This window comes from Scophthalmus maximus, chromosome 3, assembly GCF_022379125.1.
Source record: "Scophthalmus maximus strain ysfricsl-2021 chromosome 3, ASM2237912v1, whole genome shotgun sequence".
NCBI lineage: Eukaryota > Metazoa > Chordata > Actinopteri > Pleuronectiformes > Scophthalmidae > Scophthalmus > Scophthalmus maximus.
Genome location: NC_061517.1, coordinates 21,614,876 through 21,882,652, shown reverse-complemented (window position 1 = coordinate 21,882,652; position 267,777 = coordinate 21,614,876). Strand labels below are relative to the sequence as shown.

The window sequence follows — 267,777 nt, the reverse complement described above, 5'->3', positions numbered from 1 at the left end:
AGTAGCTTTACATGGGAAACGTGAAGCTAAGATACAGGTCTGTTTCAGGGCAGCCATGTTGGTACGTCACAGTGGGAAGAGACGCGCAGGTGCGAATGATTAAATGAATCAGTATGACACGTGAGTAGAACATGAGTCATCCGTTAATGTTAATCAGGACCAGCTGGGGAGAAGAGCCAAGTGGTCATTGTGGTCGATGTCTGCCATCTTGTCTGCAGCCAGTAAATAACCAACAGAATCATGTAAATGCCCATCAATGATGAAACGTGTATTATTTACGTTTTTCTTTTGAAACACAGTAACAGCTTTGAACATTAACTCTGATCACTGAGGGCTTTGTCAAAAAAGTTGTTGTCAATAATTATTGTTACTTACTATTATTATTATTATTATTATTATTATTATTATTATTAATTTTGAAATGTTTCATGTTCATTTCAGGCAGTATGTTTGTATGTCCGAGGTTTTGTTGCCATAGTTTTACAAAGTGTTCATTAAAATGTTGTATTCATTAATTCATATATTTTTAATGGATACTGATCTATTCAGAGTGATCAATGGGCTCTACTGTTAGGTGGAGGCTCATAGAAAAATTAAACTGTCTTTAGTTGAGGGCGAGAGCATTGTTTCGAATGGATGAGATTGTATGTTCCTGCTCACTTCTTCGTTAGTCAACCGCCCACAAGGGCTGGGATTCGAACCGGCGACCACCTCGTCGTCAGCCGCGGCGGCGCCGCTGGTCCCGCTCCGCTCCGGGACTCCAGCTCGGGTTTTTTCCGCGGAGGGGGTGCGCAGGAGTGGAGAACCCCTCATCGGAGGGAACGCTGCCCAGCTCCGCCGCTTCTGTGTCCGGCAGCTCCGCAGCAAGTGGAGCAGGAGGGAGAGAGACGCAGATACACAACAACACAGAAGCCGGACACACACACGGAGACAGGACCGGACACCAGGAACACGAGCGCTCGTCGGAGACAGGACCGGACACCGGCAACAGGACCGAAAAGTGGTGAGTGACTCTCTGAGAAGGGAAACAAGCGACACACTGGACCGTTTTAACGAGTCCCGTCTGAGGGGACTGATGTTTTCATTTTAAAATATGAATCTGTTCATAAACAGCACAGAAGATCTAAACCAAATCACTGGGGCGACGGAATATGAATTTTAATATAACAGAGCCATGTGTCGCCTCTGAAGCATTGACCTGCAGCATGAGAACATACACGTGTAAAAAGAAGTGCGACTTAATTCACTTCACCTGCAGTTTGCACTTTTCTACAGGGACCACACAACTTTTCCATCACTTGAAATGATTTATTATTTAAAAAAAATAATATATATATATGCCAGTGCCTTCTCATATGAGACAATGTTTGAACCCGCTTGAACACACACACACACACACACACTGTCTTGCTGCCGCAGGTTGGCCCGGCTGCTGCCCCGGCGGTGGATGCGCGCGCGCTCGGAGATGCGGGCCCCACTGCTCACGCTCCTCGGTGAGTGGACACCTCGCTGGACTCTTTGAAGTCGCTCCATGTTTTCCTCTTCCGTAACAAATCCTCAGAAGTGCTTCAGCCCAGGTCACTGGGCTTTTCTCTGATCTCAGCCTCATGAGTGGAAGATCCAAGGGATCCCAGCGAGGTCTTATCTCATCCCACTGGAGCAACCTGCACTTGTTTTGAGGATAAAAAAAGAAAGAATACCTTTTGCTCTCTCTATTCACATCTATTCCCTAAGTGAATCTTAATCAAAATAAGTGTTTTTTCAATATACAAAATTGTGCTTCGTTCGTACCCATGTCATGGTTTCACCGACTATGGCATTGGAGTCGGTCGTCCTCTAACCCGAAGGTTGGCGGTTCGATCCCAGCTTCCGCCCCATACCGATGTGTCCTTGGGCAAGACCCTTGACCCTGAATTGCTTCTGACGGCTCTTCCGACAGTGTTGGAATGTGAGTGAATGTGACAGCAAAAGCATGGTATATAGCAGTGCTGTATAAATTATGGGTGAATGTGACTTGTCCTGTAAAGTGCTTTGAGTGGTCAATAAGACTAGAAAAGCACTATTTAAAAAAATAGTCCATTTACCATTTGTTATCTCCAGCGTAAAGAAAAAGTTAATTTGAGAGCAAGGCCAAGTGAATAAAAAAGACAGTTATTATTTTGTGTCTCAATCGGTCACCTTCACTTTCCATCACTATGAATGTACAGTAGCCGCATGCGCAAGGTTTAACACTGTGCAGACACCAGTAGCCTGAACGTGGCGGATGTGAGGCCAGTGGGAGTGTCGGCTCCTTGTGTCTCTCCCTGTGCAGAGATAAGATAGCTGGTGTTTCTTTTTTAGGGGCCCCTCTGTGACCTCCTGCTCTCTGGGGTCGACCCTGTCTCTCTCTACCTGTCTGTCTGTCTGTCTGTCTGTCTGTCTGTCTCTCTCCCTGCGGGTGGTGGTGTCTCTGTTTATGGTCCTCCTAAAACAGCCCAGCTGAATCCGCAAAAAAGAGACACCCACCCCGTCCCTACCTACAGCACTGCTCAAGACCCCTCGGGATGCGTATGCGTGTCCAATGCTGCGTGTGTGACAGAAATAAAGGGACGCTGGTAAATACATAAGATTTAAACTGACACATATCCTCTACAGTATCTTCACGAGGTCCGTTGCATTAAAACACCATCTCATTTAGTTAGAAAACGACTGAAAAGCTCAGAAAATATCTTTCCATCAAGCCTCAGCTTTGCTGTGTGACACCTGCAACACTCGGGAGCTGAGGTGCACTCACTGTTATCAGTGAGCTCAAGATAAGCTCAATAAAAACGCATCCTAATACATTTGTTCCCTGCAGCTAGAAGACAATGGGCTCATTGCCCCAGTTAAAGTCTGTCAGTGGCCTGCTGTTACCACCCAAGGTGTCCCCCTCGACGTCGCCTCCGATCCCATATGCAGCTCTTTATGACGCCTGACAAAGCTTGGAGGTAGTTTTTATTCTTTCTTCTTATTTTTTTTAAACAAAATCAGGAATACATCAGAAGGAGCTTCAGTGCAGGAGGAGGGAGAGGCAAAGTCACATCTGCCATTTCATAAGGAATTAGTTGAATTATACAGTGAGAAATGATTGATGAGATCCTTCATCTTATGCTAAAAAGTAAAAACATTTTTATGGGTCTTTTCATACGAGAGATTTATGTTCTGGTGTGTGTATTGTGTTTTGTCTTCACACTGGTTTGGAGTGGGCTGGGCCCAGCATGAAAAGGTCATATGATTTTATTTATTTATTTATTTATTACGTTACCTTTTCTCTTGGGCACATTTATGTGGCAGTGAGCAGTGAGTCGAGGACAGGATGGAGGGAGTGAGAGTATGGGAACGCGGTCCTTGGTCTGTGATTCAATCTCTTGGCCGGGACGAAGCTGTAGCAGCAGGTATTTTTTTGGACGCTGGGTAGCACGACACCTTCACTCTGCCCCCGGCAGTACAAAGGTTGCACACTGACGTGATCTGCTCTGACATGACCACCAAGAGCCGCTCAGTTTCACTCGCCCCTGTTTGAAATGAACTCACGGTGGCAAATAAACCCCACCACTAAACTGACGCCGACACACCAGAACGCTCTCTGCATTACCATATTTACCAAGCTTATTACCATAGAAGTTAAGGGTCTCAGAGTTGAAGGGCAGAGATGCAAAAGAACATCCTTGAGGAATTAAAGTCTAGGAAGGAAAAGAGGAGAGTGATAGGATCAGCTGAGAGAGTAAAGGCAGAGGAAGAAGTAGGAGACGTGGACGTGTTTTAGAATGGAAAGGTGAACAAGTGCATCAGAATCAGATTGTGAATTGTGATTAAAAAAGCTCACACACTGTCATTATAGAGATAGAGAGCTGTCTGTTCAGACTCCGGACGCCTCTGAGGACGAGCTGCAAGGTCAAGGGTCCAAACCCCCGGGTCAGAGACGGGGTTAATTGGTGTGTGTGTGTGCGCGTGTGTGTGTGTGTGTGTGTGTGGGTATATGTGTGTGTGTGTGTGTGTGTGTGTGTGTGTGTCTGTGTGTGTGAGAGAGAGTGAAAGGATTCAAGCTGATCACAGTGACAAAAGAAGCAGCAGTGCCTCCACAGACAGGAGTCTTTCTCTTTTCACTTTCTATTTCTTTTCTCTTTTCCTGGCGTGGGGGTGGAAGGAGAACCTGTGTGTGTGTGTGTGTGTGTGTGTGTGTGTGTGTGTGTGTGTGTGTGTGTGTGTGTGTGTGTGTGTGTGTGTGTGTGTGTGTGTGTGTGTGTGTGTGTGTGTGTGTGTACATGCATCTGCAGAGATTCTCTTAAATAAATGTGATTTTTTTCTAATATCAGGTTAAAGGGTATTGTACCTGTTGACTCTTATAATTTTTTTGCAAGGGATCCCTTAATTCTCAGTAAGGACATGTGTGCTATGTAGCCAGTTACTTTTCATTGAGTGATTGTGTTCAGCTGAGGGAGGGACAGACTCACTACCGTTCTGTAGGAAGGAAGGAAGGAAGTTGGAAGGAAGAAAGGAAAGAAAACTTATCATGAAAGAAGATCGGGGCACGATGCAACATAATTCCTCTGTAATTCACCTTTCTTGCTGGTGTGTGTGTGTGTGTGTGTGTGTGTGTGTGTGTGTGTGTGTGTGTGTGTGTGTGTGTGTGTGTGTGTGTGTGTGTGTGTGTGTGTGTGTGTGTGAGAGAGAGAGAGTGAGACAGTGTGTTCCCCAAGCCTTTGTGAGTGCCAGCCTCCGGAAATGTGCAGATACCAGAACAATGGTGCGGTAAAGCCTACTAACCACCAGCACTGGAGAGGGGGAGAGAGCGCGGGAGAGAGGGAGAGAGAGACGGAGGGAGAGAGGCCAAAAAAAGAGAAGGGGTTGGGCAGAGTCAGGACAAAGAGAAAAGAGGTAGAGAAAGACTTCAGGCGGGGGGAGACAGGGTGGGGGGATAGAGAGAAGGAACAGGTTTGTTTACATGAAAGGACGGTGAGCTAGGTTTCCCCGTCCTGTTGGCAGGGGCTTTACTGGATGAAAAGAGGATTTGGAGATAAAGGAGGAGGAGGAGGAAGAGGAGGAGGACTTGAGGGGCAGGATGAAGGGGCAGGAGGAGGAATATGAAACGGAGCTGGTCACATTAAAAAACAATGGTGGATCTGAATGGAGCTGCCGTGGTGCTGACAGTGAGGAGGTGAACGGTGCTACAGTGAAGACAGTAACTTGTGATACGACTGTGACAAACAGTGCAGTCCTCAAGCAGCACGATTTAGCCGCCATCTTTATATCCCCTGATGAAATACACCCAGAAACAATCACAGCAGTAGGCCTGTTCCACTGAAGACATTTGGACATGGCAGTCTAGGAAAAAGTAGCTCGGCGTAGCCAGACTAATACTCAAATGCGTATTACTCTGGGACCTCTGTTCATTTTCGATAGGCGTTCCCAACTGACGCAGGGCAAAATGCATCTGGACGCAAGCTGATAGACCTACAACCAGTGGGAGCAACGAATCGTGTGACGTCTGTTCTTCGACGTGACCATGTCAACAGACTAGAGCAGACAGGAGATGCCTGTGATGATGATTCCACAATGTCTGTGAACCCGTGTTGCAGTCTTTGTGGGAGAAATTTGGAAATATTGGGTACTTTAGTCAAATGCCCGTTTATCAGCGACAGCCATCTTGGTTGTTTACAAAAGTCACTTCTCTCCGCGTCACGGTATAAACTGTTGTGATTGGACCGGCAAGTTTTCTGCCGGGGGGAAATCACTTCCCAATGGAGGCGATCCACACCGAGTCTGGCAGAGCCAATGAAATGAGCTCCTGGAATTCGTCTGGGTCCCAGGAGCAAATCATTAAACAATGGTTTTTATTTTCTGTTCTGTGTTTGGGTTTCACAACACAGACCAAATTAGTGAGACTTTGTGAAGGTTCATTTTTACCACTTACATTTTTGTGGTCAATGATTTTGTCAGAACGTCAAGAGAAGAGAACATACAGGAGGGAAAGAATTCTGAAATAATTTACCAATGATTTGTTGTTTTGCAGTCATGACATGAGTAACAAACGCTGCTGGACTCTGGAGAGACGTGTCTCATGTCCACACTCTTTACCTCTGCCACTTTGTTTTTAGATTCTTACATTGCTGCAGGCCACAGGGACAGTCTAATACCTGGATCATAACAGATTGTGTTGTGCAGCTTTGTGTTTAAAACAACAACAACAACCACTCAGACATCTCTACAATTATTATCTAATAGCAGACAAGGAGCAATTACAAAGGAAGGAAGGAATGAAAAAAAGGAAGGACGGAAGGAAGGGGAAGAGGATGAAATCAGAGACCAAGCAAGGAATGGAGGAAGAAAGGAATTATCAAGCGATCTGCGATCCTTATTTTCTTGAAATATATCAGACTCAGATTTGGGAAGACAGGCTGACCACTACTCACTTTGATGTGGTGTCAGCTTGTAGCCCTGTAATTCCACACACACACACACACACACACACACACACACACACACACACACACACACAGACATATATATACATATATATATATTTTCATGGTTTTATTTTAAATGTATCTGCTATTCATAATCTTTAAATCATAAGAGTCTGCTAATTCATTTTCAGAATGCAAAGAAATAATTTCCAGGAAATTCTACATTGGCATTTGGCAGATTAGTTGTTCTCCCGCTCTCTTTAACCTCTCACCTCCATCAGAGGAAACACAAGGTCATTAGACCTCACACACAAGCACACGTACAGTTCTCCCCTGTGCATTCTTAATCATACACAGGATGGCAATTTACACTTAAATTACACTAATGACCCCACAAATGCACATGAGCACGAGAGCACAAATATTCGGTGTGCAGTATATAAAACACAGGCACAAGACTTTGTAATTCTGCACAAAGGTTTGCATAAGCAAGATTATCTTAATGTTTAACATTTTGCAGGTCACAGTAGCACACATACAAACACACCGCGGACCTCGCCCGCGACTACTGACAAGTCCCACGTGTGCCGCAGTTTTCTCTAAGCGAAGGCAGATTTTCTTCACCAGAGGCTCTGATTAGCAGCCACAGCGAACACATCTGCACTGCTCTCAGCGCTCGCTGGTCTCCCAGAGCAGCTGCTGAGCACCGGGGCAAACACACACAACGCCGTAATCACTAACCAAACCCACGGCAGCTCACTCTGCACGGCCGAGTGACCGATGGACAAGCTGGTCGGCCGACAGGCTGCAGCCAACATCTGCTGGCCATGTGTGCCTCTTGTTTGGTGAGGCAGATTGATTCAGCTTCAGGCAACATGGCAGAGACTTTGTGGCCGGTAACTGGGGTCAGAGGAGAATCTCACAGATACGATCATTGTAATCGTCTAATTCCCACTGCACTTTGTAAAATTTAGATGCTGTTGCTGCACTATTGTATCGTATGTTTGTGGTGGTCCCGCCATCAGCATCATTTAAGGATAGATCTCTCATCAGACGTTTGAGAACTGAGGTTAGCCTCATGGTATGTTGACATATTGAGCATAGCGTTAGTTCAGGCAGGCCATGAGGTCAAGCACCACCACTATGCAGCCCATCAGCTGGCAGCAGAGATCTCTATGCCAGCCCACATCAGCTGACTGCTCAGCTGATCCTCAATTGACAAAGCTTATATCTTGCGCTCTATTTAAGCTGCTTTAACCGTCCCACTCTTCTTGCTCTGCTGCATGCCACTTCGCAACCACCTCCTCCCCAGCACCTCCTTTTCCTGACTTAATCAATGTCATGTGTTGTCATTGATGCCTACTCTGTTCTGCACTGGGGGGGGGGGGGGGGGGGGGGTTGGCTGCTGCTATCCCTGCCTCACATTCCATGAAAGCTCATGGAATGGTAGGGAGATGTGCTCTCCCTATCTCTGGCTTTCCACGGAGGCATGTGGAAGGGCATAGTGGTCCCAGAACAGAGTCATACAGCCAAATATAACTATTCGCTATTATTGAAATGAATCTATTTTGAAATATATCTTTTGAATTGTAACATTGTAATTCCAATTTGTAATTTCCAAAAGATGTTATGAGGATACAAACGTAGAACCATCTGATCATAAGCATGTGTTTTCCCTGGGTTAACACAAAGGTCAGAGAGACTATTGAAAAGGCTGTTTGACATTTATCTCTATGAGAATGTCAGTATATCTTCAGTAACTGCAGACATGTGGGAATGAAGGCCAGGCAGACGCAGGATGGGCAGGATTCCCATCCACCTCCGCTCTCCACTGTCCACCTGTTGCTCATGATGGCTTGTGTCATATTTCCTCTCCAACAACGGAGTGAGTCAGACATCTCCAGGATGGGACAGGAATGCCAATGTCTCCTCCAGCGGGACCAGCTGCCTCCCAGTGCCATGCCTTGTTAATACAAGAGCCTGGGTAATGGCCAGCGTCTGGCCTCACTCACTGAAACCCTCTGTCTGTCTGAGAGCCACGCAGACACACTCAGAAACATCTGAGGGAGAGTCAAGGAGCATGTCAGGCAAAGAAAAAGTGTAGAATCAATGCAACCCAAATATATATAGGCTATGGAAAATTAATGTAGGTTTTGGCTTTTTGAAATGTAAATTCCATGCTAATCATGTCATTTGATATATAAATTCAATATTTAACAAGCCAGAGGACTCATATTTCCTTATTGGACATATTTCAAAATGTTCAATACAGTGTCACAAAACATGAAAAAAGTGAAATAGGAATATGAAAAACAAAAATAGAATTTGGAAAATAGAACATATAAATTATTCCAGTGTTCCCCTAATGGTAAATGTTAAACTATCAGGAGGCTTAGAATTGTTGATTTTTGAGGAAAACATTGTTTTGCTATAACCGATAACACCGCTGACGTAAACAATGTGATACATTTGTCTGCGTTGACAAAAGTCTTGTTTCATTAAACAATGAAAAGGCTGTTTGACATTTATCTCTATGAGAATGTCAGTAAATCTTCAGTAACTTCAGACGTGGGAATGAAGGCCGGGCAGACGCAGGATGGGCAGGATTCCCATCCACCTCAGCTGATGTACTTTTATGATGTCTGGAAGGCTTTCGGGACTTACATAGTAAAGTTAGAACTTTGAAAACCAAAGTATAAATGCTCCATGTAATGTTCTACACCAAGCAGTCTTACAGCCTGTTCAGCGTGTACATGGAAATTGAATACTGAAAATAATAATATGCTTACTTTGCCAACTCAAGTTCCATACAGCCTGAAGTTTATATGGTGTGTGAGAGATCCGTAAAGACATAGGATCCATATCTTACTGTTCTGATTGCAAAATAAATATAATGAGCCTAGACTGATCATGGAATTGTCACAAAATGATCAAATTATTTTACAGGTTGCATCCTCGATCATACATGGTGCAGGGACAAAAAAATTCTAATTAATATGAAATCTATCGTACAGCTGAAGACGCTTAACAATACTCTGGCTGAGGTGATATATAGTAAAGGATTCGAGCTAAAAAAAGTTTGAAAAGTTGAATTTTAAGTTTTCTTTAAAAATGTAAGGGAGTTATCCATTTAAAATCCATATGGAGACTCTCCCAGAGTCTGGGAACTTTAAAACTAAATGCTCTATTGCTGTTGGCTCTAGTCTGAGATGAGATACACCTTCAAAGCTATTCATTCTATAGGTTACATACAGGCAGTGGATAGATATTAATTCAGGGGGTGTCTGCTTTGAGTTCTGTCTTTGAGGGGGGCATCTTGTTGCAGTGTTTGGTACCAGTTATGTGACTATACTTTATGTTCTCAGGAAGTATGAACAGTAATCAAGCTGAGTGTAATAGATGTCCAAAAAAGAGAAATAATAGGACTTTGGTAATGTTCTTGCTCGATGCAAAATGTGCTTTGCCGGATTTGGTCCGTTGCCTTTAAACTAAAACAAGAGTTCTGTCGTATTTAACTGAAGATTTTGAACCTTTCAATTGCTATTCTATAAAATGCAATTTTGCAAGAGATTCGGATCATCATCAGGTGACACGGTATATGGAACTGTGTTTCATCTTTGTAGAGATGAAATGGTACAACTTACAAACAAAAGACAATGGGGCCCAGGACTGAACCATGGGGCACACCGCAAAACATATTTACAGAACTCCCTGGAAAACCGCAGTGGTTTATGTATACATTTTGAGCTTATTGGAAAGCCCACAAATCCTTTGATACATCAAATGTTAAAATTATTTTTTCCAGACTCCAAATGTCATGTGGACCAGGAGGACCAATAATCCTAAAGGAATTTTTGTGAGCCCCCCTGTGGGCCTCTCGCTATGTCACCACCTTTCACACCACTAGTGACAGCACTGTTTTGGAAATCATCGTCCCCTCATTTTCTCAAATGATACGTGCCATTGAGGTTCAGCTTTTTTTGTTTTTTTCATAAGGGAGGCCCTGGGGCTTGATTAAAGAAGGGAGGATGAAAGAAGTGAAGACGGTGAATGGCAGGGCAGAGAGGGGAGTCCGAGCTGCAGAGGGAGGAGACATTAGAAGGGAAGAGAGACGGGAAGCGAGAGCTGAGACTAATAAAGAGGCAAGAAGGGAGGAGAACAGCTGGATGTTTGGCTGTGGGAGTTGACCATCCATCAGCTAAGTGTTGAGCAAAGAGAGGATGGAGACACAGAGAGGGAGAATGTAAACTAGTTAGCTGAGAGGAGTTAAAAATAAAAGGCTGTTCACTTGTCTCTGCCTGGGTTTTAAAGCAGCTGCCTGATGGTGAGTGCTAAACATATCTGTGCTGTCGGCCTTCCAAGCCCACGCTCACTCAGGTCGGGCACGCAGATCATTGCCTGTGTTAGAGTGATGCTATTCTTGTCTGCTCGCTGCCCTGGACGAGCTCAGACTGGATCTGACCATGCAGTCAATTTTAATATCCTCAGCAATGTGTTTTCTCCATGTTCTCCCAGCATTGCTTCCTGTTTGATTAAGTACGTGTCCACGGTGTCCTCGCCTGCTTGTCTGCCTGTTTGTTTGTTAAGCTTGGTTCCCGACATTGTTTGCGCTGGACGATGTGACAGCAAACTGTGTCTTTCCGGCTGCTACCGGTGGAATGTGTCATGTCGATGCCACCTCCCTGCTCCCGTCCACCCCCAACACACACACGTAGAGCTGGAGGAGTTAGTTCCACTGTGTGGGCCCACAAGGACACAAGTGGCTGATAAATTAAGGGGAAAACATTTTGTAAGATGTTGGGCCACGGCGAGTCTCTGAACTCTGCAGGAAAGGGAGTCATTTGATGGTGGTGGTGGTGCCGTCCAACACATCAGACCAAAATCTCCCATTGCTACTTAATTGGCCCTTCACTAAGCCCCATCCCCCTTAACACGATAGTTTGACATTTCCTTAAACACACTTATTGGCTTTGTCTTGCCAAGAGTTCCATGAGAAGATTGATGCCACTCTCATTTTCCTGCACACTATTTCTGAGGCATCCATCAAAACACAGCATAGACTGCAAGACTTGGAACTGGGAAACAGCCATCGATCCTCTAATCCGACGCTCAGCAAGAGAGTGAACTAGCAAAAAATGGCAATCTCAGTGCTGTGTGATGACATTTAAAAAAAGACTGTGGCTAAAGCTGAAAAGTCCTGGGTTAAAAGTCAGCCGGTCCTTACCGGTTGACGAAACAGGCAGTGGGACATTGTGTTTGTGGCAGAGTTATGCCTCTAACGATGTCATACAGTACTGAATTAAAAATGTAATAGCCAATCAAAAGTCTGTCCCTTACAACATTACAGTGTACACAATGAGTTACTTGAACAAGCAGCACAAAACCTTTCAAACAATGTGTTTGTACTGTGATTTTGCCTTTTTTTAGTTTATTCAATCTGTCACATTGTGAAATAAGATAGATGATAATACACCCACTCTTGGCCTTGAAGCTGCAGTCTGTGGAGCGGACAAATACACTGAGCTACACATTCTCACTTGGTAAAAAGAACAACCCCCTCTAAGTTACTGAATAATAGACAGAGTATAAAGTACGGGTTTTTCTTACTGTAGTCCCATGTTCATCGCCTAAGCCTGCGGAGAAAGCCAAAGCTTGAGTGAGTGGCTGTGCTTATTTTTGCTTTGACATCATTTTTCACGCTCATTAGGCAGTGTAATGACAATATATTTTAAAGGGGAAATCTACATGTGTTACTTCATGGAAAAATCCCCAAGCTGCCGTCGACACAGTCTGTCCTGTAGGAGTCTTCAATTGCACCGTGCCTATCCTGGCGAACAAAGTGACTCGACCGGGTTTTCGTCTGTCATGTGATTGCATCTTAGGTACTTTGAAAAAAAGTGGGGTTGAAAGGCAGGGATAAAAGCAGAGCTCCCCACCCGGGGGAGGAAGGGAGCAGGGCTGTAATTCATTTGTGGAAATAAACCTGGGACGCCCTGCAGGCTGCACCGTGCATTCTGTATCACTGCCTCTGACAGTGAAAGCATTGCCTCATGTGGAAGACGCTCAGACTCCGATTTCACTGTCCTTCAGCATGAGCATAATGATATCATGTCTTTTTTTCTTTCTTTTTTTTACTGTTAGCCCAGAATAGATTCACAACAGTGGACAGGTGTCACCCACTTGATGGCTCAAACAGCTGCCACAGTCATACTGTATATGACGCAGAGAAAAAAAAGCTGTCTTTGTGCTGTAATCGACTGTTGCCCATGTGATGCTACAAGCAATGCAATAATCAACCTTCGTGTGATGTGTGGCCGCAAGAGGCTGAGCAAGCTGAAAAGTGGTGCTGGGTGAAAGTGCATTGCATGCTGTTACAGGTTAATGGCTGGATGAACAGCAGTATTTTGTGAGGTGAGACCCCCCCACACACACACACACACGCACACGCACACACACACACACACACACACACACACACACTAGCAGTACCACCACCGCCCCCTGCTTTTCTCTCAGCTGTCAGCCTACATTCCTCCCCGCCTCTCCATTTATGGGGAAAGACAGGAAAGAAAGAGGCAAGGAAAAGGGAAAGAAACTATATCACAACCTCACATTTTGTCCTAAAAACTTTTCACCCTCAGATGGAGGGAGAGTATCATAAGCTTGTTCAAAAAGTCCCCCTCAGCTCATCCACTGCCTTCCCACCTTTCGCCCACAGTGATTCAGGGCATCTAGAAAAACGCACAGGCCCGGAAGAAGGTTAAAAAAAATTCAGGTTTCGTATTGTTATATTTTAACTACAGGGCTGGAAATAACAGATGTTTTCAGCCCATGATTAATTTTTGATAAAAAATTGTATATCAATCATATCATTCGCCTGGAAAACATTTATTGCTTGAAAAATGACTTAACCACAGTGCTAATCTTTATACATGTTATATATAAATAATATTTTTCCTCCCATATTTTCATAATCTTTGTCAGTGTTATTCACAGTTGCTTCATTTTAGAGCTGTGTTCAGCGCTTTTTGCCTCGCTGATGCTGTCGGCCTCTCTATCTCTTTGTTACAGTCAGACTGACCATTAGCAGCACTGGGAGAACTTCCGCCCACGTCAGTGGCGCATTTATATATCCATAAAGTTTTCAGCATAATCTCAATATATACCGCTTTCGCTGAGCACGTTCATGTGACAAGCGTTCAGTTCTCAGCAGGCAAACAGACCTCAGCCCAACACCAGCCCTACTCTGTAAGTTGACTGTGTGTGTGTGTGTGTCATCTTTCCCAACCCCCCTCGACTGATAAGCCTCAAAGTGAACCATTATTTGCGAGATACTCTCACAAGTAACGCTCCCACGGAGTTTGTTGAAAATCCATCCATTTGTTTTTCAGTTGTTTTGTGCACATGGACCGAAGAAAAGACATTACGCTGCTCCTGGTTATACTGGTTGTTCTCTTTCCTCTCATCTCTCTTCACTCTTTTTATCCTTCACCTGCTGCTCACAAGTGCTGCAGGTGTCACACTACACATACATACACGCTCACAAAAAGATACAGTGCCTTGAATGTGAAGTGTTGACCAAATGATAGATGCCACTTTCCATTTACAGTATGTCTTTTCATACCTTCCTACCTCCCCTGGCTTCTGCTTCCTTCCCTGGTTTACATCAAGGCAGCAGTGATCTGATCACCGTCAGCCATATGACCCATGAATCCTCTGGGGTCACCCTGTCAGGCCTGTTTGTTACAGCCTCAGCATGACAATAACAAGAAATGCATCATCACCTACATTGTTTATATTGCTAACCGTAGACATTTGGACTGATGGCGTTGTTCCAGATTATTGCACACACCATAGTAAGCATCAAAACAGAGGAAGAATAATATTACAAAAGGTGAAAACGCATGAATCGATGATGCATGACATCCATGTCTGTGCAGACAGAAAACACACAGAGATAAAAGACAACAAGAAAACCAGTGATTATACAACACATCAAACGTCTGCTTCGCCACTTCGTCACACGCACACACACACGCACACACACACACGCACACACACACACACACACACACACACACACACACACACACCTTTGACTGTGTGCAAATAGTGCAGATTAGATATCAAGTTGTGTCTGCATGGGTTTTCCCACTGTGTTCCCTAAAAAGCCTCTGTACTGCGTCTGCTCGTCTTTTTCTCTCTCACCCATCAGATCCGCTATCTGACCTGCTCTGTTTGTGTGTTGTCACACTCCATTTTTTTCTCCCTCTCACAGTTAGATAATAGATAAGGGAACGACCTCAGGTCTATGTTATCACCGGCCATTATGTCAGTCGCTGTCTGTGCCGATAATGATGAATGTCAAGCGGCTCAGATGGTGTTTGTACTTCTGTCAGGTCTATTTCGTGTAGTCGAGTAGTGCTTACTTGATGCTCACATTCACTTGAATAATGGAGCACATGTACCAGGCTGTGTGCTTGTTGGGTTTGAGTGTCAGTTAAGTGGGAGTGAGAAGGGGTAGTACTGTCGTTGTGTGTTTTTGACCGGCACTGTGTTCAAGGGGAAGTAAACAAACTTAATTCAATAGAATTTTTTTACAATATAATATTTCCTCACGGTCTAATAGCTGTCGGTTCTGTGTGTGCAGGGAAAAAAATCTGGGTTTTTTGGCTCAGCCCTGGCTCGGTTAATTGAATTTACACAAAAAAAACGACTCAGGTGTTTTGGCCTCGTGGTTAGCAAACCGGCCTCACATACCCGAGGTTGCGGGTTGGCGGCCCAGCCCGAGCAGTAAAATTACAACAACAACAAATAGAGAGCATCAAATTCTCTCCAAAATCGCTTACTGCCTCTTTGTGCTTAGATCGACTTGTTACTCACTTTTCTGGCACCAACCTGCAGACTTGTCCAGATGCCAGGCAAACACAGGTTTCCTCAAGTGTGTGTGTGTGTGTTAGTGTGTTAGTGTGTGTGTCCATGTGAACTCCTCCTCCGCACAGTTCCCAGCAGGCCTCCTGTCATGACCTCATAGCAGTGTCAGGCTGTGATAATACGATGTCTCTGTCGACCTTAATCAGTGAGTGTAGATGTGGACCTGAGAGCGTCCAGGCTCTGGCAGGTACAGCTGACACTCTCTCCGTGTCTGTCAGCATTAAAAAAATTAGGAAATCTCACTCTTTGACAGTGTGTAGGCAGCAGAGACACACTTATGGGGAAGGATGACATCATGGCAGGTTCAATACGTTAAGATTTGTTCAGTGACAGTTTATCTATGTTATTATATTTACTGAGGATGAGTGAGTCAGTGCCTCTTTTCCATTGTGTGCGGTTCTTTTTGACTCTAAGTAGGCTTACTTTATTTAAGAGATTGATAATTTATAATAGTAACTGATGTTGACTGAGAGACATAATTTAGGCTTTCAAACAATTAAGAGTTATATGAGGGAGGACATTTTGGAAAAACATTATCCTATTGATAGTCTAGAATATTGCTGGTATGTATTGACAAAGTAATGTGGATGTGTATCAGTCTTGAGCGTACAGTGAGACATAGGCACAGATTTGTTTTTGTTCTTTGTGGGAAGAAATCATTAATAAATAATCACACTGAGATTGAGCAAACAAAATTCTACTTTGTGCTAAAGGAGCCTCTCTGAGGGAGACAACCTGAGAATGGTTGCAAAGGATTTATAACGGATTTGCATTATTCTTTGTACAATATTAATAACTGAGGCACCACTGTAAGAGATGTTCTAGAAGCACGACCCGGACATCGCACCTGGCTCCCGTCTGCTCAAGTGAAGCTGTGTGTTTTTGTGCTGTGTAGGTGTGAATGTTTAACACTGATGATGTAAAGCAGACTGATGCAGGAATTTAATCTTATGGGCAATGTGAATATAAACCCTATGAACTTGATTCACTCTAGGTGAATGTTACATGTTGACACATATATAGGTCCACATACAGTATGGAGGAAGGATTAGTAACATCTGTTGTTCACAGATCATAGACTGACTGCCTAAACCCTGCATCCCCTCTGTCCTCATACCATAACTACACACACACACACACACACACACACACCACAGGTCCCAGAGGTGTGTAGGAGGAGACATTCTCATCTGTATGTCCAGTGGAATGTATTGTGGCTTCTGCAGGTTGTCATGAAAGTTTATAAGGTTTATTTTAGCTCCCACACATAGCACAGCTACTCTGTCACACCGACTGGCTCCGGCGTTTTATCACCGACAGACTGTCGCACTATCTGTCTATCACTGCATGTATCCGTGGTAAAACAAGCTTTTTCTTCTATTTCATGTCACGTCATCTGGAAGTTTGAGCTATAAATAAATATTCACATTTTTGATACCTTATATTTTCAAACCACTGCTGGTGTTAGCTGGCCTCAGTATGACCTGCATCGGTCAGTTTCCAGATTTAGCCAGGGGCCTCTTGTCGGGTCAGTTTGTTGGGACCCCCGCGGACAGCAGAGCCTGTTAACCTGCAGGGTTTCCTTGAGTTAATCCTCCTCCCACTGGATGTTGCCTCAACATTGAGGCTCTTGACCGATCAGTATCCGTGTAGAAGTGGGTGGTCAGCCTCCAGCTTACTAAGCCTTCCCCCTTCTCATGTTGCCCATGACCTTTATAAATTCAATAGCTCTACCAAAATATCCCCTTTTCTATGACCACAAAAATGATAATTAGGGCTTCAGTCCCCCAGTTTGACTGAGTAAGCTATTGATCGATATGCTCTAGTCCATCCAAATTCTCAGTGGTCAGAAAAATTGTTGCATTCAGATGGAAGAAAGTGGCATATCAATAGCCTTTCAGAATTATTAATTTCGGCGGGGGATGGACCGACAACCGGTTGTTTACTGGACCTGTTACTTTGAGCTGGCTCCAAACTAATTGATACCATGTCAAAGAAGTTGGTGGTGTACATTTTGTTAAATCAGACGACCAAATAATTTTTGCAAGATCCTCTTAGCAACAACATTGTACGTCATCTAAAAACAGGCTAACGTGTCAACTCAATGCTTTTGTGGAACACAACTGAAGTGCTACACTTCACTGTAATTAATGGGTCACCACATATAGGCAGCGTATGATTAAAAAGTTTAGGACATTATACCAAAGCATATGCATTAATGTTCCTTCAGATCCTTTCCAGCAGTCTGTGTTGACGCTGAGCTGACGTCTAGACGTTTTGACGGGATTCAAGGGGAAAATATAGCATCTTAAACTGAAAACAATCACATTTTTAAATCTGGAGATGTCCTGGATAGTTTTTACAAATCCCGGTCTCCGTCTGCAAATGTTTGACCATTTAACGTCAACCGTCTTCAGGAGTTACTTTACACCGGGTTGAAAAGCGGTAGTTTGACTGCACCTTGCATCACAGAGGGGTGCGGTGGGGTGAAATGTGTAGTGAAGTCACAGTGTCCAAGAGTACACCTGTACATCACTGCAGCAAGGTGAGAAGGTTAACTAGTGGAGGTCAGCCAAGACAAGCTTTTCAGCAGTTTTGACGCTATTCAACCCAACCCAGTCCTTCTAAAGAAACTGCTCTTTCAGCTGTCCTCACTTGAGCTTTCTCCTGGATACATTAAAACAGTGCATAAATCCTATATACCTGGAAGGCTTTTATTCCAGACATCTTGTCTGCATAACATAACAGCATGAGATCACAACTCTGAGGATGATTGAATCAGAGGTAGAGCAGAAACGAGGCGCCATTGTCGTATACACCAGGGACATGCCCTTGTGGTGGAGACATCATTTGCAAGTGTTAATGCGGCCGTTTTCTATTCCACAGAAGAGTGTTACAGATCCCATCAAAATGTGACCAAAATGTTTTAAGACCCAAGAGCAACACTCAAAGATTCACTCTTTAAATGACACCCACAAACTTAGTTCTTTACTCTTCTTTAGTACCTCCCATTGTTGAGTCGTTCTTCCTCTTTGATAGGATTCTTTTTTTGGACAGAAAAAAGGGAATTTATTCCAACCTCGATTTTATGTGTCAATTCAAACTTGAGAATAGGTGCTTCTATTAGTATATTAGTAGTGTGACTGGTTTTCTCTGATGACTGTAACTCTGTCCCCCCCCCCTGCAGCCCTGGCTGCTGCTGCTGTTGCCCAGGAGCCGGACCACAGCCATGGCTGTGCTCATGGCAGCTGCTACCCGGCGACAGGAGACCTACTGGTTGGACGAGAAAAGAACCTGAAGGCCTCATCCACGTGCGGGATGAGGAGAAAAGAACCGTATTGCATTGTCAGTCACCTTCAGGTCAGTGCACGTGTGCGACCGTGAGCTGAACAAGTTTTGTGCCTGCCTCTCTTTGTCTTTCTCTACGTTCTCTCTGTGCTTGTGTGTTTCCCGCTGACCCCTCAACTCTCAACCTTTGACCTTGTTGCACTGACCCTTTGTCTGCCTTGCTGAAGGATGAGAAGAAGTGTTTCGACTGCGACTCCAGACGGCCATATGACCCCGTCTACAACACCATCAATCACCGGATAGAGAACGTAATCACTGCCTTCAAACCTCACCGCAAGAAGTCCTGGTGGCAGTCTGAGAACGGTGAGAAGACCTTGTGGTCACCTCTGTTTTGCACTGACACACAATGACTTTTCCCGTGTGCAGGTGTTCACGAAGGCTTCGAGGCCGTTAGTTACAACTCTTAATCCCTTCCTTACAGGAAGTGGAAGCCTGCACTTCCTGTTTCAGGAGTTCTTTAGCAGACATGGGTACATGTGAGTGTTAGAGGATAAACACTATGGGTTACCTTCTGATTCTTCACAAACAATCACTTGGGCTCAAGAATGAAATTATTTGAATTTTATGGTCAAAGGTCAAAGGTAACTTTCCCTAACAAACAAACTATTCTGACCAAAGCTCAAGAATTTATAAGTAGGATAAAAATTTCACACAAATGTCTAATAGGGTTAGGGTTAGGGAAATGATGAAGTGTTGACATTTATTGTCAAAAAAAGTTTCTAGTTCAGCTTCACTGTGACATTACGATGTTCTGCAAAAATCACTTTTCTGGAAATTATTTAACACCATAACTCGGGAACAGATTGTGACCATATTTCCTGCAAATTGACTGGTCGGTGGAGGCGGCAACTAGCTTCCATCTGTGCCCTCAGCTGCTTTGTCTTCCTCATCCTCCTCCTCCTCGACATCAGCTGTGCCGTCTTTCACACACTGATGCCATAGCCATCAGGGGCACCTGATTAGTGTGCGGCTCGCACTACCTCTGTTGGCTCAGGAGGCAGTGCGATATTGGAGATGGTACAGTGGAGAACGTAGTTGTTTTCAAGCAGATGACTGGGTTCCATTTGATCTTCTGTCATTAAGTCATGTTTCAGGACTTTTCAGTAAGTATACAGCTGCAATCAGACTAGACTTTTGGTCTTAACCTAAAATCTCAATTACATTTTTGTTGTGACAGGGAATTATGTTAAATCTGTTCTTCATACAAATAGTTAATTGAGCTTTGTACAACCATCTGATGGGCTTTTGGAAAAATTTCTGAAGTGATGTAGCCAACTTTACTTCAATGCTCTGTGCAACTTGACCGAGATGCTTGGTAAGTCTGCTTTGGACAACATCAACATCAGAGGAACATTCAAAAGCTGTATATACTGTAATTACACGCTAGTACCCTTTATTCAAGCTGGGAATCCTTTATAGATTTTTCACCGCATAATGAATGTGTTATACATAGAGTGATCTCAGCTTTCATTTCATGGCAACAAATTTGCAGTGAACCTTTAATTAAAGCCAATAAAGGTACTGCTTTGAAGTGCTCCTAACTACATTAACAAAAAGGAAACTGCAAGTACTGATGTTATAATTTGGCCTTTGCCAGAGTTAGTACTATGATAAAATTAGTATGGCCTCTACTTGTATATGTAAAATGAAGAGAGAGTAATAGAGGCATGGCAGAGCGGAGAATATATAAATGACGAGGTAGTGGATATTCTGGAGAAGAATTTATTTTGAAAAAGGGGAAAAAGAACAAGATCTGGAAAGCTTATTGAAACCACGAGAAGTAAGCAACTAGTCGCTATATAGAACTGGAAAAAAAAACAGGATTAAGTTTGAAAACACACGCACTGTGGCCAACATCCTGTGACCAGCGACAGATGAGCTTAATAACAGGGTTCGCCCTGCTCTGGCATCTGTGAGGAAAAGGGGACGACGGAGGAGCGGGAAACGTTCAAGTGAAAGCTGATGAAATAATCAAGACAGAGTGAGGGACATTGGTAATGAGGGACAGCAGTACGTTAAACTGGTGTTTTTACAGGTGCACATGACTCTCCATCACAAAGTGATTGTAGAGCTTCTGTGAGCGGACACAAGGCCCCCTTCAGCTGTTTGTGAGCCGTGAGATACTGTAATGGAGTGCTGTTGATGACAGCACTGTGCACCACTGCCGGACCCAGAATAGAGACCAACAGAAGATGGGGGACAGGAAGTGTCGCGACTATTTTTACTCCTGGTTGCTGCTCCTTCTCCATGGCATCCTTGTAGCATTTCTCCATGTGCTGAACGCGCCAGTGTGCACAGTGGGCCTATTTAAACCGGATTACAGTGGTTTGATTGTGTGCACTCACTTGTTGGAAAGGCCATGTCCTGGGACGGCATGCTCCCAGGCAGGCATTATAAGGCACTATTAGGGAGTGTCAGCTTGAGCAGTGGAACAGGTGTATTTCCGTCTTTTCTCCTTACGTTGGTCTCTGTATGACTTGCCTCAACATTTAACCTTTGAATTATCCACTCGCTCCCTCACTTCCTGCTCTCTCTTTCTCGCTCTCTCCATCTCTCCCTGTTTTTCCTCTTCTCTAACTGGATCACACCCTTCTTTCTCTTTCCTTCCTTTGCCTTTGCCAACTGTTGATTTGCGGTCGATTGTTTTTGCATATATTTGGAGGCATTTGCTGTTCTAGTTGGAAAGACAGTTCCAGGTGGAATGCTAAATGAACAAGCTTCAAAAATCTGTATGACTTGACGCTAACCCTACATTTTCTTATGGGATACTGTATGGTTTCCAGTAGCACATGGCCAAGTTGCAGGTGGTGAGGCCTCTAAAAGGTTTTGGCTCTGAAATGAGGATACACTGTCGACCAATTTCACTCACAGCATTCAATGTTCTAGTCCTCAGACAAGGCAAGACTCAATTTTTTTCTATTGATGTCAGGAGTTTTTGATCCTATGCACCTGTCTCTTAGAATTTATGGTGTGCAAGAACTTTTTTTGGAAATAACTCTATGTATGCATCAATTAAATACTGTGTGCCACACACATTTACACTTTCATCACCTGCACATGTTAAAAAGGTGATTCCCCAGGATACATGGACGTGTGCTGGCACGTGTTTTTGCAAAACATGTATTTGAGTAGGTGTCTGCGAACTGTTTTTTCATCCGCATGTGTGTATGGAAGAGCTGTGTTGTCTTCAACTAGTTTAAAAGTTACTGGATTACAGAGCGTTTAGCTGTGAGTTGTAACATTCATGTGGCGTGGCTTCTATGTATTAATATGCAGGGCTGGGAAAGTCCTCTTGGCTCTGTACTGTACTCTGAACATGAGTGAAAGTAGTCCTCGGAGTGAAGTGGCCTTTCAGAACATTTGGTGCTCTACGACTCAGGAAGTGTGTGGGCTTTTCTGACTTGGTACGTTTCTCCTGCCAAGACTGAATGTCTTTTCCTGTCAAGACGCCATTCCGCGAGCCAAGAGCACGGGAGCTACTTCACATGCTGTCAATAGCCATTCTGTCACCCATCTATCATATAAGAATGACAGGGACGGAAAATGAGTGCAAATCATGTATGACGTATTAAACTAACCAGCAGGATTTTTTTAATGTAAACTGAACATCGCTCTGTCTCATTTTCTCTCCCAGGAAAGGCTGATGTCTTTATCCAACTGGATCTTGAAGCAGAGTTTCATTTCACGCACTTGATTATGACCTTTAAGGTAAAAAATGAAAGCTCTCTCTTTTATCAACTTAACCTTCATCTACATGCGGCTGAAAAGATAATTATTTACAGCTCAAACCGTGTTGTACCTCGTTATAATTATTCTGCTGGGGGGGAAAAAAATCAACATTGCGACGAAAGGTGTTGCAGAGATTTTGTCTTCTTTCGCAGACTTTCCGTCCAGCGGCCATGCTGATTGAGCGGTCAGCGGATTTCGCTCGTACCTGGCAGGTCTACCGCTACTTTTCTCACGACTGCACGGCTGCCTTCCCCGGGATCTCCCAGGGTCCTTTGCGCAACATTAACGACGTCATCTGTGAGACGCGCTACTCCGACATCGAGCCATCGACAGAGGGAGAGGTGAGCGACTGATAAAAGGAATAACTCTAATTATGATGTCAATTTAGTAAAGCAAATTAAAAATGTCTTGAAATTTTTGAATATAAATTCTACATTAAATTTGTATGGCCATGTATTTATGGAATTATTCCATATTTTGGAAAATGCACTAACCTCAAGAAAAAACACAACAGCTGTAAGTGCACACACTGAATGTGGCACACATCTGCCCACCACAGTATGTGGCACAAAGTTTCATTTAGACTCAGCCTGCTTGAGTTGCTACTTTTTGTTAACATTTCAAGTCTCAGTTAAAATATGTGATGTGTGTGTCATATGTACTGTGTTCCCTGGTCTACTGTAGGTCATCTACAGAGTGTTGGAACCAGCCATCAGGATCGAGGATCCATACAGCCCCAGCATCCAGAGTAGGTAACACTAGCACAAGCATATTAGATAATAGAGGGGAATTAAATTTGAAACAGCAGTATGCTCGGACCAATCCAAAAACAAAGCATATTTTGATTTGTGGATTTTGTGAAAATGATCTTGACGAACTGATCAAACAAAGTATAAATATAATGCAATTTAAAAAAAATTACAAAACAAATAGTTTGGAAAAGTACAGAAGTGAGGAAAGAGAATGTATATCACACTGATGTTAATTGTGCTTGTTTTTTTTAATAGCTAATTGTGCTTGTTTTTTCTTAATAGCTTGATAGAGTATGATTTCAATTGGAGTAGTATTTTTGTATCATTTTAAATTGTCTGTTTAGTTCATCTTATTGGGCTGTGAACTTGTCTATAGTAAAGACTGGGGGTAGGACTTGACAAGCCTCAAACGAGTCTAGTGTGTGTTATGTTGAAAATTGTTTTGTTGTTTTTTATTTTTGTTTTCATTATCAATATTATTATTATTGTTATTATTTTATCATTAGAAATAAAGATACAAATGAAATCAAATATTCATCACCAGCCTGATGGTCCACTAGTTTAGGAGAAAAAAAGTCAAGATCATGTTGGACCAAGTTTCTTTTCAGTATGATGAATTAAATAACATCAGCTATTAGACAATTTAAAATTGACATTGTTGACAATTCAATTCAAGGGAATGATAATATCTCAAGAGCTCTAAAGTATGATGAAGACTAGTGGTTTTAATTGAAAAGATATCATGAAATCATTTGTGTAGTTGTATAAACAAGGCCATAATATAAGAAATCATCCCAAAAACCTGAAAAACTTATTCCACAGGAAATTCTTCCCGGTTCCCGGTGAGTTTTTTTTCACATTTGTCACCTTAAATCAAACTGGGCACAATTAGCTCTTGTTATCCAGCTGTGACACATAATGGAGTGGAACAGCCTGTCTCTCTGGGGTGTGAAACATGGCCGTGCTGTGTGGAAGGCATGGAGAGATGTAAGAAGCAGCTGTTCCTCTCCCACACTGCCGAGCTGTCCCAGCCCTCTTGTTTAGACTGGCAGGACATGAGAGCTATCCCCAGAAACCCGAGCTCGGTTTCCGATGCAGCGGCAGAGGTCCAATTTTTCTCTTGTTAAATGTCTCGATGTAATCGGCCCTCGTGTTGACCTCTGACCCCCGTCACAGCTGAACAATCCATATTTACTGTGTGCTGTTGTCAAGACAATAAATCACCATCCAGAATAGTTTCGCTATCTATCCTGCCTCCTCTTTATTAGGAGACCACGACCCAATCACGACCCCTGACCCACGAACCTTAACCATCTCTAACATAAAGCATTTGACCAGCAGAGCCTTTTGGGAATAATACACAACCTCAGAGGAAATATGTCAGTGAAGCTTCTGTGTGTTCTTACTCCAAGCATTTCGGAAAAATCTAATTTTTAAAAACTAACTACAAATCAACTGTCCCATGCAGCAGCACATACTTCCAATTCTTTTATAAACATGCTATGAAGAAAGAATTGATTTAATTTCTGTTAAGATGTTTATGTCTTTTTGTAGATATTGTCATGGCATTGGGGGAATGCATTTGTTTAAAAAAAGAAATAGTGAGATGGCATTTTCAGTCCCACAGTTTTTCTCAGTAACGCATAACTTGTGCTGTTGACACTACTGCAACTTGGCTGAATGGATGGCAGTGTTGGTCAGTCAGACATTCATGGTCCCTGTAGGATGAACACCAGCCTGTATTTATGCAGGAACTATCTTCCTGCACCATCATTAGGGTCAACATTCTCTTCCAGTACTTTGGTTTATGACTAAATACGTGCACAAATAATGACATTCCCATCAGCCATAGCTGTACTCACCTGTATCACCTGCAACTCATCACCATGTTAGCAATATCATGAACATGTGATCATGTTAGTTATGTTAATAACATGTTAACTTGCTGATATTTGCATTGAAGCACTGCCGTGCACAAGAACAACCTCATAGCAAAGACTCTCAGTCCTGTTTCAAAGTGGTAATCATTTTCGAAATAATGATTTTTTTTGTACATGGTATACCTGCCAACGTTACGTTAGCATTTAGCTCACATCCTCACAGACTTGTATCTTGCGAATGCTTTTTTTTTGGTCTTCCAGAAGTCATTTTATTCATCATTATCGATCAGGAATCATACATAAACTTCTTTTTTTTAAGGATTGTTTGCAATACATCAGCTCTGTATGTTCATTTAGAGAGAAATGGTACAAATAGTTATCATACATATGTGTATATATATATACTGTATATATATATATATACTGTATATACATATATATATATATATGTGTGTGTGTGTGTGTATATATATATATATATATATAAATGTTTGCTGCTAGGTGGAGGACTGTTCTCCAGTATGACTACATAAGAAGAAATAGACATTGCCACAGTGTAGTGGAGGGATTAGCTCTTGTCTGTCAGAGCGAGATTCTATTACTGCAGATAAAGTCGCCGGGTAGGATCAGAGTTTGGAAGAAAATAATTCCTTCCTTCAACCCTTTTCATCCATCTTACAGTAATATAACACTGCTCTCCTACAGCAATGTTTCAATAGACTGGAAGGTCAGGATGGGGAAGTTTTTAAATGCTGGTCATGACCGAGATATTCAGTATTTGCTACTTGCTACATTGTGAAAAATAATTATCATGATCATCATCTTTCTGCCTCCTTTGTTTACTAAATTGTACACACCCTTTTTAGGATTCCACCTAATGAGAACCAGTGTTTTTAAAGTCAGGAGTATTGGTTATAACTAAAATTATGCAATTGCGTGTGTGCGTTTGTGTGTGCATGCATGCGTGCGTGTGTGTGTCTGTGTGTGTGTGTGTGTGTGTGTGTGTGTGTGTGTGTTTGTGTGTGTGTGAGTGTGTTGCCACTGGTGAACAGCTGCACTGTAACAGCAGAGAATGTTCCACCCACAGCTCTTCAAGCAGATTGACAAGGTGATAGGACAGAGTAATGGCAGAAAGAAGTCATCATCTCCCCCCAGTAAAAACTCTTTCTAAATCGTGCGGGGAGGGTAAAGAGGCAGGATGTGGGAAGAACCACTTCAACACCACATTCCATTATTGTCTGTCATTTTCAGATTTTCCATCTTCTGGGAATTTACTTGAAATGTACATGTCATTTGGATGGAAAAACAAAAATCGGGCCCCACAAAAAACAAAAAACAATTCTGAACTTCAGCAAAAAACAAATACAATAGGCGGCTTCATCCGTCTGATTTAGTCAAATTAGATGGGTTCCTCCAAAGACCCCTCACTTTGTGCTCATGGACAGCAAAGTCGCAGTGATGGGATAGTGACACAAGGTCAGAAGAGCTGCTCTTGGACCTTCTTCAATCTGGTTTACATGTAGATAAAGAGGCTGATAAAATGAGAGTCCTCTATTTCTCTGCCCATTTATCGAGGTTCACCTAATGAAATGGTAAAATTTATTACATTGTGAAAATAATTAATATTTTCAACCAAAACTACTCCTCCTAAACTACGTTGTCCTCTCGTTGTCCATCCCAGTTTAAGTTCCTAAAGGTTCCTCAAAACCCTGAGGACTAATTACTCCTCTGACCATTCCAAATCATTAAGAGTTGTTCCTCTATAATGCTTTGCCACACAGCTCCAATGGCCCTGACTTGGTCTTGCTTGGTAAAGGTGCTTTTGCTTTTGTGTGTGTTGAGTTAGATATCAAGTCACCCCTTTTTTTTCTTAAATCATTTTCTTTTTACAAATCACCTCATCCCTCTGACTGGTATCATACAGTCCATCAAAACAATATCCGTCTTTCTGCAACAGTAGTGTCCACATGAAAAAAGGCCTCATTCCGAGTGTCTGCACCCTGATCCTCCTCCACTCAGCCTGTTCATGTCTTCTTCCCATCAGACCAGCTGAAGATCACCAACTTGAGAGTGAACTTCACCAAACTTCACACACTGGGAGACAACCTGCTGGACCCCAGAGCAGAAATAAAGGAGAAGTATTACTACGCCATATATGAGCTAGTCGTACGAGGAAACTGCTTTTGCTACGGCCACGCCTCGGAGTGCGCCCCCATCGATGGCATCAGGGGTGATATAGAAGGAATGGTGAGTGACGAGATCACACACGCACACACAAACTTTTGCTTCTGTACTTTAAAGTTTTTGATTCCCATGCAGCTTGCAGCAACTCTCCCTCACGCCCGTGTCTTTTTAAGGTTCACGGCAGGTGTGTGTGTAACCACAACACCAAGGGTTTGAACTGTGAGCAATGTGACGACTTCCACAACGACCTGCCCTGGAGACCAGCCGAGGGTCGCAACACCAACGCCTGCAAAAGTGAGTCCAGAAGAGACAGCACTGGGGACATTGAGTGTATAGCACCAAAGCATCAGAAGTTTATCTCTAAAGATAGATAGTCAAAATGTATTTCTGCATAAAAAGGTCACATGTGCTGCTACTTTTTTATTAATTATTTGTCAGTCACATTGCCTGGCATATTTACATCTCAAAAATACTGAATAACCTGAGCTGCTAACACATCTTCCTTTTGGACAGCGACCCCAGGGGGGAAAAGCCGAATAACATAACGACTAATCTGTTGGAAATAATAACCTGTCTTTTAGAGTGTAACTGTAACGGCCACACGACCAATTGCCACTTCGACATGGCGGTGTACCTGGCCACGGGCAACGTCAGTGGAGGAGTATGTGATGACTGTCAGCACAACACCATGGGACGCAACTGTGAGATGTGCAAACCTTTCTACTATAAAGACCCCATCAAGGATATAAGGGACCCACGAGTCTGCGTAGGTGGGTGTGTCTTTGTGTTGCTTATTAGATGATATCTTACACTTAGGTCGAGGCACGTACTACACTAACAGACAATGTAAGATTATATTCCAACACAACATCCCAACACATACTCTTATAACCCCCCGCCCCAACCTGTCTGTCCCACAGCGTGCGACTGCGACCCGGATGGCTCTCAGAATGGGGGCATGTGCGACAGCCACACCGACCCTTCCCTCGGCATGGAGGGCGGTCAGTGCCGCTGCAAGGCCAACGTCGAGGGGCCGCGGTGCGACAAGTGCAAGACGGGCTTCTTTGGCCTGAGCGCTGAGAACCCTCAGGGCTGCCAACGTGAGTGCATTCACGAGAACATAGAAATGTTACAATGATACAGTTCATAAAATAGTTGTACATTCATATCACTAAGCAAATAACTACCATTTTAATGGTAGAATACAAAAAAATGCAGTATAGAGACCTGATTATTGATGTTTTAATGTGATAATGTAAATGATAACATTAAAGGAAAATGGTTCAAACTGTATGTATGTATTTCTAACAATGAATCCCTACACACTATTACTGTCATATTTTCTTCTTCTTCAATTGTCTTGGACTGGTGTTCAGTGTTAACAGCCTTTTAGGTAAAAAAATTCTGGAAATATAAACAATGATTTAGATTTTTTTTTAGCCCAGACTAGTGTCTGTGGGTCTTCCACCAAGGCGACAGTGCAGATAGTGTTGCCTGAAACCCAGCTATAACCGGACAAGTAAAGTCAGCAAATGACTCACTGCTGCTCATAAAGTTTAATCACTGTGAGTGCATGGTAATACTTACGGCAGCTCAGATGGTCCGGTCAACTCCTGTGATCGGTTCTGTCTGAACAATTAATGACGTCTTTAAATGATTTACTGACCTGTAACTGCTCCTCGGTGTGCTGTAATTACTAGTTATCTCTCTGCCCTGCTGCCCACTCTCACCCCTCACCCCTCGAACCCCACTCTACAGCTTGCTGGTGCGACCATAGAGGAACCGTGTCAGGAAGCTCCCAGTGTGACCCGGTCAGTGGAGACTGCTTCTGCAAGCGTCTCGTCACTGGACGCAGCTGTGACCAGTGTCTGGTAAGACATTGTAAAAAGACTTGTCTTTTTCGGCTTGACATTTGTTTTCCCATCTTAAAATGGAAAAACCTCACACTTTTCTGTTTCACCACTTCTGTCAATTTATCTTCCTGTGTTTGTTACCTGTAAAGGTCCAGTTATTATTTGTGTATAAACCACCTGAAACTAAGAATCATTGCGTTTTTGTCACCTTAGAATGAGACCTTTATATCTACATCAGGAGCAGTTCCTCCACCATGTTGCGCCACCAAATTTCTACTGTAGCCCAGAATGGACAAACTAAGCACTGAGTCAAGAGAGGGCCTTTCGCGTCGTTATGATACCTGAGGGCCACTGTTGGTTCTCCTACACGCTTGGAAGGGAAGGAAGAGGCGAGGGGTATTCAGTTGGTTGCAGTGTGCAACTTCACTGCTACATCCTACAAACTGGTCCCAGATCTCCTTCTTTAGCGCTGCTTGTCTACTTTGCACTCTGCTTCTTCTTCTCCTGTATACCTCTCACCCTCTCTGCCCATTAGCTCCATTAGTTCAGCTTCCTGCTCTAATTCAGCCTCTTGTCCCAAACCTGCTCAGCCAATAATAGTGTCGGCAGGAATGTGAGCCGGGGCTCCGGGTCTAAATTTAGCCCAGTGATTAGAGGCCTGTCCGTTTGGTGTGGGTTTCATCAGGCCTAAAATGGTCAGGGCCTGGACCTGGTCCGAAAGTGGATCCTGACCCCGTGAAGCCTCGTTTTAGAAACAATAATGTCAACAGTGGAAATAATATTTTAGTGAATCCTACTGAAGAGAGAACCTTACTTTCACTGGGGTTGAGCTGTATTTAAAAAGAAGTGATATTATCAGTACAAATGAAGTCACACATACAAAGACTATGCCTCAGAAAAACAGTAAGTAAGAAAAGAGTATTTACATTGTCAAGTCAGCTCTTTTTGAAAGACAAGATGTCACAGAGTGAAATGAAAGGAGTGATGTAGTAATGATAACCCTCAAAGCTCTGAATGCTGTTTTATTGGATTAGAGAGCTGATTTATGTATGACTCACACACAGTCATGACAATCAACCTGCTGTGGAAGTTCCCCTGGGTCCATACAGTAATAGTACAAGATGCATCATGTCTGTGTGGAGCTAACTGTCTTGTCTGTCTGTCCTCTTGTGTTTCCAGGCGGAACACTGGGGACTGAGCCACGACCTGAACGGCTGCAGAGGCTGCGAGTGTGACATCGGAGGAGCGCTGGACAACCAGTGGGTGGCACTGTCATTCTTGAGTCATACATAAAAGTCTGGGGGCTGTTTCAAATTAGATTAGACAGAAGCTCCTTTCAGATGTTTATCAGAAACCGATTATTATCCCGAAAGCAGCAGCTGCAGCTGTGAACTCAGATTCATTGGCCTCCACCTTTACCCTGGAAGCTGTAATTTCTTACACATCGTGTTAAATGTTAATCTTCTGTGTCATGAGCAGTCGATATCCTATAACCCAACACCACACACTAATTTAGTCACCTAATGATAATGGAAACAGATGTAGACCTGAAGATCTGTCAGTCAGTCCATTGTTTTAACCCAAACTGAAATATAACTATTAGATCTGTTGCTGTAAAAAAAACACTCTACAAATATTCATGGTCCCCAGTGGATGGCTCATACTGACTTTGGTGACCCCCCTGATGTTTTCCTATCAGAATTTAAAAAGTGATCTGATTAAAATTGCAAGCTGTTTTATCGACTTTTTTCAACACTGTCATCTTAAACTTCCACATGTTCTGTAAGCAGAGCATGTTACATATATATGTTTCTTGTCAAAATGCTCCCTGAATTTTAAATTTACATTGACTGAGTTTATTTTTGTAAGCATGTATCATTGAATTATATTAAAGAACAGATATCTCTTTTAATATCTTGGATGGAATGTGTGAATGGGGTTTACCACAACCAGATGGACACTGTTGGATGGTTTGCAATGAAAATGTGGCACACGCATTCAAGTTCTCCTTAAGATGAATTGTAATAACTTTGGTCATCCCTCAACTGCTCCATCAAATGCCATCAGTTCAAAAGCTTAACTTTTTGAATACTTTAGTTCCTGTCGAGATGATCAAATGCTAGAAAGCTAACATGCTTAACAGTGATGACGAACCTGGTAAACATATAGTTGCTAAACATCAGTATGTTGGTCTCTGTCACAGAGCTGAATGGCATGGCTAATGTTTACATTGCCGATTGAAGGTGAAGCATCTATTATAACTGTTGCAATGAAATAACAAAATGATTTGTCTTCTGTGTAGCTGCTCCATTGAGAACGGTCAGTGTCGCTGCCGCAGTCACATGACTGGGCGCCAGTGTATACAGGTGGAGTCCGGGTATTTCTTCATGGCTCTGGATAACTTCCTTTATGAGGCCGAGTTGGCCAAGATGGGACAGGTGAGCTAACCTGTGATCTCTATCGGCACACATATTTCTAGGGATTCTATGGCTTTAGAATGGCAATATAATTTCAGAGATATATGTATATATTCTTAGGGCTGTATGCTGGAGACAAAGGAGCACCAGCCAGGTCGCCCTGCCACCTGGACTGGCATTGGGTTTGCCCGGGCACCAGAGGGTGGCACCCTGGAGTTCCTCATCAGTAACATCCCCTACTCCATGGAATATGACTTGCTCATTCGCTACGAATCACAGGTCTGTGGTTTTGTACATGTGCATTTAGTATCTCTGCTGGTAGTAGACAACTCAGATCAAAATCAACGATCAAAAGCGCTTAGTGGATTGCCCCATAAATCCACAACTCCTACACTTAAAATATATGCACTTTGTTAACTTGTGATTTAGAGGTCCTAGCAGGCAGATTTGGTTACCTTTGAGGAAAGGCTTTCTGTTTCCTCGTGCTTCTTTACTTTATACTAAGCTAACGACCTCCTGGCTGACAGACAGACATGAGAGGGGTATGACAAGGGTATAGAATTTAAGAGCACTTAAATTAAGCCTTTCCTGTACTTACAAAGCTCCAGTCTATCCATGTAAAGGAACATGCTTGTGTTGCATGTTTTAGCCATTTACCTTTTCCAAAGCATTTTTGGTTGATTTCCTGTCTTTCAGTCCAGACGGTTATTACTTTGTTACTGATCTGTTCCCCATTTTCATGCTTATACTTCAGAGTTCTCCTGGGTGCATATTAACCATACAACGATGATTTTTCTCTAGATGCCGAGGGACTGGGAGGAGGTGCAAATAACAGTAATCCGTCCGGGACCAATTCCTACCAGCAGCCCCTGCGGAAACACCATCCCAGATGATGACAGGCTCACGGCCTCCCTGCCGGCTGGAGCCAGGTAAGTGACTCAAACACCCACGAATACCCACTCAAGCATAACACATAATCGCTGACTCTGAACTGTGTGCTGACTCTGTTTCCCCCCTAGGTTTGTGGTCCCTCCTCAGTCTGTGTGTCTGGAGAAAGGTGTGACTTACACCCTCCGCTTTGAGTTCAGACGCTATCAAGATGCCAACAGTATCCTCAATGGAGCGGCCGATGCTGTGGTCCTTGTGGACTCGGTGAGATTATGTTTTTTTTTCCGATAAGCACCTGACTCATAGCTAAATTGCTTTCTTTCCACACTCAAACATCTTCCTTCTCATCGTGACCAGATCGCCCTGCTGCCTCGCCACTCCTCCATGGAGATGTTCAACGCGGGGGATTCAGCCTCGAACAGCAGGAAGCAGACCTTTGAGCGCTACCGCTGCCACGAGGGAGCGAAGAGTGTGACACATCCGCTTATGAGTGACACCTGTGCCAAGCTAATCACCAGCATGTCGGCCATCATAAATGATGGGGCTCTGCGTGAGTGAAAAAATTGCTTATTAAAAATTATTTTAACAATTTTAACAAAACAGGAGGCCATGGGGTGACATGACCCTGTGTTTGACCTCCCTAGAAGCTTGAAGTTAACATTATTCATTACATTTTTGACATGGGATATATTTATCATCTTTGCCAAGGTGATTATATTTTTGCTCCAGTCCATTTGTGGTTTGTTGGTTGGTTGGTTTGTCAGCAGGATTATACAAAAACTACTAAACTAATTTCTATGAAACTTAATTTAGTAGTGGGACATGGGCCAAGAAAGAACCCCGTTACATTTTGGCGGACATTCAAACAAACGGGATCCAGAAAGTTTTTTTTAACTTTCTGTAACATTGCGAATTTTAGTTTTCCCAGAGATTTTCACAGATTTCAAAGGGAATAATTCATGGATCTCGTTGTATGCAATTTTTTGCGGCCTGATTGAATTAAGGGGACTGTTGGGTCTCGGCGGATTTAGGTTCTCTACTGAGTGACATTGTATTTGTTGAAGATACCTTCATATTTTCTTCAACTTATTTTTCACATGATGTGTATTTGTTCACCAATGCTTTTCTCCTCAAGACAGATATTGTATATTTGGCACTATATATGTTTTGTAACGGCCTGCAAAGACTGTTACCTAGCTGGGGTGCTTAGCCCCTTCAGCACTCTGTAGGTCTGTCCATGTCATGATTTGAATCACAGAGTAATTCAAAGAGTGCTGTGGTTACAGGCGTGCACATTTTAAGTTTTGTATCGTATATGATCGTTTGGACCCATGAGAGGGGAAACTGCTCAGCTCTTGCAACACCTGGTCCCAACTGTCAGTAAAATGAGCAATTAGACATATAGATATGTTTAGTCATCAGCCTGTAATAGTTCCTTCCATGGTCAATGGTCATGATGTTCCTGACGACTGTGGTTCTCTGTCCCTGTCCAGCTTGTAATTGCGACCTCCAGGGGTCCGTCAGCTCTATGTGTGATGTCCGCGGGGGCCAGTGTCGCTGCAGGCCGAATGTGATCGGTCGACGTTGTGACCAGTGTGCACCAGGAACTTATGGATTCGGACCCTCAGGGTGCATAGGTGAGAAACGCTTTCACTTCAGATCCAGACATGATTCAGCAGGATACTGTGTGATGTAACATATTCCATATTTGTACATCTTTATTACCTTATAAAGCAGTGTCAATGGAACTTAAATCAAATCTCTTGAAGCATAAACACTACAGACAATATTGTTGCTGAGTTTTATTCCTACATTTCAGTCTATCATTATGTCTTTTAATTGTATCGACAAAGTAATGCAACTTACATCAATCTGCCACAACATCAAAAACATTTACTGTTGAGCCTGATTGTTGTAGACTTGTGCATGCTGCTGGCACCCTCTACAGCTGTCAAGGCTTAACTGCAAATCCAAAATGATTATTAATGATTTATTTTTCATCCCTCTTTTCTTCTTTTCCCTTGGATTCCTTCTCCTCTCATCTTCACTTTACTTCCTTGTATCTTCCTCTCCTCCTTCCCGTGCTCTCCGTCTCTGTCCAGCCTGTGGTTGCAGCTTGGAAGGCTCCGTGACTCGACTCTGTGACAAGTTCAGTGGTCAGTGCCAGTGCCGGCCTGGAGCGTTTGGTCAGCACTGCGACGGGTGCCAGGCGGGTCACTGGGGTTTCCCCAGCTGCCGACCATGCCAGTGTAATGGACACGCAGATCAGTGCGACCAGAGGAGTGGAGCCTGCATCAGCTGCAGGGGCAACACCGGAGGAGACAAGTGTGACAGGTGATGCTTCAGAATGAGGCTGATCGAGCTGCATGGGATCAGGTTCTGGTTATGGCTTGATATGGGGAATGTTTAATGTTTTATGTATGTCAGTTCTGTGACAAACATCACAGACATAAGACAAGATAAAGGGGGAAAAAAAGAGTATATATAACATTGTATAACACAATATATTTGTTATGCATAGAAGTAGAGCATCATGACAGAGACTGTTGACCCTCTGCTACATAACAGATTTTTTTATTTCTGTAGATGTTATTAGTTATAGAAAAATATAATTTTTTTCAACAATATTAAGGAAAATCTTATTCCTTTGATAAAAGTTACACTTGTTTTTAAAAAAGTGACTCTGAATATGTCAAATCATTTGGTAAACTACTCCAGATTTTGGACCCTGCACAATGAAACAATAAGGATTTAAATCCAAAAGAACCATATGTTTGTTTTTTTGTCTGGTATTACACCTTTACATGTCTCTAGTACACTCAAACACCTGTAAACACTCTGCTTCCCGGACATTTAGGCATTCATACAAATTACCTGCCACTGAATTATGAATGTATATTAAATTAGGATGAAGACAGGAGTGTGAAATTGCTTCATCAAAAAGTACATTTCATTGAAAAACAAATGTCTTTTGCCTTACTATTGGCTTGGTCCCTTGAAGTCACTGTTAATACACTTATGATCATTTAACATGATCCTTATACTTCATAAACCCCAGTCATATTTGCAGTTCACACCTATTTTGCCAGGTACAAAAATTCACACTTGTTTTGAGAAGTAATATTTTTTTGTGTCTCGACTTGTTGCCCATTCAAGCTCATTGGTGTCACCTTTAATTGTGCTGTTTAATTCATCTCTGCAGGTGTGCCAGTGGTTACTATGGTAACCCAGTTCTGGGCAAACCATCTAGTGGTCAGTGTCGTCCGTGCCCCTGTCCGGATGGGCCCAACAGTGGACGCCACTTTGCTGCATCTTGTTACCAGGACAACCGTAACAGACAAATAATCTGCAACTGTAACCAGGGCTACACAGGTGAACTTCACTAGATTCCTGTTTATCTCCTCCTTTCCATCCTGCTCCTTCAATGCTTGCTCCCCCCATCTTTCTCCTATTCAGCATCAACAAGAGATACTGATGAAATTGTCGGTTTGTCAAGATGTCTCTGTGTGTGTGTGTGTGTATGTGTGTGTGTGTGTGTGTGTGTGTGTGTGGGGTGTGAATTATGTTGGCCCTCTTACACATCTGAGCCGATGAAATGGTAATGCCGCATTATAGAGTGTCTCTTGGTGATGCACTTTGTGTCAGAGTTTTAAAACATGAACACAAAACTTCATCTGAGTGAAAAGAGACAACCAATGACGCTCCTTCCTCCTCCGGAGCAGTTCTGAAAAATATTAGTGTCCACCTTACGGGACAAGCCAAAGGATGTGACTCAAATAAGGTAAGACTGATGTTTGTCAGCGGGCTCTGGTGACTGGTAACCTGTGTTATTTGTTATGTCCCTCCCTCCTCTGTATTACTGGCACAGGGATTGTTAAACGCTCCGGGGTGACCATTTTTAAGCGTGAGTAATGATGGTTGACCCACCCCCTGCCCATCATCCCTTCCCCTCCACTTTATCCTCCTCCATTTTTGCTCCGAACCTTCACTTTAACAGTCAGACCCATGCATGGCCTCAGCCCCCCTTCCAGTAATGCTGTGCCACAGCGCACTCCTGCCCCTGTGTGAGACCTGGCTCAAAGAATAATGTCAAACTCTTACAAAATGCTTCTCTGTGACTCTCTGTTGTCTGTATGGCACTAAAGGGGCAAATTATTAAGAAGATATTACAAGTGGTTTTTACAAAACATGATTTGAACCAGGTCTGTTTAAATGTCCCTAATACAAGGACCTGACCCAGATGAATTATTTTTTTTAGTGACTGTCACATTTATTTTTTTTTAAAAAAGAAGGATTTTCCGTTAAAAATAAAATAAATGAGGTTTAGAGGTGTTCATTTGATTCTCAGTCTGGGTCAGCTTCTGTTTCCTCTGTTTGGACTAGAGCTTCAACTGCTCATCTTCATTTGTGAGGAAATAATGTTGGGGTGTGGTTGAGAGGTCAGAGCAGCGACAAGAAAAAAATGCTTGCATAGTTAGAGCCACACAGCCACAACACGCACACCAGTCTGACTTTTCAGATAAGGCACAATGTTCCCCTTCTCCCCCTCCCACCACTGCTCTCCATTCAACTTTCTCCTTTTTCTGTCTCTCTCATTTATCTTCTTTGCCAGTAAAGCTCAACTCTTTATCTTCCCCCACCTTCTCATTCTTTCTTTCTCTAATTTCCTCCCGTGCTTCTGTTCCTGCCGGAGTCAAACATGCCTTGTATTTCTTTGTCGAAGTCCAACTTTATGGTACAGCGAAAGAGATATAACAGCGAGGGAAAAGAGTCTAACTAAATAAATGGATTAATGGAAATGGAATCCAGAACTCTGTCTGACTATTGCTGTAGCTGTATAGTACACAGGATGAGCCACACACAATACACAGCAGGGGGTGCGATAGTATTGTGTGACCCAGGATATGTCCAGAAAGGTCACATTGGTCTCTTTGGAGGTTCTTGATTCAGACATCATGTCAGAAATTTGGAATTTACATGATCTGCTGACTAATATAACAGTCTGCTATATAATTAGATATAAAAATCTATGTTGTATATAATGAAGGTGTGATGGCAAATACAGTTAACTAATGAGAACTGACTTACCAAACCTCATTGAGTGATAAGTAACATAATTGATTCTAGCAACATGCTGTATTATTATAATATTGCTCATACTTTGCAGAGAGGGCTAAGCCAAGTCCTAGTTAAACTTTTTTTTGGGGGGGGGGGGGACATGATCATTTCACATTGTGGTCCAAGTCGAGGACCTGGAGGGTCACCAGTTTTATCACTGGTTAATTCTACTGCTGTAGATTCACATGGTTCCTGCTTCTTTCTGTTTCATACACTTCACCTCTTTATTGTAAAATCGCTTTGGACAAAAGCGTCTGCTAAATGAATGTAACAAAAGCTATAAGCATAACTCTGCATAACCACCACTCTGTTCTCGCTGTAACTTTTATTCTCTTTTCCGTTTGCTTTCTATCTCAACGTAGGTGCTCGCTGTGATGAATGCGCCCCAGGTTACTACGGTAACCCCTCTCAGCCCGGCGGGCACTGCCAGTCGTGCCAGTGCAACAACAACATAGACATGTCAGACACGGATGCCTGTGACGGGCAGACGGGAGAGTGCAGGAAATGCCTCTACAACACCGAGGGCCCCAGCTGTGGCATCTGCAAGAGCGGCTATTTCGGCGACGCTTCCCGTCGCAACTGCAGGAGTGAGTGACAAAGTCTACAAAATGATAAAGCATAAAGCATGTTAATGTTGTTTCCTAAAAGAAGTAACATGATGATAATATCTATTTTCACTTCAGAGTGCACTTGTAACTTCCTGGGCACCGAGCGCAGCCAGTGTATGGAGCGTGAAGACTGTGTGTGCCAGCGCGCCACTGGCCAGTGCCAGTGTTTAGCAAACGTCGTAGGTCTGACATGTGACCACTGTGCCCCCAACCACTGGAACCTGGCCAGCGGGAGAGGCTGCGAAACCTGCGGCTGCGACCCCAACAACTCTGTCACCTCCTCGTGTAATGAGGTGTGAAACCCTGGGACGTGAACACGCATCATATTGTGAATATGTTCAGATCCTCACGAACACAAACAGAACTGATGTGGCACACTTGTTATTTTTTACTTTTTTACTTACATACATATTTTTTACTTTGTATTTTGCAGTTTACCGGTCAATGTCAATGTCGTGACGGCTTTGGAGGGAAGACCTGCACAGACTGTCAGGAGAACTACTGGGGAGACCCCAGGACACAGTGCAGAGGTTAGGAAATACTTGTGTAGAAGTTGTTAAAAAAAGAATTAAAAGACCACACAAGGTACTATTCAAACTGCTGTGGCTGCTCAGGCGGAGAGACGGGTGCAGACAGCTCATCTCAGGAAACTTAACACCTAGTTAACCCAGTCCACCTAATTACAAAATGTAGAGCTCTTTGGGGTTTTGTGTGTCAGCATTATGTGGAGATCTTTGGACCAAAGGCAACAAAACTAAAATCAAAGTCCCAGAGACGGGTAGAGATTAGAATTCATGACAACACTTCCAGTTCCAGTGCAGGACCTAACAATTATAAGAAACTATATTCATTAAAACTCACAATTGTCTTGATGTGCATTTTGTGCCTCTTAAATTGTGTTTAAAATTTGAATGTGCAGCACAATATCTTTTGCATTATAACGACATGAATTTTAAGAAATATTCAATTAGAATTTATAATGTGTATTTGTGTATGTGAATGTAAAATTTAGACTTCCATGCTTAAAACAACAACAACTGCAATGTGAAATCTGAGGTTTTTTGTTAAACTGACAGCAACTATAGCTAAAATGGCCTTATAATTATTAAACATGCCCTTTGTGCTTTTTTTTGCAAGAGGTTTAAACCATTTTTTTTCATTATGAACAAGGTCCTCTTGTTCTGTATTCATTGTTCATGCCCTCCTTTCTTTCTTTTTTTGCCCCCTCCAGCGTGTGACTGTGACTGGCGTGGCATTGACACCTCTCAGTGCAACCGCGTGACTGGCCACTGTGTTTGCCAGCAGGGCGTGTCAGGTGTGCGCTGTGATCAGTGTGCCAGAGGCTTCTCGGGCCAGTTCCCCAACTGTCAACCCTGTCACCAATGCTTCGGGGACTGGGATCGCATTGTGCAGGTTCAGTTACAATGCTAATCCTCATTTAGTAGAACATGTGGAAAAACGGAATAACTGATTGTTGAAGAGTGAACCGAAATTTTGTCTCATTACCAGGACCTGGCAGTGCGCACCAAGGCTCTGGCAGAGCGTGCTCATGAGATTCAGACCACTGGGCTCACTGGCGCCTATGAGAAGGCCTTCAGAGACCTAGAGGAGAAACTGGCACAGGCTCAGGGAATTGTTAACGCACGCAATGCCACCGCTGCAGCCGTCGCTACCCTAATGGAGCTTATCGAAGATCTTAGGTGCAGCTCTTACATTCCACTGCATTTTAACAGTTTTCCTATGTAAACATATTATTGTTCCGTTACTCAGAGCAGACTAACCACTATTAACATAATGAGTCCTGATTTAGGATTTTTCTTTTTTAATAGTCAAGTCAAAGTCAAGAATAGTCTCCTCATCCCCAAAAGCAAATTCATTCAATTTGTCCAAGAAAGTGCTGGCTGCTTTTTTTAAGCTCATATTTTATGATTTGAGCTTTTTATCTGTCTTTTTATATTGATGCTTTGACCTTGTAGCATTTTCTGAGATTTGCATCAGGATTATCATATACATCTCCCAACAACTGCTTGTCTTGTCCCATAGAGCACAGATCGGTGAGACCACTGACACCCTGAACCGTCTGGAGGGGGATCTAACCAACGTGCAGGACAGCAACTCTGAGGCAAGCAAGGAGCTGAGTTCTCTAGAGCGAGAGGCTAAAGAACTAAACCTGACTTCAGAGCAGCTGCACCACCAACTGGATGTCCTTAAAAACTCCAACTTCCTTGGTGAGCAAAGAGGGAGAATGGCGTCTCCATAAACTGTCCTTATTTAAGTTTCCTTTAATTTACAGTAGACCTTTTCATTATTATCCCCACTCAATTGCAGGATTATTTTCCCTAACTTTTTCTAACTTGACTTCAACCCTAACTTGAGTCAAGAATCCATAGTCCCCAAATATCCTTAAACATACTACAACCTCACTGTGATTCAGTGCGGTAAGTGAAACTGTACTCGACCGTCTCCCCCTCTCCTCTAGGTGCGTATGACAGCATCCGCAGCTCCTACAACAAGTCTCGTGATGCTGAGCGGCGAGCCAATGAATCCACCACCACCAAGCCCAGCACAGTCAGTCAATCTGCGGACACCCGCCGCCGCACAGAGCGCCTTATCTCTGCCAAGAAGGATGACTTCAACCGCAAAAATGCAGCTAACAAGCGTGCGCTGGGAGACCTCAGCACCAGAGCGCAGGGACTGGACATGAAGAAAATCAATGAGAAGGTTTGAGCTCATTCCTTATTCTTTGTAGCAGCTGTTAGCAGTAATAACATTTGATGGGATCCAGGTGGACTGCCAAACAAAAGCAAAGATGAGATGAAGATCAAGATATATTTCATGGTAATTCAGACTGAAGTAAATACAGCAGCAGTTAACCTGAGAGAAAACAGTTTGAGGTTTTCTTTTCCAATGTTGTTCCTTTTTTGTGTCAATAAATGAGAATTCAATCGAAAACCTACATACACCCTATAATGCTGATAATATCCAACAAATACAAGCACGTGTATACCTGTTTCCAACAGGTGTGTGGTGCCCCGGGTGATGCTCCCTGTGGGGAAAGCCCATGTGGGGGTGCAGGTTGCCGTGACGACGAAGGAAACCGTCACTGTGGAGGCTTGAACTGTAACGGTGCTGTAGCAGTAGCTGACAATGCACTGGAGAGAGCCAAACACGCAGAGAAGGAGCTGAACAAAGCTATGGGAGAGGTGGAGGGACTCTTCACCAAGGTGTGTACTATAGACATGTACAATTTAAATCGACACAAACATTCATACACCTATGATACATCATTGGAGACAATCAGGGCTCAGTATCTCGCCCAGGGACGCCAAGGGAGTAGTATGGCATTCAACCACCAACCTTCTGGTTAGTGGATGACCCTGCTCTGCCACTTGAGAACAGATGTATAGTGAAGAGGTTATACTGTACCTGTTAGCATCATGTGTCGTCTATAAGCATATCTGCTTTTCAATCAGGTGGCAGAGGCCAAGACCAAGGCAGAGGAAGCCAAGGGTAAAGCACAAGCAGCTTTGGACAAAGCAACAGCCACCAAAAACAAAGTGGAGCGCTCCAACAATGACCTGAGAGACCTCATTAAACAGATCCGAGAATTCCTCACTCGTGAGATTAAATTCCACTTTTCTCCAACAACATTTTACCACACAATCTAGCCTCCTATGCCAACCCTGTCATTTCTTCTTGATCTCCGTCTTTTGCTCAGAGGAGGGAGCCGATCCGGACAGTATTGAGGCAGTGGCGAACCACGTTTTGGAGCTTTCCATCCCTGCATCGCCCCTCCAGATCAGACATCTTGCTGATGAAATCAAGGATCGGGTTCGCAGCCTTTCCAATGTGGATGCCATCCTGTCACAAACACAGGATGATGTCCGCAAGGCAGAGCAACTGTTGCTGGACGCCAAAAGGGCAAGGTATTTAAAGCAGAGTCAGAGTTAATATACATGTATTGGCATTGGATAATTTGTATTAGCAAAGAGCATTTCATGTTCATTCACCTTCCCTAAAATCTGTCTGTCACCATCACTATTTTGTTGTTAAGGCATCGTTCCGAGGGGGTAAAAAACACTGCAGAGACAGTAAAACAGGCCTTGGTGGGTGCTAAGACTGCCCAGACCTCAGCAGAGAAGACCATAGCAAGAGCAAAAGCTGACATTGACACGACTGAGGCCCGACTGGCACAGGTAATTACGTTATATTACGCTTTTGTCCAAAGCGACTTACAATAAGTGCATTCAAACATGAAGGTATTACCCAAAAAGGGTAATATCTTAAAAGTGTAGCTTTCAAATATTCCTTTTTTTCTGTTTTAATTATTCATGGACTAAGGAGCAGTCTGAACACGTGAGTTTTTCAGTCCGTGCCGGAAAGTTTATATGGTTTCTGCTGTCCTGATGTCAATGCAAACAGACAGGGTTTAGTTAAGCGGCGGCTGCCCACCCCTCGCAATGAGGGAGTAGTGAGCTATTTGGGTGTAGGAGAGCGGAGTGGACGGGCTGGGGTGTAAGGTTTGACCATGTTCTGGATGTAGGAAGGGCCTGAGCCATTCGCAGCACGGTAGGCGAGTACCAGTGCCTTGAATCGGATTGGAGCCACCACCGGTGGCAGGGTGTGAAGGAGCGGTGTAGTAATACACAAGAACCTACAGTCAGTTTGGATTTTTATTGAACCATAGTACAAATACCCATATCTAGATAAAGATAGATTAATGGAATCATTATTGAGTGATAACACAATGTTTCCATGAATCTATCTTTATTATTTTCAGTTTGAGCTTTAAAAATGGAAATGCCTGAAGTTTGGGGAAACTTGTTCCTATGTGAAGCACTTTGTGTTACATTCTGTTTGTGTGAAAAGTGCTAAATAAATAAATATATAAATTGATTGGTTGATATGAAGGTTTTTGGAAGTAACACCATGCGACGACAACACAAAACATGCAATCATATTGTTTCACATTGCCTCTGTATGCTCTCCTTAGATTGAGTCAGAGACTTCCAACGGTGAGAAGGACCTCAATGATGCCATGAACCGTTTGGGCACCCTTGGACAGGAGATCAATGCCCTCAAGACCAAACGTGCCAACAACAGCATGGCAGCAGCCCGAGCCGAAGAGACAGCCACCATGGCCCGAGACAAGGCAAACGAAGCCAAGCAGGTGTGTGTGTGTGTGTGTGTGTGTGTGTGTGTGTGTGTGTGTGTGTGTGTGTGTGTGTGTGTGTGTGTGTGTGTGTGTGTGTGTGTGTGTGTGTGTGTGGGAGTGTGTGTGTGTGTGTGTGTGTGTGTGTGTGTGTGTGTCTCATTAAAAGCGTGAACAGCTATTATAGAAAACGCTTCCTCCTGTCTTGATGCCCAGATTCTGGATGGCCAGCTGACAGACAAATACCACGAGGTGCAGCAGCGGGTTCACACAAAGGCCAAGGCAGTGCAGGATGCCAAGAAAAGAGCTGAGAGCCTCAGAGATGAAGCAAAGGAACTCCTGACAGATGCCCAGAACAAGCTGCAGAGACTAGCAGGTGCCTAATAACATCTTTGTGTTCGTTAATTTGTCTATGTGGACGTAGGTATACATTAACATAGTTAATAGGAAGGAACAGTTGCTGTAATACATAGTACAAGGACTGTTACAGATTTAAGCTAATTTGGGCCATCTGGAAGAATAACTGAGCTAATGCATGACTGTGTAACATTCCTTGTTTGTCACAGAGCTGGAAAAGAACTATGAGGAGAACCAGAGGAGGTTGGAGGGGAAAGCACGTCAGCTGGACGGCTTGGAGGACAAGATGAAAGCCATCCTCAATGACATCAACAAACAGATCCAGATCTACAACACGTGCCAGTAACTCACAGCTCCGTGCTCTTTTGGAACTGGTTCATCATCACGTCATTTTGTCATTTCCTTACAATCCAGTAAGCCATCATCAGACTTTGAGGAAATGAATTAAAGAAGAAAGGTGTGGTGGCTCATCACTCAGTTAATTTTGAATACTATCTTCTTTTTGAAAAACATTGCCACGCAATGAACGTACATAACTGAACATGTAAATGTTGTCTTGAGCTCACATGCTTTATTTAAATTCAAATATGTGCACATTATCTTTGGTCGTCATTTTTTAAATAATCAGCAAATGTATGTGTTTAAAATTGGTTTTGAATATTAAAATGAAAAATATATATATTCTAGAAAAGTCAATAATTCACAGATTTGGAATTGAAAACATAATGGTTTGCAAATACTGTAAGCTGTAGTTTAAGTGTTTGTTTGTTTGTTTTTCTTACTTAGAATGACAGCTGCATAATCAGCATGTCATCATCGTTTTCTCCAACTTTTTATATGAATTCGGTTACTCCTGGAAGAATATTCTGAGCTGTGCTCCAAGAAGACTTCATTTAAATTGCATTAGACAGTGTCTTCTTGCAACAGGAAACGATGTTTTTTGGGTGCATGGTGACAAAATCAGAGTGAAGATCAGTTCAAATTAAAAATCAATGAAAAGTATTTTTTATAAAGACAAAGTGTAAGAACAGGAACATAGTCCCTGTTGGGATTTAAAGGGGCCATGTGTACGTTTTTGCTATTGCTACCTAGCCAATGTTAGCATTAACAACTGTTTAATTACCAGAAATATTGCAAGCTCAGCATCAGACTTCATTCCTATACTCGTGAACAGCTGTTTCCAGTAGTGTTGTTTTGCTTCTATATTACTTCTCTGCTTCTACAAAAGTAAACATGCTAACCAACCAGGCCCCTGCCCTGCTGGCGACAAGAAAATGTACATTTTGCATCTTTAAGGGCATGAATTTAAGAGATGAGAAAGGTTGTTACATTAATTGGGATTTTAAATTTAGGGTTTTCAAATAAAAATCACACCTTCTGTGGTGCTTTAAAATCACATCTGCTTTTAAACAAATACATATAAAGGAAGTAAACGGTATGATTTCGCCATTTATTTTTAAAATGAACTGTTCGACATGCTAAGCCAATAAATATGAACTTGTCTACAAACCACCTCATCATGCAGTAGGAGGAGGATGACTACAGTGGTACTGCAGCACAACTGGGGATGTAGTGTCAGAACTGTTGAAGACATACATGAACAATAAGTGTAAGTGGAATCTGGTGTATTTTTCTCAAGTGGATTTAGGTTTGATTTAGCATATTGGTTCCACTCTCAAACTTGTCCATATATTAAATTGGAGCCGGGAGATGGTATTTTTAGCTTAGCATAACGGTTATGCTAGGGGTTGACATAACCGCCAGTCACAACTGGATGTTTGTTTATCATATAGACTGATGGAATTTTTATATACAGATGGAATATGTACAAGCTGCGCTAATGTTGAATTCTATAGTATATACAGTGTTTAATTGTGCCTTCGCCATTTGGCTCATGTACTGTTTGCATGACAATGTGTACGTTTTTCAGGAAATGTAAACAAAAGGAAAAACCACTTTATTTTGATAACTAATTGCCAAAGCAAAATTACCAAAAGAGGCTTGTGTAAAAGTTGTATCAAATAAAGGGCAAAAGGCCAAAAAAATACAAATTAATAAGCCTCCATGTTTTCCTACTGTACCTATTTCTGAACTTGATGTCTTGTGTGGCCTGAAGGTATATGCATTAAGCCTACCCCAGGGTCCACAAGGTTATAAGATGTATTTTAATGTTAGGCTGCTACTGAGTGCTGTCATAACACCTTGATGATGAAGACAAAATTCAGCAATATCTGATCGCTGTGAATCGCAATAGTGAGAGCAGAATAACAGGAAAGAGCAAAGCCTACACAGACCAGAGAGGACTTTTACTTGTACTATTCTAGTCTAGTTTTCATTTTTCTTCTGTCCCTTCCCTGCATATTCACTGACTAACTCCTCTTCCCAATAATTGGATTCACTTTTTCCCCTGATTTAAATGAGTAAACATGAAGGAAGCCAGGGATTAATATGAAGTGAAATATTTGAAAAGTTATTGTCAAAGTAATCACTCATATACAGTAGAGCATGACCGATATATCGGTTGGCCAATGATATTGGCCGATATGAACCTTCCAGACATATCAGTATTGGCTTTTATGTTTGCCTACATGTGGCAATATGAAAACTTTAAATTTACAGTATAACAACGCAGAGATGATCTGCATTTATGTTTACATTTTATGTAAAAAGAAAAAGTTAATTTTCTCAATTCAAATTCTATATATTTGATTGTATTATGTTTTATTTATTTATAGTTATTTATAATAAAGTTTATTGTTAAACTGTAAAATATCAAGACTCAATTACATTTCTTCATCATAAGGGTTTCATAACATCCTTTGTGGTAACCATTTTTAAATATATATATATTTATCAGCTGATATTTTTGATATCAGAATTTTTTTTTCCCCTAACAGCATTGGGCCCCAAAATTCTCTTGTACTGTGGCTCTAGAGTTTAACTAATTAAACACAGATTTACATGTAAATCTGCACCACATTGGTATCATATAATCTGAAATTTCTAAAGGTATTAAAATTTGATTTTGACAAACAATGGAATGGGGACACTCCTTGTTAGCAACCTGCATAATATGTTTCAGTCTGGTTTGAATGTTCTGTATGAACTGAAGAATACTCTGTGTGTGTGTGTATGTGTGTGTGTATGTATGTGTGTGAGAGAGAGAGAGAAAGAGAAAGAGGGGGGGGTTCACAGATCACGTGAACGCGCCAGCCAGGAAGTGGCCTATGCGCGCACCGAACAGTATTTTTCGTTTAAAGTAGGACTCACCCCGCACAGGCCGAATGACAACAACAAACCGAAGAGTTTGCCAGTTGTTGTCTTTTGTTCGAGTTTCTTAAAGAAGTAGTTTAAAGTTTTCCAGAAATGGGTCCCGGATAAAGGGAAGATTGTTCCAGAAACGCCGTGGACTACGGGGTTTGGAGTGCGGGGAAGAGGCGCAGCGGCCCGCGGCCGCGAAGGAGCTAAGCAGCCGGTAGCAGCAGAGGGAGTCGCCGGCCATTGTGTCAGGAACGGACTCCTCACCCCCCCCGAAGGCCCGTAAGTGTCCCGTTTTAAGGCCATTGATTATTCGGCCTGTAACTCTCAGACGGGCGTTAGGTGTCACGAGATGTCCTGTTGTGGTGGTGTCCGTGTAAGAAAGGTAACCATATCAACCCGCTTCCTGTCGGCTAGCGCTAGCATGTTTGCGGCTAATGTCATTAGCAGCTCGAAGACGGTGGGAGCGCTTGATTGTTAGATGTTACATGTCCTGCGCTCTGCTGTGAGCCACCGATCAGTGAAGTGCAGTGGACGTGACTGACTCCTTTTAGGCCCTAAAATACCCTTTTGTCAGTAGGATGTAATAATGTGGCTGGTCATTTCCAGCCATTAAAGCCAACGCAGGCGGATTAGATACAGTAGATCGTGTCAATTAAACCCATGCTCCGTACGCGTATTAAGCCTTGTCCCACACGACCAGGTACATCGAAGAAACTCTGAATGCGAATGCCCCAGGAGGGTTTGTTGATTCCAGTAAAGTGGGTGGAGAAAGCACAAAAGTGCTCTCTTGTTTATTTGCTCTATAGCCAGGCAGACGCGTATCGCTCATATTGACGGACACATGACAGCCGCCGACACGTGTGTCCTAAAATAAACGAACCCCTGCAGTCGGCCGGCTAACTGACCCGTGACCGAGCTAACGTCCCGGGGGGGGCGGAGAGGTGCATCGTGACGCCTGCTAGCAGCTACCTCGATGACCACCACCCATGTTTTAGTGACTCCGCTGCACTGGACTCCAGATAAAATGGCTGATTGAGCTGTTGTCCTTTGTTTGTCATTAGACTGACCAAGCTAGCAACTCGTTGTCGCTATGCTAAGGAACCGATGCGAGGCCAGTTCGGCCAATGTCGTGTGCAGTCTCCTTTAACGTTGCTGCTTAAAATCGGGTTCGTTTATGAAAAAAACAAACAAATCGCCTCCTCCCACGAGTGCACTTCCGTGTTTGTATATTTAACATGCACGGCCACTAAAGACCGTCGCGAGGACCAGAGGCCTTCGCTATGAAGCAGGATTTGTGTTTATCGATGTAACTTCAGGTTCAAGCCTGGTTCTCTTCTTACCGGGGTACGTCGCCATGGTAACTTGTGCTGAACGGCTAACCTGTAGGTCAAGTTCGAGATATGAGATCACAGCCAGTGCCCCTCTAACCACAAACCAATCATTGATTAAATACGTACTTGTATACACCTACCATCGTTTCACCATCTCACAGCTCGTGTTGTCTACTTTGGATGTCAAGCGACACATACAAGTGACATTAACATGATGCAACAACTAAAACAGAAAAGAACCGCTCGGAATATATTCAATTTCAGCCTAAAAGTAGCATGTACATAAGAAGAGGAATTTATCAAGTTCACCATTGAGTGAATGCTTGTGCCCTTTTATCTCACGAGGATCAAACTGTTATGAAGAGAAGCTGAAGTGACGTCAGACTGTCTCTGCTGCTGAAGCAGAGGAGAGAAGTTGATATGTGATGAGGTCAATCAGACTGAACTGTTCATTCACGATCATGGGAAATATGACGCTGTCAGAGGTTCTGTCGGGGATCAAATCATTTTTATTGAATTATTGAAGGAGTTAGGATTAAAACCAGAGTGGACAAAGGAAAAGTCTGTAACAGCAACATGATTCCAATCATCTATAAATACATCCTATCCTTTACTATTTGTCACATTACTCTAAAAACTTTTGTCCCAGTCAGGATCCTGTAGAATGATGACTCTAATTGGTAAGTAGTTAAACTGGTGACTCTTCACCTGCTCCGGAGCAGGTTAGCCGTTCAGCATCAAGTTACCATCGTGATTTTCCCCGGTAAGAAAAGGAACCAGAGTTTAACCTGAAGTTACCCCAATAACCACAAATCGTGCCTTATAGTACAGGCCTCAGGACGGCCAGTGTTAGCTTGAGTCAAACCAGATAACGACAACTTATCCTTGGTATGTTGACCTCGTTTCTTAGTACAGGCCCCTGGGTTGTTTCACTTTACACTATTCTAGACCTCGCTCACAGAGATGCCAATCAATCATGTAGATTACCCACAGTTTCTCCTCACAAATATTAAGTCCTTCTCTGCCTTAACTGCTGTAGGTCCCCGCCCCTCATCATACTTCCTGATTGTGTTCTGGGAGAGTTCAGACCAGTATCATCGCCAAAATAGCCGGGCCAGGCAGGAAGAGGCACACCTCAGATCCAGACCACAGCAGCGATAGTGATTCCGGCGACGGGCGGCCTGTTAGTGCCAAGTGCCTGAAGATGGCCAGCAGCGGTGGTACTGGTATGGCCGGCAGCGAGACAGTGGGCCGTCGCGCTGGGGCTCAGCAGAGAGGAGGCAGGGACGGCAACTCGGACCTGTCCTCCAGCACCAGCAAGAAGAAGCAGAAGGACAGAGCCAATCAGGAGAGCAGAGAGGCCAAGAAGACAGCAGCAGCAGCCGCCGCAGCAGCAGTGGAAGGGGTCATTGCAGAAGTCAAGAAAGGTCAGTAAGGCTAAACTTTCTGAGCATTGATTAAATCGAGTGCCTGAAAAGAAACGCAGAGAAACCCATCATTATGTACAGGTGTGTTGTGGAATTTTCCTGTAGACAAAGTTCTGTTTACAATCACTGTTTCTTACCATAACGTGTTGTACATGTCATTTAGGTCTAACGAATCCTTCCACATATAATTTAAAATTGTGCATTGTTTACATCCATGTCAGTTGTCAGTTTTCATCTTCCTTGCTTAGGTTGGTGCATTATAATGCATTAGTGTATGTTTAAACAACCAGTGGATTAGTGTGAAAACGTCAACAGGGAAAATGTTTTCTGTTGCCAATGTGCACGTCTGTCTTTGTGTGCGAGCGTGATCTCCAAATCTAGAGAAAATCTACAAATGATGACCACTTGAAATGTTTTCATGAGTGGGTCCCTCTCTTGTTTGTAACACAGAAGCAAGATGAGGCGATTCACATCCTATCGCTGGTGTTGTGCCGTCGACACAGGCAGCGGGATGCTGAATGCTGCTTGACGAAGAAAACATAGATGTAAACAAAGCAGCCTTTTGAAAATCGTCTTTGTTGATGTTTTATGAGGAGAATAAATGGGTAAAACATGTTTGTGAGACCTGAAGAATATACTCGGTTTCGAGATTCACTGATTATAAACATAACTTTTGTTTGTCTACACAGGAAAACTCCATAGGGCAAGATTTACTTCTGTAATGTCATTTCACATTTTTCATAGTAAACAGACCATTGACATACTAGGTTTGTGTACACATTGTACAGAGAGTGTGGGATTTATTGTCACCACTGCTCTCAAAGCAAATTGTTTCTTGTTATAGAAACTGACACATTGATGACAGACCTGGTTGCCGCTGTAGATGGCAGGTGTCAGATGTTGTCTACTTGACAGAAAATGATTCAAACTCCTCTGATAATGCTTTAATTGTATGGTTTAGACGTGTCAAATAAGACCATAGCTTTTAAAATGTCTGGAGTTTCTGCTCATACCTACTGTCATAGTTGTACAAAGTGTAGAACAAAACAACTTGCTAGAGGTTTAAATGATTGGCATCATTATCAGGAAATCAGGAAATACGGAAAAGCTACATGGAGTTGGGTGTGTTTTAGCTGCTACGTGCCAACCCTAATTCTGCTGTCTTTCGTTTATTCATTCGGATATTTCACATTGATCTGTATAAATGTTTTACATAATGCATTGAAACATTCAACATCTCACCTAAATTTATTTACAAGTGGCTCAGATGTGTAAAAAGCAAAAATTCTTCATTTTACAAAAAAAACACAATGCCATGTCTTTTTTAGTTGCAGTGTTTTTCCTATGCTGTTGATTTCATCCCTTTGCAAAACTTTTTTCTTATAAGCTGACTTCTTTGTACACACTGTACTTTTGAGTTATTGTGGGATGTGTCTCATAAAGATACTTCAACATGAGCATTTTGTTGATGTGGAGTAACGCTTTTCATTTGTCTTTTATTATTAAGTTTTCCGTGGCTGAATGTGCATTTTATTGTAGGAGGAGGGGAGTTCCCATTCAGATGTGTACTCCTTTTTTGTCCTTGTTTTAAAAACACCCCCACACTCACATGACAGTGTGACAGTGTGCTTTGGTTATAACATCTACCTCTGCTAGTAGAACTGTGTAAACCCTGCTCTCAGTTTTGAGAGATGGAGCTAGAAGTTATAATTCTGTTGCAAGATATCTGATGTATTTCTATGGGAATCAAAGTGTTTTGCATAATCCTGGTGCAAGATGTGTCTTCCCTTTAATATAAGGTGACCATCCTAAGAATAACCCCCACTAATGTTCAATAGTAGGAAAACCTGCTTACTTTCCCCTGTTGGTGTTCAAATGGATAACATCCTTACTTCCCCTAACCTTTATTTGTCCTGCACATAAATCCTCACAGCATTGAGATAGTGTTGTAAATGACACAAACCTGCAAGTAAGTTTCTTCATGTGATGGATATGCCTGCATCATGTTCATCCCTGGAGGCATAAGTGCTGATGCGCGGAATATCACACGGAATATCACATTCCCCAGAAGTCCTTGACAAAGACCTTGGTGGTTCACACCGTCTGATCCAAGTCTAAAGTCAGTGACGATGCAAGTAACCGATGCAACAAATTTACTTCCCTTTTTCTTGCCCCAAAACCGGTTTATGGACACTGTGCACCAATCCAGTGTTAAGCTGACCCATAGTGTGTTAATACTTTACAGATCCTGTTTCCTGGCTAAAGGCAAGGCAAGTTTATTTGTATAGCACATTTCAATAACAAGGCAATTCAAAATGCTATACATAAAACATTAAAAACATTGTGAAGAAACACATTAAATCACATTAAAACGCAATAGTTAAAAATAAAAAAATTAAAAACATGAAAAAGTTGAATAAGACAGGTGATAAAAGTAACGGTGCAGTACTAGAAATGTATAGATAGTTTATTTACTGAAAGGAAGCTGCAAAGAGAAAAGTCTTCAGTTTTGATTTGATGCAAAGAACTGAGAGTTGCAGCAGATTTGCATTTTTCTGGGAGTTTGTTCCAGATATGTGGAACATTAAAACTGAACGCTGCCTCTCCATGTTTAGTTCTGACCCTGGGGACTGAAAGCAGACCTGTCCCAGACGACCTCAGAGGTCTGGATGGCTCATAGCAAAGCAGAAGATCAGAAATGTATTTTGGCCCTGAACCATTCAGTGCTTTGTAAACCAACAGTAGTATTTTGAAGTCAATTCTTTGACAAACAGGAATCCAGGGTATAGATCTGAGGACTGGAGGTTTATGATCTACTTTTTTGGTCTTAGTGAGGACTTGAGCAGCAGCATTCTGAATTAACTGTACCTTTCTGATTGACTTTTTAGGGAGAGCAGTTACAGTAGTCGAGTCTGCTGAAGATAAATGCATGGCAAGTCCTTTTAATCCTTGATATATTCTTTAGGTGATAGTAGGCTGACGGTTAACTTGTGGCTAACCTACCACTCAACATGGGATAAAATTAGTAATTTAACGGCCCAAGTGTGAAACAGAAATTGTTTTGCGTACTGTATTGGCAAGCCACTTTATCTGGGTGTATCGGTCTTTATAAAGTAGGCTCTATTTTGATGTAGGCGTGGTTTCCCATGACATGGCTGCATTTGTGTGACAGTGTGTCTGCTTCATGCTGAAGTGGTGTAAATCTGGTTTCGGCCTCTGATCTGGGAAACTCGGGCTGGTCAGGGTCATGAGAACGGCCCTTTTAAACCACGTTTCACCAGTTGCTTTACTTTGCTATCAGAAGCTCTCATGTCCATGTTAGGCTATTGTCAGATCTAATAGTTATTAATATTCACTGGCAGATGTCCTTTAAGGTATTATTATAAAGGTTAAGAGGATAACATTACATACTTGGTTTATGCCGATTGAAATTTGAAAAGTCTCGCAACCATGCACTGACTGTATTGCATAGAAACAGGTATATGTACATTTGAGGTGTAATTGGTGATGATGAAGGCTGGCTGTTTTCAGGCCCACTAAAGGCCCAGCAGAGAAAACTTACAATTAAAGTAAATCACAAGGGATATTTTAAATGCAGATCTATTCAATTGTTGAAAATATACATATTTAAATGGATTGGTTTACTATTTTCACTTAAAGGTGACATGTTCTTATAAAAAAAAAAAATCCACATAAATGTGTGTATCTGTGGAGCCTGCCAGCCCATAAAACTGTAAGAAAAGACCACCCTGTCATTTTTTTGTGAGCTGGCAAAATCCTACAGCCTGGCTCTGAACAACTGGTTCAGATTTGTCTCCCACTCTCCCAATCTCAACTTCTCTGGTCAAGGGGCAAGACACTTTCGAAACGTTTTTGAAATCGGTTGACCAATCAGATTGTGCGAGCTGGCCAATCAGAGCAGTCTGGGGTTTATCGGGAGGGCTGAAAGAAATCCAGGCGTTTTAGACAGAGGGTGAAAAGGAGAGCTGCAGGACTGGGCAGTATGAGAACACTGAACATTGGAGCATTTAAACCTTCTCAAGTGGTAACCCAAATTAAAAGTATTAACCTGAATATGAGCATAATATGTCACCATTAAAGATGGTGAGGTACATTAGGGGTCCATTGTCTGTTATTGCAGTGGTTATAAATGTGTAATGCTCCTGTATTTAAAATGCTGTTTTTTTTGAAAATTGAGTTTCAGTGTCATTGTTTGAGTGAACCTTGAGCTGCAGACAGAAATGGAAGAAAGTCCAATGTGTTCATTTTTCTCGTGGCAGTCATTGATCTTCCAGCCTCAATCATGTGAATCTGAGTAAGTGGTTGCGAGGCTCAAAGTATTTTATTGCGTTTATAATCTGTTCTCATCATGAATGTCAGTCTGTTGACGGCAGTCATGAGAGTGCGCTCTGGCGTCACTCCACTGGGAATAAAACTGTTACCAACTGGGAGGGATTGGGTGTTGCTTGTGACCTTTCTATAGTTATTAAGATGGTGAGAGGGAGAGAGTGAGGGTGGGACAGTCGAGGCTCTCCTGTTGTTGTTGCTCTTGAAGACCAAATCGAAATACAAGTGTGTGCATGATCCCACATGTGGCGTTTTTTGCCAGCCGGCGTTTTTTGCTCTTTTGACTATTTTTTTAAACATTTTTTCTTTTAAATTTGAACTCACAAGTTTGAGGTCACTATGAAAACTGGTACGTTTGTTTTTATTCCTCCTGGCTCCTGACAGGATTTCTGCCCTTGCTTGTATTTTGTGTGTTTGGCTGCGTGGCAAGTTTTCTGAAATAAGTCAATCATTGGCTTCCATGCGTTTCGTATGTTTGGTGTCGAGTTTGTGTCGCACAGATAATTTTAGATGTCCCGACTGTGACTGCTGAGTTCACTGTACTGTCGGCTCTGTGCTCTGGGGTGACCCACTTGAAGCACAAGAGCGTGCGCACAGTATGTTCACCATCAGCCTTACTTCAACCTGTTTTTTGCCTCAAATACTCTGTATTTTTAAAAATTCTCTGATTTCATAGACTCCATTTACAATCGAATTTGTGTTATATATATATATATATACACATATGGTGTTAAATCTATTACATTTACACCTGGTATTAATGTGTCCACATCTGATGGCAATCTGATGGATCTGTCCAGCTCACGTCACCTACTTCTTGTTTGCGCAGGCCAAAAAATAGAATAATGATAGAATAGGAGATGATATCATTCATGAAACTGCTTTATCGTGTTTGCACGCTTTTCGATTGGTCTTGTCTCGGCTCCATGCGTCTTGAACAACATGAGGACTGAGGAGACGACTGATGATATGTGTGTTTACTGGTTAGGTAGCTGCTAGCTGCTAAACTGATTTAGTTTGGAACAGTCACATGTGATTATTATTATTATTATTATTATTATTATTATTATTATTATTTCTGCCCATGTTGTTGTTGTTGTAAGGGGTTTTGACAACACCGTTGCATTTACACTTGTTCAATGTGGTCACAATGCATCACAGACCACCTCCGGAGTTGTTTTTTTGCCAATGGGATTGCAATGTGTTCTCAGTGCGGCTTGGATGCTTTTACACCTTTTACTCTGACGCGGTCACACTCTGTCCGATTGCAGGCTGATCACCACAACACATTTATTGTTCCTTTGGGGCGGCTGTGGCTCAGGACGTAGAGCCGTTTGTCCACCAACCTGAAGGTTGGCGGTTCGATCCCAACTCACGCCAGTACACATGCCGTTGTGTCCTTGGGCAAGACACTTAACCCTAACTTGCCTCTGACGTCTCTTCCGACAGTGCATGAATGAGTATGAATGTGACAGAAAAATGCGTGGTAAATAGCAGCGCTGTATGAATGTGTGTGAATGGGTGAATGTGACTTTCCTGTAAAGCGCTTTGAGTGGTCTATATGACTAGAAAAGCGCTATATAAATACAGTCCATTTACCATTTACCATTTGTGTTTTTCAGATGTGTTTGTGGACTGGAAGCAGAATGTCAATGAAGTGACAGTGAGGCTGCGCTGTGGTGAGGGGGTGCAGAGGATAGAGGACATCAGCACAACCTTCACGGACACACACTGCCACGTGTGCTTCCCCGGTAAGTCATAGTAAAGAATTAAAAACAAAACAAACACCAACAGAAAACACAACATTGGAGCAGAAATAAAGAGAAGTAGGTTTGAAGTTATTAACAGGAGATCACAACAGAAAAAACAAACACAGTTGTGGTGAAGGCCTATTGAACTTAAATCTGTGTTAAGATAATGTAGGACAATCACATATGCTTTTAACTTGAACGTGTGTTTAAACCTTTTGTATAGCTTGTCCTGTCTACTATTTATGTTGAGTTCAGGGTCCAGTCCTGCTCTAGTAACATCTGTATGCATGGTTTGGTCTCTCAGATGGCCGGCAGTGGAGCTGCCAGTTGCAGGAGGAAATCGAGGCCTCGTGTAGCAGAGTCCAGTACAAGGAGAAGGGAGGTTTCCTGCATGTCATCATGCACAAGAAGATTCCCTTTCACATCTGGCCATCGCTAAAGGTGACTCATATGATGAGATTATTTTCTATTTTTTTGTAGTATTTCTGCATGATATTTTATTTTTCATGATAATGTGCCCTTTTAGTAATGACTAAAGTGTCATAAAGGGGGGCATTCACACTGTAAATATGTAGTCTAGTGAAACATTTTGCCACAGTTTGTGATAAATATGGTCTGACAAATCTACTGAGTAGATGGAAATTTGAGTCTGGAAAAAGTCTGGCATTTTGAAATGGAAAATGTGTAGGAACCCTGTAAAATGTTTTTTGTTTCTCTCTTCCTGCTTCAGTCCAACAAGAAGGAGAAGGTGACAGCGCCAACGGAGACAAAAAATGAAAAGGAACTGGAGATAAAGCCCGTTGCCTCGGAGTCTTCAGAGAAACCCAAACAACTTCATCCACAGCCTCCCTCCCCGTCTGCGAACAGCGAGTCAAGGCGCGGTGGTGGCAAAGCCGAGCGCGGCGTCAAGCGCTGTCTTAAAAACAAAGCGGCGAGCGACAAGGCCACTGCGGACTCTGTAGGGGAGAAAGGTGGAGCTGCAGATGCCTCAGCCAACACCAGCAAGCCTGTGACCGTCACGATAGGCGAGCAGCAGCCTCAGGAACCCAGTGCAAAGCGAACCGTCGTACGTCCGCCCCTGTCCACGACGGAGGCTACGTCGTCTGCTGACAATGACACGCACTCGCTCAAGTCGAATGGTAACACTCCATACAACACACACGTGCCCGCTGGTCGGAGCCCGCAGACACAATGCGGGGATGGAGATAACAGAGCAGAGAGACTTGGGGGGAATCAGGAAGAGAAAGCTGTTGTCGCTACTGCCGGCCACACGAACAACACTCAGGTGAGAGGAGTTGTCACCTCGTGGTTGCTAATAGCGACAGTTACGTTGCTTTCATGTAAGATGATAAAATGTATTTATTTGAAGTCAAAATATGGTTATGCAGTTATTAGTCACTTATCACTTGATATCAGTGTCTGGTTATTAGCATTGTTAGAATTTCCAGTCACACCACACACATTGTTCTGTAAACCACAAAAAACAAACATAGTACATGCAGCTAGTAAATGTCAGTCTGTGAAACAAACACTACCAGAACTGCTGGAGTGCAGAGCTGTCAGCTGTAACGTCGATCGAAAACCCCAAGATAATGTTTTGTTTTGACCACACACCAAAGATATTTAGTTTACTCTCATAGAGGAGCAAAGAAACCAGAAAATATTCACATTTAAGAAGATGAAATCAGAGAATTTTGACTATTCCACCATAAAATCTTCTTGAACTGATTCATCGATTATGAAAATAGTTGGCAATTAATATAGTTATCGACTAACTGGTGCAGCTCTACTTGGAAGAGACTTAAATTTGACCTAACATTATTACAGATGGCGATTGGCAAGCGCCTTACCTAATGTGCTTGATGGCAGTCTTCTGGTTTGTTCACACAGCAGGTTCCCTGATGAATAGTGAAATGAGAGTGAACCAGACGTGATAACTCTCCCTCATTTGCTGTTTGTAGTGTAGCGAGGTGTCGCACGGCATCTAGTGTCAAAAAACTGCCACTTTGCAGATGTGACAGCTCTCATGGAGGAATTAACTGATATGACACTGTACATTGCCTTGGTGTGAGCTGGAATCAAGGGAAGTTGGTGAAACTCGGCCAGAGTTCAGCTTTAAATCCAATGCTCTTAGATATATACTTAATCTCCAGTTCCTTCAGAGCTAAGGGAGTGAGAATTCTTCTCTGAAGGTTTCAAGGTTTTTTTAAATAATTTTTTTTTATTCAGGTGGCAGGGGAACAAAACCAGTCATCAGACGGTTCTGAAACAGCAGCACATGGCAGTGAAAGCCAAGCAGCTTCTCCCGTCAGCACCAGTGACCATCTCAAACCTGTCGGCTTCAACAGCGATGAGGACCCTGCTTCTCCTGCGAGGCTGGGAGATGGAGCAGAGTCGGAGCCTGAGAAAAGGCCTGTCGAGCAGGAATCGGAGCAGGACAATCCGATCTGCCAGCTGCCCGAATCAAGAGAGACAGTACCAGTGACAACTATTGGCATGGCTGCCAAACCAGGCCCGTCACCCGGTGGAGCCCAGCAACAGGGCAGCTGTGACGGAGAGGAGAAGAGGGACCAGTCGAAGGAGGAGCCCTCTCTGGAAATTAAACAACAAGAAGGTGTGTTGACAGGGGTTTGATGCAGATGTGTCAATGGTTGGTAAAAAAAAAATTAGTCAACAACAACGAAGCATTTGACCTTGATCATCTTCACCATATATGACAATCCAGACACATTTTAAGTCTCTGATTTCCATTTTCCATAAGACTATTGCTTCATCTGCTGGCAGTGAAATGATATGTACAAGTATTGCTGTATGTACACATTCTGGTTTATGTACTCCAAAAAGATAATCGGCACTGACTTTATTCATGAATCAAATATGAGTTTGCTGATACCTGCGATAACACCCACAGCCCCAGAGCCGATGGTTAACTTGCAGTTTGTGAAGAACGATTCATACGAGAAGGGCACGGACCTGATGGTGGTTAATGTTTACATGAAGGGGATCTGCAGGGACACAGCCAGGGTCATCTTCAGGGAACAGGACTTCACCCTTATCTTCCAGACAAGGTACTAAATGTATAAATGCAACAAATAAAACCTGGTTATCCCATTCTAGCATGTATTTTCATGTCTGAAAACAACCTGTGAGTGATGGAGGTCTCTCTGTGTCGTCCTCTTACAGTGATGCTAACTTCCTGCGCCTTCATTCGGACTGCGGACCAAACACAGTCTTCAAGTGGCAAGTCAAACTTAGGTAACCGTTGCTGTCACTGATATCGGTCTGTATTTAAAATGAGCACGTGGAGAGGGCAGAGATTCCATGTTTTCCGGTTGAGTTGTGTGAACTTATTGTACAAGTATGCTAAATTGATTTGTTCCAGGAAACCTAGTCTGCATCTTCAGTATCAAACATCAAATTGGTTAGTTATTGTGGCCTCATGAGCCATAGATAAACATAAGCGGTGGCAAATCTCTAGCTCTGCACCAGTTCAAACACAGATAATACTGTTGTACCTGTCAAATATTAGTGGCTACAGGGGAGTAGCGGACACGGGGGCCGTAAATCAGAATTAACTAATGGAAAATCATGGCACATGTTGCAGCTAAAGGCTGCAAACTGACAGACCTTTTCTGTTGTGAAAAGGATTCTGTGCAGTGCAGTGGTCACAAGCTTGCCTGTTGAGGCAGTTGTCAGCAAGACATCCGAAAGTGACTTGAAGCAGATTCTCTTTATACCATAAAAACATAATAAGTGTTAAAATTACTGCCCTCGTATAAAGGGCCTCTCCATCTCAAAATTCCGAGCTGATTTAAAATCCCAGTACGTCCTTGGTCCCCGGCCGGTATACTCTGGCTGCCCACTGCACAAGATGACATTTTCCTTAGTTACCAGGTTTGGTTCCTTAGCTGCTAAGGAGAGGCATGATTAAATAAGAGAGGATATTTTGATAAATACTTATATTGCTTATTTATATTGCTTACCCTAACTGAGACGTTTATGCTGTTTCATCTGATGAAACACTTGAGGAATACATCAGGACATTCGTTAAAGGTCCAGTATGTAGGATTCAATTAAGAAATAGAATATAATGTCATAATTATGTTTTGGTTAGTGTACAACCACAATTGAGCCCTTTATATCTGCAGCAGGTCCCCTTCCACAGAGTCCACCATGATGCACTGCCATGTTTCTACATGACACTTGACACTTGTCTTCTCCTCCTCCCGTGTTTCAGGAACCTGATCCAGCCTGAGCAGTGCATCTACTCGTTCACTCCGTCCCGCCTGGATATCACCCTGAAGAAGAGACACAGCCAGCGCTGGGGGGGTCTGGAGGCCCCCGCAACACAAGGTCTGCTGCCAGGCTTCCACTTGTTCACACTGTAGATTTTTTTTTTTCACAATGTATTTTTTACTTGAATATGCATTGCAGAGACTGTCAAAATATCTTACACCCTGCACAAAATGTCTTTGTAAATTTCAGACTGATGCTTTCATTTCCCCCTCCCCCACCCCCAACCGCAACATGTAGTTTAAATAGCAAATTTATTTGCCTTCAACTGAGTGCCCATGTGCAATTCAATAGCAATCTGACAAGGTGCAACTGCACCTGCCTTTTAAAGGAAATGGGAGACAGACACAATTTCTTTTTCTATTGTTAACGCACTAGCAAAAGCGAATTACAGAAATGCCCCCTATCAAACTTTAGACCTTGAGCTTGGAATTCCCTTATGACATTCATCTCCTAACCACTAACTCCATTCTCCTTTGTTGAAGGTGCAGTGGGTGGCGCCAAGGTCGCTGTGCCCTCCAGCCCTGCCTGCATGGATCAGAGCCAGCCTGGCAGCAGCCAGCACAGCCTCCCTGCCAAGGAGGAGCCCCCGAGGGTGGGGGAGGAGAAACCAAAGGCTCCGAAGGCCTCATCAAGAGTGGAAGATGGTGGTCTAGATACTGTGACTCCCCGCACCGTCTCTGAGCACGTTGCCATCACCAAGCCAGAGCCCACGGTGACTACAGTGAGTCATAAAATAAGTAATCACAGAAACCAAAGAGGCAGAGGAAAACACCACTGATTGTTCCCGGCATATTTGTTCTTGATCATTTGGCAATTCATTATCATTATTATTGTTTCCTGTCTAATTGGTACAATGGGTGTGCATTTCCTGTCTCAGCCTAAGCCTACCTGCATGGTGCAGCCCATGACTCATGCGCCTCCTGCCAGCAATGAGCGGCATGAGGAAGAGGAGGAGAAGAAGGTGTGCCTGCCTGGGTTTACAGGCCTGGTCAACCTCGGCAACACTTGCTTCATGAACAGTGTCATCCAATCACTGTCCAACACCAGAGAACTCAGGGATTACTTTCATGGTAAATAGTGTCTTTTGCCACTTTGTCTCACCCCCCCCCCATTGCCATTCTGATATAATAAGTTTGGCTCATGTTGACCCAAATATAGTTTACTTTATCTCTTGCTGCCAAAAGACACAGCCTTTTATTTTGAAAAATGAACAGGGTGTATTGGTGTGATATTTTTTGGGCTTTTTTGCAAAGACACATTGATATTGTTTGTGCCAACAGTGATTCAGGTTCTATCAGCTGCCTCTGCTTGTAGATAGCCGTAGGGACTGCTAACATGGACACATTAACGGTGCTAAGTAGCCAACAGAGGCAAATTTACTGAGTAACTTCCATTAGTTTTTATCTTTTATCTGTACCAAATACAGTTTCTGCTGTTTAAGCATTGAAAACATTTAGATGATTGCTGAAAAATCCAAATATACTTCTGCAAGAAGTCTGTCTATTTGATGTCTGTTTCCATCGTCTCATGCCTGCTTTTCCTGTGGCCCCTGCAGATCGAGCATTTGAGGCAGAAATCAACTGCAGTAATCCGCTGGGAACAGGAGGCAGGCTCGCCATTGGCTTTGCCGTGCTGCTCAGGGCCCTTTGGAAAGGAACACACCACGCCTTTCAACCCTCAAAGCTCAAGGTACACAAGCAAGACATCACATTGCGAATTTGTGAAATATGTACAAAATATATCCCCTAGCCTGGCACCCAGACAAATTCTGGGAGCTCATTTAAATTTGCTCTGCCAGAATATGGTCTGGATCCCCTCTATTGGGAAGTTATTTTCCCTCTGGCAGAAAACTTGCCCTTTGACTTAAAGTACCTGATATTTTCAAGTTTGATGTTGAATCGACATGTTCGCGTGGCTTAACAGGCGTCACGTGATTCGTTGCTCTCACTGTTTTTTTGGTCTAACCAGTTGCGTCTAAAAGGCATTAAGTATTAGGCTGGCTACGCCAGGCTATATTTCCCCTTTTTTTAGCGGCTAAGAAGTAATTGACTTTGAAAGAGCGACAGTACATCTGTCTCGGACTGCATCGATCACATTCTTATCATTCGCTTCTCCCTCACAGGAAATGTATTAAAGCTGAGCATGGCAAGGCCTGTGTGATCAGTGTTTTCATTTCCCCTTTTCATTCCTCTGTCTTTTTTGTAACCATGCAGGCGATCGTGGCCAGTAAAGCCAGTCAGTTCACAGGTTACGCCCAACACGATGCCCAGGAGTTCATGGCTTTCCTGCTGGACGGGCTCCACGAGGACTTGAACCGCATCCAGAACAAGCCGTACACAGAGACAGTCGACTCTGACGGACGTATGGATGAGGTGTGTGTGTGTGTAGGTTATCATCTGATTCGGATAGAAAAAGAAACAGAAACGTCTTGGGATATTTTTCATGTAATGATAACTGCTGTTCTTCCTATTGTCTGGTCAAGGCTTGAGCTGATGATGTGCTTTGTCTGTGGGTGCAGGTGGTGGCGGAGGAGGCGTGGCAGAGGCACAAGATGAGGAACGACTCCTTTATCGTGGACCTCTTCCAAGGCCAGTTCAAATCGAAGCTGGTTTGCCCTACGTGCTCCAAGGTGAAACACAACATTTCCACAAGAAGCTCTTTGAAGTAAATGCTTTTTTTTTGTGTTTCATTGATGACTTACTCACCTTTATGTCTTTGTTGTTTAGGTGTCTATCACCTTTGACCCCTTCCTCTACCTGCCAGTCCCATTACCCCAGAAACAAAAGGTGCTCTCAGTGTTCTACTTTGCCAAAGAACCCCATAAAAAACCCGTCAAGGTGAGAGGAAAGAACTGGTTCCTAGTCTTGGCTTCTCAAGTGTCAGTTAACAATATAATGCAAAACAAGACTTTGTTGAGAGAAAATACAAACACGCATGCAAGGAAGTTTTTTATTGAACTTTTGTGTATGTGTATGTAGTTTTTGGTCAGTGTGAGCAAGGAGAACTCCAGCACGACTGAAGTGCTCGACTCCATTTCCAGGAGCGTGAGGGTGAAACCAGAGAACCTGAGACTTGCAGAGGTGAGATAATTAAAAAACTATTCAGAATATTGACAGAAATTTTCTATGATTTTGACTAAAGATTTGGCTCCACTCCTCTCAGGTGGGGAAGAACCGCTTCCAGCGCATGTTCCTGCCTTCCCATTCCCTGGACACGGTGTCCTCCTCTGACATGCTGTTCTGCTTCGAGGTGCTCTCCAAAGAGCTGGCCAAAGAGAGGGTGGTGTTGCTCAGAGTGCAGCAGGTAAAAAAAAGCACATGGTGATTGTACACTTCTTCAGTCTGAAACACATCAGTGTCTGCAGATATTGAAAGGGGCTTTCATGTCAATCTTTGTTTGCCCTCCAGAAACTCCAGGTCCCAAATATCCCCATCTCAAAGTGTGCCGCCTGCCTGAAGCCTCCGTTGTCGGATGAAGACAAGCTGAAGCGGTGCACTCGCTGCTATCGCGTGGGCTACTGCAATCAGTGAGTTCACCTCGACAGTGTTGTCTTTTGATGTACACCACAAGACACAAGTCACTCTGTCGTCGATTTACATAATTAGCTTTTACTTTAAATGGGCTCACTCGTGTTCTCCTCCTCCCAGAGTATGTCAGAGGACCCACTGGCCCAATCACAAGGGTCTGTGTCGACCTAACATGGAGAACGTGGGCCTGCCCTTCCTGGTCAGCGTGCCGGAGTCTCGACTCTCCTACGTGCGCCTCACTCAGCTACTCGAGGGTTACTCCAGGTACACGGTCTAACTTGACAGGCCTCTGTGCAAATCAACATAGAAAATGTAAAACGGCACACAAGTAATTGTTAAAATGTCCTGGTGAGTTATTCGCAGACTATGTTACCAGGTTACTACTAATATTTATAGTTTCCGGCGTGTTCATAAGACTGGTATCGAATGCTGTCAGATCATGGTGAAATATGCACAGAGATTAAATGCAGGTCTTATTAACCTTTTTAAAAACACTATAAAAACTGAATTGTTGCTCAGTTATCAACCCCTAAGCATAAAGTTAATACAATTAGGTAAATAATCATTTGAACAACAGCCAGAATCACTTTGTGACTCTGATTTTTCTCATGTCATCTTTGTCTCATTTTTGTTTCCTGGTAAAATGAACTGTTAGATTAATAATCAGACATGCACACTGGTGTAAATTAGTTGAATAAGTTTGCATTACTTTAAATCAATATCAATGTGTTGTCTTTCGTCTCTGTGCAGGTTTTCCGTCAACGTGTTCCAGCCTCCATTCCAGTCGGGCAGGACGTCCCCCGAAACATCTCAGTGTCGGGCAGACCTCCCCTCGATGCCGGCAGTCTCCCCGGAGGGCGTTGTCTCCGGGGATGAGGCTGTGGGTGGCAGCAGTACTGTAGGAGCAGGTGGTGTGGAGCTGGACAGCCAGTCTCCTCTGCCGGAGTCCCAGGTAGACTGTGGCCAGGCCTCAGCCCTCCACCCTGCCGAGGCAGATTCCCTCTCTTCCTCCCAGACCTCTCTCTCCACCACGCGGACCACAGACTCTGGATTTTCCGAGCCGGTCTCCGCAACTTCCTGCTGCTCTCTGGACCCTCATGCTGAAAAAGAGACGTCCTGTGAGAAGGCAGTGCGGCCAGAAGGTGACAGAACAACATACGAATCCTTCGCTGTGTCTGTTATTCATTTATTTTACCTCTTGCGTTACCTTATTTCTCCTTCTTGACGCTGTTTGCAGCTGCAGTAACAGGGTATCAGCAACCGAGTGAGTCAGCATCGGGTCATGCCTGTCAGTTCTACATCTCTCTGCTGGACTCCAACAAAAAGGAGCAGAGGCTGGATGAGAAAGGTTTGACCACAATCCTCCCAAATTACTCTTAGGCTTTCAAATCCCTCCCTCCGCTCCATTTCGTTGTGTCCACTCCCAATTAAGACATAATAATTTTTTCAACTTCTCCACCCTCCCCACTATAGAGGACATGCTGGGGGACCTCCCTGAAGACGTGACACTGGAGCTGGTGTGGAAGAACAACGAGCGGCTGAAGGAGTACGTCCTGGTGAGCTCCAAGGAGCTGGAGTACGAGGAGGACCCAGGCTCTCTGAGCGAGACGGCCAGAGCGGGACACTTCACCCTGGAGCAGTGCCTCAACCTCTTCACCAAGCCCGAGGTGCTGGCGCCGGAGGAGGCATGGTAGGAATCTTTATTTGGCGATGAGATAATCTAAACATAATACATCTTGTCTTTATCGTGTCTCTGTCCGCCTGGTTTCATTCTTGTTTCTCATTTTCCAAGGTTACATTTTTGCAGTAGTAGTATTTAAACTCTAACAAACGGTCTTTTAAGGTACTGTCCAAAGTGCCAGCAGCACCGCGAGGCCTCCAAGCAGCTGCTGCTGTGGCGTCTGCCCAACGTACTGATCATCCAGCTCAAACGCTTCTCCTTCAGGAGCTTCATCTGGAGGGATAAGATCAATGACATGGTCGACTTCCCTGTCAGGTAAACGCACACTGAAAAGTTATCTGTGCACATCAACCAACCACTTACTTATCTACATTTTCTGGCACTAAACCACCTCCTTTAATTTTTGTGGTGTGAAAGTGATTAAACGACATGCACATTCACTGTGGTCACTTGTTCTTTGTCTCGTAGGAATCTGGATCTCAGTAAGTTCTGCATAGGCCAGAAGGACGAGATGCAACAACCTCCCATCTATGATTTGTATGCGGTCATCAACCACTATGGTGGGATGATTGGGGGCCACTACACAGCCTACGCTCGCCTGCCAAGCGACAAGAACAGCCAGCGCAGTGATGTTGGTGAGTGTGCCCTCAACAAGGTTTATCCCCCTTTTTATTCATCTGATGCAAGCCTTACCTCATCCCCCTTTTTTCTATTCCTTGTTCTTTCTGCCACCCCGTTGCCGACCCGTCTTCCTTCCCTCCTCCTCTACTCATCCTCCTCTACTCATCCTCCCTTCACTGCAGGCTGGCGTCTGTTTGACGACAGCACCGTGACGATGGTGGAGGAGAGCCAGGTAGTGACGCGCTACGCCTACGTGCTGTTCTACCGACGACGAAACTCCCCCGTGGAGAGGCCACCGCGCTTCCTCCGGCCTGTAGGGGCCGAATCGCCCACTGCTGCAGGAGCCACTGTCAGCCAGGTGAGGGCGCCACAGCAACACGAGACTTAGGGCATGTGTCTGAAAAAGGGGTTTTCCCACATAGAAATGCAGCAGCCAAGGTTTTGATTTCATCCAAGGTCTGAGATATTGCCTTTAAGTCGAAAGAGAAGTTAATTCCAGTTAATTTTCTAGATTTCACGCAAATATCGTGTCAAACTTTAGCTCCCCACTGAAGATCACACATTTCTGGTGACCAAAACACAATCAAACAGGTTATTAAAGGCAACACTAACTTATTAAAAATGTGTGAAATGGTACAGTGAAGCCGAGGGTTAAATTGAAGATGTATGAAAGGGATTAGCTTTGGTTGAAGTGTAACTGCAATTCCACAGTTAATGCAATGAATGAATGGCCAATCAAAACTCTCCCTCAAATAGGAGAAACTGTTTGAAAGATTCATCCTCTAACAATGATGGTATCATGTGTTATCCTGTAGACTCATGTTGTGTGGAATGAGCTCAGCTGTCAGGCAGCTTTAGCATCTTGTGACGGTCAGTTTTCAGCAACTTCAGCGGTGTTTACTGCTGAAACCGCTTTTTACTGTCGATGTCCCTACTTTGTTCTCTCTCACACACACATGAACGAAACGCTGTGATCTGTTATTACACTTGGCTTTTATCACATGGGTTGTTAGGTACAATCTTGTGATGCTGATGATGAAATCAGATTATGTGGGGTTAAAGACAGATGAGCTTAATGACTTGTATAATCAGGTTGTGGTGACACCGTAGTATACCTTTTACTTTGTTGTCTGACCATGTTGCTCAGTGTATTGGACTTGGAGAAAGGGTTTGGAGATCACAGTTGAGATTTTCTTGTGCTTTGGATTTTATGCAGCTGTGTTTTACTTGTGAATAATGTGTTATACATAAAAGATTGTGAATTTGCTCCATGTGATTTCTGAAAGACGAGCCTCTTAGACCGCTTCATGTTGAGTTAGACCAGCTGCTCGTTTAGTGTCATGACTGTAGCATGTGTTAGACCAAGCCTTTCTCCCAGAAGCTGACACCGGTTTCCCGCCAATCGCAGGCCTCTCTAATATGGCGGGAACTGGAGGAGGAAGAGGAGGGGCTTGACGAAGGCCCCCGCAGGCTTTTCCGCTCTGCGCTGTGGAGGCGGCAGAATCAGCGGAACGGAGCTGAGGAGGATGAAGAGAGGGTTGATGGGGTGGTGCGCCGGCACCGCGCTCAGAGGATGTCAGAGTATCCCGACGACGACTGCGTGCGATACTTTGTCGTGGGCACGTTGACTGCAGTGTTGGCGCTGTTGGTCAATCTGGTCTACCCTCTGTTTTACAAAGCCAACTGGTCCTGAGCTCTGGCCGAGTGGTGACGTGCTCAGGCCCGAGGCAATATGAAAATATGAATGTGAGGTTGTTCAAAAAAGGTCAGGTTAGATATGAACACACAGTGGAAGACACTGAGGGTCTGTGTAGAGTGATAACCTGAAGAAAACCCTGCAGTAGAGTTTAGAGTCCGACAAATCTAGATTTTTGGGGATTGATATCGATATTAGGGAGTTCACGATTTCTGATACTGATACATCGGCCGATGTGTGTGTGTGTATATATATATATATGTAAGTATTTTAATCTGTCAATGATAAGATGTCATTATCAAACCTTTATGACAAGGAAATGTTGTGAGGCTTGATATTTTAACCATGAACTTTATCATTAATAACTGTAAATAAAACACAAATTATAGAACTTGAATTAACAAAATAAACATAATTTATTTTACGCAAAATGGAAACATGAATGCACATTTTTTTCCCTGCATAGTTTATTCTGTACAATAAAAGATTTCATATTGGTAAACACAAGCACTGATGAGCAATGAAAGGCTCATATCGGCCGATATTATCGGCCAACCGATATACATCGGTCAACCGATATACATCGGTCTGGCTCTAGTACAGTAACTCTGTCAGCACAGTGCTGGTATATTAAGTACAATATTAATACTACTGACAAGTAACAGTACCAGTACTTTCTTTTGACTTTTTAACAAGTTTGCATTTTAAATAGTTTAAGATGATCAGCTCCAACGGCCTTAATCATCTATGTAGTGAATCGGTTTATTCATAAATTGGAGAAAGTAGGACCAGGAAAACTGTGAGATGTGACTGAAGCGAGTTGTACAGTGATCAGTAAAATGCTGATAAATTATAATTGTTCAATTTGCTCTAGAGCGACACGTGGCAGCACTATTAAAGGCCACCTTTAGTTTTTATTGCACTACATTCTGCAGAGGATAACAGAGCAACAGTGACTCATTTTTAATAATATATATCATGAAGCAACGTGTACCTTCTTTTTTTTGTGACTCATTAAAAACACTGATTTTTCAGCCTTGAATTAGCTGTAATTTGTCCAGCCACCATCAGTTTTCAAATGGTCTCATTCAACAATATGTACTCTTTCATTATTTCTCTATATAATTAAGTTTTGGGGTTTTTATAGAAAAGACTGTCACACTCTGTTCTTAGTCGCTTTTATCGAGCTGTTCCGAGCAATAGCCCGGTGATGATTTTAAGGTTCTCAGGATGAATTATGGTAAAATGACGATCAGTCTGTTCACAGCTAAGAAACCAGATTTTACCGTCCACTTCTGAATGTGACCTTTTACAGTGTGTTGCTTTGTTTTGAGTGGGAAGCTGCATAGGTTTTTAATTTTGGAATGATTTGGAGTTATACAATAACAAATCTGGAGTCAACATATAACGCTATACAGTTACACATGTACCTTACAAAATTTTTTGATGCTGTTGTCTTATTTTACTCCATTCCGTGTTACTGCTTTTCTTTTCATTTGAAAACCCCAAAAGATGTTCGTTATTTACAAGGGAGTATTAGGGTCATAATGAAGAAAAAACTAAATTTAAAGATTATGAGAATAAAGTCGTAATTTAATGGGGAAAAGAACATATTTTTAAAAAAATGACCAGCCATCCTCCTCTTTCACAAGAGAGACAATTTCTTTCAAAGTCCTGATATTCATGATTATGTGCTGATGTGCCAGAAGATTAAATTTGTAGTTATTTGCAAAACCTATATTAAATTATAACTGAACAAATGCACCAAATTCCTCATGAAAACACAGGCGGCAGACTGATCTTCTGATATGCCCCCTCTAAAATGACATGTAGCCTAAGATAACGACTTATTCTTGTAATACTCTTATAAAACTTTATTATCGTTAGATTACAACTTAAGTCTTGTAATATGTGTTTTGTCCCAGTAAGTGGCCCTAATACTCCATCGTACTTATTTACAATACTCAAATGTTTTTAATGTTCCTGTTTTTACACTTACGTTGAATCCAAACTGCACATGGGTGATTTGTTTTCTTTGCAGTCATCGTGAGTGTTCGGGTCTCAGGGAAAATCCCAGCTCTGGTCTCTAGGAAGTGTAGAGCCACCGGTGTTTGCCTTAAATTGCTCGGCAGATCATCGTCTGAGTGTGTATACCTGATTCAGACATATGCAAGACCGCGGTCCTTCTGTTTTTAAAGCTCCGTCTTATCGGGTATAAGCTTGTGCTCAACGTACACTGCTGTGGTGATGGACATGGAAATTATGAAATCTCCCAGTGCCCAACATAAAAAGGCAGTGATGAGGATTTAAGAACTTCTAAATGCTGCTGTTTTTGTCTTTGAATAGATTTAAATGGACCTGACTGAAGGACACAGCTATGTATGTATGTATGTATGTATGTATGTATGTATGTATGTATGTATGTCCGTCTGTTATGAGATGTTAAAGGTGACATATTATGCAAAATTCACTTAATCAGTGTTTGTGCACATTTTTTTGTGAGCTGGCTCTGAATCACTCTTACTCAGATGTCACAGTTGGACTCTTGGGGTAACCCTGCCTGCAATCTGAAAACTTCTCTCGTTAAGGGGTGTGACATTTCTTATATATAGTGATATCAGTTGACCATTCACAACAGACTGGGCCAGCTGGCCAATTAGAGGAGACTTAGGTTTATCGGAAGGCGGGGCTAAATGAAATCCAGGCCTTTTAGACTGAGGGTGAAAAGAGAAGATGCAGGAATGTGCAGTATGAGAAGACTGAGGCCTCTCCTGAACATTAGAGCATGTAAACCTTTTCAAGTGGTAAGCTTAAAGTAAAAAAATTAACCTGAATATGAGCATAATATTTCACCTTTAAGTAAAAAGAATAATATTGTATTATGTGAGGAAATAGTGTTAAATCATCTGTCTATAATATACTGAGAATCGCTGAGAATTGAATGTTCTGTATTTCAAAGAAAACTGTAACCAACCTAATTTTCCTGCAATAACATATCTGGACGCGTCCCAACTGAACGCTGCTCTCTGACACATGAAGCCGTGTTCTCCCTTTGGAAATAAAATCTCAATCTGTTTATAGTCGTCATGTTTATTATTTCAGTTGTGTTAACGTTCTCCTGCTTTTTTCCCTCCACGCAGATGAAATCTTCCACAACACCGAACCAGCATGATTTATTTTTTAACACTGGTTTATTTTACAGGCCTCTGGCCAGTCACTATTTGGGACAGAGCTGGATCCCGAAGGACCCCCTACGCTGATCCCAGAGGTGCCCGCTGACCTCTTCTCCCACTCTGGAGAGTGCACAGCGCCATCCTACAGCAACATGGAGGAGGTGGACTAGTCGCGACAGAGACTAAAGACGCAGCCGGATCAGAGCCGGTGATTCCCCCCCCCCAAATCCTGGGTGGAAGCTACTCCTCAGCTGCACATACACATCAGTGCTCATTCATGTCCACAGGCGTCTTAAGCAAATCTGCAGATCTGGTCTTTGAGGACCCGATGGCAAAGACCTTCAGACGCACATATAGATGTGTACTCAGTACTAACTAGACCCTCATCATCGATTATAATCTCATTAATATAGTTAATCAATTAAGACTTAACAAGCTGTAAATTAAATTCTATTCATTCAGTGCATAAAGTGACACACATAGACACTCGGACAGAAGCTTTCATGCGTCTTATCACCTCAGAGCAGCCGCATGTGGCTGCTGCTGAACGAGCTCATCCTCAGACACTGATCACAGTGGAACCGAGTGGAATGTGTCTGCCAGGCGTCGACGCGCCAACGCACCCTGTGATCTGGTTTCAAGATGAAAACATCACTGCTAACACTTTGCCTTTTAATCTCTGACTACAGCTGTGTGAGATAATTGGGCTCAATTTGGGGATGTTTGAGTGAAGATTGTTGTCATTTGTTTAAGTCCTTCTTCTTTGGTTTGTTGTGGGGTGCTCAGTCATTTGGATGAGGATTGTTGCAAACCGATGTTAAGAAGAGAAATGTGTAATGACCTGCTATCCTTTTTTTTTTTTTGTAAATGCAGAGGGCACACAATGTTTTTTGTTTTTTTAAACTTCATTTCTTTGTTTTGGCGTGTTCTTGGTTTTCTGTTTTCTTTTTTTTTTTGGTACTTGTTTGGATATTCGATCCTGTGGATGCAACTGTCAAAAGGCTGCAGTGTAAACTGAAATGCGCATGACTGCATGTTCATTCAGACTGTAACCCCCGAGCCCCTGTTTATGTATCACCTCCATCTGAAATGTTGCTAAATGTCATTCTTTCTGTTTTTTTGCGTGAGTTGTGCGGTCTCACCCCCTCCCCTCCTTTGTAATGAATTGCGTATCAGGCGGGGGTCATTAAGAATGCTACTGTTGATACATATGAATGGTTAATATAAATAAAATCAATTTTGAGTATTGCTGACATTCATTGGATTCTTGTTTAATTAATTTTTTGTTTCAGTAGACAGACATATTTTGTCAATATATATGGTAACACACATTTTCATGTTACCATATATATGTGTGTTACCATATTGTGATGTCACAAGGGGTTTGGTTGTGGAAGGCTGCTATATTCCCTCCTGATGGAGGGATCCAGCTGCCGCCGATTGAGAGAGCAGAGAAAGGAGGGGGAGATGGAGAGACTCCAAGAGTGTTGGAGGGAAAGGTTTTGGAGATATAGACTTTTATTTTGTAAAACCTTTGAGTTGGAGAATAAACAAAGAAGTTATTTTGTTTAAGAAAACCATAGCTAACACTACAAGGTTGACCAAAGCCTCAAATGACATCACAATATATATATATATATAAATTGCTCAAAGAGAACACTTATTCGTCGCAGTACTGTATAACACCAAGTCAATAGACATTATCGACGTTTTAAGACCATATTTTAATACTGAATCGTGAGCTTGGTCGTTGGGCGCGCAAGTCCTACTGTACACGATTTGTGTTGCTGCTGAGAGAAATATCCAAAGTTTAGACAAACCAAGCAAGTTGAAGACATGGTGCCTTTTGAAAAATACTAAGAAATCCCTATTTTCTGACATTATATAGATCAGACCAGTAATTGATTATTTAGGTCAATCGAGTTCTTATTCATGTATTGTAAGATAAGTCGATAACGTAGTTATCGTGACAGGCCTAGCAGTAAGTGGGCCCTGGGTTCCTCCTGGTGCAGGACAATGCCCAGCCTCATGTGACCAGATGTGTAGGCAGTTCCTGGATGCTGAAGGCATTGATGCCATTGACTGGCCCTCTTGTTCCCCTGACCTATGGGACGTTTTATATTGGTCCTTACAACCTGTACTACGAAGCTGGATATCAACTGTCTCAGTCAACACCTGGGTTTTACGAGCACGTGGAAAAGGCAGAGTCGTTAATTACAAGGGACATAGTCAGAGCCATGAATAAAGTATTTAATATGATCCGAAACAAAGCGCTGATTTTCAGCAACATGTAAAAGTGACATTCTACAAAATGAAAGGAAAATATGATCAAACAACTAAAACAGAAAATAATCAAACAATCTTGATTGAATTCAAATGAAGCTCTAATATTAATGAGTCTATGCTTGAGTGTTATATAACTATAACTGTTTAGTAGAGACTCTGCTTTAAAACCAGGGTGGACACATGAAAACTCTCTAACAGCAACATGAGTCCACTCATCTATAAATATCTGCTGCGCTTTACTATTTGACACATTACTCTGAACTTTTTCATCCCAGTCAGGATCCTGCAGAATGATGACTGGCTTTCCAGTGATCTGATTGATAAGAAGTTGAACTGGTGACTGGCTGTGATCTCTTATGTCGAACTTAACCTACCCCGGAGCAGGTTAGCCGCTCAGCATTAGTTACCATGGTGACGAGAACCAGGGTTTAACCTGAAGTTACCTCGAAAAAGCACAACTCCTGCTTCGTAGAACAGGCCTCTGGTTAGTGTACATGTACAAACTGTGACTGACACTTTTTACTCTTATTGAAAACAATAACAAAAACAGTAATATACATATACATATATGCTTGAGAAAAAAAGAGGAAATTGGCCGGGTGTGTGGCCAAGTAGCTCAAACACACACCACTGTGTGACATCATACCTCACATTGACCATTGACATGTACAGTATGTGTGTTGTTAATGTATTGAATTGAATTGTCACAGGAAAACACTGTTTTTTTCACTTTAGTTTATCGTTATACAACTGATTGAATCATGTATTGTGGATTTATTGGGTTGCAGTTTAGCTGTATCGTTTAAAAGTGAGTAAAGTTGGGTTTTTTGTCTGTCAATTTTATTTCATGTAAATGCAATCTGCCAAAATAAAAATAATTAAGAATAGAACATTCATTAGTCATTTAGTTTCTTTTTACTCACATACAGAATTGCCAATTTCCCTTACACACCATTCACAATTTTTTTGGTACCTAAAATTTAAAAAAAGTTTAGACATCAGAATTTAATTTACATTCAAATAACTCAATTTAAATAATACATGTGATTTAAAACGTCACTCGAAACTTAACTTATTCCATTTGAATAAAATTGTCAAACCATTTCCAAATAACCAGTGTTGTTGATTTATGCTAAAACTGTGTGGGGCCTCGTGAACTTTGACCCTGAGTTATCCAGAATATCAGCTGGGTGAATGTGACCTATGACCCGTATCTCACTCTCCGAAGGTTTTACAGCGCCTGCAGGTGGCGCTCGTCCCCCTGTCGGGTGGTGTTGAAACCAGTGGCTCGCTGGAGAAGAAAAAGACAACATGGGGTATGCGGAAGAACCGGTAAATCAGTCGTAAGTCAACATGAGTCAGACCGCAGCAGAGCTGGTCCGGTCGGAAGTTTCTGGTCACGCGTTGTCAAAGCAGTAGCAGTCAGTCAGCTCCCGGTCTCCGCTCATGGCGGACGTCGGGGCGAGCAGCGGCCGCCGAGCTGAAGAACACGACGGGACAAACGGCAGACGCGTCCCGGAGCCTGTGTCCGTGGCCGGCGACCCCGCGGTGGCGGTCCCCCGGGGGCTGTCGTCCGCAAATCCCGCACAGAGGAGAAAGCTGGTCCTGCATTTGGACCTGAACAACACCATCCTGGTGTCGGACGCCATAACGGGCCAGGGGACTGTGGCTGCTCTGGACTACTTCCTCACGACCGTCACGTGGGGCAAGATGGGCAAACACGGTAACGGGACTCGGACGGCATCACACACACACACACGCGCACACACACACGCGCACGCACGCACACACACGCACACACACACACACACCACACGCACACACACACACACACACACACACACACAAAACTTTAACTTGCTAATTTCAATGTATTAGAACAATTTTTATATTTTTGTATTGTCACCAACAAGTTCTTTGATCAAACAAGTCAACTGGATCATTTATATTCTATTTTCATAATAATACTAAACATTTTGAAATTGCGGTCCACCCTGTCATCATGGGGTTACTGCCCCCTAAAGAGACATGACATCACCAGTTTGTCTTTATTCAAAGGAAGCTGAAACAATTGGAGCAAGAATTAAGCAAGATTTATACTATTATTTTAATTTTTTTATGTTATAGTTGGATGATGTTGAGCTTAACTTGTCCACCCTGTCATAGTGAAATATCAATCAAAATTAAAACTTTTCAGAAATTCTAAATAGATTTTTTTAATTTAAGATGGTAGCCATCTTAAATTAAAAAAATAAGAAGTAAGTAGTAGATAGATAGTTACTCTATTTATCCCAAGCTGGGAAATTCCGGTGTGACAGCCGCACGTTTCACACAGCACACTTTAAAAATATATATACAATATCTACACAGATAAATGTAAAATATACTAATTCCAAAAAATATAGAGAATAAGAATAATAAATTTGAAGAATGTACATGAAATATTATGGAGCCATCTTTCTTAATCAGTGAACTTGACCATGAGACCGGAAAGTAGAAGTGATACGAGCATTACTTTCATAGGGCTAATCTCTTACCGAAGGAGACGCTTGGAAACAAACCACTTCCCTCTCTCTGTGGTCACTTCTATATGTTTGTCTGCGTTTCGAGACATTTACAAAGCCTTTTATTCTCTTCACCTCTATGCAGGAAAGTGGGAATGGCTGAGCGACTCCCCCTCCCTGCTCCCGCCGCGCAGCGACGCCGTCAGTTACCACACTCAGTTCGGACGGCTGCCTGGTTTCACCTCTGCTGCGGGACAACGTTTCCGCGGGGTTCTCGAGGAACATCTGGATCAGCTGCGCTGGCCCGAGGGTGTCAAGGCAAGCGGCTCATAGGAAAGGGTGGACGAGATGGAGACTTGGAAAGATGGCTAAATAAAACCTGGTCTGATCTGAAAGACAAATCTTGACCAAATGTTGACTTTTTCGATCGATTTTTAAATAGGTAATTGACTTCAAATCATGGCTACATGATGTTGATTACTGACAAAATACATGAAAATACAATGACAACAGTGTACAAACAGAATGCACCTATTACAGTGGAACGAACATGCCGCAGCAGTCCAAAATAATTCCATTAGGAGAAACATTCTGCCAATTCACAAATGATGCCAATTCCAAAGCATACAAAAATACAAAACAGAAATGTGGTGCAAGTGGAAAAAAAACGTTGGCAGGAAGCCTTAACAAATACATTAACAGCAAGCGCGCTGCAAAGAAAGCACGCAAGTCCGGAAAACAAAACAGAATAAAAGAGTCTGCATATCCAGGCAACACACTGGAAGCTCTCGAGGCGTCCTGGGACAGCGCTTAGTGGAACAACTTGAGACAGGGACCAGACGAGAGAGTGCGTGAGACAAGTGGATTAAAGATGGGGACATGAAAAGATAGCATATTTTTTACATTTGGCATTAGAACCTTTCTATGTTGCCGCTTCACTCGTTTGCTCCTGTGCACTCTCTCTTTTGGCCTGTACGTCTCTCGGGTAGAAGCTCAAGTTGTTCCACTTAGCACTCTCTCCCTTGACACCTTGAAAACCTAATTTTTCACTTAATTAAAAAAAAGCCAGCACAATCGTACAAGAGACTTGTTTTACAAATGAATGTTTTGTAGGTGATTATCAGTAGTAGACTGGCTTGACGGTGAGATGCTGCTTTTCATGGTTAGATTTAGTTCCTGTTCAGTCGGTCACAATTCCTGCAAACCAGTTTGACAGGTTGAGGCATATGTGTGTTACTGACTGCTGTACTGTCTGCAGGAAGACAGCGAGCTGTCCGTAAAGGGAGAAGACGGACGACTGTACCACTGGATCCTCCCCTCCTTCTTCCAGCTGCTCAAAGACCTGGTGCAGGATGGGCGGGAGTTTGCCATTGTGTTTCGTACGTTTGGAAGCGACCTGCCTCGCGCGCTGAGAGCAGTGTCCAGAGCGCTGAATGAAGGGGCTCATCCGCTGTTCCCCGATCTGGCTGATCTGAAGGTGAAGTAAAGTCACACTTATTCACTAGGGTCCCTTTTGTCTAAATTACTAAAAGGTAATTATACTCTTGGTGGTATCACAGTAATGATAGGCAGGACCCAAATGAAACAAAAATCTTACAATTCCTTGGCAGATGGGCAGACAAAATTAACATAAACAGGGATCCAAACAAAAACCAACTCCAGTAGTGAACAGGCAAAAACAAAACAAAATAACAAATCAAACCACAGGGATGCTTTTTTATTCACAGGATGCCTGTCGTGTCTAGTTTCCTTGTGTAACACCGTCTCTCCCTCTCCGACTTTTCCACTCGCTCTTGCCTCAGATAAGTGTGAATATGTCTCCGGGCAAGATCCGCTGCAGCAAGAGGGGGATTGTCCTGAGTCGAGTCGAGGACCACGTGTCGACTCGGGACGGAGAGAGGGGCCTGTATCAGTACCTCAGCTCAGTCCAGGGCCTGGGAGGCTTTCAGGACCACTTTGACTGGTATGTGTATATCACTACCCAGGCCACCATTCACGTTGGAATGTGCGGTCTCTTTCCTTCCACCCACCTACTTCCTGAGATTTCTGTTTCCTTGTGTCTCCTCCAGGTGGGCTAGTAACACCTTCTCCATCCGCGGGGGGAAGCCGCTGTGGGTTGACCCCTTTGACCAACACGTTCAGCACATCTTCATAGATGACAACATCCGAATGAATGATGAGGATACCATCGTTCAGCCCAAGGTACTGCTTTAATGTACAGACTTTTTATCATCAACATGAATACATCAACTGTTATTGTCGACCGTGAGCACTGGAACTACACTGACAGGTTTCTGGCTAAATGCTAAATGATATTGTTTATTGTCACCGTCTTCTTCCCTCTGTGTAGATACGTCAGCTATTTATTAGATCCAGAATCTAAGATGCTGAAGTGATGAGAAACTTTGTCTTCATAACATTACTGCAACATTTTTTATCAGGGTGTGATGACAGGTTCACATCACCTTGGCCAGCGGCTCTCAAAAACCTACAATTAATAATAATAATAATAATAATACGTTATTTATTCAGCACTTTTCTTAACAATGTTACAAATGGAATGAGAATAGAAAAGGGACCATGAACCGAGAAAAATAGAACGATAAAATAGATAATTTGAAGAAATAGGATTAGTCTGTGTTAGTTAGAGCCAATGTCAACCATTTAAAAAAAACATTCACTAAAAGAAAAATTTACAGAGCGGATTAAAAAGAAGCCAGAGACCTAGTCTGTCTCATTTCAATGGGCAATGAGTGTCATCATGTCATCACCAGTTGGTGCAAGGTGAAACCAGGGAGTAACCAGCAGGGCTCCATCCACTGATCTTATTGGTCGAGAGGCCTCAGTTGTTATTTCAGCAGAAGTTAGACAAACCACATCTGATGGAAGTCGCAGTGAGAGTGACTTTGGCAGGTGATGGATTCCTTTTCACAGGCGCACACATGTCTCAAACAACTGCAGATCTCGTCGTTATGTCGTTAAGCTTAAATTGCAAGCTTGTCTGCGATGAGTAGATTTGTACATACATGGCCTCCTTGCCTGCCGATCTATCTTCTCTGCTGCGTCGATCCTTCATAAAGCTGTTTTCCACTTGAGCCCGAAAGTCGGGCTTCCGATTCGCAGGGGCGTTCCAGTTGCAATTTCCGAACTGGAGGTTTAAATCCGAGTTCCGAGATAATAATGGAACGATAAACCCGACTTCTGAGCTCAGAGTTCCGACGTATAATGGAATGCCGGGTTATTTAAGAGAGCTCCAGATGTTTCCCAACTCCCATGCTCTTTATTTTGGATGATATGATAACTAAATAGGATATTTTAAGGTATGTTCCAGTTCCCACACAACCAAAATAAGCTGAAAAACTTAATAATAGATATCAGTGTCCCAGTAAGTCACGATAGTGTCACAGTGAGCAAGCACCCACAACACCACCACCACCCTCCACCTCAAATTCTAATGGAATAAAACCATAATTCATTCAAGTATGTCCTCAGATTTCCTGTGTTTTCCATTTTGGTTCTTATTTTTTACTTGTTGTCAGTCACGACAGTCAAGAATCACACTTAAACATTTAATGTTACTTATATCCTCGAAACACAAAGCTCCAGTTTGACTTTTTGCCCAGAATTGTTTATCCTCCTGGACGTACCCTGGGATGACGAACATGTCCCAACCCGACATCGTCTCCCAACATTTAGTCAATGTAATGTACAATCATGTATTGTTTACATCCTCAACTATTGTATATAATTTTGTCTGTCAGTGAGTAGTTTATGCTGTTGTCTTTATTAGAGCAGACATATATATATATATGTATATATATATATATATATGTATCAGTTGATAACATACGTCCGATATGAGCATTTCACAGACATATTAGTATGAGTGCTTATGTTTATAGAATAAACAACGCAGAAAAAAATGCATTTATGTTTATATTGTAAAATACATTTTGTTCATTTTCTCAATTCAAGTTCTATAATTTGTGTTTTATTTATAGTTATTTGTGATCAAGTTTATGGTTAGACTGAAATATCAGATCTCAATTTCATTTATTTTTCATAATGGTTTGAGACATCATTGGAATCATTGGCAGATCAAAATAAATAAATATATATATATATATACTGTATATATATATATATTGGCCGATGTATTGGTATCGTAAATCTTGTTCTCCCTAATATCAATATCGGCATTGGCTCTCAAAAAAAAAAAACGGTCAGGCTCTAGTCTTTTTAGATACTGTGTTTTTTTGTTTTTTATTTCTTTATAATGTTAATGCAGCCATTCCTGAAGGTAAGTCGCCTCTGAGAGATGGGGTGGTGAGACTGCAGCTGGTTCACCTCATGTTCCTCCCTCTTCCCTGTTTTATCTCTTTTCTATCTCACTCTCTCTGTGTGTGTGTGTGTGTGTGTGTGTGTGTGTGTGTGTGTGTGTGTGTGTGTGTGTGTGTGTGTGTGTGTGTGTGTGTGTGTGTGTGTGTGTGTGTGTGTGTGTGTGTGTGTGTGTGTGTGTGTGTGTGTGTGTGTGTGTGTGTGTGTGTGTGTGTGTGTGTGTGTGTGTATGTGTGTGTGTGTGTGTGTGTGTGTCAGGTTTTCTTGGACCCAGGCGGCAGTGAGACTCGTTTGGCCTGCACCTTTGAGTTGTACGACATCACCTTGGTCCAGAACAACCTCCTCAGGGCCATCTCTGACCTCAACTACTTCACTGAGCGCGTCCACATCTGCCTGGAAAACTATGAGAGGAATCTCCAGCAGGGGGCAGGATAGCACACACTTTGTCCCTGCGGCAAACTCAGTTAGTCGGGTACAACAAACCTAGATACCTACACCATCCCAGCACAGACTGAAGATGGAGGCACAGTAGACCGTAGGATTATTGAGGGATAATTTAATGAAAAGGGATTGAGTGAACTGAAATGGAAATGTAAGAAGGTTATGTCTGGAAGAAGGTTACATGACATAAGTGAGTTCATGATGAGGGCCGTCTGTTTTTATCTTCAGATTCTTCTGGGCAATTTATTCAGAAGGACAAGTTAAATGCACTTAAGGGAGATTTAGAAATGTGGCAGCTAGATAAGTAGGATTTTAATTTGTTTTGGGAGCTGAGCGGTTTAAACACAGCACACCCTTCATTTACACGAGGACAGCAGCTCATAAAACAGCTCTTCAGTTAGTCTGTGTCCTCTGTCCTAAAGTGGACCGCTGCCGACTTCACGGAGCACTGAAGTGGCCGGGGACTCTGATTTCACCAAAGGCTCCGACTAATCACACCACAGGAGGATTAGCCCAATGCTGTGACATTAGCGTCACTGGCCTCAGATGTGTTGCATTAGTTGTGTGTAGGGTATTTATGCTACTCGGGGTGAAACACTCTTAAGATAGTTCAGACATTTAATTTGTCTGCATTGTTTACGGCCGTTCCGAACTGAGAGTTGATGCTTGAATATTTCCAGATGACGAAGACGACGATGAAAAAACCATGTTATCACTGTGCGGCGTCAGGGTGACACTTCACTGTGGAACTCTGAGCTCCGAGCTGGAAACCGTCTGGTGAGACTATGTGTTGCACCGTGTTACATTTAGAACAACACAGAGTGTTTCTTGATGTTGGCGGTTCAGTTGACACTCAGGTTGAGAGTGAGTTTGAGTTGCGTTTGCACTGAATTATTCGCTGCCGTTTTTATCATTTGAGAGCATTTGCAATATTATTTGTGTGGAACATTTGATTAGTTAACTATTTGCCGAGGTCATTTTTTGATCACTTTTGAGGGATTTTGGATAGATTGATTGTTCTTTGTTACTCCTCAGGTCAGTTCTAAAAAGACAGCTGGATGCAAACTACTGATAATCGAAAGAGACGCAATCAAAGCTCCACTGAAAACAGTGGAGTGATGATGTATAGAGCGTCGATCTCCATGAAGAAGATTAAGTGCAAGTGAAAAATACAAAGCCAAAGCTGAGAGCAAAGCTTTTGCTGGTGGTGGTGGTGGTGGTGGTGACGTCGCAGTTTTTTTGTTTTTTTTTTACTACTGAGTTTTCTATTTGCAAAAGTCTCATCACAAAATGCTCTTCCTGAAAATCTCACATAAGTCACACTTTAAAAAAAATATCAGTAGCAAATTGGCCAATAGTTTACGCAGCAAGTAACCACATTGTTTATGTTTATCGCAGAATTGTATACAGTTTCAGAGTTTAAAGTAAACTTCATCAAATCATGCTGCCAAACAGTAACTACATCAATTCTCATCCAAACAGAGTGTGCAGTGTTCATTCCCTCAGGGGAAGACGTACCATACTACTGAGGACAAAATGTGCAGTTGGAGTTGTAAAGGGTAAAGATGACTTTTGAAAACATTTATGATTTTATGTACTAGAATTTTGCAAATATGACTGAAGATTTTACACTAAACCAGAGATTCATACAAGGCAAAATATTAGCTTCACTGCATCAGTTGACTTTTTCTTCTCAGTTTGCACCACAAAGTTTGTATCATGTCATTCAAGACTCCAGATATTTGGTCTTTTGATCATTAAAAAAAAAGAAAAGTAGATACTACAGTAATATTGTATTTCTTAAAAAAGGAAGGGAAACTGCTTTTCATTGATTCAGCGATCTGTTAAAAATCTGCTATTTGCATTTAAGGCTTTTGCAAACTGAAACTCTCCCATTAAAATATTAAAACAATTCCCAAATACTATAAAAATGTGCTATGAAGTAACATCCAAACCCCATGGTCATCATTGCATCTGATGCTGCCACACCTTTGAATGCACGTCACATCAAAACTTGAAATATGTAATTTATTTATTTTTCATATGTGGTGTCATTTTCTCATACAATAATGTATTAACATATGCTCTGTTTATATTGTGTTTCTGGTATGTGTTACGAGAAGTAACAATTAGCTGGGCCTGGAGAAGAAAAGCAGATGAGGGAAGTGTGGTTTACAAGCGGTTAATGAACAGCTGGTTTATTAGGAGTAGTAAGACATTTGGGCCAGGAAGAAGGATTCAGACAGATGAAAGGGCAAACACTCTTGTTGACCCCGGCCGCCTTGGCCTGGCTATTTAAGATGGCTTTTCTGTATGATCTGGGTCAGACGTCTGAACCATCCCATGGTGAAGGAGCTCTGAACCAGCTGAACAGACTCTGTTGTACTCTTGACTTTGTTTCAATTAAATAAAACTTGTAGACAAACTTGTTATATTTGAATGATTCATTTGTTCATTCCTTGAGGAAATCAAGATTTCCACCACATCATATTTGTCAAATATTGCCGTTCGCTGATAAATAAAACCTTTTAAGTTTTGTGTTAAACTGTTTGGTGTTTTACATCATGACAAACGTGAGAACTTAAATAATGTGAAAGCTACAGTGTGTAATATTTAGAGGAACTTATTAACAGAAATTATAATATATTGCCCACAACTATGTGTTCATCTATGTATAATCACCTGCCACAAATAACCAATGTTTTTTCTTAAACTTTGAATGAGTTCATTTTAGTTACATTGGTGGACTGAACTTCCGTTGCCATGTTTGCTACGTCGTGTTTAATGCAGTTGCCCAAAATGGACCAAACACCCCATAATACGCATTTTCAGAAGAGGAATCAGCTGTTGTGCCTTTTCAGTGTGTTGTCGTGTCGGTGACAGTTCAGGCTCACAAGTTCGCGAAAAATGGTGGAACATACTCATTATTTATTATAAAGGAAGGTAGGAGAGCATGAATGCTCGTCATAAAAGAAGAAGAAAACTGGAAGTGGGAGGAATTCATGACGGTCAACTTCAGAAAACGACGAAACACTCGATGTAGTTGTGGAACACAAATCGTTGCAAGTAGTTTGGTTTCTTTGGGCTACCGTCTCCTGATCAGTTGCTTGCAGTTTCCAACTTCACCTCTAGATGCCGCTAAATATTACACACCGTGGCTTTAAATTGTTTTGGCCCTTGTTTTCCAAGATTTACGAAGAAAATGGTCAGAGCTTTAACACGAGCTCCAGATACAGGTCATGTATAGGTCATGGATAGGATTATGATTGATAGGTTGTTTGTGTGAGGGAGAGAGAGAGACCAGGTCAGGTCCACTGGGGATTAATAACAGATAGTTTCAAAAGTGTTGAGGGCAAAACGATGGTAGGTAATGAAGTAAATGAATGTACAGTATCTCTAATACTTCTGCTGCAATGTTCTTATCTATAGTACAATCACATTTATGAGCAGCGCTGAATTGGACACAAACCGTGGAAGCAGGAGATCATATGATAAGGGGAATGCTTGTGAGACAAAAAATGCTTCCTGACATAAGATTTTTTTTAAAAATTAAAAAATGCAAAGCTGGGTTTGACAGAAGGATTTGAGGTGAGGTTTTTATCGAAGTCTCCTTGTGTAATTGACCGCTTCATTATGACAGAGGTCAGATGCACTCATTAGCATCGAGTCCTGTCTGGAGTGTGTCGCAGGCCGACGGTGATCGATGACAGTCGCCCTCCAGGCTATTGAGCAATCTGATGATATACTTGCAAAGCAGATGGTGAGACAGTGTCGGCCCAGAATCTACGCTGGCTTATGCCAAAATAACTCCACAGCACACGGGACGGGTTTTCACCAACTTGGGACCGTGGTTTTTAAATGAATCATTGCACAGCTGATTGGTCAAAAGTTAAGGTCAACAGAAATGTGGTCCCTAAAACACATTTTCAAAGATATCCACAAATAATACAATATCATTGTCTTGTATTGATCTGAAAAAAGTATATCCCATCACATGATCTAATATGAGAAGTAACGTAATGAAGTCAGAAAATAATGACACTTATAGTTAAGAAAATGTATATTTTTCGATCTCTGCATCCTCTACAACTAAGGACACGCCTAAAGGTTATTTTGATTGAAAAATGATTCATGATCACATGGTTGGATGATGACATTTCTTACCCTAGGACCTTTTCCTGCTCAGAGTCCCTTAGTTGGCTCTTACCTCGCAGATCCTTTTCTAAATGAAACTTCGGGTTATGTTGTGCGACGTCTTTTTGCAGATCATCCCTTCGCTTTTACTGTGGAGATGTCTACCGATGGTTGAACTAGGTGCTCTACCGCTTTCAGTAAAACGTTAATTTCCAGGGGACATACCCAAACCATAAACACTTTTTGCCCAACCCTTAATCTTTCCTTAACCTAAGCTTGACTTTACAGTCAACATAAAAACTTTTCCCCCCAAAGCAACAGGGAGCCACTGCAGAGAGGCTGAAGAGCCGCATGCGGCTCCAGGACCGCAGGTTGCCGACCCCTGACCTAGCCCAACCCTTAACCTTAACTTTCACAATTTAATCCCGCCCTTACCCTATAATCTAACACTGAGTCTAACATTAACCTTTAAAACAAATCTTAACCTTTAAACTGCAGTGAGGACTGGCCAGAATGTCCTCATAATTCAGTAATGTCCTCATAAACCACAAGCCATCGTGGCTAATGGTTTATCCGACATGTAAATAAGCAATACAGTCTGACAGAGCAGTCATGTTTAGTGGTGACCTCTTTAGTAAATTAGGATTCTGTTCTTGATGCCTTCTTCGTTGTGATATAATCTTCTTCTCTAGACTATAGTGCTGGTGGCTGATTCTTAACTTAGGTGGTGAAAAAATTGTTCTGCATTGCATTTTCTTCTGCTGGAGGTGTAATTTATATCATCCTATTCAGTCTAGTAATTACTATGTAAGGTCAGCTAATACTATTGCCAACATTAATTCTACATTGTATCTGCTCACAATCCAAAGCAGAGGCCCAAAGTTCAATCATTATGATTTGTCATAGCAATAAAAAGCATAGGTGGAATCTATGTGGACTTGCAGATGGCCTCACACTTGCTTTATGTCTCCCAGAAAGTTTGTCCAGTGAGACAGCATGCACAATCCAAGTGGAGTACAGCCACTATTATTGTCATTAGATATATTTTTCCTGCAGCCGAGCACTGAAAACTGTCCACCCAGAGATCCATGAAACCGTCTCTTTGACACCTGCCAACTCAGGTGCACTCTACACCTCAGACTGTATATGACAATCCCTAAACATAAAACCAAGATGTGTCACTGTGGACACTACTGTGCAACATATGAAACATGCACAGCAAGAGGAAACGGGTAGAAGGACATGAAAAGAGCTTTGATACAGAACGTCGGGGTTCGATTCCAGGTCATCCCCTTATACGAGGCACTTCATGCTACCTGCTTCGATGATTGCAAGTCCCTTTGGACAAAAGAGTCAGCAAAACGAATGTAATGTATCGTTAAGCTTTGTAGCATATCCATCCATATAAATCCATGCATAATTATAATCTAGTAACATACAGTCTTATTCTGGATAAGATATTAATAATTATTAAGAGAATTCTGTAAAATATATGGCAGATTTTACTTTCGGTACATGAAATTGCTTGTATTTTGGATGATAATACTGTTGTAGTTTTACTACAGAGTAAAGTTTTGAATGTAGCCCAACTACTTTGTGATATTAAGTTACTAAAATATCACATTGCCACTAATGTAGTGAAAACTAAATATTTCCACAGGCCTGAATATTGGCTATTGTACATTTTATATTTTTTCTGATCTCTCACGTGTTCTATTCGCTTAAAACAGGATTGCCAATTGTTGATGAAAATAAATTGAACTACATTTCCGTGTTAATTAGGGATACAAAAGTCCATCGATTAGTAATCGACTACTAAATTAATCACCAACTATTTCGATTATAAATTAATCAGCTCAAGTATTTTTCTATGGAAAAAAAAGGTCACAATTCTCTGATTTCAGCCTTTTAAATATGAATATTTTCTGGTTTCGTTGCTCCTCTATGACAGTGAACTAAATATCTTTCTTGTTACAACATTTTTCACCGTTTTATGGACCAAACAACTAATTGATTAATCGAGGACATAATTGACAGATTAATCGATGACGAAAACAATCGTTAGTTGCAGCCCTAGTGTTGCTACGTCATCCATTAGGGTTATGGAATGGCCATTTGAATTCATTGTGGTCCATGTGTCGTGATGGTCGACAGCTGCCTCGGTCCACACGAGGGCAGCAGCGCCGCTGCTGGCGGCCGCCCCCCTCCTCAGGTGCGTCCGGAGTTACCTGATCCCGATGCGGAGCGGCGGAGAGCGCGGAAAACGGCGGCGCAATCCGCACCCCAAAGCCGCACAGACGGGGAGGAACCAGCCAGTGTGTGTTCAACCTAACGGAGCCGGGGCTGTTGCCACTTTCAGCATAGTGGAGGAGCAGCTGGCACCGTGAACGCAAAGGGGCCGGCGTCCGTTTTGTGGAGGGGGGGGGGGATCGCGTAAATGCGCACCGAGTGAGAGAGGGGAGGAGAGTGGACGGGAAGAGGAGGCAGCGGCAGCAGAAGCGGGCTGGGTGGTAAATGTCGCTTGGGTGGATGAGGGACGATGGTCACGGTGCGTTTGGACCGTTGGATCCTCTCACTGAACGGCCTCCCGCCGGCGTCCTCCGCTGGTGACGAGCGGTCTCCAAACATTTACGCGCAACTGCTCCGGCGAGCTCCGACGCGCCCCTGAGAGCGCGCCCCTAACCCTCTGAAAACAAGAAAGGTGAGGGCTGTTCACACGGAAACTTTTCCATGTTGCATTCCGTGCGGTTCGCCCGCGGAGCGGTTGTCGAAGCAGCCTCGCCGTCACCCCTGCCGCTGCTGGAGGGAAAGACTTTGACAGGTGGGTGCAATGAGATCTGGCTGTCACCTCCGCGCACACGTGCTCTCTGGTCCACGAGATGCCGTGGTGGTTGTTGGGCTTTAAGGAGTCGTGGGGCACGAGCAGGTGGGGGTTCTCATAATGTAATTTGAAGTTTAGATAATGTCGCGTTTATTGATGCGGCTAAAGCGATAAAATGGTCCACGAGGATGGAGCGGTTCTCAAGAAACGTGTTTGGAAGCCATGTGCAAGTGTGCAGCACATGGACTCTGATTAATATCTAATTGATATCAGTGCTTTATGTGGCTGCAACACAAATAGTGTAAGAATTTTATATGATTTTCTTTCTCTTTAAAAAAACCAAACAGATTAGGATTTAGGCGAGAGGTCGCAGGGGTCAAATCCATCCAGCTGTTCAGTGGGAAGTGTCTTCTCTAGACAAGCCTGTAACATCTGCTGCACTGCCCAACATCTGGACGGGTTGGTCAGTGTCTGTCTTCACTCGCGCGTTCAGAGGAGCCTGGAGAGTCCCCCTCGCTCTTCACCAGAGATGAGAGTGTGTGTGTCTTCAGGTGGAGTGATGTTCTCACACACTCCTCCTCACATCACCTACCCCCCCCCCCCCCCCCCCCCCCCCCCCCCCCCCCCCCCCCCCCCCTGCAGTTTAAAGCTCTGCCTCCTTCTTGCTGCTGTCTTGAAGAGGTTGTTTGTTCCACTAAAAAGATTCCGACTCTTCCAGCACCGCCCGTCGCCCCCTTCCTCCTCTCTTCCCATCCGACCTGCGATGTTAGCCACTATAACTTGGTGTGAGTTCATTTGCATAATATGGATTGCAGCTGACATGCAGCGTCTGGGCCTGTCTGTCCGGATCTGGCCGAGCAGCAGAGAGATTGTGGCAGCTCTCATTGTGCCAGCGAAATGCCACCTCCAATTGGGGCTCACCAGGAAGGGCGGGCGCCGCCTCTCTGCCACCATCAGAGGGACAGCGCCAGTGTCTGAGTATGGAATTATTCAAGTATGAAATTGCCAACTACCGTGGCTTATTAGATACAAATGAATAAATTAAAAAATGTTTTCTATCAGCTGATATCAGCATTGCAAATTGATTGTCATATCCATTCATAGTTTGAGTCAGCGTCAGTTCCGGCCAAAGGGAGGAACATGCATTTGTTCTTGTCAGTCGTTGTTGATACATATTTTTTTAAAAGCTAAATTTATGTCAACATTCAAACCACGGGTCAGAGCCCACAGGGGGACATGCAGCACTAAACCACATGATAAATCCACACATTTGTTTTTGATGAAGCCGTTTTCCCAGAGCGGACGATAACTACATGCTCTGCCTGTTTGGCCCCTTTTTTCTTGGCTTGTTGTTTATTTCTGCTGGGATTTCTCTCTTACTTTATTCTCACATCATTATATTCTGGCCGATTCACTGTGATTTTAGTAAAAAGCACAGCCGCTCCATAAATAACCTCCTATTCGTTGCTCGTGCTGTTTGTGATCAAGAAACCGAGAGCCTTGTCCTCCTGTTGAATGTGCTGCAGTTTGTGCTGGAGCAAAGCGTCAGCTGGGAACAGCCCGGCGGGTTTTGTGCTTCACCCATGCAAACGCTCATTTCATGTGTGTACATTTGGAAAAAAAACCCTCTGACCATGATAACCAACCAGAGAATCGGTGAATGTCAGTCAGTTGTAATCATTCTGCATCAATAATGAACTGTTTTGATTTGGGTCCAATCATTTGAAATCATTTAACTAAGCCAGGCATATTTTCTGTTTTGCTGAAACAGTTCAAGAGGTGGATTAATTTAAAAGCAAACTTTGTAATCTGTGAATTGCATTGAAGTGGTACTGAGCCCAGTTTCCCTTTGGATCTCTGTAGAGCTGCAACAGTTAATCGATTAATCGATTAGTAATCGACTACCACATTAATTGCCAACTATTTTGATAATTGATTAATTGGTTCAGTTAGTAAAAAAGAAAAAAAAGAATTCAAATTTCTCTGATTTCATCCTTATTAAATGTGAATATTTTCTAGTTTCTTTGCTCCTCTATGACAGAAAACTGAATATCTTTGGTGTGTGGACTAAAACACATGTTTTTGGAAACACGATCAACATTTTTCACCATTTTATGGACCAAACAACTAATCGACTAATCGAAGAAAATAATCTACAGTTTAATCCATAATGAGACTAATCGTTAGTTGGAGCCCCAGATTCCTATGATCATTTATTTGACCCTCACCGAAACATTTCTCCACTCTGCATCTGTATGCTTACACAAGTCAGTTGTGGACTCAGTTTGGTTTAGCTGAATATCCTGTGATACTGTGGTGGGCTTTGGATGTCAGCAGTGACACTTTAATACAGGCTGCCTGAGCTTTACAGCAGTTTGGTGACTGGCAGCATTTCAGCAAAACCGCAATTAATGCATGGCCGCAGCAACTGAATCAGCTGTGCAAACTGACACACACACACACACACACACACACACACACACACACACACACACTGAGTATTTGTATGACGACAAATTAATTGTTGGAAATGGTGGAAAAATGTTGCAGAACAAAGCGTAAAAAAACAATAGGAACAAAACAACTGTGTGGCCTGGTGCATGCTGGGAAACTTTCTGTCTTAACCTCATTGTCAGTTTTTGTTTTGCCTTGGTGCTACACCATGCCGCTTTCAGAGGGATGTGCTGGCGATAGATTGCGCTAAGTAAAGTTTTCAAAATTGGCAGATGGATGTTGAACAGGTGAGAGCTGAGATTCATCACTGTTCATATCACAGAGTTTCATAAATACACGTGTTTCACAAATACAGTATCAGCTTCCTCGTTCCTACACACACATTTGTAGTTGTATGCATACTCTGATAAACGACGCCCTAGCACTGCAGGACAGAGGAAGTGTGCCGGAGAAAATGTGATCAAGCACACACGCATGCACACACACACACACCAGCCACAGACATTAACTGGACAGATATGAGTGTGGAGCCGAGCCAATATCCCCATCAGGGGATTAAGTAGATTGCTTGGACTGGAAAGTTTGGAGATCCAGTCTGCTAACGCTGGGGACTCTTAGGCCTGATGAGGGAGGATGGTGCATGGAGAAAAAACTGAGTCATTGTCAATAAGAAAAATAATTGTTCTGCAAAATACCAGTATTTCCTTTTTTGTGTGCAAAGAGGTTTAATACCATTCTCATGTCTGGGGGGTTGGCAGAACATTACAGTACACTAATTCTTTTTGGACTGATAATTGAAAATGACCTTTTGATTGATTAATGAATTGAGGTACAATGTACTAGTGAGCTTTAGGTAAGCAGATAGGTGGATTTAGGGCTGTGATATCTACAAATTGTCTGGGATTTTGTCAATAACCATAAATTGAAGATATTTGCATCTTTCAAAATGTGTGTGTACAAGTCTCATAGTGAAGTAACTCTTTTTAATAGCATATTATTTGGTAAATCACACTGTTTAGGCAGAGGAATACAATTTCCCCTAAAATATTCAAAAGTCATTTAGAACTTTGTCTCTCAACTGCTTAAATTATTAATGTAGGTTCTGGCCAAGCCCGGATTATCCATATAACGATATCATGCATTCATATTAATTCACATTTGCCTGCACGAAATGAAATTCACAATTTCAAGCAACAACCTGCGAGGACCAGTCCAGACAATATATGGATGTGATGATGTCACTCCCCATTGGTGCACATCATTTTTAAATGGATTAATGCAAGATGAAAAGCTATTTATTGAGATTGACTATCAAACATTGAATTAAAAGTGTTGATGAGCGGGACATACTGCAGGGCAATATGGATGCACATCTCAGTAAATAATAACCATCAAGTATTCAGACAAGCCAAAGTATAAATAGTATTTTATAATCAAAATGTGTTTTAGGAAATCTAGGGGAGCCAGTTTGAATGGGCTTGATGGAATCTTTAGGCACATCATGATTCGATTAATTTCTGATTCAGAGGGCTAAGATTCAATTATGAAACGTTATCATTTTTTAAAATATTTCAATACTGTACATGATTTCTTTTTTATCCTTTAGCAATTTGTAATGGTAATACAAACAAATGGCTACATTTCTTTCTATTATATTTTAATAATAATAATCAATGGAAAAGATATGTCCAGTGGAAGGTTATATTTGCTAATATATTTCCCAACAAAACAACAAAAAACAACAAAAGTGTGCCTGTAGCAGCATTCTTGTAGTAAATAAATAAATAAAATTACTCTAAACTTGAAACAAACAGGTTGCAACTAAAAGTTTGAGCACGACGAATCTCTACCACCATTTACAACAGTGCCATGAAGTGCATACATCTGTTATGCAAGAAAGGACCTTTTTTTTTTTTTTTTTTGTTTAACCATTTTTATTCAATATTATTATTTATTGTTATTTAACAAGCCAGTAGTTTATGTTGTGTCAATTTCATGTTGATATTGTACAGCTGGTTATTAAAAGTGACTGTGTGACATTTGGCACATGTTGATTTGACTTGAATCTGACTTGGAACTGTTTTTGTTATTTTTAAATAAATATCAAGATACATATCGAGTATCGCCATTCAGCCAAACAATATCGAGATATGATTTTTGGTCCATATCGCCCAGCTATAGCCTGGTTCTGAACAACTGGTTCCGATTTGTCTCCCACTGTGATGGCACAGTTGCACCCTTTTGGGGTAACCCTGCCTGCAGTTTGAGAATCCCCACTTCTCTGGTGAAGGGGCGTGACATTTACTACACAATTTGAAATTGGTTGACCAATCAGAGCAGACTGGGGTTCATCGGGAGGGGTCTAAATGAAAACCAGGCATTTTAAACAAGGGGGGAAAGAAGAGCTGCAGGAATGGGCAGTATGAGGACACTAATGCCTTTTCTGAACATTAGAGCATGTAAACCTTTGTCAAGTGGTAACCCAAATTAAAAGTAGGAACCTGAATAGCAGCAGAACATGACACCTTTAAATCTCAGAATTCCAAGAAAGGTTTTGATGAAAACTGTCGAGACTCTCGGTGGTAGTGAGATCAACCCATTATAACATGTCAGTTTGTTTCAATGGAAGCTTTTTCTTGGAATTCTAAGATAATAAACTGAAATCCAGTGGAACAGGGCAAAATGTGAGTGTAAATCTTAGATGTTTGATGGATACTGACCCAGGTGTAGCTGAAAGCATTGACATCCATGAATCTGCCTCAAGCTAAGGAGTTTAAATGTTGAAATGGGGAAAAAATATGTCACAATATGTAATCACAGACGCTAAAGTGAAATGGTGGTTTGTGTACATGGTCTCGCACACAACTGGCAAGTGTGTGACCACGGCGGCAGCTCCTGCTCCCTCTGTAGTAAAAGACTTGGCACCAAAGAAGCAGAAAACAATATGGGGATTATAACATTAAGTTATGGTTCCCGCCAGGTGATGTACGTTGTGAAGCTTCATATGACGATATAAAAGGTCTTTCAAAGGAAATAACTGTCAGGCCGAAATGAGTGAAAAAGATGCCTTTGTCAGTTTATTGCAGGCACATCAGTGCGAGGAGCAACTTTGAGGTAGTGGGGAAATTTTTCATTAGAAAACGGCTGTTAAGGCTTGAAGTATTGGTGCAGTCGTGAGAGAATCCAGCTCAGATGTTTGATAATTTGCTGTGGTTGCTTTCCGTTTTTTTTTTTCCCTCCAGAAGCACAGACTGAGACTGGAGGGAAACAAGCCGCTGTGTGATTGCCGCCACACATTTCGAGTTTGCCAGAGGCACGGAGATGCATCAGCTCGCGGAAACTGATTACTGTTTTATCTTTTTCGTGTGATTGCCGCCACACGAAGCGCTGCTTTCGATACCGGCTTTTTTTTCCTCCTTCTGGAGAGGTGTGTAAAAAAAAAAGGGGCACGGAAACTGAGCCCCGCCGTCAAGGAGAAAGCTCAGCTCCATGGTGAAAATGTCTCACAAGACACACCACCTATGGCTACAAATGATTAACTGACACATTGTTCAGTGAGTAAAATGAGTAAAAGCAATGAGAAATGGTTTGGATCCTACCCTTAAGGACCTCGGCCAATTTCACCAGTCACATCTGTCCATGCAGAACTTACCGTCTTTGAGTGTAATGATTGTGGCGTAGTTCGCTGGAGGTGAATTGACACTGAAAAGGAGATCCCTTTGACGTTCAGACCCAGATTCATTCTGTATGCGGCTTCATCAGATTTGTTAACCCTCATGTGGGATCTGGGATTCCCAGGCCCTACTGCAAACAACACTAAATGCAACAGGGATAAATAGACACGGGTTCCCAACCTAAACACTTGTTTGTAATATCTGGTGGTATTAAGAATTATTATGGCAAAATAATGTAATTTATTTATAGATATTGCCTTCCCCTTCCTGTTGTGGTCGTCTCGCAGGGTTGTCCAAATTACGAATCACAAAATGTGTAAAACAATGTGCATCACGTTAAAACCTGGAGCCATTATCATCCCACCTTTATTATTCATGGTTAGGAGAATATCAACCCAATATCACCCACCAATATGATCTTATCATCAGCTGACTCATCCTGAGCATTTTAGAGTTCGATAGAGAGACTGCTTTTGAGATACAGTAGCTCTCTTTCAGAAGATATTGGGCTGGGCTGGCATCTTTCTCTCAATAATCAATAATTGATTTATTAATAATCTGATAAAAATTGGAATCACACCAGCCGTTAGTTATTTAATCTCTATCTTCTTGGTTAAGTAAGACAACAGGGTCAAACTTAATCAGCAAATGTTAACCAGGTTGCCGTAACAATTTGGGTTACAGGAATCGTGTAACCCTCCCGAACACTCCCTGAGCTCTCACGCTCTCCTTTTCTTCACCTTGCTTGATTACATTAAGCACAGCAGAGATTATTGATGTTTCACATTGACATTCGTGCGATCGCTGCTCGATATTCAAATAACAAGCCTACAGGGACGAGAGCAATACTGACTTCAACCCCTTTTCTTCAACACGTGTTTTTTTTTTATTTTTAGCACGAGCATGTTTCCTTCTTGTTCTCCGTCTTCTCTCTCACCATCATTTCCTTGCTTTGCATTAGTTTCTTTATGGCACTGTGCTTTTGCTGCCACAGTGCGCATTAGTCATAATAACTGTGCCAGCCAGATATATTTTTGCATTTTCCACATCTATCCTTTTTTTCAAACTATCCTCCAGCCCACTCTTTCCTCTGTTGTTTTTTGTTATCTCCAGCTCTCCTTCTTTTAGTCTTCTCACTCACCCTCTCTGGCTTTTTCCTTGTCTATTATCTCTCTTCCAACGTCTGCTCTCCCTCACTCCCTCCCTCCCTCCTTCTGTAGCTCCGTCTCTTAATTCAGCCGTGCATCCTTTCTATTTAAGGAAGAAATCGGCCTCTGCTGGGAAACTGCTGGACCGGGTGGGGAGCTTTAGCTGAATGGCACAGCAAGTCCCCAGATGCCCCGTTGTGGCTCACGCTGAAAAAGGAAGAGGAAAAAAAGGAAAGGGGAGATGCATTTTGGCAGATAGACAGAGAGATATGGCCAGAGCAGCAGCGTGAAGAGGGGAAAACAACTGTACAGTGAGGGCGAGTGGACAGAGGAGGAGACTTACAAAGAGAGTGGGGGGCTAGGAATCGAACAGTGTCCCGGCTGCGTGTCTGCTCCACCGTGACTCACCATGACGGCTTTCGGCCATGACAGCTATCCAAGAATTTTGCACACACACTCAGACACACTCTGCTGATCATCACTATGGAAAGTGCTGTTTTTGTTTTTGAATTAAATGTGTTTTTTCTTCTAGTTGTGGGTCCTCATGGGGAAGTTTTGATAACTAATAGCACAATTAGATTTTATCTGTGGCTGCATTGTCTATTCCTTTTGGGGTAAAAGCTTATCCAGTTTTCTGAATCCGATATTCTGTTTTCATATGCCACTTTGAAAACAGGATACTTCAACTATTTGATCATAAATGGGATACTCCATGTATCCCATTTATCCAATGTGATTGTTTAGTGGAAAACTAAGAGGCATTTAACTGTGGGGACCTGGATTTTCCATCTTATTGCCAAGGTGATCCCACACTTAAGACTAACACTCAGTTAAATGTACGGTATTTTTTAAAGGGATTTTGGAGGCATACTTAACAATAAACAGAAATAATCATTTTTATTTTTGACAACATCTGTCACAGTTCATGTTCTGTTCAAGTTTGACCTGATGTACTTGCCAGATCCGTGTACAGTTGTCCTGTTGAAAATGGTATATTATTGCTGTATCAGTAGGCTACACGGCACCAAGGTTCTTGGTTGGCAGCCCGGTTTGAACCAACCAGGGCCTTTCTGTGAGGAGTTTGCATGTTCTCCCCCTGTATTTGTGGGTTCTCTCCGGGTTCTCCAGCTTCCTCCCACAGTCCAAAGACATGCAGGTTAGATTAATTGGAGACTTTAAATTGTCCTCAGGTGTGAATATGGTATAAACAGGTTGACGATTCTAGCTAGCGCAGTCACATGAGGAAAGAAACATTTGCAGTCTTGTCATCAGACAGGTGAAACCAACAAGTCCACCAACTCATACAAAGACTCTTTACAAAATTAGCGCCTCTACCGGTGACAGGAGGTACACAACAAATACAAAGTTGGCGACCTGTTCAGGGTGAACCCCGCCTCTCGCCCAAGGTCAGCTGGGATTGGCTCCAGCCCCCCTTCAACTCTCAAAGGATGAAGCAGTATAGATAATGGATGGATGCATTATTATATGAAGTGGACTAACTTTCAATTTGACTAGCAAATCAAGTGATGTAGTGATTGTAGTGTTCACTCGTTGATGAGAGCCTGCCCTCCGACTCATACGACGAACAATGTTGTTTTTGAAGCAGCGTATTATGACATATGTGGTCGCTTTAAAGACCGTAGACCTCTAGTGGTAGTTATGTTCATGTCCGTAAGAGGGCAGCGCTGGACCTGGTAAGTCCGTAAGTTTGTGTATTGAAATGGATTTGCTAACATTCTGTAAAGTGATCGTGCTCACGAGGCTTTGAGGCGAAAAAAGTATTTGTGGCGTACCTCCTATCACCATTAGAGGCGCAAAAGTGTTTTTTCTTTCCTCATCTGACTGTGCTGTAGAATTGTCAACCTCTTTCCAGATCTTTGCAATTACTTTGAGTATGTCATTATCATTCCCAGTAGAAACAACAACCATGTTGCAGTAGAGCATAATTATGTTTCATCGTAGGCTTTGTGTCTGTGAGGTGTATGAATGTGAGAGAAATGAGAGGCAACAGGCGAGTGGGAAATCTAAATCTGATAGCAGAGGGAGGCAATTACTACTGTAGAAGAAGTGGTGCGCTCCAAACCCGATTAGAGCAGTGCCGTGCTTGTTAGATGGGTGCGGTTTACAAACTACTAATGCTGTACAAAAAAAATGGCACATATTGTTTGTGTCTGCATCAATCAACAGCTGCTGTTTATTTTGTTCTTCTGGGATAATGGGAAAAAAAGGGAAATATGTTGTTTGGACTTTTACATTGGAATCATGTTTTCGAAAAAAAGGGACATCATATCACGAGAGCAGCAAATTAAATTCCTTTTGTGTGATTGAGCGTTTAACAAGCTGGAACAGGTTTGAGCTGGTGACCATTGATTTCATTGGCTGTCATGTCAACAGTCACCAGCAAATTCTTACTGATGCTGATTTTTGTGCCTATAGTTTGATAACTGGCAGAACAGTGAACAGTTCTAACTTTGGCCTTTCTTAATAGTTAATTTTGCACATTTTGCCGTATCATGCCCCAACTGTTTTTTTCTTTTTAATCTCAAACTGTCCTCGCCGCCCATTTCTTTTTCATCTCCCCCATCACCTTTTTTTTCCGTTTCGACATATTCCGATGATCAGGCTGAGCCAATCAGTTTTAACCAAAAGCGGAGCAGTCCAAGTTGGGAAGGGCCGTTCAGCCGGTCGCATCCCCCCTCTCAATTGACAGGATTATACAGGCCCAGACCCCGTTTTGCGCTGTGTGCGGATGCGAAAGCCAGGCCAGCCAATGTCGTGGCTGAGGGCCGTGCCGTCACCTGTTTTAATACGTCCATGACTGTAACTGACATCTTGAATTGAAATATGACGGCCGGCCATTTGGGAAATGTCCTCCTCATGGCCAGTCCGCCCCTGTCTTCTGTAGTCTGTGAAGCAAACGCTACGTTAGCATAAGTGGTTAAGGTGCAGAGGTGTTGGCTTCGTGATAACACAGCTCGGATCTTATCTTGTGTAATGTTATTTGGTAGCCCACAATTACAGGCCTCTACTTTGATTTATGGCAAAGACTGCAAGTTTTTATTTTTACCCTCATCTGGTATAGGCTACCTGAGTGCAACCTCTTCTCTTTGAGCAGTCTTCAGTCCCACTACCTGCCATTGCCTGGCCCTCAGCCGACAGGCATTCACTTCATTTAATTGGTTTTCTGCACCCCTGGTGCTGCGTAACATGCTTGCGGGCCAGCAAGGCACAGTGAAGTGCAGCCTGTGAAAAAGGTGTGCGACCATTCATTTGGTGGGATGTTCTGGTGAGTCCCTGAGCGTCTTTCTTGTCTTAATAAAGCAACTATTGCCATTTCCTCTTGTTCAGCTCTCAGTCCTCCACATTCCAGCTCCAGTCTCCTCCTCCTATCTCAGATTAATAAACTGCCATTAGTGGCAGATCATAAATCTGCTGATCTATCTCTGTTTATGTTTATAGCAGGCCCACTCTCTATGAGGAGACATATCTGTTCTCCCACTGTTCACGTCTCAACCCATCTTCTCACACCTCCTCACCCCACCCTCCCAAACCTTCTGTTTTATTTTTATGCATTTACTTTAGCAATCCAATCTGCTCATGTGATTTCCCCTGGCGGCTTACTAGGCCTGTCATGATAACTACTTTTTGTCAGACGATATATTGGGCTATAAACAATATTATTGTTATTTTTTTGCAACTGAATCATGTGAGCTTTTATTAAAGGCCTATTGTTCGTTGCATGTGTGAATCACTGCACTCTTCTACAAGATTTGTGTCACTGCCAGTTTCTTCCTTTTTTTTCAGCAGCGGGGGCAGTTCATCAAAGCAGCAATAGTGGCAACATGTGAACTTACGTACTACATGTTAAAGATTTTTACTTGAGGTGCTTGTGCTGATGGTCAAGCTGACACAGTCACACTCCCACAGGATATCAAACACTGTGCATTGCTCCACATCAATGTTGTGCTGTTTGTCCAGATTTGACGTGCGACCAGACTTGCAACTAATAAAGACCCACAATTTACTGCACTTTGCTTGTCGTCGTCAGACTGTTCACCGCAGTGTGTTTCACTCTGTTGGTCGGACGTTAGCGTGCATGCTATGCTCATTTCAAAACACAGGCGCGGGTACATTGATGCGTGTCGTCAGGGGCGCTTCTAGGATCAGAGCTTTAGGGGTGCTGAGCACCCAATGATCCCCTTAAAAAATGGACTATCAAGATACACATACAGACAGTAACACCTTGGAAGTAATATCAACACATAGCTATGTTTCCCATAGGATTAAGGAGGAGAGATTATGGGGGGTGGACGTCAGGGGGTCCGGGGCATGCCCTCCCGAAATAAAAAATTGTACATTTTAAAGTTAAATCCATCAATCTGGTGAACTTTGATAGCAATTTATTCTGAAGCAGCAGCGGCAATATTTTAGCAACATGAACTTGGAGGAAAGTAAGGCTGCTGAGAGAAATATTAAAAGTGTTGACACAGTTTGTGAGCTGTGCCTGCGACACAGAGCAGAGGAGATGTTTGAAGGAGCGTGCCTACCTATCAACAAACACAATGGCGATTATCGAGGTCAATTAAAATGATGAAGTTCATTTTCATGTACTATAATTAATGTTACGTAATTATCTCGACAGGCCTATGGCTTACTGTACTTGAGGTAGTTGTCTCATTTTCTTCTCTTGATTTTCTCATTTCAGTGGTACGTCCTTGTGTCTCTTCAGTCAAGTCTAACACCCCTATGGAATAGACTAGTACACTGCTGTGTTCTCCGAAAACTTCAGATGCAACATGAACTGTGGCCTCCACTCTCTCCACTCCATTGCACCATCCACTCTCAGGATGGTGCATCACTCAATATTACTGCAGGCTGTGACGGATAGAATAACCATCAGCGTGAGATGATTTCAGCTTTGTACACAAAGGCACTTGGGTGTGGGTGTAAGAGAGTGTTGTAAAAGACGCAAATATCACTCAACTTCTTGTATTCAAAAGAATATTTTCATTTCACTCTGTACTGCATACAGAATTGTAAATTGCATCCAGTAGCTGCAGGGCGGAGACACTCCAACTCAAGTGATGCGAAGAAAAAGTCAGGCCTAGTCTGCAACCCCCCCGTTTCAATTACACCAGTCAAGCATTGGTATTATCTTGAGATCAGTGTGTGTGTGTGTGAGTGTGTGTGTATGAACTATGACCCCCCCAGCCCTGCTGTAGATTAAAACTCAAAGCTGGCATTACCAAAATAAACAGATGGGCTCAGTGCATGACAGACAGGGTTAGCATGCACACTTTGTTTTCAATGGTGCTAAATCTTGCAGTTTAGAACGGTAAAATCTTCTGAGAGCAGAAATCAGTTTAAAGGAAAAATGTACCTCGCCTACCGTATTCATTGAAACCTAATTGGTTGTTGCCTAATCCTAAACTTCACTGTATGATTTTGACAAATAAGTTAATATCTGTCTGACAGATTCAGATTTATCAACATTTTTCTATCTATGATGTCAAATCCATCATGCATCCTAATGAAGGATGTGGTGTCATTGCTGTTTCTACTGTACATGGACAGCTACTGTACTGTACTCCAGAGCTTATTGTTGAGGCAGAAGGGTATGCAGTGGGTCTGACAATTTAGAAACACCTGCAGCTGAGGTAGAAGCAGTTGAGCATTCAAACCAAGAAACTTGAATCTCAGCGGATAATTACAAACTGGATATTTAAGTTTTTCCCATATTTCAATAATAAAGTGACAAATTACTGGCATCATACTTCTATTTTTACACTGCAGTCTAGTATTCAGCTAGGTTGGGCTGCATCAGCCATGTTTGAATTGTAAATTTTAAAATTGTAGCCCTGGTCGATTGCTACCCCTAACCTTGTAGGGGTTATTCTTCATCCCTACAAGTGCAGTTTGATACAGCAGTTCCCAGATTTCTCGGGGATGTAAACGCTGATGAAGTTCATTTTCATGTACTATAATGTACTATTCATTCATTCTGGAATACGTGTAGACTCTGTCAGCTTTGATTGTGAAGTACAGCAATAAGGCACTGACGGGTTTCCGGTTTCAAGGTATACCACGGTATCAAAAAGCCACGGTTCTGAAACCACTAATATTTCCCGTCATACCGTCCCGACGGTATGAACTGTCCGCTCGAGTTACAATGACTATTCACAGAGAGATTGTAGCGCCTGTCGCTACCTCAGCGGGTTCCCATGGCACAAAGCGCACACACACAGTCCGGTCTCAGGATGAGCACTTTATTCTCTGACACATTCTCACCTCAAAAATGATGTAATCTAATTCTCACGCGCTTGTTTGGCTAGCTAATGTGCTAATGTGCCGTGCTGGTTGCAGTCTGTCTCAATGTAATAAATGCCGCAGTGCCTTTGAGTTTAAAGAAGACGTCTTGGTGCGACTGGAGTGCAGTCTGGACGCGAAGCAGGAAAAGACCAACACCGGCTGCTCTGGAGAGCAGCTGTGCTCATCAGCCCACCTAGCACTGCTCCGCTAAAGCTAGCTCTGCGCTGCTTCACTGTCCTGCAGCCAGAGAGCCAGAACCACGCTCACCTCCACAAGTGTTTACGGAGATCCTCACTGAGGAACCAAAAAGTGCAGTGGAACAACTCCCTCCAACACGAGCAGTACAGAGCAGTCAAAGATCACCATTTATTTCAATTTTATGCAGAAGTGCTTGTTTTTTTCAAGAGAAATAATTCTATTGTAGTCTATATGTGAACATATGACATTTCCCCATTTCTAACATTCTATATGTCATTTAAAATAAAATACGTTTTGGTCAATGGCTAAAAAATAATTTTTACATTAGCACATTTTAGAGGTGCGTGATACAGTGAAACAGCTGTATTTTTGCCCCAAATTATCATACTGTCAAAATTTCATACCTGCCCATGCCTTAGAGCAATATATGGAAATGTTGAGTTTTTATAGGCAAAAACTTTACACAGAGCTGCTCGGGAGTGAACAGTTAACAGGCTGACATCAGTGAGAGAAAAATACTACCTTTAACACTGTATTACCTGCATAGATTGTTGACTGTGAATCCCTTGGACATACTGTAGGTAGGCAGAAGTGTTAGTTTGGTCAGGTCTTTTTAGATTTAGTTGTAGTCCTAAAATCCACGTTACTTTCAGTCATATTTAATCAACCTCACCCTTTCATTTTATTTGAATAAAGCTCTGGACATTTTGGTCTTGCTTTAGTCAAAGAAAAACAGTCAAGACCAAGAACAAGCTTTTTAGTCAAACCTCAGCAAATTGCTTTAAAATAAGATTTCACCCCAAATGGTTTTAACTGTTAATTCTGGAAAGGAGCAACAACATTAGCAAGTCTAATGCAATCTAACCCTTTCAATATGAGTCAATCAGAGAGGAAAAAGATAACTCTTCACAGTCACAAATAACCTTGTTCAAACAACAGACCTGCAATAAATCTTTTCACGCCGGCAAGTTTTTGTTTTGTTCTGTAATTTTGTCTCCCTGAGAGGTGTTGTTCTATAGTGTTCGACAGTAAGTGTGTCTGATGTATGATTATGTGTACTCCCATTTACATAAATTTGTATTTGTAAGAACATATTTGAAGCCTTTTTTGCAGACAAAGCAATGTAAGAACAAAGCTACAGTCTGACAGACTTTATTCAAATCTTTTACATCAAATACTGCACATTTTATTAACCTGAAATGTGAATGGTAAATAAATGATGTATGCTTTAACATGGAAACCATGTTTGATGAACCAAAACAAACAATTCTCATAGAAACTAAACCTCTATCAGCAACGAGTAAACGTCCCGCTGATGTGAGATGCTAATAAAAGGATTGTCAGTTTGATTGTTGGTGGGATATCGCTTGAATTAGTAAGAGGAGTTGTGTATGTGTGAACGTGTGTGAAACAGCGAAAACTGGGAGTCTGTCTGTTCATACAATTAATATATTGATATTGATAAATGATCTAATATATTTGCCTTTTTTTACCAGTATGACTTTGTTCTGTCCAATAATAAACTATAAGGATGAAGGAATCCTCTATAAATATTATTCTGAAAAATGCACCAGCACTAAAAACATTTTGAACACGTAGGGGGATTTTAACACGATAAACCCATAGATTGTATATAGACATGGACGTAGCGTCCATGACGTCACCCATTGGTTTCTGCAGGCCGGTTTTGAGGCCCAAAGTTGGCCCTATATTTTAATTCTAATAAGTTAATGCAAATATAATTTACGAGCAGTTATATGTGGTTAGTATTAGTGGATTTATAGTTTCGTTGTTTATTTTTCGGCGAACAGCCGAGGAAGCCCTGGCTGTCAATCAAATAGACCACGCCCCTAATTATGCAGAATTTCCAAACAGTAATATAACATAAATGGGCGAGTTATAATAAAATTCACCCCCCCCCCAGAGTTGTCCCGAAGGGGGAGATTAGCCATTGGGACCAAAACCGTTTTTTGAACCAGGCTGTAAACATGTTAAATTCTGCTGTAAAGTTGGGCATTTTAACATTGGGCTCTATGGGGATTTGCTCCTTTCTGCAGCCAGCCTCAAGCGGGCATCTAGTGAACTGCAGTTTATAGCACTTCCGCATAGGCTTCATTTCTCAGCCTCAGAGTTGGCCCCTTGGATAAACCCGAGTTTTTCATTAAATAGTCAAGTCAAGAGTTTATTTATTCAATATATCCTCTGTTCTTCTCCCTGAAGTGAAAGGTATGTTATTTTGAAGAAGGTCAATGTGACTAAATGATTTATTATTCAAAGAAGAAATTCCCTCAGTATTAGCTCCATTGTAGACCAGTACCACTATAGGACATTGGCACAGGTGGACTGAGATGGGCCCTGGTGCAGGGTCTCCTCTGGGTACTACTGAAAACATGTGGCTGAACTTTCTCTGGTGAGGAAAAGGTCATGCTTTTAGTACACGTTAAGAAGAGGCATCACTACTGGACTGTTTTCAGGTGATGGTAAAAGATGACAACAATGTTAGACACATCGCCCTGACAGGAAAAACTGATAGCTTAGGACTTTGGTGTTGGTTGTAGAGTCGGGGAATGAGGGTGGATGGGTGTGTGTATAGCTAATGACTATCCTGCAAGGGCAACAATGTTAAAAGTGACTCGATCGTCAATAATTACTTTTATCAAACATATATCAGTATCATAAATATGACATGTAAAACAAGTTTCCCTGAAAAGAAACCCCATAGAAATGATTGTCATCACTCTCCATTATTTGTTTTTTCCAGTATGGAGCACTGGTGAGTTTATTCATTTATTCACGCAGTACTTATTGCAGTGACAATTCTTCAAAAAAAAAAAAGTCATCAGATTTTTTTGAATATTGGATTTGACCTAAATTATACAGTATTTGTTGGATCATAGCTTCAGAAATTCTGAAGCCCAACTATTTTCAAATTAATTTAAGTAGCAAATCAGACTTTCTGTTATGAATGTTAATGCATATTTATAAAAGTCATAGCTATTAAAGGGGAACATTTGGCCAAACTGCATCAGTGAGCTAAGATATTAGATTGCCAACCACCTCTGACTGTGGAAACGTGTTTTCATTCAGGTTAGCTGGAGCTGTCACTTTATTTGAAATGACTGGAGCCTTGCATTGACTGAATCAGGTCATGCTGAATGCACGTATGTTACGTTATGTAACTGTAGAATACGAACAGTTGTTAATATCTGGTTTTCACGGCTCTCTCACCACTACCGACCAAGAACACGCCAATAGGGGGCCACAATGATAACGTCTTGTGTTTGAGCGTTTTACCTAATTTTGAAAGTAGAATTCTGAATTGTTGAAGTTCTCTTTGATGATACACCAGTTAAGCAGAGGTAAAAAAATGATGCAGTCCGGTTTTATTCAGTCGATTCTATCCTTCTGTCAAACTGTCACTGTAGCTGTGATAATGGAGGAATGGAGCCACTATAACATTAGTTTCTTTTCTGTTCTAGTTTTTCCAGCAGCTATTATCCCTCAGTGGGTACAAGCATGGAGAAAGATAAATTGAAGGCCACACAAAGAGGATTACATGGAGAAGATTAAATGGTCCAGATTGAAGAGACACGGGCGACATAATACTCACGGTCTTGTACGTACCCATGGGGTCGCGGCACTGGCGATGTGATCGCTTATCAGTTTGTGTTCCTCCACCAGCCTTCACCCCTGATGATGTCACCAGGGCTGTCTCCGTGGAGATGGGTGGTGGAGCGACTGATTGGACAGTTAACCCCCGGGGTATACGCGCCGACTTGGCCCGCTGTTCCTCTTAGTGGGACTGATGGGAAATGTGTGCCGGAGAGAAACGCTTTCATCTAGTCTGTCTGGCCGACAGTGTGCATTGATATGATTCCCATGCAAACACATTTTTCTTTGCACTCGTGTGCCCCATTGACTGTGACTATCCTCTCCCTCTGCTGTCTCTTCCTCACAAGAACCATCCATATTTTTTTTCCTCTCCATTTTGTTCTTGTTTACGTATCCTGTTTTCTATTTCTTTCCATTCCTATGTTTCTTTATCTCCCTTTATCTTGCAAATTGCAACTACTGTGCGTTTTGCTTTCAGGCTCTCTCTTTCTGTCACACACCTCTCTTCGTCTTCTGTGTCTGCTTTGAACATCCTCTCCAGTCGTGTTCTTTTTGTGTGTGTGTCCCCACACAATCTGCTCTTGCGTGTGTCTGAATGTGTTTATGTGTCGGTCTCTCCATGCAAGAGTGCTGTCTAACTTAACTATTTCTTTTCACACTGGTTGCCCTGATCTCCATTGAAATCCACCACCCCACGGTAAGAGTCACTGGTTCCAGTAGTGAATCCCTGTGTAGTGATGACTCAGGCTTTGTGGAGGTTGGGATGACTTCGCCAGAACCCATTCAAATTCCACTATACAGCACTGTAGCTCAGGAGGCTCTCAAGAGAAGGACTCTTTTATTTGAATCTCCTTGCTGTGCATATTGACTGGTGAAGAATGACACACTGCCAACCTCTCACCTGTCATTTATGTCTAGGTTTTTTTTACTGTCACTGTTTTTTGAATTTTATAGTTGGAGTAGACAGAGGTACACATGTAGTAGCACCAACACAATTTACTCATTCCTGCAGATATTGGACATCGTAACTTTTAACAAAATCTGTACACTTGACATCTCCCTCCATGCACGCAGGAATGTATGACTTCCACAGAATGTTCCAGCAAATAAGAGACATAAGTCTTTGAACAGATCAAAAAATTCAAGTCAAATATTCACACTCTCAAATTCGAGATTGAAAAATTCACACAGTAACATCCGGGCTACCCAGGATAGGAAAAGCAATTGAGCCTGCATGCAATCGAACCGACGTCTGGCCTATCAGAGCACGGCCTGTCTGTCATGTGATGACTTACCTACATAGAGACACGAGTCACACAAACCATAGCTGTGTTCCAAACATACTTAGCTTCAACATACTCCTGTCGAGCCCTGAGTTCGATTGTACATAAACAGCAAACTTACCGGAGCGCCTTCGTTTGCCCTGGCAGTCATCTTCACAATATCCGTGCCGATTTCTTGGATCACATGACAGACAGGCCGTGCTCTGATAGGCCAGACGTTGGTTCGATTGCATTTGAGCAATCGAATTTGAGAGTGTGAATATTTAACTTGAATTTTTCGATCTGAATTTGAGCAATCGAAAAATTGTAACTTGAAATTTGAGATCTGAATTTTTTTGTATCTGAATACCGAAGTAAAATAATTTCGGTGAATTCCGAACAAATAAATTCAGATACATGTTTTTCTAAATAAAATATTTCAATATTAAGTATTCAGTGGCTGTTAAAGTTCAAAGACTTATGTCTCTTATTTGCTTCCATAATTGCGTACATACCACAGAATAGTGGTAGTAAAGTATTAGTGCGCTTTTGGAACACACTGGAACATATTGTGTTTGCTCAGTTAAGTGCAAATTGCAGGAATCCTACAAACTGCAGCCCTCTATAAAACCCTGCCAGTGATGATGATTCACTGCAAAATGTTGAGATCCCATTTAAAACTTGAGAGAGTATTAACAGCTCAACACAAACGTTTCAATGTGCCCCCTATAGAAAAAATAATCTCTAGCTTTTCCCGAGGCTTCTAATGCAAGTTGCATGTCTGTATGGGGGCAGTGTCGCTTGTTTGAACGTTCCTGACCGTGTCTGCGTGGGTTTTCCCAAGGTACTCCAGCCTCCTCCCACAATCCAAAGACATGAAGCTTGACTGGAGACTCTAAATTGCTCAGAGGTGTGAATATGAGTGTGGTTGGTTGCTCCAGACATTGTCCAGAACCTTTCCAGCCCTAGTAAAATTTCCGAAAAATGTCAGAGTGAGCCCATGTGAGAATACAGCAGGAGAATCTCTGGAAAGATTCATGGCGAACGAAGTGGGTGCTCTACCCAGGGTCCGACCCCTCGCCTGAATGTTCCGGTAATGTTCCTGCTGTTGTGAACGCGTCTGACTGTGTCTGCTGCATTCCTCATATGTGAACAGCAAACGGGCAAAATTAGACACTACAACCCTGCTTACAAGCCTTGATGACGATAAATGTCAGACTTGTCATGCTACAGTGAAGGCCCATCACCTGAGGCTCCTGGGTAGTTAATATGATTGGACTTATTCTGTGATACATAATGATTTATTTACTACAAATTACAAGAAACTTGTTATCGATACATGTAAAAGTAGCTTCTGGGTCATGTTGACATAGCGAGGTATGGCAGAAAGTTAGAAAAGTTAAGTCATCAATCCACTAATTCCCATAAACGTTGGAGCCATGTGGCGGCAAGCTTGCTGTCTCAAAGTAACTTAAGTACAAGGACATATTTAGCAGCTTGTTGACATGAGGCTTTACCAGACCTTATCATGCACACAAGTTACTTAATTAGAAGAAAACTAAATCCACAGGAGGTTTTCTCTGGATTTACAACACCCAAGTGTTTTCCAAGACAGATACAGACATATCTCCGGCAGACTGGAGAAGCCAGCCCCTCTGATAATTTTCAGACATGGTTGGATTATATAACCAATACAAGATCTTTGTCAGCCAGAGCAATATGTTTTTCTCTGTCTCTCTCATCATCTCACTTGGTCAAACATCTCTTTGATCAAAAGTCCTGCTACCCTAGAGGATTGTTTCGATTCCACTCTCTGACCAATTTTGGTACGTCAGGAGGGAAACACAAACATAATTCCTCCTTGATTTTTGTAGAAAAGAATAGAATCCAAGTCTGGAATGAAGCATACTATTAATGCTATGTCCACCGGCCCTGATCTGCGTGGTATACAGTGGAATCTTATTCATTTAAATGGGGGAAGTGGTCTCAGGCCACTGTATCTTTGGCTGTTTATGTCATGCAGCCCAATAGAAGAAAGTGGTTAAAATATGCTTATCAGATAGTGATGGAAATGATGGGAAGCTCCTCTTCAAATAAGGGCGTTGAGCATCTTTCATTCTGCTTGCTGTTCAATCACCCCTACAACTTTAGATTTCAGGGTGAGCAAAAAGGCCTTTACACATCGGGGGATTGACTAACAAACAAAATTTCAAAATACTCCTCATGCGACTATTCCCTAACGGCAGCAATGCACACTTACAACAGTTCCAGCACTTGTTCAATAAAATGTCTGAATAAATGTATGCCAGCTCATTTCTTCGCACAGAATGATTGATTCACCTTCAGCCTGTGGTGAAGATCTTGACTTGCAGCATCAAACATTGAGAACAGACTCAATGAGAGGATGAGAGGCAGGGTGCAGTGAAAAGTTGTCTTGAACTCTTTTGGGTGGACTTGGCTTTCAACTTAATTGTTCAGTGTATCAGAAAACACCCTTCATGATGAAATAGCCAAGAGGAAATTAAAATGCTTTAAAGTGGCAGAGGGTGCAGCGAGCAGAGCAGCTGCAGTGATTACCCGCCTGTCTCTATGCACTTCACAGTTTCTGCTCGGAGAGACTCTCCAGCTCAGAATTGTGGGAAGGGAATCAAAAGCATTTCTCCCTTTTGTTGCACAAGATGCTTTGAGAAGTAGGCAGACATAGTGTTTAGAGGTGAGATCTGCAGCCGTGCGTCAGCTGTGGACACACGGTCATTGACTTCTGTTTCTCACGGGTTTGAGTAGTGAGTCTTGTTTATCGCAGGAATTAACTTCACCTGCTGTATCAAGTAAAATATTATCATCATTATCTACTATATAATGTCACCCAAATGAATCACATCTAAGAAACATTCTCACCCAGTACAGAGCCAATGCTTGGCCATATTGGTGACACTGGGTGAGATTTAGCTCAATTTAAGGTAACGTAATGTGTCCTTCCATCAGTGTCTGATAGATATCAGTCATGTTTTCATACCCCACATTTGAAGGCTGCTGGCTACACACATATAACACATGTTTTAATGTTTTTTTCTGCATATAGGAGGAATAATGTGATTGACACAAAAGCTGTTTTCAGACATGAACTCCGCAAAATGTCCTGAAAGCGCCGGGACATTCTGCAGAGTTTGCCGTTAAAATACAGGGAGCAGCAGGAGGCAGGACATGAGGATAACTCCACTGCGGAAAGCAGAGTATTTGTTTGCAGTCATCATCGCGCCTACTCACTCCCTGTGAGTTCGCCGGAGATTCCCCTGCTGTTTTCTCACATGGGGTCACTCGGACATTCTGTGCAGATGATACTAGGAGGCTGGTGGGAGAAGTTTGGGTGAAAGTCCGGAATAGCATCCACAGGTATTTGCATTCTCACATACACCCCATCTGGTGAAGCTCAGGACTTCAGTTCAGTCTGAAAGCAGCCACAGACAGTGCAGTTTTTCTCACTTAAACACAAGGTGACAGGTATATCAGAAATGTCAAGCTCAGATGATCTCACTTACAGAGTGCATTAAAAGTGCATTTAACAACAAATCTATTGAATCAACACAATAGACTATAATAAAGCATTCTTTTAAACTTAGGTTTGACAATTGGTAACTTGTTTTAATCTTTTATGTTGCAACCTAATGCTCAGTACCAAAGTTACAACAGACTTTTAGAAATGTATTGACTCCCTTCGCTGTGACACTCGAAATGTAGCTCAGGCGCCTCCCATTAGACTTGTTCATCTTTGAGATGTTTCTTAGAGCGGTGTGTGGGAAATGTGGTAAAGTGTGGTACAGTCCATTGATTGCACTTTATTTGGAAAAGGCACACACCTGTCTAAGGCCTATGGAAGCAAATCTGTCTCACAAGACTTGAAATTTAAAAGGCATTGAATTTCTCCTATAACTATCAGAAGTTTTTTGCCTCTGGCTTCAGTACTTCCAAATTTCAACCAATATTCACTTTAAAAAGTTAAATTCACAGACCAAAAAAAAACAAAAACAATTTTGTAGGAGAAATTCAATGTGTACACCAGAGCAAAAACCAAAAGGTTATGCTGACTTTAAACCTCAGAAACAGGATTGTGTTGAGACGAAAATCTGCAAAAGCTACCTACATTGAAGAGCCCAAGACCTCAGTTGCCCCTATGATTCTTTCGGGAAGAATATGGACTAAACTTCCTTGAGCTGACCGTCCGGCCAAATTGAGCAATTGTAAGTGAAGGCCTTTGGTAACAGAAGTGAGCAAGAACTTGATGGTCATTCTGCCTGAGCTCCAGAGCTCTTGTGTGGAGATGGAATTAACTTCCAGAGGGGACAACTGTCACTTATCATTGTATGCTTTTTATATTCTTGTGAAGCACTTTGTGACCTGCTCTGGGAAAGGTGCTATATCAGATAAACTTTACCTACTTACCTACTTACACTGCAGCACTCCACCGATCTGGGCTTCATGGCAGAGTGTTCAGATAGAGGCCTCTCCTAAGTGAAAAGCACCTAATGGACTCTCAGACTGTGAGAAACGAGATGTTCTTGTCTGATAAAACCAAGATAGAACAGTTTGTACTCGGTTTGAGGCGTCACGTCTGGTTTGCTCCGGACATGATGGTAGATGATAGTTTTTTCTTCTGGAAGATTTCTCCCAGGAATGTGCTCCATTGGTCAATCAAAAGCATTGAAATTCACATCATTCACTGAGCAGTAATTAAAGATACGTGTTGATACCTATTAGAATGGGGGAGGGGTACATTTGGAGACAGGACAAAGATAGCAATCAAACCACTGGGAGCATTGTTTGTTTTGTTATAATTAGTCATTATCTCATTACCTGCATAATATCAGTCATTCTTTTCCCTGGGGGCCTATTTGTCATCTCCTATTCTCCTCATCATCAACATCACGTCTTTCACAACATTGTTTATTATGTAAATGGGGGGGCAATAACCTTTGCAGTCCCTTTGAAAAGTCTTGGAAGGGCAAGGCCAGTTCCTTTGTTTTTCTTGTACACTGACAGAATTTGGATTGAATACGGAACAAGATAACAGAATTTTTGGCGTAAAAGTTTTTTGTCTTTACGTCTGCTTGTGCTGAACAACTAGTGATATGGTATCAGACGTCACCTTCAGTCTACTCTCCAGGAGGTGAGAAGCTAATCCATTTGGGTGATTGACTTGATCAACCTTGAAACCTCCCACTTTTTCCCCTGATGAAGACCTTCGTTGTGTTGGCAATGTGTTTTGGCAGACAAACTGTTTCTGTACACTTCTGAATTCATTCTGCGGCTCCCATCAGGAGTTACATCATCAATAAGGATTAGCGAGTCCGTTCCAGCAGCAGCAATGCAAGCCTGAGCCATGAGGCCACGTCTACCACGCTTCACAGAAAAGCTTGTATATTTTTCGATCATGAGCAGATCTTTTCTTTCTCCTCAGTTTGACCTCCCCATTATGCTGTTTGACATTAATCTTTGTCGCATCAGTCCATAAACCTTTCTTTGTTTTTTTATGTCTCATCTCTTGTCTTTTTTGCAAATTACGATCTGGCCCAGCACTCTCAAAGTTTTTGAATAGTGCATCTATTACTACTTAGACACAGTGAAGGCTGGTTTTACATCCAAATGACTGAACACTTCCACCTAAGACAGTTAGATTTTCATTGGTACTGTCACACATTCTGTTGGGGGAAATTCACTTAGGGCGGAGTGTGATCACATCAACTCAGGCATTCTGTCAAAAAGGTTTTTTTTAAAATATGCAAACATTAGCGAGACAAACGTCTCTGTCTTAGAGCTTTTCCCTCAATTAGAATATGCAATGAAAGGAAAAATGTCTGCTGTGAGTATGTTTGTTTTGTCATGATTGTTTTCATCAAAACAGAAAAATAAACCTACTTGTTCTTATTGGTCAGCCTGCCAATCTTGCCAAACTAAGGCATGGGTTTTCTTAAAGTGGGGTGGGCATGTCTTTGTCCACCTTGAGTTTATTACATGGCATTAACTGTAGCCAATAGAGACATCATGATGCCAGCTACATTTGCTTGGTGCTAATTTGTTAGTTGTGCCTATGATTGTGACTAATCTACACATTTTGGTGAGTATAGTGTTAACAAGTAATTGATACAATAAGTTGACCAACATGTCAGTCGCATGTCAGACTTTGTGCGTTGGTTTAATCTTGAATAATTACTAGTCACTGATTCATAGACCTATACCCTCACAAATTAGCTGTCCTTACCATGAGCTGCCGCAGCATGCTTAATGACTTTTGTAGGCATACATAGGCATTATCCTCCTTAGAGGTTTGCATCCGATATTACTGTCTCATGGGAAGAGTCATAGCTGATAATTAAACTGTATCTTGTACTATAGTTAGGGCCACCCTCCCTACTGTTATGCCATATGTTACAAAAAGTCCCGAGATGATTCTTTGCTATTTTTCCTTTAGAGATGGCAGTGTCAGAATGTCCACCAATTAGGTCCAGACTAAAATATCTTGACAAATTTATTGCCATTCAATTTTGTACAGATATCAATCTTATAGAATGAATTGTGATGGTTTTCATAATATTATTAGCCTAATACGTGCTCATTACATATCATTATAGTGGTTTGTATTTAGCGGTAACCAGCCAACATTAGCATGTACTGGGCTTGGATGGTGAACACGGTAAATGATATACCTTCTTAACACCCGCATTTTAGTATTGTCGATGCATGTTAATGTATGCAACTAAAAGAACATTGATTTTAGCAGTACTGTCCTTAATCAGAAGTGTATTGATTGGATTGATCATCCAAATGAAGGGGCTGCTTGGTATCTCAGGCTAATTTACCGATATTTAATTGTCAATGTTTGTTGCTAGCAAGCACAGATGAGGGCCCCATGGGGTTTGGATTGTACCTACATCAATCAACCTTTCAACCGCAGCCCATTATTGAGTTCCCATTTTACTATGGTGCTTTTGGTTCTCTATGCCTTCTTGATCTTTACAGTTTTCTCAGTGTTCATTATATGAAAGGCTGCTGTCGGCAAGACTTTAATGTTAACATGCGCAAAGCCATAATTATTGTTGGAGCGGGACACATTTTCTTCTCAATGGTGCAATGGCTTAGACTGTGCTACAAGTACACCACTGCCAGAGAAGCTATACAGTTAATCATGCATTAAGTTGGTCATTTTATAAAACTACTCCTCCAAGACAGATTGGAACATTTTCTTAGTGAAACCGAACTGCTGTATCCCTCAGGCGACATACTGCTGTAAATGTGCTCCACAATTCCTTGCATTTAAGCTGTGATTCTATTGTCGGCTCACATATTGGGTTGTCAGCGTGTGTTGCTAGTAGGGACAGAGCACCCCAGGGAGTCTTGTTCTCAGTCACATCTGCTATGCATGCTCAAACACTGCACGATACACAGTTGATAATCAGAAAATATAATAATCTCTAGCTGCAGAGCAGTGGGAAAACATTTTGTACTATTTTGCCCCCTGGTATTTTATAATGAATTGGCTCAATTAGATCCTTAAACGAATTACCTACAGTACTTTCAAAACATGCAATTCACAAATTCATATTATCACGGTCCTTAGGTCATCTATTTTTGGCATCATCAAGCACAGCTTTCGTGGTTAGTGGATATAACGACTGAGTGAACGAGGAATAAGATGATTTTCTAGTAATGGATTGTGAACCATATCAAATACATAATAATGCATAATTTTGAGTTTGCCTTGTCTACTAATCTGTCTGGTAGACTGACTGATGTCATCTTTGCTCTCATTGGTGCGAGGATGTGGGTGCACAGTTTATGTTGTGTTGAGCTTCAGATTTTACATTTAGCAGCTAGAATTACCTTTCACATCAAATGTCACCACTCTGCCACGTGTATTTCCCTATCTTATGTTCGCATGTTTGTCGCTGAATTTTCATATTTTAACAGCAGGAGGTATAGGTTTGCCTAAAGTAGCAAACCACCGTGACATCATTTGTTTGTGAACTGCCATTTTGAAGCCTGTGCTTTGCATTGTGACCAGTGCCATGCTGGTCACGCCAAGCTACACCTGCAACCATGCACGGATTGGACGGACCAGCTATCACTCAGGGTATGTCCACGCCCCAATGCTTATGGTGACTTATCGTCTATTTTACTCTAAATGAGACCATATTTTACGAAATGAACATCATGCTGTATTAAAGCAGACTTGAGACCCGGTGATTGAGACCATAAACTCCTTAGGAAAATGTTTACTGATGGTATAAATCAAGTGAGGAGTAGAAATGTTTTCTTCTCATCTTTGATTCGTCTGTGTTTGTTGGCACTTGGCTACTGGCTTTCTGTTCGCACCACACCCTCATAAGTCAGCTCGGAGGGAAATGAGTTGAGTGTCTTAGCAGCTTATGTTGTACATCAGCATAAGTACGAGCTTGTCTGAGGAAGAGAATTAAGCGGCACTCGGCAGTACACACACGCACACACACAGGCGCGCACACACACACACACACACACAGAGAACGCCACACAACTGTTGTTTTGATAAACCGAGGACTTTTTATATCTTGCTGATAGTTTGCTTTAGTTAATCTTCATTATTATAGTTCTCCCTGCACGGCCACTTCTTTACTCCTCTTGTTGAGAAACAACTCCACCTCAGTCTCAATGGAAACTCTCAGCTCTGAGTCATCTCTGATCCACGTCTGAGCTCTTTATATTCTTTATGAATGTACCGTGGCTTTTGCAAAAATACCCTGGAATATCATACTGTTTTATTTCAGGGCAATACCACCCACCCCTGTCAGCTGTATGGGGGATCTTCCAACTTTTCTTTTTCACATGTTGACACACTGACATGCACACAAACACAAAGACGCTGAAATTGTCATTCACAGTATATGCAAATACATACACGCATACACATAGGTAGGTAAACCTCTACTGTTGTCCTCGTCTCTCTTTTCCTCTCACTTGTAAAAAGGTGAGCGTGTACACAGGACTCAGGCCACTAATTGAGACTAGGGAGAAGGCATCATTACTTATGAATATACAGTACATATAATAGTGTGTTTGTGTGTGAGCTGGAAGATGGCAAAGGAGAAACAGAGATATACTGTTGCCTTCCTCTCACCTGCTATATGTCATTGTCCTGTAGATCCTCGGGTCACAGTGTGCTCTCTTTGTGTTTGGTCTCTGCCGCTCACACACGCACACGCACACACGCACCAGCAGACATTCCATTGCCATCAACAGTAAGAGTGCACTGCTGATTATAACATGCTATGTAAATCAGAATGTAACGCTGTTATTTTGAAACCTGACAGGAGAGCGTACTCATTGTGATTCAGTCTTCTCCTCCACCTCAGGCATGACTCATCCATGTAGGGGACATTTCAGAAGCAAGAATAGAGAATTAGGAAATTTAAAGCTTTGATTTTTGATTCCACTTTGAGTTTCATTCCCAAAGAACCCCATATCACTCATGAAGAGTAGTAGTAATTGTTCTTGTATGAGCCAAGTGTTGCACTGAACTGAATATTACTATCTATCTATAATATTACTATAACTGCCATACTCATTTAGTAGATTTTCACATGGGTAAGGGAGGTTGGTTTATGTTCAGTTGATTGAGTTGCCTTGCAAACTCATAGCTGTGTAACCAACAGTTGGTCCGAAAAGTGGAATTCATCTTTTCGTTGTCTTCCTTTGATTTGCTTGTCAGATTGACAGACCTTGTTGTGCTATTCACCGGATTCGTCTTCCTCAGGTGTAGTCACACTTGTCAGTGTTGAGCACTAATTGTTTTCCAATTGCATTTGTTTGCTCCAACGTTGTGATGCTGCCTTGCTGAATTGGCCAGAGACTAATGTGGCTCAAATACATAGATAATAGCTGAACTACTGCTCAACACAATGGTTCACATTTTGCCGTAGCTTGTGAAGTCTAGGACTTTTGAATTATTAATGTGGTCTTCTTGACTCATTTGCATCCAATGGAAACACCACCATCCTTGCCTCTGGATATTTTAATTATTAATTTTTTTTTTTACTGTTTTGTTGTGTAACTCGTTTAGGGCACATTTCAGTAGTCCAGTGAGTAATGCGTGTGAGGGGAATTATTTGTCTCTTGAAGGAAGCTCCTCTTAGATGATGTTCAGACTGACTATGAGTCTTCCCTTTCATTCTTTAGGATGAGACCAGTCCAGTGGTATAGTCACAGGGGGCTTTTATTTTGCCACGACATGACGACCCCACAGACCACCGTCTCAATGTGTGACTCACTTGCTTACTAAACCGTTTACAAAAATATGGAACATACTAGAATATACCTTCTTAAATTCAGGGACTGACCTGTGTCAGGATTTCGTGCCGCCTGTCTCTCCTGTGCTGAAAGTCTATCTCCTGCATCCCGCTGAACTCCACCTGGACATCCTCTCCTTTCTGCATTCCTTACTTAGTATTATTTTCTCTGAACTGAATGTATATATATATATATTAAATGTACAGCATTCAAAAAAAAAATATCTACCATTAACTGACAATGACACAGATTCCAGATTCCTGTATTTTCCTGCCACAGTATTCTAAACCTTTCCTGGCTCCACCTTTGTGCCGTCGTCTGGAAGCGAGTTGGTTCTACAAGAACTGGTACATGTCTAAGAAGACGGCTTTCACCAGAGAAAGTAAGAGAGAAATGAGCTTGGCTCAGCACATGGCGTAGCCCAAATATTGATATAACTAATACATTGTTGGAGTGGGAACCAGATAGTTGTTGCATCATGACAGAAATAATTGGAAATAATTTAAAAAGCATTGGACTATTTATCCAATATTATCATATGTGTGTTATAAACATGATATCAATAATTCATCAGCACCGGTATATTGCCACATCCCTTCTCTTAACACTCAGCAAGATAGGACTTGAAGTCATTCATCAACAGGACATTAGTAACAGAAAAGACAGATGCAATGACTGCATAGCTCACTGCAGCCAAAAAATGTATGCAAACAAGGCAAAATCAGATCCTTTTTGGGAGAGAACCATAGGTTGTATACAAAAATGGTAGTAGTGCAGGAAGTGAAGCCAATGCAGAGGTGCCTAAAACCTGTACTTTCACAAATGACCAGCAGAGGGCGAGTCCACTGGTTGCAAAAAGTTTCTATAGAAGTTTCTATAGAAGTCTATGGGAAAATGACTCTACTTCTCACTTGATTTTGAAAGTCAGTAAATATTTTCTTGTCAATCTCTAGTTCCAAGTCTTCGTCAATTAAGCATGATGTTCATTTTGTAAGTTATAATCTCATTTAGAGTAAAATAGATGATAAAGCGCAGTATGCATTGGGGTGTGGATACAGCGTGATTGACAACACATACTGTCCAATGGGTGAAGGTTGCAGGTGTAGGTGGTCATGTCCACCCCTCGCTCTTCCAAACTGAGCGTAGTGTTAGTTCAGGCAGGCCGTGAGGTCAAGGCACCGCCACTATGCAGCACATCAGCTGGCAGTAGAGATCTCTATGCGAGCTCATATTGTGCGCTCTATTTAACCTGCCCACTCTTCTTGCTCTGCCGCACGCCACTTGGCAATCTGCCTCCACCTCGGCGCCTCCTTTTCATACATATCTGGTTTAATCAAGGTCACGTGTTGTCATTGATGCCTACTCTGTGCTGGGAGTCTTAGCCGCTGCTATCCCTGCCGCACATTCCATGAAGGCTCATGGAATGGCAGGGAGATGTGCTCTCCCTATTTATTGAAATGAATCTATTTTTGAGTGTAGCGGTCCTGCCTAAATTGTAGTTATTTCTGGTTTCAACAACCTAACATGGCGCTGGCCAAAATGTTGAACTCGAGGCTTCAAAACAGCAGTTCGCAAATCAATGGGTGACGGTCACGGTGGGTTGCAACTTGGACAGAATTTCGAATTATCACTCCAGGTCTTAATTTATACTCAAATTCAACATCTGATCCTGTGTTTTCTTTTCTCACAGGCTGGGTCTTGCCAAGGGAGCCTCATCCTCGCCGAAGCTACCAGGAAGCTGCGGAGCATGTAGTTCATCAGACGCTGATCCTGACAGCAAGTCATAAGATGCCGCTCCTGGGATTTGGAGTTCTTGTTTAATTAAGCGAATGCAAGGAACTCTTGCAGTCATTACACTTGAGTAGACCTTTAAAGATTTTGGTCCATTTATCATACGATTGTTTTTCCCCGTAGGCTCTATCACCAGGTTGCAAATGGAACTGTGGAGCTGCAGCTGAGGAGGACTAGTGGCCCTGAAAATTTGCTTTTTTTCGTTTGAAAATATAAAATTCCCTGCTGTAAAGGCTTTTCTCTAGGATTATCAGGTCACTCGTGACACTCGGCGCTCTGTAACTCTCTCTGTCTTGGTCTTTGCTCCAGGGGCCATCTTCCCGCTACTTCTTTTTCTCTTTACAAGTCAGCCACTCTTGACATTGAGGTTTTTGTGGTATAGAGTACGCTTTGGGATACCCTTTTTTTTCCTTTGAATATACTCCAGCCAAAACTTTCACCAAAATAACCTGTCGACAGGATGCACTGAAGAAGAGAGAGGGGCCAGAGAAAGAGGGATAGAGGGGATTGAAAGGCAGATGGCTTCACTGCTCGAGAAAACCCCAACAGCTGTATGAATAAAACATTTGAATAGAGAGAGTCGTGACATCTGGGTGAGGAGTTACACACACTCCTCATTCCCTCTCTCTTCCTTTTTCTGTATTCCATCCTCTCACCCACTCGCATTCATACCCTCCTCATCCCCACGTACCCCCCCCCCCCCCCCCCCCCCCCCCTCTATCTTCCTCTTTTCTCTTTCCCTCTGTGGATACAAGGGTTTAGGTGGTCAGTCACACAGACAGAAACAAGCGTGTGCTCCGCTTGTTTTAACTCTTCTCACTCAGTTTTGTTCCACCTGCGTGTGTCCTCACACTCACTCCGCACCTCCTCCTCCTCCTCCTCTCCCCCCCGGCACAGCGTGTGATGGTGCGTCCCCTCCTCTTGGCCCTGGAGACATGCCCGTGCAGGAGATGGCGGTGAGTCCTGTCAAGTCCCTGTACTGGGAGCAGTTCCCGCCTATGTCCCAGCGCCGCGTCTACTGCACCCCTGTCTACCACGAGGGCCTGCTCTACGTGCTGGGGGGCTGCAGCGAGACCGGCATGCCCCTGGACAGCGTCGAGGTCCTGGATGTAGACAGCCAGACGTGGAGCCAGTTACCACCGCTGCCCACTGCGCGGGCGGGGGCGTCGGCTGTGGAGCTGGGTGGCCAGGTGATGGTTCTTGGGGGCATGAATCAGCAGCAGACCCCGCTGGCCTCTGTGGAAATGTATCACCCTGATGAGGGCAAGTGGGAGACGAGGGCCAGCCTTGGTCAACCATCAATGGGCATCACCAGTGTGGAGAAAGGTAAGAAAGTGGATTGCATGTCTCCTTTTCACTGCCAATACTCCGCACTTTTGAGACTCTCAGACTTTGAATTGTGAATCTAAATCCGATGATGGTTGTTGATGAACAACGGTTGTCCAATAGTCAATTTTCAAAAAATCCACTCATCAGTGTCCAATCACAGCAATCGTATGCAGGCACAGTGGGTCTGTCAAACTTTAGATAACATTAGCTCCAACTTGTGTTTACGACCTACAGAAGCACCCCAGCCTTACACACAATACCAAGAGTTAGCATAGCATTAGATACTGCATATTATATGGAGTTACAGGCTGGGTAAGAAGAAAACCTGTTTATGACCAAACAAGGATGCTCTTAGTTTAGGGTTAAGTTAGCTGCTGGCTCTGATCTGCTCTTTGTTGGATTTTGGGAAGTTAATCCATGTTAACTATGCTTAACTTGGTTTATTTTCATCTTCAAATCATTTTTTTTGTATAAGGCACTTTACCTTTTCGGGCAAGTAACTTATGATATCATTAATATGTTAACACTGTTTTGTTGGACAGAAATGTGTTACATATTATAATTGCTTTTACTGTTATACTATACTATACTATAATACTATACCCAACCAGCTACTGTATAATATAAGAACAATTTTGTGTTGCTACACGGTTCAACAAGTGTAAATGGTGCTAACTTTTTGCCTGGGACATTTAGAAACTGAGTGCCCTCAGTGGCCCTTTTTTTCCTCAGGCTTCTCACTTTCATCCCGGTCATCAGGCAACATTAAATAGTCATCTGCAGTTTTAAAAGATTCACGAAGCTAACGTTAATTAGCTTGCTAGCTACAGCTGACAAAACCACCGCTGGTCGCTGGCCAGAAATGAGAAGCTGCTTTTCTCCACCTCTGTCAAGGACCCATTGTTTGTGAAGAATGGAGGAAAAGGCTTTTTTCTTATCTATGCACACTTGCGTGTTTGGTATGGAAAGCCAGCTGGCTATATTATTCTTTCCTTGGATAACTGGCCGATTGTTGGAGTGTGTAATGCCAGATGTATTCTCTAGTGCTGCCATATAAAATATATCCAAATACTTGAACAGTCATTGTCGGACAGGTTTACTTGACTGCGCTGCTCTTTTGATTCCCACCCTGAGATTCTAGATGTATCTGTGCAGGACTCTGCGTTCAGCCTGTCAATTACTGCAAAAGAAATTGTTGTTTATGAAGAAGTAATGAGTTTGAATATACCCTTGCTTTGAAATATTTACAAGACTATAAGACTTATAAGAAAAACAGAAACAGCAGCAAAAAAAACCCTTTCCTCTGAAGTGGTGAAGTTAACTTATTAGCTCAGTTCATTTTGGGAGAAGCCCCTCCAAGCTTTTCAGTGACAGTGAAGATGTTCAAGCATCTCCCGAGTGGAAGCTGTCCTCTTGTGATTTAAGCCGAGCGTCGCTGAGATCGATGGCTGCACACACAAGTCATGAAGCTCATGCTTAAGTTGCGCTTATGCTCAGTAAATATTGTACTGGTGCCGTCCCAAGATTCCGATTATATAAATGGACCCTAGGTTGTATGTGGGTGTTTGTGTACACATATGCACCAGTCTGCTGCGATATCTCTGCATGCATTTGTGCTTCTTTCATTCGCTTTAGCAGAACGTGGCTCACGGGGAAGAGCCGGTCATCATGCAGTCGCCGCCGAATAAACATACTGGACTCACTGCTCATTCCTCAGGCGTGTGCGGGCTGTCTGAGGTTGTGTATGTTGGCACAGATGAACGGAGAGTCGTGAGAAAGGGAGACACGAGAATGATCTGATCAGATGCCATTAAAGAGGAAACGGTACACCACATAACCAAACGGTCCAGAGAGATTAAAATTTTTAAGTTTGACATAAGACCGGGGCCAGAAAAAGGAGGGGAGACTAAAAGTGAAACACACTTGCTAAAATGCCTCTTGCTGTTGCAGTTTCCTGTGTTTACATTTCAGGCTGCATGCTATTGAGACCTGCTAAACTGAGGAATCAATATGACCTTTCAAGGTAATAGAGACAGGGTGAGCGGACATATCTATGTATTTCATTTTTTATTCCATGTTCCTGTATTTTAAAGCTCAAGGAAAGGACCGAAAGATGGTGGCTGTTGGGTGTATTGCACATTTGTTTAATTCTTTGGGATGTTTCATTAAACTCATAGCAGATTTCCTGACACGCTGAAACCGTGTTCTTTAGTAAGAGTAAAGAGACGAAAGAGTTTAGAGCTTGTACAAAACTCTGAATACAAGAGCAAGTGTAGATAAAGAACTTAACATTGTATCTATCTGCTGTAGCATGAGTGTTAGTAGGGCTATGTTCGGCTAACTTCCTTGTTTAAAATGTAACATTAACAGTCCCTGATGGGGACTGGAGCATCCACTGTGTGAGAGCTGGTCCTGGAGAGGGAAATGTAAGCAAGTATGTTGGGATACTCTTTTCCTGAGACATTGGTTTACCAATTTGGTTTAGGTTCATCCTTTAAAGGTATTGTTTAAAGTGAAACATACTATTTGAGAATATAAAACCTAACCTGTGCTGCATCCATGTATTGGAGTCGGAACAAAACTGTCTGGTCTTACTTTTCTCTTTATCACTATGTCTTCTCACACTAGGGCTAAATAGCTCTATACTCTGCAGCACAAAAACGATACTCCTTGAGTTAATCTTCCATCATCAGTCTTTTATAGTGCTGTCAATCGATTAAAAAAAACAACAAATTAATCGCACAATTTGCTGTGATGAATTAAGACTGAAGTTTGTAATAATTAATATTTAAATCTAAAATGATGGAATTGATGTACAATCAACACAAAGGAAGTATTTAAATTCAAATACTATTGTTTAATAGCATCTTTTTTACTTTGAGCACAGATTCAGTGAGATTACATATTTCCAATAAAACCATCAAGGCCAAAGTGACTCACTGAGTCACTGTTTCGCTGGTGTAGTGCGTATTTTCCCGTGTCACTTCTCGCGTGTGTTTTTGTGACTAAACCGTACTTTAAAAAACTCCTTAAACTCCGTCCTTGTCCGTATCTATCTTCAGCCAGGAAGGCTAATGGCTAATGGTTATGTGGCACACGTCGTCAGCCGCCACAGGAAGTAAATAAAATGTATACAATGGTATAAATATTTCACAATTAACGCAAAGATTAACGCGTTCATGTTGACAGCACTAGTCAATGACTTAGTAGCTAACACATAAATATCAAAGACCCCTTAGAAGCCATTTTGCAGTGGTGACGTCATTTGGAGCCAGAGTCTGTGCAGCAATGAGTGCAGCCACGGTATTGAGGTCCTGCAGATACATGCACTCGACCAGTCACGAGTCGGTTTTAGCTGTCAATCATGACGTTTCACCCTGTTTTTAGAAGCATTTATTAACTTCTTACAACCAAACGTATCACAAACATGAACACTCGAAAATATATCACTGTGATATGAACTACCAACAATGACCCTCTTTAATCTTTGGGAAAAATGATTTAACTTTTTATTTCGGTCCATGTCTGGAGGCGGGGCTTATGTCCAAAATGTGCAACCAGCCAACGGGGGGCAGTTGAGATGTTTTTGCTTCACTTTGGGGGAGTTGTCATATTGTCCATTCTTATATAGTCTATGGTTCTGAGTCATATTTGAAAAATAAATAAAATGTTTAGTATATAAGGTCTGATACAATTCAATATTTATATTTACTCAAGTGAGCAGGGTCTTCTGCTGAACTCCCAGTGTGTGATGCATTTATTGAGCATCGAGATGGGACACGCTTTCAGTCCAGAAACTAGTGTAGCAGAAAAGAGCTCCGCTGTAGAGCCCTGTAGTCAAAATACTTCCCTATGTGGATGCTGTCATACTCATTAGAGAAAGACTTCTTTTAGAGGAACGTGTAACATTAACACAGCTCCAACATTCATAGTTTTCATGTTCTGTGAGTGCAGCAGAATAGATACTTCAGCAGAGGCCACGGTGTTTCTCTACAGCTGGAGTGTGAACAGAATATGTAGGAAAAAATATATAAGGTTGAGTTATACTGTGTAGGTATAGTGGATAATCACCACCACCAGTAAATCCTAATAATAGGATTTAATATTTAATATTTAAATATTCATTAAACTGTGACACCAAAGACCCCATTGGTAATGTGTGATTATAGCTGCAGTTGTGCATGTTAATGTTAAACCTAATGTCACGCAGCTGATTATTATGACAGGAGAGCTCTGCAGCATTAAAACCGCCTTGGTTTAAGCACCGCAGGTTTTTCCTAACTACTCTTCTCAAATTAGTGCAGATGACTTCACGTGCACTGTGCTATTTTGCTTAGCAACATTTCCGTGTCCCTCAACGATGCCCCCTGACATCTGACCAATGACCAACGAGTGTGTATGACCACTGTGTGGGTTGTGTTTGTGCGTATACTTCTGCACATGTAGCAGCCTTATTGTAGTTTGCTGGTTGGGAGTCATTGGCCACCAAAAGCCACACTTCTCAATAGGAGATTAAATTGCTTTGATTGGATACTGGACTTCAAATTTAATAACTTATACACTACATCCATATAGCACTCTAACAATTAGAGTGCTATCTGTCGATTATTTTTATCGATTAGTTGTTTGGTCCCTAAAATGACGTTAAATTGTGAAAAATGACCATCGTGCTCCCAAAACCCAACATGATGTTTTGTTTTGTTCACACACAAAATATATTTAGTTGACTGTTGTAAAAGAGCAAAGAAACCAGAAAATATTCACATTTAAGAAGCTGTACCTTTTTTTTCATAAAAGCTACTTGAACCGTTTAATCGACTATCAAAAATAGTTGGCGATTAATTTAGTAGTCGATTACTAATTGATTAATTGATTAACTGCTCTACATTGGTTGGTGTTCCGGTTATTCCTGATTTTGAAAAAATTAAATAAAAAGACAACATTGGTGCTTCATTTAAATAATAAGCCCAAAGCAATGCACCAAAGTGTAAAATGAATTTAAAAAGCAGGATGTCATGGTTACCGCTGGAACATGACAACTTGGTAAGAAGATGTGATGCCTTCCTTTACTAACAGGGAAGTACTTGTGTTAGTTGCTCATGTGTATCTTTTTATTGCTAGTTTTACAGCTGCAAATTGAATCTGTCAGTATTTCATGCACCGACTACCACATAATTTGTAGAGCTGTAAAATTTGATGCTTGTTTATTTAATTGTGCGTTTGACTATAAATTAATCAACATACTTAGAAATTACGTAATGATACTACATTTTTATAATGACTTTGTTCAAAAACATGAAAGATGTACTTTCTGAAAAATGGATCCTTTGAGGCCCTTATACTGTTGTGTATCTATCCAGGCAATTTTGGACAGAAATCGACGGCCCCCACAGGATGGTTTTTACTGACTTGGTGCGTCATTTCTGTGAAATGTCCATTTCTGTGACGCTAACTTTGAATCAAAGTGACAAAAATCAATTTGAACACAAAGCGTGTGAACCTAATCCTGAACTGCGTCGTTCGTTTAACGCTACTCATTTGATTCATCTTCTCTGTCTCACTGCAGTGACAATTTAACAGGTGACACGTCTCAACTGTTTGCTTTTGAAGTGAAGTCAGTAAGATTTACAGCTTTACCTTTATCAGTGATTTTTGTTGTTCTTCATTTAGAATTCCAAATTCTTCTCTCCATGACTCCGGATACGGTTTGCAACAGGGCATGCAAAAGGCTCTTACACTAAATTCACTGGATGTGAGGAGCAGCACCGCCAATGTTAATATGAAGGGGAAGAACAGTTCATAGACGGCAGACGTCCTCGGGTCGATTCTGAGTACAGACTTCACGTTGAATTGCCGTGTGTGCTGGACCAATGATCCAGCAGAACGCCCACACTGAGGGCCTGCGGTGTTTACATACGCCCACCGGTCCTGTCGAGCTGTCGGGAATAGTGTGTTTGCACTGATGTGAGGATGAACACAGCGCTGGGGGAGTGCCGTTTTACTGTGCTGTTACTTTGGGATTATTTGAGAGGCAAAAATAATCTGCTCTTTGACCGACACCAACACCAACAGATCACGACTAAAAGAACACATTTAAGATTGTTCCGTTTAAAAATGCTAGATTTTGACAGTTAAGAGAGACCGATTCTTTTTCAATATACACATATGTTTTTTCAGTAGTAAGAATAAAGTTCCATATCTCTCATATGCTAACTGTTGCCTTGCCATTATTGAAAATAAATTATATATGCATGTACATATAATTGAAATTCAAATCTCTATCTATACATCCCTGGGAGGAAGCATGCATAACCCATGTTTGTGGTGTGATCATGTGTTTGAATGTAATCCAACAATATGCCAGTACGTATGCCAGTTGGCACGGAGAACCAGCCTCATCAAGCCTCCAGCCTGATGACAACAGACGGCAGGTGCTTATGAATTCATTTTTCTTGCTGTGCATCTCAATAGGGCTTTAGCTTGTCTTCTGTGACTGGACAAGGAGTGGACTGGGATGTGGAGGTGTGATGTTTATATTTTGCCCATGACCCGTAAATTCAGGGTAATTGGAGGAAGTGGTCTCCACTGCCCAAATGTCAAGCCAAAACATCCCAAGACACTTGGGCTGCCGTCCTGTGCTGGTGACATCATTTTCGGAGCTAGAGTCTGCAGGGGAGCCGCTGGGTTGAGGTCCAGCTGACACACCCACTCAGCCAATCAGCTGTCAGTCACAACGCCTCGTCCCGTTTTTCTAACTTCAAATGACGAGTTCAAAACAAACGTCAATCTGCCTCCACCAATGAGATTATGTGTTCACCCCTGTCTGTGTGTTGGTTGGTTGGTTTGTGTCAGCAGGATTGTGCAAAACCCCCGGAACACATGTCGACAAACCTTGGGTGGAAGCATGGGACATGGACCAAGAGAGAAGAAACGGGTGGATCCAGGAGTTACATTTTTTTTTCTTCGAATCACTTTCTTTAATATTGTGAGATAGGGTGTTTTTTTTGTTGTTGACATTTTTCCCAATTTCCCAAGTAATATTTCCCTGATGTTAAGGGGGCTGAAATCTATGAGTGTGTGTGCAATTTTGTGCGTCTTGATTGAATTCAAGGAGACTGCCATTCTAGTAATGATCTGATGTACTCCACAAGAACGGAAGCATTGTGCTTAACGAAGTTTGTTCGTGCGGTGCTGTTATTCGTGCCGTAGTAAACCCTACAAGTGAGAGGAAAAGAGAGACGAGGACAACAGTAGAGAGGTTTCCTACTAGCTGACGGGAGGGTGGAATTGCCCTAAAAATAATACAGTACGATATTCCAGGGTATTTTTCGCTAGGGACACAAGAATATAAAGAGTTCAGACGTGGCTCAGAGATGACTCTGAGAGTTGCCATTGAGACTGAGGTGGAGTTGTTTCTCAACAAGAGGAGTAAAGAGGTGACTGTGCCAGGTGAGGAACATATTAATAAAGATTAACAAGAGCAAACTCTATCTATCAGAAATATATCCAAAGTCCGAAATGCAGCTCAGCGACGTGTTTGTGCGTGTGCTTGTCTGTGTGTCTCTTTCAGATGCGTCTCTCTCCTTTATCCTCCCTAGTCGCCCCAAAGCTGATTTCCCGCGGTCCCCTGACTTCCTTCTGCTTCTCACGGCGGACCGATCAAGCGAGCGTTGCTGTTGCTTGGCAACAGGTGTGTTACTGCCGTGTTTGCCTTTAGACTAATCGGAGGGAGCAAGCAGATTAGTTGGACAGTGACTGTTTGGTGCGTCTGGCGGAGCCACAAATGGAGTGTGTTCTGTATGTTCCCACAGGTAGAACATATGTGTGCCCATGTGCATCATTCTGGAGTCTTTGGCAAAATAAATGCTCTCGCCCGCTGCGCCATAAGAAGGCTTTGAGTCTTAGAAGCAGCTTTTTAATTGCGGCTGTAGCATGACTCGAGTGTCATAATCCAACTGAGCTGATGTGTGTAATTTCCTTTTCCCCTCAGTCTGTGATTAACGACTGCTGCACTTTCCTCAGGCAACAGTCACCGCCTGACGGAAAAGTGCCTGTTCCTCGGAGCTGTTAAGGTCCCCAGAGGTGTTTCTACAAGGAATGAGATGAAGGCACACTGACTGTTTTTTTTATTTTGTTGGGGGGAGGTTTCTTTTCTTGAAACCTCAAGAAAGAATCCTATCATGCAGTTACCTCCAATTCTTCAAATTAAATCAAATATGTACGCTCCGACTCTGTGCGTCGGAGCGTCCGGTAGCAACTTCCACATTTCTGCTAGCGCTTGCTTTTCTTGAACAACCTGCGATGACCTGGATTTCTGCGCTCCTGGAGCTTTGGGATGCATCATGCAAGAGTCCGCTTCTTTCTTCTACCAGCAGGGGCCGCTGCACTGTCCTCTGTGATATGATGATGTGCTGAGCTCTGGATCACTTTGGATCATGCGAGGGATTTGTGATCGGAAAGAGCAAACTTATAAAATACGTGAGGCAATGGACCTCGTGTCTCAAGTCTGACGTCTCTTTCACATAAAAGACCCCAAAACACGTTAGCAGCCGCTCCAACATCTGGTTTGACTTTGGTCTTGAGAGGGAAAGGGTCAAGTCAGGATGCGTTCCCAGGTCCAATGATTCAGCAGTCATTCATCACCAGCCCTGAGTGGCAGGGACATGCTACTTTTTGTCCCTTTTCCAGCCTGGTTGGTTGGGTCCCCCTACTATCATCAATAGCCATCATGGAGGCGATAAAGCCTCGTTACCTCTGTCGATAACTTGAGTTTGCAGAGACTGAAGGAAAAGATATGAACACACACGCACACACACAATGCAACCGCTCTGTTTGAATTTTGTATGATGAAACCATTAGCCCCTGTTGGGGGATGTAGGATGTGTGGGGCTCTTTGATCTGATTGCATTGCTGCTCGTGACGGACCAACAGATCACAGAGACATTAGTCGCAAACATCACACTTACACACACACACACACACACACACACACACACATACTCTGGTGCACAGGGGCCGTTCTCGAGCTTTTTTGGCCTTCAGCTTCAAAGAGCAAGCTTAGCCTGGTTCACAACATAGATTATTTATGTACAGTGTGTGTGTGTGAGCGTGTATTTGTGTGCGACTGTGGGTACACACACAGCAACACACCACCGTCGAGCTGAGGCGCTTGTTGCTTGCTCACATCGTGTCTCACTATTACAGAACAGCTAATGAACTGTTCCTCTTTAAGCTGTGCTTGTGTAAACTTGTTATGCGACTTTCCTGCGAGAGGCTTATATTGGTGAAATAGGAGAAAAGCCTGAGATAATGACATCAAAGTGACATTCGCTCACTCTGTTTTGCTTGACGAGACGTTTCCTGTCAGTGTTCCCAAATTTAAAAGAATACGGCTTGCGCTTGAAACAAAGTTTCAGCCTTTTTGCTTTCCATGCACCTTAGGTAGAACCCACATTGCTGAGCGCAGTGGTTTTTACTCTCTGATGACAGAAGTCTCTGTTCGGCCGTGCTGTGCTGAAGTGGAGATGTTTTGCTTGAAGGAACTGGCTGGAGTTTCACTTCTTATCAGAGCAGCTAAAAGATATGTTTGCAGTTACCTTGGACTCACTGTCTACTGGTTACTTTAGTACTTATTATTTCTGCTTTTCTGTCGGGGCAAACGTTGCAGAATTTCTTTCCAGTGTTTTGCTGCTACTGCCTTACTTTGTCTGCTATGACCATGAGACTGTTCTCCGGCAAAAAACGACCACAGAGGACGTTTTTCAAGCAGCTTATTACAATGTATGTGGTTGTTTTAAAGACGAAGACCTCCACCGGCTGTTGTGTACAAGGCCGCTAAAGGTCAGCGGTAGATACAGTAGACTTGGTAAGTCCATCAAGGTTTAAATGGACCTCTCCATATCAGCGACAACCATGTGTTATGGGTCCTGAAGCTAGTTCCACAGTAACAAAGAGATATGGATTTAATTTCTTTCAGTCCCCCTGAAAACACAGGTGAAATGTCAATAGGAATGAAGACATGAACCATTTATTCCTTATCCCGGATATCCTTGTGTGTTATTAGATCTCCAAAAGAATAAAATACACATTCAAAATGTTCCCTAGTGCTTCAATGACTCTTTGTTTCAATGGCCATTGCTTGGTTCAATAGCGTGGCGTTGCCAGACTAATACTCATAGTCTCGGACGTCTCGGTTCATTTTCATTTTCCAAGAGGCATTACCAACGGACGAAGAGCAAAATGCTTTCGGACGCACTTGGTACAACCAGTGAGGACAACGAATCATGTGACATCTGTTGAGCGACGCGAAATTGTCAACAGACTGGAGCAGAGAGATGTCTGTGATGATGATTCGAGGGTTGCCGTTTTTGTGGGAGAAATTTGAAAATATTGGGTACTTGTATTCAAATGCTCGTTCATCAGCGGCAGCCATCTTGCTTGTTGACAAAAGTCGCTTCTCTCGGCATCATGATATTAAACCCCGCCCATTATCAGATAATTAGTTGGGATTGGACCGGCAAGATTTCTGCTGGAGGCAAATTACTTTCCAATGGAGGGGATCCAGACAATCTATACTGATATGCTTTGCTTGTTACAGCTAGCGAAAATAAACACAGAAGTTACCATATACTTTTGAGTGTACCGCACATGCTTGTTGTCAACAAAATGCTTCAGCTGCGCTTTTCTGTCAGCCATTGTCAATAGGAATGAAGACATGAACCATTTATTTCTCTTCCCGAATATCCTCTGTGTTATTACAACATCTCCAAAAGAATAAAATACACATTCAAAATGTTCCCGAGTGCTTTAATGACTCTTTGTTTCCCCTCATTTTTAATAAATGGTTGTGACCAGCCTGCCTAATTTCAGTTGTGGATTTAAATCCGTATGGGAGAGGGACCATACCCATCTGCGAACTCGAATAAACATGAGGTTGCAGATTGGGTCAGGTTTCCAGGAGACATCAAATATGCTTATACAGCTGAAACTTAATGAGCTATTAAAATACATTAACAACCAACATTCAAATTTGAGGTCAGCCACTCAGACCCACTATGAGAACGCTATGCACAAGGCACATGTCCTTTCCAGACTCCTTATTTTAGTCTGTTGCTCTGGCAGAAATCCACTAAACAAGAGGCAAAGATATCAGTTCTCCATTGACCAGAGTGCAGCACAGCAGCAAGACTTGTTGGGTTCTTAGCACAACTACATTTTTTACTCAACTGGAAAAACACTCAGCAGTATACTAAGTACCTCCATTGTTCTCGTCACCAACACATGCTGACTGCAAAACACTACTACAAAATATTTCTCGCATCAAAAGGTGCTCGGAAAATGTAAGGTAGGTGAGAGCGGCAAAGCAAAAGTGTTGACAGTGAGAAAGTCAAAGAGAGAAAGAGAAAATAACTCCGGGAAGTGTGCTGAAAGTCACGGACTGATGATGCGCAACAACACAAGAGCATCTTAGCGCGCTGATGTCCTTTAGGAGGAAACATGTTGAGGGCCATCAAAGTGAAAACACTTATTCCCTCTGGCACTCTGACCCAGCAGAGCTGCAAATCAAGACTCGAGGCGCTTTGGCCAAAGACTGAGGTGCTGACTCTATGAAGTTACAGCCAGGATTACTTCTCCCGAAATCCTGGTGTCTGATGACACTCCTGTCCGTTTACTGTAGACGCGAGTGGCAGTGCCTCATCCTCTCAAAGTACTTTACCGGGGGAGGCCCGGAGCCCTGCTGAGGCTTTCATTAGACGCTCAGAGAGACGATGATTAGAGGGAAAAACCTACACAAACAAGCGAGCTGGCTGCCTGACTGAGTGAAATCTGGAGACATAAAACGACAAGACTCGCCTTGTTGTTTTATGGAGTTGCAGACGAGTGACTGAGACACATGCGAGGCACAGTAAGCCGGGGGATGCTTGTAGGCTATATGAGACAGAAGTGTAATGTTACTGACTTCAAAAGGCTTTTAATGCTCTTTGATTGATGCTAATTTGATACATTCAATTAAAATGATAGTAATACTTGAATTTATGTTATGTGAAAACTGGGTTATTTTGCTTTCTAGTAGACTGGCTGGTGCAAGTCTGCAGCAGCACTCGCTTGAGCATATGCTGTGCTTGCAATGGGTATTTAAAATAGTACAATTTAAGGTTGGCAAATATAGCGCTTCTGTTTCTACAGTCAGATTTTTGGCCCTAGATTTATTCAACAGCTCACCCCAAGATAAAAAAGTTGGCCCAGTCTGCACCATCAATTCAAGTCTCCTTAGAGAGTGTTCTTTTTTAAAAAATTTTATTAAACAACCTTGCCTCTCCTTGTTGTAGTGTGAAAACTTTTGATCTGGTCTAATTCTCAATCAAGCTTTGTTTTCCACAGTAAAATCCTATTGGGTCTGTTTACACAGACCTCAGTTTCGTGGTGATTAATTCCCATGTCATTTAAAAACGTAGCATTCATAGCAATTAGTTATACAGCTACATTTGGCAGTAGAGGCTCCGGTCTTTGTGGCACCAGAGCAGCAGAGGAGATTCTGCAGGGGAAACTCATCCTGCTGAAAGGGCAGTTCACCGATTTCAGCATTGCAAAAATTCTTCTTTCTTGTCCAAACCTGGAGTCTATGTTACCCACAATGCAACTCAAAACAGTTAAGTTGGAGAGTGGGTTGGGGCATGTCTACTGAATTGGCATAGGTCAATGTGTACTGTGAAACATTGTGATGAAGTGCATTATCTGCAACTTCTCATATTTACTTGACATTTAGCGTTGCTGTCATGGTAATAACAAATCAAACATGTTGCTAGGCACGACAGCGGGATGTCAGTCATAGGCCCCGAGCATAACACATCCACAGACTGGGGTGTTTCATGCTTGCAACAGCTAACGTATCCTCCAGCCTCGGCCAGAGATGAGGAGTGGGCAGCATAGGTATTGGTAATCTCTCTTCTTTTCCAACTCCACACCAGTTATTTTCATTTTTACACTTGTAAATCTTTGGCCACAACCCACGCTGACTCAGCTGATATTGATTGAGGACATCAGACTGAACACGCTCTGGTTTAACAAAAGGCTTTAGCCAAATAAACGGCTGTACCCCCCAAGAACTCGATGGGTGAAATTTGATCGCGATCGAGAAACTGACCAACGAGCACTGATTTGTCTAATAGATAGTAAAGTCAACAATAGCAAAAGGTCATCACCTAAGGAAAGGGTTGGGGTAGTGGGGGGAGCTTGCAGTTGACGGGTCAACAAGCGACCCAGATAGTTTTGTACCTGCAGTGATTGCACTGCTGAACAAAATTGGTACATACATCTGTAACTTTTTGAGCACTTTGGGCTCCTGTAGGAGGAGGGGCTGCATGGGGTGGTGGTCAAGCACTTGTCATGGCTGTACTAGGTTCCTTTTGCTGTCTGCTGTATTGAATTTAGGCCTGTTTGTTGTCATGAGTCGATACAGTGGTGATGTCCTCGTTTTTGGGGGTTTTTGTTCCCTTACTTGCTGTTCCCAGTCTGCATGGCAAATTTACCCTTGGGTACTAATATGAAACCTTGAACCTGGATGCTGTGTTCAAAATGAATATGATAGCATCGCCAAGCAGCTGGTTAATGAATGAACTGCATTTTTACATGGCGCTTTTTTAGTCTTAAGGTCCACGCAAAGCACCTTACAGTGCAGTTGACATTCGCCGATTTACACACACATTTACATTCTGCTTCTACATCTAGCCCAAGCACACTTGGGAATCAGGAATAGTGGACGACCCGCTCTATCTCCTGAGCCAGGGCCGCCCATAATGAGTCAGTCTCTTTGCCCAAAGAGAAAATGAATGTCAAAATGAATGTTCATCATGTTAGTCCGCTGTCTTTAACATCAGTGGATGAGCACTTTGTCCATACAAAACTGAAGAGTTGAGGACACAGAGACATCGGCTCAGGTTGGAGAAAATTACTTTATAAGTAAAGGACATCCAAGGAGTCGGGGGGGGGGGGGGGGGGATTTTATCTGGTAGCGTCACCACGAACCACCAAGCCGAGAGAAACAGACTGTCCTGCTCTGTGTGACTTTCTGACCCTCACTCCCTCACCGTCTTTATCATTCATTCAGTTCTTTCCAAGTATCACGTTTTGTAGAGAGGCCATGCCCTTCGATATATGGAATGCTAGAGGATGCATAAATCATGGGTGGTCCTTGTACCACGGCTTCTGCTGTAGGTTTTCATTAATAGCAATAATTTAAAAAGATAAAACAGCCACACACTTTTGTTCTTGTAGCAATTTTGACATTATATTGTTGCATTTTTGGATGTGGACTGTATTTTAGCAATAGTGCACACAGAAACATACACCTTCCTTCACATACTGAGTGTCACTGTCCCTCTGGTGTTTACCTCTATCAACAGGCTTTCCCGTTTCATTTGGTTTGCTTTGGCTCAGTGGCTCCTTTTGTCCCGACAGGCACACTGACTGACTGACTGACTGACAGACACACATCCGAAACACTTTGGCTGTGCTCAGCAAGAAAATGTCCCTCCTCCTTCTCCTTTCTGTGGTGTCAGATTTTCATTTGCAGCTATTACACTGTGGTCATTCCGTGTAACATTAGTGCAATGCGGACCATCCCAGACTGTTGATGCAGACATTTGCAAACCCTCCAAACAGTCATGTACACTTGATGTTGAAAGGTGTAAGTCTGCAGGACTACACTGTAAATACTAACATGGGGTTGAATGAAAGAAATAATACGTTTTTATCAACCTGTTCTAAACACTTGGTTTAAACAAGTTACCTGTACGTTTGGGTTAAAAAGGCTTCTTTACTTGGTATGCTTGAGTTGGATTCACTTAGAAGAACCAAGTCCTTAGAAAAAGTGCCTTTTTCAGTGTAACTAAGTACATTTACTGTCATGCTTAAGTAGCTTATATTTCATTACATTACATATCGTTACAGCTTAAAGGGGCAGTAGGCGATTCCAAAGAGGAACAGGTTTTGTAAAAATCAGCGAGTATTTCGTCAGGGTCCACTAGCTGTTGGTTCTGTGTGTGCATAGAAAAAAATATCTGGGTTTTCGGCTCACTGTATGCAGTTTGTGAACATCGCTCGTCTAGACCTTAAGAGACATACTAGTGGGTGGTGCTGCAGCGCTGCAGTCTTTGGCCTAGTGGTTTGCACGTTGTTCTCCCACATCGAGGTCCTGGATTGCGGCCCGGCCAGAGCAGGAAAATCACAATTCGGATAAAGTTTTGCACACTCAGATGAACAAGTTTTTGTTTCTAACCATCTTAAGTTTACTTTACTTAATTTATTTTTTTGAGGCAATGATTTTTCATAATGTTTTTTGTAAAGCCAACTCATTAGATTTTACAGTGTACTCTTTCAGGTGCCAACACAAATAATCGTCTTAGAGCCTGTCATTTGTACATTACAACTGAGGCATTTAAGTGGCTGGTGAGCTTTTAGAGATCTTTTCAAAAGCCAAGTTACAAAGTGCTTCACACAGACCAGCAAACTAAAGACAAGATAAAGTTTCAGATCAGCTTCGGCCAGCTGCAGACTGCATGTGATCTGTCATGCATTTGAAAACACTGTCAATGTGATTTTTTACCATAGAAAAAAGGGAAAAACTGCAATCATGGTAACTATGATTCTTATGACCGAACCAAGTGGCAACCAACTGCGACGTCAACCGTTGGTTTGTGAGCTGCCGTTCTGAAGCCTTGAGTTGAAGATCAGCATCGTCTTGTTTGTTTTTTTAAACTGGGTGTCGAATTGGGGCTGGGTCTGACTGAGAGCTCATCCACTGCGTGTCAACCTACACCTGCATTCATGCACTGATTGGACGGACCAGCTGTAAATCACGCTGTATCCAGGCTATGGTGCTTTATTGTCTATTTTACTTTAAATGAGAACACAGTTTACAAAATAAACCATCATGCCGTATTAAGGAAGACTTGAAACTAGCGATTGAACCATAAACTGCTCAGAGAAACGTTAACTGACATTATAAGTTAGAAGAACATTCATTTTCACATTGACTTCTATAGAAACGGACTTCTTTTTGCGACCAGGGAGTCGTCCTCTGCTGGTGATTTCAGAGAATACAGGTTTCAGGCACTCCCACATTGGCGTCATTTTCCTGTCAGGTGACTGAATAAAATGATTCAAAACTGATGGTGAAAATCGTGGTGAAAGATTGAGACCTTCGAAAGAGAGTGTACATGATTAGATGTGGACGAAAATAAAGACACTAACAGCTGTATTAAGAGGCACTGAGGGCAGAGGGAACAAAACGGTGACACCAAAACGGTCAAAGGCCCCATTAACATCAGTGAGTCAGTGACCCACACACCCAAGACTTGACCCCTTAGACGTTTGGATGTAAATGGAGATTGATTCCCTCCCTTGTTTATGCATCGTTAAATATGAACACGAGCGGCAGTGAAGACGTGGGTTAAATACATGCAGGGCAGCCCCCCTTGCACACAAGCTTTTCTACACAAGATGCACGCGCATATTTTTCACTGGCAATTTAGTTGCTCGGCTGGCTGATGCTGTCACATTAATGTTTTAATGTCTCATGAAGTGTTTTCCTCTGCAGTGCTCTTAAAGAAAGTACATTGGCTGTTGCGGGAATTCAAGTTGAGACTGCTCCTAACACTTCTATCAGGTCCTTTTTCAGTGAAGTCTGCTTGGTTTAAAGTTTTAGTTGTTAGTGTTAACTACTTACAAAAACACTTGTTTCCTGTACTCATAAATCATTTTATTGATGTTTTCTTTTAGTTTTTTTCCCCCTTTGGTAGTTTAATCATATTTCGTTTTTGCAGCCTTAGAGCCAAACTGCACAACAAAAAGGGCTCAGTTCTCCTATTTAAACAGTGTGTGAGAGACAGAAGCTCTTCTGTTCTGTTTATCTCAGTTTGGATATCTGAGAGATTTCTTGTCTTTGTCCTTTCTTAAAATTAAATCTCCTCTTTTTTTCCTCGCTGCATTTTCATCCGTTCTCCTTGACTATTTTTCCCTTTCCTATTCACAGATTACACGTCTCCCACTTTTATTATTGTTCATGACCATCTCCTCTGTTGTGTCTGTGTCCGGGCCACTGCTCCGCCTCTACTCACACCCCATGCATTATGAGTTGTGAGCAAGATAATAGTGTTAATGACATTGAATGAATATGGATGAGTGCTATTCTGCAGGCAGGTGAGGGGACAGATAACAATTATTACATTGAGAATGATGAATGCTCACTTGAGAATAAACTAATTTAATCTCTCTTAACTGATTCAAGATCTGAGGCCTGTACTACGAAGCGCGGTTGATCTACTCCGATTCAACGCAGGGTTGACCACAAACCTCGAGGTTGACAAAATCGGGCTGCCCGACTTTGAGGTAAACTTTAATACGAAGGTGGTTATTATGTTAATCTGTCAAGTCGGCGTTAACTGTGGGCGTGGAAGAGCGCATGGTTAAAGGGGAGGTGTTCGGCAACGCAGGTCCGTGCAGCGTTTTTCTCAGAGGAAGAGCGCACAGTGATTCTGATGAGATACAGGAGTTTAAATAAGCTTTAACGGTGAAATGTGACCCGTGGCAGCAGCAGAGTCTGAGAGGCTTGTTAACAACATGTTGTCAACCGAGTAAATTCACAAGAAAAGTGTTTTTTTAATCATATTTAATCTAGAATCTTAATTAATAGCTAATATGATTGAGATGTAAGGACACGCGGGCTACAATATCTGAAAACTTGAATTATAGTCTCCACGTCTCCACTTCTGAAATCAGCCCGTTACTCGCTGATGAATGACGATATTCTTCATAAAGCTCTTAGACTGACAATGAGTATGATGCTGGTGTGTTAAGTATTTACTTCATATCTCAGACAAATATTCAAACTCTATTGGTGTAACTAAACTAAACAAAAAGAAACATCTGTTCCCAGAAATGACTTTTATAAGTGTGAAGTCGCTTCAATCTTTATCCAACTATAAAAAGGTTCCATCTCCGCGTTGCTCTTTGTGAACATGGATCAAAAAGCTAAAGGAAAGTAAGAAGAATAAAACGTCACAATACAGTGACGCAGCACAGAGTCTGAACTACATTGAACGTCCACATTTTTAGTTAGATGCTACTGAAGCTTTTACATGTCACATAAAGACCTGCAGATTAGAATCAAATCAATGAATAAATGGCTCTTTTTTTTTCAACTGAGCATCTTACATGAGTGTTAAAAGTGCAGGTGCAGAGCAGCAGAGTTTTATAAAATCATTGTGGAATTAAAGAAAATGCTGTGATGAGATGCTTGGCTATTTGCCTCATACTGTAACAAATGGCACAGATGACAGTGCATATTAGCGCAACTTACTGACAGCTTTTTTGATCCCTTTTTGTCCTTTGGAATGCGCCGTGGCCGACAAGACTCCGAATCACTCCACTGTTTTCCTTTTGTTTTCACATTTATTCTTCTTTATCACTCAAGTTCCAATTTGATACGTTTTCATCTTTTCCACAAAAATAATGAACTGTCCTTACCAGATGGTGCACAAAAGTTGACAGCAGAGTAAAAATAAAAGATATAACAAAAACAACTTCAACTAACCATCACGTAACTGTTCTGAGCCGTACTTTTATACACAAGCTAATGCATTTACTGCCTTAATCAGCTGATTGTCAAAAGGCTGTGACGATATGCCACGCATCAAGATCAATAAACACAAATTGTCAGTTTATAATGAGTCTAGTTTACTCTAAATGACACTGCATTTATGCACAATTTATCAAAATAAAAGTTAATATCGAAATCATAATTTTGGCCCCAACATTCCGGCCCCCTAATAGTTATGTAACTTCACATGACTATAACAACATATATAAACGGAGCCAATACACATGAAAGTATTTACAATAATTCATAACAATGATAGCATAAATCTAAGTCCATGGTATATCAACGTCCAACATCAAGTCCTTTTATCCTGGTTGACTCATGAGTATACAGTCCATAGTGTGTATTAGTGTGCTTGTGTGTGACGTGAAATGGGGAGGGAGGGCGGGGGGGGGGGGGGGGGGGGGGGGGGGGAGTAGGGTTACAGTTCGTTTTGGGCCTCAACCAGCAGGACCAGCTTAGTGATCAGCTTAGTCTGCAGAGTTTGCTAGTTTTTGTCCACACTTGCACTTGCCGTACGAACCCTTTTGAATATTGCAAGACTTGAACGACTTGTCCCATGATCCACGAGCCTCTTGGAGCAGTGTCGTCGATAATGAGGACAATGTCTCCTGTGACAAAATTTCTCCTTTTCTTAGCCCACTTGAACTGGTCGTTCTTGGAGTTCAGGTAAGTATATCTTTTGTCCATCGCTTCCAAAACTAGTCGGCCAAGTATTGCACTTGGCACCATCTTCTTTTTCGATAACAGTCACTTTGATTGAACACGCCAGGTGGTAGGTAAGGCTTGGACTTATGTAGCAACAGGTGGTTAGGTGTAAGCGGCTCCAAATCCCCAGCGTCATTCGAAACTTTGGTGATAGGCCTGTCATTAATGATGGCCTCCACTTCACATAAAAGCGTGGGGAGTCCTTCTTCATCCAGTATTTGTTGCTGCACTAGGGCACTCAGAATGCGACGGATAGTTCTTATTTGTCTTTCCCAGATTCCTCCATAGTGTGATCCTGTTGGTGGGTTAAATATCCAGTGTATTTCCTTGTTCAGAAGATTGTTTTGAATCTGAGTGTGGTTTAAACCTTGTATTGCTTCCTTTAGTTCACGCTCGGCTCTAACCAGATTGGTTCCGTTGTCGGATCTCATGATCTTGACAGTGCCTCTTCTTGCGATGAATCTCCTGATAGCATTAACGCATGAGTCAGTCAGTGTTGAGACTGTGTGCGAGTTCTAGGTGAACTGCTCTGATGCTTAAACAGGTAAAAATCACACCGTATCGCTTTACTGTGGTTCTTTTCTGTTTCATCTGAAATGGGCCAAAGAAGTCCACTCCCACATTTGTGAATGGTGGATCATCAGGGGGGACCCTTTCTTCCGACAAGTCTGCCATGAATTGTTCACCTTTCAGTCCACTGAGTCTCTTGCAGGTCAAACATTTTCAGATGACCTTTCTGATGGCAGCATTTCCTGCCGGAATCCAATATTTCTGCCTCAAACGGGAGAGAGTGTAATTCCTTCCACTGTGCCCTATGTTCTCGTGAACATACCTGATAAGGAGTAGAGTCACATGATGGTTCGTGGGTAGGATAACTGGATGTTTAGCTTCAGATGGCATAGCAGATTTCAACAACCTACCGCCCACTCTTATCAATTTGTTCTGAAGAATAGGGGAGAGTTTGTAAAGATGGCTGCTCTTTTTTACTGAAAGTCCTTTCTTCAGTGCAGTCATCTCCTCCCTAAACGACAGACTGACAAAACTGAATGATTGCAGCTGAAAACCTGCTTCCTGCAGGTTTTCAACAGAGAGAGATCCTTTGTCACATTTTGTCTCCTTTTTATTCAGACCTGCATTTGTGCGAGCTTTCAGCAAGGCTTAGACGCGTAGAATCCATGCGACAGCTCTTTTGAGGCGATGCCACTGGGAGTAGAACGTGAGCAGCTTGTTGACTGTGTCGTGCAATCTTCCTTGGTGGTAACACTTACTGCAAGTACTTTCACATCAGGGTCGCTGACTGTGAGGCACAAATCTGGAGTTTTAGGCCATTGAGGCTCAGGGAGACAGAGGAACTCTGGCCCTGACAACCAGACTTCATCTCTCATGAAGTGACTTGCGGTGATGCCTCTTGATCCACAATCAGCTGGTTTCATGTAACCATTCACATACCTCCACTGGGAAGAGTCTGAAGCAGATCGAATAATTGCAACTTTGTTGATGACAAAGGTCGTGAATCTTGATGTTTCATTGTTTATATATTTTAGGACAGATGTGCTGTCAGTCCAAAACACAGATGGTTCAAGTGAGAGCTCAATTTCCGGTCTATCCGTACAGCTACAGTGGCAGCTGTAAGTTCCATTCTTGGAATGGTCACAGGTTTGAGTTGAGCCACTCTGGCCTTACCTATGATGAAAGAACAACAAACTGTGTTGGCTTTGTTCACCATTCGCAGATAAGAGACCGTACCATAACCACTTTCGCTTGCATCTCCAAAGTGGTGAAGTTGTGCTGATACTGGATGCCCAAAGTTATGCGGCCTGATGCATCTCTTAACTTTGTAGTCTCTTAACAGATGCAAGTCGTATAACCAGCTGGACCATTTTTCATGGTATTCTTCGGGAATCCTTTCATCCAATCCGAGTCTCATTCCAGTTAGTGTTTGTAAGATTTACTTTGCAGGGAGGATGACAGGAGCCAGCGTACCCAGTGGGTCGTAAATGGAGCTAACAGTAGACAAAACACCTCTTCGGGTAAGTGGTTTGTCCTGTAGATCAAGCTTAAATTTGGAAGCAGTCCTTCTCAGTACACCATTGTACACCCAGAGCTCTTTCGACAGGCAGGATGTCCCTATCAAAATCCAGATCCTTGATTTCTTTTGATCTACCTTCTTCAGGTATTGAAAGGAGTAGGGTTCTGTTGTTGCTGACCCATTTGTTTAACTTAAAACCACCCTTACTAAACAGAATAATGATTTCATGAGCGATTTCCAGTGCTTCCTCTTCATCCTCGACTGACTTTAGGCAATCATCCATTTAGAAATTGCAACAGCTCTTTCCTTTTCTTTGTGGGACTCTTAAATAGTAATGTGCAGAAGAGTAGGGTGTTTAAGATTGCACTCTTTGCAGATAACCCTTTGCGTACATCCTTTACTCATGTGTCCTTTTTCTAGACAACCAAAACACAACCCTTTGGTCTTCAGAAATTCCAGCTTCTCCTTGTGGGTTTTCCTGAAAATCTGAAAGCAAGCAGCAAGGTTGTGTTCTCCTTGACAATAAAGGCATCGATTTGATGGTGCTTTATCAACATTCTTTATTAAAGCTATTTGAGGTGCTGGTGATACACTTGTGACAAAACCGCTCCTACTCTGTTTGTTCCTAATGCTAGAAGTTGCAGGCACACCCGTGTAACTTGTTTTAGTTGTTGTAAGTTGTTGTTCCTTTCAGTTTCCAAACACAGGTTGAGACAGGATTCTTGCCTGTTTATCTAAAAACAGCACAAGATCTTTAAACTTGGCTCTCCTGTTCTCTCCTTCCTGTAGGTCACAAGCCCTAACCCTCCATCTCTCTTTCATTTTATATGGGAGTTTAGAGAGAATGGCTCTCATGTTGGCTGGGTGATCCATCTCTTCCATATATTCAACGCTATCCTTTGCTTTGAGGCAGCCGTTTAAAAACACTGTAAATGCCTTTAAAGCTTCTGCTTCCTCAGCTTTAATGGAGGGCCAGTTGAGGGCTTTGTCGATGTAGGCCTTGGCAATTTTGTATTTGTCTCCAAAATGATGCCTTAACAATCTTTTTGCGTCTGTATATCCCCTGTCAGATGGCATAAATTGACAACTGCGCACAAGCTCTCTTGGTTGGCCAACAGTGTATTGCTCCCCAAAAGTAAAGCCTGTCCTTACTGTTCTCAGTTTTTTCCTCAATACCGTGCTCAAATGCTCTTAGGAAGAACTGGTAGTCCAAAGGATTTCCATTGAAAATAGGAATGCTGAGTGGTGGTAAAGAAGAGAGTTTCTGTTGTTTCACAAGTGTTTCTGTGATCACATTCTTTTTTCCCATGATGTTTATTAAGTTGCTTATGTTATCCTCTCCACTCTTCCTCTCCAGAAGAACTATGGTGAAGTTGAGTCCCTGTATTTTGTGGTATGAACTGGATTTCATGAGTGGCAATGTTGGTTATACCACCAGCAGAAGGATTAGCTGGCAAAGACTGGCTACTTTCCTTTGAACCTTTTTAGCACCATCTGGTTTGTCAATGGACACATTTCGACTACTGTATTCAGGTTCCATGGTTGTGCTCACAAGCAGTGCCTTGCCTTGGGTATACGCATCTCTCATTTCACTATATGTGCCAATTAGTTAATTTTCCAAATATTCGTTCATCCCATCTCCTGAATGGTGTAAAACGGGATGTGAGTCCTCATATCCCTTAATGACGATCAGTTTTGTAGTGTTTGCTGCCATTTCTGTTTCCATTTCAAGCTGTTCCTTCTTGGCAGCAAGGATAGCTTCCTCCTTTCCAGAGCTTGTTTCTGTGTCAGCCTGGAAGCTCGTGCCAACAATTCAGCCTTTTTACTTTCCAACTTGAGCTTTGCAGAGACAATAGAAGATTGAAAAGAGACTTGTGAGGACCTTTTTGAAACTTGTGAGTGAATACTTAGATTTGAAATACTGTCGTGAGGTGTAATTTTGGGGTTATCAACATTTTTAGGAGCCTTATCAATCCAACTTGACACTTCACCCATAAATTCCTGCAAAGCAGTCGCTTTGGGTTCATATCATTCAACTTTATCCTTTTCCATCTCCTCTTTATCTTTAATGGATATAAAAGCTTGAACTGTGTCATTCCACTCTTCCACTTCTGTGCATAGTTTAAAAAACTCTGTTTCCATTTTACATTTCAGCAGTTCCACGTTGCAAATGTATTCCATTAATTGCTTGATTTCGTTCTTCCTTCTGGTTAATGCACCCAGTTTTGAACTCCTTGAAGCTTTCAGTTGCTTGAGGTTTTGCACAAACATCAGTTTCACTCTCCAAACTGCCCTCCATTTTCGTTTTGACTCAAGATAACACAAAAAACTCCTTTTTGAATTTCACTTCGAACTTTCATTTATTTGCAGTGATTTCCATAGCTTTGAGTGTTTGGAGAAGTTTTTCCAGATGGGTTTCATATTTCCCAATGCCTTGCATCCTTGAACGCACCATAGGAGTTGCCGACGTTCATCCAGGCGGAGCGCTGAGATTCACTCACAGAGGCAGAAGCAGGAGCCGTAGTAACATTCCAATGATTGTTTGTATTCTGAGCAGCGTTTTTTCCACGTACAAACACACAGTACAGTCGATCGGCGCTCAACAAGCAGCCAGGTTTTTTGACGAAATATTAGCGCAACTTTCTGACAGCTTTTTTGATGCCTTTTTTGTCCTTTGGAATGAGCCGTGGTCGACGCGCACGTTTTCTTCTTTTCCACAAAAATAATGAACTGTCCTTACCAGATGGTGCACAAAAGTTGACAGCAGAGCAAAAATAAAAGATATAACAAACACAACTTCAACTAACCATCACGTAACTGTTCTGAGACGTACTTGAAGCAGCGGTCAAAAAACCATATGGCTACAAACCAAAGGCCCCTAACTGAATGACAGCTAGGCTTTTATACACCAGCTGATGCATTTACTGTCTTAATCAGCTGATTGTCAAAAGGCTGTGACGATATGCCACGCATCAAGATCAATTAACACAAATTGTCAGTTAATAATGAGTCTAGTTTACTCTAAATAACACTGCATTTATGCACAATTTATCAAAATAAAAGTTAATATCGAAATCATAATTTTGGCTCCAACAGTGAGGTTGAACAGTTCATATTGATGCTGTATTTTATTGATCACTGTGTAATAATTGGTTGCGAGAATATATTCATTTGTTCACAAGTTCTGATGTTTGAGGGAAATATTTGCTTTTGCTGCACGTGTTTACTATTTTGTAAGTCATATTGGACAGTGTGCTTCTGTCTCAGCCTGTGTTTACTGTCATAAAAATGTGCTGGACAAAAATGTTTAAGAAGCTGAGAAAATCTATGATAGTTCTCATCATTAGTTCTGAGTACAGATGTGATATGTATCTACATTCATAAAAACCTTGTGATGTGTTCAAAGAAGCTGAAATAAGCTGAACTGGAGTAGAAAACCTCCTGCAACATGCTCACAGATCAGTTGGTCAGAGCAAATAATAAATGAAGGCTCATGATGGAGGTCGAGGGTAACTGGTGACTGGTAATGTGGTGATGTCAAATCCGTTTTAATTAAAATACTTGTAGTTCACATGTCTTATGTACAGTTCAGTTTCCATTTTAACAAAACAAAATCCACCACCTAATGTGAATTTGTCCTGAATATTAAAATGCATAGAATATAACAAAGTCATGTCAGTTTAAATAGGATATGATTAAATACCTCAACATTGATGCTGTGAAATAATTCCCGATTCATAATCCTCCTCATGTTCTCCTATAGGGGCTTTAATGGTGATATGTGAGCAACAGTCAGAGCACAAATTACAGCATAACAGTCAATAGCACAAATCATTATCAGGAATCCTTTAAAAATATTGGTTCTGTGTGGCGGCCTGCTATGCTTTTTTATACTGCAAATCCTGCGATCGCATAAAAAGTGTTCATGTGGGGAGAACATTTAAATGTCCAGGGAAGACGAGTAAAGCATCCAGCCCGCGAACTTCACATCATACATCACATGATCAGTATCAACCGATGGAAAACAGAAAAGTGTCCGGTGGCAAAAATAGCACAAAGCATTTCACAGGGAGGGCACCTGAGACCTCTAGAACGGAAAGTTTTCAAAAGATAATAAATATATCTTTCGTAAAAAATTTTACTTGGTTTGTCCCGGTGGATTCTGACAGTCTCCAAATCAAAGTTACTCCTGAACTTACCATGGTAAGCCAGTAACCTTGCTCCGTAGTACAGGCCCCTGTTCATTAACTGAAGGTCAAGATAACAACAAGGACAACAACAACATTGTGCCACTCTAAATGACATCGAGATTAGCGCAAAATGCAGGAGTTACTTAAGTTTCCACATGTGAAGCTTTGTGATCCCTGTGGTTCCCAGGAGTCTGGGGCTTTTGCCTGATTGGCCCACTATTCCAGCCTTGAGGAACACTGGTGTATTTTGGGCACTGTCATGTTCAAACAGGAAACATGTTTCCCCCTTACCATTGCCATAAAGTTGGGAGCACAGTGTTGCTGTAGATTTCCCCGGCGACATCATAAGAGTAAGAAAAATGACTTAAAGGGGCAGTAAGCGATTCTAAAGCAAAACACGTTTTATAAAAATCTGCGAACATTTCATTACTGTGATCCAAGCGAAACTTTGCACACGCGTAGTAGCATAATAATATTTGAACCTTATCTTGGGGCAACTTTTTAAGAGTTTTTCTCCAAAACTTGACTGGTGACTCAGTCCTTGAAGTTTTTATATTACCTGGATGGCCACTGAAAGTGCAGTAAATGGCTCCCTTAGATACTGTAGGAGCCTGGTCTTGTTATTTTGTAATAACTGCCCAGGGGCGTGCAGAGTGGCCAGACTTGCCTGCAAGGACTTTGATATCCCTTAATAGGAAGTAAGACCTAGACTTAGAGCATACGAAAGCATGTGAATGTGGATGTCCACGCACTTTTGGCCGCACAGTGATTGTATTCTTTGTGTACACATCGTGAACTTAAACATGGATCACCGTGCTTATAAATATCTTTGAAGCATCTTTCTCCAGGCGTGTGTCCACTCCTGTCCATCTCTAAAACTGATCCTCTGTCCCTGTCTTTTTTTCTCTCCTTAATCACACCTCCCCCTCGGTCATTACCTGCCTATTGGCTTCTCTTGTGCCCTCTTTGCTCTGTTTTGTCCTCACTCTGTCTCTCTTTAACACTCTGGCCTTTTGCTATTTCCACATCACCTTCCAGTTTAGTCAAACACGTTTTAATGAACAGTAATGGCTCTACTCCATCTTGGCCTCACCTTGATCTCCCTATCTCCCTACCTCCCTCCCTCCCCCCTCATACTCATCCTCTGGCTCTCAACTGCTTTTCCAAACAGTTCTCACCAACTTATTAGAAATATGATTTCACGAGTGCCTTTTCTAACTAATTACTGAGCCAAATCTCTGTGGACAGCATGAGTCACACGCACACACACACATTCATGCAAATAAGGATAATGATGTCCTCACTTGTTTGCCATGATGCTCAGCCACTGCTATATACATTTAAGTTTTTAAAATTTGTGTTAGATGCAAATTTTAGGTTTATGAGGACATGAGTGACCTCCATCCGTGGAGAATTTTTAAGTGCATTTTTATCTTTCCTCTCAAGCTGCTTAAGGCACAGTCACATATTTGTTCCCTATGAACTGTAGTTGTGATACACCTGAAATCCTCCAACATGACAGTGGTAACCAAATCAATGTTTCTTGGCCTGCTTTATTTCAAAGGTAACAAAGGGAAGGAGGCAATGTTATATTAATTCAATTCCAACTGCCACACTTGTTGCTGTTGTTTTTTTACATGTCATTTAAATCACAACATGGAGTAATGTGATGAGTTATGAGGATGGATTATTAATTCCATACATTTGTCAGTCTGCTCCTTTACGTTCACCACAACTGGGTCATGATGAGAGTAAGCAAAGCCTGCTAGATCCCCTCTTATTGATTATAAGCTGCGTTTTCACCGCAGGGAACTTTCCTCAGGATCTAGGAATCTTTGCATAGCTCCCATAGTCTCCACCGTACGGACCGGAGAACAGATTCGGATTGTCCTTCCTATCGCTTTTTCCTATCTACTATACATTGACCTCAGTATAAAATGTCATGAGGTCAAGGAAAGGTGTAAAAGAGGATTCATTGGACTTAGGAAAAGCCTACAGCGCTGCTAGGAGAATTCAACTCTACTTACATTATACTACGTAATTATCCGACGTCGGATGTTATTCACGTGTCTGTTGTGGTGAAACTACACATTTCTGAAGATGGACTACAAAAGACGCAGCGGCTCCATCCAGCCTTTTTCAGTGTATTACCACTGTGTGGCATAAGATGTAAATGATTCATATGCAACTGTTACTTACATGATGACGTGCGTAATTTCTTGTCATATTCATACTGTTCTTCTTCTACTTCGGATTTAATCATTCAAGTTCCGTGCATGGCACGTCACGTTAAATATCGCTGCCGCAATGAATAGTGGGGCGTCTGTTTCTCCTTTCCATGCACAGGAAAGTCCAGTGTACCCTATGTTAAAGGAGAGAGGAAAGGAAGCATTTAACACCTTTCCTTAACATTTAAAGAATTAAAACAGCTCTCATCATGGCTGCTGATGAAATACTTCGGGGTCATTTCAGGATTTAGGAAACTTCCTAAGCAAATTTGACAATTCGACCGTACCCAGGGTCTAAATGAAGTTCTGGGGAAATGTTTTTACCCACCAAAAAGTCCCTGCTACTCCAACTGTTTCACAAAAGTACAGAAATGTTTGGCGTGGGGCTTTCAGCGCTGAAAATGCCTGACAGGAGAACGTCACCTCACAGTCAATCTCCACAATAACTTGTAAAATCCGTTTCCTTTCTTATAGTTGAACATTTCGAACGTTTTGAATACGCTTTATTTTTTTATTTTTAGTGTTGCTCGTCTCTTTTCTAGCCTTGACTGAATAATCGCATTAACACAGCAGTAAACCATAACTGCACGATTTGAATCTCCTCCTATGTTTTCTATTGTTGTGGTGTTGCTCAGTTTATATAGCATCATGGTTGTTGTATAGTCTTCTGCATTAATGCCGCCTGGTGGACTGGAGTGAAACAGCTTGTTGTAGCTGTAGGTTGTTTATATGTTGCCTAATCTCCCCTAGTCTTGAATGGTAAATGGACTGAATTAACAGTATATAGCACTTTTCTAGCCTTATCAACCACTCAAAGCGCTTTTACAGTACTGGTCACATTCACCCATTTAAACACGCATTCATATACAGTGCTGCTGTTTACCACACATTTTCCGTCACATTTATAAAATGCAGAACCCTAAATTCAGAGGCAATTTAGTGTGTCTCGCCCATGGACGCTTCCGCATTCGGATTTGGGGAAGCGCTGATCGAACCGCCAACCTTCTGGCTAGTGGACGACCGAATCTACCACACACAACCGAATCTACCACACATTTAAAAATCTTGTTGGGGGCACCCAAAGGTTGATGCTATAACAGGGGATCACACATCACTAACTGCAGGTGCACTGATAATCAGGACACTCTGTCAAAGTCAGTGGGCCAAATATAGCTGAAATGTGGCACAGCCTAACTGGCCACCTGTTTTGCACTGCAGCAAACAGGTGCGAGATATTGATAAACACACAGTTTAATGTATTCCACAGAAAATGTTGTTCGGCTTTTTAGTTGTTGGCAATAGTTGTTGGTGCTGGGTTATATAGTTTTTAAATTAAGTAAACAGGAATATGATGCAGTTGTACGAAAAATAGTGAAATTTGTGAAATATACTTGCAAGCACTGAGGTTATTTGGTGTTGGCAGCAGTAGAAGCATTAATAGCAGAGAGGACCAGGAGGTTATTTCACACAGTGGTGCAGTAGAGGGCAAGTGGTGACTCGTGGAAGTCAAATATACACGTAGATTTACCTATACCCTGCCCCGTTTATCATTAACTGATGCTGATCAGCGATGTCATTTTACGGAGTTGGGAGGAGAAGTGGAGGTAGCTTAAGTCTTAGTCCCACTGTTGCAGAGGGGACCAATGTCTTTTTGCCAAATTTTTAAATGCTTACCTAAAAAAAAGCCGTTTCAGTTTGCAATTTTTGTTTGCAATGTATTACATATATTTACTGCGTCAAAGTTGGTGCAGTAAATACAGTACACTTGAAAAAAATATACAAGTACACTTGAAAAAAAAAAGCTAACTGAAACGGCTGTCTGGCGGAAAACTTAAGCATTGAAAAAAAGACGTCCTTCAGCGTACAATTGAACGTATATTTTTTTTTTTACGTAAGAATTAAAAAATGTGGTGAAAATTACGTTTTCCGGTGGTCCCCTCTGCAACAGTGGGACTCAGACTTTCGCTTCATTCACTTCTCCTCCAACTCCGTTAAAATGACATAGCTGATCACCATCTCCATTAGGTGACATTAACTATGCATAAGTAACTCATACAACCCCACTTCAAAATCACTGAGCTATCCTTTTAAGCACACGCTCTCCAACTGCATCAAGTGAACCAAACCAGGATTTACAGAGGCTACAGGGCTACAACATGCTCCAGTTGTTGGAACACAATAGAAGTTGACAGCTTGTCCTCTAGCAATGCCAGTCCACAGATGTCTGTCACCCGCTGCCATGTGAATCGCCTGCCCAGAGGCTTGAACACTAGATGCTGTTTTCCACACACAAAAAAAGAAACTTTTCAAAAAGAAAATAGCTGCAGTATCATAGTTAATATTTCCTAACACAATAAGTGAGGAGAATCCATAATTCAGCTTGACTTACATGTGTCTGAACATGCTAATTTATGGACGCCCCCATGTATTCTGCCCCCCCTGCCTCCACCATTCAATTTTCCAACCTATCTGGTTTCTTGTCTGCTTCACTGGAGGCTGCTATATAGTGGGAAAAGACCTATGTGCTAAGGAAGAAGCTTCATTAGTGATTCAGCTAATGTTCTCGCTGGCTCGCTAGACATGCCTCTCTCTCTCTCTCTCTCTCTCTCTCTCTCTCTCTCATCACCTATCGAGAGACCAAGGACCCATATATGGAAGATGTATTCCTTGCTCGTCCTTGAACTTTTTCCCCCTCAAACTTACACGTCTTCTAACTGTCTCTCCCACCATACACCCTCATTCTTTTCCTCATCTTTAAACTCTCCTCTTTATTTCCCGTAGGCTATATCTTACTCCCACTCTGACCAAACCCCTTTATTATTCACATAGTTTGCATCCATTCATCTGTCCAGGGGATTACGGCAGTGCCAGTGCGAAAACGTACAAAGCTCTCTGGTGGCCGAACGAGGTCTGTGACTACAGGGGGCAACTTTGGACCATTGCCAGTTTGCTTTTGTTTTCTGCGCCCAGTGTTGGCGAGCATATGCTGCTAGTTTAGTCAGATCTCCCAGGTAATGTTCGGGTGACCCTGGTATTTTTTTTTTTTTACAGTCATGCAACATTTCCAGTAGTGAGCCATAATTAGCTGGGCATGTTTTCCTGGTGGCTGCTCTCTGCAATGTGTTCTCCAGCGGCGTCTGCCCTTCACTGTCTCCTCTGTGCTTCGGGGCGGTGACCTATCTCAAGGGATGCACCTTTCTCTGTCAACGGGTTAGAGCTGGTCTAGTGCTGCTGTTGCTCACTATTTTGCTCCATTTTGTCAGCCTCCCACTGCTTATGTGACCCCCCCACCCCATCAATTTAACTATACAAATGTTTTAAAGACATGTTAATGTCAAAGACATTTGAAATAAGCCACACATATTTCCAAAACAGCAATTAAATGATGATGTATGACCCAGTGTTGCCTTTTTATTGATATGTATCCAAAATGTACATGGCAGTAACAATAAGTCTTACAGGTTCCTATGAGTTTAACCTCAAGATTGTTGGGTTGTGAAGTTTCTCTGGGAAATTCTGAAAAGATGCTCTCTTGTTTGTAGCAATATAATTAGTGTGAGTTTCATCCGGCAAGGTTTTGAGATCTTTAGACACTCTTTATAATTACCTTTCTCTGCTATCTAAAATGATCCTGCACATAAGAAGCTTACAGTTTGACTGTCGGCGTTGACTCCAAAGTTGCAAACGAGGTGTTTTGACTTCACAGGCAATTCAGAGTCAGACTCTTGGATAGTTGTTGTATCAAGGGGTCTATGGCAAGGGCAAGTCTGATTGATCGTGATGCCTCCCACCATCAGGCAGCAAACTTGCCTGTGAAATGTTTCCAAATCATAAAAAAACAAACATATTTTGTGAGATTGATATTCACTTAGAAAGTGCCGGAGGCCACTCAAGCATGTCTTGTCATACTCACTTCATCTGATGTGACATCATAGCATAGATCATAGCACTATTTAGAGAAAATGCATCGGCCGGAATGGACTGGAGCCAGTGTGGTGATCGATATATTTGTTGTGATACTTCCAGCTCCCACATATTTCCCTTCATCTGTGATAACATGTTCCAGGGAAATGCAATGAAAGTGTCAATTTCCCTGGAGGGTGTGTGTGTGTGTGTGTGTGTGTGTGTGTGTGTGTGTGTGTGTGTGTGTGTGTGTGTGTGTGTATGACTACATGCACTGATGAAACAGCAAATGAATAATGTAGGGAGCTCTGGTGGATGGTGTGTAGTTGTTTTTTTGCATGATTATGGCCATGTATATGTTGCAAGAGGTGCGAATGCTTGGTTGTGCATGTACATAAAACACGTCATGAGGGTTCGACAATATTACACTATCTTATATAATAATTTGTGATCCATGAAGCCCTCAGGTAATGTTGCATTTCAACTCACTTCACAGCCTCCACAAATAATTGACTTGTGAAAGTGTTGTAACGCACACACATACACAGACCCACATGCACTATTTATGGCTGCATGCTGGGTGCTCGGAGCGCTGTGATGTCTTGTTCTTTGCTGCTTGAGATGGGGTATCGCATGTGGTATGTCATTTTCTACACTCCATATTTACCACATGCTCCTTGGCTGCGTTCGTAGTTTACAAGGAGATGCAACCTATAAAAACAATGCGTCAATTTAAATCTGTGAATTCAGACAAAACGAAGCTGATTATCATTTTCAGAATCTTTTTTTCTTTACTGGCTGACTGAGCAGACAGAGAAAGCCACTGTCACTATATAAAGGCATATTGCATATGTTGTTGCCTTTGCATATTTTTGAGGCCTGCAAAGAATGCAATATTTTTTGTCTCAGAAAGAGTCTTTACCTATAAACACGGCCCTGAAAAACATTAGAAATCAACAGGAGGTTTACAAGTGTGAAGGCTTGGCAGAGTTGTTACCAATGTTAGCTATAATGTAGATTTAGCTAGATGTAGGCCATGACATTCAGATGAAGGTGCCTTTAACCTGTCCAGATCCGATGTAGCTATAGGGCTGGGTCAAGTCATAGTCGTGCTTCGTGCTTAGGTGAGATTAAGATTCAAGGATACTTTATATGTGTACTATATATGCACGGCTTAGGGTTAGACTGAGGGACAAAAGATAGTTTTGTGGTGAATTAACCTGTTGTCACAAGCATTTACAAGTTGTGATTGTTCACAGGCCTCAGGGTCACAGTGATGTCTCAGTTTTCCCGCTCTCACTGAAGTTTTGTTCAGTTTCAAATTCTCCTCGCTCTCGATGTATTTTTCCAACTGGAAACACATCACGGAGTAAGGCCTGACCAGTAGATCACCCGTCTATCGATTGTACTGCCTTCAACGAAATGCCCCTAGATGTCAGACTGTGTTGTCGTACAGCACAAGTTCAATTGGCGACATCTGCAACATTATAAAATATTTGAAATGATATTAATGCTTAGTTACACACATTGAATGTGACACATTTTGATTTCAACACAGTCATCTGACGCCATAGTTTACACGTATGTCAGGTCAAGGCTGGGGAATAATGTCACCTGACAGAGGACCCAGTAGATATACGATGGCACAGCCTGACACCCGCTCTTGGGTCGGATGACAAGTCAGAATATTATTTATCATCAATAGTGGGCTCCCATAACAATGCTCTCCCAATGATTGGCATGTTTAACTGTGTTTTATTAGCTAATAGATGAGTGAGAAGGATAAAGTGAATGGATACGGTGCGTGGTAAATAGTAGAATAGTCGGTTCGTGTCCATATCTGGATGTGTTGCATTGCTTTATGTGTCCACTCACTAGGCTGCTCTCCTCCGATTGCTCAGATTTGTTGCCAGTATCCTATAGATCAGTTTTTACGCAGCTCAACTGAAACAAAATAACTTGGATACAGCGCCATGTAGCTGTTGCAGACCCGAGGTGTAGCTGTGAGCCTATGCCGGGCTCAAAGTATTTTCCAACAAGCTGAGACACAGAAGTGGGAGCGGTGTTTTTGAAACCTTCCGGTGCTGCTGCCAGCTGGATTTCCTTCAGTGAGCCCATAAAAGCTGCTTTAAGTCCTTGTCTGTTACGCTGTCAGACGTAACAGACAAAGTTTCGACAAACTTTCAAGAGTAAGAAAGCAAAGTTATTAAAACGGCTGCTTTCTCATTGTCTGACTCTAAAATTGATGGATGTTTGTTACCTTCTGTGATGTGGATAATTTTCTAAATATTCAAGTATTTTTCTTTGAATTCATCAGTTGGGTAAAATTATGTAAAAATAAAAATACATTTGACAGGGCAAGTTTGATTTAAAGTTGTTTGGAATCTTCTCCATTTACTATGTTTCTCATCATAGATTTACTGTCTTCCCTTTCCTACAACACATTCATTCCCCTTATGTATTATTTTGGTCTGCCCCATCTCGTGTACTGACTGGCCTTATTTAGCTGCTTGTCAGTGTAGAACATATACAGGCCCCTCGTAGGATTTGTCAGTTTGACCTGGTGAGTCCAGTTAAGACTATGAAAACATGTCAGCTGTACAAGGTAGGACTTATTGCAGTGTAGGAAAATTGTGCTAAAGTTGCAGAGCAACTTTCCTGTCAGTGGTAACACAAATTCAGGATGTCCAAAATCTCGATATACTGCTTACTGTATGGTAAACTACTGAGTTTCTGTCAGCAGGGAACCCTTAGGGCATTTAAGGCCTTTAGGGTCGGCCAAACCACAAGAACACATTTGAAAATAGAATAATGAAAATAGAGTTATGTAGAGTGATTCCAGTAGGTAGTCTAGGTTCCACCCAAAGACCCATTTACATTTAAATTTTAATTTTGAAACAAAAAGAGCCAGGTGACATGTTAATGTAAATGCAACTTAGGTGCAGTGTTTCACTTCTTGCATTTGAATATTGTCCACTTTGAAAATGAAATGTCAAATGTTGTTTTCATTTTCAAATTGTTCGAAATTGTCATTATTTTAATAGTTTGCAATAAACATTGGAATATTGTCCGCAGTACAGCTGGTTATGACTTTGAACAGTAAACAGCTTTCCTGTTTTCATTTAATGTAGAATGACCATACAAATCTGTCACAAATTGGATTGTTGTATATTCATTTTAAGTTTTATTCAAATAACATATTCATATGTAGAAGATTATAATGCTTTTGTGGAATAACATTTTTTTGCTGCATATATGCTTCCATATATATCAGGACAGCAAAGCACCATTATTGCCGCATTAGCTAACAGAAAATTACAACAAATACCATGATTATCAAATTTTAAACAATTTCTTGTAGTTTCTGAGGGTTACTTTGGCCCAGATTAAGGCAATACAGCTAATTATCATTTTGATTTAATTTGAAAATGCGAAACATAAATGGATCACAGATGTGTTGCACAGAGTCAAGAGGCAGGAGAGAACAGGTGTCTGTTCTGGGTCGAAGGGCAGGCACACCAGGCCTTAATAAAGCAGAGGGTTCCAGCAAGCAGCTGGTCCTCAGGCAAGCCGACGGGAGTAAAAGCGAGACCGGTCGGGCAGCGTGGACGGACGATCCGGCAGAGCGTGACTGAGAGACGGCCTCTGACATTTACTGAGGCTGCTTGTTGACGAGGAGCAGCTGGGGTGGGTAGATGACTGACTCGGGTGATGACAGGAGAGGCTCGTACCTGCCGCAGAGATGCTGTGACCCAACGTCGGGGCATCTGGAGACGGAGTAGAAAATACTGGGAGGGCACCGCCTGTCCCGTTCCCAATAGTGGCCCTGTTTGGCTCAAATTTGCAGCCCTTGGTGTCCCACAATCTGGTGTGCAGCGGACATCTGTCGAACGGGTAAACGTTACTGTTCTGTTCGGGACTCTGGGTACGTTTTTGTTCAGGTTCAGCGCTTTGGGAAATACCCTTTCTTACAGTTTCTTGATATGAGCAGCTGATTAGCTCAGCATAAATACCGGAGACAGCTAGCCTGGCTTTTTAAACAGAGCAACAAACAAACAAAACAAAAATTGGATGTAAATGCATTCGTGGTGTTGGAAATACAATACAATATCAAGTTTACGACACGCATTTACATCCATTTCCAGATGTAATCGTGACTGGAAAAACCATTGTGAGCCTCCACGTCATCACAATTGTTCTATGAGTCGTTCGCATGGTATCTTTCTAAAAACCTGCCTTCATATTTAGCAGAGATGAAGACGAGACGCTTGCTTTTTCGGGATACGCTTGTGTTTCAGGAGGATACATTTGCAAGTGGCGCACACAGTTTTTTCATTTACCGTTCCTGAATTATTCAGCATGTTGCCTGGTTGAAGAGATATATTTCGTCTCGAGATTTGTCTCGAGTTTTTCTTGGCTCCACCGTAGCATTTGACAGTTTCTCCCCCTGCAAAAAAAGAAAGCTGATATCTGGGCTTCTCCTCTCTCCGTGAAAAGCCATAATAAAGGTAGCTTTCACTGCACTGGCTGTAACCCGAACCCCGCTGGGAAGATTGACAGTTCAGAGCGCAGCACCTAGCATGCTGTGCTCACGCTACAGCGGATGTCTCCGGAGCAGCCACTATTCATATTTAGATCAAAGGCGCCGCGTCCTTTTTAATTCAACCTATTCTCAGCGGCAGCTGCTCCACATGCGAACATACAATAATCATAGAGTGGATGTTTAAAGAGACACTCCACTTTTCTCCCCGGAGGATCTAAATTGTCCATACATGACATTTAGATCATTGTTCATAACTCAGCTGCAGTGCTGACTGATGGATCAAATTTAATCATCACTGTGTTACCAACATGTGTGTTAAACATTTAGCAAAGCACGGAGTGAATTTGAACAAAAATACTTTCATTCAAATGCACCTTGCACCCACACAACGACTTGCTTGTGATAATGAATCACCGTAAAACACTTACTAATTTGAAGGAAAATGAGTTCATATTTAGATTGAAAGTTCAAGGTTCTTTGGAAACAGCGGTCAATGAAGAACGATGTCGATTTCCCAGTCATCATGGTAGGAAGCAAAGGCACAGTGGAAAATGATGTTGCTAGAGCAGTTTCAGCTTTGCCGATATCATTGCATACACCAACAGTCCTTGGCAGAGCCGACCCTAGCCTTCATGTGGCCCCTCAGCAGAATTAGATTTGTCCTTTTTTGTGACATTGCTTTTATCTTTGACTTTATACGCTGCTGCCTCTTCCATCAACTGTCTGACTGACTATGCCTCAAGCTGGCCCTGGTCCTTGGCATCAGTTTACAGACTGATATGAATATGAAGAGTCGATTTAAGATGAGAATAGCCCCAGTCGTCCTTGCTCTTGCTGTCATCCTCAGCTGTTTGTAGTGTAACGTGGCCTTTTGTCCCTGAGGGATGACTCAGTTGGAACAATGCAACTACATAAATCCTTAATGGTGTCTACATCAGGTCACATGGGCCAGGGAAAGAGAGAAGAGATCTGAAATCCCTTGTAGAAGTCTGCGAGAGGTTGTTATCAATCATCCCGTCTCCTGTCAAATGCAGACACCACTTGTTTTGGAGATGGAATCAGCTGACCTCCCGAACCTGCCCGCAGTCACTTTTCCTCACCTGCATTATCAGAACTGATCCGTCAAAATTTGCTCCCTCCTGTGCACCAAAGCGTCTAATGTTTGGTTCAATGTGGCCACACATTCATCAGCGGCTTGTGAGGTACCAGGTGTTGCCTAACCTCTCTTCTCTTGGCCAAACTCGTCTGAATTGCAAATTTGTGGAGAGGAAGAAACTGAAAGGCCGCAGAGCGGGCCAACCAACCTAGACTCCAGGCGAGGAAAGGCAAGAGGGCAGGACAGAGCAGTGAAACGCATGCACGGTTGACACACAAACACACACACGCGCACACACACACACACACACACACACACACACACACACACACACACACAGGGAGAGAGTGGGAAAGAGGGAGAATCTGGGACTCAAAACACCCACTCAGTTCACATGACACTCACGTACTGAACATGCATGTGCAAGGAAAGCATGTGCATGTGCATGTGCAGACACACACACACACACACACACACACACACATTTCTTTGCCTCATCATGCCAGTAGCTCTGGCAGAATTCCTCTGGGGCCTTCCTCAAACATGTTTTTATCGTGACTCCACTGCAATCCATCTGAAAACTAATAACTCTGATTATTTATTGTACCCAGATCTTGCAGTATAAACTGTATGAACTAGTGGGTGTGGGCAACTCTTGAATTTTAAATGAAACCTTCTACATCGGGGGAAAATCATTGTTTACATGCGTTTGTGTTTCCTTGTACATGTATTTTTTTGAGGACCATTTTGGGAAAAGACCTTATGGAGTCAGGACATTCTGACACTTTCAAAGAGCTGTATGAGGGTAGGGATGGGTATAGTTAAGATTTTAACGATACTACTACTTTTACCGATACTGCTTATCGATTCGGTACTTTAACGGTACTAGTTATCGGTTCTTTTTTAGAGAAAAAACAACAACAGCTTTATTTTTTTGTACCTTATAATGTACTTAACAAACTGTACTGTAATAAATATTTTTGAAAGCCAAGTCAGCAGCACAGTTTTGTACAGTTATTACCCCCGTGTTTTTTATGATTCAATTAACTCTGCGTGGGCTCTGGCTAGTACAATATACCGCAAGCATATCTTAACATACCTGGAATGGATGAGGAAACGGGAGAGTTGCGAACAAGGCTGTCAAAACGGTCCATTTATCTATCTGAATATTATGCACTTTTAGATGTTTTGAGAGGTTGCTCGTGTAACCCCCTTTACAGGCAAAATTTTTGTTGCACTTATTGCAACGAGCATTATTATTTGCGTCAATTTTAAAAAAAATAACGCCGCACTTTGGACCGCTTGGTTCTCTCCGCCATCGTCGAAAGTGACAGACAGGCAGTGAGGAGGACGGGCTCTGACACAGAGTCTGTTTAGGAGGATTAATAGTGAAAATATATCATTGAAAATGTCCAATACCGTTAAGTAAGACCGATAACGTCAGAGCCTATCGATACTATGGTCATTCATAATCTTGGGTTTCAGTACCCATCCCTATATGAGTGCAAGGCTTGGTTATAAGGTTCAGGTTAGGTGGTCGCCTAGGGGGGCAAAATGCCTTACTCTCTGAATTTATTTAAAAAAAAAAAATTGCCTATTTAATAAATGTTTATGTACCTTTTACACTTTGAAGATATTACGCCTTTTGGGTAATATCTTCATGGTTGAGTGCACTTATTGTAAGTCGCTTTGGACAAACGCATCAGATAAATGAATGTAATGTAATTTTTCCCGAAGCTGATTTTGCCTTCCCTGATGGTTTTTACTCAGGCAGACCTGGAACTCAGTCACGAAACCATTGCCGAACTCACGCTGCCTCGCTCCTGCTCCTCTGCCTGCCTGCTCAACGTCGCCACCCTCAATCTTCAACCCCCTCTCCCTTGAAAGACTATTAAATCTGTTTAAACTTTCATTGAGTCTGGTCGTCTGCATTTTACGTCCAAATTCTAGCTCAGCCCTCAACTCTTGTAATTACAAAAACAGACTGACTGCGCCCCCTTCTCTCCCTGATGATGCTATCATGACGTGATGCAAGTAACCAATGCACCCACATTATTAAGCACCATGGTTGGTTGTAGTGTACTTTAAACACCTTGGGGGCGTTAGGCGCCGATCAAAAATCTCGCCTAGGGCGCCAACATTGCGGGGGCAAGTAGTGTCCTCACTAAGTTAGAGAGCACAGGGAAAGATGAAGGGAGAGGGAGCGGATCCAATGGACCTGCATTAACAGTCTTTCACATTTTGCCACATCACCAGTAAGGAGGTCACGGTGTGGAAATTTTCCCACCAGGTAATAAACTCTTGACAACACTGTTGTGTTGGAGGAGGTAGTAGGTCGTCCACTAACCCGCAGGTTGGTGGTTCGATCCCAGCTTCCCGCAGTCCGCATGCTGTTGTGTCCTTGGCCAAGACACTTAATGCTGAATTTCCTCTGGCGGCTCTTCTGGTAGTGAATGAAATATGCGAATGAATAAATGTGACTTGTCCTGTAAAGCGCTTTGAGTGGTCAATAAAGGCGCTATATAAATACAGTCCAATTAACATAGGACTGTGATGTGGCTCGGCCGCTGCATGAAACAGACACGTTCAGTTTATCGTGAGACAGGTGCATGCTGGTCTAAATACAACAAGAATTTAGTCATTTTACTTTGGCCTGCTGATTTGTTGGCTTGAGGCTCTCTCTGTTTTTTCCAAGTGAGCCACACCAGCAGAATAAAGTCAATAGGCGAGTCGCCACAAATACAAAATCCAGTCCTGCCTCACATATCTGCCTAATTTGCTATCACAAGTTTAGCCAGTGCAATTCTAATAATTAAAAAAACAGTCTTAGGCCTATCCTAATGCTAGGATGAACCGAGGAAGAAATTAAAGTCGAAAATGTTTTGGTAACCTTGTTTCAAACTCCCCCCTCAGCTCCCTCTCCTCAGTCATCCTCCCACTAGCTGTGACTGTAAAGGGGCTTTGGACTTGTCTGTGACTTGGACCATCAGAAGTGGAGTGTACTTTCACTTTCACTTTTACTAAATGTTTACACAGATCGCTCGTGTTCCCGCCACCACTTTCAAAACATCTGATACACTTGTGGCCGCGAGCCTTTTTCTCCATTGATTTTGGTGAAGTGCAACCAGACTATCGCATGTCTCCGTCTCTGTAATTGCTCCGTGTGTGACGGGCAGTGAGAGACGAAGGGCCGCACCTTCTCTGCCTCTGATTGGCTCAGACGTGGTATTCTTCTTCGCTGTAGGAAGGTGGGGGGAAAAAACATGACGCGACACACAGACAGACCAGCTAAATGTCAGGCGCACCGGTGCAACCGAGGGAAATGTTTAGTCGCACTTCGCAGATTTTTGGTCGCTCTTAACTTGCGCCGCCAATTACAGCTTTGCGAGCCGTGCAATGAGTAACACTTGCCTAAGGCAACTCATGGTCTCCACATGCACTCCGATGGACACACCGACTGAAAGAGGAGCTCATACCGTTGTTGTATCTGGCTGAAGTGTGACCACTTAACAAGAGTAGCAAGAACTTTGGGTTTAACTGCCTCCGTCACCTCTCCCTGCCCTCCCTTTCTCCTTTAACTGCCATATCTCTTCACTTTGTTTGCTGTTTCTCACCTGTGTACGCGCTGCACCTTCCTCCTCTTCCCTTTTCTTGCATGCCTCTCCCCTCCTCCCTCGGTCATGTCATTATTGATCATACAGCCCAGTGTGTTGCCTTTGGCTGCTCAGCTGGAGCCAGTCTATATGATTCTCCAACTTTTTTCCCCCACCACACACACACAAACACACACACACACACACACACACAAACACACACACAAAGGTAAAATGTAACTGTTCGTCCCTCTATGTGTCTTCTCTATTTTCTCTCCTTCATTATGGCCTTGAGGGCGTTATGTATTTATTTCATATGAGCTCACTTAATTTGAGTGCTTAGGATCATTAAAGCATTTGTACAACAGTGCCAGAGCTTAGGATACAAAGATCAACAACTGTAAATGTTCTGGCTGCCTGGCTAAGGGTGCTGCCTACACACACAGAAATGCTGGAATGCAGTATAAAGGGGAGAGGAAAAGCACAAACACTCTAATAAACATAGCACGTGCACAAGTGCATGCCTCAACACACATACTCATGTGAGCGGATTACTTAGAGCAGTGGGATTGTCTGCTTTTAAGAGATACATTGTGCCCCCAGCATCACTGCGCTGCCAAATGTGAGCGGTGTTTCGTGTGAAAAGCATTCGTCTATTCATAGGGCGTGTCAGTTTCCATTCATTTGTATGTGTGTGAGTGTGAGTGTGAGTGTGAGTGTGTGTGTGTGTGTGTGTGTGTGTGTGTGTGTGTGTGTGTGTGTGTGTGAAAACAATTGCAGAAGAATATGTGATTAAAAGAGCACCAGTACATCTTAGCCAATATTTCAAATTCCCATTATTTTCACCCAGGTTTTTATGTTTACATTAGAAATGTTTGTCCTTGATGATGTTTACTGTATAGTGACATGTACATATTTCAGCTGTTACCCCTATCAACATCCCATTCACCTACGCAACAAAAACCTCCAAGCTTCAGCCCACGCGTTTTTGTGTGACATTTTCTCTGTTGGAAATCAGTGGATTACTAAGGGTAACAGGAAACTTTTCAGGGGGAAAAAATATGTTGCTGGTGAGAACTTTTCCTAATGATTTTTTTTTTCTGTCTATGACAAAGCAAATTCCATTCACTTCCACATCACTGCCGTGGAAATGCAAAGACAGGTTCAAACCCGGAAAAATACAACTTCTGATCCAAGTTTTTGAGCTTTATCTGTTTACCACTTATTGAACAACAGTATTTCGCGGTGTATCCACGGGGGTTTTAAGTCTTTTTAAGTTTTAAGGTCAAACAAGAGCAACATTTCGAGTTCGATATCCTATTGATTTTCTATGAAGCAGTGTTTTGTTGGGTCTGCAAAGTTTGTCTTGGCCCAGAAGAAAAAAACACAATATGGTCCCTATCATCCAATTATCCAATCAGCCGGTCATGTGGTAGCAGTGCAATGCATGCAGCAGTTCTGTGCACAAAAAAAAGACTTGTTGATGAGAGAGGTCAGAGGAGACTGGTCCGCTGATGGATTAATAGGCTATGGTAACTCAGATAACCGCTCTTTACAAGCGACGGTGAGCTGAAAAGCATCTCAGAATTCACAACACATCCAACCTTGTGGCTTATGTGCGACAACGGCCCAATAGTAGCACATGTCAGACTCCAACCAAGAACAGAAGTGGTCAGAGACTGAAGAAATGTACGCCTGGTCTGATGACTCATATAGATTGCAGCTGAGACATTAGAATCTGTGATAATAAACAGCTTGAATCCAAACTTTTTGCTGTCCTGGTTCCTCAATGGTGGAAGGAGCTCCCCATTGACACCAGGATAGCAGAATCCCTTTCAATGTTTCCATCGCTGACTGAAGGCTCACCTGTTCAGGCCACAGTTTACCATCTTCTGATGGCTGCTTCCAGCAGCATAATGATCCATGTCACAAAGTGTCAAACTGGTTTCATGAACATGTCATCGAGTTCAGTGAACGCCATTGTCCTCCCCAGTCATCGCATGGGAATCCAGTAAAACACCTGAGAGATGTGGTAGAACAGGAGACTGGCAGCATGACATGTGCAGTTGATGAATCTGCAGAAATGATGCGGTGCAGTGGTGTCAACATGTTCAGTTTCCAACATCTTGTGGAATCTGTGCCATGAAAAAAACTGAAGCTGTGTTAAGGGCAGAAGGAGGAGCTACTGTGTCCGAACAAAGTGCTCGGTGAATTGATTGTGTGTAGAGTGTTTCTCATTGTACCTGGACAACGGGTCGCAAAATCAAAGTTTTAACAAATAAGTCAATGATCCACACATGAACAGTGGTTGATGCCAAATATAAAAAAGACTACATTATTAACCACATACCAACACTTTGATGTTGTTTACAGTTGTTGTGCACTACTGCTGCAGGCTCAGGAAATGAGCTGCACCAATCTTCCGTATTTGTCACAGGGATTTTAGAGTACACTTTTAAATGGAGAAGCCCGCGGGTCAGCGGAGCTTGTAATTGGCTTACAGCATCTGCTGGTCCTCGTGGCAAACATTAGAACCATGGGTTTTTGTGATGTAGCGAAGAGCGGCGGGGTTAGACACGTCAGATGCTGCCTCCGACAAGAAAGACATGAAGTAAGCGGGCAAAAAAGCTGCATTGTTCGGTTTGTGTGTCAGTTTGGGATAATGGCGTGTGACATGCGGAAGATATGTGGGTGTGCAGCAAGAGGGATGTGACCCCGAATTCTGTCTCCTCGGCTATCAATAGAGCCCCCTCACTGTCTCCCATTTCAGCTGACACCTCCGTCAGTCCCTCCGTCTCTTTTGTTCCTCCTCCTCCTCCCACTATCCATACAGACCAGAAAGATCCCGGTTATGTAATGAAGTCTCATCCCTCACACTGCCGACTTAAGTGCATTAATGAGCCAACTTGCTTGCAGCAATCGAGATGGAGAGAAGCAGCGAGAAGCAGAGAACTTCGGAAACATGAAAACAACACACTCTGATCCCCGGATACTGTCTCATATTCTCTGCGCTGAGCTGGAGACCACCTTCAGTGTCAGTTTCAGTAGGGAGATTGTCAGCGGTGCACATTAAACCATAACAGATACCCTCAGTGCTTATGAAAAAAGAAACAAAGACAAAGTGAAATTGTAATGATTGTATTATCTCCTTCTTGTCCTGTTAAAAACAACACACGATAGTTATTTAGCTGCTTATCTTTAAACCTTCAGAAATCTGTATTGTTTTTCAATGTGACATGAACAGTCCTTGTCGCATTAAAATGTTTTTTATTTGACATTGTGCAGCTTAAAGAACCTTAAAGCTGGTAATACGAAAACCTCTGCTTGTTTTCTGTTGTGCTACACAATAGCAGCTGGTGATATAATTCAGGCGAAGATGATCTACGGTGTCCGAATGGTCATGTATTGAATGTGTTACTCCAGGCCCGGTTCTTGGCATAGGTTTCAGAATGTCAGGGGGTGCCGCAAGGATGACTTTTTTGTTGTTGTGTGCCCCCGTTGACTGGATGACAACGGTGGAGCGGCAAGAGGACGCGCACAAGCGAGCGGGGAGAAGTGACGATCCCCAGTGAGGCTGCACAGATAGGCTTGGGGTAGTACCCGATGGACCGAGGGACGAGGGAGGAGGCGTCGTGGGGATCCGCGGGGGGTTGAGCGAGGCCCGTGAAGGAATGAGTCCTCAGAGCTCTGAAGCCCCGCTGTCTTCGTCCAGCGAAGCTGAACTCAGACGGAACCCTGAGCAGGAGAACAACACGCATTGGTCGTCGTTGACACTGTCTCTCGTTGATGAGTCCCCAGCTGCCGCTGCTCCAGAGCGATGATCAGCTGTTTATTCGAAATGTATCAATACTGGCATGTCCAAACTCAACACTCCACTTTGTTGGCCAGTAAACAACGAGTGTGTGACAGACAGAAAGACAGTCTCCTGCAGTGGAGAGTACATTTACATTGCATTGAAAATTATCTTCATGTCTTTGAGAATCACACAACATGTATTATAGGGTTAATTCAATGCAAATCATAATGCAGATCTTTTATTATGGGAAAAAAAACATTAAACACATTGCAATATCCTCAGGAAATAATCTCTTCCAGGAACTACAGCAGACAATTGTTTACAAGAGCATAAAGCACCCAGTCATCATCTTGCCTAGGGCACCAAAATGGCTAGTGCTGGCCCTGTATTACTCTCTTCAAAGTTAGAAACATAACACATGACTGAGTGAGATAAATTAGCTAATGTTAGATAAAGCTTGGCTCCGATAACCAGCTCCGACTTAGTTATCTTAGCTAAATAAGCTTGAGAAATACAGATAATTAGCTACTCCGAGCTTCTCTTCTGACACTCCTCATAATGCTATGAAGATATGTTATGAAGGAACTATGGAATATGGATATTCATCACAACAATCTTAATGTTTTTTGTCATGCTGGCTATGAAAAGGTGTTTTTATATGACACTGGGCGTTCATTATATGTTATACGCTAGTGGCGGCTTGTTATAAAAGGGTTCAAAAATTCCAGAAAAATAAATGTATACTTTAACCAAAATAATTATAAAATAAAAACTCTTTACTCATAAGATGTGCTGGATGGTAGTAAGCTCCTCAGCAGCTGCGCCTATGCTCATAGAATGTGGAGTTACAATACGTAACTACCATTGGGGCGCCGGACAAATGCGTGTGTATGTGCGTCCTTCAACTTCAGGCAAGAATGTGACCTGAGGCTGTTCTCTAATTGGTTTCTTCAAGATTCTCCTCCGGGCTCAGCTCTCTGCGTCCCTGGCCAATCAGAATTGGATAAATATTATTTTATGAAGTGGATGTCTCGCAACAGCGTGCCAGGGGTGGTGCCATAAGGAAATGGCCTTGGATGTAAACGAACTGGAGTTTGACACAATTAGCTCCCAGTTCAGCTTGTGCCCAGTGAAACACGGAGGCAACAGCTGAGCTATGGTTGAGGCTGTGTTCTTGGGCCACAACCACCTCCCACAGCTCGAACATGGAGGCATATTATCGTATATTGGCGTAAACGACCACAAAGTAACTGCCCGCCTGAGACTCAAACATTGTGGACTTGCATGGGATCTAGCAAAGGTGGGCAAGCATGAGGATGGACTTTGTAGAACCTGCAAACCGTAACAAACTGTTCAACATGTACTTTTGGATTGTCATCAATACAAGTATCAAAGAGAACAGTTATACACTGCGCTTGTCACATAGTACTACTAGTACTACTAAATCCCCCTGAGGATCAAATTTAGATAGTGCAAGCAGTCATGGATTTTATCTCTGCAACAGGATTACCCCTCTGAAATTGACGATACCTGGATATATAAACTAAACTAACCTGTGAGAGGCAGCAATGTGCCACAAGGAATCTAGTCTGCCGGAAAGCCAGAAAAAGAAGAAGAAGAAGTGACTGCCCGCTTAGTGACTTCTTAATTAAATTAATTCCTCCGTTTTTACAGTTTTATTCGTCAGTTTTATGCCACTCAAAATTCACCAGGCCGCATTAATTAAGTCAATTATACCATTTTAGATTTATAGTTATATACTGCTGGAAAATTCTGCAAAATGTGATATAATAATAGTAAAAATTGCCCATATGTACCTCACCCTGTTATCAAATTTGCTGCTGATATAGCTCAGTGTGTTCAACCGCTGACTTTAGTACAGAAGGTTGGGGGGTTTGATTCCTGGTCAGGGCTTGGCTTAGGTGAGGCCCTTAATGCAACCTGTCAAGAACCAGTAATTGTGAAGTTGCTTTTGTTGATTTGTTGCATTGATGCCAAAATGAAGAACAATGAACTGTCCAATCACAGCCTCAGGGCAGAGGCCATGGGTGGATTTTCTGAACAAAACAATAGAAACACCTTTCAGTTCAAAGTAAAACTGAACATTATTACCTTCATGAGGTCGGGACAACCCTTGTTTGGAGGACTAGTTAAAGCTGGGTTGGCCTTAATGAATTGACAACTCTGCAATTTTTCATTTAATTTTGACACATGAAAAATAAATAAATATCCTATAACAATGTGAATTGTCTGATTTTATATTTTTTTAATTTCAAATTAAAGTCCACATCATGATCACAAACAACTGGTGTTCTGGTTTATCTATTGGTGAATAATGCAGTAATGCACAAAGTCGATGCTAGCTGTTTACTACTGGCAAAGGTAATCTCTTAGGGAACCCATCATGTGCATATGCATCAGATTTACATGAAATATAAATGGACCCCTTGGAGTGTTAGCACGTGGAAAACACTGAGCTGCCTGGCATGAAATGTAGGGCAGCATGCAGCATACAGTAGATGGAAGAAACGTGTCATATACACACTCAAAGCTATTTCTGCTTCCTCCTGTTTTGCCACCACCACCCGAGTCAGCTGCAGGCAACAGCTGAGCGGGTGCAGAAGCATTACGATCCCTTGGAGTAGTGCAGCAAAGATGTCATCCCATACTTCTTACAGCTGTATAATCCCAACCACTGTATTGTATCCTTTTGAGATGAGACTCGGGGATGATGAAGTGGGAGAGAGCATGTTCATTCATTAGCTGGTGCAACAGTGCATGTTGTACTGTAACAAGCTGCTTACAAGGAGGAAAATAAAACGTTCTGTGTGCAAAGGGTGGACACATTTCTCTGAAGAAACACAGGAAATGCAAAATTAGAACTCACGTGCTCTTTTCTGCTGGGCATTGCACTTGTTGTTTGAAATCAGCATTGACAGTTCATGGCTGTACAATAGGAGCTTGATTGCTTCTGAGGTGTGCGCGCGTGTGTGTGTGTGTGTGTGTGTGTGTGCGTGTGTGTGCGCATGCGTGAGCCTGCTAGGCTCATTATTGATGGCAGTCCAATCTTGGGCTTGTACTGTATGTGAGTGAGTGCGATGACTGATTGGTGAACCTCCAGCTGGGTAGGTGGGGACGCCTGTCAGCACCAGAGAGAAGGGGAGGGGGAGGGAGATGGAGATCTTGGCTCTAATGAGCATTGTGATGTCTTACAGAACTCCGTATGGAACTTTCACTCGCTCCCTTGCCGCAGCATGTGCTAACAGGGGTAAGAGAAGAGGAGGGAGGCTGGTGAGAGAGACCGGACACGTGCGTTTCTCGTACAAATCCTCACCCATCCGCCGTGACCATCCATGTGCAACTGTAGTAAACACAGTAACACCTACAAAAAAACAACCTCCGACCAGGCACAGAACATGAGCAGGCGCGTGATCAGACCCGACCCCTTGCCTAAGGAGCAGATCATCTTACTGCAGTGTATGTACATGTTTACTTTTTTGACTGTTTCCCCCTGTGCATCGGAGACAGAACCAGGAGGTCCCATAGAAAAGCACACGGATAGCAAACAGTCTTTTCTGCCCAAAAGTCCAAAAAATACTGTTGCATTAGATTAATTTGGCTGAAATATTGGCTTGTTTACAAACTGTGTTCATGTCTTTCCAGTCTTGTCTGACTTCTCCTTGTGGTGAACCTCATGGCCAAAACATTGACAACACAAGACCGAAAGTTGTATTTAACTAGAAATTCCCATTCATCTTCAACTTCAGCTGCAGCGTAAAGGTGAGGGAGAGACGGAGAGAGGGTGCCAGTGACAGGGCAACTGTGTGAGGAACAGCAAAAGATTTCATCATGTTGTTCATGAGCTTTTAAACCCATAAGAGTGTGTGCTTCCCGTCATTCAGTCTTAGTGTGGATTACACTGTTATACTCACACACGGAGCAATGGTGTGGATGAGGGTTCAACAGGCTGTGAAGCTAATTTAGCAGGTTTCATATCTGCTAGTGTGAGTGCGACTGATGCACCGTGCACTTTACACCCCTGGACTCCCCACTCTGATACCGCGTGAGGTCTTCTGGGGGTTACAGAGGAGCTGTTTTTAGAAATGTGACATTTTGAATCATGCAGCAGCAGCAGACAAAATACGATAAAGGTTATTCTTTCTCTCCTCTCCAGACGCCACTGCTGTGTCCTTCAGCAAGGCACTGAATACAAGACTCTTAGCTGAGTTGCTCGGCGGCCCATTGTAGAAGTCCTTTCTGGTGACGTGTGCATTAGGTGTAGTGCGTTGCAGCAACAGAGCCTGTCAAGCTAACCCCCTCTGGGTAAATTAAAGGTTAACAAATGCACAATAGGGACGGTTTCGTGTGCCAGTTAAGCCGGAGCTGCTGCTCTTCACCTTCAATGCAGATTCTCGAGTGTGCAGCACACTCGGCTTAGTGAAGGGTTGTCAGTGTGTGAGAGCTGGCAATGTTCAGTAAAAGCAAACAAAAACACATAAGGGTTCAGGTTTGATACAGACATCAAGGCCAGAATCAATAGATAAAATTCAAAAGAGAAACCCTCCATACTGCGTAAAGTAGTTACACTCTGGATAAAAAGATCCAAACTAAAAATCCAAAAAATCAAACAAAACATTCCTCTTTGTTTGCGTCTTTCTGCTTCATGTCCCCAGGGATCTCTGGAGGAACTTGCAGAAGTCTCTTTTGTTTTCGTGCAGGCCTGTCTACAGGCTCTGGTATTGAGATATCCATCAGGATCATTATTCAGGGTCAATGTGACGCCTGAGCTTTTTATAATCCGTCACGCCAACGCTCCAGTCTTTTACCTTCACATTTGACCCTGACTCTCTCTTGATCCAGAGGACTTTTCTTACTGGAACATCGATCCATCCACCTACAAAGCGTGGGATTGTAGGACTTTGAGCTCGGACCGGCCTCTGTCTTTGAACTGTTCATCTGTGACTTCTCTGTCGCCCTCCTTCACTTTGAAAAAAAAATCAAAGCTTTTCATTGAATAATGCATTGTAGTGTATTGTAATGTTGAAAAGACCTGACGTTCCTATTTTTCAGAACTGTGATGCACTTCAGTTTGGTATTGGGGTGAATGAGTAAAATGTGTAATCGATAGACCTACAGTACTCTCTTTCTCTCCACTACAACTGAAACTACTCCTCTCTTCAGTGCAGCTTCTCCTAAAACTCCTATTCATGAGCTAATAAGTCCTGATGACTCCTCTAAAAAGTAATTCTAAATCCCTAGCACTGTTTGAAAGGGAACCTCCTAAAACCTCAAGGTTAGGAAAAATTAGATTGTCGCTAAAAACTGTATTTCTCAGCCTCTGAAGTAGATAGAAAGTTACAATTTAAGCTTAAAACCTCAGGCTTTTATTGTAAATCATTGCCTTTAATGGCATTTTATTGTCCTCTGGCTTGTGCTGATACGGACTTGAGCACTAATGAACACTTTCCACTACATTCCACTGTTTTCATGAGCGAACACTGGCGTTATCATGTGAGCTAAGTGTAGAATGTTGGTCACATCACATTATAATGACAACTGGTGCAGAGTGGATGGGGGGGGGGGGGGGGGGGGGGGGTAGGGCGGTTCCATACTTACAAATTGATGGTTTTGGTATTTTTATTGGGTGTGTTGACAAGTAGAAAGTATTGCCAGCCTTTTCCTCAAAGGTTGGATGCTTTGACCAGAAGACTCCAAGTGGATGTGTGTATCTTTGGAACCTGCCGGCCCACAAACAGTGAAGATAGACCACCCTGTTGTTTTTTGTGGGCTTGCTTAACTCTACAGCCTGGCTTTGAACAACTGGTTAAGATTTCTCTCCCACTCTGATGTCCCAGTTGAACTCTTTTGCGGTATACCCACCTGCAATTTGAGAATCTCCACTTCTCTGGTGAAGCGGTTGACCAATCACAACAGACTGGGGTTTATTGGGAGGCAGGGCTAGAACAAATCCATCCGTTTCAGACAGAGGGTGAAAAGAGGAGCTGAACCTTGAACCTTGAACCTAAATTTCAATGCACAACGAAGCCTGGCAGTTGAGTGGAGGTGAACAGGCGCAAAATGAACACTTACTGTTAGTGGTGCTGTCAGCTCACTCTGCCCAGTAACACACAGTATTTACTCTGCCTACCTTCAGACCCAGAGACATTATTGCTCAGTGTGCTGTGTTCAGTGCCTCATAGAGAATCGGGTGGCATACAGTCACCCTGACAGGCAGAGAGTTGAAACCTGCTTTGGAGGAGGCATTTTTCTTTAGGCTTTTCCGTCATTATGGCTGGGGACTAAAAAATACAGTATCAGACAGTGCTTCGCAGGTGCATTGGAGATGGCCGTGGGAGAATTTACCACCTAGTCGTCTGCTGGCATCGTGGGCTGAACTGAATGAAGCACCAGTGGCAGGAGCTGCCCACTCGACAACCTCAATAATTCAACAGCTCCGGACTGCCCTTCTCTCTCATTGACAGTGTCTAGGCTTTTTAATGGGATTCAAGACCCATATTCTTTGAAAGTTTTATGCTCAATTTCTTTATCTGATGTCACCCCAGGTTGGCTTTACCGACTGATAAAAAGGGGTTTACAGATGTATAAGGATACCCAAAAGAGGCTGCTCATGTACATGAGCATAACTGTTTCCGAACTAAACCTTTTGGAATCATGCCCTTCACTTGACTTCATCTGTAATTAGCCCAGTTCAGAGAAAAAGAGTCAGTTGATTGTCAAGTTCTACAAGGTTTTGTTCAGTTTCTTCCCAGAATTAAAAACATTCTGGTCAAAAGACACCGAGGACAACTCACTCTACTTCTCTTTCTTTATTTTCTGTTTCCATTTTGCTGTGTTTTCCTTGTTACAGACTGGTTTGGGTTTTAGCACTGAGCAGCTGCCAGAGTTCATTTGCTGGATGAGCTTTAAAGAAACAAAAGCAACTATATATTCAACACCATCTTTAATGATACTTGAACAAAAATAATCTTCAAACATTCTTAAACTGTCTACAGCATTGTGCTGAAACAATATTATTCATGTCACTCGTGACGCACAACAAAGGTTAGTCGTCTCACAAAAGAGCTGCAAAGTACTTACATGAATCAAGCAAGTCAGACTAATCTACGTGCCAAACACTAACTGACCATTATTTAATATATCACAAAATTCTAAACCAGACACAGATTAATGTGTGAGATTCATTCCATATGAACGACGAGCCCAACGCTCCTTTCTTCTGTGCCTTTCTTCCTCTGCGGAGACACTCACAGTCCACGGAGGTGTTCCAACTTTACCTAATGAGTCGTCTGTCTGAGATTTACCCTCCTTTCTCCTCAGCGGTGGGCCAATGTCGCACTGCGCCGGCAACAGATTGAAAGTCTGTACTCCCCCAGTTTCCCCCCTCTGATCAGTAATACTGTGTTAAATATCTGAGCTTTAACTCATGTGTTTTCAGTCACACTCTATGGGTGACTACAGTAACTACAGCACTGACTGTTCCATGTCGAGGCTTCACAGTGCTTTCACACAGGGATCCAAATTTGTTGGCAGCATCTGGCCTCTCATGAATCTCTTGTTCTGAGTGTGTGTCGTGTCGAGCCGTAATTTACACACTCTGCTGCCAATGGACAGTTGCTTTCTGACATCCACTGCCAACAAACACCGATGCTGATTTGTTTCCACTCGTCATTTTTCTCCGTTATTTCCCTGTTAAGACACTTGCTGGCCTGATGGCCCTCAGCAGTGGAGTTTGGCTTCATGAAGACATACTTTAAGGGCCTCAAAAACAGAGTTGTGACGTGCAGTTCACATCAGTAAAGAATCTTTAACTATTTTCTGGGTAGTCTGCACTTGAGTGACATGTCAGTCCATTCTAGCCAAGACTATACCGCCGACTTCCAACACGTCCTGTCTTTGACAAATGACTCAGACCTCCCCTGAGCAAATAAAGCCACCAGCCAATGAATTCTTAACAGCAAGCCGCCCTCCACTAATGGCCAATTGTCAAGAAACACATCACCCTAATGGAAAATGCTCTGTTACCTACCAACTTGCTACCTAGCTTTCATACCTAACTTCAGTTGTGTGCTTTTAATTTTATATATGTGTGGGTAAAATGTAGTGTGTGTGTGTGTGTGTGTGTGTGTGTGTGTGTGTTAGTGTATAAAATCACTCATAGGACAATCATGTCAGGAAAACAGCAGCTAGCTTGTGTGCATCATTCACTGATTTGGGAAAGGACTACATTTACCATTAACCCTAATACACAGGAAATATGAGATACGCATCGTGGAGGCTGTCAAAGTGTTAAATGTTTTAATAAGGCAGATGCTGCTCAGGGGTCCTGAAAGGCCTTTTCTCTTCACCACCCTGCACTCTACAGTTTAAGCAGATGATTATGAGATATTTCAGATATTTGCCCTAAGGCTGAGCATTGTGGAAAAATAAGACTAGCTGTTAAAGGTAATTTGTTTTTTGTTTTTATTTATATCTCATTAAGCAAATTTTTGGGAAATTTACATCAGTTCCTGGAGGGATCACTGTACAAGGGAAGATGGGGACAACCAGAAACATCCATTCTAAAATAATTTCTGTAAAAATGTTTTGATTTTGCTTAATAGTAATGGTTTCCTCATGAGAAAAACAACAACAAAAAAAGCCAGTTAGGAACGAAAGTAATCATCATCTCTATTGAAGATTTTTTTTTAAAAAATCAAATATAATAATCGTATAGTCTTCAAAACGTCCGATAACTGTGGAACGGTCAATTTAAACATCACAAACACGGCAAAGACAAAGTCACAATACGTGGTAATGAAATCGCAGGTCGCGGGGGAGCTGGAGCTAGTCCCAGCTGACATTGGGTGAGATGCAGGGTACACCCTGGAAAGGACGTCAGACCCTCAAAGGTCTGACACACCGAGATTGACTACCCAAAATGTAATAATATTCCCACAATAATTCCTTTAATGAACATCAAAGAGTAGATGGTTAGATGGTTTAACCAGCTCACTATTTTGTTTTTATAAATGTCTATTTTTGTGGTTTGTCCCAGCTCTTTTTGTTGTTGCTTTTCTAATTTTGAGTGGAACTGCTGATGAGTCCATATTCCAAACTTCCATTTTTCTTTCACGAAACTATAACGTTATTAGCAGAGATGGCTTTCATGCTGGTAAAATCAATTAACTACCTGAAGTCGTCCTGTCAGCTGGTGGAAAATGATGGGTAGGCTTACAGGCCGCTGTGCACCCAAACCCAGGGTGAGTCTGTATGAGGCCGAGGCAGTTCCTCAATCAGGCTCTGAGATAAATATAATAAATATAGACTGTGCCAATGGCTAAGTGTCAGGATCCTGTATTCTCTGGAATAGCCAGCAGAGGGCGACTCCCTGGTTGCAAAAAAGAGTCCGTTTCTGTAGAAGTATATGGGGAAATAACTCTAATTCTCACTTGATTTATAACGTCAGTAAACATTTCCTGAAGAGACTATGGTTCAATCTCTAGTTTCAAGTCTCCTTCAAATACAACATGATGTTCATTTTTTAAATTGTGGTCTCATTTAGAATAGATGATAAAGCATCCTTGCATGGATACGTGACTGACAACTGGTATGTCCCATCGTTGCATGTAGGTTGGCCCGCAGTGGACAAGCTCTCAGTCAGACCCACTCCCAATTTTATGTCCCAGGATTTCCTCTATGCCGCAAAATGATTGCTGCCGCTGCTTCAGAATTTTATGACATGTCATGAAGTCGCAATTACACGACTCTGCAAGGGCTTTTATTTTGACACTACAAGTAATAACGATGGATCGCTGTAGAATCTGTGGGCGACACGCCCCCGAGGAGAGGGAGGAAGAGAGACGGTTAAGGACAGTAGTGACAGAAGGAGTAGTGTTACTGGGTACCCGTGAGAAAAAGTTACGTTTTTCTTCTGCTTATCAGTTCCTAAAAGATCGCATCAACGTAATGCTGCTGAAAAAAATCATAGGGGAAACATTGCGGGGAAACATTGCTACATGGTGCTGGTCAAAACACGAAACTCAAGGCTTCAAAACAACGGGTGACGTCATGGTGGGTGGAGATAACGATGTCCCCTGCCTTCTGCTAAGAAGTGGTGGATTTGCAGCTCACGGCAGCTTAATATGCAATTGTCTAGGCTTTAGTTTCATAGCGAAAGATGTTGGAAAGTTGTTGGCGCAGTTGGCACGCATTAGCTTGGTGGGATATGCTTGTTTACTATATTTCCCGGAGGTTGCTAACAAAATTCTAAGAGGACACAGCCACAGAAAAAGCATGCAAGCAGAAACAGGACAACAAGCTGTTTATTGTGTAATGGAAAAGAGATGCTCTTTTAATAGTCATTGTTTTTTTTTGTTGTTTTTTTACTATAAAAAATAGGTCACCAACAAATATTTTCTATTATAGCTTTTGTTGATGACATTAACACAGAGCCAATTTGTCGGGTGAAAAACTAGACAGGCAGTTGCCATTTACACAGCACATTTGCAAAATTCAAATGTGCTGTGGTCACTTCACATTGACTCCTCCGCATTTGCATTAGGTAAAGGTCCAGTCTGCATAATGCTAAATAGAGGGGGAGAAAATGACTTATGACGCCAATCTCTGGAATTCTCTGAAGGCATTTTAAACTTTTCAGTTCAAAAGTTACAGGGACCATGCAGTGTTTTTATTGGATATTTGTATTGAATTAAAATTATATTGCATCTTATTTCTTTAAATTGTTTTGCTGAGTTTGATGCTTTTGAGTCCTACCTACCTTGAAGGAGCCTTACCTTTCTATTGAAGAGCTACCGCGCAAAGCATTTTCTTCCCCTGTGTCCTTGCTGTGTGTGTCCATGTGTTAAGCGGCCTGTAAGTGTGTAAGAGCTGCTGTGGTATGTGTGAGAATCCCAGCCATTTGTCTGGTTATGATCCGCCATTCTGGTGGAGCTACGTTACTTCAGCGAAAATCCTAAGCGGAACATTGACTAACGATCCCATCAAAACTTGCATTGCCACTGAGCTTATGAGGGATTACACACTGAAGAGCACGGCAGTGGAGCGGGCAACACTCTCAGAGACAGTGGAAATGTACTGCTGGGAACGCTATCGACAATGTAGCATACAAGGTGACGCAGGCACCTGGTAGATGGATATTATTGAGAACAAATTTTTATTTCATAGAAAAAAAGCAATAAGGCAATAACTGCATATCAAAAGAAAATTTTAACTAAATGCTTCCTTCCTTTGAGTCTGGCATAGTTTTATTGGATAGCACAACATGTGTGATTTCAGATTACAGAGTTGTAGGTACTGTGAAGGTGTTTTTAAAACCTTTTTTGATCAAATCACTGCACTGACGGACACAAAAATGACCTGCATCCTCGGTGCCTGTTATCCAGAATACTTGCACAAAGCACTCAGTGGTGGTCGCCACTGCTTACCAGATGTAAAATGAAACACAGTTGGGCGGCTCCATGTCAGTCAGGGTCTTTCTATGGAAAAACTGTCGCTCTCAGACGACCTTCCCTGAGGAAACAAGAGTGAAAGTGCAGGGTTTGGTGACATTTGAGCTTTGTTATTGAAACAGCAGTATAATGAATACTGTGGAACATTGTATGATGCTGCATCTTGGATACAGTGTTTTTTACTGCGTCAGTCTATTGTTCACACCGGACGTCTCACGGTGAAGTTCAGCCACGTGTCCTTGTTAAAGACAGGGAGCTAGTGGTGAAAACTCACACTGTTAGACTAACAAGCACCAATATACCTAAAAGCTGACCTAAAAACTCAAAGTTGGTGTCAATTAGTAAGGTAAACAAAGCTGAAAATGTGCTAATCTACTAATCATGCTTTTCAATTCAAATGAATTGAAAGGAAGTGTACAAAAAGGACATAAACGTTACATTTGCAACACGCAACAGTCTTTCAAGAAGCAATGACCTGGTGGATAATCCATAGACTTCATATTTCATTTCGCTGGATACACTTTAGGTCTTCCATCAAATCCATTACAGACAAGAGCGTTGCATCCTGACTTACTCAATCCGTTGTGGAACAGCGCACTGGGTTTATCTTGGTGAACTACTCGTTACAGTGCAGACGCCGGACAAACTTTTTCCGAGTTGTTTACAAGCAGTTGAGGGAACGTTTCCCTGACAGCTGTCAGGTTGTGTTCAAGAGCAGCACTGTCGTTTCTCGTTTTTTTCTGCTGTAAAACATGAGCTTGCAAATGTGTTGACGATGGACAATGATGGCTTTTTGCCCGAGGGGGTGGGGTAGGTCACATTGCTGGGCTCAACAGTGTGGTGACTGTTAGCCATTGGTGATGTACCCAACATCTTACATCGACGTCACTCTGTAGGTTTTGATGTCTCAATTGTTTCATACATTAAATGTGCTGTATGGTAGACTGCATTTTCACTTGTTTAAACTGCTTCAAATGTATCTTTGAATATCATGTTGAGCGCTTCAAGCATGGCTGCAGCCATGGTGAAAAAATGTGTCTGTTTGCAGTATGGGTGAACCAACCCTTTGCAATGAACAGTGTGTAGCTTGCACACACGTTGTCAATGACGTCTCTCTCCATCCAGTTCGTTAATTGGCCCAGGAGAACGAGACATACCAACTCGTTAATACCCGCAGACGAAGCTTGTTTTGGTGTCAAAGGAGATGGGCGGTCGCAGCCTGTTTGTGCCAGTGTTGACACCCGTGGAATGATGGGTAATGATGTTGTTTTGTCACTTTGTTTGAACTGTCCAAAGCAAAAACCCTGCTACCGTGGCTCACTGTGCCGCCGCCCTGTCATCTGCCAGCTCCAACGCAGCTCAGGCAAGTCAACGCAATCACTACCCTCACATCTGAAGAAGGGGGACAGATCAGAGAAATGAATGTGTGTGTGTGTGTGTGTGTGTGTGTATGTGTGTGTGTGTGTGTGTGTGTGTGTGTGTGTGTGTGTGTGTGCGCGTGCGCGTGTCAATACTGTTGCCTGTGCTGGGCATCACCAAGCTGTCAGATCAGGTTAATGTGGGCAACCTTGTGCATGACAAACAGTAGCATGCCTGCACAACACCACAGCTGGCTTGTCAATGTATTTCATTATCATCATCATCATCACACGGATAACACACACTCTCTGTGTTTGCTGACACGTATGCATCCACGCAGTCCCCCTGTCTCTCACCCATGACTAACGCAGATACACCTCTCAAGATGATCATTCTTCACATCCTTATCAAGTGATTATCTCATTACGTGCTCGGTGCAGTTTTCGACCAGGTACCTTTTTGCATTGATTGCGTGGTGAATTTACCACCACGAAGGTCGAATCTGACGTTATGTTCAAGTGCATCCATTATCATCAGGTGAAAGCTGGCCTTTGTGCATTGCTCTAATCACATCTCAGCACAGAGCACTGGTTCAGCAAACACTTGATGATGGCAAAAGAACGGCCGGTTGCTACAATGTGCCCACTGCAAAGTCTTTTCAATTACATATTCTCATTCCCTTTGCAGTGTATCTAGGCAAAACCTGTCCTCATTCTGTTGCTGAATAAACAGGCTTAACGCATTATGCTCTGCTTTGTACAAGGCTCACAAATTAAAACAGCAGTTTGAATTAAAACAGCAGTTTGAATTAAAACAGCAGTTAACAAACAGAGACACTCAATACAGTTTGCCCCAAACATTTCAACAGTGGCTTTTACAGGAAATCTTATTAGTGCGGAATGTAGAGGAAGACACCATGAAGAGAAAAAACATTTGTACTGATAGATAGTCATCCAAATGAATATGTACTTTAAGGTATTAATAACAGGAACAAAGTTTCATTATAGTAAATACAGGCAAGGAACATGTTTTCCAGTCAGATTGCAATGAGGATGACTGTAACTGCAGCATGTGCAGGGACATGTTCAGTAGAAGAAACACATTTCAGTGAACATATCCATACTTAGTGCTTATGAGATTTTGTCATTAGCATTAACGCCACAAATATGTTATGCTCTATTTGTGTCATTCACATGAATCTTACCCAATAAAAAGAACTTCATATTCTGAGGCTCTGGGTCCTGATGTCTAACAAAAGCAGATGAAAAATATTAAAAAGGTGCCAAAAAACATTTTGCTGAAGCAAAAGGGGTCCGAGACAGGCAAAACAATCATAGAGCAAAGAGTATCTGTCAATGTTACACTTTTGTGTGTGTGTGATGACGGAGTTACTCTGGACAGCAACCTGCAAGAACAACGAGACAACGGCTCTGCAAGAGTTGTTGAGGTGGTATTTTTTTCACACCAAAGTCCGAATTCCAATACATTCTGAATTCTAAAACAAATATTGTAATCAAATCAAGGCTTAATTAGTTTGCTTAAGGGAAGGGTGACTGAGCACACGTTCAGCTGGAACCCACTAAGCTGTACCAGCTGGGTTACACTTACTGACTTTGGTACAGGAGGTTGGGGTTTGATTCCAGATCATCCCAGTGTGGGCCCTTAATGCTACCTGCCTGGATGATTGTAAGTCGCTGTGGACAAAAGCGTCAGCAAAATTTGTGTACCGTAATTTCCGGACTATAAGGCGCACCGGAGTTTAAGCCGCAGCAGCTAAATTTAATGATTTGTACATCAATAAGCCGCACTGGACTATAAGCCGCAGGTGTTTTAATGTTTAATTACCATATGTAAGAGTTCGTGCACAGAGGGGATTGACGGGAAAGAGATGGCTGCTTGAGGAAGCTCCCATTTATTAACATTTCAACAAACAAGTTGCATATTTGCATAACGTACTAAAACCACCAAAGTCCTCATCTTCAGTGTCGGAAACGAACAGGCTCAGGGTGGCTTCGTGAGCCACTCTCCTCTCTCCTTCGTTGTCGCTCTCAAAACCAACGAACTCCTCTTCGTCACTGTCGGAATCGAACAGCCTCTGAAGGGCCTCAGCTGAGCCTGTGGCGGCGTCCTCCTCTTCATCACGCAGCAGTCCGGCCTTTCGGAACCCGTTGGTGACCATGGATGTTTTGACACTCCTCCACGCTATCAGGATCCACTCGCAAACTTGAACGAAAGTTGCTTTTCGCTGCTTTAACCGTGGACCGCGGACCGGTCATAGAGCCCGTAGAGTTAAAGTTGGTGGACTGTAACCTGTTAGATTTAGGAGGTACCCTAGTGGCCGTTAGCTGTAAAAATCCATAGATTAGCCGCATCGTTATATAAGGCGCAGGGTCGAAAAATGTGGGGGAAAAGGCGCGGCTTATAGTCCGAAAATTACGGAAATGTAAAAGTGGAACTTCCTGCAAACCTCCCCACTTTTTCATTACATCTTATTAAATCACAATTACAACTGCTTTCTTACTGTTTTCCAGTCAGCTGCCACTCACTACAAACCTAACTGAATAAACATACCGATTGTGCAATAAATGTCACAGCTCAGTGGAGAGAGTCGGGAAATGAAATTGTCTGGATGGGTTTATCTGAATAGGGGGAGAGACAGCCAGATATCAATATGAACCAATTTTTACTTGACATCATTCACTTCATCACTAGTTAGCTAAGATCAATGGCTGCTACTCATGCTTCATTGAATTTAAAGGGGTTTTAACATCAATGAGATTACAATTGCTCCTGTTTATACTACCGGTGCAGGCAGACATTTTCTAAGCCGCACTGCAGTTGGATGGCTTTCCATGAATTTTGGTTCTGACATTAATGTCTCTGTTTTGTCATCAGTAGATTAGAATTACTGATCTTCTGACTAAATACCTGCAAGAAATTCCCATCAGTCTGAGCTGTCCCTTGATTTCAATTCTAATTGAAGTAAATGTTAGCTCGCTATAACTGCAGTATTGTAGTAGAGTACTTTTTTTTGATTGATTTACCACTAAATGTCATTGCTGTACCAGATACTACAGAGAGGCCACAACTTACGCTGAATGCCTTAATTCCATTGACAATGAAGCGATCCTGGGCTTGTTGTCATAATATGAAGAGTCTAATATCATAATTTGAATTGTGAAGATGATTTTCTTCTTGTAAAAAAATTTGGTCTTATTTATTATTCAGACTTATTTGAGTTTGAACTGATAGAAGCGGAATTATCATCACACACTTGTATCTTGTGTTAGCGATAGCTTTTTTTTCAATTGAATGCTGTGATGTGAACTATTTAACTGGACGTTATGTTCAATTTGACATTCACTAGACGGGAAAATGTTCGGTTATCCTAAAAACAGCTCGGTAGTGCTGTACGGGTCCCTCTGAGGAGGCTAAATCCTAAAGCACCCTACAGCGCTCTGAGTGTTTATGATCACAGCCACAATGGTTGACGAACCCTGGCAGCATTAATTCTATTCTGGTCCCTGTAAGCCTTACATCGTACCAACATAAAATTGGGCCAACAAGCCAAATCTTGGTCTTGGGAATTAACTTCAGTCAAACAGAAAACACTGGTTTTAATTAAAAAACTTCAGGTGCAATCCATTCATTTGCTGGTTGCAGTCTTATCTTTGCAGTCTTTATCTTTGTCACAGTAGCAAAAATGAACACAGCCTTTCCCTGCTAACACTATTATGCTAACCTAATATGATCAGTCACGCAGTTAACTACGATTGAATTTTTTTTCACCGGGCTCCAAATCAGAAGCCAATTTCCTGAGTGCCTGATTTCCTAAACCGCAGTTTGAAGTGTAAAAGGGACATGGATTCACTACTGCCAGGTCCCTACTTAACAAGAGTAGTACTGAGTGATGAGTCCCTGCCTTAGTGGCACTGTGACTGCTTTTGAAACTCAGCAGGTGAAAAGCGGACATATGCATCATGTAGTTATAGTCGTGAATTTCAGTAGATGCAAAAGTAAAGGGCAAGGTGATAGGAACAAGTTTGGAATCGTTTTATGGACGAATGCACATGGACAGTTTAAATGCACTCTTCACCAGAGTTTGGTGACGCTTGCTGCTGCAGAGCTGCTGGAGCAAAACAAAGTGAAATTGTCCACAACACTGAAGGACACTTCAAGAAAATTTCTCTCGTCTGCAATCAAAAAATCTACACAAATATTGCCCCAACGTGCCAGTTTTGTACTTGGGATAAGTGCAGAGTTTATTTTGAGGGGGGAATTGGAAGCCACATAAGGCCTTACCAAAGGTGCTCTACCAATCACTACCATCTGAAATTTGACAGACATGGAGGTCTGTTTGAGTAGTGGGACAGAGCAGAGGCTGAGGCGGTCATAGGTCATAGGTGTCACTGCAGTATTCAAAGCTGAGCAGTGGTGGCAGCATATTCAGAACACGGCCACATCGAGATCAACACATCTAGCTCAGCGGTGTGGACCTGAACAAGGAACATGGTGTACACTGTCAGGGTCATACTGGCCTTAACCACCAGTTTACTGCCATTCATTCACAGAGCAGCATGTTGCTGGAGAGGAGCATGACTGCTTTAATTCAAATGTAGAGAGGGACACATGAAATTGGTGTCTTTGTTTTTTTTATTAGGTATTTTTATGTAAATGCAGGCCTGCACGCAGGCTAATTCTTTTAAGTCATTCTAGAATGACAAAGATTGAAGCACCATTATTTGCATCCATGAGCAGCACACACGTGATTTCAGCACCATACACTGCTTAAATAGCCTGATGCAGGAAGAGACACAGTAGCTGCAGCTGCCATTTTGTCAAGATAGGGGGTAGTGTTGGGTGTTAGAAAGTCAAAAACTTTGTCAAGGACATTCATTGTTAGTTAGATCATCAAAGCGCTTCCTTTTTCCTCTTTAAATGTCTTTAAACTAAACTGTGTGTAATATGCAGTTTTATCTCAAACTTACAACCAACAATACCGACCACCGAAATCTGACATCTGTAAGTGTCATTTTTCTGTAATGGTCATAATTATGCATTGATTTTTGTAGGAAGTCCGCTTGTAGTGCCTGTGTAAATTACGCTCCCTGTGGATAAGAGCCCTGTGGATAATCAAGCGCTGATAAGGGTGGGAGCAGTTGGGCAGCATAATCATAATTGCGGAATGAAATGAATATGAAAATATTAGAGGCTGGAATTATTGCTGTAACTTTTCATGTAAATTCATTGTCTCCCAGATAATCATATCCATACAAATATGGTACCTGTTATTACTGTCTAATTTTTTAGACCACTGATGTAGTTGGTTACATAAATGCCATTTCAGCATCATAATTACCAAAAATTAAAGACATTTAATAAGGCTGCTTTTCAGTTCGTGACTTTTAAAAGTGGCTTGTAAACAGCTTATTGTGGCACATGTAATGGCAAATTTTAATAATCCATAATAAGGGCTCAATCTTGATGGATAGGGAAGACAGAATTTCAATAACAAGCTCTATTGTGGACGTGAGCAACTAAAATGCCCCTGATCAGAGTCGGATGGTGCATCTTCAGGACAGGACAGTGGGGCTCAGAAATGCCAAGAACGTAGGATTGAAAAATGTCCTGCTCAGATCTCTGGTGAAAGGTAGAAATAATCGATCGTTTGTCATATATTATTATTATTTATGTTAGCTGTTAGCAACGTAGGAATTGAACATGCATATTACAGCTATCATGCACAGCAACATTTTGAATTTGAAATATACTTTGTAACAAAAACATTTTTTTTAAGAACCAAATGTTTGATTTTTACTCTTAAGGCACCATGTGGATGTTTGTGTAAACAATCTATAGTTCTATGTATCCATTCACATAAATGTGGCATTGTTACAAGTCTCAGTGCAACATTACCTTCAACTACCAGCGTGTTTCTGCATGTATGACCGTCTTCGTCGGTGCATAGCATGCAAACAGAGGGGACCCACTTATCAAAACATTGCTCCATCTTACCCACCCATAGCTGAGACTGAGTAACAGTGGAAGGAGGCATCACACATCACCAATGCCAAATGACTGGTTCGACGACCACAACCTCCCAGGACAAGAACCTGTCGACCCCATAAAAACTGACATCCGACAACAAATGACATGATTGATTCGATCCACTCCCGCTGACTGAATAAGCTAACAGCTCTCTGTGATTGTGTGGCAGCACAAATGACTGAGCTGCTGACAATATGATGCCACCCAGACTGGCTTTCACAGGACAGGAAAATCTGGATCATGAAGGATCCCCACAAGGCCGCAGGTGCTGAGAAGCCAGCTCAATGAGAGGAAAAAAGACCCAAGCCATCAACATGTACACCCTATTATTCATGAGTTAACCAGGTGGAATGGTAAGCTGGCCACAGGAGGAGATAGATCCAACTGATGTCAAGACAAGCAATTTCACAATGATGGAAGGCTCCACCCAAAGTCCAGCAATTGGAGACTCTACAAACAATGGAAAGACGAAGGGCAAGGATTAGTGAGTGTCAGAGCCACAATCCAAGATGAAACAATGACCATCCATTACTACATCAGGAAGATGATATCAAGAAATCCTACCTGTGGCTAGAACAGTCTGATATGAAAGACAGCATGGAGGCTCTGATCACGGCAGCACAAGAAGTCCTAAACACCAGATCACTTCCACATTGGCTTCATTTTCCGAACCCCTTGACTACGTCAATTGTTATATATATGGTTTACGGCTAAGACGCAAGCTGGGACAGTGTGCTCTGACAGGCATGACCAAGTGGCTGGGATAGTGTACAGGAACATCTGTGCCGAGCATCTATCAGAAGTCCCCAAGCCCGATGGGACATACCCCCGAAAGTAAGTGAGAACAACAGAGCTAAGATCCTGTAGGGCCTCAAGTTCCAGACTGACAAGTAGCCGCTGGATAACCAACCAGAGCCAAAGAGGGCAGTTGCAATACCTGCGGCTATACAAGGTGATAGTAACATCGGAAAGAAGGAGCATGAGATAGTCATGAAGTACTAGGGGCTGAAGGAACAGCTGGAACAGATGTGGAAGGTAAATTCATTCAAATTCGGAGATTGTCCATGAGAGAGCAGCTCTAAAAATGACACCTTCAGGCCTCAGGTAGAGCTGAAAGGACGACACACACACACACACACACACACACACACACACACACACACACTCACACCTGTCCCGTCCCGTCCACATGTTTCATGCAAAGAGATTAGATCAAACTGATTCAAGCTGCTTTCAACCTGTTTCTTTTGTGCGGCTGTTATTTATTCTGTGTTTCTTCACAAGCGGTCGAGGTCTTTCAAGGCAACAAATACACTTGGATCTTTTTCATCCTCAAGCTGGCCTGTAGATGGAGGTTTTAATGGACTATTGATTGACCCTTAGCCACACTAAAGAGGACATTGTGAAAAACACTATATAACCTTACTATTGACCTCCCCCCATGTGTGAGTGTGTCAGTGTTTGTCTCTGTTACACTTAACCTACAGCACAGTGTGGTTGTACAACAGTAATTCTCCATTACGACCCTTTGTCCCTGACTCGAGAGTGAAAAAAATTATCAAAAGAAGGAAAAAGAAGAAGACACTTTAAAGAAAGGAAGAGGAAAAGAAGGACAGAATGAAAGAAGAAAAGGGGAAAAAGAAGGAAATTATAAAAAGAGTTAAAGGGACAGTAAGTGTCAAACACTTTTTGTAAAAATCTGCCAATATTCCCTTGCGGTCTGCTACCTGTCAGTTCTGTGTATGCCGGACAAAAAAAAAATGTTGCGGACCACACCACACACCACTGTGTGTTCCGATTTGTAAACATCACTCCCCGATACCTTAACAGACGTGCTAGCAGATAAGGCTACGAGTCAGGGGTATTTGTCTCGTGGTTAGCACTTCGGTCGCGGCCCGGGCCAGAGCAGTAAAGTCATCATCAACAACAAAGAGAGAGACAAACTTTCTACAAAATCGCTTACTGGCCCTTTAATGGAATAAGGAAGTAAAGAAAGAAAAAGATTATAAGTACAAAAGAAAGATGGAAAGAAAGAACGATGGGAGTTTCAGTCTTAGTGAGGACAATTGATCCTCCAAAAGATAAGGCCCCAGCACTCCTCTCTCTCAGTCTATACATAGTGTATGGTGACTATAGCTGGCAGCAGGCTGGATGGGTTTATTGATCAGTGTTAATTAGGAAGAGTGCAGTGGCCTTTAAATGTCGCTGTGGGAGATCATCTTCCATCTATCACAGCAGCAGTAAGGATTGTCATTACAGGGGCATGGGGCAACTTTGTACCTGCTGTGTTTCCACGGGAGGCAGGTAACAAATCACGACTGCAGAGTCGCCTTTTTCCCAGATTCAGTAATTTTTAAGTGGACCTTTGAATAAGCACTACCACTTTTCTGTGTGACACTTTTGGAGGCTCAGTAAATCCTTTCTTAACCTCTTTCTTCTCACTTCATAGATAAGTGCTGCGTAGTTTACAGACGATACCGTACATTATTTATTCATGAAACAGTGAGTTAACTGATATGAATTGGTGCATTATTGTATGTGTTTTCATATCATATATTGATTTAATTTCCATTGTCGTTGGATAACTGGGACAGTATATATGAATGTTGATATATTGTGCCGGTATGTTTACTGTATTAAGTAAATAATTTGAGCATATCTGCAAAACATTCACAGACATTTTTTTTTGTCTTTGTTCTCCTATACAACATAGTTGCAGTGTCCGCTTGTAGCACTTAAGGATATATCCTGAGTTGGTGTGGATCAAGCTCCACCAAATGTATGACCCTAGATTTCTCTGAAAGCAGCTGTAGATTGTAAGGCAGGCCGCTTTGCTCCGTCATTTTGCTCCGTCATTTACCAAGGCTGAATTAACCAGGGTCATTGTTTGAAGTTTGTTTCTTTTGTGCGACTGTTATTCATTCTGTTTCTTCACAAGCGGTCGAGGTCTTTCAAGCCAACAAATACACTTTGATCTTTTTCATCCTCAAGCTGGCCTGTAGATGGAGGTTTTTGATGGACTATTGATTGACCCTTAGCCTCACTAAAGAGGACATTGTGGAAAACACTTTTTAACTTTACTATTGACCTCCTAGCAACCAGACAGCAGCCGCTCTTAAGTTGGCTTCTCCGCCCTCGTGTTCGTCTCCCACACCGAGAGAACGATTGAAAATCACATTTCATTTTACAACTTTGAAGTGGTATCATGAGTTTTATTTAGGCTATTTTTATGTAATTTTTTTCGACGGAGTTTTAATTTATAAGTATAATGTAGCCAATCACATAGTTGGATAACGTTGGTACATGATATACCTGTCCCTCCTTGTCTGACTGCATTCTCGACCTGGAAATTTGCCCATACTCGTTTTTTTAATACACATTCAAAACATCTGGCAGATGAATCATCATTTTTTTTTACCTCCAACAATAGTGCTTAAAGATCACCCTCATCCTGAAAAACATGAGCACCCAGCTGTTTTTATCTCACCTGACATTCAAAATAAAAACCAAGGCCTGGTGATGTGGGGCTGCAAGGCTCTGACTAGGCTCGGTGTCTGCTTTAAGGTAGATGTGGTCATAACTAAACGTGACCGACCTTTTACTGTGTAAACACTGATATGCCTCAGAGTTTTCAGATTATTCATCGCTTCACTGTCTATTGCAGCGGAGTGAATAAAGTAGCTAAATATGCCCTTGTATGTTATGTGAGGCCACGTTTTCAGTTTGTCCTCCCATCCCGCGCTGCCAAATGGTAAATGGACTGCTTTTGTACAACAGCTTTTCTAGTCTTATCGATCACTCAACGAAATTTAAAGGACAAGTCACATTCACACACATTCATACAGCGCTGTCACATTCCTACACTGGTGCTAGAGCCATCAGGGTTAATTGTCTTGCCTAAGGACACTTTGGCATGCTGACTGGGCAGGGATTGAACCACGGACCTTCTGGTAAGCGGATGACCCTCTCTATCTCCTGAGCCACAGCTGCCCATTTTGATGTATGCCCATGTGTTCATTTTCTGTTAGGTTGTTTTTAATTAGTTATGTGATCATAATATCATGATTGACAGCTGAGTCTGACCTGAGATTGGTTGGGTGCGTGTATTGGCAGGACGATCGAGGATGATACAATGGCTCCAATCCATGATGCCAACTATGCAGATATTTTGGCTTCACATTTGCGAATAAATATATAAATAATAAAAAAAATTAAAAATACACGCTGTAACGACAGCGGCATCAATCCCAGCTTCCCCTAGTACACATGCTGTTGTGTCCTTGGACACGACACCTAACCGGCTCTTCCGGCAGGCCAGGAGAAGGAGCACAGGCACCTGAAGGAGGCACTTAAAGTTTGTGGATACCCAAACTGGACCTTTGTGAAAACTGCTACAAGATCCAGGGAAAAGAGCACCTCTGTGGATGGTGAAGACAAGTAGAACAGGCGCAACAGCATCGTGATCCCATAAGTGTCTGAAAAAACTCAGGAGGATCTTCAACAAGCATCATATCCCTGTGTTTTTCCAGCCCAGTAACACATTAAGAAAAAGACTGGTTCACCCCAAAGGCCGCAGACCTCACACACAGAAAAGCAACCTATAGTATTTGCAGTCCAATGCAGTGAGGAATGTGCCAACATGTATATTGGAGAAACTAAACAACCACTAAACAAACGCATGGCTCAACACAGGGGAGCCAGCTCCTCAGGGCAGGATCCAGCTGTCTATTTACATCTTAAGGACAAGGGACACTCCTTTGTAGACACAGATGTACATATTCTGGACAGGGACGACAGATGGTTCTAGGCCATATATGTTAAAATACAGAAACCATCAGGGGAAGCCCTGAGACACCATCGTTCTCCCACCTACAATGCTGCATGTCCTTTTTCTCTTCCCAGGAGACTTAAAAACAACTTCTTAACTTATGTGACCACAACAACTGTGTGGACAAGTGACTCCAATGATTCCTACAAGCCTCGTTTTTAACAGTTTCATTTGTTCAAACACCCTCGTGGTGGAAAACTATGACTTGGATGAATGAAAATCTCCACTGTCATCTTGTCCTGTGAAGCGATTTGAGTCAATAAGACTAGACATGTTATGAATGTAGTCCATTTACCCAGTTTAGTCCATTTACCTGTATTGCTCATCTCTCTTTTGCTCGATGCATCGAACATCAGTAAGCTGCTTCTGCTTTAAAAGTCTTGTCCTCCTGAACCTACCTCCATCCTCCACTGGATTTTGCAGTCACACTTCGGATACTTAAGCCTCTGTGTCAGTGACAGCAGAGGTTTGAAGCGTTCTGTTTGTCAGTTTGTCCGTCCATATCTGAGGAACACCTCGTGGGAATTTCCTCAAATGTGGCACAGATGTTCATTGGACTCAAGCATGAACTGATGCGATTTTGGTGGTCAGCATTCAAGGTCACTGTGACCTCACAGGACAGGTTTTTTGGCCAAAATCGAATCATGACAAACTGTCAGTCTAATAGGACAAATAATGGCGTGGTGACATGTTGTCCCCAAAAGGTCAAAGGTCAGCTTCACCGTGCCATAACTGAAGAAGAGAAGGTCAGACCATATGTCCTCGACTTGACTGGTTGGTGGAGGCGATTAGCTGGTGATTTAGTTCTTATTTGCTCAGTCCCTTCTTTTCCAACTTTGCTTTCAGCCTCTTTCTCTCTTTAAGCGTGTTTAATCCAAACTCAGGCTGACTTCAGGAAGCCTCTAAAAATAGGACTGCTCGTCCAACAATTTGTCACCAGTCACATTATATAAGGGCTGTACTACCATCACTGGAGGTTACCACAGGTTCTGTGTAAACAAATGTCTCAAAAGTGAGCAAAACATGAAACTTTAAAGAGAAGCTGAATGAGTTATGAATCTAAAATGCTTTGGGATGATGTAAATTTAAGTGAATGGACGAGTGAGCTGAATGTTAAATTAAATACATTTTGCAGTGCTTTTTTTCCTCTGAGCAATTTGCGTCGAGGAGAGAGAAGAGATAAGTGACAATCATAAGAGTGTAAAAGACAGACTGAGGGAAATTTAAATATTAGATTTTACTCATGCATTGATGCCTCTCACTTTAGCTGTTTAACTAGCTGTTTCTCCTCTCACCACAATAATTAGATGGACACATTACTTTTCAAAGCAGAAAATGCACTTGAAGTACAATTATTTGAATCTTGTTGGGAGGACAGATTACCAGAAAAATATATTTAAAGTATCATGTAATAACAGTTCCACATTTTGTCTTTAATGTCTATTCTTGCTTTCTCTGGTCTGCGGAAGCAGAGCATCTAATACTTGGGCTGAGCGTTGAATTATGGGAGGATGCAAATGGCTAAGGAGTAATGAAAAAAGGGATGAAAGGTTAAAATGATCGGCGAAAGAAAATGGGACGGATGAGGCAGTCAATTAGACTGAATGGGAGAAAAGGGGGGGGGTAAAAAATGATGAAAGTAAAGTGAATTTAGCAGTGGGAGGAGGTGGCAGGTCCGAGATCAGAAGATGAGGGACATGCAACGTCGCAAGATGTTGTGCTGTGGTAAGAATCAAAGCAGCAGATTCAGTTTGTACATCAGAGCTACAAAGGAGAAGGACAGAAACAGAAAGCATAACGATTGTATAATAAGTTACATACATCCACCTTGTCCTTGATATATCAGCTAATACTGATGCATTTGCAGTTTGCTGAGCGATACGAGCATATTTGGGGGGGGGAGGGGGGGGGTGGCTTTGCTTTCAGCACCGATGGATTTTGTTCACCAAGCACCAGCCTGCCAAACAGCCACCCCATAATAACATAAGTCTGTAGGTTACGCTGTGGTTGCCATGGAGTCTCCCGGGGTGACGTGCAGAGAATAGAGCATGGTTTCCTTAATTAGAGGAGATTGCACATGATTAGACCGAGACTGGGCCAAAAGACGAGAGCACACATGAGCACACACACAAGCACACACACAGACACACAGACACACACACACACACACACACACACACACACACACACACACACACACACACCCAGGCAGCGACTGTGAGATGCTGCCGGTCACAGGTCACAGTGTGGGTGGACAGTGAGTGTCAAGCATCTCACTGGAATAAGATTAGTAGATATTTATCACTATGTCACGCTGTCAATAATTCTAGATGTTCATTTATATCCGTCTAGCAACTAAAATATTATCAAATTTTTGTCAGGTGGAAAACAAAAATCTAAATAACAATGGCAGGAAAATGTGTTGTCTAAAATGTATGTTCTCACACCTGATGATAATGTTGTATAATTATGTGTTTACTTTAACGACCACTGTTTTATTGTCTCATCCTTTGACTGATGGTAAATTGTAGCGTGTCTTCGCAAGAATATGAACTGCAAATAAAAACACTGACAAAATGATTTTCCCCAAGGGGGGGAGTTAAGAAGGAAAGGAATAATACGAATAATAACATAACATGCAAAACTCTGAATCGTGTCTGCGGTCTTCCTCTGCTGTGTAGTGCTCCTCTGAAGCCTGAGAGGCCAAACCCAGGGGAACAAAATAACACCTTACTCAGTGCTGAGCTGGTTATAACACCATTATAAAGGAAACTCGGATATTCTTGTCCCCTTACTTGTTGGATTGATTAGAATTTGATTTGAATTCTCTGTACTTTTTGCAAATAAACAGTTCAACATACCACACAATTTAAAGTAGAGCTATAGAGAAAGGTTTCTATGAGTGGGTCCCCATTGTGTTTGTATTAAGTACAGATGTACATCTTCCCAGCTATGGTTTCACATTATTCTACTTGTTGGTGAAGGTAATTCACCAAAAATTAGCCTGGCACCCAGACGAATTCTTGGAGCTCATTTCATTTGCTCTGCTAGAATACGGTGTGCATCCCCTCCATTGGGAGAAACCTGCCGGTCTAATCACAACCGATTATCTGACAATGGGCGGGGTTTCTACCGTGGTGCAGAGAGAAGCGACTTTTGTAAAAAACCAAGATGGCTGCCGCTGATGAACAATCATTTCACTAAAAGTACCCTATACTTTCAAATTTCTCCCACAAAAACAGCAACACTGACAGATTGTGGAATCGCGTCTCTCAACAGACGTCACATGATTCGTCAGTGTCCGTTGGTAACGCCTCTTGGAAATTGAAAATTAACCGGGAAGTTCCAGACTAATACGCATTTGAGTACAAGTCTGGCTACGCGCACTGCATGAGCAAAGGCAGAATAATAAACATGCTTTAAAACATGCAGTTTTAAAAGATTTTCAAAAAGACAAAAAAAGGTGCTTTGTTAATGTTTTCTGAGCAAAGACATGCACTCAACAAGTCTGTCAGGCCTCAAGGATACAGCAGTACGTTCACATCAACAACTGCATCAGTTGACAAGATAAAAACACGGGGCAGGAGCGAACACACGGTGTCACTGGAAGCTCTGCTCCTGGTGGTGCAGGAGGTGTTGAGTGGTACTGACAGGGTCTGTGGGGTCGCAGGATTGACTGACAGATTGGTGCCACGTCGACTATAATGAGAAGAGCGCACCAAAACTGTTGCGGGCATAGGAGGGAGCTGAGCCTGAAGGTCTAGATTTAGCAGCTGATGCACTGAACTGTGCCCACACTCACCCAGAGTCCTACATTTGGGTAATAATAAAATGTCTTAGTTTAGTTGACAAAATGAGTCTCCGGGTTCATGCTGATGCCACATCATAGAAATGTTCATCCAAGTAATTAGATGATTTAACTCTGCACTTGTTTTTTTTTTGATTGTGATACACTGTCAAAACGATCATTTGTGACCATTTGTACCATGTAATCTAATTCATAATTGTCTGATGGTTTATGTATTTGGTATCATGCATTAGGTAGAAACTGGGATGTGACAAATTAGGTCTTTAGTTAATTGTTTTTCCTTTTGTACCCTGCTAATGAGCCATTTGGATAAAACAATACATATAAGACAGAATATTAATTGCATAATATAAGGCAGGAGAGATTTAATCCTGTGTCTTTTCTCAGACTAAATTTCATCTATAATTAAAGTATGGAAGGTTTGCCTACATGCCAAATCTTGTGATTTAATGCTTGCTAAGAACCAAGCTTTCCCCAGAGAAGATTACATTTTTTAAAAGGAAACTTTTCGATACATATAGATGAGTGAAAACAAATTGTCATTTCATTTTACATGGAAACATTTATCAGACTGCTGTGAGAAACTGTGAACACCCAAGTAAACAGAACTGATTGAATTATTTCCTTTGTGCAGTTTTGAATCGGTTCATGCTCAGACACACATCCTGCATGGGAAACAGTTTGCTCTGTTATAGTCACTTACACACATTAGAATTGCTGATTTAATCTACTCTATTTCTCACTATTATCATTCCTCATCTATCCTCTGCTTCACGCACACACAGACACCACTGGAGCTTCCATTTATATTCATACTTATATACATGTATGTATGTGCAATGGACAGTATGTCTCCACTTTCCTTCCACTGTACAAAATCTCAAAATATCCTGGATACGGACGCTGCCATCTTGGACTGTTGATGTCATTTGGAGCCAAAGTCTACTCAGTGGTGATCATGGAGTGGCGCCGCAGCAGTGAGGTCACTCGGATACATTAGCCTGAACGATTATGAGTCTAACTTAGCTGTCAATCATGATGTCTCAATACGTTTAAATAACATTTAACTACTAATTTAAACCATACCTATCTGAACACATTATAAAATACATCAGTATAATGAGAACTAAATGATAGAAACCCTGTTTCCCTTTCTAGTTTGGTCGATGTCCCATCATATTAACATGGATGGGTTATGACCCATACTGCAGTCAGCCACCAGGGGGCCATTTCGATGTTTTATGTGATGCAGCCCATTTATATTCACTCCACTTGAACACTTATGTCAGAAGGATGTAATGCCGTCCTTACACCAAAAGACTTTTAAGCAATTTCACAGACAAATTTCCAATGTCAGTATAAAATCATGAGCGTTTTGCTGGAGTTGAGCCGCGCTCCCGTCATCTCGATCGTTTGGTGTAAGGTGGTGATCCGAGCTGTTTTAAATCGGTCTTTTTCTCGTCTTTGAGGTTTCGATAAAATCAACCGTGTTTGATATTATTGTAAGTTTTTAGTCTTCGCTGACGCAGATAGGGACGTGAGCATTGTCACCAACCAATAGGTGAGGTCTTCCCAGAACCAAACAGGAAGCAGAAAAGCGTGTAGCGGAATACATGCTGCGACATTGCATCGAGACTCCAATGAAGCCTTGAACACTGCGGTTTCAAGGCTACCTGGCTGCGTGAATGGGGACAGCGCAACCAGGTTGTTTCGAAATCGTGCCGTTCGAGGCTTCGTCTGAGTCTCCATGCGATGTGGCAGCATGTATTCCTGTCGTCTCAACATTCTGCGGTGTCTTCTCTGTTTCTTGTTGGCTTTTTTTTCTGCACAAACCATTGCACAGGGCACCTGTGGCTAAAAGCTGCTGTTTCTTTAACAATTTATCTTGTTGTAAACTTACTCCAGGAGCAGCGTCTGGAGAAGTGGAAGTAGCGAAAGTCTGAGTCCCACTGTTGCAGAGAGGTCCACCGAAAAAAGTATTTTTCACAACATTTTTAAATGCATACCTTAAAAAAATATATCTGTTCAATTGTACGCTAAAGGATGTATTATTTGTAACTGCTTCAGTTTGCTGCCAGACAGCAGTTTAAGTTTGCACTTTTTTTTCAAGCATACTTCTGCCATGTATTACTGCGCCAACTGCTGATTTGTGGAGTGATACGCTGATTCTCTGCACCATCACGAGTCTGCGAAATATTACATGGCCGAAGTACGCTTGAAAAAAAAAGTGCAAACTTAAACAGCAAAAATCCATCCTTTAGCGTACAAGTGAACGGATATATTTTTTTTAGGTAAGCATTTAAAAATATGGCGAAAAAGACATTTTTCGGTGGTCCCCTCTGCAACACTGGGACTCAGACTTTCGCTTCATCCACTTCTCCTCCAAACTCCGTAAAATGACATCACTGATCGCTATCGCCATAAGGTAACATATTAACTATGCATAAGTAACTCATACAACCCACTTCAAAATCACTGAACTATCCCTTTAAGTCTTTTCAGTGTCTCCTCAAAGTCGTTTAGTGTATGGGATGCCATTAGTTAGAATGTACAAGCAGCTGGGGCAGCCACGTCACCAACCGTCACAATTCAGAGCCAGCACTTATGCTGATGGTCAAACCTCATGAATCAGCATCTCCCCGTGTGCTCTGGTGGTACCCATCAAGTTAAACTGAGCAAGTTAAAACAAGTTTGTGCTTTTCTTTTCTGAAACTGAAGTGTCTGACCTAACCTTTCAGAAAATAAAGAAAGAAGGTTTTCCCCCTGATCATTCCGCCAGCACCACGAGCAAGTTGACATTTGAGGCATGGAGTCAAATATTGACCTGTTTTATGGATTACCAAACGATTTGAACGTGAACAGTCTTTTCAGCTCGCACCATCATCAGGTCAAAATTTCAATGTGTCCAGCACTTTCTCTATTAGAATAAGATGTTCAGCTTAACAGAGCTGTTAACTCGTACTCCTCTTAAAACCAGTTAAAACAGATTAGAGAATAGTGATCAGGCTTCTACTTATAGAAAACTCAGCAGCAATCATGCTTACACTGCGGTAAGTGCCACCGTGCTCAACCCACTGAGCTCCCTACCATCCTCTGAACACACACACACACACACACACAAACACACTACACACTTCACATTCTCGGCCCCGCCCACCAACGTGTGCGTCGCGACGAGTGTTGCATGATGACAGTGTCCGCGCTGCGTAATTTATTTGATGTTCAACAGTAAAATGGGATTCATTCAGTCGTAATGCTGAACTGTCTGTGTGCCAGTCGCACTCGCGTTGAGCGGCATTGCCAGTGACAGATTTATTATTGCTTTATCCTTCACAGTTTAAGTCACAGCTCCGCAGATCCATCCTCTGTCTGGGGAGACGGAGACGCTCACCCTGGCCCTCCACGTCGCTAAGCTTCTCCCTCTTCCTTGCTCCTTCCGATTTAAGTTGTCACAACTTTCAAAGTGCTGATGAGCTGGTAATCTATAACACTCCCCTCCTCTCCTCACCCCTCCTCTCCTCACCCCTCCGCTCCTCTCCTCTCCTCTGCTCTCCTCTCGGTGCAGTGATCCTGCAGTATGTCAGCAGGAGCACTCGGCTTGCTCGCTCAGCACTTTTCTCTCTTTCCTCTCTGTTGTGCGTCTGTGACACTGCGGTAGTCGGGGATGTTTGTGTCCTTGTGGAAAAGTCATTCGTTGGTCATGTGGGAAGTTTTGTCAGACCAGGGCATAAATAGTGCAGATTGTTTGGATGACTGTAACCAGATGAGGCTAATAGTGGACATGGCAGAAATGGCAGGACTAAAGGGCACGGTGATGCATCTCTTTTGCTCAGGCTGTTTGAAAAGGCGTTTGCAGCATTTTCCCCCTATTCACCTCATATTAACCTGAAAACAGCCCTCAGAGAAAATATCTATCTATTCTGCCTTGTGTGTCTCTCTGCAGATGGGAAGGTATATGCGTTTGGGGGTATGGGAGCAGACACCACACCACAGGCCCTGGTGAGGGTTTATGAGCCAGAGAAGGACCAGTGGCTGCCGCTGACCTCCATGCCCACGCCGCGGTATGGAGCCACACCCTTCGTGACAGGAAACAAAATCTTCATGTTGGGTAGGACACCAGATCTCAACATCTCATTTCTCTCTTTTTTTTTATCTTTTTACGTCTCACTTTCACCACTTTCACCACTTTTTCACTCTTTTAAATGAACCAATGCTTCTCTAACTATTGTCATGAGACAATAAATTATAATATTTGACATGTGAAATGGTAATAAAAATACAGTGCAGAGAAAACAATCAGTTAAATGTAGTTGTTTGGGTTTTCAAGTCAAATTAGCTTAAATAGTAGTTTTGAGCCACCACTTTGGTCATAACAGAAATATCTCTGTCAGATAGATAGATAGATAGATATATTACATGCAGTGTAATTTGGCACACACCATTCATGGTCATAAGATGATCAATCCAAACGAGTCTGGCGATGCCCTGGCTTTTCATATAGCGCCACCAGCAGGTCAAAATGTTCACTCATCCAGCTAAATTTGATCTCAACATATACTTGTTGGGATGGCACCACATTTTCAGCCATTCATGGCTCCCAGATGATAAACCGCACTGACCTTGGCGATCCCAAGCATTTCTTCTAGAGCAACCGTGAAGTTTCACATTCATTTACTGAGTGGAATGCATCAATAGCAATTACTGTTGATGGATTGCTGTGACATCCGGTACGGATATTCACGTTCCCCTCAGGATAAACTGTAACAATATCATCATCAGGTCAAAATCTTTTCTGCAACACTTTGGTTTCTGTTCATATACCATCAAACCAAATAACATAAATCCACAGTCTCGTTTAGCTCTTAGTGCAGATAGCGTGGCTTTAAACTTCATTATATATTGTCAGGATGACTTATTGCAGCAATGCTAAATGTTGTTGTTTTGGGTTTTTTCTTCTGTTTGCAGATGAGGCACCCGCGTCAGGGAAAACTAGCTTTTCCTATTCACAAAGAACCATAAGCCAAATAGCTTTTTAATGGGCGGTCTGATTGAAGTCTTGCTGACGGCGAAGTAACATCAGCATTTATTTGATCTCTATTTATAGTGACAGTTATCTCCAGTGTTTGCTTTGACACTCCATGTGTCGGACCGCTGTGTATCTAGAAACTCAAATGACGTGAAGTTCTTTGTGTCAATGCAGCAAACCAGGCCTGAGATGTTGTCACCGCACTTCAAGAGAAAATGAATAAACCTAGCAGCAGCTTTTAGAATCACTGTTCTATTCGACCACTGACATCCGCCCCTTCTCTCATGCACACTGACCCACAGTCTCGCCGATATCACCCCAGAGTCCAGGTAAAGGAGTGTGAAGAGTGAGGTGGGACATATTTGGTCACTTGGTCTCGGACATTGTCAGCAGGTGAATGTCTCAAGAGACTCAATTCACAGGCCTTTTGTGTTGCGGGACCATTTTGAACCGCCGGGCTGCTCCGACGCACAACAAAGAGGAAGTAGCAGTTCATTTGTCTCCTGTCCGTACACAGGTTTGTCCAGTCTGTCTCGCACGGTTGTGTTCTCCCCATCAGCCTCTTGGCTATGTGACTTTATCTGCCTGGTGGTTTGAGCTATAAGAGGAACTGAGAGGAAGGATAACTAGTGTCTCCCAGGTCAGCAGGGTCTCAAAGTCTTAGTCCAGCATTGATCAGAAGGACACAGTCTTAATACACTATTCAGATATCAGAAGGACAGAGCTGGAGAAAGAAAGAAAGAAAGGATGAAATGGGTGTGTGTTCAATGCGGATCCTGCGTCAGAGCGGGATCGTCATCCAGTCATTTTCATTTTACAATCATTTCAGCTTTTTGCAGAGAGATGAATCCATTTCACTACGCGGTGCAAGCAACAACACAGTCCACATTCAGCCTCCTGAGAGGAGGGTTATAGCTGGTCATTTCCAGCATTTTTTATTCACACGCTCCAGCTCAAGCGGAGGAACAGAATGACCCTTTTAATGATGGAAATCACTGACGCTTGAGCGGCCTTGAGAGCGGAACATGCTGAGGAAACTTTTTTCAGTATGACAACCCACTGTCTGCATTACCACCCTTGAATATGTACTTGAGAATTCTATTCGAATACACTGTTTGGGGCAGTTGTACAGTTTGTTACTTAAGTATTTCAGTATCTCTTTTGATGCTACTTAACTTTACTTTACTGCAACTACATTTTAGTTTTGTGCTGCAGTAGGTTAATCTCACAATTCACAAGTTAGTGTGTGTGTGTGTGTGTGTGTGTGTGTGTGTCATCCCCAGATGATTAATTTTTGGAGCCGATGAGTCTTAACACACGCGCACGGTACACTTAGAACAGGGCTGGTGTCAAGCTGAGGTCCGCCTGCTGCTGAGAAGTGTACGATTATTGTGTGAACTGAATGCTGTCTGCGGAATCCTGCCTGTCTGCCGAGGATGGTAAAAAGTTAATGGATGTTTTAACGACCACCAGTTTTCCCCGGCGCTGCTGATGGTCAGTCTGACTGTGAGAGAGAGACGGGGAGAGTGACAGTGAGAGTGCAGAGAGCGCTGCACACAGCTCTGTAATAAAGCGAATGCACATAAGCTATAGAGCTGTGGCGGGACAAATATACTGCAGTATATATAGTGTATTCATATTGTAGTATTCTATATATAACATGCGCGGGATATCCATGTCCCCTCCGATACATTTAATTTTACTTTGAACACTAAACTGTACTTTTATTATAGTTACTGTTAAGTATTTAAATCACATTTTCAGTGAATCCCTTTCATTTGTATTCTTTTTTCCAGCAAAGCTGATCTAATCAATATTTTCATATGAAAAGAGGAAATTATCCATGAACGATTAATCCAACGACTCTCTAAACCCATGGTTTGGCCACAGTTTGCTTCTGTAGTAATATTGATTTAAATTATTATTTGATATAATCATTCTTTACACAGTATTTGAATCAAGCTCAAATTCAATGTTATCATAATACAAACCACAGCTCTCTTTCCAGCTTGTCATATCACAATCGTTTATTTCTGGAATATGTCTTGGATAGTCTGACATCAGTCCTGAGGTTTTGGCTCACCCTCACATCAACGTGACAACAGTCTGGGAACAAAACGTGTCTTACAGTGTGGACAGCACACTGACTTTCAGCAGCTTACCTTAGAAGCGGATGAACTTTGGACTAATAAATGTATATGAAGACACAATATGTCCTGCACTTTAACAGTGTTTTAACATTTAGAGGCCTGCCTTCAATGGAGTGGCCATTAAATCCAACCATACTGAAGACAACAGTGACATTTTGGAAGAATCAACATGCACAAGCTGTGTGTCAGGACACTGTCTCATGACCTGGGTGGTAATGTCGCCCTAACATTTACACAGCTCTCTTTGAACTTTCAACAGAGTTGCATTTGAAGGCCTGCTGTCATTTTTATGCAAATACTTGCCTTTAACATTTTAATGGTGTTAACATACCAAAGTCTCGTTAATCAACTGTCTCCAAAACGTTTTGCTAAACAAATGAATAAATTATAAATTCATATTACAATTTTCCATAATCTCAGCAACTGTCCCTGGACCGGCCTTAAGGAGACTAAAAATGTATTGAACAAGTTGTTAAATTAGCTAGCTAGTTTAGGCGAATGTTTCCTTCATTTCTGTCAGCCTAATGCAAAGGTTTGTCATTTTGGGAAGCGTATTCACTTTCAGATGAGAATAGACTGAGAAGATTGATTCTGAGCAGCTGCCAAGAAACCAGAGGAGACAGTGGAGACAGTTGGCCGAAGACTCACTGTATGCCAAACTCGCACATATGAGAGTGAATGCCAGGAAGTGAAGGTATGTTTCTCAGAATGTGAAACTATTCCTTTGAGTGAACCATACAGACACGTTAAAACCTTTGATTTGGAGCACCCTGGATAAAACCTTTTGTTGTTTTACTCTTGTCTTCCGGGCTGCTCCTAAACATGAAATGAAATTCTCACGGACTGTGACACCACAAAGACCATTTTTAAAAAGTGTGCGACCTCTGAAGTCACTCAGTGAAGCAAGTGGGAGAGCAGATAGACCTCCTCTCTAAAACAATGACAAAATCAGCTGTAATATGATGAGATGATGCCTAAAAAAAGAGCAGAATAAAGCATCCGTAACTTCTCCGCAGACCCGCGAGACAGCAATTATCTTGGTGTGGCTGGAGCGAAAAGATGTGACAAGTGCACGGCACAGAGAGGGATGTCTGAGCTACAGTGCACCCACAAGTACACACACACACACACACACACACATCCAAGGGAGTGTTATCACATTATGTATGTGGTGTGTGGTGTTTGTGTGTGTGTGTGTGTGTGTGTGTGGTTGCCCCTTTTGATTTAAATTTATGGTCAACGTTGAAATGTTGTAGCTCATCAGGCTTCATACATCTTTGAATAGAGACTGTCGGCAAGTCAAGGATGATCAAGAGTTCTTCTGTGACACAATAAGGACATGCGTATAAATACACTCACACACACACACACTTTTTTTTAATAATGCATAATGCAGGGTATAAGGTGCATTTATGGGGGGGAAAATTGCTGTAAAGTCATACAAGGAATTATTAATCATTACTGGGTTCTCCTTACCTCTCCCAGATAAGGCTCCTGTGGAATTAAAAGGGCCTGAAGAAAGTGTGCGTTTTCAACTCACTTTTTTTCTCCTTTATGTCAAGTGTACAATATATCAGTTCAAAGTCCCCCCTTTTATTTCAGGTGGGGCTCATAAAAAATTACTGTGTGATTTTAAAATGTGCAGTGTGTCAAAATGCACTGGTCAGCTGTATACATATAGCGGACTATAACAGTAGTTCATATCATACTTTGCAAAAGTCCAACGCGGCTTCAAACGGTATCTACCTAGTTATGAATGTATATATAAAGTATACATTATTTCTTGCCCCTAGAGATTGTGTTTTTTTGTTTTTTTTCAGACAATCAAATCCTTGCCAGGTTTCTTTAGTCGAAACAGCACTTCCATAGAAACAATTCTCTTTGTCTAGTGAAATGTATTCACATATATATTAATAGACCCAGCTGTTAGTCTCCAGGTTTGTTTTTCGATCAGCGCTCATGAAAGAAAGCACCCGAAGACCAGAGCCTAGTATCAACGAACGACAACACCCCTGCCGTCACAAAACCATTAGCCTATAACACAATCTTCCGACTCCTCCAGTTCACTAACCACGGTCGCACATTCCTCCAGGCGCAGAGGTACCGCAGTGTTCACAAACAAAAAGCACTCATGAGCCCCCTCCTCTCCGCTACAGATTAGTTTTGAAAGGTCAGAGAACACCGACTGCATCCACATCCAGACGAGACCCCGCTTAAATGAGAACAAGTATCTCTTACCTAGGCCATCAGCGTGGTTGTCCCCTGGCGTGAAGACGCATTAGATCATCTCCGGTCCCTCTTCAAGGCTCGGTTCGTGACGCCAATTATGTAAGGATTTTGTCCTTTTTTTAGGAGGTTTGCAGAACGACAAGTCTGGGAGGCCGATGATCAGTTTCAGTGGGAGACGCTTATTTTCGAGATGTGGTTCACGGCACAAAACAAAGGCGATTCAGAGTGCATATGGGTGTACAGTTCTTTTGTACCCACTATCTATGAAACAGGCAGCGTGAGATGTCCACAGACGTACACATCCGCGTCATGATACTAGATATCTTCAACATGACATTGGTCATGTTTTTTTCATTATATTCAACAGCTTCAACAAGATACTGGTCACAGCAAGGACACATCGGCGCCAGCATGATTATGTTTAGCGCCAACAGGATATTGTTCACATTGCTTACAATCAGGACTCATTCTGCCACTACAGTATCAATCATCCTTATATACAGGGTGCAATTTCATCTCCGGCTCTGCTGAATTCTTTTTTTTTTTTTATCTCTGGTGGGTACGAAATGTATCCCCTACTCAAAGTGATCAATGCTTCTTCACCAACAAACCATCTAAATATCTAAAATAGAAATTATAGACTCAGTTAAGCGCTGTAACCTGAACAGTCTACAATCTGGAATGGACCAGCCGAGGTCAGAGCTCGTGTTCCTGAGACATTTTGGTCAATATACCGAACGATGGATCAATGCACGACTTTTCAGAATGTCACCAAGCAGGAATATTTCGAAGGTTGATTCAATTCTTTTATGTTTAGTTTTGTCGTGCATGTGTAATGTTGGTCCAGCCAGTGGAATGCGTGCAGTGTAGTGTGTGTAAACCTCCCTTGCGGACACGGTAACGTGCTACCGTCGCTCACAGGCCTCCCATGCCGGAGGTCGGGTGTTTGAAGCTACCCCATGACACATGATAGAGTCGACCCCCCCTGGCTTTTTCACAAATCGCTTCTTCATCATTATCCATGATCGTTTCATTCCATACAAACAGCATTAAACAAAAAGAAAAAGCACAGATTCTCCTCGGCCCTGTTGTGGGACTCACTGTTCGTTGCTGCAGATGTCTCTTTATGACTGTGGCCGTGTGTTTGGGCTTGTTACTATACGTCTGAATTGTTTGGGACCGATTTGACTCCTCCCCGATGATAATGTGTGATGGATTGGCATCTGTCTGTACTCCTAATTATGACCAAAGCCCCATCTTCGGCTGCAGAAATGCAGCCTCAAAACTGCAAGGAGCTATGAGAAAGACTGCCTGCATGGTGGCGCATTATCGTGTCTCGCTTTGGTCCATATAAATCCATAAAAACTGACCAAGGCTCTTTTCTAAATCCCTCCGACGTTCTGCACGCTTTCAGTCCCCTCTGTCCTGCTGTTGTTACAGACATGTCTGATCAGTAATCGCATGTACACCACACACAAATAGAGCTCATGGTGTTCATTAAATGCTGTAAAAACACAAAACAAGAACAGAATAAACAACAGTTTTTTCCTGTGGCTTTTTTTTTCAAACAACCATCATCCTTATCCAAAACATACGGAGTGAGCCAGAGCCACACAACATGTACCGCATGTTTGGTTATTTGCACAGGTACAAATGCCTCGAGGTTCCATTTCCGATCCGTCTGGTACACAAACATCACAGCTTCTTTATTTTATAATACTGTAAAACAAATCTGTCTCTAGCTATGGGGTATTGCAGTAACACTCAATCTGAATACGGATAATCCAATTTTACAAAAACCAAAAAATTCATACACAGTACTGTATATTCTTCTGTGATCAATGGCTCCCGTAGCTCCAACCGTCCTTCTCTCTCTCTCTCTCTCTCTCTCTCTCTCTCTCTCTCTCTCTGACTCTGACGCTTCCCACTCACTTTGACTCTTTGTCTCGCTGTTGCTATCGATCTCCGTGCCACGCTGCCCACTCCAGCTGACCCTTGTCCACTTTCTTCTCCCACTCCTCCACATTCTCCTCTCTTCCCTCTATTACCTTTACACAATTTCTCTGCCATTCACTCTCCATCCCATTTTTGCGTTTCTATGTTTCGCCCTTGTTACCCCCCACTCTCCACCCCCCTTCTCCCTCACGTATCCTTCCTCCCCTGTCTTTGTCCTCTGTTTCACCCTCAGCACCCACCTCACATGGTCCAGTACTGTGCTCAGCCCATCCTCTCTTTCTCCATCATTTGCATCCTTACTGCCCGGTGCACGTTGAACACCACTCTGCCTTTGCCCTTGTACTTGTGTTTTGCAAGGTTAAGTTATGCGTTGTGAAAGTAAACAACTTTGGGCGTCCTAGGGGAGCACACTGCAGCTGTGCTCCATTGTCAATTCAAATTGAAATGTGTTCCCAGCGCTGGTTTGGCATGCTTGCCAGACTTCAGCGCAAATGCCACGGAAACTTTGTGACAGGAGCGGGGGATTAAAAAGCAATGAAAAGAGGCAGGAAATGGAAATACAAGGACGAACAATGTCAGTAAATAAATGTGTTTTTGCGAGTCTTGGCTTTATTCATGTACATGGCAGTATTTCTGGAAATGTATTCCATGTGTGAGATTATGTGCAAGCAAACTATTATACGTCCATGTTCGCCTCTTCTCCCCCCAGGCGGTCGTCAGGGAAAGATGCCGGTGACGGCGTTGGAGGCGTTCGACCTGGAGATGAAGAGCTGGACACGCTACCCCTGCATCCCGAGCAGGAGGGCCTTTTCCTGCTGCACCACGAACGACCGCAGCCTCTTCAGCCTGGGGGGCCTCCAGCAGCCGGGGCCGCACAACTTCTACTCCAGACCTCACTTTGTCAGCACCATGGAGGAGTATGACCTGGATCAAGGTAAGATATATACAATTTAAGTGGTAATATTAGAACTTATATGGCAGGACCACTGTCTCATCATGTTAGCTAGGGATGCCACCTATGCATAATAATAAAGGACGCCCGTGTTCCTCAGGGGTTGTAAATCTTAACTTAAAACATTTGAATTAAAGCATTTTGATGCATACTTAAAGAAATTATTAATTATTAGAAATTATTATTAGAAAAAAATAATTATATGAAATAATTTATCAATTACTGAAATTGAATGAAACTGCAAAACATTCCTCCTTCCTTAAAACCCTCTCTCACAAACAGTCGTTGGTTCATCAGAAAGTTTTTCTTTCTTTTCTGTGTGGAGCAGTGGACCAGGGATACAGTCACATTCATCTTCTGAAAGTTGAATTATGTTGTTCTCCGGAGGCATGTTGCTTATGTCTACCGGGCCACCGTGCGTCGACAGACCTTGCAGTTGGCTTTGTAATCATTTTCACCAACACTGTCCAAGTGTTTTAATTCTTCCCACCCTGGTTTGTATTTCCTTAAACACTTTTGCTTCGCTGGTGGAAGAGTGTTTGGAGCTGACATTTCCCCCCTTGCATTCTGCGAAGAAGACCCGCCCTACTCTGCCTCTGATTGGCTCTCCGTCTAAAGCTAACCAATCGAACCAACGACACATCATTCTAAGAGAGATAAATACACCACAGAGACCTTCACACTGCAGCAAAATGTAGCCGTTAAATAGAAGTTATAAATATCACACACAAATCACTCGCAGGTGTAAAGCACCTGTCCGTTTTCTTGAGTCAGCTTCAACTAGCATCAATTTTCCATTACACCAATCACAGGCAGAGTAGGGCGGATCTTCGTGTAATGTGTGTGGGATGAATGTACAGAACAAATCACATCCGATATTGATATGACATTTAATTGTCATATACAGGACAATTCCGTTTTTTAAGGGAAAGGTGGCAACCCTGATGTTAGAACTGACCCTGCTAGTAACTGACTACTGCTAACTCACTTCACATGTTTCTTGAATTTAATAACAACCCAGAGATGATGGGGAAAAATGGAAGTAAACGAGGTGAAAAACAGAAGAGAAACTACTTAAAGGGTCAGGAAGTGATTTCGGAGAAAGCTTGTTTCTCTTTTTGTTGTTGCTGAGATTTTACTGCTCTAGCCGTGCCAAGAACCGGCTGCCTTCGGGAGTCCGACGCACTAACCAGTTGGCCAAAACCCTGTTGCAGCGCCTACCGCTAGCGCGTCTCTTAAGGTGTCAACAAGTGATGTTTACAAACTGCACTCGCAGTGTTGTGTGGTGCGGTCCGCACCATTTTCTGGGTTTTTGATTTACAGAGCCTGGGCTGAGCCGAAAACGCTTAACTTTTTCCTCTGCACACACAAAAACCACAGATAACGGACGATGAGGAAATATTTGCAAAAAAGTGTATCGCTTTAGAATCGCTTACTGCCCCTTCAATGAATTTAATGCTGCAGGTGGAAGCAGCGGCAGTCATTCTGCAGAGCGGAGAGTGAGTCCAGTGAAAACACCAGCTATAGTGACAGTGGCAGAAGACAAGAGTAATAAGTTAAACATATCACGTTAATACAATCACTGTCAGTAACAATAAGTGCAAAGGATTACAATTTTTGTCAGTTATTTCATTACAGTCAGTAGTCCCCGTAATGCCTCATTTTGGAGGTTGTCTTGTTCGGTGTTTTAGTGACACTATGAAGTTATGAGGGTATTATAAGGCCACAAGTGCAGAACACGGAGGCAGAGGCAGAAGTAAATAGGCATCAAATAGGAAGCAAAAAAGCTTCAAAAGCTGGAACGTGATTTACTGTGTAGCTGAGTCAACGATCCAGCGGCGTGGTGGATGTTGAAGCCCGGTGTTCTACAGTGCAGGTGATTGGAGATGTTCGGCAGTGGGATCTTACTCCTGTAACCAGAGCACACACAGATTAGGGGCAGGAGCAAAGGGCGTGACAGAGGCTTAATATGAGTTTTGTTTCTGACCGCCACATGTCAAGTTATGATTATTAATTTTTTCATTAGTATAACATCATACAGGGGTTTCTATTACCCTACAAATTGAAGTAATCCCATTCATTTTACAGCTTGATTTGTGCGGTCGGAGTCTCACTGTCGTTGCTTATTCTCTGCCTGTCTCTGGTAGCACTGACCAATGGGTGAGATTGATCCCTAGAATTTACAGACACTGCAAAGAGACAGAGTCCATCCATCCATCCATCCATCCATCCATCCATCGTCTACCGCTTTATCCATTTAAGGGTCGCGGGGGGGCTGGAGCCAATCCCAGCTAACATTGGGTTAGAGAGCCAGGGTTCACCCTGGACAGGTCGCATCCCCACATACAGAGACAAACAACCATTCACTCTCACATTCACGGTCAATTTAGAGTCTTCAATTTACCAGACCCCATTCTGCATGTCTTTGGACTGTGGGAGGAAGCCGGAGAACCCGGAGAGAACCCACGCATACACGGGGAGAACATGCAAACTCCACACAGAAAGGCCCTGGTTGGTTTGAACTCAGATTCGAACTTAGAGCCTTCTTGCTGTGAGGCCAAAGTGCTAACGACTACACCTTGGCAGCCAAAGAGTGCATCACTTTAATTCTGAAGCGACAAAATATGTTTCACAATACAATTAAGGGTGTGTGATTCATCAAAAATTTATCAAAAATGGAATTTATATATTTGCTCTGAGTTTGATTAATTTGGATGCATGAGAGGAAGAGAAGCTGCCTCGTAAAAAAAAAGGGGGGTTTGGTTGTCTCCGTGTGTGTGCGGTCCCGACCCTGGAGCACTGTGAATGGAGTGAGAACATGATGTCTTCTGTGCTCGTAATCCAGCCCAAATATAGGAAGATTATGCGTTAGTCGAGTCGGGTCGCATTAAAGCTGATGGTGATGCTGACAGAGGAGGTCCTTTTAGCCGCACCGCATCTCTTACCGGAGGGAAGAAACAAACAGTTGCTCTCATCACTGACAAGTCATGGCTCGAGTGAAATTTAGATGGGTAAATTCAACTGAACAAATGTTGGTGATAATGTGTCCTCTGATTCAGGTGAAGATAAACGGCATACAGGTGCTTTAAACCTGCGGGTGATTTGTGTGTGATATTTATAACTTCTATTTAATGGCTACATTTTGCTGCAGTGTCTGAATTTCTACCTGGAGAACAGGATGATTTGAGTTCTGATTAGCCCACACTATTACATCGGCTCGGAATCCCATTTAAAGCGCCATGGGAACAGAGCAGTGTGCCTCCCTCATAAATCTGGGCTGTGATTATGTCTACGATTAACAAGAAGCAGATAACTGATATTACAGATATTTTTTTATGAGAGTAAGATCTTTCGAGACAGATGAAGGATTATCATATCCACATTGATGCCGTGGCTCTTAAGCAAATTTGAGGGTATTATTCTGGTTTTAAGGCTGTTGGGTAAAGCATAAGTCAACACTGATGCTCAAGTGTGATGTTGGAAGGTTTAAACATTGGCGGTGTGAACAGCTGTTGACACAAAGCAGCGGTATTGGAAAAAAAGGTTCTCATACAGAGTAATCTGCAATCCAATATATATCCTGAGAGCTCATCAGAAACATCATGATATCATAATAAAATAGTATGGGAGGCTGTAATGTTGTTCTCATCTCGGGCATTTTCCAGTCACCCACATTGGCTTTTTAATCCCTTTTCTGTTCTTTAAAATTTCTTTTAATTTTCATGAGCACAATGAGCAGTTAAGAGCCTGTTGTCATTCTTACCTGGAGTTGGACATTTTGGGAGCACTGATTTCACTCGTTTGGTTCGATTCAAAAACACGGATGGTATAATTACGAACATGAGTAACAACCGGTAAGATCATTTTCCCAGCGGGCCTACACATGTTTCTAGTGTGTGGGCTTTGTGGCAAAATACTGTGTGTGAGCTCACGATTCAAAATGAAAGTCAAGTACGGATGATGTATGAATGGAAAAACAGTAGCTGTCTGTTTTAACATACACGACTGACACATTGTCTACACTCAGTGTATCTTTCTTCTAACCAAGCTTCATACACTGAATTGTTTCTGTCTCCCAGAGTCTGAATAATGTTAGATTCAGTGAGGCAGTGTCTCAACTTACCCTCCCTGAAAGCGCGGTGAGTCATAGCCCTATAGACAGATATATGGCCAGTACTCAAAGCTCTGTGGAATGAGTCGTGATTTAGTTCTGCTTGGGTGACGGTTAAGAGTTGCAGAAAGAAAAGACAACTGAATTTGGACTTGAAGAAAGACCAGGGAAGCACGAAAAGAAAGTGACTGACTCCGGCAGAGGTTTTGGACACTAAGCAGACGAAAGATCATTTGATTGGTGACCGGGGTTCTATGCTTGTTTAACAGGGGTGCATCTGGTGATACATTTGAGCATTGACAAATCTGTGAGCACTTATTCTTATTTATTGACTAACTTAACTTTAGTGAATCAAGAGCCACAGGATGAACTACACTCTTTGGGTCATTTTGTGGCCAGATGGCACCATAGATGCCAGTGGTCCACCAAAGGGTTAGGATCTGAAAGAACACTTATAATCATATATTATAGTGGGTGTCAATCATTGCCATTGACAGTGGATGCTTTCTTCTGCTTCAAACACACTGGTAAGGAGCTGTCATTATTTGCTTTACTTCTGTGTGATCTGTCAGTTGTTAAGAGAGTTTGTGGTTTTGTCTTGTTAAGTTCAGGTGAAGAACATATCACAGATGATGGGTGTTGACCTGCTCAAAGCAGGCAAGTGGTGGCAAAACACTGTCACACTTGGCACCAAGATTGCAGTGCACCAGTGGACTGGAACTGCTCCTGTACCTGTCCCTCCGCCGACGTGGAATAATGTGAATCTTGATCCAATTCATTTTCTGCGGGACAAGTGAATCACCTCCCCAAAGGATTGTGGGAGTTAAGACATTTTCTAACCGAATGCAAATGTGGGCGAGTCTCTCTGAAGCCCCACAGGGGTCATTCTTATGATGAAAAGGTGACGTTGTCGAGAAGATCATGTTCTATTTTTCAGACTCTGCTCTCCATGCCTCCAAGATTACACATTCAAACCCAAAGTATTGCATAGCACAAAGCCAGATTAAATTGTTGCCATTGTTGGAACATGACAGGTCGCTTATTTGATTTTAATTCTTACATAACATTACATTTGTATATACATTTTAAATGTACTGAGTCTATATGAACACCCCCCTATTATGATATTCACAACCTTGGACCTCACAATTTTCTGAAAGCTTTTTGCAGATGTTTTCTGAGGCAACTGATAATATTTATTTTATTTGATGATCAACTAATATATCATATTAGCTGAAAGGGCTTCTTTTCTTTGTAATATTTCTAATATATCTGAGAAAAATGTTGGTACCAATGGCCTTATCTTTACCCTTTACATTTACGGCATTACACTACTCGACTGCTAGCGTGCTACATTTTTAGCATCTTTGGCTTGTAGATGCCAACAGTTAGCGTCCATTTTACCATTGCTTAGCAGCGGTGCTCTCAGGACCTAACTTTGCACACTGTATTTACATATAGCCATGTCATGAACCACGAGTTCCGTTTGAATGCTGGTCGACCACTTCCGTCCAAGTATCTCCACATTCATGGTCCCCAGAGGATGAGTCCTAATAGCTTTGGATCCCCAGACTTTTCCTCTACTGCCACCATCTGGTGAAATGTATCCACCAAACACCTGTGAAACCAATGACATTCCTGTAATCCCCCCATTTCCTAAACTATAATAGGCAATTTGGTAAACATTGTACTTATACGTCAGTGTGCCAGCATTTTCACTGTCTATCATGCTAGACTTAGCATTTAGCACAATGCATCCTTTCACACCTCCCTGGGTCTGTCAGCTTGGATATACTATTTGATTTATCCCTTAGCCTCTGTGAATCCCCTCAGTCAGGTTTAACGTGCTTGGCTTTTATTGATAATGGCCTTTCATTTTTTCCAGCTTTAAGGCCTCATCTGCACCTTGGCTCTGAAAGAGAGCCCAGACTGGAGAGCAGACAAAATGAGTACAGCTTTGGATGTGATTGGTTATGGTGTGAACACAACATTATTGCGCTGCATGTTACTGTATATATATATATATACATATATATTTATATATATATATATATATATATATATATATATATATATATATATATATATATATATATATATATATATATATATAAATATATATTGCACCTTGACTACGTGCTTCCAAAGACTGTAATGAGGCACTAAGTTTGACACTAAAATGTTACATTTTGAAGACAAAATAAATGATTAAAATAGTTATAAAATCAAACAATGTTAATTTGCCAGTCACAAGGAAGACACCTAAGTGAAGACAGTGAATATGTTTTTGGTTGGTCTTGGGAAGTCAGCAGACTTGATGATGTCATCAAGTAAAATCTTGGCTTTGGCTTGGAGACAAAAAAATGTCAACGACAAGCCTGCAATTGTGTTATTGGAGTTCTAAAGACATGGTTGGGAGAGTCTGGAGAAGATTGTTAGTGGTTGCAACATGGGCAATGGAGACATTTAATTTTCAGACATTGCAAGAGGCTTTTTCCTGCAACACAACACATGGCAAAGTATCAGAAATATGGAAGGAGATACCAGCTGCTGTTACAACTATTCATCTGCAAAGACATGGCCACGAATCGAGGAACCGTATGAGTAACAAGTAATGAATAACGATATGTGTCGTTGTCTGGAAATGAAATGAAATCTATCTGGACATAGATTCTGGTCATGACACACAGCCACAATACATGTTGTATTTCATCCAGAGATTTAAGAACCGGAGGTGCATTTCTCCGTCTGGTTTGTGTTCACATTGTACTAGCGACAATCTGTTGAAAACGTTAGAGACGTTTAATGAACAAAGATTGTACAGTGTTGCTGATAAAAGATCAAGTACGTTTCTCAACGAAGGGGAGGAAACCCTGGGGATCTTACAGAAGCCAGAACACAAATTCACGCTTCTCGGCTTCATGTTACGTGTTTAGTTTATACCAAGATGTCCTCCAGATAAAAGTTGACACTGAAAACTTGTCTTTATGTGGGATACACACATTCAAACTTGACATGTATTAATTCAAGCCTTTCACATTGTGCATGTAGGAGTGTTGACATTTCACGTGTCACGGCATCTTTGTTGTTGTTGTTTGGGATTTTGTCTTTCATTTCCGGCACTCCCTCTGGAGGGAAGGTGGGATTGAGGAAGGCGTGTGGGTTTGGGGCTTTGGTGCTGTGTACGCAGGCTTTACAGCAGCACCGTGATCCACACGCAGAGCGTATATCACAGGAGCGGAGATACAAGCGATCGCAGAGCCATCAAAGCAACAACAATAACAGCAGCATATTCATATGCATTGTCCTCTTGAGAGTTTCGACTCGTAACTCCTCGCCGCTCCCCGACGAGACCCTTGGCGAAACCGTGAGTGCAGATAGAACGAGAGAAAAGAAAACCTGCGAGCAGATTTAACCCCACGCGGTTAGTTTGATTTAGTGGCAAAGTTTATGGACAATCATGCCTGTGAGTGTCAAAGTGAGCTTTTTTGTGATTATGCTCTTTCATAGATGTTATAACACCCTGGGCCTTTGCCAGTAATGAGCAGGTTCATTACCTGTTAATTTCTGTACAGTCTCTCTCAAATGTTTTAATCACGGTGATTTGCATTTAAATGTTTCCCCGCATTAGTATTCATGGCTGACGAAAAGCAGAGCGGGACGCAGGGTTAATGGATGTGCTGGTGCTCAGCGTGATTCACTGCTGTGTGGCAGGCAGATACAGTGTCTTCCCAAAAAAACAACAACACTGTTGCACCTAGGTGCTGCATTATGATGAAGTGATAACACAAATGCTTTTAAGGGCACACGGCCTCATTTTCGGTCGACGCACCCGTAAACATCAGACCGATGTTGCAAAAGGAATACGGTATGTAACAAGATTTTGTTTTCATGTGTTTGTTCATTTTGTATGCGTATCACAGCACAACAAGATGCTTGCGTGAGAGTCACCGAACCTGTCACTGATTTGAAGAATTGTCCGCCACATATCGTCTATGCAGGGCTGCACGGTGGCGTTGCGGTTAGCACCTTCGCCTCACAGGTTCTGGGTTCGAATCCCGGTTCAACCAGGGCCTTTCTGTGTGGAGTTTGCATGTTCTCCCCGTGTATGCGTGGGTTCTCCGGCTTCCTCCCACAGTCCAAACACATGCAGAATGGGGTTAGGTTCATTGGAGACTCCAAATTGACCGTAGGTGTGAATGTGAGAGTGAATGGTTGTCCGTCTCTGTATGTGGCCCTGCGATAGGCTGGCGACCTGTCCAGGGTGAACCCCGCCTCTCGCCCCCTTAAATGGATAAAGCGGTAGACGATGAATGAATGAATGAATATCGTCTATGCAGCAACTCTGTGCTGCTCGTTGTGATGCACATGGAGGAGTCAGTCAGTGTTTGCGATGGTCTTGTATTTGACTCCTCTCCATGACGTGTGTAATTGGGTGAATTTTGAAGAGCAGCATAGGTCTGCCAGTGTCTCCTGAGGAATTCATTCATTCACACAGTCAGTCCTCCTACTTGTTCTCTCACTTTCACCCTCCCATCCCAACTCCCCTGGCCTCTGGCCTTTTAAAAGGTCTCCGCTTTTTCCTCACTTTTTGTCTCATTTTTAACGATTTCCTCTTGCCCCACTGTTCTTCTCCGTCGCTCTGCTCTGGTCACACGCACGATATTTCCCACTCTCGCCCTTTTAGTTTCCTCTCCGGAGCTCATGACGCTGACCAGAAGATTTCTCCTGGCTGCAACTCAATTTTACACAGAAGCAAAAAATACATGGGTCAAATTGTGGGAATGAGTTTTGAAAATTGGTGAATAGATGTCTTTATATCTTTTTTTTATTTCCTAGAAACACGTAGATTATTGTCACACACAGTTTCATCACCCATGGTGTTATTTGCACGGAATCCACATTTCACAGCATGTTCTCCATGAGTCAACACCGATTTACTGAAAATTACACAGGGATGTGCTCAGTTGATGCTCAAGCTTTTCGTTTTGTTAGCTGATACAAAGCTGATCACTTGCCTTTATTCTGTCCACCACACCTGCGCTCACTTTCCTTCAGTCATCTCCCCTCTGTCGACTGATGACGGATGCTAATGATGCTAATGAGTTTCATCACCAAAAGTGGCCTTCCAGAGCGCGTTCGGCTGATTGCAGAGGCAGTGGGACACAACGGGTCAGGTTTTCACTCACCTCACAGCACGGCAGCACGTGACATGGCATCGGAAAGCAAATGAAAACAATGGCTTCATGGTAATTATACCCGTGAATATTTAAACTGATCCCCCAAATGATGGGTGCTGCGTGCAACTATAATTGTGACAAGTATGAAGCTTTTTTCAGCACATAATAGGACTTTCATATCTGTTGTCCAAGCGTGTAATTAAAACACCAGCTTACTGTTCAGGCTATTATTGGCTAGGACATGTTGTAACAGGAAGTCTATAAAGTTGTCCCAAGGGAGTGCTGGTGATAGCCGTGTGTGTGTGTGTGTGTGTGTGTGTGTGTGTGTGTGTGTGTGTGAGTGAAAAAAGCTTCCGCGATTGTCACTTCAACGGAGATTCCCAGTTTAGTCAAATGTGTTTGAGCATATCAGGAGGAGATGAGTGAGGTGGGAAAGGAAATAGGTTCATCATGCAGTGCCATATGTTTAACAGCCTGAAATGAAAGTTTCTCCCACCACGAGCCATGTACAGAAGACGTTGTGTGTGCCGGTGGTTGAAACTGCCCCCTAACCACTGCAACCAGCTAACGGTCATCGCTGATGATATACTTGCTTTTAATTAAGTTCTTACGTGTGCATGATTGCTCCCCCGTTGTGTCCTGTGTTCCCCGGAATAATGGCGTGTCCTCAGAAATTAATGCTGCTTGTCAGCAAAATCCAATTAAGCACAGGATCAGTGGGGGCAGAACGGTAGGATGTGAATTAAGGTCAACTATACACAAACAACACTGGCTGGAAGTTTTGAGGGGAATAATTGAAGAGTTTCTGGCCACTGTGGCATTTTTCTGCAGCGTTAATCAGCATTTACATCATAATAACCTCCTTGAGGAGTTTGTGTTGTACAATGTCAGAGGTCCTCAAGGAGATTTTTATATAACGGTACAGTACACAAACAAGTGCAAACCGCCACTTCTCCGTGCATATGTATTGGTAAAAAAGGAAAGCCTATAGACAAGAAAGTCAAAACTCTGCTCATTTATTGGATGTAAGTGAGGTTGTGTAAGTCCTCAGGATACCGGGCTGTAAAAGGTAAGTGCGCCTCAGGATCGGGGATGATTGAAATTGATCAGTGTGTACAAAGTGTTGTTGGACCCCATTTAAAGCAAAACCCCTCTTGTTTTGAACAGCCACAGGATGCAATATATACACAGTCTCTTCTTGAAGCCCCTCCTCTCGGCAGCTGTGTTGTGATAAGAGGAGCAAAGGAGGAAATTAGGTGATATTAATGAGCCTTGACTAAGTCTACATAGGACATAGACTTGAACATCCAAATCCTGTAACAGGTTCTAACCCTAAACATACCTTATCTTATGAGTTTCCCCTTACCTGACAAATGAATGGGCAATGGACTGCTTTTCAAGTCTTATCCACCACCCAGAGCATTTTACAGTTCAAGTGAGGGGTGTTGAAATTAATCGTTTCTATGATGCATCGCGATGCGGACGAAAATAAAAAAATAAAAAAGGGAGTTCATATATATCTGACTGCTTTGATTCATTGATGAAAACTTAGCCATGATGTGCAGTAATATCGAAAATGGAGGATGCATCGCATCGTGATGCCATCACATCGAATCAAATTGAATCGTTGACAGGATAATTATAATTGTAATCGAAATCGAATCGTGAGACCAGTGAAGATTCACACCCCTAGTTCAAGTCACATTCCCACTCTATACACAGTGCTTTTTCTATCACACATCAGAAATACACTGCCGGCACAGCAGACAGGGGCAAGTTATAGGAAGCAGGGATCGAACCATCAACCCTCTGGTTAGTGGACAACCCTCTCTATCTGTGTACCATACCATAGTTGTCATGTGCAGATATTATACAAAACAAGGAATTTAAAACATTTTTGTCTTCAGCATGTATGAAATCCCAAAATGTCCTCAAATTACACAACAAGATGGAAAACTAAATAAGCGCATGAACCAACATGCAGAAGTCCCAGTGGAGCTGTTACACAGTTAATAACACATTAGCTACGGTTTGATAAGATATTCATTAGCATCGGAGATTAATGAGTCCGGGCATTTTGGCCAACCAGAAACCGGGTACAAAATGGAACCGCTTGTCGATGCCTGACTCTGGATCTGTTAGCTTTCATCACCTTTCATCACCCTCACACCGTTACAATTACTACCTCTCTGCCTTGCTGTATGAGGGGCACACTTCATTCAAAGGTTTGAAATGCATCAATAGTAATATCTCCCTGTATACTGGGCTGTTATGCCTTATACTTTGTATTCAAACAACTTCATGTAACATATACACTCATGTATCAGGAACCAATAAACCCTCATGGTGAAGCCATGGACAAGTTGCCTTATCAGGAGCTGACATCTTCATTACTCTAATCAAACTTGTCAACGCATAATTGCACAACGTAGCATCTACGGGGCTTGAAAAGATAATCACTGGGACTATTTTGATATAATTTTATGTTTAAAATCTGAGGTTAACACGACCCTCGAAGTGCTGAAGAGCATTTGTGACGTTGGTGACATGATTCCAAATTTTAGAAGGTGCAAAGAAAAATCTGGCCTTTATCTGTCAGAGGCATGAAACAGGGTCTGTGTGCTTCTGACAGCCTGTTTGGTTAAGCACTCACAAAGACAGAAATATTGGCAATGAGCGGTTTGTATCACACTTTGTTTGACAAAGTGCTCCGCGAAGAGCTCATATCAAAGCCACCATTTTTGTACTGAATGTAATTTCAATAGTGACCTTGATTTACTGACAGCGGGGCTCCAGAGAGTTATTAAATCACCTGTCAGATAAAGTCAAGGTTTTATTCAAGAGAGAAACACTTGACGCACCCGACTGCCCCGAGAACTCATTCAAAGACACACATCAAAAAAACAATAACTATGAGATGATGGAGTTCTCTTCTATGAGAACTCCATCATCGCTTGAAAATGACCTTGTCAGGGTAAAGTGATCTGCCCTCGCCGTGTGTCCTCTGTGAGTATGTTTACTCCAGACCATTGATCCTCCTCCGGGCTCCCTTTAGAGTAAATGACAGTATGTGTGGACTCAAATTTTTCTCGCTGTTCCACCTTGTTCTTTTATTCTTCTTTCCGACTAAATTGTTCTCTGTGACATTAACAGGCGTGCCGTAAACACACATACTTTGTCTCTGGCTACTTCTTTGCCAGCAACAACATGCTGTCATATAGCAACTACTAAGCAACAGCAGTGAAAAAATCCTGGCGCTGCCCATCATAATTTACCTCCAATAACATGTCAGAGTTGACAAGAAGTATGTACATAAATAAGTTGTACATAAAGAAGGTTCCAGGGAAAACTAACCATAGTGAGTTCTATGGATCTCTGACTCTGACGTACCATTTTTGGCCACACTGGCGTGTTCATCTGTCTTTGGTCCTCACTGAAATATCTCGACTCCTTTGGCAGACGCTTTTATCCTGAGCCATATGGTAATTGCTTTGGTACAGCTGGAGAGCTCAATGTACTTAGTGCTAAAACAGTTAAATAACAACAAGGTATCAGGTATGAGAGTGCAAGAGTGGGACGCCCTTGCCCGGATGTCATTTGGTAGCTCATTCCACCATCGAGGAACCATAAAGGAAGACAGTCTGGACTGTAATTGCCTTGTGTGCAGGGGCGGCAGTGCTAAACGACGATCCTTGGAGGACTGTAAGACTGTGTGATCGAGTTCAAGGAGATGGGAACAGACCAAGACATCTCTCTGAAGGCAAGCGACAATGACTACTGACTAAACTTGAATTTGACTCTGGCAGCTGTGGAGCATAGCGGCATGTGTCCTTTAAGGCTGATGGAAAAGCCTGATGAGGCAAGGACAGATACCCAACACGGTCAGAGAAGGGTAGGTGGTCATCAAACATGACACCCAGGTTTCTCCTGACCTAGCTTGGGGATGAGGGATGAATATTTTGATGGTGATGTTAGGCTGCAGAGCTTGAACTGATAGTATGGTCTTAAATATCTCTTAATCTTGTTGAATGCTCTGATACCACAAAAAATTCAATTCCATCCACCTCCATTGTATCAGAGAGGCATCTCCCAGAAGAATGTCTCAAAACCAGGCTTGTGCTGACCAGATACCGTCACGAATAAGTTGGAAAATGTACTTTTTACTATTCTTGTCCAAAATGCTGAGCGGTCCCACTGTGCAGGTTTCCTGCACTGACAAACCACATTTTCACACACATTCACAAAACCACAGTTCCCTGTCACTCACACACAGTAGAGTATGTCTCATATATTACCTCTACCAGGGTTTCTGCTATGTTCATTTTGTGGAGGCAGACGGCCGCTGCAACAGAACTTTATGAAATGTCGTGAAGTCGCAATTCCAAGACCCTGCGAGGACTTTTATTTTGAAATGACAAGACAGAGCGACAGAGCGCTGCAGGCGACGCGCCCCCGAGGGGAGGGAGGGAGGAGTCAGAGTAGTGTTACTGGGTACCTGTGAGAAAAGTTGAACTTCGCTTCTGCCTATCGCTTCCTAAAAGATATATATCTTTTAGGAAGCGATAAGCAGAAGCGAAGTTCAACTTTGCATGCTAACGTCCGAGACAGGAACAGGAACCGAGTTAAACGGTCAAAAGTCTGCCTGTACTTTAACAGAGAAAGCGTCGACAAGTGCAATAAATGCGGGAGGTTTATTAGCCGCAGGTCGGGTTGAACCTCGAATCTGAACAGACAACCAAAAAAACAGCACCATATTATGTTGGAGCAGTGTAGCCACAGTGTTGGTTGTCCTGGAGCGCTGAGTGCGACTGTGACAGTCTGCTGATTAGGCTCCTCCAGTAATGATCTTTAACATGCAGTTAGATGTTTGCTCTGATGCACTTATTTATTATATTTGCGCCTATTGCTACTTTGATTGACTTATTTTCCTTGAATCTGACTTGCAGATAAATATATCTTTATATATATATATATAAAGAATGTACATAATATTAGTGCAAGTGTGTTATCAGTTACCAGTAGTGTGCATAAGAAGATGACATTCAGGGGAAAATTGGGATCTGTGTTAAACAGAGTCCAGAGTGTCTCTGTCAGACAGAAGTGAGGTGTTGTACAGTCGAATGACTTGTGGCAGGAACTTTTTCCTATAAGAACCGGTATTGATAAGCAGAATTGGAATCAATAAAATTCAAACAATACCCATCCCTAGGACAGAGACAGCGAGAGTAACGTAGATTTAACAAGCTAAAGTTAAGTTTGATAGATTTCACAGTTTAAAAGTACATTCCACAAAAGTTATTCTCTATTGTTATTCTTCCAATAGCAGGTTTTTTTTGGTGGGGGGGGGGGGGGGGTGGGGGGGGGGGGGGGTTGGCCTGCCCCCGCTGCTGATAAAAACCATAGAGGAAACACTGTCTACAATGTGCGTACACCGCTGTATCCTCAGACACATGCTGAGAGGCTAGTTGATGTGGACCATGGCCTCAACTGACCCCTGTTGGTTTATTTTTCACACAGTAATTCAGCTTTATCCACATTGTCATGGACACACAGCTGGGTGGTGGTGTAGGGAGGGAAGATGGAGGGAAGAAGGATAAAAAGAGATACAAGACTTAATGTGACAGACCTTCAGAAACAGAATCAGTGAGATGAGTGGAGCGGGTCCTCGATGTGAGAAAGAATGAAATTGAGACCGAATGGGGGAGAGAGACGGAACATCATCTCCAATTTTTTGTTTCCATTACAGTCCGTGGTGGCTTTAAAACAGCAGCTGTCATCTCCACTTTTGTTATTTAGCTGATTTAGCGTCTGATTTCCATGTAGACTTTCAAATCGGTTTCTTCGGCCCCCTGCTGATAGCATCTCTTTCTATTAAAGCACTGTCTGCGGAATAATTGGGGTTTGTGAAAACCTCATATCCTTCCTCGCCCGGGGGGCGAGAGGAGGCTGCAGATGTGTGGAGTGATGATTCAAAACCTGTCAGGTGCTGTCAGATGTCCGGAGACTTGTTATTCTCTCTCTGAATCATCACTGTCATGTTTACACTCTCTGCCGTATGTCTTATCCTCACTACTCTGTGAACTGTTTTTTTCAAGATTTGATGTATGGATACTAAATATTGGATTTTTATTTCTTTTTTGCTGTTTTGAAAAACCTTTTCCCTTCTAACACGTTTCCAACCATCTTTTGATTGCTCTTGCCATGTAGAGCTGAATGACTGTGTGATAGGCAATTCCACCTATCCTTTCTATCTTTCCATATGAGCAAAAACAATGACATTCCTACAGATGTACACAGAACGTTTTTAATATAACAGGTTGCAATTCCTCATTTGGAAATCTTATTTCCACTGCTCTGTCCTGCTCTGTCCTGCTCATCTCTTATACTATTCTATACTGTTTCAGTGGCACAATATCCCCCAAGGAAATGTAATGATTTACCTGAAAATCAAAATAAATCATCTGTAAAACAACTTCTTCATGTGGTTGGCAATTTGTTTTGAGAGAAAATGGGTAATTACTGTAGGTCCCCTAACGGTCTCGGGTTTGGTTTAGGCAACAAAGGGACTGTGAATAAAGTTGGGGATTTTTTTCTGTAAGAGTTGGCAGTGCCTAAACATAACCATAAAAAAATTACGCTAGAAGTGTGTACTGCAAGATCATTTTTTTGGGGAGGAAAACAAAAACAAACATTTTTACGAACCTGTAAAGTACGAATATGTTTTTTGACTCACCAATGAACAACATTTCTCATTAATTTAACACAAATTGTATTGTAGCCACATAATTTCCTATAAAATATTTCCTACAAAATGAATTTGCTGTTGTATTTTAGTTTAATGTATATGAATGTAATTCATACTTTCATACATTTTAAAGTATGGCTGTAAAACTCAAAAAAGTTATTTATACAGAACAGAACTTTGTAAAAGTGAAGGCAAGATGCTCTTTAACAGCTGGTGTCATGGTGGAAAGTTGTGGTTTTTAACCGGGGTCACAATACGATCACGTTTTCATGATGAAGTGACATTCCCCAAGGTCTTAACCAAATCAAGGGGGATTTTAAGAAACTCCTGTGTTAAGTCTTCACATTGTTTCATCCTCTGCTGACCTCTAATGCAGAACATTGGCTACACTCTGCATCTCTTCCCAGTGGAGATTGCATATCTACGCATGACACATAAAAAGCATTGATGCAGATGATTGGCAGAGTTAGACCAGAAAGAGTAATCCAGCCAGTTGGTGGGCCGATCGACGCGTCGCTCGTCGGTGGTTCGGCCGAACTCTGCTCCTCCTCACCAGTCGGTGTTCCGATCGACGCATTGCTCGTCGGTGGTCAGGCCGAACTCTGCTCCTCCACGCCGGTCGGTGGGCCGATCGACCTCTGGGCCTTCCCCCACAACTGCTATGTCTGCCTGCAAGGCCTCCGGGCCTTCCCCCAGAACTGTCATGTCTGCTTGCAAGTTCTCCGGCCTTCCCCCAGAACTGTTATGTCTTCCTGCAAGGCCTCCGGGCCTCCCTCCAGAGCTGTCATGCCTGCCTGCCCGGCCTCCGGGCCTCCCTTCAGAGCTGTTATGCCTGCCTCCTGGCCCCACTCCACCCACCCTGCTCTGTGTAGACTTATCTTTATTTTGGGCCATCTAGAATTCGGCCCTTGAGAGGGGGGTACTGTCATGATTTTGTGTTTTGATTTCCTGTTTTATTTTCAATTAGTTTTGCACTTCCTTTTTCCCTGTCTTTTGTCGGTTCCTCTTTATTTGCCCGTGTCTCCTGCCCCTGTGTCATGATTCCGTGTTTTGGTTTCCTGATTTGTTCTGAAGTCCCTTCCCACGTGTTGATTCACTTCCTGTCCTGTGTCTTGTTTCTGCTGTCTTGTTTTTCCTGTCTCCTGCCCCTGTGATTGTCTGCACCTGTTCCTAATGTGTCTCACCTGTGTTCTATTAGCCCCGCCCACCTTGTGTGTATTTAGTCTCTGTGCTTCCCTTTGTCCCCAGTCTGTCCTGACACGTCTGTTACTGTTGGTTTCCTGGTCGTCTTCCCCGGTCTGTTTCTGCATTTTCCACCCTGGCTTCAGTATTTGGGTTACCTGTTTTGCTACATGTCGTGGACACCCTTGGTTTGATTCTGTTTTCGTTTTATTATTGAATATCCTTTTTTTCCCCACATCTGCATTTGGGTCCTGCTTCCTGCTCCCCCGTGACATGATTGCCAAAGAACACTGGTTCCTTTCACAAATGTGCCCCCTTCTCTCAGTCTGTGCCACAGGTAAAATTTCTAATGTCCATGAGGTGAAGTGGCGTGACGGTTCACAAATACGCAATTCGGTTAGATAAGACACAGTGGCATCACGATTCAGTTTGTTTTCGTAAAACCAAAAAAGAAATGCCAGATTCATTTCCTTGATTTTTTTTTTTTTTTTTAAATGAATCAAAACTAACATTTATGTTTTTTGTTTACTTTAAACAATGATGGAGCCATACTTGACCCATCTTCTGGCGTGTATTCTTAGCAGCTTAAAAAACAAAAGCAGCTCCTTATTAAAATATAATGTGTAGTATTGTAGGAGTTATTAACAAATAAAAACAAAAAATGACTAAAGACACATCTTTTTTTTTTTAATGGACCTCACTGTTTTTTCCTGAAATTTCACGTTTTTTCAGAAGAAAGATGAGAATGTCCACATTTTCGTTTCATTATACAGAGCAGGAATCCGCGGCTCTAAATGTACCAATAGCCGCCGTTATTTGTTTTGCCCTGTTTCAATCAGTTGGGAATGGCTGCCTAAATGCTGTGGGGATAGTTTGTCACTTGTGTGTAGCTCCATGTTTCTGTTGTTTTAATGGCGTTACTAGCCAAATTGCAACGAGCTAGCTTAGCTCCCGCCGTGCCTTACCGAGGAGCAATGTCTTGCTTTGGGGAGAGGAGGAGCAGACAGCATGCTGCCTGTTACGTAGTGCGGACTGCTTCGTTGAGCTCAGTGGCTCTGAAAACATTATATTTCATACAATTTAAGCTGTATTTAGGATTACAACGAATCGTTCAGTTTGTAACGTGCAGAACCGAAAGCTGTTAAGTACAAATACGTGTTTCGTTACCCTAATATATATATATATATATATATATATATGTATATATATATATATATATATATATGTATATATATATATATATATATATGTATATATATATATATGTATTAGTGCTGTCAACATTAACGTGTTAATCTTTATGTTAATTGTGAACTATTTAACGCGTTAAAAAAATGTAACGCCATTGACTTATTTTGTTTACTTCCTGTGGCGGCTGATGACGTGTGCCGCATAACCGTTATCCATTAGCCATCCTCGCTAAAGATGGATACGGACAAGGAAGGAGTTTAAGGAGTTTGAAGTACGTTTTGTCACGAAAACACCCGCGAAAAAGTGACACGGAGAAATATGCGATACACACGCGATGGACGTGACAAAGAAAAGCAATCAATATGTCGCCAGATACTCTTATGTTGAAAGAAACAGGAAGTAGTTTGAGCCGACGCTCTCTGTGTTATGCGGAGGGAAAGAAATAACTCAAAGTCAGCTCAAGGTTACGCTCCTCATCTGTTGCAGTGAAAATGCTCAACATGACAGAAACAATGAAAATTTTTAGAAACATGGAAAAGGCAGAGAATATGAGTGAAGAGTGTTGTTGTGGTTTCCTGGTTGACAAACTCACTGCCTCTCACATCACAGCTCACAAAGGAGATGGTTCCCTCACGCGTCCAGTTATTTAGCTGTTAGATATCTGGACACGTCGGCGAGTGACTTTGGCATTGATGGTTTTATTGGAAAAACCATCAATGTTCACAGGAGGGAATCTGTGCTAAAAAAAAAAGACAAAAAGATGCTAATAGACAATAGTATTTGAATTTAAATACTTCCTTTGTGATGATTCTACATTAAATCCATCATTTTACTTTTAAATATCCATTATTACAAACTTTCTACTATGTGCGATTAATTAGTTAATTTTTTTTAATCGATTAATATATATATCAGCACCTAGAAATGTGATATTTCTAGGCTCATGTTCTGTGTTGGCTGGGGCACAGCATTTGTACATGTCTGTGCTCTGGAAGGTCGTTCACTCTGCTTTCACACAAGCAAAGGGAATTCAAAGGAAAGCACAAGTGGATTAATTTTCAATTTGTGGGAAGCTCAGTTGATCTGTTTGTAGTTTGGAAGCATGGCATGGTTAGTTCTGTAGAACTGATTGAAGCCTTCATCAGCCACTAAGCATGAATATGTTCAGTATTACTGAGCGGCTAAGGGGTCTGAAGCAAAGCTAGTGGAAACCCTGTAGCATCCTACAGGTTTCCACCTGTTCCACCTTGTCTTCTGCCCCTCAGTGTCTCCTAAAGCCCTCCTGGATAAGACTGACGCTCAGGATCAGATCCAGAATGAACTGAGTGATATCTGCCCTCATTCACTCAGACTCACTTTCAGATCAGGCAGCTTCCTCTCCAAGGGAGGCAGTCCGTAGTGCGAATGGGTTTGTCTGTACGCCACATTATGAATTAACATTTTCTCTTACCTCTGCACTCACAGGAGGTTTTCTAGGCCTCCAGGGGTTGTTCCCCCTGATTGCTGGGCACATCCTCTCAATCCTCATAAAGCACATAAAGCATTTATGCAGATTACTGCATCGATCCTTATAATCGATAAGGGTGATATTCATCAAACCTGCATTGCAGCAACTGCCCCGGGCTGTACACCCTGTGAGTGTGAGAGACTCTGTGAGTGGATGCGATTATCTGTCTGTCCGGGATGCCAATCTATTTGCAGAGAAGAGGGGAAATATATTCCATATCAGAGAAGGCAGATAAAGAACGACTTTGAAAGGCTTCATGTTGCACCGGCGGCTCCAGCAGAAAAACCTATCTGAGCGAGGAAAGAACAGGCAAGACTCTTTATATAATCATGTTACGTGTGATTCAACGGAGCATTAAAAAGACCCAGAGAGATGGAGAGTGTCTGGTGGATTTGCCAGTGTAAAGCAATGGGAAAATATATTGTTTTATTTGGTTCCTTAGTAACGACAGAGCATAATGGTCATATTGAAGAAAAAGAAAGAATAAAGTTGTAATATTATGAGAAAAACAAATCTTGATATTTTGAAAGAAGAAGAAAAAATATTACCAGCCATTTCCCATTTCACAAAAAAGGCATTTTCCTCCAAGTCCACGTAGTTCTTTCTTCGGAATAGACACAGTTTCTTGTACAATGTTTTCAAAGTCCTAACCTAATATAATATATGATAATGTCGCGCTGATTTGCAAAAGTATTAAGTAAGTTGTCTAAAGTTCAACTTAACAAGATGCTCCACATCCGGCATCTTAACTCAGGCGACAGGCTGTTTTTCTCATAGTCCCCCTCTAAAATGACATGTAGCCCAAAAATTATGAATTTTTTCTGCCAGTTTTGTGACTTAAGTCTTGAAATCCCTTTAAGTGGCTCATACTTTAAAACATCAAATACCTTTTCTAAAACTGGCCCCACAGATTCTCACACAGACTCCACCTTTACCTAATAGTGGACAGGTCCATTTCACAATATCTGAACCCTCATACTCTTTATGTCATTGTAATAAACATTTCCCATAAACTTTTGGGGTTTTGCTGATGTGATGTGATAAAACGGAAAGGTCAAATGCATAAGTGTACTACTACTTGTTGTAGAACTAGATTAGCCTTGTTCATTAATCTTTTGGGCAGATGTGTAAAAAAGGTTTTGCGCAGCTTTTGTTTTATGACGGCGTAAAAACCAAGCCACACAGATCTGCCCCTCACAGCCACAGGCTGCACTGTGGGAATTTCGAGGCCTAATACATTTCAGCGGCTCAACTTGAGTGAACAGTAAAGGAAACTGTTAAAGGGTTAAGAAAAACCTGCGTTGCTCGGCATTATTTCCACCGATTGCCATTCTTGATGGCTGGCTAACTGCAATCATGGCACTATTATTTTCTTTTTCTAATTATGCCTTCAGTCAGCTGTGTGAATGCTGTATTTGCCTTCCTGACACACTGTTACATTACATTATTTCAACAGCTTGTTTGCATGTGGGGGTTTAAACAGCGTTCACTTTGGTTTCAATTTGCTTGTTGCCTGTACAGGTCGTTGCAGATTCATCGTCACTGTCAGTCGGCAGATGCAGATGCACTCGACCACATGGGAATAACACGGCGTCACTACACACACTGTCGACCTCGATGTAGCTCGGTTGGGTGTGTAGGGAAAACAAAACACTTCTGTCGGTGATCAACTTTTTTTTTCAACACCTTGGATACAAAGCATTAATCTCATTTCTCTTCATTCTGCAAACACACAGAGATAATTCACATGCTGAGACTTGTATCTGCGTGGTGAAATATCTTAATGGTAATATATTGCCATATTGCCATATATTACATTGAAAATATGTATACCTTGAATTTGGAGGACGACAAACTGTGTGAACTCAACAGGCATCAGGTGTGTGATAAGCTTTTGAATTAAGATGACTTGTGCTCTAGCTGTTTGATTTCTTGTCTGAAGGTTTCAGTGCATTTCTGGTCATCCATCAGAATGTGATCTGAGAGGGGGTTCCATCTGCCATTGCCACTCAATTCCCTTAGCAATATATTTTCCATTTATACATAGTGATGGCATTTGGAAATGGAGTGTGTCCTTCCAATGTGTGTGTGTGTTTTTTTTAATTTCGTATGCACGGGTGCAATTGTGTGAAGTACTGGTGTCTGGGAGGCTGAAACAGAGGAAGGAAGAGGATTGATTCGGAGCTTTAAATAAACGCTCTCTCCCCCAGCCGAGTCCTCAAGGCAGATGGCTGCCCCACACGTCACTCAACTCACCTTCTTCAGACGGTGTCTGTCCATGTGTGCAGCCTCCGGTGGTCGATTGGTCCAACAGGAAACAAGGGGGAATGTCGGCCACAGTAATCTATGGCCAGCTCGTTCTTTTCCCTCGAAGTTTGCAGCTGGCTCGAGCAACGGAATTAATAATATGTGCTGACAAATGGCAGCATCCCCTCCTCAAAGTGGCTCATTTGGCTCCTCTTAAAAGTTGCATATGTGCGTTTTCCAACTCTTCCCTGTTTTATGGCAGAATACTTTGCTCCGTCTCTCGGGCGCTTTCCGCCTGACAAGCTTTGTGTGTCAGCGTGCACGTGTGACAGGCTCCTGTGTGAGATCACCCACACACGCGCAGGCACGTACCACCTCCTCTCTACACACGGCTCACACACTTTCATTCGAAAAAATGCTAGCAGTTTCAAACTACATTAGCCGTTAGTCAAATTGCTTCGTGGAAAATGTAGGCGCCAGGTTTTGCATCATATGAAAATAACAATATCTCTGATATTACTATCCACAAATTTAGGATGTTGTATGTTAATAATATTGTATCATTGTTTGTATTTTACGCTGTTTTGTAGGTATTTTCTTGTTGGGTGTATTTTTTAAAAAAGCGCCTCATCTAGGGACAGGCACTAGTAGACTAAATTCTGGGATATGGAGCATTGTTCCATGTAATACAGTGTGCTTCTCTCTCTCTCTCTCTACATACACACACACACACACACACACACACATGCGAGTCAGTCCATCCGAGAAATGCAGAGGCTGAACTGAATCCAGAGATAGCATACACACTGAGGAGAAAGTAAGTTACAAGCTTGCACGCCTGTTTAAAAGCTCAACTCACTCCTCTCCTCCCGTATATCTGCACTATATTTGCATGTTATCTGGCCTTTTCCATTTTCCACAGCTGAATAGATGATCTGTTGCAGCCAGCATATCTATTAGTGGACTGCTGGGGGCTCTGCCTGCTCCTCCTCTCACTCAGAGATTACCATTTAGCTGCTCTGCAACACATTTGTGTTATCTAAAAAAATACTGCATTCCTCTTCTCAGACCTTAAATTTTTTTACAGGAAATCATCATCAGCGTCATTCCCCTCCACTCAAAAAAAGTGTTTTTCTTACGTTTCTGTCAATGTCCGACATTGACTATAGGGACTTAGGGTATCTGAGCACATTTTGTCACGATAGAGGTTTTTCTCTGCAATTTGAATTTAAAAGAAATCCGGGGCAAGCCAGATTAACTACGTCACAAATACAGAAAACCAATCGCTGTCGAATATGCAAATGTGAGGCAAAGAAACCGGAAACTTCCAGTCCACGCAGAGGCAGCGCATCCACGAGAGGACGGCGGGTGTCCGCAGACAGTTGGATTTAGCATTTGCAGCAGAATCTAGCCGATGTTGCCGCGAGCCATCTTGTTGCGCACATGTTTCCAACGGTCAACCTACCGCGAGCATGTGTTATTTGCATATCATGAATATACATAGTCTTGGAATTCCTCAATGAGGGAGAGAGAGTGAATGTTTTCCAGCCTTTTTTAAAAACTTATTTTGGGTATACAATGTGAAACAAAATATTAGGCATAGCAGATTATTTGTATACACTTAAAAACGTGACTGGAGGGGATCTTTAATTAAAAAAAAAAGTTGATTCCTGTATTTCTTCATTATATAAAGTTAATTGTTTTCATCCTTCTCTCCTGCTCTGTCGTTTTTGCTGACTAAGAGAAATGTTTCCACCACAGTGGTATTTTCTTTTAATTCTCCTGGGTAGCGATGCACAGCAAATTTCAACAGCAGTTCAGAAATAAACAGAAAGGCATCAGGGACACGTATGCATCAGAGAACAACAGCACCTGCATGTTTAACTAAGCCGACAGTTGTGTTAAACTAATTGTACAATCATCCTCCTCTCCAGCGTCTGTCACGCTCAGTGTTGGCAACGTTTTAATTGGCGGTGTGTTTCGTCAGTGCTGGGAGAATTGGCTGCAGTTAAGCGCACAAACAAACACCCGTCTGTGTGGTGAGGCTTATTGTATTGTCAAATGACAATTCATCTGTTCGCCCATCCCCTACTCCCCGACAGACCTATGCTGAGGTTTTAATGGAGTTGATGAACTCCTCACTCCATCAGAGGGAGTGATACAGCCGCGCTGAGCATCTTGGGTTCTATCTGCTTCTGTTTAGTTTTCGATCATACTAAGAACTCTGTCCTGCAGTGTTGCTCGACCGCAGTCTAATGGGCTACTTGCACAAACGTGTCCGGGTTCTACTTAGTACTGCTTAACCGCTTCCGGTCCGGTTCAACAATGGCGCTGTTTCGTTAGCTGATCGGTAACGAAGCATCTGCTGCAGACACTCGTGTGAGATGTGACAGAGAAACGATCCCGACCTATGTTTACCAGCCGTGGTCTTCTCAGGTCGGGATGGGTCGGAAACCCACGAAAACTTAGTGAGCCAATGAATTTCGAGGACGCCGAACAAAATGGGACACGGTATTGCTCTGAGTACTTATTCATCTGTTTTGGAAAATGTCCCGATTTGGACATTTTTCTTACGTACACTCAGACCGGAAAAAGACGAGCAGCATTATTTTGAAACGGAAGTACGTCACAAAGCCTAGTGCATGTGGTGTATACAAGTCCTGTCGTTGATCCATGCAAGTGGTGGTCAGTGTTAAAGAAATAGATCAGTGAGAATGCCTTAACCTCACTACCACACTGTTGCCTCCACCAGTGTTTCGCCATTCTAGTGGCATGTCTCAGGATAGAAATACTAGTTGGCTCTGGCCTGCAAACCGCCAACACAAGACTTCACAACTGCCAGAATGTTTCTCTCCCCAATAAATCTTTAATCACTTGTAGTACTGTTCTGCATTTATGTCCACCCATTCAAACATAACAGAGTCTGGGATCAAATCATCAGTATTTTCCTTCAGTCAAAACTAATGCACTTGCAAAGTATACTAATTTGACCAGGTCATTCACTGCAGGTGGATCAGTAACAAAAACGAACCCATTATTTCTCTCGTCAATTTGTGGATTCATTTCGGTTTTATGTTTGAGTTGGATTATTACTTACTACAGATGAGTAATTTTGGAGCTAAAAGTCCAAAGGTCAAGGTTGTTTTTTCAAGATATCTTCACAAATAATAGAGACTCATATTGATCAGAAGATTGTTGTCCATGATAAGTGATGTCAAGACACAATTTAGTCGGAAAATTACGCCATGCATTCTGTAATACATTTTTCCATGTATCTCTGCATCCCATAGGACTATAATCACGACAGGAAGCTTATGTACAGTAGAACAAAAATAATTTATAATCATATGGTCAGAAGATATCATCATGATGTGACTATGAAGTCAGACAATTACATCATATAGTGTATATATACTAATGCATTAACCTTTGCGACCAATACGATTAGAGACATGATCTACAGCTTACTAAGAATAACCAATCACTTATCAATGAAGGAGTGATCATGACTTTGGCCTTAATATTATTGTTGGACCTCATTAATGCTTCTGTGGCGGAATGGGAACAAATATTGCAGTAAGACAATGCCCATTGTTTTGGAATGAAATGATCAACAATCAAATATACGTGCAATGTTCGGGTGTTCACGTTCCTTTGGCCATGTGGTGTTGCTTTTTTTTTGAGTTAGAAATCTTGTGTTTTCTGTTGTGGTTTACCGTCTTTTCTCCTCCGTCAGGTATTTGGCTCAAACCCACCCGGTCGTCCAGGATGAGGGAGAAGCGGGCCGACTTTGTGGCAGGATGCCTGGGGGGAAGGGTCATCGCAGCTGGAGGTCTAGGTCAGCACCTCCATTATTTTGCCCCTCTTATTTCAGTGTGTTCTTTTGAATACGGCACTGGGTCTTTACCCAAAAGGGAAGGAAAGAAAGGTGAGACAGAACCACGACCCGGTCACCTCGTCATAGTCAATGACGTCCGATGTCGCAGCAACTTTTGTCTTTTAGACGACATTATGAGAGCCTTAGCCCAGTGTAATAAACCATACATTTTTCTGTAGACAGTAATGATACTGTATGGTTATGGTGTATAATAATAATATAATATAATCTATTTGTTCTTCTTAAAGTTCCCAGCTAATCATGCAAACACAATTTCTATTATGTGGTTTTAAAACCATATTTAAGGATCCCTTCAACATGTTTTACATTACCCACCACTCTATTTCCCTCAAAATATTGAATCTGTATGTGTGTGTGTGTCGCCCCGATTCGGCTGGAGAAGTAACGGATGACAGGGCTCAGCTCAACACCGCTGTGTTACAAAGGCTAAACTATTAAAATGAGCTATTAGAACTTATATATATTATTTCAAGACTTTTATAAAAATTACATTCTTAAACCATCATTGTCAAACCCAAAGTATTTTAATGAGAGAGTCAGGCCTGAAGCTATCGAACTTGCAAGCATAAGATTTAAGGACACTTCAAAAATGTTCCACAGTTGTAGCGTCATTGAATTTTTGCCACAAGCCTTCCAGCATCTCTTCTCAAAATGTCTCGAGGAATATCAGCTAGTGAACGGAACAAGAATTACACAGCAGATATATTTTTAGTAATAAGTTCTGTCTTAAATATAACATATATTTTTCAAAGGGCAATGCTTTGTCCATCCCACACCCAGAGTGGCTAGTGAGATAGCATTCAACACGCAAGTTTGCACGGCTGGCAGATGAACTCCGAAGCAGTAGCACCTGCTCAGCTCCCGCCATTGCTCACATGACCCTCGCTTTACAGGTTGTAGCTGTTTGTCGAGTCTCCCTTCATGCACTGCACCTCATGTGCCTGGTTAACTCTCAAGTCACCGCCTCCATTTGCAACTTTTTCTCTGAGAACATTTCTTTATTCTACAAGCCCAAGCAGTAGACGTTTTTCCAGTTTAGGAACACTCCCTACAAAGTCAGAGAAGACATTATGCAAATGTTCTCACAGGCCGTGTAATCCGAATGAAAATAAATGGATCTTTGTGTGTAAAAGAAGTGGATTTGTCCTTGTAAACCGGAGATGGGGAATTTAAAATAAGCCATTTCTCCTTGTTTTCCTATAATGACTCTTTGAAAAAATACAAAGCAATTGCTGAAGTCATTACCCCTTAAAAAGATGGTAGTTTCTACCAAATTACTAAAGTAATCATCTCATCATACCTCATGCTGCTAGGTAACTCCAAATTATTTCTCTACCAAATTGAGCATAGCGTTAGTTCAAGGCAGGCGACAAAGTCAAGCTCAGCCAGGATCCAGTACATCAGCTTACTGCTCAGCCGATCTGCTTCTACGCTGTCAATTGGCAACGCTCATATTGTGCAATCTATGTAACCTGCCTACTCTTCTAGCTTTCACTGCAAGTCACTTCTCATGCAGTATCTGACCCTAATCAACGTCCTGTGTTGTCATTGATGCTTGCTCTCCTCTGTGCTGGGGGTCTTTAGCTACTGCTCTCCCTGCCTCACATTGCATTAGGGCTCATGGAAAGGTAGGGAGATGTGCTCTCCCTACCTCAGGCTTTCCTCGTATGCACATGGAAGGGCAGGGAGGTCCCAGAACAGAGCCGTACCGCCAATTAAAAATAACTGGTGTTATTGTAAATTATAAATATTCCCATAATATTATATGGACAGCTGAACCTGTTTCTGAAGTGAAAACTTTTTCAGACATCGCGGCTAAATACAAATCAGACACCGCAGCCAAACACCGAATCAACACACACACACACACACACACACATAATCGCACACGCACACAACTAGATTGTTCATTAACGTTTGATTTTCTCCTCAACTGAGCTCCATTTGTGGATATGTATTTGTAAATACACTGTGGTATGAGGAGAGATGGCTAACACTACAAATTGATCGGAGGTCAGCTTTCCTTGAAGACGTGCTTGTTAACCAGATATCGACTCTCTTTTATATGCATCTACATGCATCAGCAAGATTACACACACAGACACACACACACACACACTTTATATACACTCACAAACTGGTGTTAACCCCGAAGTTACAGAATAAAATGTATTGACAGGATCAAAAGCCATTCTTTGCGTGTAATTGTGTTAGTGATGTTTCGTGGCACAAAGCATTGAGTTGTCGCTGTTTTAGGGAGCTCATGTTTATCCTCTTCTGTTATGTCAAAGAGGAAACATTCGAAATGTGAGGCAGAGGCCTGCTCTGCGGTAAGAATTAACAGGTTACAGGGAAAGACACAACCCCAACAGTCTATGTTTAATGCATGAAGTAGAGGCTCACAATTAATCCAACCGTGGTCCCATTTATTTAAGGTGCACACTGGTTGCATTACGAGTGTTGCCGAGATATTTAAAACATTGCTGCAGCTTTAAACGGTTTTAATTTGATTTAGTCCTCTTAAATTGTTTTTTTAAAAACACAATTCCAGGCCTTATTCACTTTAGTAGATTCTTCCTGTCCAGACCTCAGAGTGATAGTCAATTATGCAGCCTGACGTGTATGTGCGTGCGTGCGTGCGTGTGTGTGTGCGTGCTTGTGTGTGTCTTGTCCTGCTGAGAGAGGCGGTTGGAAATTCAGCAGGCGACGGAGAGAAAGGAAAGAGACGATTGCATCGGATACAAGTGTGAAATGTGAGTGTCTCTGTGTGCCAATGTGAGAATGACAGAGCGAGGGGGAGTGAAAGGAATGGAGGTAGATCTATTTTTCCCTCTGTTGAGTGTCAGCTGTGACTCTTTCCATCTAATCCGTGGGGTTATTTCTGGCTCGTGAGTCATAGCTGTTTATGGCACATTTCAAACCTTCTGCCTTTACGACTTGGGGAATAAAAGAGGAAAATACATGTGCGAAGACCAAAGAGCATCTGTAATTTATGCACCTCTATCTGTGTGCAGTCGAACACACACAAACACATACAAGAAATCCTCTGAGGAACTTAAAAATTATTAGTAATGATATTTTCGACAACCTTTTAGATTTTTAACCAGTAGCTGTGTGTTTGTGTCAAAGTGCATGTGAAAAACAGTAGTGTTCAAAAACATTTATTGGAACAAGATGTTTAGATATTCATCTGTCATCCTGCTGATGAGCCAGAGACATAGACCCTGTTCAGACCTGGTGGTATTAACATCCAAAGCTCAGACTTTTAGCAATGTTAACACAAATTAATCCTGATCCACGTTGAAGGACCACCTACTCAGCTGATGTCCTCTGACCTGCTACAGTTTGATAACGACCCAGGACATATTTTTTACACTTCTCCATGTACTGTACATATATTGAACCAATTGGAACAACATCCTCTATATAAACGCTGACCACCACATTTTTCCCCCCTTCAAATTGGTAAAAGAAATTGACAGTAGAGTTGCCCGCAAGGTATTGATTAACTCAACCACTCCTGGCTCTGTTCTCGACCTTTGTCGACCTCTCTCTATCTATGTCTCTCACACACACACACACACACACACACACACACACACTGAAAATGGACACATCTGTATAGTCGAACTAGCTAAAAACAACATAATTTGGTCTTCCCAAACAGAAATCATGATCACTGGAGACACGTGGTTGTGAGGTGATTAGATCTCTCAGGATGTTAATACCAGGTCTGAACTGAGTATTCTTGAGTATTCTGAGCTTCTTCATCAGACGACCTGAGCCTCATTAAGCCCTGGTGTCAACATGATGGTCCCCAGTCTGGGTTCACAGTGACACAGAAGACACAGAGGCAGCCTGATTCCACGAACTGAAAATGAAAATGAAGCCTGCCAAGTACCATGGCAAATGGTGTTGCCCAAAAGGAGACTCCTTCATCCTCCCTTTCTGTTTACTGCTCTTTGTATAAAATTATTCAGGGCAATATATTTGAAAGCATCCTCGCAGGAAAGCTGTTTTCCACAAGTGCCCCAAAAGCTTTTATCCATTTAACCCAAGTGGCAGCCCACCGAGATGTCACCCGTTGGTTTGTGAGCTGCCGCTTTGAAGCCTCCAGTTTCGCATTGTGACCAGGTGTTTTTTGAAAGTGGACGTAGAATTGGGGGTGAGTCTGACTTAGAGCTCGTCCGCGGCACGCCCTCATACACCTACAACCATGCACCATTTGGACAGACCAAATGTCAATCAATCACGCTATATCCACGCTATAGTGCTTTATCGTCTATTTGACTCTACTCCACAATTTTCAAAATGAACATCATGCTGTATTGAAGAAGACTTTGAAACTGTAGATATTGAGACCATAAACTTCTCAGGAAAATCTTTTACAGACGTTATAAATCAAGTGACAATTAGTCAATTTTCTCATAGACTAATATAGAAACGGACCTCTTTTTACAACCAGAGAGTCGCGCTCTGCTGGTGATTACAAATAATACAGGCGCTTCTGTGTTTGGCCTTATTTTCCGGACACAGTGACTACGTCCATTTTTATATACAGTCTATGGTTTAAACTCATGACGCTCTAAATCCTGATCTCTGTGAGACTTCACTTTATTTTAAAAGAACGATATATTATTTTTTAATTTTTTGTTGATACTCTACATAACATCAAAAGGCCACCTGGTGTCAGAACCTAATCCCACAACTTTAAGAGGTGCTTTGTTTTGCTCGACTTCTCTTCTGTGCTTCAGTATCTTTGTGTAAATTGTAAAAGTCCATGAAATGCATTGAACTCACAAAGCTCAGGAAGAAATCTGGTCAGGTAAAGTTAGAAGATGATTGCTTCCACACAGAAATATCAGAGTGTATGTATGTGTGTGAATGTTACTACATGACTGTGTGTATATTTGTGTATGTATCATCTGTTTATGCAATGTCACAATGTCACAGTCTTCACCACTTAGACCCTGGATCTGTCCATCTCTTTTTCTTTCCCCTATTTATATTTGAAACCTCCACTTTTTCTTAGTTCATGACAAACATCAGACAGCTTTTTATCAACATGAAAACTGTAATTCGATGCAACTCGTCTGTAAAGACCAACCTGAGGTACAAGTGTTTGTATCCTCTATTCCTATTTTGTTTTCTTCATTCTTGACTTTCAACTATTTCAACTGGGTTTCAACATCATCACCAGACAGAACTCTTCCCTCAAGTAGCATTTTAAGCCTATTACATTGGATTACATCAAGGCGGAAACAGTTCAATGTCAGATATGTAAAATATACAGAAAATTGAATGTGTAGCTCAGCCTGTAATCCCAAACCATCAGCAGGAAATCCCTCCCATTTGTCAGGCTTTGTATCTCCAGCTAGCTGTCAAGTTCAGACTACATGACTTTTGAAGTTGTCAGATCACTGTGCAGGTCACACTACCAGCTTGCTGTCTTGTGATGTCTTACTACACAACTGACTGCTGACAGGGGGCCACACACGCTCTTTCACCAGGAGAAACCCCCGTCTGGTCTACAAAACAAAAAAAAACTCAAAAAAAAAAATAAGCTTCTGCGATTAGCGATTATTTTCATATTCGATTAATCTGTTGATTATTTTCTTGATTGATCGATTAGTTGTTTGGTCCATAAAAAGTCATAAAATGGTGAAAAATGTCGATCGTGTTTCCCCGAAACCCTGAGTTGGTGTTTTGTTTTGTCCACACACCAAAGATATTTAGTTTACTGTCATAGAGGAGCAAAGAAAGTAGAAAATATTAAATGAAATATCCATTAAAGAAGAATAAAAAATAAATACTGCTTAAACAGATTAATCGATTATCAAAATAGTTGGCGATTAATTCAGTAGTCGATTACCAGTCGATTAATCGATTAACTGTTGCAGCTCTGGCAGCATGTTGTTGTCTGACATCCCCTTGTGCTTGACTCCCCTTGCAGCTGTTTTGCAAATTCCTGTATGCATTGCCTGAGATGCAACTCTCCACACACACACAATTAATATTACAACAATATTGACCCAATATTGATAGGTCTCATCCTCACACATTATGGCTTTTTTTTATGTCACCCCATCCTGGTCTCTAACTGGCTTGTCTCTGGAATCACATCTTTGAAGAGAAACTTGCTCAGTTTCAAGATATGTGGCTATGCGTAAGATATGACTCTCATAAGCTTGTTATGGTAAACACATACCGTCGTCAGATAGTAGACTGTGGGCAAGAAGTCGTCAACTTGAGTCCTGTGTTTCACTTCATCTGATGTCAAGTGATCCACGTCCTCTCTGCCGTCCTCCTGTGTGCAGAGGACGGCAGAGAGGACGTCGACCCCACCTTTAGTCAAACAGAGCAGACGGAGAGATTTAGATTTAATAAATGTCAATGAGCTACATTTAAAGCCGCATCAGAGCTGGAAAACATGCTCTCAACTCCTCTGCTCCACACGGGAGAGATTCCTCTGAGGATATGATGACTGGAGTTGAATAAATAATTATGTGAGTGAACCAGGGGTAAATCCATCAAGCGGTAAAGCAAGTCGCCGTGGGATGAAAGCTGTGTTCAGGAAATCCACCTTTTGCTACTGAGTCTCCACTGGAAGCTGCCCTGAGCTGCATCTCGTCTGTGACTGTCCAGAGGTCAGTCTCTGGCTATGGATCCGCAGCCGGCTGCCAGCGGGGACTGAACGCCTCACCTATGCTAAACCCTGAGGCACAGCGGGACTGAGGGGAGGAGCGCCGGACTGGAACGGAACAGTGGTCCGCGCCGGTGTATAGCAACCTCTCATCAGGCTGCTGGGAATCCTGATGATGATGTTGAGCGGGCCTGGCAACAAGTGTATTTTATTCCTCATAGGCGTTGAAGTTATAACGAAACTGGAGAAAGCCAGCGACAATCTGCCTGCTGCCTGTTCAGATATGACGAGTGTTGAAAAGAGGGCAGGCAATGCCACTATTTACAGTGCAGATCAAACACTGCCACGAGCTCGGCTGCAGTGTTGCCAGGGCTTCAGTTTGACCCTCAAGTGGTGTGTCGGTGGCTGTCGGATAGAAGCAATAGCAGGTCAGTGTGAGGTGAACAGAAAAGAAACACTTGGAGGGTTCAGGGTGGGTGACACTGAAAAAAGTGAAAGAGAGAGAGAGAGAGAGAGAGAGAGAGAGAGAGAGAGAAATCATAAGAGAAATATTTCTGGTGCCAACTAGCAACTGCAACCCTCAGAGGAAGGATGAAGTGGTATAGATAATGAACGGGTGGATGGATAGATTCATGGTCCCCCGAGGATGGATCCCTCTGACTCTCGGGATCTCTTTTCCCACCTCATGATGGTTTTAAGTGAAATGTCACGACTGGATTGATTTCAATTAGGATTTCAGTAAAACCTTTTAGACATCCAACGGTGCCCCGAGGATGAATCCTAATGACTATTTCCTGGCATCAAATCAAATCAAGTCAAATCTTTGGCCCTGTGGTGGAACTACTGAAAGATCAGTAGTACTGAAAGATCAGTAGTTCCACCACAGGGCCAAAGATTTGACTTCACAGTAAAACAACTGCTTAATGAATTTGGACATAATTGTACACATTCATGGTTCCTCTCGTGTCAGAATGAGGTTCACAGTTGCAGTTTCAGGTGCAGTGTCTTGTCAGCTATTGCATTCGTTGCCATTAGATTTTGATACAAGAGAGTCATGGTTCCATCAAAATGGATATAAAATACTTTAGTGATCCTCTGAATTTTTCATCTCTGTTTAATATCTAAAAATGGCAAAGGGTAGAATACTGTGCCGTACCATGAATGAGAATTAATTTAAACTAATCAGATCTCAGTGCACAGCCACAGTTCGTTTGAAGTTCACCTTGTTGTATACTAAGTAGCGATGATGTGAAGATCTATTGAAGAGAAGTCCGCCGACACCGTCTTGATTGTATATAAAGGTTTATTACAAAAAGACTAGCATTGATTACAAGCCCTGCAGAGCTTGGAGAGTGTCCGGCCAAAATGACAACCCTCCCGACTCTTCTTGGGGGTTACATTTGTAGGTCCATCGTTGGCTTGAGTAGGAACATCTGGTTTGAATTAAGAAAGGCTATGTGAGATGCAGAACTCAAAGGGGTCAAAAGTTGAGGTGAGGGGTCAACAGGAAGCCCCTAATTTGGCCCTCGGGGGTAAGATAATGTGAGCTACTCACAGTGCATCTATTGACAAAAAGACACTACAACCTCACTCTAATGAGGGTCACTCACCTCCGGGGGATTTTTTTATAACTCGCCCACTTATATTATATTTCGGTTTGAAATTCTGCATAATTAGGGGCGTGGAAACTTGATTGACAGGTGACGCCGCTGTTTGTCAGCCACTCGGTGGCCGCTAGCCGCTGGCAGCGCTCGATGTCACCTGAGCTAAACTTCTCGACCGCCGTGTCGGAGGCCTGCGGAGAACATTTCCAGCTACTACCGGATGAATAGTCCGCCAGCTCTGCGGTCAGTCGTCCCAACAGAGAAGTCCAGGAAGCTCGCGCTCCTGTTGTTCCGGTAAGTTAAATTATAGTATTGTTCTGTGTTGCAAGTCATTAGCGGGTGTCGGTGTCTGCGCTCGGTAGCTGCTCGTTAGCGTAGCGCGCTAAAGCGCTTCTCGGCCAGCTAGCCTGGGGTTAGCCTCGAGCGAGACTCCGGCTCTGCTGACACCGACATGAGCCGGTTAACAGGCGTCTGCGTGTGGGCGGTAAATATGGTCCACCACGTTAAATACGAGCAATGCAACGATAACATGACATTAATGCAACTGTCAAGGTACATTAAAGTGTTTGTAATGTAGTGTTCATGTCACATATCGGACTTGTTTCAGAAGAGACCGTTAAGATAGAGGATGCGGAGTGTTGTTGGTTGTGATGGTGGTTTTTTTATTGCTCATGTACGGTAACTTTAAATAAAATAGAAGTTTGATTCATATGTTTTACTAAAACCCACACGATAGATAATTGGGATGCAGAAACAGATTTGTTGTGATCGCATGTGACGTGGTTTGTCCGTGTAGTTTTCCTCCAGATGATCCAGACAGACTGGACCGGCGGAAGCTCAACATGAGGCCGAACTGAACTGACTCATCCCTTCAGCACTGACCCCAGGTCCACATGTGGTGTGTGAATAACTTAATGGTCATATTTTTCCCAAGTGAAACATGAGAACAAAGGTGCCCGTAAGCTTTGATGACAATTAAATATTCTATATATACTGTACTGTACATTCACTGTGTTGGTAGAACTCTGTTAAATGTAAAACTACATTCAAATACAGTTGAATATCTACAGAACACAAGCACACAAACCACTTTAATTACAAACTTGTCTCACTATTTTTTATTTGTGTCTTTGTTATTAGGTAAGGACCTGCCTGAAGGACTCCACTGTGCTGACCATGTTCTGTCTCCAAGAGCAAGGAAGAAAAATTAATCACTCAGTTCTTATCATTACATGTACTGTTAGACAGCTTTTAAAATATATTTGAATCACACAAACCTGTTATTGCTTGAGGTTGTATCTGTAGTGTATGAGTTATTAGTAATTAATAGTAAGATTTGAATGTGAAATCTCACTCACTCAGTAATAAAGACAAAAATAGTTATGATATAAACATAATTTATTAGCCAGAACCAGAAATTATAGATTAACTCTCAGATTTATTTTTAGTGAAGGTACAAAACACAAAAAGGTGGACAATATTAAAATTATAGAACACATTTAATATACAGACTGGGCCTGTGCAAGCGGTAACAGCTGAGCACAGAATGAGCCCAGAGGTGCAGAGTCCATGTGGTGGGAGGAGAAGGGGATACAGTGTAAATGCTTCAGATAATGAAAAATGTAACGTCCACTAAAGAGTGTAGCTCACATTTTTATGTTGACAACACTGCTATGTCACATCTGTAGGATAAAATGAAACTAAAGAGCTACATCTCAGAATATAGATGACAGTCTCTAATACTTTATATTTAGACAGACTATATAACTGTAAAGTCAAGCAGCCACGACTGGTACTGGTTTGTTTTGTGCAGCAAGTGGAAGCATCACACGTGAACGGAACAACAACCAATGTGCTGGAAGTAATAAACATCTTGTAACAAATATAAAACCACAGACTTCTGTCAGTGTGAAAACTTGATCTGTGCACTGTTTACAACTGCGGTGTGGGGAATTATAGTTTTTCTGTTTTCTTTTTGGTGTATGTTTGTCCTTCAAGGCCAAAATGAATAAACAAATGACAATAATAACTAACACTACAAGCCAGTGTTAATAAAACATTTACTTTATGCAAAGAACTAACCATCACGTAACTTCTGTTTAGTTAATTTTAATTTGATTTAATATATTAGAATCAAAATATAGTGGTGCAAACTACCACTAATACAAATAAAAAAACCCGTAATTTTTAAGACTTATAATTTCATTAACAAATATTTATTTCAAACGTTGTTCCAGTGTCCGGTTTTAGTTTGTAAACTCCAGGGCTGCATTTTAGTCTGGACAGGCAGAAATGGCTTAGACTCCTGATGGGGTCTTATAAAGCACCATCTATCCTTATCCAGAAGAAAACACATGGCTTCAGGCTCCACTAGTGATGAATGAAACATAGATAACCAATCACAAGATCTCGTTGACCTTGTTGTGTTTTCTAGCAGCTGTTGTGCAGTTAATTTCTTCATTTTACACTGCTATAGCACACGTGTGCACAGTGTTCAGAAATGCTCAGTGTTGGTATGTGGGGAGATTATTTCTGATACTAAAAGTCCTTCAACGCATATAGGACAACATATGTGTAAAATACGACCAAAATCGACTGTTTCTTAAAATAGCGCCTCTACTGGCGACAGGAGGTACGCCACAAATTATCTTGCCTAAGAGCATTGTGGCTGTTTTATCTGATTTACCGACGCATGGTTAATGAACTTGTCAAGGTAAGGGTGGAAGTGAGGATTAAGATGACACGGCAGAAAATCCGCGCCATTACTTCAAATCTAGCCTATCCAATCGCGTCCTGGGGCATTTTGTGCTGCGTCCATTGGTAACGCCTCTTGGAAATCGAAAATGAACCGAGAGGTCCCAGACTAATACGCATTTGAGTATTAGTCTGGCTATGCCAGAATATTCAAATCCTTTGAAATACACAAACTTGAAGGACTTACCTGGTCTACCGCTGACCTCTAGGGGCCGTGTACATAATCGTAATAAGCTGCCTGAAAAACAACACGTGGTCTGATTGAGCACCTTTTTTAACTACACCTTTTTTATGAAGAACATGAATTAGTGTAGATGTAGCCTGTATGTACCTTTATGTGTTGTGAGTGTGCATGGAGGCGGACAATGAGAAGATAAGAAGAGGAGAGAAAAAGGAAGTTATCTCTATAGTGGAGATGGAGAGCAAGTGAACGGATGAGACAAAGACCAATGGAGAGGTGACAGGTGCAGAGGACACAAAGACATTTGGAGATGAGAGGCATCAGAGAGGAAATGGTGAGCAGGGGAAAAATTATAATAGAGGAGGGTTAAGGAGAAGGAAGAGCTTAAGTGAAAGGGAGGACAGAATGAATAGGTTTAAGTGAGATAAAAAAAAATGTTTCCAAGAAATTGGAAAAAAACGAAGGACAAGAAAGATGAGGCAAGAAAAAATGAGCTAAATTTAGCAAGACAACATAATGTGAGGGAGATAGTGGATGGAAGTTAAGAGGGGGAAGGGAGGTGAAGGGAAGAGAGGGAGCAGAACGGGGGAGGAGAGGAGGGGCCGGTGAATTGACGTGACGTCTGTGGGCCGAGAATCAAAGCAACAGCAGGAAGCCTTTGAGCAGCAAGAGCAGCAAAGAGTGTGTTTGTTTGAATGTGGGTGTGTTCGTGTTTGCGTGTATATGTGTGTGCATGTGCATATGTGTAGTCAAGGGTATGGATACATGTCCTGTATGTGTCTGTATAAATCATGAGAGCCGAGGCCTGAGCACGCCCAGGTTGTACTGAAAAGGCCGATTTGCCACTGTCACTTTGTTCTTCCTGCCAAATGATGACAAAAGTCTTCCTTTGACAGACAGAAGCAAATACACACACAGGCACACACACACGCACACACGCGCACACACCAGTCCATATCATTTGGGGACTCGCTGTGATGAGTGTCTCCATGGAAACGGCAACAATTTGGTGTTGGCATGTATAATGACGGTGAGCCCTGCACCTGAGGTGGAGGAGAGGAGCTGAGGGGGGAGGGAAAGAGAAGAGTAAAATCCCAGCAGAGCTCAGGAACAAGAGGACTCCTTGGTGAGACCAAGCACGTGGTCGATGAAATGAAAGCTTCATTTTTAAAATAAGCCCTCTTGCTTTGTAGTTTGGACTCGCTGAGATTGATCCTGCTGGTGTCCACCTTTGTTGGAGCACATACTTAAACACAATTGCAGGAAAATGAACTTTGTCTTGCTGCTTTGCATTTCATGTAGAAGAACAATAATTCAATCCTAAGCCGGTGGTATTTTGCTGCCTTCACATCAAGCCGTATGAAACCTTTTCAAAAATGTTGAAAACCCCCCCCATTATTTAATCATTTATTTATTTTACAGCCCTTTTGCTTTGTAAAATGTGTGAGTTAGCAGAAACAGTGAGACAAAGGAATGGTTGACAAGCGGAAACGTCTGTTTGACTCTTTTACTAATGGATGAGTGATCAAAGAAAAAGCTGATTTGCTGGTTAGTGCTATGAAGATGAGACACTACTGACACATTTCAGTTCTGACACTGTAAACAAACCATGTTTGAAACATGGCATGATAATTAATTTATTTCCGGTATTGCTTTGCATCTTAAACGACATTACCAACTTTTTCTTTCCACATGGGGGCAGCACAACAAACCATAAACACAACTTTGACCTGTTACAAACTTCAGAATTATTGGCAAACAGCTGCCGAGACATCCTGCAGACACGGAACCGCTTAAGCACAGATTTGGATTCACCTTTCTGGTTTGGGGCTCCGTTAAAATCCTGAGGGAGATATCTTGCTCTTCGGCTGCTAAATGCAGCAAAACTTAGTGTAGGCTGCATAGTCTGTATATTTATACACTGAACAAAATTATAAAACGCAACACTTTTGTTGCATCTTGATATGCCACACCTGTGAGGTGGAATGGATTATCTCGGCAAAGGAGAAGTGCTCACTAACACAGATTTGGACAGATTTGTGAACAATATTTGAGAGAAATAAGCCTTTTGTGTCTAAAATCAGTCCTATCCTCTCTTGTTATACTATTATACAGTATATGTCCTCAGACAAAAAGTGAGGAGCAATTTTGTATAAAAATAATGAATAGAGCAGGTTTAAATCTGTATACGGTATGTTCTGACTAACACTTGATAAATTGCAAATATGTCAATCTGTTGCTGTGTTTACCACATACTGGGCTATAACAATCTTCCATATAGAAGGACCATTGTTGTGTGTTTATGACAATCCGCACCTGAGGTGAAATGTGTTTTCCTTTTGGTTGACACACAGAAAGAACTGTGAGTGTAATAAGTTTTATCTTTGAATGTTTCACTTGCTGTCCAGGTACATTTCAGACCTGCATGGATAATACATCCTAACGTTTCGTTGTCCATGTTGCAGGTAATGAGCCGTCGCCGTTGGGCACTGTGGAGAGCTACAACCCAGTGAAGCGGCGCTGGGAGTATGTGGTGCCCATGCCGACTGCACGCTGCTCCTCTGCCCTCCTGCAGACGACCGGCATGCTCTTTGTCATCGGTGGCGTTGCCCAGGGACCCAGTAACGCCGTGGAAGCCCTCTGCTTACAGGAAACGGTGTGACACATGCACGCGCACGGACACACACTCACGCGGGAAGGAACGCAAAGCGGCGCTGATATTCTATTCATGTGTGTGCAGAGACAAAAGAAGTGGATCCACGGAAAACACTTTGAGATACCTTTCTATCTTTATGTCCCCACAACTGGATTCATACACTGGGATATAACATTCAGCAAGCTTTTTTTTCCAAATTGGAGCTGCAGAGACAGTTCCAGACTGAGATGGACGAACACAAGGTTGAGGACATTCAAGCTGACTGCTGTGACTGGCAAAGACAGAAAACTGACGGCTTTTATGCTCTGGGGAAATCAGAGGAAGAGAAAACATGAGCAAAAAGAACAGACACACACACACTAACACACACAAACACACACACACACACACACGTGTCTGAAGAAACAAGACGCCTTTCAACTGTTGCATTTCTGTGAATCAAAGCAGGGTACTTTTCTCGATGTTAAAGGAACATAGGGCCATATCTGTATTTAATCTTTGCAGCGGCGTCGCTCTCCGCTGCTGCTTCAGCACAGCAAGCTCGGACCCCTTTTTTCTATGGCCTGTGACATTCTGGGAATGTGAATGTCTGTTTTGGTTTCTTCTGCTTTGGTGGCGGTGTTGTACGCAGCACTTGTGACTTACAGCGCTGCTAAAAACCGCTGCCACAGTGTCAACATGAGTGTCCCCTGACATGCGTTTCACAACACGAGTGACCAGTGAAACGCCAGCTGATGTTGACCAAATTCACTGTGTTTCCCATATTTGTAGTTGTGGCTGAACTAGTCGTCGCGTCGCTTTGCTGTGCACACATTTCTAACATGAGCACGGCAGCAATCAATCACCGATCTCAAACGGCTCGACGGTTCTTCACACTGTAGGACAGGGATATAGTGGCTCATTGAGTGAACGCAGAGGTAGTCGTACAGTACCTGCTGCACTGAAGCATCCTGACAGATAAGTGATATTCACAATATCAGCTGCCTGAGGTATAATGTTCCCCTCGAGTGTTATGGTTGATAGCAGTTCATTGTATTCTTTACTTGAAATTCAGCGGCCGCATGAAAAGGGAAGACCACCTGCAGTCCATGAAAACTGTGCAGTATTATGGATCAAAGAAAGACATAATAGAAAATGACAAAATCATACTGTATGTGTGGATTAGGGTTCCATTTATTGTGATTATGACTATGTTGATTGTGACCTCATACATTTACAGGCTGCATGCCCCCGTGGCAAAATTATACTTCCTGGTTGCAACCCTAACACTTCCAGGAAATTGAGGATGGATTGGGGATGAGGTTCTATGAAGAAGAGGGAAACCCCTGGCTCATTATTATTATAGTTACTGCCTTTCTGCACAAGTATAGATGGTAAAATTGTCTATTCATCCAGAAAGAAACATCTCTATTTTGTTGTCGAAAATAGGAAATACCTGTTGGCTCAAAAGGAGACTGAAACGTTTGTAGCTCGCTCCCTAAGCTTGAGAAAAAATGGTAGCTGCAGGTAGTTTGCAAAAAGTCAACATTTCAAGGTAGAAACTGCAGGATATTGTGCAGGAAAATCTGCTTCACCTGTGATGTTCCTACCGTTTAGCCTATGAATCACTAATTATGCTTCTTCTGGCCCAAGTTGGAAGAAACAAAGAAATATTTAGTCAGTCAGTGATAGGGAAGTATAAAATGGTGTCATTTACAAATGACAGGTTACTCTTGTAAAAGTTAAAGTATCTTAAATGTGACATTATGCTCATATTCAGGTTCATACTTTTAATTTGGGTCTCCACTTGAAAAGGATTTACATGCTATTGTGTTCAGAAAAGGCATCAGTGTTCTCATACTGCCAATTCCTGCAGCTCCTCTTTTCACCCTCTGTCTAGAACGCCTGCATTTCTAAAACCCCAGTCTGCTCTGATTGGCCAGCTGGCCCAGTCTGTTGTGATTGGCCAACTGCTTTCAATATTTGTAGGAAATTTCACACCCCTTCATCAGAGAAGTGGAGATTCTCAGATTCCAGGCGGGGTTACACCAAAAGAGTCCAACTGTGACAATCATGTCAGAGCCACTTTTCAACTCTGGAGCACATGAGTCTCCGAAAGCAGACTTCAGGGATTCAAGATCCAGTTTGTTCGGCCTGAGTTGAGGCTTTGTGTACAAGAGTTGCCGTGCAGAACCATCTGTGGCAGATTCCGTGACCTGTGGACAGCAGACGAGCCTGCTGCTTCGGCAGTGTTGCCATGTGGCTTGCAGCCTCTCCTGGTCTGTCCCTTTTTATCCGTGCACTTCTTCTGCTGTGGCCTGTTCCTGCCATTCTTGCAGCATGTTTGAATGTCCACATGAATCTACAGCTTTTCCATTCAAAACGGATGTACTGGAACAGTCCATCATCCTTTCCATTACTGCTCGAGCAGATGACGCACTAAAAATGGAACTTTTTACTGAAATTTGCATTAGTCTGAGAGTAATTTACCACATTAATTCACCTATTACCTACTGCCTGGGGAATGCAGGTGATGATATTTGATAAGTAAGTTAATTTTAATTCACCGTGTGTGTGTGTGTGTGTGTGTGTATTTGATGACTAACCGAGGGAAGATACAGTGTGCTACAAAAGGACAGATGGATGTGAGAGCTACAGTGAGGGGGACACAGGGATATTAAAGTGAGATTGGCTAATCGATATGATTGGTCAGTTCACATTAATGATGCGTTTTACTGCTGTAGCACACACACAATGTTGAGCCTCACGCCTTACCTGTGTGATGTGTCATTTAAAGACAGCGCCTAGCTTCTACACGCAAACTATTGTTGAATAAATGTTGCGGGATGATGCTATGCACCATATCACCTTTAATCAGGAAAAAGACATATGTATTCATAAATATACAGATGGGAGAGATAAAAAGGCTGCAGATGAGTTAATGATACAGAGAGGGAGGAGAGAGCTATCTCTGGCCTGCAAAGTAAGCAGTGTTTCTTAGACAAACACACACACACACACACACACACACACACACACACAGTTCCCCACTGCCCCCTCTTGTACTCTTTTTGGTCTGCACCCTGGCAGACCTTGTTAGCAGAGTCAGGAGCTCAGAGGAGATGCCTTATGAGAGTTGGTTATTTCTGGTCCAACATTGTGTACACACACACACGCACGCGCACACGCACGCGCACACGCACGCGCACACGCACACACTCCTGCTTGTACGCAAAGCCAAGCACAGACATTCTGAGTTATATCTGGCCCCCAACCACAAAAGCCTGGAGGGACCACGGAGATCAGTTTCTCTAAACAGCATTGCTGGTAGGGGACTGTGGCCCATCATACAAAACTGATTAGCCTACTTAATGCAGCTCCTGTGTGTGTGTGTGTGTGTGTGTGTGTGTGTGTGTGTGTGTGTGTTGGTGAGAGAGAGAGGTCTTGTTTTACTACACTGCTCAAAAACATTTTGAAAAAAAGGGGCAGTAAGCGATTTTGGAGAAAGCTTGTTTCTCTCTTTGTTGTGGTTGTGATTTTACTGCTCGGGCCAGGCCGCGAAAACCCGCGACCTCGGCAATGTGAGGTCCGACGCACTAACCCATGGGCCAAAACCCCCGGGGTTGCAGCACCACCTGCTCGCACGTCTGTTAAGGTGCCAACGAGGGATGTTTTCAAACTCTCAGTGCTGTGAGGTGCGGTCTGCACCAGTTTCTGGCTTTCAATCGACAGAGCCTGGGCTGAGCCGAACTCCCGATTTCTTTTTTCGCCGCACACGTGGAACCGACAGCTCACGGACGGTGAGGAAATATTCGCATTTTTACAAAACGTGTATTGCTTTAGAATCGCTTACTGCCCCTTTAAGGGAACACTTTAGTCATTCGAATAATTTGTTTGGCAAACGCATATTTATTTTCGTATGACTTGACAATTTCACCCAAAAGCCACCAACTCCTAAGGGAAACTATGTGGCTCTTTAGCTACCAAATGCTCGACGAGGTTCACCTGCTAGTCTCCGACTGTGTCTCATCAGAGGTTGAGAGCGCAGACATTCATTCAAGTAGCCGGTTTGTCACTACAAGGGTATGATCATAATGATTTGGGCATCCTTTAATTTCTTCCTTTCTCTCATAGTAATTGCCAGTAGGGGCCAGAGAGGGGCCTCCATTCATTCAGTTGTTGAGCTGCTTACCACTGAATATGTGTGGATGATTATATATGAATTTCTTTTTTTTAAAATCTCTGTTTTGGTCTCCACCAGATGTACAAAACATGGTATCAGCTTGATGCGTTTTTGACCAGCCAGCAGTCAGCTGCCACTGTAAACAGTGCGGGCCCTGCAACCAAAACAATGAGCTACAAAAGGCTGAAAGGCATAGCTCAGCAGATTTAGTCTGAATTCAGTCTGCAACAACTTTCACATGACACATAGTTCTTTTATGCAATGATACCATAAAAAAGATTCACAAGTGCAGTAACAACGAATCCATAATTTCCTCTGTGTGTCTGTGCTTGTGTTTGTGTTGTGTTTGTCAATTCATGGTTGCCGCCGGCGCATGCTTGTGCAAATTTGGGACACTGCGCCGTCTGTCATTGTGTGAGTCTGGAACGTGTACAAAACAGTCTATATGACACACTGCGGTCCCAAAGGAATTCTGGGACTTCTCCAGCGATAGCTCGCTGTGTCTGGTCGCTTTGGTTCTATTTGTTAGAAGAAGATAAGAACCTTTCTCCGACCCTGCTGCTGTCAGATTGTTTTACAGTGAAGATGGCTCCTCATGAATCGGTTTTTACTGGCTCCCCATGTGACATGTACGTTTCAGGCTGTTTGCTCACTGGAGTCACTATCTTTCTGCTGCTCCTGACAGCAGCCTGGGAAACACAGAGCAGACAAGCAGGATGCTTCAGTGCAGGTAGCCGCTCTTTCAGTAGGCCATCAGCGGAGGATGCCAAAGCATATGTAAATGTGTTCTTACTGGACTAGTTGGAAGCCAAAATGTATTGTGGACCTGCTTCCTACGACATGAGCGTTAACAAACTGAGTCCGAACACTCTGGCGAACCTGAGGCAGGGGCCACTGCAATAAGAGCCCCTAAAACTGGTCCACAGGTGTGTAATGCCCCGCGCTATATAGCAGTGTTGGAAAATGGACACAAAAATGCTCAAGTACACTACATTCTTTTCAGGCACGTTTACATTATCTGAAGCAAACAGAAGTTACGTGCAAATTCCCGCAGAAAAAGTTGCCTTGTGATTCATTACCTCTGGAAACATTTGTCGACGCAGCATGTACTGTGCGCCCTTGTCCCGAGACACATCCAGGGCCCTGTTCTGGTGTGACGGCACGCTGTGTGCCTTGATTCACAAAACGAGGCCCATAGACTCAGGTTCTGACAAAACACCGGGGGCGCGTTCAACGCAGTGCAAAGCCGGGGGCGGAGGATGCTGAATTTACTTCACTCATGAATCCCTCGTAGAACTGTGTCTTATCTTTTGACAGTACAAGAGCCTCCCTGCATTTTTCCTTTCTTTTCTCCAGTGCAGGAAAACATCAACACAGTTCCCTGGGCAACCGGGTCAAAACCTGGTGGCCCCGGGGTAGCATAAATGGGTTCCTCTTTCATTGGTGTATCGAACATCCTCTCTGTTATTGATGAGGTGATCAGGATTAGGTGATACTCGTTTTTTTGTTCTTAACTCTTCATTGTTGTTGTTTTCTGTGGTTTTTTTTTCATCCCTCCAGTTGTTTGTGCTGTTGATTGAGGTTGTGAGATGACAGTGTTGTTGTGTTGTCCAGCTTGGAGCTGGGTTCCTCAAAGTGGTTGTCACTAGTTACTTGTTCTCGCAACGCTTTGCGTTGGCTGATGTTACGGCAAAAATTATTTTCAATAGAAATAGATACATGAATGTGTTTATTTTCACCACGTTGGTCCGACAAGCTGACGGGAGCAAAATTTGTGCAATAACCAGAACAAGGATGTACGGTAAGTCATGACGACAGCTAACATCCGGTTCAATCCCCCAAAAAAAGTGATATTTAGAATGACAAAAAAGTCAACAGAGATATATTTGGAACAAACAAACAAACATGTTTGTATTCCTATTTGAGTGTATGAGTGGTTTATGACTAAATGGATTTCAAATCTCAAATGGCCATGGGCAGAAAGTTTAAAAAAGTACCATTGAATTTTGAAGCAAGAGGCTTCAAATAACCGCCCTCTCGGAGCCTCTCGAGAACCGCGGGTTCTCAAAGCCGTCCATCATCTTCGGTGCCGAGTGTTATTGTGAAACTAATCTGTACATACATCTTGGAGAGACACAAACTCTCTCCCCACCCTCTGCTTCGGATCCCTCTTGTCTGTCGCGTGCTGTCTACCTGCGGTGACTGGCGTGGTAGAAAACCCGGTCTGTGGTCTCAGTGGATCAGTATTGCCGTGCGCTCTTTGCTGTATGTGACAATGTGATTTTGGGAGGTTAACTGAACCTGATGAAATGTTCTGACGGTGATAAGAAGGATGGAAAACTGAACGTCAAGAAGGGAGGACTCGTCTCACTCGGATGATATGTGTGGGGAGGTGTGAGGCAACATGTGCGAAACACTAAAGTCAATATATCTTTGGTTATGTTACAATGCTTTAAGCCTCGTATTTCATCCATAAAATGACGGTGTAAACATTTAATAATGTAACCCCCCGCCATTCAAATAGACACACACAAACCGCGCACACAAACACAGTAAATCAAGGCCATGCAGCACCGACGTCACTGGCCTCACACTTACAGCGACAAGATCCAAATGTGAAAAGAAAGAAATGGTTAAATATGACATAAATACAAAAGCACTTCACACAATGACATACTGTCTGGTTACAAATGCAGCACAGTAGCCGAGATAACTAGACCTCTGTTTCACTCGAATCCAATTAACTGACATTTTGAGAAACTGAAGATCAGTTTCGTTTGGTTTATGTTTGGAATTTTTTCAGATCTGTGTCACGCACGTGCCCGGGCTCTTTAGAAGCGCAATACTCTAGGAGGCTATGAATTTAATCGGTCACATCATAAAAATGTCCTGTGTTGTCAGATTTGATCACAGGTTCAATACCAGTCACATGCATTTCATTTGAAATGAAATAAAACTCATATATACAATTTCAAAATTGCACTAAATAATACACAAATTCACAACCACTACCTCTGAAACGTGGTTGTAACACCATGGACCCCTCAGAGTAAAGTTGAGGATGGAAATCGGCATTTTCCTGACAAACCCGACATGAGAGTTTGACATTTTTGTCAGCATGTGTGAAAAGAGTAAGATGGGAAGTTGGATACCCCTTTATCGTCTCCAGCTAGAACTTGGAAGCGATTACATGGTCTTATTAAATATACTGTTTGTCCGTTTATCTATCCAACTAGTACTTACATTTTCGGCTGTTGCCTGGCAACCTCAGTGTTACACAGTACTTGGGAAAAGTCACAAAAGGCTGGCAGTTGTTTGCTGAGAAATAATCAAGTATACCCTGCTCACAATTACAAGCTACCCGCCTCCTATAGTATTTTTTTCTTTATTTGAAGCGAGTTTTCTCACCTCCTTGCTTTAATCTTCAGGCTCCATGCACAGACACGAGAATGGTGACGATCTTCTTATTCAGCTTCCAGACGCACATTTTCCCACATTGTCAAATTATCCCTGTAATCAACACACAATTTCCTGATTTTGACGGGGGTCCCAGTAGGTCAGCATGTGACATATATCATCGTACAGGGGCAAAGGTCAAGGCAGAGCATCACTCAGCAGCAAACATGATATGCAGCACATTGTGTTGTTGATCAAGCAAGCGTGAGGAGCTTATTCTGCGGCACAGATGGGCAAAGTTATTATGACATAATTCATGCTGCTTGATAATCCCTCTAAAACAAACAGGATTAGGCCGCTGCTTGTTCACAAGAGGAGCTTTTTACCCACTCACACAGACAAAGAGAGTGAAACATAGGGGATATGTCGGCATGGCTTTTGTTATTATGACTTCGTATTGTAATTATAATAGTAATCATAGTAACAAAAGTGGTCGGGTTATTGTTATTGTCACTGTAATAGATTCGTGTGACACTGCAGTGTTTAAAGTGTTGGATGGAAGGCGAAACACAAAGCAGAGCAAAAAAAAAAGTGTATTATCAGACTGTATGAAGGAATCCGGGGCTCGGCCAGACTCAGTCAGAGTAGTAGGATGTTTTGATGTTCACGTGGAAAGGCTGCCTCCGCTCACTGAAGCCTGCCAGTCCCACTGTTACACTAAAAAAAAAACTCATAACAAAGGTTGATGTTTAAAAGTTTTCCTTTCAGGCTGGATTCTGTCAGTCCCATTAGCAGCTATTTACCCTCAGTTAATAACATCATAATGGGAGATTTCTTATAGCTCATTATTCCTTCCTATTAATACAAATACTATCAACATCCTGGAGGGTATATTTGAAAAACCCAAGAGTCTTCTCAACATGTATTCAGATTACATGCTTTGGTCCAAGACGATCCACATCAGATAACTCAATCTCGTGCATTTTTTGTAATATTTTGGAGTATTGTGTGTGTGTGTGTGTGTGTGTGTGTTGCTGTATTCCAGGCTGGCAGGCTTTGGTTTTCAGACCGGGTCGTTGATGTGACTCCAGTGCAGTAGTTCAGTGCCTATACTAAATGTGAGGTAGGGCCTCGACTATGAATCCTGTTCAATAATAAACTATTTTGACTTGCCGTCTGATTCAATATGTCCTGTGTACACCCCCCCCCCCCCCCCCCCCCCCCCCCATCCCCGTCCTCGCTGACCGAGGAAAGCATGAAGAAAGAAAGTGATACCAGGATTCATTTCCCTATACCTAGTTCCATGTCTTTCTCTTAAGAAGTGTATTGGGAGCTGTCGTCAGAAAAATGCCACCCAATTCATAGCAGATGAGGCTGACATCAAAACACTCTTCAAACGCAGCACATGGATGGAGCACTCCAATAAAGATGGGGGGGGGGGGGGGAATCACAATGAGCATCTCTTTCTTCACAGCGGTACTAAAGGGATGTTGGACTCCATGGTCAGCTGCTTCTCCAAATGAATCGGCTCTCCTCTGTAGACTCTCAAAGGGACACCGCATAGATATAATGCAAGCTGCACTCCTCGGCAAACAGCCATTACTGTATCTCTACGATGTAGCTTCTCACAGCGTTGCCCACATCTTTTAAACTTGTTGTTTACACCTGGACATTTCAAGCCTTCTTAAACTGAGACTGCTGGGAACTACGCTGAGCAACATATGAAATGGAAAAAAATCTCGATGTGCAAAACAGACTCTTGGAAATGATGACGCAGACACCCGTGTTCGCTCCCTGATTGGCTATTTTAACTTAAGACGCATCCATGACCCCTTTCTTTAAGAGGAAGATGGGATCAGTCTCGACTCACAACACAAAATGCTCAAATGGTAGAGCGCTCGCTTAGCATGCAAGAGTCAGTGGGATCGTTGCCCGCGTTCTCCAAGACGAAAATACCTTCAAGGTGTGACGTTAGATGTGAGAGCAGGAAGACTGCATCGTAAAAGTCTCTTCCCTGGTTACAAGTGAAAATAGTTAAACGACACTACAGTCTGAAACGAGAGAAACACTCCAGCCTGTTTCAAATGCGCCGCCCGTCTACCTGCCAAACCAACACTTTTTCTACATTGGCTTCAATTTGCAGATCCCATTTTTGTACACAGCCTGTGGTCAGAAAGTATTTCAGTATGTAAAGCAGTGATAATGATGCTCATCATACTCACCAAGAATGGGCTGGCTCACGTTTGCATTATATGGACTTTTTCAAGCTAACACGGCGCCTGGAATGAGATTGAAAAACAGGACGATGTCAGAGGTCACTAACAACCATTCAAGCCCAGTATCCTTGGCTTACTGTTGCTGTCAACCTTTGCATTCTCATGTGTCACTGACATTTTCAATGTAAATGATAGATTGCAACTCAAATTGACCCTAGGTGTGAATGTGAGAGTGAATGGTTGTTTGTCTCTGTATGTTGGCCCTACCAAAAGCTGTTGACATGTCCAGGGTGTAGCCCCCCCCCCCCCCCCCCCGCGAACCCATGGATAAAGCGGTATTGATGATGGATGGATGGATGGATGGATGGATGGATGGATGAACAAGACACTTATCAATAATGCAGCCCCATAAAGAAAAAAAGAATTCCTGTCATGATCGGCCAGAATCATGAACTCTTTATGAACTCAAAAGACTTTTGGGGTTTTGTTTGTGGACATTCGGTCCATGCTTTATTTTACCTGACTTGTAGATTTGTTTTAGTTAAGTTACCTTTGTTATCCCCTGTGTTTTCATTTTTGAATTTGTTATTTCCAGTTTTATTCTGATGTCTGTTGCCTCGTGTCTCTGCGCTTCCTGTTCTCCCCTCTCTTGTTGTTTGGTGTTTCTACTTTTCCTGTGGCTCCGGCCCGTGATTGTACCCTTGTCCACACCGGTTCCCGTTGTGTCTCACCTGTGTCTCGTGCTCATCTTTGACGTGTTACCTGGTGCTTTTGCCCGTTCTCTTGTGTTTTCCCGGAGCATTTTTTACGTTTGGAATACCAGTCTGTCGCTCTGGTTCTGCATCTGCCAGCCTTCCCACGTGTTAGCCTTTTAGTTTTTTAAAATTTTGCTTGGTTCCTGCATCTGGAATTGGCTTCTGCCTATCATCACCGTAGAGATCTGCCTTCATGCTAAAAGTGCTAAAATACATAGCTAGCAAAAATAGTGCAAAAGTCAAATAAAATGCAAATTTTTTGAAGAAATAAACAGCAAAAATGTTTTTGGGCATGAATTGGGTCCACTTCGTTTCTGGTGCTATGCTGCAAAGTTAAACAACATATGTTTAACATTTTTGCCAATAAGATTTTTCCATCTGATTGCATGCGAAAGTATAAAAAATTGCAGGTTCACAGAAAAAAAAGGAGAGTATCGCGTACACACGGGAAAACATTACATTTTTAGCTTTCCAACACACCTCTTCTTTGGTGGTGCAACCTTACAAATATTAAGTGGTTATCAGATTAACTTCTGAATGTATGCTGCAATCCAAAACACTGCTGGTTCGCATTAAAAAAAATTGGGGGTTGGCTGTAAAAAAGGCCTCCGGGCACACTGCGTTTCTGTTTTGTTTTTCATGGACTGACTGATAGGCTGTAATAATATTTCTAACACTGATACAGTGTTCTGCTAGCTACAGTTGTGTGCATTATACTTGTTAGATGTGTGTTAATTATGCCCTTCTTAAATCCTAAGTGCTTCTTGATTAATGAGTAACTCTTCTATGTTGCACGGCTTGAACGTTCATTTCTATTCTTGATAATCGGGTTATCATAAGCTGTTATAGCGTCCAGGCTTCCACGCAGTGAGAAAATACTCTTCAAGGTAGAGTGATAGTTTCCTTTTTAGACAACCTGTAAGCCCACAGGGCTAATGCAGTTAACCGGTCCTATGATCGCTGGCCTGGGACTTGTTGGTGAAAGATAGTTGGCCAGATATGCTAATGAAAGGAAGTTGCGGCAGCATAAATTCCACTCGGTAAGATCCATTTCCCTTCGGCCGTCTTGACCACTGAGCAGACGGGGTTAGTGACAGCGACAGCACACAAGAGGATAAACTGCAAAAGAAACCCCCCACGCACGAACGGCTGAACCACTGTGCGACCAAATTGACTCGAAGGCCGAGGCAATTTAACTGATGGACGCTAAGGTGTCGCTTACTTTGAGTTGGCGCTCTGCAAATTGGAGGAAACATTTCCCGAGCAGCTCTTCGTGGCGTTTGCTCAAATCAGATGCAGGCTGGAGGATGACAGGTGCATCAATTACTGATGATAATTAGGGGTCAAAGATTAATGATCATCTTGTCACCTTTTTTCACCCAGGCAGTCCCTGGTGTCTGGTCTGATACAGATTCATAATTAGCCTTATTCCAATTATGGCATGTAAAGGCAATGATGAACATGTTGTTGAAGATGCTTTTTAGATCTCTGCGGGGCGGACGTGATGATTAACGGGGGGGGGGGGAAATAGTGGAACTCGAGTCGGATATGAGTGTCACAATTAGCATTCCTCTGATAACTTTGGTCTAGGTTTGAGGAATAATGAGACTTCTTCTTCTGGCGGCACATGCACACTGACTTAGTGAGCGGTCGTGGCTGCTGCAACCCAATTTTTTTCACCCATGCAGGGAGTGGAAAAAAAAAAAGGCAGATGAACAACAGGAAATTCTGTGTATCATGTTATTTATAACATCTCCATGGTACAGAGCCTGGCTCTTATGTTTAATTTATTCCGATCTGCTCGAGGGCAGGAAGCCGTACACAGATCAAACAGCCGGAAACTAACCTAGTGTGCATTGAATTGAATTAATCAACTAAGCTTATTCACTATATAAGATAACAGAACACTTAGATCTGAATTTTTTTTTTAGTATCACAGACTGAAATTTTTTTTTTCTCAGAAATGAGAACCCGCTGCAGTGGTTCAAGTCTGTTTTTAAAAACGATAATCAAAGACAACAGCATATGGCAGCTGACATGACACAAACACATTTTTGAGTTTCTTGTTGAAGCTTGTTTAAACTGTTCTCAGTAATACAAAATATTTTACATTAGCACAGTCTCATTGTTAACCTTGTCTTCCATTTATTTATTTTACAATAAATGTAATATCTACGTATACACAGTGGAGTCCAAAAGTCTGAGAGCACTTTGGAAAAGTGTGCGTGCGTGTGTGTGTGTGTGTGTGTGTGTCCATGCTGCAGCTCACACCTATTCCTACCTAGAGTACCATATCTGGACTATGCAGGCAAAATTATCTCAAACCTGAAGATGCAGTGGGTTACAAAATATGAATCTCTCAATTTTTACTCTTGTGGATGTCAGTGGTTTTTTTTGTTTTTTTTTAAGCATTTTGCTGTTGCAAACTCAGAGTTGATCATTACATGAGCCCTGCAGATCATGATTGTTAATTTATTGAATGGTGAGTACAGGCTGTCCTCCACCCCGACTCCATTGTGGAGTCGTAGTAGATCTGAATTTCAACAACTCTATGTCTAGTTTACAATAGGAATCAGACAGGCACATGGAGGCTAGGATAAGATAAGTGGTGCCACCTTTCATCAGTCATGTATCGATAACAAATCAAACAGAGTGTGTGACTCTGTTTCCACCTGTAATTAAAACGAGACTGAGATTTTAAATTTTTCATGAATTTTCATTAAACATAATGTTCATGAAAAGTGAGGACATTTGTGACATTTACAGCACTTCTTTGTTGAATTGATTCAATTTCAAGCAGTCTCTTTCTGCCACCTAGTGGTGCAAACAAGCATCTTCATATAGCCTCAGCTCAAAATCAAGTCTTTGAGGGCATATAAGTGTCTGTCTGTAATAAAACTCCTGCACTCAAAATATTAGTAAAATGACAGATGTCATTTTTTGGAATGGCTCCCTTTGGTTATATGATTACATATTTTATTATTGTATCAATGTTGATATAGCTGTGTTTTAAAAGTGTCATGAAATGGAAATACGCTGTCAGTTTAACTCTTCCTCTCCTTTTTCTTTTCTCTCCTGGGTCTGTTGCTGGGTCCATGTGCTCCCTCTGGAGGGACCACTCCAGCCAGGATGTTTTGTCGGAACTGCTTGTCAGAAGGTTGAATAGTTGGAAACCCTCCAAACCTCTCCCGGCATCAGATTCCAAAAACACTGTGCAACAATTTCTTCCAAATCTGACAAAAAAAACCAACAACAACAACAACGAACAAACGGAAAGGGGCAAAAACATAACCTCCTTGGTTATGTTTAAAAGAAAGCTCCATTTTACATGCACAGCTATTTAAAAAAAAAATACAAACACTAATAAACACATATCGGAGTCAACACTTTCACGTTTCCTGAGGACACGCATGAGAAGGTTGTGTAAGATCACTATTTCCTGCATAGAAGGCAGATTAGTTTTTTTACGAACACAACCCTTGAGGTTTGCGGCGTCGTTCTGCCAAACCAGCACCTCTCACAAGCTGATGGTTGACAGTTATAAATCATCTCTGATCGCACGACTGATAAATGTGAAATTCGTGGTCAAAACTCCCCTGCATGAGTCACACGCATCATTAAACATTAAGAACGCTCTGCCATGATATTTGACTGTTCAGGAGATGGAAATTAAGCACATTTCACCACTATCAAAAATGTGTAATGGGTATTTTAATATTTCACAAATACAGCAACCAATGTCAAATAGACTTTACTGAACTTTCCATATGTTTGTTGTGTCTAATTATTAATTGAAGGTGAACCTGACAGGAATGACAAGACGGCACAACTGACACGTACAAAGTGCAACTATATTTACCCACACGTAAAAAACATTAATAACACAATGTTTATGCTACAAATTCGTATTATGTAGATGTTGCGAACGACAGTCTTAGTTCTGCCTTTAATTTACTAAAGGACACAATTGGTTTCATTCAACATGTGAATAAACCCACTCACTGTTTAAATCACACCCTCGATCTTGGTCTGACATACGGCATAGAAATTGCAGGGTTCGACTCCGACTCCGGCTCTTTGCTGCGTATCTTCACCACTTTCTCCCCCTTTCACACTGTCTCTAGGACAGCCTTCTCTTTACCTGCGCAATATCAGGAAAATTAGAAACATCCTATCTCAAAAGAATGCAGAAAACTAGTCCATGCCTTTGTCACTTCTAGACTGGACTACTGTAATTCATTACTGCTAGGATGCCCCAATAAGTCCTAACAGGAACTAGAAAAAGAGATCATATTTCCCCAGTGTTAACATCTCTGCAGTGGCTTCCTGTAAAATTCAGAATAGAATTCAAAACCCTGCTCCTCACCTACGAAAAGCCTTAATAAACCAGCTCCACCTTATTTTAAAGAGCTCATAGTTCCACATTATCCAAATAGAGGACTTTGCTCTGTAAACTCAGGACTACTCGTGGTTCCCAGAGTCTGTAAGATTAGAATGGGAGGCAGATCTCCTCTGGAACCAGCTCCCAGTTTGTGTCAGGGGGGCAGACACCCACTCCACATTAAAAGTTAAACTTAAAACCTTCCTCTTCGATAAAGCTCATAGCGAGAGCTGCTCAGGTGTTTACGAAACCATTTCTTTGTTATGCTGCTATAGCCCTATAGACTGCTGGGGTAAATTATATTATGAGCATCTCTCTTTCTCTCTCTCTCTCTCTCTCTCCCTCCCTCTCCTAACATGTTTACAGTACATGTCACTAAGTGTGTTTTTACTCTCCTAGTATATCCCTGACTCCAGAGCTGCATGATCCAAATGCATCATTATTATAATGATTATTATTATAATAATAATAATAATAATAATAATAACATCACTGCATTTATAAGTGTCAATATTGTCATTATTGGTATTTGTCATCTTTCTTCTTTTACAACTCTTCTATCTCTCACTTGCGCTCTATCCTCTCTTCCCCTCTTTCTGCCCACCTCCCCCATTTCCCCCTCTTTCTCTCCTCTCACCCCAACTGTTCTGCGAGAGATTTTTTCCGGTTAAAATTGAGAAATTGTCTCCTCCACAGTCACCAAGTGCTTGCTTGTTGTGGGAACGGTTGCGTTTCGCCGTATTTTGAAGTCTCAACCTCACAATGTAAAATATCTTGAAACGACGTATACTGTTATTTGGCGCTATTTAAATCAAATTCAATTTAATTGAACTTTAGAAATGAACTAAAACGCGCTTCAGAGAAGTTTTTCCAACTTGTGTTTTGCGCCCTGCAGCAAAGTGTGGTTAAGCACTGGAAATTCAGAAGCCACAACACCACGACCCTGTGCAACACTGACACAGTTTCCACTTTGCACCTGCAACCACAATCCAATATGAAGATGCTCTTTTAGAAATAAAGGGCCTGCATTTAAAGTACTATTTCAGTAGAAATTAAGAAGTATTATTGAGTAAATTAAATTATTATTAGTAGCATTAATTGTAGCAGTAGTAGTGTTTAGTATGACTATTACTGCATTGTCCCTCTAAAGATAAATGGTAGGCAGAAGATACAGTTCTTATGTTACTCAACATCCGTGAAAAACAGCCCCCTTGTCCTTGTTTCGAGAGGTGGACCTATGAGGAATTAAAATCAAATTTAGATGCAGTTAACCACGCTGTTCGAAAGTTTTATCTCAACGTCTGGATCTCTGTGTTTTTACGAAAAGCACAGTTTCTCTGCTTTTTGATGATGGGTAGCCAGGCAAGTAGCAGCCTGCGGGGTACGCGTGGGAACGCACCATGAGTGGGCGGGCGGGGTGCGCATGATAGTCCCGCTGCCGCTGCATCTGCATGCGATAAGGCAAGCGGTGACGTGAGCTGGATTAAGTGGTCACAACTTCACGGCAGAAGAAACCGAGCTAATAGAACATAACAGCTGTGAAGCAAACAGAAAAACAAACGTTTGCGTCTGTGATCCACTGCTTTTGTTTGGTGTCACTATCGGTGCTCCCTTCATTCGGTCTCTGACCTGCTGCATTCTCTCGCTCCTCATTGAGAGCGCAAAGACGTGCGCCACCAACTTACTGAGATTGTTTTGAGGAATAGTGACCGACAACTCCTGCATACATGACTTTATAAAATGTTTCATGATTAAACCTTCCCACCCCGAGCTCAAACCTCCCAAACTGCCACCACCATTTAGCTAAATTATGTTTAAATTAATGTCAATTTTGCTCAGTTAAAAAGATGACTACTAGCTATTTGGTTAGATGGCTATACTCCCCTCTTGTTAGGAGGAATAGACTCACTCTTTAATTCGTGCTCTGAATTTGAATAGTTGCACGTATTATTTTATTAATAAAAAAAAAAAATCAGTATTATTGCAATATAAAGGGCAGGGACTTGGCGGCTCTCAGGGATCAGGACAGCCTGGTATTAAATTGTCTTTCACTTAATGTCATTTTTGTGCTACTGACTTGCCATAACTGCTACTGGGAATGATGTTTTATTTAACTTTACTTGTTTTAATTAACGGGCTTTACCCCCCCCCCCCCCCCCCCGTCATGCTAGGGAGAATATATTCACTCTTTATACAGATTTTAATCAGACACAGAATCACATAAAAATATCTGTCTTTGTGCATTGATTCATTTAGGTATGACCGTAATACATTCAAGTGTCATCATGATTAAAAGTCTACATCCCAGGGAATAATATGTATAAAAAAATTAACAATTCTGAAAATGCATTAATGTATATCAGCTGTAAAACTTAAATATTTTTGATTAAAAATATATATATAATATCTATATCTACGTGTATGCACCAAATGCATGCATGTAGCAGCTGATCACCACATGTTTGATGGGCAAGTCCTTGTAAATATAAAGCTGAGCTGATGAGTCTTCTGCCTCACTCTCCTCACTGAGGCGCTTCGGTAACAATGTGGTTCCTCCTTCTTATCTACATTGCTCACACTGAGCTGCCGACCTTCTTTGAGGCAAGTGAACTTCTACAAGGCAAGTGACAATCTATTTTCTTTAAGATGCAACTCTATTTCTGACAAATTAACTTACAGCGATTTTGGTGGCTCTGCATTGAATTCGAGATTATTTTTAATATTTCTCTGAGCAAGAATATAACAGCGAGGTTCCAGTTCAGCAGTTTATTCATGGAAGAAAAAGTGGTGATGCAGTTTGCAGTTTGATGCATTTGCTTTTAGTGTAAGGTTTTAAACATTTTGTAATTTAATAATGATTATAAAAAAAAGTATCCAAAAAAATCTGTATCTAGGAGGCATTTTGGGAAGTCCCATGTGTCAATTCTCCATCACTTTTTCTTTTGGAATCAGTGAGAATTTGAAGTGTTGCCAATTTCGTTTTAATGAAAAAAAACCAAATAGATTTGAAAATTAATGAAAGTCGCTTAACAGAAGCACTAAGGTGAGGCTCTTGATATAGAAGTTACAGCAGACCACCTATGTTTTGTGACAAAATGATCTACAGGAATATTATCAATTACTATTTGTATTGTTCGATATTTAAAAAAAAAAATCTGCATAAAGTAATTCTAAAATATCTTGATAGTTTCAGATTTTTGGATGAAATAATTTACTCAAAGATCCAATGAAATATTATCTTAAATTTTATGGTGAAAGTATACAGAGCTGTAGCTGTTTACACTGTGCCAGAGTCAATGTTTCGCAGCCATCAGGATACAGGTCTCGTCGTCCAATTCCAGATTTGTCTGCTGTGCAAAATATCATGACTCTCAGACACCAATTAGAGCAAACATAAAAGGAAGACAAAGCTGACGACACAAAATTAAACAAATTAATGACCAGAATTCCAATAGTTAATTAAAGCCATCTTTACCGTTTTTTTTTGAAAACTGTATTTGATCATTTAAAAATGTTCCAATCATTTCCCAATAAGTGAATTTTTTAAATAAATATGTGGGAATTATTAAAAGTAGGCTTATATATGTCAAATACATTAAAATGTACAGTAACTGGGTTTCCACGTCAGGACTTTCCCTCATAACTAATACATAATGACATTATTCTTATATGGAAAATAAATTCCTAGTAAAAAAAGTAATCAACTTGTGCAAACTTTTCATAAAATGTATGTTGCAATGGCAAATGTGTGTGGAGGGCTCATGGATCAGTTATTAAAAAACAACGATGAAAGCCACCTCAAAGGTCACAAGTTAAATGAATGAAGACTGCAGAAAGGAAACTGTACTGTATATAATATCCCCTGAATTCATAAACTTCTTGCCGTGTGACCAGGTGAGGAGCGGCTCATTCTCAGAGGTGGAAGAGAACCGTGCCATGGCCATGCTGAAATCTACTATAAGAACAAATGGGGCTACATTGGCGATAAACACTGGAACCGGGCCACTGAAGAAGTAGTGTGCAGAAGCACTCACTGTGGGAGTCCTGTGGAGAGCGCCATGGAGAATGAGCTACGGCCCATAAATAGCACACTGTGGCTCAATGAAGTGACATGCAGTGGAGAAGAGAATCATCTGTTGCACTGTAAATATCCCGGTTGGGGACTCTGGGACGCTTACCGGGTGGTAAAATGGATTGAATGTTCAAGTGAGGATGAGCTTTTATTTACACATAATACTGTATGTATTGACAAGAAGTACAGCATTAAAGTCAAAGATGCTGTGTTACAAAAAAGCTGTTATGCCTAATCCAGAATAGAGAACATTGTCACGATAATGATGATGTTGGCGGTTCTTTGGTTTTTTATTTTTTCACCCTGTTCTGCTCTTCCAGATAAAATCAGAATGAGCCTGGATGGATTTGTCTGTGCGGGTGCAGTCCAGTACTCCATAGATGGGGAAACCCCGTCAGGTTACATTTGTGCTGACGGTTGGGGTGAGAGTTAACATCATGCACACAATACACCTGAAAACAATTCAGTCTGTCTTAATGCTGCAGTGTGTGACTTCATACAAAGATCAAGTGAAGTAACCCAACCCATACAAACCCAGAGTGGGATGAGTTTTACTCAGCGGTGGAAGAACAACTCAGCACAACAATGTAAAAATACTTAATTAAAATTAAATTCCTGCTCTAGAAAACGTATACTCAAAATATAAAAAGTAATAAAAAAATAACTCTCATACTGATCTATTTTATTTTGTTAATACTAATGCTTTAATGTGGAGCTTTTCACTGAGGTAGTGGTACTAACATTTAACTACTGCACACTTAAAGCCAACTAGACTCAGCTTCTTGCAAAGTGTCATGAGCCAAGAAGGTTTGGTATATAAATACAGTCCATTTCATGTATTATGTAATATTTTAATTTTAATTTTAAGAAGAATTCGGCAACGAAAGTTCCATGTAGTGGACTAAAAGTACATTATTTCCTACTGAAATGTAATGGAGTAGGACTGTAAAGCTGCAAGTGGAATCACAAGAATACCAGATTAAATGTACTTTGCTTTTCCACCACTGCTATAACTATGATATTACTACTCAAACAGTAACAAAAATAAACATATGAAATGAATGAAAAAAGAATCTATTGCAGTCCTTTTCAAGAATATTATGAATATAAGTATTAATTTTTACTTGTATTTTATGGATTCTATGCTAAATTATCAAGTGCCACAATATTCAATTAAATGGCCCTACCTAAAAGTTCAAAGTGCCATTGCTCTTTGCTTTTGATTTTGTAATTCATTTAAATGTATTTGTTTGTTTGATGTTTTTGTTCTATCACTTCTCTCAGCCCTCATAAAACTACTGGTATCAGTATTGTGAAATGTTTCCTACTATGACAATGATTACTAACCTTGTCTTTATGTATGATTGTACTCACATAAAGGACAAAATGAAGCCAACTCTTTGTGTCAAAGCCTCGGATGTGGCAATTCCACGGAGATTGCCATGCACAAATGGAGGAAATGGAAGGGATTTCAAAAATCGAACAAGATGATGATTGACTGTGCAAACATTCAGCCCATGACTAGCCTGTGGCAGTGTGTAACTCACGAATCAACAGAATGTAAAAATCCTGCCAATGTCGTGTGCAATGGTAGAAAAAACACTCAAATACATTTAGTGACCAAGTTTAATGTGAATTTTGCAACATGTCAGTGGATTAAAAAAAAAAAATTTGTTCATCTAAACAGGTTTCAAGAGATTGCAACTCAAAGGACACACACAAAATGTCTGCTCTGGGCAGCTTGAGATGGAGGAAAATAGCAGGTGGATTCCTGTTAAAAACAACAAAACCAGTTCTGATGTGCGGTGTCAGCAAATGCACTGTGGTACCGCAGTCCGCCCGAGTCGGGATGATGATAATGGCACACAGCTGACATGCACAGGTAATTATTATATTTACATTCAATTATTTCCACAAACGACCTGAGAGCACTTTGTTTCTGTGCTTTCCACATCAGAGCAACGTCTCATATTATCGCTTCAACTAAAAAAACCAGATCCTCCATCAGCGAAGAAAAACAATATGTCAAACTACATTCCTTCAACTACTTGAACCACATGACCACAGGACCGCTTATCTATTCTATTCTCCCCAGACAATGTCACCGTGGAGCTGACTGGCAGGTGCTATGGTGTGGTTCAAGTCAAGGTGAATGGTCTGACACACCCTGTGTGCGCCTCCGCCTGGACACAAGCAGAGGCCGACGTGGTGTGCAACGAGCTAAACTGTGGGACTGTGAGTTGTCAGTTACAGCTTTCAGTTTAAAATGTTCGATGAAATGTGAGCCTGTGTAAGCTTTGCTGAACAGTGGACAATAAATCAATGTTAAACAGTTGCACAGGTAAACCGACTAAGTGATGCTGGTTACACAGAAATACCTGTATATAATTTATTAACATTAGCTAGCTATTAAAAGCTAACTGTCGCAAGACCGCTAGGAGTTTTGAACCAAGGGAGGGTTTGTTTTGGGGTGTATAGTGTTTCAGATTATTGTTCATTCAACTTTTGTTTGAGAGGGATTTTTTTGCCCTCTTTTTCAAAAGTTCAGTAAACTTTAAGAATAATAGTTTACAATAAATATTTTTTTTACAGCAGCCATTTTGGCACAAACTAGTAGCTAAACACAGGTGTCACTAATCACATTAATTAAGGCTCTGTACCTCAATAGAAAGAGCTGCCATTAATGTGATTAGTAACACCTGTGTTTACTACTAGTTTGTGCCAAAATGGCTGCTGTAGAAAAGGTATAAAGGTGTTTTGTGAAGTAACCTATTCTCATTCACAAACGAGTTCCTGAAAAAAAAAATCTATACCACACTCACTTCAGATGAAGCTTGAACCAATTAGCATTGCATCACTTCATTATTATTATTTTTTAGCAGTAGGAGAAACACATGGAAAGGACTGGTAGTAGCTGTAGTGGTAATGTTATTGGTATTGTTGTTTCCCTGCAACTTACTGTGTCACTTACAGTATTCGGTTTGCACAAATTAACGACATCATATCCAGATCATTATAAATGCTTTCTTCTAGGCAATAAGTCATGAGGCTCAGAAGTCTAAACTACAAGGGATAATGGACCATGTGAGTTGCCTCGGCAGTGAGTCCTCACTTTGGCACTGTCGGGCGATGCATGAAGACGGTCTCAGATGTTCGTCCAAGGCTTACGTAGTCTGTGCAGGTGGGACATGGCATGGTTATTTGTAACAGCAGTTTTGGCTTTTTAGATTTAGAAGAAAATACCTGGCCAAGAGAGCAAATTTCCCATTTCATTGATGAATATCAAAAGCGTACAACTTTACTTTGACATTATGGTGGAAGCAAATATGCTGTGCGATAGCTGTGTGATGACACGTTGTGATTTAAAGTATGTGATACAATTTGATTTATTTCTGCACAAATGCATGAATTTTGCGCGCGTCCGATGTTTGACCATTCTCCTGTTGTCACGATACAGGTAGTGTAAGCGTGAGGTTGGAAGACGGTCCTGGAAAATGTGCTGGTAGACTGGAGATCCAATATGAGGGCAGATGGAAACAAGTTTATGAGCAGAATTGGACAGACACCAATTCAAATACTGTGTGCAAACAAATGAACTGTGGGAATAAACACCTGTCTCCCCATCGTGACAAATTCATCCACGGTTCAGGCGATTTTCTCACAAAGACTGTGGAATGCAACACAGAAGCCTCAACCATACATGAGTGTTTTCCAAACAACCCAAAAGGGCCATCCAAGTCGGAGGCAGTGGGCATCACCTGCGAGGGTGAGTATTTCTTATTTGTTTGCCCAAAGACCCTCGCGTATTCTGCGTCAGTGTGTCATCCTCCAATTCAAAGAGTTGCGTGTAAACACATTAAAGCGACTTTAGTTGTCCTCCATTCGTCATCTTTGCAAAAGAGAGTGTAACACAAAAGCAATCAACACATTTTCATGTATAACAGACAACAAATATCTGAATTTTAACTCCATATGTCTGAGCCCTTTAATGGCCTCACCTTATAGGAAACAATGAATTCATTTTTTTCCTTTGGTCACCTGGTGGCAGCAGAACAAGCTTAGAACTGCAGAGCAGGTACAGTGAGGTTTTTTTTCCAGCCTAATGTCTTCAGAAAATGTTGTTGTAGATTTAATTGTAAAAAGATGAAAATACATTATAGGTCTACATTTACCATTTGATAATGACAGAGTGAAAGTCAAAGTGAATATTATTCTTTTTATTTATCAAAAATCTCAAACTGAAATCTTAGCCACACAAAAAAGTGGCCAAAAATTAAAGAGGTCCGAATATTTTCTGAAGCCACTGTAACTTCAGGCTGTAAACAATAAACTGAGAAATTATAAAATGCTCAGTATAGCTTGAGGCAGCTGCAGAGCCAGGTGATGATTCTATATGGATTTGCCACATAATCACATAATTAAATGATAGTCAATTGATCCATTGTTAGTATAAGGAAATACCGAGGGCAGCTTTAATAATCAAACAGTACAATAAAGGGGGTCAAAAACTGTTATTATGCAAACATTTTGCCTTGTATAATCTTAAGTCACATTAGTGGTACCAACCTGAAATGCCTAAAATGTTTCCAAAAAATTTCAAAATATAATTATTTTCTTTTGACATTTCAATAGAAAAAGCAATCACCTTTTTTATTTAGCATTTTTTTCATTTAGTTTTTGTTATGCAGTAAAAACCTTTGTTCTGTAAATTTTCTGAAATGAAACACTATCAACAAAGTATGTGTGCCTTTAAAATGTCACCAAAAACAATCTATCTGAAAAGGTTTTGGTTTTTAACAGCCAATTTGTTTTGTTTGGGCGCAGAAAAAGTATGTTGAGTTTAGATTTTCACGACCGAAATGAAGGACCTAAGTTCGTTAATTAATCATCAGCATTAATCCAGAATTTTTGTTTAAATCTAAAACCATATCTCGCCATTTTATGATTCTCAGGCAAC

At 42.2% G+C, this 267,777-nt stretch overlaps 5 protein-coding genes across 14 annotated transcripts in view; all 5 read left to right on the top strand.

Annotated features, from left to right (window-relative positions):
- The first annotated feature begins 694 nt into the window (after positions 1 to 694).
- On the top strand, positions 695 to 45,700 carry lamb2 (laminin, beta 2 (laminin S)). 2 transcript variants are annotated; one of them, XM_035643852.2, is made up of 35 exons: positions 695 to 1,003; positions 1,420 to 1,493; positions 18,547 to 18,719; positions 18,875 to 19,010; positions 22,342 to 22,415; positions 22,589 to 22,777; positions 23,121 to 23,184; positions 27,113 to 27,315; positions 27,426 to 27,546; positions 27,834 to 28,022; positions 28,173 to 28,352; positions 29,011 to 29,123; positions 30,285 to 30,364; positions 31,408 to 31,543; positions 31,643 to 31,801; positions 32,324 to 32,451; positions 32,542 to 32,674; positions 32,768 to 32,960; positions 33,904 to 34,047; positions 34,513 to 34,744; positions 35,613 to 35,782; positions 37,891 to 38,115; positions 38,212 to 38,429; positions 38,570 to 38,666; positions 39,368 to 39,549; positions 39,646 to 39,836; positions 40,180 to 40,364; positions 40,616 to 40,857; positions 41,157 to 41,360; positions 41,610 to 41,754; positions 41,855 to 42,062; positions 42,191 to 42,332; positions 43,130 to 43,306; positions 43,505 to 43,664; positions 43,855 to 45,700. In XM_035643852.2, exons 2-35 carry the CDS (start codon positions 1,448 to 1,450, stop codon positions 43,989 to 43,991), a joined length of 5,376 nt encoding a protein of 1,791 aa, XP_035499745.1. In that variant the 5' UTR covers positions 695 to 1,003; positions 1,420 to 1,447; the 3' UTR covers positions 43,992 to 45,700. The 2 variants fall into 2 exon arrangements, with proteins under 2 accessions (XP_035499745.1, XP_035499746.1); XM_035643853.2 differs by lacking the exons at positions 695 to 1,003; positions 1,420 to 1,493 and adding an exon at positions 12,003 to 12,081.
- Positions 45,701 to 46,852: 1,152 nt separating this feature from the next.
- On the top strand, positions 46,853 to 72,015 carry usp19 (ubiquitin specific peptidase 19). 7 transcript variants are annotated; one of them, XM_047330687.1, is made up of 27 exons: positions 46,853 to 47,185; positions 49,277 to 49,664; positions 55,634 to 55,762; positions 56,067 to 56,203; positions 56,493 to 57,047; positions 57,992 to 58,376; positions 58,674 to 58,830; positions 58,946 to 59,017; positions 60,000 to 60,115; positions 60,541 to 60,779; positions 60,936 to 61,128; positions 61,614 to 61,747; positions 62,272 to 62,430; positions 62,577 to 62,687; positions 62,785 to 62,895; positions 63,037 to 63,138; positions 63,221 to 63,361; positions 63,466 to 63,584; positions 63,706 to 63,849; positions 64,336 to 64,727; positions 64,823 to 64,933; positions 65,059 to 65,275; positions 65,429 to 65,581; positions 65,735 to 65,901; positions 66,070 to 66,245; positions 69,930 to 69,962; positions 70,786 to 70,924. In XM_047330687.1, exons 2-26 carry the CDS (start codon positions 49,442 to 49,444, stop codon positions 69,933 to 69,935), a joined length of 4,449 nt encoding a protein of 1,482 aa, XP_047186643.1. In that variant the 5' UTR covers positions 46,853 to 47,185; positions 49,277 to 49,441; the 3' UTR covers positions 69,936 to 69,962; positions 70,786 to 70,924. The 7 variants fall into 7 exon arrangements, with proteins under 7 accessions (XP_047186643.1, XP_047186641.1, XP_035499747.2 ...); XM_047330685.1 differs by lacking the exon at positions 69,930 to 69,962 and having other exon boundaries at positions 60,547 to 60,779; positions 70,786 to 72,015; XM_035643854.2 differs by lacking the exon at positions 69,930 to 69,962 and having other exon boundaries at positions 70,786 to 72,015.
- Positions 72,016 to 74,298: 2,283 nt separating this feature from the next.
- On the top strand, positions 74,299 to 82,870 carry si:dkey-32e6.3. The gene is made up of 6 exons (XM_047330688.1): positions 74,299 to 74,765; positions 75,692 to 75,864; positions 76,805 to 77,023; positions 77,349 to 77,509; positions 77,616 to 77,748; positions 80,143 to 82,870. Exons 1-6 carry the CDS (start codon positions 74,489 to 74,491, stop codon positions 80,317 to 80,319), a joined length of 1,140 nt encoding a protein of 379 aa, XP_047186644.1. The 5' UTR covers positions 74,299 to 74,488; the 3' UTR covers positions 80,320 to 82,870.
- Positions 82,871 to 118,749: 35,879 nt separating this feature from the next.
- LOC118317281 (kelch domain-containing protein 8B-like) lies at positions 118,750 to 252,569 on the top strand. Its single transcript, XM_035645842.2, has 5 exons — positions 118,750 to 119,368; positions 195,570 to 195,734; positions 203,697 to 203,921; positions 229,839 to 229,940; positions 243,648 to 252,569. The coding sequence occupies exons 1-5, from the start codon at positions 118,978 to 118,980 to the stop codon at positions 243,842 to 243,844; spliced, it is 1,080 nt and encodes a 359-aa protein (XP_035501735.1). The 5' UTR covers positions 118,750 to 118,977; the 3' UTR covers positions 243,845 to 252,569.
- Positions 252,570 to 261,275: 8,706 nt separating this feature from the next.
- LOC118317361 (scavenger receptor cysteine-rich type 1 protein M160) overlaps positions 261,276 to 267,777 on the top strand; it is a 13,511-nt gene continuing 7,009 nt past the window's right edge. For 2 of the 3 annotated variants that reach the window (XM_035645989.2, XM_047331276.1), the window contains exons 1-8: positions 261,276 to 261,368; positions 262,643 to 262,954; positions 263,141 to 263,242; positions 264,201 to 264,410; positions 264,508 to 264,702; positions 264,916 to 265,055; positions 265,854 to 266,001; positions 266,278 to 266,586. In XM_035645989.2, coding sequence (XP_035501882.2) covers positions 261,293 to 261,368; positions 262,643 to 262,954; positions 263,141 to 263,242; positions 264,201 to 264,410; positions 264,508 to 264,702; positions 264,916 to 265,055; positions 265,854 to 266,001; positions 266,278 to 266,586 — 1,492 coding nt within the window. In that variant the 5' untranslated portion in view covers positions 261,276 to 261,292. The other variant, XM_047331277.1, reaches the window with a different exon arrangement.

Bases quoted from the DNA above. Each gene is read 5' to 3' on its own strand.
- LOC118317281 (XM_035645842.2), top strand. From the start codon at position 118,978: ATGCCCGTGCAGGAGATGGCGGTGAGTCCTGTCAAGTCCCTGTACTGG. The intron at 119,369-195,569 runs GTAAGAAAGTGG...GTCTCTCTGCAG, and splicing joins CATCACCAGTGTGGAGAAAG to ATGGGAAGGTATATGCGTTT. The intron at 195,735-203,696 runs GTAGGACACCAG...TTCTCCCCCCAG, and splicing joins AAACAAAATCTTCATGTTGG to GCGGTCGTCAGGGAAAGATG.
- lamb2 (XM_035643852.2), top strand. From the start codon at position 1,448: ATGCGCGCGCGCTCGGAGATGCGGGCCCCACTGCTCACGCTCCTCG. The intron at 41,361-41,609 runs GTGTGTACTATA...CTTTTCAATCAG, and splicing joins TGGAGGGACTCTTCACCAAG to GTGGCAGAGGCCAAGACCAA. The intron at 42,333-43,129 runs GTAATTACGTTA...TGCTCTCCTTAG, and splicing joins CTGAGGCCCGACTGGCACAG to ATTGAGTCAGAGACTTCCAA.
- si:dkey-32e6.3 (XM_047330688.1), top strand. From the start codon at position 74,489: ATGGCGGACGTCGGGGCGAGCAGCGGCCGCCGAGCTGAAGAACACGAC. The intron at 77,024-77,348 runs GTGAAGTAAAGT...CTCTTGCCTCAG, and splicing joins CCGATCTGGCTGATCTGAAG to ATAAGTGTGAATATGTCTCC. The intron at 77,510-77,615 runs GTATGTGTATAT...TGTCTCCTCCAG, and splicing joins TTTCAGGACCACTTTGACTG to GTGGGCTAGTAACACCTTCT.
- usp19 (XM_047330681.1), top strand. From the start codon at position 49,442: ATGGCCAGCAGCGGTGGTACTGGTATGGCCGGCAGCGAGACAGTGGGC. The intron at 61,129-61,613 runs GTAAATAGTGTC...TGGCCCCTGCAG, and splicing joins ACTCAGGGATTACTTTCATG to ATCGAGCATTTGAGGCAGAA. The intron at 62,896-63,036 runs GTGAGAGGAAAG...ATGTGTATGTAG, and splicing joins CCCATAAAAAACCCGTCAAG to TTTTTGGTCAGTGTGAGCAA.